At 39.4% G+C, this 221,225-nt stretch overlaps 4 protein-coding genes across 10 annotated transcripts; 3 read left to right on the top strand and 1 right to left on the bottom strand.

Moving 5' to 3' along the window:
• The first annotated feature begins 44,275 nt into the window (after positions 1-44,275).
• Positions 44,276-67,429, top strand: NRROS (negative regulator of reactive oxygen species). 2 transcript variants are annotated; one of them, XM_067738540.1, is made up of 3 exons: positions 44,276-44,400; positions 60,942-61,062; positions 65,203-67,429. In XM_067738540.1, the coding sequence occupies exons 2-3, from the start codon at positions 60,955-60,957 to the stop codon at positions 67,171-67,173; spliced, it is 2,079 nt and encodes a 692-aa protein (XP_067594641.1). In that variant the 5' UTR covers positions 44,276-44,400; positions 60,942-60,954; the 3' UTR covers positions 67,174-67,429. The 2 variants fall into 2 exon arrangements, with proteins under 2 accessions (XP_067594641.1, XP_067594642.1); XM_067738541.1 differs by lacking the exon at positions 60,942-61,062 and having other exon boundaries at positions 44,307-44,400.
• A 28,086-nt stretch (positions 67,430-95,515) lies between these two features.
• CEP19 (centrosomal protein 19) lies at positions 95,516-107,548 on the bottom strand. 4 transcript variants are annotated; one of them, XM_067738536.1, is made up of 3 exons: positions 106,853-107,548; positions 102,197-102,396; positions 95,516-101,503 (listed from the first exon to the last, which is right to left on the bottom strand). In XM_067738536.1, exons 2-3 carry the CDS (start codon positions 102,324-102,326, stop codon positions 101,142-101,144), a joined length of 492 nt encoding a protein of 163 aa, XP_067594637.1. In that variant the 5' UTR covers positions 102,327-102,396; positions 106,853-107,548; the 3' UTR covers positions 95,516-101,141. The 4 variants fall into 4 exon arrangements, with proteins under 4 accessions (XP_067594637.1, XP_067594638.1, XP_067594639.1 ...); XM_067738537.1 differs by having other exon boundaries at positions 102,197-102,393; XM_067738538.1 differs by having other exon boundaries at positions 107,053-107,548.
• Positions 107,122-134,552, top strand: PIGX (phosphatidylinositol glycan anchor biosynthesis class X). The gene is made up of 7 exons (XM_067737157.1): positions 107,122-107,316; positions 107,372-107,564; positions 110,443-110,506; positions 119,625-119,766; positions 128,918-129,131; positions 131,033-131,133; positions 134,046-134,552. The coding sequence occupies exons 1-7, from the start codon at positions 107,122-107,124 to the stop codon at positions 134,187-134,189; spliced, it is 1,053 nt and encodes a 350-aa protein (XP_067593258.1). The 3' UTR covers positions 134,190-134,552.
• A 4,602-nt stretch (positions 134,553-139,154) lies between these two features.
• PAK2 (p21 (RAC1) activated kinase 2) lies at positions 139,155-219,568 on the top strand. Of its 3 annotated transcripts, XM_067738534.1 has the most exons (16): positions 139,155-139,437; positions 167,235-167,300; positions 178,189-178,396; positions 194,725-194,825; positions 195,168-195,315; positions 196,886-196,917; positions 198,135-198,239; positions 199,308-199,440; positions 204,419-204,482; positions 206,386-206,434; positions 206,916-207,028; positions 208,343-208,460; positions 210,260-210,359; positions 212,696-212,892; positions 215,100-215,237; positions 215,692-219,568. In XM_067738534.1, exons 3-16 carry the CDS (start codon positions 178,210-178,212, stop codon positions 215,776-215,778), a joined length of 1,572 nt encoding a protein of 523 aa, XP_067594635.1. In that variant the 5' UTR covers positions 139,155-139,437; positions 167,235-167,300; positions 178,189-178,209; the 3' UTR covers positions 215,779-219,568. The 3 variants fall into 3 exon arrangements, with proteins under 3 accessions (XP_067594635.1, XP_067594634.1, XP_067594636.1); XM_067738533.1 differs by lacking the exon at positions 167,235-167,300; XM_067738535.1 differs by lacking the exons at positions 139,155-139,437; positions 167,235-167,300 and adding an exon at positions 176,781-176,799.
• The last annotated feature ends 1,657 nt before the right edge of the window (positions 219,569-221,225 follow it).

The following is a 221,225-nucleotide window of genomic DNA, read 5'->3' as shown; positions in this document are numbered from 1 at the left end:
TGTGGAAAATGGCTGCCTTGTACCTATTCGTTCAGATATCAACCCAGGATGAGATTGGACCCCTAGTCCTAATACCAAATTCGAAAGATAGGGACTCCACTTCCCACTCCAGTCAGCTGTGGTCATGTCATAGGGTGGGGAGCAGGTTCACTAGTACCGAAGCTGCTAGGGTCCCAAGTCTGTACCCAATGGCTGGGAGGGGAGAGGAGAGTAGTTGGGAGGCAGTCGCAGAGAAGAGAGGCTGGATACCACACAAACACCAACAAACGTGCTTTTTGTTTTGTTTTGTTTTGTTTTGCGGTACGCGGGCCTCTCACTGCTGTGGTCTCTCCCGTTGCGGAGCACAGGCCCCGGACACACAGGCTCAGCGGCCATGGCTCACGGGCCCAGCCGCTCCGCGGCACGTGGGATCCTCCCGGACCGGGGCACGAACCTGCGTCCCCTGCACCGGCAGGCGAACTCTCAACCACTGTGCCACCAGGGAAGCTCCCAAACGTGCTTTAAAAAAAAAAAAAATTTATTGGAGTATAGTTGATTTACAATGTTGTGTTAGTTTCAGGTGTACAGCAAAGTGAGTCAGTTACACATATACGTATATCCACTCTTTTTTTTTTTAGATTATTTTCCCACATAGGCCATTATGGAGTATTGAGCAGAGTTCCCTGTGCTATACAGCACGTTCTTATTAGTTATCTATTTTATATATTGTAGTGTGTATATGTCAATCCCAATCTCCCAATTTATCCCTCCCCGCCTTATCCCCTGGTAACCATAAGTTTGTTTTCTACATCTGTGACTCTACTTCTCTTTTGTAAATAAGTTCATTTGTACCCTTTTGTTTAGATTCCACATGTGATATGATACTTGTCTTTCTGTGTCTGGCTTACTTCACTCGGTATGACAGTCTCTAAGTCCATCCACGTTGCTGCAAATGGCAATATTTCGTTCCTTTTTTATGGCTGAGTAGTATTCCACTGTATATATGTACCACATCTTCTTTATCCATTCCTCTGTTGATGGACATTTAGTTTGCTTCCACGTCTTGGCTATTGTAAATAGTGCTGCAATGAACATTGGGGTGCATGTATCTTTTTGAATTAAGGTTTCCTCCAGGTATACGCCCAGGAGTGGGATTGCTGGGTCATATGGTAGTTCTATTTTTAGTTTTTTAGGTAACCTTCATACTGTTCTCCATAGTGGCTCTACCAATTTACATGCCCAGCAACATGTAGGAGGGTTCCCTTATCTCCACACCCTCTCCAGCATTTATTATTTGTAGACTTTTTGATGATGTCCATTCTGACTAGTGTGAGGTGATACCTCGTAGTTGTGATTCGCATTTCTCTAATAATTAGTGATGTTGAGCTTTTCATGTGCTTTTTGGCCATCGACCATGCTTTTATTTCAGAGTTTGGCCATATAAAGAGTAGCACGTTTAGGGACTCTGAGAGGGGGGACAAAACCAGGAGGCTAAAAGGGGTGAGGAGAAAAGGATACAGAGAGGAGAGCAGGGCAACCCCATAGAGGGATGGAGGCTCACAGCCTGATAGCACCCGAGGGAGAGGACCAGCGACTCCATGCCAGACTCAGTCCTGAGAGGCAGCAGACACCGCCTGGGCAGCAGGGGCTGCACCTTAGCAGGAGCTGGTTTGCTAAATAGAGGGCAAGAATAAAAAGCTCAGGTCCTGTGGATCTTGAAAAAAGAAACTATGCTTCTTGCCTCCTACTTCTGTTCCCTGCTTTAAGACAGAGACTGAAGCATGGTGAGATTTGCAATTCAAAGGGAAGCCAGCTCCATGGTCTGCTTTTTGTTTGGCTGATCTTGCATCATGAGCACCCAGCTACTCATTGGCTGCTCATTCTGAACAGCCAATGTGTTGCCCTCTGTGAATGTGAAAAATGGGGGTAATTGCATTGTTAAGAAGTTGCTCCCTCTTTTGTGGGAATCATGCTTACATAGTTCATTGGATTCCTTTCCTGGAGGACCCCAAGTTTAATTTCAGTTGTTTTGGGGGTCCTGAAGTGAACTTAGGGTCACAGCCTGGAGGGGAGTTTGGTGATGTGGTGAACTGAGGAAATATTTTAGGGAAAGGACAGATCTCAGTCAGCTCAGGATGCTATAGTGAAATATTATAAACGGAGTGGCTTATAAACAACAGAAATTTATTTCTCCCATTTGGAGGCTAGAAGTATGAGATCAGGGTGCCAGGGTATTCGGTTTCTGGTGAGAAATTCTCTTCCAGGTTGCACACCTTTCTAGTTGTATCCTCACATGGCTCACAGCAGAGCAGAAAAAGCAAGCTCTCTTGTGACTCTTTTAAGGCCACTGATCCCATTCATGAGAGCTTTACCCTTATGACTTCATCTATCCTAATTACCTCCTAAGGCCCAACCCCACCTCCTAATACCATCACTTTGGGGGTGGAGTTTCAACATATAAATTTTGAGGGGACACAAACATTCAGTCCATAACAGCAAAGGAATCATATGTTCAAATCCTCTACTGCTTCAACCAAGTGAAATGTTCCTGCTTCGCATGGGGTGAAACTTAAGAGCTGCAGGTTTTGAGGTAGAAAAGGAGCTCTTATAGGAAGATGGAGCCAGGCATCCTCCCAGAGGGGGCTCAAGAGGACCTACTGCACTGTGCGCACCCTCCTCCCTGCCCAAGCATGTATGTGTCTCCTGATTCCATGACCTGTTGTGGCCTGCCACACTTGCACCCATGTCCCTGACCTAGGAACCCTCACGAGGAGTTGAAGTCTCTTCTGTGCATCTGCCCCTCTCATGAGGAAGCACAAGATACAGTAAAGAACAAGGGTAGTACAAGGTTTGTCCTCTGTGCATCTCTCACCCAGGGCCTTATCAGAGGTGGCTCGTGGAAAATTATGATTGACGCTTTCTTATCTCTTTTCCCATCAGCATCATGACTAGTGGCATGAATAAAATACTAAGAGCCTCTAGTGTAGGGAATCAATGTAGAGCTCACTCTCCTCACTTGGATGTTCATTCATCTCTCATACATCTATTGAGCACCTTCTTCATAGCATGTACGGTGCTGTGTTAGGACCAGGTCCCTGCACTCCCGATCTTCGTAGATGTCGTGCTTAATATTTCTGAGCACCTGCTGTGTGCTTTGCCTACATTATCTCATTTATTTATCACAACATCTTAATGGTATTCACTTTTTTGGGGATGTGAGTTGATTTACAATGTTGTGTTAGTTTTAGGTGTAGAGCAAAGTGATTCAGTTATACATAAGATAGCACAGGGAACTATACTCAATATTTTGTATTCACTTTTTATAGGAGAGACCTGAGGCTCTCAGAGGATAAGTGACTTGCTAAGTTTCGGAGTTGGGATTTGGACCCAGATCTATGACTCAAAAGCTTGATCACTTTCCATTCAAGGGGGAGACAGACACGTCAATAGACAAACAACCCATAACAAAGTGGGTGTTCTTGAAGAGGCAGACACAAGTAGTGGTGGTGGCCGACTTGCCTGGAAAGTCAGCAGAGACGCTGTGACAGTTGCTTTATTCATCAGGACTGGGAAGACAAATGGGCACAACACATGTTCCCTGCCCTCAAGCCACATTCAGGGTCTGTGCTAGCTCCTCTTTGCTTCGTCTCTCACCTCTGTGAACTGTCCCCTTTCGTCCTGCCTATTAATTATGATCAGCAGTAACTACACAACCCCTGACCTTTGTCTGGGTGGCCAGATAAAATATAGGATGGCCAATGAGATTTGAATTTCAGATAAATGAATACTTTTTCAGTGTAAATATGTTCCCAGTGTTGCATAATATGTACTTATGCTAAAGAATTATTCATTGTTTACATAATTCAAAAAAAGACACGTACCACAATGCTCATTGCAGCACTATTTACAATAGCTAGGACATGGAAGCAGCCTGTCTATCAACAGATGAATGGGTAAGGAAGATGTGGCACATATATACAATGGAATATTACTCAGCCATAAAAAGAAACAAAATTGAGTTATTTGTAGTGAGGTGGATGGATCTAGAGTCTGTCATACAGAGTGAAGTAAGTCAGAAAGAGAAAAACAAATACCATAGGCTAACACATATATATGAAATCTAAAAAAAAAATGGTTCTGAAGAACCTAGGGGCAGGACAGGAATAAAGATGCAGACCTACTAGAGAATGGACTTGAGGACATGGGGAGGGGGAAGGGTAAGCTGGGACGAAGTGAGAGAGTGGCATGGACATATATACACTACCAAATGTAAAATAGATAGCTAGTGGGAAGCAGCCGCATAGCACAGGGAGATCAGCTCGGTGCTTTGTGACCACCTAGAGGGGTGGGATAGGGAGGGTGGGAGGGAGGGAGACACAAGAGGGAGGGGATATGGGGATATATGTATATGTATAGCTGAGTCACTTTGTTATACAGCAGAAACTAACACACCACTGTAAGGCAATTATACTCCAATAAAGATGTTAGAAAAAAAAAGAATTATTCATTGTTTATCTGAAATTCAAATTTCACTGGTGTCCTGTATTTTTATTTGCTAAATCTGGCAACTCTAAACCCAGCCAGAGACCTCTTGTTTGGTCCTCACAACCAGAAGCCATACCTTTCTTAGCCCTTGGCTTTTCTGTGTAGCATCCTGATAGCAGCCTGGCCCTGGGCTCCTGGGCTCCACCCAAGCACTCTCACCTGCTACTGTACATGCCCCAGCATGGGAGCGGGCTCTGCTGCTGCTGCAGAGAAAAGCTTTCATCATATTTTCTTGCTCTGCTTTCTCTGATAGCACCTCCCTGGCACCACACTGGCAGGCTGGCACAGTCAGCAGAGCATGCAGGTAGAAATTGGCAGAGCTTCATCTCAAAGGAAATGGCCCAAGAGGGGAAAATGTTGAAACAGTAGAAGTCTGTGGCCTAAACTCAAAGCACAGACTGTTAATAAATATCCTTCACTTTGCAGGTTGGAAGAAGCAGACATTTTTAGTTACTCGATTCTTTCCTCAGTTAGGGCTCCTGGTCCCTCTCCTCCTCTTCCCTGTTCAGATGTTTACTAAGGACCTACCATGAACACCGTACTATCAGACAGGCAGAGATGAGGAAAACTTCTCCCTCAAGGATCTCATGGCCCAGCAAGGAAACCAAGATCTGCCTAAATAGCTGTAACATACAGTAGAAAATTAACACCTGAGGGAAGTGCAGAGAGAAAGCTATGAGACTTCAGAAGAAGAAGAAGAAGGGGAGGGAGAGGGTCAATCCAAGCTCCTTCGTGAAGGAGGTGTCTTTTGAGCAGACCCTCAAAGGATAAATAGTATTTAAACATTCTCATTTTGCTAAATAACAAACTGTTGAACACTGATTCATTAACAGCAATTTATAATTTGTCAAATGACCAGTTCACTAAAACCTTGTTTCTTTTAACTATTTATAGACTTTATAGCAATTTGTTTTTTACCAAAACTTCCAAATATTGTTTATTATTGTTTTTTAAAATCTCAGGCAATGTTCATGTCCCAAATATCAAAAATATCATAAGGTTTATTTCTCTCTTCCACCCAATTTTATTTTTTAATGTCTAAAAATGGTATAAGTTTCAGGTGTACAGCATTATAATTTGACATCTGTATTCACTACAAAGTGATCACCATTACAAGTCTAGCTGCCATTCATCACCTTAGAGTTGATCCGCTTCACTCATTTTGCCTACCCCATAACCCCTTCTCCTCTGGTAACCACCGATCTCTTCTCTGTATCTGTATACCTGTATCTGTGCATCTGTTCTTGTTTCATCCTGTTTGTTCATCCGTTTTGGGGTTTTTTTTAGATTCCACATATTGGTGAAATCATATGGTATTTGTCTTTCTCCACCTGACGAGTTCACTTAGAATAATACTTTCAAGGTCCATCCAAGTTGTCGCAAATGGCAAAATTTCATTCTTTTTTATGGCCGAGTAGCGTGCCATTGTATATATACACCACATCTTCTTTATCCATTCATTCATTGGTGAACACTTAAGTTGTTTCCATATCTTGGCTATTGTAAATAATGCTGCAATGAACTTGGTGCATATATCTTTTCAAGTTTGTGTTTTCATGTTCTTCAGATAAATACCCAGAAGTGGAATAGCTGGGTCATACAGTAGTTTTATTCTTAATTTTTTGAGGACTCTCCATACTGTTTTCCATATTGGCTCCACCAATTTACAGATTAGTAAGTGGATCCCCATCACCTATAGTCCATGTGATTTTCAATCTGGTGGTTTTACCCTGGTTTTTGGGTAGAGTCTGCTCATGAGTGCTTTAAAAGTGGGTTTTCCAGACTAGTGGTTGCTGAGGGGAAGGGGGTTGCGGGAGGGATGGAGTGGGAGGTTGGGGTTAGCAGATGTAAGCTTTTATATATAGAATGGGTTAACAACAAGGTCCTACTCTATAGCACAGAGAAACATATTCAATATCCGATGATATACCATAATAGAATACTTTTTAAAATAATGTATATTGTATATATATGTATAACTGAATCAATTTGCCGTATAGCAGTAATTAACACAACATTGTAAGTCAACTGTACTTCAACTTAAAGAAAAAAAGGGAAAAAAGTGGGTTTTCCATTCCCTGCATTTCTATAGTCTTCCTGAGCATATTCCCCATTGGTTTTTCAAAGCCAAGAGCTTGGGATGCTTGACTGGCTTGTGTCTCCCATGCAGGATCTAGGGGTTGGGGTGCCTGATGTGGAGCTCAAATCCCTTGTTCCTCAGGGAAGAGATTCATACTTTTGCGATCCCTCTGCGTGTGGATCACTGTGGCTAGGGTGTGAGTTTTTCTTTGAGGAGCCCGTCTCTCTGCTTCTCTTACCCATGTCAATGCTGTCCTTCTACCTTTTGTTGTGGAAGCTCTGTTCCTCCAGTTTTCAGGTCCCCTTCTGAGGGGATTATTCCATACATAGTTGTAGATCTCTTGTGTCCACGGGAGGAGGTGAGTTCAGGATCTTGCTACAACACTGTCTTGAACCTTCTCTTTCCTGATGAATCTCTTCCAACCAACTTTAAACTCATTTCTCTGTGTGCTTGGGCTTCTGCGACTCCACTGACTTGATTCCCATGGGTACAATTTTCTGCAGACACATGCTTGAAGCTTTCTCTATCGCATGACTATTCCTATGTAATTTTGACTTTTTTGAAATAAGCAGAATAATAAAGACAATAACAACAAACACCCACTGTTCAGCTTTAGCAAATCTTAACATTTTTCAATATTTGCTTCAGATAATTTTTCACTAGAAACAAATATTACAGATACAGTTGAAGCCCCTATATACCCTTGCCTGTGATTTGATTACTTTCCTTTCCAGAATCTGAGACTTCTCTTTCCCATGTTTATTTTTATACTTTTCTACACATGCATGATTCCTTAAAGGTTTAGCATTGTTTTGCATATCTAAAAACTATTTATGTATGTACATATATATCATAATACCGTTTATGTCCTTCTTTAACGTTATGTCCTTATGATTTATCCATACCTAAGCATAGAGCTGTTAATTCATTTTAGATTACTGTATAGCATTCCATTTTACAAATATACTACAATCTATTCATTCTTCTGTTGATGGACGTTTAGGTTATTTCCAATTTTTTATTATTACAAACAAAGCTGGAATACATTCTGTACATACACTATAGTCTCTCTAGAATATATTACTAGAAATGGCATTCTATAGGTTATACTCATCTTCACCTTTGTTAGGTATTGCCTAATTGATTATCAAAACATTTGGACCAATTTACTCTCACTAGCAATATTTCTGTTTATCGAGCAAGGGGCAAGGGCAAACCCCACAGATAACACGTGGTACATGCATGTTTCAACCTGCAGGTATAAGGGAAAGTATGTGGTGCCTCAGATTCTGACCATTTCATGAGGAAGTGTGCTCAGGCCAGGCACAGCTGGACACACTATGTATTGTGTACAGGAGAAGGACTACACGTTTCCTGTGACCTCACATGTTTATAGAGGTGTATGGAGGAATCAGGATCATCTGAGCAAGCTGGCTTTGTGATTAAGATTTTAGCCTTCCTGGCATGAGAAATGTGTCGGAAACAGCCCAATAATTTAGAGAATTTATAGACCGGAGGTTCTGCAGCCCTCCCCGAAGAGCCAGCTCATGGATAGGCTCCCTGAACAAGGCTCACAACAGTCGTCCAGCAGACAACTGGTTTATCTCTCTACATTACACCTCTGGCCCTGGAGGCTTATTAAACATAGGCCTTCTGTTGCAGGGAATGTATTAGTCGACAACATTGTGACAAATGTGCCTCATGGGCTATGAAAGGCAAAAAGGTATTTTGGGACTTCTTGTCCACATCTGTAATACAAAGGAAGAAAGGGTGTTTTAAATTTTTTAATATAGGTCTTTAATCTATTTAGAATGTTTTGTTTTGGAGAAAGTGGAAATTTCATTATTAAAAAATATGATTAACATATTATCCTTGTCCTGTTTATTAAACAGCTTATACTTTATTCCATTGATTTACAATGCCCCCTCTGTCACTAATCAAGTTTTCATACATACATGGTCAGTTTGAGGGCTCCCTGTTCTATTCCTCTGGTCTATCCTCTACACATAGACTAACACCATACACTCTTGGTTATTCTTACTTTATAATCAGTTTTCATTTTTGAAAGAGTAAGTTCCTCAACCTTGTGATTTTAAAAAATTGTTTTGGTTTTTCTTGGCCATTTGTTCTTCCATAGAATGTTAGATCTAACTTGTCAAGTTACCTGAAAATTCTGTTGTGATAAGTATTAAAAATAGAAAATATAAATCAATATACATATTGAATTAATAGATTTGAGAAGAACTGATTTTTTTAAAAGAGCTTATATCTTTATGATAAAGTGTATTCTCATCCATGATCATGGTATATCTCATTATCTTTTATGTCTTTCAATGTTATCTTTAAGGGTACGATAATTAGATAGGGTTCTCCACTTGGATTTGGAACAAATTGAGAAATAAAGGAGTAGTACTTAGGAGACAAAGATATTACCTTTTGCTGATAGAGACCGGGTTAGAGGATATGGCTTTGGGTCAGATAGTCAAGTTCTTGGTACTAAATATCAGTAAGCATTCAAAAGATTTATACAAACAATCTCAAAGATAGAACTATATATAGGACCCTGTCAGGAGTTTGCACCCCAAGAAGAAGAAAAACAGAACTGAGCCTAGCACGCCCACATTATTCTTCCTAAATTTACTATTTAATATCACTCTGTCCTCCAAGGAGCAAAATGAGTAAAGGGGCAGAGAGACTGAGAGGGTTTGTCATACCAGTAGAGCTCCTTTCAAATGGATAGAAATCTTACAAGTAGGAAAAAATATTCTTTCTTTATATTATATACCTTATATTAGGTTTTAGTCTTTTTAAATTGAGAATGGAATTTGTTTCCCATTACACTTTTTCATTGGTTATCATGGGTATATAGGAATTCTCTTGATTTATCTATGATGACCTCATTTTCAGCAACCTAAGAACCACCTTATGAGTACGTAATGTTATTATTCTCTTTTAGGTAAACTGAGGCAACGGAGAGTTTAAGTAACTTGCTCAGGGTCACAGACGTAGGATGTGGTAGAGCCTGGCTCTTGCCTAGGCAGTCTGATTCCAGAGCTTTCACTCTAAATCCCCATGTAAACTTCTTTCACATGAACGCATAGTATCCGTTGCATGGATGACCCATCATTTATTTACTCAATCCCTATTGATGAACATTCAGTTTATTTCCAGTCTTTCCTTATTACAGATACACTGCAACAAGTAACCTTGTACATATGTCATTTTAAACACATGACATGAAATAAATTTCTAGCATAACAAGATGTCCTAGGTTCATCTTGCACTTTTCCTGCCCCAGACCTGGAATCAATTGTTCTATCAAGGAGCCTGGCTACTTTTAGTGGGGAATAGTATTTAGAAACCAATATCTGGGCTTTTGACACGTATCTTTTACTGAGACTCTCTTAATCTTTAAATGTCTAGAAAATGTCTTCATTTTGCCCTCACTCTTGAATAAGTTTGACTAGGGGAACAAAGTCTAAGTTAACAATTCCTTTTCCTTAGCACTTTGAAAATATTACTCCATTATTTTCTGGCATGATAAGAAGTTTGCTGTCAGTCTAATTATCTCTTCTCCATAGTTAATCTTTTTTCTATAATGGCTATTAAGATTTTTTCTATAAACTTATTATTCCACAATTTCACTTCAGTGTAACCAGATGTGAATTTATTTTTATTTATCTTGCTTGATACTCAGCATGTACTTTTTATATGAGAACTCATGTTTTTCTTCAATCCTAAAAATTTTTCAACTATTTTTATAGCTTTATTGAGACATAATTCACATACGATAAAATTCACCTTTATAAAGTATACAATTCAGTGGTTTTTAGTATATTCACAAAGCTGTACAACCATCGCCACTAAGTCAAGAACATTTTCAATACAGCAAAAAGAAACTCCATACCCATCAGCAGTCATTCCCCATTCCTCCCTTCCCTGATTCCCTGGCAATCACTAACCTACTTTCTCTCTCAATAAATTTCCCTATTCTGGACATTACATATAAATTAAATCATGTGTGACCTTTTGTATCTGGCTTCTTTCGCTTAGCATAATTTTTTCAAGGTTCGTCCATGTTGTAGTATGTGTCAATATTTCTTTCCTTTTTATGGCTGTATAATATTCCATATGTATATACTGCATTGTTTGGTCCATTCACCAGTTGAAGGACATTGTAATTTCCACTTTTTGGCTACTAAGAATAATGCTGCTATGAACATTTGTGTCCATATTTTTAGACAAACATGTGCATAAAAATATGATTTCAATTCCCATCAGTGGAATTCCATAGGAGTAGAATTGCTGGATAATATAGTAACTCTAACTTTAAAGTTTTGAGGAATGGCTAAACTGTTTTCCACAGTGACTGCACCATTTTACATTCCTACTAGCAGTGTATGAAGATTACAACTTCTCCAAAACCTCACCAACACTTGTTCTTTTTTTTTTTCTTCTTTTTAAAAAAATTCTAGCCATCCTAGTGGTAGTGGTAACTTGTGATTTTTAAATAATTTTGAATATCTTCTTATGTACTTATTAGCATTTACATAAGTTCTTTAGAAAAAGGTCTATTCAAATTTCTTGCCATTTTTAAATTGAAAAACTTGTCTTTTTATTGTTGAATTGCGGAGGTTCTTTGTATACCCTAGCATGATGGTGCCCTCTTGAAGTACACAAACTTAATTTGATGAAGTCAAATTTATCTGTTTCTTCTTTTGTCAGTTGGATTTTTGGTATCATACCTGAGAAACCATTGCCTAATCCAAGGACATAAAGATTTACTCCTTTGTTTTTTTCTAAGAGTCTAATAGTTTTAGTTTTACATTTTAGTTTTACATTTAGGTCTATGGTCATTTGGAGTTAATTTTTGTTTACGGTGTGAGGTAGGGGTCCAACTTCATTCTTTTGCAAGCAGATATACATATGAACTTTTTTTAAACATCTTTATTGGAGTATAATTGCTTTACAATGGTGTGTTAGTTTCTGCTTTATAAAAAAGTGAATCAGGTATACATATACATATATCCCCATATCTCCTCCCTCTTGCATCTCCCTCCTATCCTCCCTATCCCACCCCTCTAGGTGGTCACAAAGCACCAAGATGATCTCCTTGTGCTATGTGGCTGCTTCCCACTAGCTATCTATTTTATATTTGGTAGTGTATATATGTCCATGCCACTCTCACTTCCTCCCAGCTTACCTTTCCCCCTCCCTGTGTCCTCAAATCCTTTCTCTACGTCTGCATCTTTATTCCTGTCCTGCCCCTAGGTTCTTCAGAACCATTTTTTTTTGGATTCCATATATAACACATGAACTATTAATTTTCAAAAATTTCTTCCTCACAATTCTCTCCATTCTTTTCTTATGAGACTTTTAAAAGAGATTGGAATGGAGACTCAACCTATTCTCTATGTCACTTGACTGCTGTTACATTTTTACATAGGAGTATTTTTCATAGTGTTTACTCCTCTGTCATATTTTAATTCACAAACTTTCTCTTTGTGTTCCGGTTTGCTAAATTTTTAAAATCATTGAATAAAGATTATATTTACAATATTTCTAAACTATTTTTTCTGATTAAGGAAAAACCCATTTAATTAATTTATTAGTTTTGAATATGTAATATAGGTACATTGTACAAAATTCAAAAGATATAAAACATAATGAAGAGGTTAGTGGCTTTTTAAAAACACATCTGTTCTTGTTTCATTTTTGCCAGTTTTTGTTTCATAATTTTGTATCTGTGTAATGCATATTATTCACAGAGCTAGATGAGCAGCGGGACGGATAGGAGAGAAGCCCTGATGGTGAAATGACAGTGGGAAGGAAAGAAGGAGGGTTTGGGAACAGTGAAGAGTTGAGTTTGATAGGAGAAGAGCTTGTGCAATGAAGTCTAGTGGGAGGAAAGGCTGGAAAGGTGGGTTGGGGTCAGTCTGTGGACTTTGGAATAAAAGGTGACAAAAGGTTAGTTGAAAAATTTGAACATTATTCTCTTAGCAATGTAGTCTTTGAAGATGTTTTTCACCACACAACAAATACTGTGCTTTAGGAAGATTAATATGTTTTAAATAGGCCAAAGAGAGAAGATTGGTAGTCTAGGCCTCATCAAAAGCTTTCTGTCTCAAGTGAGTACTCTCCCCCTTGCTCTGCTTGACCTCCTTTTAAAAAAATAAAAATAAAATGTCATGTATTGATTTTAATTTTTATGAAAGCAATGATCTACATAGTTTTTTTTTAACCTCTTTTAACAGGTCTATATGCTGATTCTAAGCCAGATGTTTCAGATATTTCCTGCAAGGCTTGATTTTCGTGTCAGTCTGTAGTGAAATACTCTGTTTTGTTGACTGCTCCTTAGAGTTCCCACTTCCACTCTGGGTGTGGAAAGGGGCCACCCTCCAGAGGCACCCGGCTCCCCGGGTCCTGCAGCATTCTCCCAGCAGGGGGCAGCAGCGGCACACTTCAGAGTCTCAGGGGAGGGTGGGGTGTTGTGGGGTGCCCAGTGGGGAGGAGCTCACAGAAGGAAATCCATTGAGTGCAAAAAGTTAACTAGTTCCTCGACCCACTTCAGAGCCAAACCCACACCCTGCGGTGGGTTGAGCCACAAACACTGTTTTCTGTAAAGCTGACAGAGTCTTCTCTTATGGAGGGAGGAGGATGCTCTCAATACTTTAGAGGACCTGGGTTTTTTGTTTTTTCCTTTCTCCTAATTCTTTATCCTCTGCTTTTGCCCATGAAAGTTCTAGTTCCTCCAGCTTTCCTTTTGCATTCTTTCATTTCCTCCAGTTTCCCACCACCATGGTTGTGGGTCCATCCAAATAATCACCTCCTTGACACTGGGTCACACTGGGAAGAAGAGATGCAGCGTGAGGGAGGGGCAAGCTGGCTGGCTTCCTGAGCTCCTTGCCTCCCTAGAGGCATCATTTTTAGATTAGATTAGAGACTGGAATCACCTCTAATCAAAGGCACCTGGCAATCTCTTGCACATCGTCCTGTTCCCACTCACTTGCTGAATCCTCTGCCTGGACAGGATGAGAACATGGGCACCACCCCTGCAATCTGGCCTGTAACTTGGTCTACCCCTGCATGCCATGTGGAGAAGGAATTCCTGGGGGCAGAACACGTGGGGTTGGGGATCAAAGCACAGTGGTGGGAGATAGTTTTTCAAAGATCCCAAAAGAATGTGATCCTAGTACTTTCTCACTGCTTTCCCCCAAATCTGCTGTTACGATGCCCTACGCAGCATGGCCAGCCTGGCATATTACAGTAGAGGCGGTGTGGTGTAGTAGAAAGCACATGGGACCAGGACACAAGCCATATGCTTGACTTTACTGCTGTGTGGTTTGGGGCAAGTCACTTACCTTCAAGCCTCAGTTTACTCTCCTGCAAATGGATATTGATAATACTGTCTATAACCACCTTACAGAGTGGAGATAGCCAAGTAAGATAATGATATGAAAAGGTTTTATAAACAATAGAATGCTTCAAAACTATCATTTGTCACAACTTTTTTTTTTTTTTACTTAATTTATTTATTTTTGGCTGTGTTGGGTTTTCGTTGCTGCGCACGGGCTTTTTCTAGTTGTGGCGAGCAGGGGCTACTCTTCATTGTGGTGTGCGGGCTTCTCATTGTGGTGCCTTCTCTTGTTGCGGAGCATGGGCCGTCGGCACACAGGCTTCAGTAGTTGTGGCTCATGGGCTCTAGAGCACAGGCTCAATAGTTGTGGTGCACGGGCTTAGTTGTTCCGTGGCATGTGGGATCTTCCTGGACCAGGGATCGAACCTGTGTCCCCTGAACTGGCAGGTTGATTCTTAACCACTGCGCCACCAGGGAAGTCCATGACTACTTCTTTTTGAAGAGCAGTTTGGCTTCTGTTTCATGGGCACAGAATCAGGTATTGGGACAAACTGGATTCTCGTGGGTTCCAGGGCTATTGGGAGACAAGTCAGGATAGAACAGAGTGGGACTATTTCTAGGGACTTGGCTCCTAGCCCTCTGTGAGAGGAGGGGTTTCTTTCTTTCCCTTGGGCCAAGGGAGACTAATAGGGTGATCTACCTCTAGAATTCTGGGTCTGGACAAGATCACCAAAGGGTCATTAGTCTTAGGCCATTTCCCTGTCTCTCACCTAAGGCTGCATCTAAACTACCTCGGATAGATAAGAAAGAATATGGTATATAGTCTGTTAAGCTGTTTCTGGGGAGATTCCATATCCTCTCCTGGCAATTCAGAATCAAGTATATTTTACAGCGAGCTGTCATTTGTATTTCATTTTTCACCTTTTTCTGCAGTTGAAGGTTTTGAACGCTTCGAGGGCAGGAAAAGCGTGCGTTCATTTTCGTATCCCATCTAAGCCCAGCACAGAGTGGCCCTGGGGTCCAGTGTGTTTGGCTGAACTGTATTGTTCTATCCTCACCAGAACTAGGAAATATGCTGGTCACTGTTCTTTGACAGTTTTACATGTAGTATTTGCAAAGTTCAAAACAAACATTGCAGTAATTTGGCTTGCAGCTTCTCTCCTAATCCTCCCTCCTTTGGGGACTAACCAGGATGGGGGTAGGAACTGTCGAGACTGAGCTCCCTGTTTCTGCTCAAGAAACGCCCTGTGTTGGCTTGGCTTGGGCTCCCCTCCCTTTCTTATCAAATGAAATCAGCCACTGAAGGAAATTGGTTTCTCCAGATTGCGAGAGACAGGAAGCAGCATTGAGAAGCAATGTCCTGGGAGGGAAGCCAGAGAATTAGCTCCAGGCCCAGCCCAGTCAGTGCCTGGCCCTGGCCTCCTTCCTTACAGCTCTGTCCTGTTCTCACAACCTCCAGCCCCTCCTCTCCTTTTCCTGGGTCCTGGCATGTGAGGCTGAAAGGGACTGTAGTTATCATCAAGGCCAGTACTCCCAAGTCTTCCAGCCTGTGCTGGATGCTTCCAGAGATGGGAATTTTGCTGCTTCCCCAAGGAATCAGCTCCATTTTTGCCTTTTATCCAGATGAAATCTGCCTCCTCCAACAATCCCCTCCTGCTCACCTGGGCCTCTCTCCTTCCTCCATGGGACAGCCCTTCAGATGCCTTAGTCTGACACCCCCAGGAGAGATCCTAATAAAAGCATCAGTTTCTCAGAAACGTACAAACCCTAATGGCATCTGAATTAGAATCTAAGCGGGAAGGAAATGCTGAGGACAATGCCATTGATCATCCCTTTCCTTGCCAAGGAGACCTGTGTGGTTTACCCTGATGTTTTGTATGGCCTTGACATACTGCTCTTGCCCACACCCCACCCCCGCCACTGTGTGTCCAGTGTCTTCTAGAAGAATTTGTTTTCCCATCCAGCTCACTTTATTAATTTTTGCTAAAATATTTAGAAGTATATTTAAAGACATCATGACATTCTGCCCCTAAGTACTTCAGTATATATCTCTTTTTAAAACAATGGAACAGGGACTTCGCTGGTGACGCAGTGGATAAGACGTCACGCTTCCAACGCAGGGGGCCCGGGTTCCATCCCTGGTCAGGGAACTAGATCCCACGTGCATGCTGCAACTGCAACTGCTCCCAACTAAGGAGCCCGCCTGCAGCAACTAAGACCTGGTACAACCAAATAAATAATAAACTAAAATAAAACAGTGGAACAATATCTTTATTTTATTTTAAAATAATTTTTCAAGATTGAAGTCAAGTTGATTTACAATTTTGCGTTAGTTTTAGTTGTACAGCAAAGTGATTCAGTTTCACATATGCATATTCTTTTTCAGATTCTCTTCCCTTATTGGTTATTACAAAGTATTGCGTATAGTTCTCTGTGCTATACGGTAGGACCTTGCTGGTTATCTATTTTATATATAGTACTGTGTATATGTTAATCCCAAAGGTCTAATTTATCCTTCCCCCCACTTTCCTCTTTGCTAACCATAAGTTTGTTTTCTATGTCTGTGGGTCTATTTCTGTTTTGTATATAAGTTCATTTGTATCTTTTTTTTTTTTTTTTGCGGTACGCAGGCCTCTCACTGTTGTGGCCTCTCCCGTTGCGGAGCAACAGGCTCCGGACGCGCAGGCTCAACGGCCATGGCTCACGGGCCCAGCCGCTCCGCGGCATGTGGGATCTTCCCGGACCGGGGCACGAACCCGTGTCCCCTGAATCGGCAGGCGGACTCTCAACCACTGCACCACCAGGGAAGCCCCAAATTTTTTAAAGCACAAAAAATACTTTCCTGCAGAGCTGAAATCAAAATATAATACCCAACAAAATTAATTATAATTTCCTGATATTGTCTAATACTCAATCCAAGCTGAGAAGTGGAAGGGAGCATCCCATCTTCTGGATTTATCTGACTGCTTCTTTGTTGTAGTGTTCTTCTAGCTGGTTCTTCTATGCCCTTTATTTCCTATAAATGGTAAGTTAGATTTTAGGGCTTGATTATATTCAAGTTAAACATTTTTAGCAAGGATATACCCTCAATGATGTTGGGACTTCACATTGCCTCACATTGGGAGACATGTCTGGTTGTCCTACTATTGGTGATGCTAAGATTACCCCATGGATTAGGTGTTGACCCCTTCATTGTGTTTTTTCCATTTTGTGACCAGAAAGAAATCTGTGTGGTTGCTGTATTATAGCACTATACAAATGTCAAATGATGTGTATTTTAAAGTTGCAATTGATCAGAAAAAGAAAAGGCAGGGCCGGGATGGATGGAGGTTCCATCTCTGTTCTGTTCTTGTATAAATCATTTAACACTCAAGGCGCCTCAGTTTTCCTATCTGTAAAATAAAGGGTTTGAACTAGAAGATCTCTAAGGTTCCTTCTAGCTTCAAACTTCTTTTTAAAAAAGGTTCAATTGTAGTAAAATACACATAACATAAAATTTACCATCTTAACCATTTTAAAGTGTACAGTTCAGTAGTTATGTATATTCACACTTTTGTGCAGCCATCACCACCATCCATTACCAGAACTTTTTCATCATGCAAATATGAAACTTAGTACCCGGTAAACAACTCCACTTTTTCCCCTCCCCTCAGTCCCTGGTAACCACCATTCTACTTTCTGTTTCTATGAGTTTGACTACTTTAAATACCTCATATAAGTGAAATCATGTAGTATTTGTCTTTCTGTGGCTGGCTTATCTCACTTAGCATAATGTCTTCTGGGTTCATCTATATTGTAGCATGTGTCAGAATTTCCTTCCTTTTTAAGGTTGAATAATATTCCATTGTATGTCTATACCACATTTTGCTTATCCATTCAGCTGTCCCTATGGACACTTGGGATGCTACCACTTTTGGCTATTGTGAATAATGCTGTTATGAACAAAGGTGTACAGATATCCCTTAGAGACCGTGCTTTCAATTATTTTTCCTGTATATCCAGAGTGGTATTGCTGGATCGTAAGGTAATTCTATTTTTAATTTTTTGACAAACTGCCTGTTTTCCATAATGACTGTACCATTTTACATTCCCACCTACAGAGTACAAGGGTTTCAGTATCTTCATACCCTCGCCAACACTTGTTTTCTGTTTATTTTTTGATAAAGCCATCTTAATGGATGTGAGACGTTACATGGTTTTGATTTGCATTTCCCTGATGATTAGTGATGTAGAGCACTTTTTTCATATTCTTCTTGGTCATTTGTATGTCTCCTTTGGAGGAATGTCTATTCAAGTCCTTTGCCCATTTTTAAGTCGGGCTATTTGGTTTTTTGTTGTACAGTTGTAGGAGTTCTTTGTGTATTTTGGATAGTATCCTTATCAGATACATGATTTACAAATATGTTCTACAATTCAATGGTTTTCCTTTTTGTACTGTTGACTGTGTCTTTTCATGCACATAAACTTAAATCTATAAAACTTGAACCACAATTCTTCCTCTCATCTTTGGCCCATAGCTGCAGCCTGAGGACCTTAACTTCTCTTCCCTAAATAAGTGGCATTCCTATCTCACTGCTTCTCTGATGATTCAGATCTCAGAATAGAATTCTAAGTTCTTAATGACTAGAGTAGACCTTAGAGGTCTCGCCCAACCTCATTTCACTAATGAACAGACTGGGGCCCATTGTTAGCAACAGAGCTGGATCTGAAATGTGGGTCTTATCCCTCGCTATCCGGGGCTCTTTCTATTCCACCAACACTGTGATTCAACTCCACAAGTCTACTGGTTATTTTAGTAAACTCAAGAAACATAATCAACTACAGGAAAAGACAACCAGGCTGTTAAGAGGGAATTTTATTCTACCAAAGCTCTGCCATGGGGAAATATGCATGTGCTTGTTATATGTAATCTATTTACATATTCAAAAACCTTTTTACATTCTAAAAGCAATTACACATACCTGGGATCATGTGAGTGCTGTTTTCTGGTAGGTTGCAAGCTGGCTTAGGGACCAGGAATAAGGGGTGGAGATCAGTGGGCTTCTCTGGGTGAAGTGTAACTTGCAGTATTTCCAAGGAATCAACATTAAACTTGTAAAGAGGCTGGTTATTATTTCTCATCTGCCCAGGCTCCATCCCTCTGCTTCTGATAAAAGCACTGATTTTCTTTAGGATGCCACTCCTTCTCCACACTTAATTCATATAGTTTGGATGGAACTTCAAGAGTAAGCATATGACCCAGTCCACAAACATCAGTACGTTCTATCACCCAGCCACAGTGAATGGTGAGGGGAGAAGCACTTGACCCCAGGTCATACCAAGGAGACTCAGTCCTGGGACTTTTGCTGGGCTATTTTGAAAGAGGCCCTCTTTCTGCTGGGATTGCTAAACTAGTAGGATGTTGGCCTGGAACCGCCAGTAGCCATTCTAGATGCCGCCTGGGAAGATTCTGCCTGATGGGGTGGCCACATGGAGGAAGATGGGGGTGAGACCTGGAGAGACAGGTTTTTGAAAGCATTATTTGAGCACTTGGATTCAGGTTTGCCTTAAATCAGACTTTTTGAGTATATGAATCAATAAATTCCCCTTTCTGCTTAAGCCAGTTTGAGTTAGGTTTTTATCATTAATAATTAAAAGAATCCCAATTATTCCAGGTTGTACTTTAAAATGTTTGTGTAAATTATCTGGAGGAGGGTAAAAAAATAATGGGCAAAGAGTGAGACTGATACTAATTTTTTTAGAATAAAAAGTCAAATTGATGGGAATAATTCTGTAGGGAAATTGTGTGAAACCACATTATCGATAAGAAAATTGACTGTTAGGTTTAGGTTTCAGTGTAAGCAAGTGGCTGGTAACATATTTAGGAAACAATAACGTAAATTCTGTTTATAGTATGACAAGTTGCAAGACAAAGAATGAGAGGCATTAAAGGTTCTTTAAGAACGTATTGTGCGGAGATGCTACTGTTGCCCCAACATATTGGAAAAGTATAAAAGGAAAAAAAAACCAGTTAAAATGATTCATTCCACCCTTGTGTAGAACTACAGTGTGCCGGATTCATTCCACTTGACTTTCTGGATCCACCCTCCACACTTTATCCATCCTGCTCTATGCTCAGGGCAGTGGACCTGTTTTGACTACATCAACCGTTTCTGTGTCCTTTGTCTTCTAGGTTGGATCCCTAACTGGGAGCCCTGACAAGAGATTAGAGGCAGAGAGGAGAGAGCAGTTGGGGTATTTATTTCCCTGGTTCCCTCCTATCAGGGTTCCTTCAGGGTGGCTGCTTCCCTAGGTCAAATGTCCTCTCCATGTCACTTTTGGACCTTCTCGCCTTCTGGATTCTGGTCATTGTGGCCTCCCCTCAGTCCTAGGGATGTTAACAGCCCTTTGTGGCAAGTCCTGGGTTCCTGTACTACCACATCTTTGTACTAGTCCTTCTATTAAACCCTCCTCGAATTGCCTGATTTGCATGTGCCAAGTCTTCGCTTCTGGGATCCTGTCTGATACACATATGTTCACACTTGGAAAATTACATTTGTTTGTGATTGCTACGCCTCAAGAGAAATACAAGCAAAGCAGGAGAAATCTAAGGGAGTGGAACCAATGTGATCAAGGGGCTAGGAGTGAGAGTTAGAAGAGTCACGTGGGGACAAATCACAACCTGATGCTTGGGCATAAAATCCTTAAATGAATAACTTATACATTAGATTACAGAACAGGATATTAGTTCTGGGAGCACATCCTGACCTGGAGATATATTAAATAAATAAAATGAAGTATTACTTCATGGAGAGGATTGTACACTTGTGAGGTTCATTACCCTAAGAGGTGGTATAATTTGAAAGTAAAGATCAATTCCAAAAATGACTTAAATACAGAAATTAAGGAATTTTAAGTCACTAAGGGAAACTTAAATTTTGAGGTTAATATTGGCATATGAGAGATGGAAATGGGCTGGCTGAAATAGAGCTGACCAGGAAATTCTTAATGTTTAACAATAAAATAAAATTTGAACATAAATAAAACTTAAATTAGCTTTCCATTTTCCACTTCAGTTAACCCTTCTGAAAACAAATACCTTCAATAGTATTATTACCTCTTTTTTTTTTTTTGGATTCCAAACTAGGGTCCATGGACCCAAGCGGTCTGTAAATAGGATTCTATTTCGATATATTTATTTCCTTTATAACACGATTTATTTTATTTCCTACATTTAAAAACATGATTCTGAGCTAAAATATTACACAAATGACCTACCTGTGAAACAGAGATAGACTCACAGACGTAGAGAACAGACCTGTGATTGCCAAGGGGGAGGGGAGGTGGGGGGGGATGGATTGGGAGTTTGGGGTTGGCAGATGCAAACTATTATATATAGGATGGATGAGCAACAAGGTCCTACTGTATAGCACAGGGAACTATATTCAGCATCCTGTGATAAACCACAATGGAAAAGAATATAAAAAAGAATGTATGTATATATACATATACATATATATATATATATATATGTATATAAAACTGAATCACTTTGCTGTATTCCAGAAACTAACACAACACTGTAAGTCAACTATACCTCAATTTTTAAAAATGTTAAACACACAGACACACGTGATTCTGAGGAGTCCACAGGCTTTTCCAGACAATAGGAGGGGTGTGTAGCATAAAGAAGATTAAGATTCCCTTGTGGACCCACCAGCCATCTGGGGTTCCCATGGTGTTACAGAGAATGACATTGCCTTGCTTCACAACTCTTGCAAGGATCCTGGTTACCAGGGCACTTCCCAGCTCTTGTAGAGGCAGGGAATGTTTTCATTTTGATCTAGATGCAGAGGGCACAGAGGACTGAGTTGGGGCAGAGACTGATAAGAAACATGCAGATAAGGGGCCTGGGATGATAGGAGTCATCTTCCAGGCAGAGCAGCAGTGGACACATGCCTTCCTTGGTTGCTGCTAACATAGACTCTCTCCTTGGCTGATCTCATCCTGCAGCTCTGGACTCACTTTTAGGACTGTCAGACCAATGCTTAGGTCTCTTCATCTTTGCCCAGCTCTTTAGAGGCTACACAGTCCTGAGCCAGCTTACTCAGCCAGTCATTGCTTTGTCCTCAGTGTATAACCCTTTGAGGAGCAGACTGATGACTCTGAGACTTTGGATCCCTCAGCTGGTGCTCCTAATCATGTGGCCCAGGGACCAAAGCCTCTGACAAGCTGAGGACCACACCATATAGTTGTGCTGGATCCCTGCAAAAGAACACTGAGCAGAGGGGAGGAGTGGAGGCAGAAATCTCGCCTCTGTTTTACATGTGGGCTGTGTATCTCTTCTAATCACACAAAGACATTGTCCAGCAGAAGTCCTGAACCAGAACTACCAGTGGTACTGCCCACCTAGTAACAAATCCTTCCCCAGATGTTTCACTGTGTAGTTTAACCTTCATAAAATCATGGTCTCAGGCTTAGGGGGTGCTGAAGTTCTGAATAGCTACTTAGTCTTCTAACCCCAACCCCAAATACCATATCCAAATCCCCTTTGAATAAAGCATACATTTAGGTTCTTACATTATGCCTGCAGCAATCTCTCTCTCTCTCCTTTGTACTAACTCATTGTTTGCAGTATCCTCATGGATTAGTCAAGAAATAAATATAAACTATCTTTAATCTTTTATCTAATTCATAATGAATATCACTGGTAGACACAATCAACAGAAAATAAAACCGAAAAAAACGCTTATACCGAAACATTTAAAAATTTGTTTTAGCTAAAAATTAAAAAATAAAAATCTTCTAGATAAAATTAAGGCCTGTAAAATTTGAGTCAGAAAATCTGGACTTGATAGAAACAAGAGAAAATCCACAGTGGGTGTATCAGCTAAGGCATTTTCAGTTGCAAGGAACAGAAAGTTCAACTAAATTGGCTAAAAAGGGGGAGTGGGGGAGATTTAATGGCTTGTATAACTGTGACGTCCATAAATAGCTCTTTCAGATGTAGTTTGATCAGGGCTTCAGTTGTTTCCATGGAGACCTATAGGTCCTGTCCTCCTCTATGTGGTGACTTAGCCCTCAGCCAGGCTTCCCTCATGGCAATGAAATGGCTGCAGTGCTTCCCAGCTTCACAGCTTCATATCACACTAGTCAACGGAAGAGAAGAGAACTGCTTTCCCAAACACCCCACCAAAAGTTATTTTCCAGCCTCACTAGCCTGAATTAGGTCACATCCTACCCCTGCAATAATAACAGTTCACTGGAGTTGGGATTTTGATGATGAGCCCTGGCTTGAGCCATGGTCCTTTTTAAGCTGGGGGTGGAGTTAGCTTTCCTCAAATCCCCTGGGTTGCCTAGTGGATATACGGCTACCGGACCAAAGTTGGGGTACTCACCAGGAATAAGGAAATGGATGGGAGATGATGGGACAATCACAGTGTCACTGAACATGGCAGAAACTTTAGTAAAATTTGATACAGATCTGATACAGATAAAGAAACCAAGAAATGAGACAAAACTAAATTTAAAAATCTAAATGAAAAAGAATTGATCCTAGTGAAAAACATTTCAGTTGAATAAAGAGAAAAATGGAAATGTTTCAAATGAGTGTCATAGAAAGATGATCAAGGAATTAAATTGATTTCATGGTGTTTGTTCCAGAAAACACATTCCCGATGAAAATTCATCAATGTTAGTATCATTCATTTGAAATGTTGGCATTGAAAACCTCCTTGGGGACAAAATGGCAGGGATGGAAACATTCTCTGGCCCCCTAGTGACGGCTGCCTCTTTGAGGTGCCCATAAGCCATCTCATTAATAATCCATTTTGATCCTGGGACTAGCAATAAATACAATGGCTTGTGATGTGTAGAAGTGAATTTTCTCACTGTTTTGAAAATTGTAATGTGTCTGTCTCCAGAGGTCTGTCATTTAGACAATGCCTCAAGGATAATTCACCTGCAAGTCTCCCCGCAGTCTGGAAAATAATTTCTCTCTCTTTTTTTTTTTTTTTTTTGCGGTACGCGGGCCTCTCACTGTTGCGGCCTCTCCCGTCGCGGAGCACAGGCTTCCTACACACAGGCTCAGCGGCCATGGCTCATGGGCCCAGCCGCTCCGCGGCATGTGGGATCTTCCCTGACCGGGGCACGAACCCGTGTCCCCTGCATCGGCAGGCGGACTCTCAACCACTGCACCACCAGGGAAGCCCTGGAAAATAATTTCTCTTGTCAGATTCTTGGAATTCATATAGAAACACTGGGGTTGTCTTTTGCAATTTTCCCTCCCACCTCGGGTTAACTTTCCTCTGGGCTTTTCTGTTCTAAGAACATTCCCTGTGACAGAGAAAACAGAAGCAAAATACAAATTGAGTTCTGCTTTCTCTTTGTCACCCACCAACATGACATTGACCACAAATAGTGTATCCCTTTTTTGCTTTGAATATAACCTATGAAGCCCTTTAAGGGTCTCAATGCATGTGAGACTTTCACCTTCTCAAAAGCACGTTAGGTATTTGTTCCACCTTCTTGGGTTCATCAGTGGCTCTGCTCCACCATGTCCATCTTAGGCTTACTTTCTCTTACAATCAAATAAACAAATCTATATGAAACTGTATGATTTCTTTAAGTCCCTTCCCCTTTTTCACTGACTTGAAATTTCACAGGTAAGGAAGATGTTCTTAAGAAGATAACAGATTCTTGAGCATCTTTCTAAAGTTTCAAGACGTGGTATCTTCTTCTAATTGTTAAAATCTGGGGAACACATCTAACCATTTCTGTCCTACCATTTCTCTCACTATCACAAACTTCAAGAAGACACAGTTGCTCTCTCCCAAGGTTCCTGTCACTTCCACTCTGCCAACCAATTCCTCCTTTTGGCCAAATTTAGGTTTAGAGTGGCAGTTCCCCTTATTACTTCCTCTACTCTTTGGAAGATGAAATTGTCAGCAAGCAATAATACTAGCTAATGTCTATTGAGCTCTTGCTGTGTGAAAGGCGTCTTTCCTATGAGGAAGCTGAGGCCCAGGGAAGGTAATATCTTGTTCAAGTTCACCCAGCTGGCAGGTGGTAGAGCATGGACACTGGTGCCAGAGTCAGACTCCAGAGGCCACGTTCTGTGTTGGGTTAAAAAAGCTTATCACCCGGGCTGGTTTGAGCTGTGTAGACTTCCAGCCGGCCTGAGGAAGCGCTCTTCCCACCAGCATCTTCCCATCTCCATGCCGCTTTTGTGATGTGGAGAGGCTGTGCACCACTTCCTGCATCTGGTTGTAGGAGCTGTGATAATTCACACCGCAGCAGGCTTCCTGCATCTCTCCTCTTCTTCCACCCTCATCTTTTGATCCTTTTGACCTACCACGCGACACCCTCTTGGTTGTGGAGTTTTCCTTACTAAAGCCCTTCCTAGGGTTACCTAACAGGGTTCCTTGGTTACCTCCCAGGATGTCTTCATCCTCTCCCCTCACAAGTCACACAGAGAGGCTTTTCTTAAACACCTTTGTTTCCCCCCACCTGTGGACCACTTTGCACTCATTACAGACTTGGCTGGCAGAAGGATAAGGATGGCACACCTCTGGGGGCCACTTGAGGTTGGTGATGGGTTTCTGAGCAGAAAGGTTATTTCCTGTGGATCCTCCTTTAAACAGTTCTGTTCTTTTTATTTTTGTTTTTATTTTTTCTAAATTTAGGTCAGTTGTGGGAATGCCTTGCCTTTTGGGTTTTTTAAGTCATCTTGTTTCAACTAAATTGCTGCCCAAGGCTGCTTTCCTTTCCATAGCCATTGAGAATACATCTGACTTTACCCCAAGTAATAAAAAAACCAATAATCACAATAAAAACAACTAACGCTTACTGAGTTCTTAATATACTCAGACCCTGTTCTAAGAGCTTACGGTATTAACTTATTTAGTCCTTTCAGAAGAATTCTACGAAGTAGCTACTTCTTAGAATGGGGAAACTGAGGCACAGAGAGACCACACAACTACTGAGCGGCTCATTTCTGTTGATGATCATCCAGTTTGTGCCTAGCATGGAACAAAGCCTGTACGAATCTGTTTATTTTACAAACTTTAATTATATTCAGCCAATCCGTATGATTGAAGGGATCCTAAGATGGAAAAAGTATCATTTCATTGAAACTACCTTAAATTCTGTGTTACTAAATTTAATCTATAAACCACTATGTACTTAGAAAGTATTACTTTCTTATTAATAATGCCAATTATAATATTTGTTATTAAAGTTATATAGAATTGTAATTTCAGGATAGCTTAAGTAGTAATTATAACCCAAACTATAAGCATTTCTATCACACATAATCATAAACCAATTCTTATTTTTATGTTTGGTCTGACATTATTTCACCTAGAAAAATTTATTGCTTATTAATTTTTTCACTAATAGTTTTGACTTGCTTCAAATATTTCAGTTCTTCCTATGTTATTATCAAGTTTTGGGCTAACATTTAACTCCTGTTCTTTTACGTGTTTCTGGGTCTAACTTATACTAAAGTACACCAACCAAAAAACATCATCTCAGAATATCAGAACTACTGTCTCTGAAAATAATTCTGTCACTCTATCACTTGAGTGAAATCCTCCTAGGGTAGTGGACTATAATTTCTCACTTGTGCCAACTGAATTGCAGTTCTGGTTTCCTGCGAGTCCAGCAGCTTTGCTCACAGTTGCAGGTACTGTCTTACTCTAATAAGGCTTGTTGCTGTCACTGCTTTATGCTAATTCCGGGAAAAAGCTTATTTACCTTTCCAAATCCCAATACCTCCTTTATCCCCCTGCTTCTCCTCCTTTGCCCATCACCTTTTTCAACTTCAGGAGTTTTTTTGTATTTTCTTTTTCCCATTTGGAGAATGAGTCGGGGTTCTTGACTGCAAGCAACAGAAGCTGATTCTGGCTCACTTGAGCAGGAAAGGAGTTCTTGGAATGATTGTAGGTGGATGTGAATGTGGCTGGAGATCCAGATGAGCAAGTGGGCAGCACCAGGGGGAGGTGGGCAGCTGTAACCACTGCCATGGTCATGCCGTGGGGACAGCCTGGTTGGAAGGCTTCATCACTGTGGCTGCAAAACCCTGTCCCTGGCACTGTTGCCACTACTGCTCCAGACATCAGGAGCTGCTGCCGCCACCTCTGGAGCAGTCAGCTTCTTTGCATCGCTTGCTCCAGACCCATGGTTCTTGGCACAGATTCAGATGGTGGAGCCTGGATTGTGCAATCGTATTCTAATTTCCTAGGGATAGGGCTCTGTTTCCTACCAAGACCATGCAAGAAAAGGCTCCCCTAACAGGAAGGGGGTTTGGAAACTAAGCACCCCTCAAAAACAGCCCAGCAAATATTGACTATTACAGAACCAAGTCCTAGGTACGTAATCCTCTTTTCCCCAAACAGAAGAAGGGAGCCATTTCTGCTCTCAAAAGGATGAGGACCCCTTTCTCTATAACAAGGAATATCAGCTGCCCAGAGTTTTCTGAAATATAATATTATACAATTAATTTGTATATTTAAATTATATAAATGTATTAGTATTTATATACTTATATTTATATTATACTTACAATATAATAACTGTTTAACATACAACAGTAATATAATTAATATATTCATGATCTTTTTTTCTGACCATGTGGCTTGTGGGATCTTAGTTCCCCAACCAGGGATTAAACCTGGACCCTGGCAGTGGAAACGCAGAGTCCTAACCACTGGACAACCAGGGAATTCCTAGATGATTGTATTTTAAATAAGAAATCTAGCGCTTCCCTGGTGGCGCAGTGGTTGAGGGTCCGCTTGCCGATGCGGGGGACGCGGGTTTGTGCCCCGGTCCAGGAGGATCCCGCCTGCTGCGGAGCAGCTGGGCCCGTGAGCCATGGCCGCTGGGCCTGCACGTCCAGAGCCTCTGCTCCACGGTGGGAGAGGCCACAACAGTGAGAGGCCCGCGTACCACAAAAAAAAAAAAAAAAAAAAAAAAAAAAAAAAAATCTATAACTTCAAAATCTTCCAAACATTTAAAAACATTTAAACAGGTGTTAAAGGGAGAGTTCAATAACACTGAAATCTTTTTACTTTGAAAAGCTAAATATACATGTGAAACATTCAACATCTACAAAGAGAAACTCTGCACAAATTCAAGAGAGTATGGTCAAAATTTTATGTCCCTCTGTCACTTAGTATAATCTTTTCAAGCATTAAGATGTTGATAGTTGCTCCTATATCCCATCTGCTTTAGAGTGCAGTGGTTAGGAAACAAGATGTTTTACATAAATGTATTTTCCAGATAACTGGACAGTATCAATGTAAGCATTAATTTTTTTAATTCTGTTTTTTTTAATTTTTTATTTTTTGGCCACACTGCACAGCTTGCGGGATCTCAGTTCCCCAATCAGGGACTGAATCTGGGCCACGGCAACGAAAGCGCCGAGGCTAACCATGGTACTGCCAGGGAATTCTCTAAAAAAATTCTTAAATCATACAAGATTCTTGTAAAAGAATCTAAGTCTACAGATCCTGGGGTTTTTTTCTAGTTTTATTTTTTATATAAAAGCTTTGTTGAGATACAACTCATATACTAAACACCTATTAAGTGTATGATTCAATGTCTTTTTAAAAACATATTAACAGAGTTGTGCAACCATCACCACAATCAATTTTAGGGCATTATCATCACTTCAAAAGGAAACTCCATACCCATTAGCATTCTCTCCCCCACTTTCCCCAAATCCCCAGACCTAGGTAACCACTTACCTTTCTATTTCTACAGATTTGCCTATTCTGGTCATTTCGTATAAATAGAACCATATAATTGGTTCTATTATGTGGTGTTTTGTGATTGGCTTCTTTCACTTAGTATAATGTTTTCAAGGTTCATTCATGTTGTGGCATGAATTGGTACTTCATTCTTTTTTATGGCTGAGTAGCATTCCATCCTATGGATATACCGCATTTTGTTTATTCATTTATTCCCTCAATGGATATTTGGTTATTCCCACTTGTTGGCTATCATGAATACTGCTGCTATGAACATTTGTTTAGAGGTTGTTTTGTGGACATATGTTTGCATTTGCGGGGTGGGTGGTGGGTACCTAGGAATGAAATAGCTGATTTGTATGGAAACGCCATGAGGAACTGCCAAGCTGTTTTCCAAAGTTTCTGCACCAGTTTACATTCCTATCAGTGGTGTGTGAGGGTGCCAATTTCTCTCCAACTTCCCCAGTACTTGTCATCTGTCTTTTTTATTTTAGCCATCTTTGTGGGTGTGAAGTGGTATCTGATTGTGATTATGAGCTACATTTCCCTGATGACAAAAGCTGTTGAGCATCTTCTCATTTGCTTATTGGGCATTTGTTTATCTTCTGGAGAAATGTATGTTCATATCCTTTGCCTATTTTTAAATTGGATTATTGTCTTTTTATTATTGAGCTGTAAGAATTCTTTATATAAGTCTGTTCTTGATGACTTAGAGCCTTCTTACGGGCATCAATGGCTGGGGTTCACTGTGATACAGAGGAGCTCTCATGGGTTATAGACCCATGCAGGGCTGTCTGCTCTATATTAAAAGGCAAGGTGATGCTATCAGAGAGCACTAAAAAGCAGTTATAAGAGCATGTCCTTATGTGCATTTTTTTTTTTTTTTTTTTTTGCGGTACGCGGGCCTCTCACTGTTGTGGCCTCTCCCGTTGCGGAGCACAGGCTCCGGACGCGCAGGCTCAGTGGCCATGGCTCACGGACCTAGCCGCTCCGCGGCATGTGGGATCCTCCCGGACTAGGGCACGAACCCATGTCCCCTGCATTGGCAGGCAGACTCTCAACCACTGCGCCACCAGGGAAGCCCTATGTGCATCTTTTTTTCTTACTCTCTCTGCTATCACCCCTTGTTCTCATGGCTCTAAATATTTATGATTTATGATAATATCAGCTTATCCCATGGGTGAGGTGCCTGGGTTTTGAGACAGCTTTCTGCTGTGTTTTGGGTAATTCAGTTATCAGGAATCTGATTTCTGGGAGAATTAGTGGCACTTTACCTAAGTAGAGGTAGTACATTAATAGGGGAGGATTAATTGGGGCAGATTTTGAGGAGGTGAGTTTTTAGTGAAATCCCCGATAAGGTGGTGATGATAACCTGGCAGAGAAGAATAGACTCCTGTTCTAGGGAATTTGCCAGACGTCTATGGGAATTGCATCATTGGTGTGACCAATGTTGGTAGTTAAGACAGGAAGCAATAAATGGGAAGAGTCTCCTTCAGAGTGGTGAAGGGTCTAAATTCAGACTTGATCTCATTGCCAGGCTGATAATAATTGGTCTGATAGGTCAATCTTCCTCTGGTCTGATGGTGTGAGGAAAAAAAAAAGATCACTCCTCCCTGTTTCCATCTTATCAGCCTCCCCTGACCCTGTCGACCCCGCCCTGCCCCCAGCTTGTGGCTAAATTACCCAACTGCCAATTAAAACCCACACTTCCCAGCGTGCCTTGCACCACCCAGAACTCCAGTCCCCACCATTCATTCTGCTCGCCCGCTGAAAGCAGCTCGAGCAAATAACCTTCCAGATTCAGGGCCTCTCGCTCTCCAGGGGTCTCTCCCCCCCCCCCCCCCCCGCCTTGACTGTGGCTGAGTCTGCTACCACCTGACAGCAAACCACACTTGACAGGGAACAGGAAAGAGAAACGGGCCCACTGCCCTCGGCCTCTATGAAATCAACAAGGTTGTGCTCCTTCTCCCACAGCTGCCGCTTCCAAGCCTTCCACCCTTTTCCCCTCCCTCCCAGGGTCTCAGGGGGCCCAGAAGGACACTTTGGAGGTCTTATCCTGGATGTGTAGAACTTCTGGGGGTAGGTAATGCGGAATGAATTGAGGGGCTTTTGACCTCTGCTTTGTGGCAGTTTGCACCTTGCCCTACTGCCAAGGCCTCTCCGGTCTCAGTCACTGACACCTCCTCCTCCCCCAGGCACTCCCTCACTCCTGAGGACCCTGCTTCTACAGCTGACCTCCAGGCCTGCAGCCCCTCTCTGTTCCAGGAATCTCCCCGCCACCTGTTGGCTTCTTTTGCCTCCTGAGCAGCCAGAACCTTGCCTTGCGGTTATGCTTTTCATTCTGCTGCCACTCTAGCATGCCACAGCTGTTGGGAAGTATGGCCAGGATGTGAGACCGGCCAGCTTCAAATCCTGATTTGAAGTCCACAATTCTGAACCCCAAAAAACTCTGAAAACTAAAGGCTTTTTTGGTGAGTTTGACACAAACTCATTTGGTTGAAAAACCTGTGAACTGACAAAAGCCTATTTTGTTCACTTTATCTTTTCCGCATTTAATGTGAATATTTATGTTGGTTGCCAAAATATTAATGTGTTGACTTAGGGTATAGTTCTAGATCCTGTTGGAGGAATTATGTAATATATGGTATATGTACCATGTAACCATGAAAAATTGTGATTTTTGAAACACTTCTGGTCCCAACATTTTATGATAAGGAATTTTGGACCTGTACTGTAATGCCACACAAAATCGACCTGGATTGGGGCTTCCCTGGTGGTGCAGTGGTTGAGAGTCCGCCTGCTGATGCAGGGGACACGGGTTCGTGCCCCGGTCCGGGAAGATCCCACATGCCGTGGAGCGGCTGGGCCCGTGAGCCATGGCCGCTGAGCCTGCGCGTCCGGAGCCTGTGCTCCGCAACAGGAGAGGCCACAACAGCGAGAGGCCCACGTAGCACAAAAAAAAAAAGAAAAAAAAAAAAAGAAAAAAGACCTGGATAATTAACTATTCACATCTAAGTGGCAGAATAGCATAGAACGAATCAAAATCATGTCCATGGACCTTTAGGGACGTAGGATTCCAATGTTACAGATTATGTATGTAAACTTACAAAAGAGCATGTGGAATCTGATCTCAACATTGTTTTTTAAAAAGCATATAGCACATGCATAAAAAAAAGCTGGGCCTGCAATACACCATAATGTTAACAGTGAGTTGTCTCTGTGGCGGATTTTCTTCTTTTTAGGCTTCCAGCATCTAGGTAATACTTTTATAATCAGAAACGTTTTATTTTATTTATTTATTTTTTTTTTGCGGTACGCGGGTCTCTCACTGTTGTGGCCTCTCCCGTTGCGGAGCACAGGCTCCGGACGCGCAGTCTCAGCGGCCATGGCTCACGGGCCCAGCTGCTCCACGGCATGTGGGATCTTCCCGGATAGGGACACGAACCCATGTCCCCTGCATCGGCAGGCAGACTCTCAACCACTGCGGCACCAGGGAAGCCCCAGAAACTTTTTTTAAAAAAACCAGTAACTGTTACTAAAAACAAGCTTCCACTATGTGGCCTTGGGCAAAAGGCCCACAGGACGTGATCAATCTGAGCCCAATTTTCTCTTCTGTAAGTTGAGGCCATTAGTACCTACCTAAATGGAGTTGTTGAGGGACAATGTACGTGCCTGGGTGGAAGGTAGCTATGACTGTAGGTCTTGTGTCAAGATACCTCTCTCCTCCACCAGGCCTGGACTGCCCACTGCTGTTATGCAATAGTGCAGACCAGGTCCCTCACACATTGCCCGCTGTTTTACAAGTGGGTCCTTACAAATGAGGATGATCAACATCTAACGATGATCAACAGGCAGCCTTTCAGAAGCACAGCTATCACATGGAAAAGCTCGCCTGTTGTGTAAACTGGATTGAGAAATTCTCTCAGGTGATCCTGTAATTTTTTTCTTATGCTAAAGTAACGTATGCTCGAGCATTCTGGTGTTTTTATATTTGTGTAATAATTTCTTAAAACCATTCAAGACAGATAACTATTTAATTTTTTGAAGAAAGTTGGAAAAGGCTCTCCTCCCAAGGACAGTGGCTGGGAGGAGATGGGGCACAGCCAGTTTCGAATACTGGTAGAGGGTCTAGTGGCTTTTGGGCTCAGCACCTGGAACCACCGACCCAGGCTGGCTCCCCACGTGGCAGCATGTGATCACAGGCAGCTTGGAGTCGAATACAGGCCCTTACGCGGGGGCTTCTGAACCAAGCCTCTCTCCCTTCCTAGGGGTGAGAACTGTACAGAGGGATGGAGTCATCTTCCTCCAGGAAGCCTTCATTCACCCTCAGTGCTGCTGTTGCAACTAGGCTGTTCTGGGCAGGACTCCTGTTTGGGTGGGGAAAAAGAACGCGGAGGATGTTGATTCCCTTCCCTTCTCAGCCAGCCTGACCTTTTAATACCTTTGTAAAAAGCATGTATGTATTTATAGTGTTTTAGATTTTTCTAACTTTTATCTTAAGGGCAGAGCACCTGTTTAATAAGCATTGTACCCCTATTGTTGTTGTTGTTGTTTTTAACATCTTTATTGGAGTCTAATTGCTTTACAATGGTGTGTTAGTTTTTGCTTTAAAACAAAGTGAATCAGTTATACATATACATATGTCCCCATATCTCTTCCCTCTTGCATCTCCCTCCCTCCCACCCTCCCTATCCCACCCCTCCAGGCTGTCACAAAGCACCGAGCTGATCTCCCTGTGCTATGCAGCTGCTTCCCACTAGCTATCTATTTTACGTTTGGTAGTGTACATATGTCCTTGCCACTATCTCACTTTGTCCCAGCTTATCCTTCCCCCTCCCCGTATCCTCAAGTCCATTCTCTAGTAGGTCTGCATCTTTATTCCCATCTTGCCCCTAGGTTCTTCTGATCATTATTTTTTCTTTCTTTCTTTTTTTTTTTTTTTTAGATTCCATATATATGTGTTAGCGTATGGTATTTGTTTTTCTCTTTCTGACTTACTTCAGTCTGTATGACAGGCTCTAGGTCCATCCACCTCACTACAGATAACTCAATTTTGTTTCTTTTTATGGCTGAGTAATATTCCATTGTATATATGTACCACATCTTCTTTATCCATTCATCTGTTGATGGATTCTTAGGTTGCTTCCATGTCCTGGTTATTGTAAATAGAGCTGCAATGAACATTTTATGTACCCGTATTGTTAAAGAACTGTGTCCTCTCTCTCCTTCTCTCTCCCCCGTAAGTGCCCTTCTAATAAACTTTTCATTGAAAAGCTAAAAAAAAAAAAAAAAAAGATCAACAGTCCTTTCGGGTCAGTCTTTCCTTTTCCCTGTCACATTGCCTTGATATCTGCCACGTGCAGAGGGCTTGCCACTGTGCCAAGGCTAACCCCCACTTAGAGACTCGATCCCATCTTCACTCATCTCCCCCTGGCCTGTTCTGCCAAGGAAAGAGATGTATTTATATGGCACATCTCAGTTTACAAAAGGTGTTCACATACTGATCCTTCCCTTCATGACCTTAATTCATTTTAAATTAAATTAAATTTATTTTTATTGAAATATAGTTGATTTACAATGTCATGGTATTCTCAGGTGTACAGCACAGTGATTCAGTTTTATATATATCTTCTTTTCCAGATTCTTTTCCATTATAGGTTATTACAAGATATCGAGTATAGTTCCCTGTGCTATACATTAGGTCCTTGTTGTTCACCTATTTTATATATAGTAGTTTGTATATGTGAATCTCAGACTCCTAATTTATCTCTCTCCACACCTGCCCCCAACCCCTGGATCCCCTTTGGTAACTATAAGTTTGTTTTCTATGTCTGTGAGTCTGTTTCTGTTTTGTAAATAAGTTCATTTATATCATTTTTTAATTGCCACATTATATCTACCTATTCTTTTTCGATTCTTTTCCATTATAGATTATTACAAGATATTGAATATAGTTCCCTGTGCTCTTGTGGTTTATCTACTTTATATGCAGCAGTGCATATATGTTGATCCCAAACTCCTAATTTATCCCTCCTGCATCCTTTCCCCTTTGGTAACAAGTTTATTTTCTACGTGTGATGTTAATTCTTTTTCTTTTTTTTTTTAACATCTTTATTGGAGTATAATTGCTTTACAATGGTGTGTTAGTTTCTGCTGTATAACAAAGTGAATCAGCTATACATATACATATATGCCCACATCCCCTCCCCTCTTGCGTCTCCCTCCCACCCTCCCTATCCCACCCCTCTAGGTGGTCACAAAGCACTGAGCTGATCTCCCTGCGCTATGCGGCTGCTTCCCACTAGCTATCTATTTTACATCATGACGTTAATTCTTGAAAGAGCATTTGTCCCTCCCTGGGTTTACTTTCATACCCCCAGTCACTAACTAACCAACACGTGGCAACCTGGCTCCTGACCCCATGACTCTGCTGCAGCTGTTTTTTTTAAAACAAATCATTCATTCACTCATTCATGTAGTCCACATAAATTTATAAGCCCCTGTATGTGTCAGTTACAGCCACTGGGATACAACAGCTAATAAACAAATTTCTTTTCCTTAGGAGCACACAGTCTAGTTGGGGTGGCAGACAATTAGCAAGTAAATATATAATAGATATCAGGCAGCGACATGAATAAAAAAATGTTGTGAAGAAAATGTAAAGTAAAGGAAAAGTGACGGGGGTGTGTGTGTGCCACTTTAGATGGTGCGATCAGGGAAAGCCTCTTGGAGGAGGTGACATTTGAGCAGAGGCCTCAGGGAAGTTAGGGAGTGAACTGTGTGGATATCTGGGTGAGGAGGAGAACATTCTGGACCTAGGAAAGAGAAAATGGCAACAGCCCTGAGACAGAAGCCTGCTTGGTTTAAATGGGCTGCAAAGATGACTTCATGCTTTGAGTGGAGGAAGTGATGAGGAAAGTGGTAGGATATGAAATCCAAGAGAGCAGAGAGGAGACCAGATCATGCAGGCCATGAGCCCATGGTAAGGAATGGGATTTAGATTTGTCAATCATGAAAAACGATTTCTTGATGACCAGCAAGTGACTTTTCCCAAGTCCTCCACCTCTCCGACTGCTCTAACCTTCATTCATTTAAGAAACCTTCACTGAGCACATACTAGATGCTAGACTAGGTATTGCTGGGGATACATACAAATGTGAATAAACTATAGTCCCAGCCAGCCAGGACTCACTGCCCCAGGGGAAGGGCAGAACTGTGACTTGTAAATGATGAAGCCCCTTGGGCAGCACTGGACAGAACCATGAACAAGGTGCAAGATGCAAAGAGATACCATCATCACTCCTACAGTGTCTCCTCCTTGACCTGGCTTTATCTCATCCTCTAAATCATCATCTTTATCTCTTCTTCAGTCTGACTTCATGCCCAGTCCCGTCGCATGAGGATCCAGTTCAGAGGCCACCTCTTCCCGAAAGCTTTCCTGGAAGTTTCCACCAGTTGAGCTCTCTTCCTCCCATGACTCTCCCAGCACCTCATTCCTGTTTTTCCATGATTTCCTTCCATTCTGCCCTGAACTGAACCATGGTTAGTTGTGGGTGCCCCTCTCCCTTGATGTCCTACTGCCGCCTCTGCCCTGACACTGACATTATACTTCCGTAAGCATTTTGTTATCTTTGTACAACGTGAAATCTTTATCAAATGTTGATATGGTCAGTGTTTCCAGAAAAGGAAGAGGCAATGTCCCCCAGACATCAGTCACTGGAATTAGTGGCTGAGGGAGGCCGTGGACTCATTATCCTGGGAGAGCTTTGTGAACTGCTTAAGTCCCCACCTGCTTGGGCAACAAGGAGCAAGAGGAAGTGACCTCAGGATTGGAGATCCGCCCCCTCACTCAGATAGTTAGAGAAGAGGAGTAAACATGCCAGGAAGGACCTTCAGCCAAGCCAGCCTCACTTGCCTTCAGTCTTTGCATTGACCCCTAAGCTTTTCCAGGACTGGCGTCATGAGGGTTTGAGTGGTACCAGTGTGGGTGGTGCCCTCTCCTCTTTCCGTTTTTGGTTTTTGGTTCTTAAAAACTACATTCCAAATGAGGGAAATGAAACTACTGAAGACTCTCCCCCAGCAGCCAGCTGACATGGGGCAAGAGAATAATCTCCAGTTAAGGCCCCAAAGGAAATCCCCTCCTTGTCATGTGCCGAGGCCAGGAGAAGTGGGGGAGGCACGAGTTCACTGCTTGGCCAGGCCCAGCCACAAAGGTGAAGGGCCAGGATGGAGGGGCTGCGCTGTCTGTGGCCAGGAGTGGAGAACCCAAGGCAGAGTGGGAAACACCATGTGTGAGAGTGAGGTGACCAAAATCTTGGGCCTGGGTGGGCTGCCAGTTTCAGAGGGAGACCCTGCAACTCCATTGCTGGGTACAATGGATTGTACTCTTCTCCTGCAGACCCATCTGCAGGAAGGAAGCTGGTCCCCATTTCTCCCACTGAGTCCTTTGCACACTTTGCCCCGACTCGGATGTGTCTCTCTTCCCAGTCTCTGCTGTAGGTCTCTCCACCCCCAAGTCTTGAATAGTATCTAGTTATCATCTGAAAAACCAGTGGGAGGGGAGAGAAGAAGCCAGAGATCCTTTGATCTCTTTGGGAGACTGAGAAGTTCTACCAGTGACAAACTATTATAAAGTTTAGTTTAAGAAAGAAAGGGGAAAAAAAAAACCGTCAGAAGGCAGTGCCTAGAGAATCATCGACAAGGTAGGTGTATTGCCTTCCTTTCTTCTTTCCTTCTCTTCCCTCTTTCCTTCTTTAAGCAAATATTTACTGAACTCCTTTCCATGCTTTGGGCAGTATACTTTTTGGAATAACCATGACCCCTTCTCTCAAGAAGCTTATAGTGTAGTTCAGGAAACAAGACAGAAATCCTAAGTTAGACCACAATACAAGAGATATCATGAGGCCAGTGGATACTGTAGACACTTGGAATCGTGTGTTCAGAGGAAGAGATGGAGGCTTCACAGAGGAGGGGAGCTCAAACTGTGCCTTTGAGATGGGGAGGGTTGGGGGGGCGTCTGGGAGGTTGTTCCAAGCAAGAGAACCCTCTGATGGAGGGAGCACAGAGTGGGGAGCATTTGCTCTATGTTTAGGGTTGAAACCCACTGTGGAACATGTGTTGAAGTATGGGAGGTAACAGTGAAGAGAAGCTGGAGACAAGATTGGGCTGAATGAGGCATCTGGACTTTCTCCTCCAGCTGGGAAATGCCTAGCTCCTTGCTTTCACCTCAGATCTCCTCGAGAACCTGTGTGCTGCTAGACACTGAACTTGTCTTTGTTGTGGTTGAGCAGGGAATGGGTACAAACTCACAGCAAGTGGAGCAGGCTCAAAGAAAAAGGTACATAGTCCCCCAGACTTTCACCATCCCATGGAGGTATGTGCTTGGCCAGGGCAGGGCTGGGTGCATGATGGGCTGTGTTCTGGAGGAAACAGCATGGTTGGGAGGTGGCCCAGAGCACCCATCCACGTTGGAGAATCCTGAACTGTGCAGTCAGGGTTACAGCCTTGCTGGCATGTAAATCATTCTGTTTCCAGCTGCAAATCAGCATTGGTTTCACCTGGAAGTCTTACAGGTCCTCCCTGCTGAGCCAGCTTGCTGCTGAACTAGAGGGAGAGCAGTGGTGTTATCTGAACAAACTGGCTTGTCTTTAACACCATCAGGATCATTGGTTTTCTAAGTTCTTTTGAGAGGTAGCAGCTGCTTCTCTCAAAAGAAATTCTAAGGATAGATCATATCTTGGGTCACAAATCAAGCCTCGGTAAATTTAGGAAAACTGAAATTGCATCAAGTATCTTTTCCAACCACAAAGGTATGAGACTAGTTATCAATTACAGGACAAAATCTGTAAAAAATACAAACACATGGATGCTAAACAGTACACTACTAAATAACCAAGAGACCACTGAAGAAATCAAAAAGGAAATCAAAAAATACCTAGAAACAAATGACAATGAAAACACGACGACCCAAAACCTGTGGGATGCAGCATACCAGTTCTAAGAGGGAAGTTTATAACAATACAATCCTACCTCAAGAAACAAGAAACATCTCAAATAGACAACCCAACTTTACACCTAAAGCAATTAGAGAAAGAAGAACAAAAAAAACCTCCCAAAGTTAGCAGAAGGAAAGAAATCATAAAGATCAGATCAGAAATAAATGAAAAAGAAATGAAGGAAACAATAGCAAAGATCAATAAAACTAAAAGGTGGTTCTTTGAGAAGATAAACAAAATTGATAAACCATTAGCCAGACTCATCAAGAAAAGAAGGGAGAAGGCTCAAATCAATAGAATTAGAAATAAAAAGAAGTAACAACTGACACTGCAGAAATACAAAGGATCATGAGAGACTACTACAAGCAACTATATGCCAATAAAATGGACAACCTGGAAGAAATGGACAAATTCTTAGAAAAGCACAACCTTCTGAGACTGGACCAGGAAGAAATAGAAAATATAAACAGACCAATCACAAGCACTGAAATTGAAACTGTGATTACAAATCTTCCAACAAACAAAAGCCCAGGACCAGATGGCTTCACAGGCGACTTCTATCAAACATTTAGAGAAGAGCTAACACCTGTCCTTCTCAAACTCTTCCAAAATATAGCACAGGGAGGAACACTCCCAAACTCATTCTACGAGGCCACCATCACCCTGATACCAAAACCAGACAAAGATGTCACAACAAAAGAAAACTACAGGCCAATATCACTGATGAACATAGATGCAAAAATCCTCAGCAAAATATTAGCAAACAGAATCCAACAGCACATTAAAAGGATCATACACCATGATCAAGTGGGGTTTATCCCAGGAATGAAAGGATTCTTCAATATATGCAAATCAATCAATGTGATAAACCATATTAACAAATTGAAGGAGAAAAACCATATGATCGTCTCAATAGATGAAGAGAAAGCTTTCGACAAAATTCAACACCCATTTATGATAAAAACCCTCCAGAAAGTAGGCAAAGAGGGAACTTACCTCAACATAATAAAGGACATATATGACAAGCGGACAGCCAACATCATCCTCAATGGTGAAAAACTGAAACCATTTCCACTAAGATCAGGAACAAGACAAGGCTGCCCACTCTCACCACTGTTATTCAGCATAGTTTTGGAAGTTTTAGCCATAGCAATCAGAGAAGAAAAAGAAATAAAAGGAATCCAAATCGGAAAAGAAGAAGTAAAACTGTCACTGTTTGCACATGACATGATACTATACATAGAGAATCCTAAAGATGCTACCAGAAAACTACTAGAGCTAATCAGTGAATTTGGTAAAGTAGCAGGATACAAAATTAATGCACAGAAATCTCTTGCATTGCTATATACTAATGATGAAAACTCTGAAAGAGAAATTAAGGAGACACTCCCATTTACCATTACAACAAAAGAATAAAATACCTAGGAATAAACCTATCTAGGGAGACAAAAGACCTGTGTGCAGAAAACTATAAGACACTGATGAAAGAAATTAAAGATGATACCAACAGATGGAGAGATATACCATGTTCTTGGATTGCAAGAATCAACATTGTGAAAATGACTATACTACCCAAAGCAATCTACAGATTCAGTGCAATCGCTATCCAACTACCAATGGCATTCTTCACAGAACTAGAACAAAAAATTTCACAATTTGTATGGAAACACAAAAGACCCCGAATAGCCAAAGCAATCTTGAGAAAGAAAAACGGAGCTGGAGGAATCAGGCTCCCTGCCTTCAAACTATACTACAAAGCCACCGTAATCAAGACAGTATGGTACTGGCACAAAAACAGAAATACAGATCAGTGGAAAAGGATAGAAAGCCCAGACATAAACCCACACACATATGGTCACCTTATCTTTGGTAAAGGAGGCAAGAATATACAATGGAGAAAAGCCAACCTCTTCAATAAGTGGTACTGGGAAAACTGGACAGCTACATGTAAAAGAATGAAATTAGAACACTCCCTAACACCATACACAAAAATAAACTCAAAATGGATTAGAGACCTAAATGTAAGACTGGACACTATAAAACTCTTAGAGGAAAACACAGGAAGAACACTCTTTGACATAAATCACAGCAAGATATTTTTGGCTCCACCTCCTAGAGTAATGGAAACAAAAATAAACAAATGGGATCTAATGAAACTTACAAGCTTTTGCACGGGAAAGAAAACCATAAACAAGACGAAAGACAACCCTCAGAATGGGAGAAAATATTTGCAAACGAAGCAACTGACAAAGGATTAATCTCCAAAATATACAGGCAGCTCATGCAGCTCAGTATCAAAAAAAACCAAACAACCCAATCAAAAAATGGGCAGAAGACCTAAATAGACATTTCTCCAAAGAAGATATACAGATTGCCAACAAACACATGAAAGGATGCTCAACATCACTAATCATTAGAGAGATGCAAATCAAAACTACAATGAGGTATCACCCCACACCGGTCAGGATGGCCATCATCAAAACATCTAGAAACAATAAATGCTGGAGAAGGTGTGGAGAAAAGGGAACCCTCTTGCACTGTTGGTGGGAATGTAAATTGATACAGCCACTGTGGAGAATGGTATGGAGGTTCCTTAAATAACTACAAATAGAACTACCATATGACCCAGCAATCCCACTACTGGGCATATACCCTGAGAAAACCATAATTCAAAAAGAGTCATGTACCAAAATGTTCATTGCAGCTCTATTTACAATAGCCAGGACATGGAAGCAACCTAAGTGTCCATCAACAGATGAATGGATAAAGAAGATGTGGCACATATATACAATGGAATATTACTCAGCCATAAAAAGAAATGAAATTGAGCTATTTGTAATGAGGTGGATAGACCTAGAGTCTGTCATACATTGTGAAGTAAGTCAGAAAGAGAAAGACAAATACCGTATGCTAACACATATATATGGAATTTAAGAAAAAAAATGTCATGAAGAACCTAGGCGTAAGACAGGAATAAAGACACAGACCTACTAGAGAATGGACTTGAGGATATGGGGAGGGGGAATGGTAAGCTGTGACAAAGTGAGAGAGTGGTATGGACATATGTACACTACCACATGTAAAATCGATAGCTAGTAGGAAACAGCCATATAGCACAGGGAGATCAGCTTGATGTTTTGTGTCCACCTAGAGGAGTGGGATAGGGAGGGTGGGAGGGAGATGCGAGAGAGGGGAGATATAGGGTTATATGTATACGTATAGCTGACTCACTTTGTTATACAGCAGAAACTAACACACCATTGTAAAGCAATTATACTCCAATAAAGATGTTAAAAAAAAAATTCCGTAGGAGAACCTTAATGTATAAGACATTTAAAAGTGGGGACTTCCCTGGTGGTGCAGTGGCTAAGACTCCTGCTCCCAATGCAGGGGGTCTGGGTTCGATCCCTGGTCCAGGAACTAGGTCCCACATGCATGCCACAACTAAGAGTTCGCATGCCGTGACTAAGAATTCGCATGCCACAACTAAAGAGTCTGCGAGCCCCAACTAAGACCTGACACATCCAAATAAATAAACAAATGTTAAAATAATAATAATAATAAAATAAAACATTTACAAGTGGAATTGCTTGGGATAAGGAGGGGATGTAATGCCCGGAGTCCCACCAGACAGTCCTTAGGAACCCTGAACCTGCTGAACCTGGTTTTAAACTGCTGATCCATGTAAGAGGCAGTGGCAAGCCATGAAAGGGCTGTAGCAGGGAGTGAGATGACTCAATATATAGTTTAGAAGGCTGCCCATGGCTGCTGGGTGGAATCTTTGGAGGCAGGGAGCCCGGTTTAAGGAGGCTACTGAAATGATCCAGACATGAGTTGATGAGGTCTAGATCCAGGGCAGTGGCATCAGGGATTAACAGTAGGTTCGGATTCAAGAAACGTTTCTGAGTTAGAATCAGCAGGGAATATGAGAGGTGGAGTCTGGGAGGGCTGGAGGCATGCCAAAAATAGTGACAGCCAAATACGGGGAGAGACCAGCTAGGCCAAAGGATGAGTTCAGTTCAGGACACATTGTGTTCTGGCCGCTCTATCATTGACCAGTGGACAGTTAAAAATATGTTTGGATCTTCTCTCTTGGGAGAGAATGTTGGAGCTAGAAATTACAGTTTGGGAATAATCAACAAATTAGTAGACACAAAAGACATGAAAGTAGAAAATGTGTATACCATGAGAAGAAAAGGCCTAAAAGATAACCTTGGTTTGTGACAATTTGACTTTTGTTTAGTTTTTTTCCATTGGTGTTATCATTATTACCGTTACGAACGAATATTTTAGGGAGCAGAGACAATTTACTGGATGTTTGGGGCAGGAAGGACTTGCTCCTGTTCTCTTAGGATGAACACGCTAATGATAATAATGCAATACAGAATCACAAATCTACAGGCTACAAGAGATGCAAGCGAGCCCTCGAGGCTGCTTCAACTCTCCAGATCTGATGGGAAAGAGCAGAACTGGAGATCCTAGCTCTGACTCACGGAGTATGCTTGTTTGTATTACTCTTTCCGAATGCAGCAGACACTGTAAATATTTTGCCTTCTCCACTAGATGGTAAGCTTTTGGGTTTTTTGTTTGTTTTAATTTTTTAAATTAAATTTATTTATTTATTTATTTTATTTTTGGCTGCGTTGAGTTGTCGTTGCTGCGCCCGGGCTTTCTCTAATTGCAGCAAGCAGGGTCTACCCTTTGTTGCCGTGTGCAGGCTTCTCATTGCGGTGGCTTCTCTTGTTGAGGAGCACGGGCTCTAGGCATGTGGGCTTCAGTAGTTGTGGCACGCAGGCTCAGTGGTTGTGGCCCTTGAGCTTCGTTGCTCCTAGGCATGTAGGATCTTCCCCGACCAGGGCTTGAACCCGTGTCCTCTGCATTGGCAGGCTGACTCTTAACCACTGCGCCACCAGGGAAGTCCTAGATGGTAAGTTTTTGGAGAAGAGGAGCTATGAGATAATGCATAGAAAGCGCTTAGTGTAGCGCCTGGCACACCTCTTTGATGGCGGCTACTATGAATTCAATTATCCTTTTGCATTCTTGGCAAGAGCTAGCAGGGAATTTTGTACACATCGGGTACAAAAAAATTCATCCATGCTGCCTACGATCAAGCAGTTCATGGCACCACAAAGCAATTTCCATTTCTTTTTCTTTTTTTGATTTGCTGGAGTCAAGTAAAGACTAGCTGAGCGGATGACTCTCTCCCATTTGGGAAACGTGTATCCTACCCATTCTCAAAGTTTGCCCTAGCTTGACCCTTGGACATAACCTTGAAGAGGAGTTTCTGGGTCAGCAGAGCTCGTAGGCAGGGCCCCCAGTTCCCTACCCCCTCAAAATCTCGAAGGCCAGAAGCCCTGGGGAGCCTTGGTTAGCACTGCTGGGAGACCATAAAAATATGTGGCCTCTTTCGCCACTAACCCAGTAGGTAGTCCGGGGGCCACTGCCTCCCGCCCTCCCTCCCGCCCTCTCCCATCCCCCCTGCCACCCACCCGCGGCGGCAGTTCTAAGATGCCTGCTCTCTGTGAGTGCTGAATTGCTGAGCTGCTCGTTCTCCATGTGACTTCAGTTTCCGTCAGTTCCTTCCGCAAGTGCTAAAATAACCTGATGCCCCAGAGAGAGCAGGCAGTTCAACCCCGCGTTCGGCTGCTGTCGAGGAGGAGGCCAGAGCCCCGGGAGAGGATGCGCCCCGCGGAGCCGCCTGGGCCTGCGGGAGCCGTGAGTATTTCCTGAGGGGCAGCCGCGGTCCCTCCAGAAGCGGGCGGCTCGGAAGAGTGGGAAGGCAGGAGGTCAGCGTCCGTGGCCCACAGCTCGGGGCTGACGGGGAAGTTGTGGCTTGCTGCATCCAAGCTCCACCAGTTCTGTTTGGGGGCTACAGCTCTGGGTGGAGGTGGAAATACCTCCTTCTGGGAGACTTAGAGGTGGCGTGGTGTAGTGGAAACAGTGAGGGCTTCAGAGTCAGACCTGGGTCTGATTCCTGACTCTGTGGGGGGAGTTCCTGAGCCTCGGTTTCTTTGTCTGCGAAACGGGAACAGTAATGCTCCCTCCCTGGGCTGGATGACTGGATGTAGTGAGACTGCTCTGTGAACACTCAGCCTGCCTTCCCTGCCCAACAACGTGGACTGAGAACCACGATTTCATAGATGAAGACCCTGCAACTCATTAACAACAACATATTTATGGATATCTTCCATGTGCAGGCGAGTTGGAGTTCAAGGTGTTGGGTGGGGCTAGAGCTGTGAAGAAGACAAAGCCCCTTCCCCACAGAGTGTGTATCCTTGGGAGATTCCCCAGGTTCTGTTACTTGAACCCACAGCCTGACTAGAGTCCAGGCCTCCGATCCCCTTGTACAGTGTTCTTCTGTAGCCCACGCAGCTTCTCCATGTGGGCTAGATTGTGGAGGATTCAGCATATATCCCCCTGCCCTCAGGAGCTGACAGAAGTAAGGAGCCACCGAGCGGGCTGTGTGCCGCCCACAGAATGGGCTGCCAGCTCACCGCATCCCTGAGGGGAGGTGACCACGTGTCCAACGGTGGCTGGGACTCCAGGAGGCTGAGGCAAGTTCCTAGGAATGGAGCCCCTGGATAGGGCTGGTCCAGGGTGGCGCACTTCCAGGTGGGAGTGAAGGGACTCCACGGGAGGTTTCTTCCATGACGGGAACAGCCTATTAGGAGTCTGGACAGCAGAATCATTCGAGTTTGTAGAGTTGGCCTTCTGAGGTCTCCTGTGTCCCCATCACCTACCGGCTGTGCTGCACAGACTCTTTCTGTGGAGGTTGATGGTTTACTGGGTTTTATAGCCCTGAGACTTATTTATTTTCCTCACATACCACATAGGTTTGTACATGTATGTTTGAGAGTTCCTAGAGGGGATTATAGAATCATGGGCCCCGGGGATGGGGGGTAACCTCAACTCCCGTCTTTAGGTTCAACAAAAATCAAAACCTCTTTCACAAAGAGGGTGATCTCATCTAATGGGCACCCTCGTGGGAACTTCATGAACACCCATGTGAACCTGATCCCATAGAGTCCTTAAACCCATCATCCAAGAACAGGAGGCTCCCAAACAGAGAGCAGGCTCCTGGTAATTGCCCCGGGGCCTGTGTTAGGGATACATTGACCTGTCTGTCTCTAGTCTTTTTGATTCTTTCGAAAGAGTGATGCTAGTACTGATTGTAATTTGTGTTCTGGCTGTAGTGTGCATCCACATCACAAAGTGTGAGCTAGATTCTTGGATGGAACACTAGGTGTACCTCACATCATGCTCAGATCCACACTGTAACCACATACATTAGGGGAGGGTGGGCTTTCACCCGTGACTGAAAAACATTATCTTTCTAGGACATGCATGTATGGTCAGGGATGCTCACTGATGTATCTGCACATTAGTGACAAATATTTTTCTCTATTATTCTCATTTCCCCCAAAATTATTCTTCTCAACCTCATCATCAAATGAATGTTATGTGTTCAATATGTGGGGGGTTCTGGGCTATGTTAGATGCTGGTCTCTGAAAGCTCAGAGAGGTGAGGAGAGGGAAAAAGGCTACTGATCTTATCAAGCGTCACAAGCAACTGTCAACTTGAGTTTAGGGGTCGTTTAGTTTCACATGACAAAAACCTAACTGAGCTTGGTTTCAGGGGGGAAAAAAAAGAGGATTTATTGTTTCAAATGACCAAAAAGTCTATGAGGAATAGCTTCAGGCATGGCTGGATCTGGGTGCTCAAACATTGCCAGGCATCCATCTATCTCCATTCCTCACCTTTGCTTTCCTTTGTGTAGGCTTCATTATCAGGCAGATCCTAAAGCTGTTGACAAAGATGGCTGCCTGCAGCTCTCAGCTTAATTCCCACCAGTTTGGCATCTGAAACAGGGAGAGGAAAGCCTCTTTTCTAATAGTCCTAGCAAAAATGTTTAGATTGATTCTCGTGGGCTTGGCATCTGTGCTGTACCTGTTATAAACCAATCACTGTGGTTAAGGAATTAGGAGGCTCTGATGGGCCCAGCCTTGATCATAGGGCTCATCTTGGAGCATGAGTTGAGGCTAGACCCGAAAGAACACAGACTTGAAGAAAGGGAGGGGGTTGGTCGCACAACAGTGTAAATATACTTAACACTAATGATTTCTACACTTAAAAATGGTTAAGGTGGTAAATTTTATGTTAGTGTATTTTACCACAAGTAAAACATTTTTTAAAATAAAAGGAAGAGAGAAAAGAAAGGAAGTGGTGGTCTCCTCAAAGGGGAATTGAGGAGCTGTTACCAGAAGGAGAAATGAACGTGGGTAGGCAAAACCAACTGATTTCCAGAGGGCGTGGAGTCAGCGGCTGAGACCAAACCACACGTGTCTTCTCATTTTGATGCGTGAGTGATTTCAGGCTGAAGAAAGGGCATAAAAGAGGAAGTAGAACCCTGTAGTGGTTCTCACTAGCGAGGTGGGCATGAGGAGCAGGGCTGGTGCTAAACGTGGCCACAAAACGCTGTGAGGACACAGGGACTCCCCACCTCCAACCTCAGCCCACAAGGTCACCTTGCTCAAGTGCTGTGCTGTGTGCCCCAAGAAACTTTCTGTTGGCCCCTCCAAGAAAGAAAAGAATCGGGAGGGGATTTTTCTTCACAAGGTAGCACTTGGGGCTCTCTGTCTTTCCACCCTGGCTCTCTTAAGCAGGACCTAAGTGTCTGAGGCAACCCAGCACCCACAATGTTGCTCAGGGGCTCATCTTGGGGTGCACATCATACTCCCCAATAACTTCATATCATTCTATTTTAGATGTCAGGCTGGACACTGGCCCCTCCTGATCGTCTCTACTTTTGCTCCTTATTAGGCCCAGCCATGATCCCTCAGGTCTCTCCTGGCTTTCCAGTGTCTCCCCTCAGTGGTCCCACCAAAGGGAAAGGCTGAGCTCTCTTCCTCAGCCTGTAGGGTCCGTGGCAAGTGGGTCTTTCCATGCCTGGCCCTGGGCCACCTCCTTCACCCTCAGACATGTTAATGGTCTCCCTATCACTGCCCAGCCTGACACCCTGAGACTTCCTCGTGGGACTCTCCTGATGGCCTTTTTCTTTTTCAGGTTCTTGTACCCTTCCTCGGGTCCCTAAACTGAAGTTTCCATTTTCACTAATGTTACTGTCTTCTTATTTCCTTCTAAATCCCCAGTTTTTTCTAGTCTTTCTAACTCTTTTTACAGAACCTCCAAAGGCCCTCATCTCTATCATAGGTACACCCCATGGCATTGACAGCGTACCTCATCCCCAGAGAAGACCATAGCCCTCTGAACACTCAGGGGTGCTATTCAGGATATCAAACACCACATGGAACGGGCACTGACCAAACAGAATGGACATTGTCCTTAGAAGCAGGGTCCTGGGGGCCCCTGCTGGGTCAGATGTTACCTCCTTGGTTGCTGGATCATGGGGGAGAGGGAACTGGGAGTTACAAGAGAGGGGCCAGGCAGCTGGGGTGGGGCTCATGGGATACCTGTTTACCAACAACTACTTACCTGTGCAACCCAGCTGAACATTCATCCAACATATATTCCTCCCATACAGGTGCGCATCGAGCACCTCCTACCTGGGCCAGAGCTCAGCTCTGGTTTTGGCTTCACTTTCTATAAGCCATGAGACTTAAGATATTCATTTTGGCCTTTTTGAAATTTGGATTTCTTATCTGTAAAATAGGGACAATAAGCAAGGACTCTAACATAGATATTTGTGCACAAATGTTCATAACAGTATTATTCACAATGACCAAAAGGTAGAAACAACCCAAATGTCCATTGATGGATGAATGGAGAAACAAAATGTGGTCTATATATTATTCAGTCATAAAAAGGAATGAATTTCGGATGCATGCTATAACATAGAGGGACCTTGAAACCCTTATCCTAAATGAAATAATCCAGGCAGGAAAGGACAGATGTTATATGATTCCACTTATATGTGGTACCTAGAATAGGCAAATGTATAGAAAGGGAATAGTGGTTATCAGGGGCTGAGGGGAGGGAAGAATGGGAAATTATTGTTTGATGGGAAAGAATTTCAGTTTGGGATAATGGAAAACTTCTAGAGAAGGATAATGGTGAGATTGCACAACAGTGTGAATGTATTTAATTCTACTGAATTGTACTCTCAAAAAGGGTTAAAATGGTAAATTATATGTATATTTTACCACAATAATAAATGGAGGTAATAATTCCTACTATGTAGAACTGTTGCAAGTATTACATGAGATCAAATTTCTATAAGAAGCCTTTGCAACCTCAAGTGCTATTATTATTATTATTATTATTAACCAGTAGCACTAAATTATCATCCAGTTGTTTTGGCTTTATCCAACAACTCCCTAAAAATCGTTATTTGGGGGAGGGCGTTAAAAATATCACTACTCCCATTCCTCTGTGAACTCAAATAAGTGTTAGAGAAGGGCTTCCCTGGTGGCGCAGTGGTTGAGAGTCCGCCTGCCAATGCAGGGGACACGGGTTCATGCCCCAGTCTGGGAAGATCCCACATGCCGCGGAGGGCTGGGCCCGTGAGCCATGACCGCCAAGCCTGCGTGTCCGGAGCCTGTGCTCTGCAACGGGAGAGGCCACAACAGTGAGAGGCCCCCATACCGCAAAATAAATAAATAAGTGTTAGAGAGAGAAAAAGAATTGGCCTTAAAACAGGTAACCCACCTTGCTAGTATAATTTGAGGATTTTTAAAAGCATAAAATTATCTCTCCTACTGTCCTGAAACTACACCATGAATGTTTTGTTATTTTTCATTATTACCTATATAAATACCTGTTAAAGAGCAGTTCATTAAAGAGGATATCATTCACTCTTTAGTATGAGCTGCTTTCCTGCTAATTCTGGCTGAGAACACTAAGGCAGTGATTATCAAATCTTTTTTTTTTTCTTCTTACAAGACAGAAACTTTTTTTTCCCCAAATAAAATAGCTGACTTTGCAATCTCAATTAAATTAAGATTAAATTAATTAAATTGACCCAGAAGATTGAAAAAGTAGGAACTTTTTTTTTTAAGGTTAAATCACTTGATATGCAGGGGCTTCCCTGGTGGCACAGTGGTTAAGAATCCACCTGCCAGTGCAGGGGACATGGGTTTGAGCCCTGGTCCGGGAAGATCCTACATGCTGCGGAGCAACTAAGCCCGTGCGCCACAACTACTGAGCCTGCGCTCTAGAGCCCGCGAGCCACAGCTACTGAGCCTGTGTGTCACAACTATGGAAGCCCGTGCACCTAGAGCCCATGCCCTGCAACAAGAGAAGCCACTGCAATGAGAAGCCCACTCACCTCAACGAAGAGTAGCCCCCAGTCGCCACAACTAGAGAAAGAACACACAGCAACGAGGACCCAAAGCAGCCAAAAATAAATAAATTAATTAATTGATTTTAAAAGTCAGTTGATATGCATTCTGAAGTATTTAGGGGGAGGTGTACGTATGACTCTAATCTGTTTTGAAATGCATCAAAAAATAAGATGGCTTGAAGGATGGATAGAAAGATAGGTAGATGGATAGATATGAGATTAAAAACAAATATAGTAAACTATTAATAGTAGAATCTAGGTAGTGGGTATACCAGTGATCACTGTTAAATTTTTTCAACTTTTCTGTATGTTAAAAATTTTCATAATAAAAATTGGGGGAAAAGTCAAATTACTATTAATACCCAATTACCACTCATATTCTTTCCATAAACATAAAAATAAAATATTTTTTTAAATGTAAGACTTCCATAGGCATTATAACTATACTATAGTAGCATGTTATTTGGATTATTGAATTATTGCACATCTGAACTATGAGGATATGATGAGGAGGTGACACATGTCCTGGGCCTTGAAGGATGAATAAGAGTTCAGCAGTTGGAGAATACCAGAAAAAGGGCCTTTCCCACAGAGGAAACAGTGTGTGATTTAGTCAGGGATAGCCAGTATCCCAGGATGGCTGGGGCTTGTGGAATTGACACTGAGTTTTGCTGGCTTCACAGACTAAGTTTGAATTGCAGCTCTAACATCTCTAGCTATGTGGCCCAAACCTTTGTGAGCCTCAATTTACCAAGTGTAAGATGAGGATGATAACATTTACTTGCTAGGATTTTGTGAGGATTATTATATGTAGAGCACCTGGCCTAGCACTTATCCCAAGGTGAGCACTCAATAAACATTAGATACTACAGTTAAGAGCCTAGAAGACAATCTGGGAGCTTGAGTACTATCCCAGTTGAGCTGATCAGTTATCAGGAATCTATATCATTTCATTCCTCAGTTGCCCTCTTTCTCAAGGGAACCAGGGTCGGCTGGTTGGGTGGGAGTGATACATTTCCAGTCTGGGCAATAAATCTCGGTTATCACCTATAATTCCTTCCATCCATAATCTCCCACAGACTCTGGGTGTTGTCTCCTCTGAATATCCCAAGGCTCACACATGGAAGGGAGAAGGTACTGCAGTTCCTCTCTCTTAGTTAACACCAGCTCCCTATTTGCACAGAGGAACTCTGCCTTCCCTTTAGCCTGACACTACCTTATCTTACTAGTGTAATCCACAACATTTCCTTATTGACAAAGCCTTTTCACACACATTCTCTCATTCTTTTTTTTTTTTAATTCATTTTCTTATTTATTTTATTTTTGGCTGAATTGGGTCTTTGTTGCTGTGCGTGGGCTTTTTCTAGTTGTGGCGAGTGAGGGTTACTCTTCATTGCGGTGCGTGGGCTTCTCATTGCGGTGGCTTCTCTTGTTGCAGAGCAGGGCCTCTAGGCACACGGGCTCAGTAGTTGTGGCTCGCGGGCTCTAGAGCGCAAGCTCGAAGTTGTGGCACACGGGCTTAGTTGCTCCGTGGCATGTGGGATCTTCCCGGACCAGGGCTCGAGCCCGTGTCCCCTGCATTGGCAGGCGGGTTCTTAACCACAGCACCACCAGGGAAGCCCTCTAATTCAGTCTTGACACAACCCTGTGAGGTCAGCAAGGCAGCTGTTGTTGTCAACCAGAACCACCACAGGAGTGAAATGATCAGAGAGAACAAACCTATATACTGAACAGAAACAACAAGTTTGAAACGAATGCGTTATTGGTTGGGTGCCTATCCACAGAGAGTATGTATGTCTCTCTATACAAAGGAGACACCACCAGCCGCATAAGAACAAGGTGTTATCACCCCCGTGGGAGCAGATTTGCATCTTTTAAGACCTGTGGCCAGATGCAGCCTGTGTCTATGGAACGGGACAGAGTGACTTGACTTCTGTTGGTTCTAAAGGGCTGACCTTGACTACACAGGGAAGCTGGTTGACTCATTTGTAGCCCCGAGGAGACAAAGTCAGCAGGGTAGCACTCAGGCAGCGCTCCACACCCTGGCTGCCTGGCTTTGCTATAGGAAGAGCCCAAAGGAAGAAGAGCTGCTGTGGCCTCCAGCCTCCCTCCAGGTGGAGGCAGAGCCTCAACCTTTCCCAGACGAAGACTTTTCTCACAAGAGCCTTTGTGGAGCCTGGCTGACCAGGTGTGCTAGGCTCCGAGTAGGAAAAAGAGATCTGGATTTTAAACTGGTGCTTGGAAACCATGGCATTGCATTCTCTGTGGCACCTTGTCCGTGTCACTTCATTTCTCTGGCCTGAGTGTTCTCACCTCCGAAATACTGGTGGATAGTCCCTTCAGAATGCTGCATTTCTTCTCAAAAGGGTGGTCAGTTACAAAATTTGAATGAAAGTGCAGTTGCTAAGAGTCACATGCCACAGAACTGTCCTTCCTCACATAAATTCTTAGGACCACATATTCAAGGAGCATTCCAACAAATTCAAATGATGCAACTCCTCATTTCTTTGTCCAGATTTAAAGGGGGATCCAAGTCCTGGAAGCAAATGCAAAGGGGCCCCAATAGTACAATAGGGAAAATACAAAACAGAATGTGTAGTATATTTGTTAAAAAAATATGCATGCATCTGCATGTGTGTAGAAAATACTTGAAAGGGTACATACATGTCAGCATCTCAACAGTGGGGAGAATTGCACCTGATATTTACTTTGTCCACATCTGTATTTTTGCTTCTTTGTATTTTCTAATTTGCCAGCCATCAACTTCAATTACTATATTAAGATAAGCTTTTAAAGAATAGAAACAATCTATTATTAGTTAAAAATTAAAATATACGTCATAATCAGAGCCTAATAAATATCACTGAAATAGAGAATTTCTTATAATTACTTAGAATTGAGTTGATTGTGAGTGTGCTTAAAAGGATTATGTTTGGAGTCAATGGAAGAAAAAATATCACTGACTAATAACTAAAATAAGTTTTATTATACACACTACTTTTACTTTTCAGAGTCCAGGGGTTTTAGATCTGGGGTTGCATATTCCTAGCCCAGCCCCTGGAAAGGTGGCTGCAAAGGTAAAGGAAGAGCCCAGGGTAAGGGGACACATGGAACAGGTTCAAAGCCTGGCTCTTATCTTGAGTACATCACCAACTTCTTGGCCTCAATATCCTCCCCAGTAAAATGGGAATCATAATGCCTGTGTTGCAAGGTTATTACTGTATTAAGACAACTTTTATAACAAAGTTCAAAAAATAGTTTTTGTCATCATTATAGTATCCTCATCCCTGGGAGGCTGTCCACCTGCCTGTGCTTTAACACACCTGGGGTGGCAGCTGCCTGTTTAGTGAGCAGGTTCCTGACATCTTTCTGTGTTGAATATATTGCTACTGAAGCATTTTTAATTGCCACACATTATATCTATTGTATAGCTGTATCATAATGTATTTAGCCAATCCTTTCATTGTTGGACTTTTAGATGATTTCCACCTTTTTATTTTTATCACTGAATATTTGCAGTATTATCACTGAATACAGCAATGAATATTTCTGTAAAAATATTTTTACCTATACTGTAATTCCTAAGTATAAATCCCTAGAAGTGGAATTATTGTATAAAATAATGTTTTCAAGGTCTTTGATAAATCGTGTTAAACTGTCCTTCAGAAAAAGTGTGCCAATTTGCTCTCTCCTATCTGCAGGATATGAGACAATTTCGGGGGGCACTCAAAAGCCATTGTATTGCCTATATTTTAACAAATTCATTATTTTTTAAAACTTGAAGTATAGTTGATTAACTCTGTTGTGTTAGTTTCAGGTGTACAGCAAAGTGGTTCAGTTATACACATACCTATCTATCTATTCTTTTTCATGTTCTTTTCCATTATAGGTTATTACAAGATACTGAATACAGTTCCCTGTGCTACACAGTAGGTCCTTGTTGGCTATCTATTTTATATATAGTAGTGTGTGTTTGTTAATCCTAAACTCCTAATGTATCCCTCCCCCACCCTTTTCCTCTTATGGTAACCATACGTTTATTTTCTATGTGAGTCTATTTCTGTTAACAAATTCATTATTAAGAGAGGAAGCCAGAGAAGCAAATTACGAGGCCTGAATTCACACATCTCAGTTCTAAATGCTCTCTTGTTCCAATCCTCAATTTGCAAGTTCTTTTTTTTTTTGCGGTATGCGGGCCTCTCACTGCTGAGGCCTCTCCCGTTGCAGAGCACAGGCTCCGGACGTGCAGGCCCAGCGGCCATGGCTCACAGGCCCAGCCGCTCCGCGCCATGCGGGATCCTCCCAGACCGGGGCATGAACCCGTGTGTCCTGCACCGGCAGGCAGACTCCCAACCACTGCGCCACCAGGGAAGCCCTGCAAGTTCTTTTTTAACGAGTCAATATTCTTTGCAAAATATAGGAATGTTTGACCAAAAATACAACTGGTTCTTTACTTTTACAACTATTCTGCATTTTCTTTTACATGTAATTCCAAAATCAAAATTTAAAAATCTTTGGATGCGAAAGTACACATTTTGTACATTTCTCCAAAGAAGATATAGAAATGGCCAATAAACACATGAAAAATGTGCAACATTACTAGTCATCAGGGAAATGCAAATCAAAGCAACAAAGAGATAGCACTTCACACCTGCTAGGATGGCTATAATAAAAACGACAGAAAATGACAAGTGTTGGTGAGGATGAGGAGAAATTGGAACTTTAGTAATGTTGCAGACATCACACCCTTTACCTCTAAATAATTCACTGTGTATTTTATAAGAATAAGGATAGGGCTTCCCTGGTGGCGCAGTGGTTGAGAGTCCACCTGCCAATGCAGGGGACACGGGTTTGTGCCCCGGTCCGGGAAGATCCCACATGCCGCGGGGTGGCTGGGCCCGTGGGCCATGGCCGCTGAGCCTGCGCGTCTGGAGCCTGTGCTCCGCAACGGGAGAGGCCACAACAGTGAGAGGCCCGCATACTGCAAAAAAAAAAAAAAAAATTAACAAGTAACTTTATTAATAAGATACTTTAAGACTATATTAATATCTTGTTTCCCAACAAATTTTCACTCTTTAGTTTTACCATCCCTTGTGATTCTTGCCTGTAGGGTGTACACATTACACATTATTATGTGTAATGCATTTTAAATTTAACAACTGTTTCCTGAGTACCTTTCTGAGAAGAAAGTTTGAAAAATGTACATTCCTGGAAATTTGGGGATAAAAGATTACCATAATCCCTCTCCCTTTAGGAACTCCAACATTTATTTTATTTTTCCCATTATTTTTTAATTTTGAAAAATTTCAAATTTACAGGAAAGTTAAAAGAAAGTACAGTGCTAAATTTTTCAGTTGGTAATAATTAGCTTTAATTCTCTCTCTCTCTCTCCCTCTCTCTGTCCTTCTCTCTCTCTATCTTCGTTGAGCCATTTGAAAGAAGGTTACATAAATTGTAGACATCATGAAATTTCACCCCTAAATACTTCAGCATGCATTTCCTAACAATAAGGCATTTATCTGCATAACCACAACATCATTATCATACCTAAGAAAATTAGCAATAATCTGGCAATATCATTTGTACCTAATATCACCTAAAAAGACATCACTTAGTACACATGTAAATTTCCCCAATTGTCTCAAATTTTTCTTTTAGAGATTTTTTTAAAATCCGAAATCAACTCAAGGTACACGCATGGGATTTGGTTATTATGTTTCTTAGTCACTTGTAATCAGACCTCTCCCCTCCCCTGCCTTTCTTTGTTTTTCAAAACTGACTTTATTTTGAAGAGTCCAAGCCAGTTGTCTTGTAGGACATCTTACAGTCTGACTGGTTCGTTATGACTGGTTCAGGGCAAACAATTTTTGGCAAGGGTGCTACCAATATGGGACTTTGTGTTTCCCAAGGCACCACACCTGGAGACTCAGGATGGAGGTGGTCTCATCATGGGAGATGCTAAGTATAACCATTTGGTGACAGTTGAGATCACTCTTTTTTTTTTTTTTTTGCTAAGAATCAGAGACCAGGGCTGCTTGCCTGAGGCATTCAAATACCTCTTGGTAGCAGGAATTATTTGAAGTGGTCATAGACTGGGGTTTCTGTTCTTTATTATCTGTTTTCTGTGGTCTGTGACCAGCTGCCCTTCCCTTTCTCCCAGGGTCCCAAGTGGGATCTGCTCTTTTATTTTTAAACAAAGGCGGACTCCCTTTCTGTGGAGTCCTCTACCTAGCACCCGTGCCTTTTGTGTTCAGTGATGTCACCATCACACGTTTACACTCCATACTTGTGCAAACTCTGCTTCTAGAGATTCTGCCCCTCATCCCCTCCCCCCGCCCCACCCACAACCAGTCTATAAATATTTGTTTCTAACACTGAGAGTTCCCCACTTTCACCTGCAAGACCTCTTTCTTTAAAGCTTTTTAAGCTTATCTGATTATTTTGCAGAGAAAATTCTCAGTTACATGCTAATGTATGGATAACACTCTTAGCACTTGCTAATAGTGGCATCAGCAAAGAGCTTGCAGTCCCAGCTCTGGAGGCAGCTGCTGTAGTAGTAGCAGCAGCTGGAGAAGGTGGGGAGGTGAGAGGGAGTGAGGAGGTGATGTTCAGGGTGCCCCCGAATACTAGAAATCCAGCATCCTTTCCTGAAAATGAATCAGAAAATACCAACAAAGCAAAACCAAAACTCAGGTCAGAGTTACTCCTTAGTATTCCCAAACGTTGAGTGTGAGGATACCTTTTTATGGACAAAAATACCTGTAGATCAGCCCTTCCCTGATGGTTGTGTTTTACTATCCGCTGATAAAGACATTCCATGACAACAGAAACCTATTTGGAATTAATAACCCTTAAAAGAATAAGGGATATTAATATTTTTAAAAAAATATTAATAAGGAATATTAATACAGGAAAACCTACATCCATGTGAAAAAAAATAGTGTACATGTGTGTTTGTCAGGGCTTCCCTGGTGGTGCAGTGGTTGAGAGTCTGCCTGCCGATGCAGGGGACACGGGTTCGTGCCCCGGTCCGGGAGGATCCCACATGCCACGGAGCGGCTGGGCCCGTGAGCCATGGCCCCTGAGCCTGCACGTCCGGAGCCTGTGCTCCGCAACGGGAGAGGCCACAACAGTGAGAGGCCGGCGTACTGCAAAAATAAAGAATGAGACTTACTATTTTCTGCTTCCACACTTGGAAAGAACTCTTCAACCTCTTTATCTGGTTTAAGAAGAACAGATACAAGCAGATTCTGTTAATGCCATCTGCTTCTCATGTCAGGATCTCAGGTCTTCTATGGGTTATTTTCCCAGTGGTCACCTAGACCAGGAGGAAACATGGTACTTTTTCAGACCCTACTTGGAAAATGGGTTGATTTGCTGTTCTTTTGTATTACTCTGTGGCTCCCACAGTGGTTCACAGCCCATGAAATAGGCACCCTTGGTCCAAGCCCTTTTAATTATAACAAGGGGAGGTTCCAGGTGACCCCATTTAAATTGTTAATGTCATACTGTCATGTGTGCTATCCATCATAATTGTTCTTCATTCACTTCCCTTTCTCCGCCAAAAATGTATCTAAGATGAGAAACATTTGGCTTAAAAAATGGATGTATTTTTCAGAAGATATCAGACAGATAGGAATAAAGTGGGATGGTTACTTTTTAAAAAGCACACTCAAGCGTAGACGCTCTCATACATCTGGAGACACTGTTGAGTGGTCCTCGCCCAGCTGAGGGTAAGTGTGGGTGGAGGGAAGCAGTCCTGTGCACACAGGAGGGGGCTCATGGGATTTTCCAATGAGACTTGGCATCCCAACTGTTTATCTTGTACTCCTCACCATGCCGTGGCTCTGAGGAAGGCTTCTGCAGCCACACACCCCAGGAAGAGTGTTTCTCAACCTAAACGGTTATTATTTTGAAAGTCTCTTATTGCTTTTCAGAGTCATTACATACCTTTTTGTTTTGTATTGTTCCAAGCCCATTCTCACTTACATCATTGTATCCGTCAGGCTCCAACCAGGAAACAGAAACACACAGATTATTTAAAACAGAGGAAATTTAATGCAGGAAATTGGCTACATGTGATGAAAGAGGCTGAGAAGCCAACCGGAGTACAGACAGTTAATCCAGAAATTAGCAACTTTGGGAAGCTGCCACCTCCCCTAGGTAGGGGGAGGATACTGGGAGGACTACCAGAGCCTGGGAGTCACCAGAAGAAACTCAAGGACTTCTCTAACCTCCCAGTAGTGCTCCCCATTGACCAAACCAGCCGGAGGCCAGCTGACACCCAGAGCCTTCAGAAATCAGTCCCTGCAAACCAGAGCTGGGTGGGGCAGGGTAAACTATGGCTCTGAGGACAAACTGCTCTCAACCAGCACAGTCATCTGTTACTGGGATTAGCTTTTTTTTTTTCTATTCAAATAAGTTTTTTCTGGAATTTATTAACGCAGAATTTGTAGTCCAACCTTCCCACGTAAATTTCACACATTTAGTTGGTAGAATGATTTACTCATTCTTCCACCAAATTATTCATTCTTTTCCCTTTTTTCTGTGGCTGTTCAATTACCTTGGAGATTACACATAGGAGTAACAATCACTCGTCCAGCTCACTGGTGTTAAGAACTCATAAATAATAATTGTTATTAAGTACCTTCATAGTTGAAGCACTTATGTATATACTATTTGATTCTCATAAAAATTCTGAGTAGTTATTATTATCTCTGTTTTATAACAGGATTATCTGAGTCTCGGAGAATTTATGTGAATTGCTCAAGGACAAATAACAAATACTGGAGCCAGAATTCAAATCCTGGTCTGTCTGGTTCCAAATCCCATAGTTTTCTCAGGCTGTCTCATGAGAGACGGAGTGCCCAGAGGGCACAGCAAGAGTTTTTCTGGGCTGGTTGACTGAGTTTAGGAGAAAGGAGAAAATATGCTTTAAATTTGCAAAACTTTTCTTGTTGACCCAGAAATTAAAATTACACTCTGGGCATAACAGACACCAGACCCATCGAGCATTCCAGTCTGCACTCTAGACCTGAACACATCTAAACTCAGTATCAATATACAAGGTTGACTGTTCTAAAAGGCTCAGTGTCACAGCAGCATGTACCATCCCAAGCCTGACAGAGGAGATGAAGGATGAAGGGAGTAAGTTCATGGTTCCCATCTTTCTCTCTCTCCTCAATTCAAACCCAGTGAAATTTGAATGTTGAACAAATAATGAATTTTTTTTAGTATAAGTATGTCCCAAATATTGCATGGGACATATTTACACTAAGAAGTTGTTTTTTGTTTATCTGGCATTCCAACAGCATCTTGTAATTTGCTAAGTCTGGCAACCTTATCTCAAGGTGGGCAGTGATCCTACCGTGTGTGTGTGTGTGTGTGTGTGTGTGTGTGTGTGTGTGTGTGTATTGGGAGTTCACTGAGGACAGGAGCCCATATGGCCCTGTTTTTGCCATCTGTGCCCTGTACGTGCCATGAGGTAATAATTCCTGCACAGGTGCAGAAGTAGAAGGAGAGCCTGGGAAGGGGACTCCCAGTGTCTGGCAAATATGGCTGAATTCTGAATTGGAGGTTCCCTCTGTGGTAAGGAAAGCTGGCCTGACCTGAAGTGAAAGTTAAAGCTGACTTACCTGGATTCACTTAGCTTTTCTGTTAGTCTTTCACTGGTGAGTATTCAAATCTGACCAGAAAGTTAAAATTAGCCTTAGAGATGTGTAAACTTATTCAAAGAAAGGGAAAGAGGAAGGGGCCCAAGATGGCTAGATGCGTCAGGCAGAAATGTCTGTGAGTCCCATGGAATAGGTGAGGAGTCCATGTTAGCACTGGAACTGCTGGCCCAGGAGACAATTCAAGGGCAGACCCTGTGGTCCTTCCTGTGGTCCTTCCTGGGGGGATGTCAAGGAGAGGACGGGGCAGGCAAAATGCTGGGACCAGGCTCTTGCCTCTGATTCTGAGGAATGCAGAGCTAGGAGGGGATGCCACTGGCTATAAACTCTCCCAACAAGAGGGTAGTCAATTCAACAGCGCCTACTGGGAGAGAAATTACCCTGGCTACTCATCCTAGAGCTTGGGGGTGGGGGTTCTGGGGGCTACTTCCAGCCCTGCCACTAAGTCGATCTGGAACCTTGAATAAGCCCTTATTACCTGTGGCCTTTTTATCTTTGGCCCTGTAAAAATGTGGCAGTGGAGGGTATATTACATTTCCATTATGGTTTCTCTTAGTTCTAAAATTCTATTGGTCTATGTATAATTTTATGCCTTCTCATGACTCCAGTTGTGTGCTCACCGGCCAGGTAAGAGAGCCGGTAACCACACTTCATCAATAACCCTTATTATATCTGAAGATTGCTTTTTCATTTTTCCCTCAGCATTTTCCCTCATGCAGGCAAAATATCAAAATCCTTTTTTCAAAGGTCTCTATTCAAATGAGTTAATCAGTGAGGTCTACTCTTTTCTAAAAGCCTCATGTTGACACAGCAATTAGTAACTCTATGAGACCAGAGGCTACAATTAATGTTTCAGTCCCAGTTCACTATTCATTCATTCAGCAGATATTTATTGAGCTCAGGTGATGCATGGCAGATTTGAGCTTTGAGAGGAACATTTCAAGAGAACTATGAAACATGGCAAACTCTAGGTGACCTGAGACCCAGTTCCTCAAATGATTTGCTTCTCTCTTCTGTTGCTGGACTCTTGGGAGTTTCAGGTTCAGCCACCTGCCCATCAAATGGTAGAGGCAAAATGAAAATGAGTTCTTGTTGACAGTTGAGTGAGAGGTTAAATGTGTTGGCTAAGTTGAGGTATTTGAATAATCTGTGGGTTTCCACCTCCCTGTAGCCCTGGGCCTCCAACAGCGGACATACTGAGAACTGGCTCTTTCTCCCGGGAGCGCATAGCATCCCTCTGGGATATCCTTCTCTTACCCGCTTCTTCCTTGCCCTCTGTCCACAGTGCTGCACTTGAGATGGAGTTACTGCCCCTCTGGCTCTGCCTGGGTTTTCACTTCTTGACAGTGGAATGGAGGAATCCAAGTGGAAATGTCATGGCCACTTCCCAAGGGGGCTGTGAGTTGGTGAGTTTTCCTGGGCACTTCAAGTTGTCTGTTGCTCCTGTCCTGACGAGGTTGGGTCCATTTGGAAAGCTGATGGATTGTCAGTCAAGGAGGGAAGGGAATGAATGAGTCTGAATCACTCTGTACCTACTTACCACGATGCCATGTGCAAGCTGCTCTTTAATCAAAGGTAAAGATGATGCCTGGGAAAGGCCCTGCCCCACCTTTCTCATACCTGCTAAGGACAGGTGATCCCAGAGACAGGCCAAGGTCAGCCACCTGGAACAAGAACGCCTTGTTAAGAATCTGGATGATGGAGCTCCACTAATGGTATCAGAATCTCTTGGTGGGGGGGAATATTAAAGTTGAAGAAGCCCTGACTCAGAGTCTGTGTGTGAGCCCACGGCAAATGCTTAACCAGCTGTACTGAAGAGCACGCTGCCCAGGCTGCCCTGCACAGCAACGTCCTTGACCACGCTCAGGCTTACAGCAATCCAGGGAGAGATGCCTGAGCTTTCACGGTTCACCCTCTCCAGGGCTTTCAGCCTATATGTGGACGCAGACTTGGCTCCTAATAACTGAGCACTCTCTAGAAATTTTCTCCTTTGCCTATAACTTAGTGGTATTAAAAGTTGAGCAACATACATTTAATGAATATTCCTTGAGCCGTGTTATATACTGGGCACTGGGAAGACAAAATGGATGTCAGGGTTAATAACATTCAAAAATGTGTTCTTAAAGCTGATGAATCTTAAAAACCCAGCTGGTCGTGGTTCTTGACCACTTTTAGTAACCTCTAACCACTGTGCTGAAGTAGACTCCGGTAGGGGGTAGGGATTGTGAGCCAGACCAGGTTTAAATCCCAGCCCCACCACTTACTAGCTGGTGACATTGGGCCAATCTGTGCTTCAGTTTCCTCATCTGTAAAATATGTAGGTAATAATAGTACCAACCAATAATACCATAACACTGGGTTGCAATGATGACTAAATGAGTTAATGTATGTAAAGCACTCAGAACAGTGCCTTGTGTGTAGTAAGTGCTATGTGTTTTATCTACTGTTATTATTCTTTTTTGCGGTACACGGGCCTCTCACTGTTGTGGCCGCTCCTGTTGCGGAGCACAGGCTCCGGACGCGCAGGCTCAGCGGCCATGGCTCACGGGCCCAGCTGCTCGGCGGCATGTGGGATCTTCCTGGACCGGGGCACGAACCCACGTCCCCTGCATCGGCAGGCGGACTCTCAATCACTGCACCACCAGGGAAGCCCTACTGTTATTATTGTTGTTAGTCTCTGTCATACAGACGTCCATTATTCCCTTACAGAGACAATGAAAGATTAACTTCACAGTAGTTAATTCAGGAGTTACCAGGCATAAGAAGAGGAGGGAATAAAGCGCAAGTTCTTTGACAGCTTGCAGGGTTCAGGCTAGACTCCCTGCCTGACCCTCTGCAGCCTGGTGGGCAGGAGTAGGGACTCGGCTACCAGTGAGATCAAAGAGTGGCTTTCCAGTGCTCTTTTGAATTGAGGGTTGAGAGTTTGAAAGTCCAGCTACTCTCCAAAGCCCCTCCTTGCATTAGCCATGCAACATTATCACGAAGTGTATGTGGTAAGCTTTCTTGGGCTCTGATGGCCACGTGGACTTTTTGCAACACGTCAGTGGGGCTGCAGGAATTGCAGAGACATGTCCCCAGCAACTGCAGCAACTCTGGTGAAACAGGGTCTCACAGCTTGAGGAAAGCCCCTAACCACAGCACTCTCCAGTCCCCACGGGGGGAAGACCAACACTTACTCAAATAAAGAAATACATCTTGTTTCTGTGTGGGGAGATTCAATTTTGTAAAGATGTCAGTTCTCCCCCAAATTACTCTGTGATTATAATGCAATCCCAATCAAAACTCCAAAGACTTTTTTGGGGGGGAGGGGAGGTGTAGAAAGAACTAGAAAAATTCATTCTAACATTCATCTGGAAATTAGATATAACTCAAATGCTCAACAATAGGAGATTAACTAATTAGAGCATGCTAATAATTGTTCCAGCAAACATTTATTAAGCATTTATGTGACAGGTTCTATGTTAAGTGCTTTACATAAACAATCACACTGAATCCTAAAAAAAAAAAAAACCCAAGGGAAAATTACAAGTATAATTTACATTTTACAGATGGTGTAATGAAGGTCCCAACTGGTTAGGTACCAGCCCAAGCTCACCCATTTGATAAAAAGCAGAATCAAGATGGGCTGATCGTAGAGATCTGGCTCTTAGCCACTGTGCTATTCATGCAATGAACTAATATACAGTTGCCTAAAAGAATGTGATCAAATTTACTTTTATTGCCAAGGCAATATATCTATCACATATTATTAATGGGGGAGGGGAGGAAGTCGCTTACTGAATGGTTTGTAGAGTACAGTCTCATTTTAAAATGTTTTTTATTTTTTATTTAAAATTGAAGTATAGTTGATTTACAATGTTGTGTTAGTTTCAGGTATACAGCAAAATGATTCATATGTGTGTGTGTATATATATATATATTCTTTTTCAGATTATTTTCCTGTACGGGTTATTACAAAATATTGAGTACAGTTCCCTGTGCTATACAGTAGGTCCTTGTTGGTTATCTATTTTATATACAGTAGTGTGTATATGTTAATCCCAAACTGCTGATTTATCCCTCCCTAATGGTAACCATAAGTTTGTTTTCTATGTCTGCAGGTCTATTTATGTTTTGTATATAAATTCATTTGTATCCTTTTTTTTTTTTTTTAAAGATTCCACATATAAGCGATATCATATGATATTTGTCTTTCTCTGTCTGGCTTACTTCACTTAGTATGATAATCTCTAGGTCCACCCATATTGCAAAGAAAAATTTTTTTAAGTTAGAGAATGTCTTTGGAAAAGAGTCCAGAGGAGATGTAACAAAAGGTTAACAACGTTTCTTTGAAGGAGAGGCTGAGGTTACTGAATAGTTTAATTTTCATTATTTCTATAGTGGATCAATTTTTAATCATGAGAAGTTTTATTTTAATAATCAGATAAAGAACTTGGGGTTCCAAGAGGTTAATTCCTTGCCCAGAGATCAAAGCTAATAAGTGTCAGAGCCAAGGTTCAGACTTGAGTCTGTCATCTTTTCCAAAGCTGTGCTTCTTCCACTCTCTCAGGAGTTTTCTCCCCTGTTCCACTACTCTGCTTGCCCTGTGGGACTGGGCCCACAATTTTAGGCAATCACTGACCTTGTTGTACTGACCAATCTGTGGAAAGAAATGCCATTGCCCTTCCAACTCATCACTTAAAACTTTTTTCCTGGACACCGAAGGGATACCCTGTGGATGATTGCTTTTCCCAATCTTGTAGAAAGTGGGCTGAAGGAAAGTATCCTGAGGCTTGTGTGATTCCTGCAGTGAGACCAGACCCATCCGTCCTGGCAGCTTCGCCACACAGTCGCGGTAGAATGGCGTTCAGGAAAAGCACTGGATTGGGCAATAAGACCTCTGGGCTCCGGTCCCAGCTCTGTCACTGGCTCTTCACCTGTCCTCTCCAGACCCTTTTACTTCTCCGTATGATTCAGGCTGGTGATGAACTCTCACGTCCTCTTGAGCTGTAATATTTATCAATCGAGAGCGTAGAGGAGCCTCCCAGGCAAAATTCCTTCAGGTAAAATGAAGATGCCACAGTGCTGCTGGTTCTTGGGCAGCGTCCCTGTTAAACACACAGTGTTATGATCATAGCGATAACAATGCAATAGTGACCATTTGCATTAATAGCGTCCACTGTGTGCCAGGCACTGTGCAGCCTCTTGCCTAATCTCACTACAATCCTCTGAAGTAGGTGCTAACTTTATCTCCATTTTTCTGAGGAAACAATAGATTTAGACTAAATTATTTGCTCAAGGTCACATAGGGAATAAATGGCAGAGGTGGGATTCAAACCCAAGTAGAGACCTGATCCTCAGTTCCTCTCTGTAGTTAACACCAAACTGCAATACAATGGTCAGCACTCAGCACCCGATGGACAGGTTCTCAGATCTTCTCTAATATGCTGTGTGTGTTGAGTGAGGCCTGGAGCCTTAGTGAACAGTCTGATGAGTGAACTAAGTTTCTTTACACAAACCCTCACCTCAGAGGCCCCCGCCCTGCTGACGTGTGTTTTTGGACCTAGCTGGATGGAGTCGCTGACTGTCGAGGGCAGAACCTTGCTTCAGTGCCCAGCAATCTCCCACCATCCTCCCAGACACTCCTCCTGGATGCCAACCCTCTCAAGACCCTGTGGAACCACTCGCTGCAGCGTTACCCTCTCCTGGAGAGCCTCAGTCTGCACAGCTGCCACCTGGAGCACATCAGCCGTGGCGCCTTCCAGGAGCAGGCTCGCCTGTGCAGCCTGGCACTGCCTGACAACTCACTCTCCGAGAGCTACAAGGAGACGGCAGCTGCCCTCCACGGCCTGCGGGGTCTGCGCAGGCTGGACTTGTCAGGGAACTCCCTGACGGAAGACATGGCGGCCCTCATGCTACAGAACCTCTCTTCGCTGGAGTCCGTGTCCCTGGCCAGGAACACCATCATGAGGCTTGATGACTCCGTCTTTGAGGGCCTGGGCCGCCTCAGGGAGCTGGATTTGCAGAGGAACTACATCTTTGAGATTGAGGGTGGTGCTTTCGACGGCTTGCCTGAGCTGAGACACCTCAACCTGGCCTATAACAACCTTCCTTGCATTGTGGACTTCGCCCTCACCCAGCTGCGGTCCCTCAACGTCAGCTACAACGTCCTGGAGTGGTTCCTGGCATCGGGGGGAGAGGCCACCTTTGAGCTAGAGACGCTGGACCTCTCTCACAATCAGCTGCTGTTTTTCCCCCTCCTGCCTCAGTGCAGCAAGTTGCACACCCTCCTGCTGCGGGACAACAACATGGGCTTCTACAGGGACCTGTACAACACCTCGTCCCCGCAGGAGATGGTGGCCCAGTTCCTCTTCATGGACGGCAACGTGACCAACATCAGCACCGTCAACCTCTGGGAAGAGTTCTCTTCCAGTGACCTCTCTGATCTCCGCTTCCTGGATATGAGCCAGAACCAGTTCCAGTATCTGCCAGACGGTTTCCTGAAGAAAATGCCTTCCCTCTCCCACCTGAACCTCAACCAGAATTGCCTGATGACGCTCCACATCCGGGAGCACGAGCTGCCAGGAGCGCTCACCGAGCTGGACCTGAGCCAGAACCAGCTGTCGGAGGTGCACTTGGCTCCGGGGCTCCCTGGCTGCCTGAGGAGCCTCCGGTCCTTCAACCTGAGCTCCAACCAGCTCCTGGGTGTCCCCACTGGCCTTTTTGCTGATGCCAGTAACCTCGCTACAATCGACATGAGCCACAATCAGATCTCACTTTGTCCCCGGCCGGGGGACTTAGACCCCGGGGGCACCCCCGGCTGTGTGGATTTCAGAAATGTGGCATCTTTGAGGAGCCTGTCTCTGGAGGGCTGTGGGCTGGGGGCACTACAAGACTGCTCGTTCCAGGGCATGGCCCTCACCCACTTAGACCTGTCTGGTAACTGGGGGCTTCTGAATGGGAGCATCGCCCCTCTCTGGGACATTGCCCCCACGTTACAGGTCCTGTCTCTCAGGAACGTGGGCCTCAGTTCCGGCTTCAAGGAGTTGGACTTCTCTGGGTTTGGGAATCTGAGGGACTTGGATCTGTCGGGAAATGCCTTGACCAGTTTCCCAAGGTTCAGGGGCAGCCTGGCCCTGCAGACCCTGGATCTCCGCAGAAACTTGCTCACGGCCCTTCCTCAGAGGGCTGTGTCTGAGCAGCTCATGGGGAGTCTGCGGACCATCTACCTCAGTCAGAATCCATATGACTGCTGTGGGGTGGAGGACTGGGGGGCCCTGCAGCGCCTGCACACTGTCGCCGACTTGGCCATGGTCACTTGCAACCTCTCTTCCAGGATCATTCGCCTGACGGAGCTGCCCGGAGGCGTTCCTCAGGTCTGTAAGTGGGAGCGGGTAGACATGGGCCTGCTGTACCTCGTGCTCATTCTTCCCAGCTGCCTCACCCTGCTGGTGGCCTGCACTGTCATCTTCCTCACTTTCAGGAAGCCTCTGCTTCAGGTAATCAAGAACCGCTGCCACTGGTCCTCCATATACTGACCTGGCTACGTGCCAACATTAGAAACTTGGTCTGTACACGTAAGGACACTTTCTCTGCCAGGTTTCAAGATCTGGTGCAGAGGACAAGTCTGAAGAACTGAGGTTTAAATTAAAGTTTAAAATGTTTCCATCCCTTAGTTGTCCCAAGTTCTTCCTCTATCATTGTGACGCATCCTCAATCATCCTGGTAAAATATTTATTAAGTGACATCTTATGAAAATAAAAAATGTGTCTTATAAATATTTTTTAAATCAAATGCAGCTTGTGTTTTTTTCTTTCCTTACTTTTTTCTTTTTGGTCGTTTCACTTAGATTATTTTTGTGCCCTTCCCTTGGTGACATCCATGGAACAGGTGAGAAAGGGAAATCGTTCAGTGCTACCCTACGGCAAAAACCACTCCAAGAGCACATCCTATGGATGGCGAAAGCCAGTGTTCTGAGGGTTCCCCAAGGACAAGTCTTTCAGAGCCAAGCTGGGTAGTCTGAGATGGGACCTCTCGCCTCCTGCCTTGGCTTGCATCACCGCTGCAGCCAGAGTGGGCCTGCGGCAGAGTCCTCTCTGGGGGCCCTGGTTCCCGCCTGGAGTCTCCAGCAGGCAAACCTGACCCTTCCGTGGAAAAGTTAAGAGAACAATAACCGAGGGCCCTGAGTTTATCCAGGCAGTCACTGAACGCTGGGCACAGTCCTTGTTCTAAGGGAAAGTAAAGAGGACTGCAGAAAGGAGAGAATTCTACTAACTTGTGAACTGCCCCTACTGTCCACAAAACCCACAAACAACTTCTTAGCAGATATTCAGTATCTGTACTCACTACATTCCTAGTTTCCTTTCTCCTTCTCTCCCCTCAGTGAACGATTTCTATGCTCTTCTCTGAGGAAAAGATCATAAAGACACAGCCCTTTTGGTAGTTGAGAATTTACTCTGTCCTTGCCTTTTTATCCCTGCTTACTAAATCATAAAGGGCCTAATGCAGGGGTGGTGTGGGGATGGGGAGGGGATAGAAATCCCACAGGCTGATTACTGTTACCCTGAAGGCTAAGTGTCAACAGAAACGTTTAGGCAAACCAAAGTGGTAAAATCAGTGGTCTCACTTTGGCAAAGCAGTAACTTCCCTGGAATGCTCTACAAGTGTAAACAAGGCCCTTTCAGCCAGCTTCCACAGTCAATAGCATTAATGTCAGCCCGTGTTAGCTATTGCTCTTATTGTGGCATCATCTTTCCTGTCATCGTATCTCTCTCCATCATGCACTGCCCCAGCCTAGTCCCTTGGATATCTGTCCCTCGAAGCGTCTGCCCAGTGTCCTTCTGGGCAAGCCCATCAGCTAATGCCCGTAAGAACAGACTCTCCTCCGCCATCAACAAAAACTCTTTCCCGGGGTCCTGCTGTTTCCCAAGGTGACAATTAGCTAATTAGACAAATGAATCTATCTGTGGCTGGTACATGGAAGGCTTCTCTTGAGTTAATGTTTCACCCCCTGTGTCAGCCAGTGTTCTTAGCTTCTTGCAACTAAGGATGACTCTGTGTGATTTAAGCAGCATGGGGATTTAGTAAAAGGATACTGGGAAGCTCTAGACTCTCTGGGAAGGCTGAGGAAAAGACTAAAAATGGGCAGGAGCAGGAGATGCTACACAGCAGTGGGGACCTCAGCCCAAATCACACCATAAACAATAATTGTGGGAACAGGACTGCAGCCTCTCCCTACTGCTGGACACCACGGTCTGCACTGCTGCCACTGACAGCTCGGGACAGGGCCCCTGGCACAAGGCTCACCGCCACTGCTGTCACCCACTGCCGAGTAAGTGCTCTCCCAGATTCTGCTCTCCTGTGTCATCAGCTCCACATGCACAGTCTGGAGCAAGTGGACCCGGCTGGTTGACCTCAGCTCCTGTGCCCCTGCCCTGGCAATAGAAAATGGGCTCTGCTTCCTATAAATACTCATAAGGGGTGAAGTTCTCAAAACAGGAAGGGAAGTTAGATGTTGAGAAGACAAAAGAGAAAGACATGTGCACCACACCCTTTTAAGTAGCGTGTACATTGTAGCAGAGGACTTCTTGAAGCAAATTCTTTGCATAAAAAAGTGACTCAAGTGATGAAAACTTCAGACAGATCCTCAGGCCAGCAAGGGAGATAGTTTGGGGTCAGGCAGGCCTTTTGAAGCCCCTCCAGTCATACCATGTAGCTCGCCACCCATTGTACCTGTTTTCAGGCGCCAGCCTTGCAGGATGGAGCAAACTGAGAAGACATTAGGACAGAACCCTACCCCTGCCTGTGGCAGGAACTTCAGAAGGCTGTAAGCTTTTCTTAGTCTGCTAGTTCATCACTAGGGTCCAAAGGCTGTTTTCCAAGTTTATTTCCGTGTAGTAAGAAGAAAGGTAAGAGCAGGGGGATTTCTGCCTCCAGTCCTGAGCTGTGGTTTCTCCAGCAAATTCTGTACCTTTGTTCTGCTTTTCCCACCTCTACCTGCAGGAGAAGAGTACACTCTGATGTCCACTCTGCAGGTGCCAGAGGGGGAGGACCCACAGAGCCTGTCCCCAGAGTTCCCTGGGGAGACCAGCATGGTGTCTGCCTAAGTTCTCCCATACAGCCAGATGGAGCACCAAGCAATTCTTCCTCAGTGGGTGGGAAGTGGGGGCCACCCCCGGATGCCACAAGCCAGAGTATTCAGACAGGAGAATATTCAGAATCAAAGATAAATAATGTCAGAGTTTGGACTGTTAGCATAAGTAACAATAGTGTCGATTTTGAAAATCCCATCACAAAACAAAATCTTAAGGCTTTTCTAGATGCCCAAAATAAGTTATTAGGGGTCCACTGATTTTTTCAAGGACCCTAGTTGCGAGAAATTGGATCAACTATAATCCTTGGTTCATATCACTGGTCGTCTTTGGGCACTGCTGGTCCATGCATGGCCCACTTTTATCTATGTGATGTGCCAAATTTCTTCCATTTGCTTCTCTAGATCCATTCTCTACCCTTCTCTATACTGCTCCAGGAGGCTGACCTCAGTGGGCTCCCTCTGGCTTCCTATTGTATTTAGCTGAGAAGGAGCCTTGGTAGATCGGAGAGAAGGAAGAAAGTGAGGCCAGAGTCTTCATTCTCCTGACCCCTCCATCTGGATTTGTCTCAAACCAGCTGCACTCACAACCAAAGCTCACATGCCTCTCAAGGTGGCCCTTTCCACACACACCTCTGCCTTGGGCTTCTAGGAACCACTTACTTCATGGTTTCTTTCTTTCTGGGCCTAGGGATGGGGAACAACTCTGGCATCACCAGCCCTGTGTGATTGCATTATCCCTTGTGGTTTGCCTTTCTCTGCCCACCCCTCTGTAAACAGTCCCTTTATAAATCCTCCTAGAGTTATCCTTGTTTAAATGCAATTCTTACATTCACCTATCTGGTTCCTTCTGGGGCCCTGGGTGAGTTGGTTGTTTATTCAGTAATACTGAGCCAGAGAAATGCTGGTACTTGTATCCGGGCGCCACAGACAGCTACGAATGCAACTGGAGGTATAAAGGCAAATCACCCAGAGATGGTTGTTCCTCTGATTCCTATGGATGGGCACCTCATCATATTACAAGTAGTATATTTAAATGTAACCCAAATTGGAGAGGGAGGAGATTCCAGCCTTGGACCGTCTCTAAAATAATGTTGTGGTTGCGATGGCATGGGGCCAAAGGAAACACGACAGGTAGAGAAAAAGTGTTATAAAGAAAAGAAAAAGATTGGTGGGAATGTAAATTGATACAGCCACTATGGAGAACAGTACGGAGGTTCCTTAAAAAACTAAAAATAGAATTACCATATGATCCAGCAATCCCACTACTGGGCATATACCCAGAGAAAACCATAATTCAAAAAGAGACATGCACCACAATGTTCATTGCAGAACTATTTACAATAGCCAGGTCATGGAAGCAACCTAAATGCCCATCAACAGATGAATGGATAAAGAAGTTGTGGTACATATATACAATGGAATATTACTCAGCCATAAAAAGGAATGAAATTGGGTCATTTGTTGAGGTGTGGATGGATCTAGAGACTGTCATACAGAGTGAAGTAAGTCAGAAAGAGAAAAACAAATATCATATATTAACGCATGTATGTGGAACCTAGAAAAATGGTACAGATGAAACTGGTTTGCAGGGCAGAATTTGAGACACAGATGTAGAGAACAAACGTATGGACACCAAGGGGGCAAAACCGCGGTGGGGGCTGGGGGGTGGTGGTGTGATGAATTGGGAGATTGGGATTGACATGTATACACTGATGTGTATAAGATTGATGACTAATAACCTGCAGTATAAAAAAACAAACAAACAAACCAAAAACCAACTAATACTAAACTTTCTTTGGGTTATTTGTTTGGAAATATGTTAATATAAATGTTTCAGACATTAAAAAAAAAAGAAAAATACTCCCCACTAACCAGCGTCTTCTACTCCATCCTCATCAACAATTACCAAGCCTTTATTTTGTGCTAAGTGCTTTATGTGGAATATTTCACTTAAATTGGGAAAACCCTAGGCTGAGAGCAGTTCAGATTTGCCCATGGTCACAGAGAACTGTGATAACGACATTTAGCATTAGGCTGGAGAAGAGACAGCAGCTTCAACAACTTGATCATCTCTATCAAGTCTAACAAACTGTCAGTCTAGAGCAATCTGTAGGCAGCTGGTTGTTACTGAATAGCACACATTTGCTGGTAAAATGGCAAAAGTGCAAAGGTTCATATGGTGCAGAGGTGAGGAAGTCCAGAGTAGTTGAAGGTCACCCATCCTTCTGAGGCTGTTCTGAAGGCAGCAGCAGGGTTTGGTGACAGCCTGCAGGTAATTTACAACAGAGGAATCTCACTCAGTTCCTTCCTCCTCCAGTCAGTCATGCAGCATCTTCCCACTCAACCATCAAGACAAAAGGCTGAGGCAAAAGGATTCTAGTTTTCACCATGATTTTAAAGGTTCATTGTAGGGGAAGGGACTGACCAGGAAACTATCTTTGCCAGGGAGGAGACCATTTCTGGGATAACCAAGTTTTTCAAATGCAGAACCCAACTTTTATAGATGCATTTTCTCTGGGAAGAAAGGTTAGGTGAAACATCAGTGGACATGGTACTCCCTCAGAAACTTAGGAGTTCTTAAGACACTGACCCATTCACTCTAGGACATCTGAGAGCTCAGGCAGTTCTTGGTCTTAGCGTTAGTTACCAGGAGTAGTAGACCAGGGCCAGCTAAGCCCCAGGAAAGGCTGCAATGCACGGGCCTCGACATTCCAGATGGAGTCTCTCTCAAATTACACTTCTCAGTGGTCCTTAAAAACTGTCTTCAGTGACTGCTCCCAAGAGCTGCTTGCATCTTTCACACACAGGCTAGCCACGGCTCTCGTTTTAATTTGTCCCATCGTCATGCCAGTGCAATGACCATTCGCGGCAGCATTTTGGCTGTTCTTGGTCCTGCGGTCATTCCTCAGGCACTCAGTCTTGTACTCGCCCCACCTCCAGAACCCTTCATATGAAAAATATGGAAACTAGATTCCAAACTTCGGTTATATTTAACTCTTATCACTGGACACACTGAGTTTGTAACAAATAATCTGCCCCTCCCCTGCTGATTTCAAGGGTGTTTGGCTTATAAAGGGCAACCAACAAACCATTTTTCATTTAAGAACATGCATAGCAATACTGATACCAGTGGAGTCCGTGTCACAATGATTCACGCTTAATAACTTTAGACAACCGTATCACACGTGTTTCTGAAACTGAGAGAAGAAGTTTCAAAGTCTCAAAATCTTTGGAGAAGTGGCATTAGCAGAACGCAGTTTGACCACAATCTTTCCCACAGAGCTCCAAAAAACGTTGTCAGAGAGGTGGGCATGGGGAAGGTACAGGGCCAATCCAAATTTTAATGCGGATAAAATTGGCTTGAACACTGGAGTGGCCTCCATAGTGCAACCCTGATAGAGCCTGTGAGGCTCCGAGGAGAAGGGGGACCACACGGGGAGGACACGGAGAGTGAGGGGGAGGGTCATGCGTTCTGGAGGGTGGGTGTGTTTTCTTTCTTTTCCGGCTACTGTTATCAATGTGGTGAGTACATCCCTTCAGTTGAATGCCCTGGAGAGGAAGCCCAGGGCTTCCTGTTGTCTTACCAGTGCTGCAAAATGCAAGTTAGAAATAAAGAAAAAAGGGAAAAGGGCAGGGGGGAGTGGGAAGCTCCTCTGGGTAGGTCAGGGACGCCAGCCTCCACGAGGGAACCCAGCTCACCTTTTCCTTGAGATGTTGCAGCAAGGGCACATCCTCAGCTGCTTCTCAAATCAATCAGGATCCAGAAAATAGTATCTCTCCAGAAAAAGGACATTTTTGAGCAACAACAGAATAGATAAGAAGGTTGGAGACCTTAAAAGGAAGGATAAGGTAATACGTATAGAGGGATACTGCCAAAGAAATATACTTCTCCCCTGCTTAATGCCCTTAAAATACTTCTATTTGTGGGGCTCTACCCCAAAGTTTTGCAGTGTTAGAAAGAATCATTTAAATATCAGATTCTGTTTTATTTTGCTGCTATGCGCTCTTAGCTATCTATGAGATGCTTGATGAGATTTAGCTGAAATAACATCCTGGCCCCTGGGGTGAAGCACACAGGCGGTGCCAACAGGTTGCCACATATTTACCTATTTACCTATTTATAGCACCATAATCAACATAAATACTTATTTATATCACCACATAACTTACCACTTAATAAAATAGCCTGCCCTCGCCTTGCTTTTCAGTGGCCAATTTTTTTCTTCTGTTCTTCAAAAGGCCAATTTTATCCCCTTTGAAATTTGGTTTGGCCGTGTACCTTCCCCACACCCTCCTCATAGATAATATTTTTTGGAGATCTGTGGGAAAGACTGTGGTCAAGCTGCAATCTGTCACCTCTCCTAAGATTCTGAGAATCGGCAAGAAAATTCTCTTAAACTTTTCAAGCCAACCCTGACTCTCTTGAACTAGATTTCTTTAACAATATTATCTCCCTCTGTTGCCTGTGTTTCACATCACAGCACATCCTTCCTTTGAAAGAGAGATAACAACAACAAAAATTCCACTTTGATCGTAACAGTCGATTAGAAAGGGAAACTCCCTCCAGTTTTCTAACTTTTCAAACATGCTATGCTTTCCCCTTGAAAGAAACGTGAGTTTTGCATCCCCAACTCCATTTCCTACTGTTTTCCTAAAGGACTGCCTGGTAGGTGGAGACAAAGGGAAAGAGGCACAGACATCTTTGTTGCTAGCATCACCTTCAGTTCTTTTTTTTGTTACATCCAGCTGTGTTTCTAAAGGTGATGTTTTGTTACCTCACTCTTCTTTACCAGAAGTTCCAACAGTATTTAAATTATCTTCTGGACTGATATTTATGGAAGACTATCAGATATTCTGCAATATGTATCATATCCCAGAGAAAAGACCTTACGCATGTGTTAAGTACCAACCTACAGTGCAGTAGGTTTGCAGAAGGAGGTGCTCCGCTCGGCTCTGTCAGCTGGATCTGCTGGGGAGTGGGGAGCATTGTGACATAGATTGAATTAAGCTTTTTTTTCTTTTTTCAGTTTTGAAATAAAAACTGTCATTAATTGCAAAAATGGCTACAAATTTTGCTGAAGCATTCATCCGAATAAATACGATAAATAAATAAATACATTATGAATGGGAAAACGGAACAAATATAACCTGGGAATTGATAGTTTAAATGATCATGATGAAAAGAGATTTAATATTATGTGGATTGGGTGAAAATGAAAATACAGTGAGGCACGACAAATTGTTGAGCAAAATCAATCTCTTTATTTTTAAAAAATTTTATTTTATATTGGAGTATAGTTGATTTACAATGTTGTGTTAGTTTCAGGCGTACAGCAAAGTGATTCAGTTATACATATACATATATCTATTCTTTTTCAGATTCTTTTTCCATACAGGTTATTACAGAGTACTGAGTAGAGTTCCCTGTGCTATATAGTAGGTCCTTTCTGATTATCCATTTTATATATAGTAGTGTGCATATGTTAATCCCAACCTTCTAATTTATCCCTCCCCTGCAACTTTTCTCCTTTGGTAACCATAAGTTTGTTTTCTAAGTCTGTGAGTCTGTTTCTGTTTTGTAAATAAGTTCATTTGTATCATTTTTTTAGATTCCACGTATAAGTGATATCCTATGATATTTGTCTTTCTCTGTCTGACTTACTTCACTGAATATGATAATCTCTAAATCCATGCATGTTGCTGCAAATCTCTTTATTTCATTCTTTTTTATGGCTGAGTGATATTTCATTGTATATATGTACCACATCTTCTTTTTCCATTCATCTGTTGATGGACATTTAGGTTGCTTCCATGACCTGGCTATTGTAAATAGTGCTGCAATGAATATTGGGGTGCATGTATCTTTTTGAATTATGTTTTTTTCTAGACATATGCCCAGTATTGGGATTGCTGGATCATATGATAGCTCTATTTTCACTTTTTTAAGGAACCTCCGTACTGTTCTCCATACTGGCTGTACCAATTTACATTCCCACCTACAGTGTAGGAGGGTTCCATTTTGTCCACAACCTCTCCAGCATTTATTATTTGTAGACTTTTTGATGGTGGCCATTCTGACTGGTGTGAGATGATACCTCATTGTAGTTTTGAAAATCAATCTATTTAAAGGATCTAGAGAATGGATCCGTTCAATGGATCTAGAGAAACGAATTGCCGACGATAAGACAAAGAGACATAGGTCTTTAAGTTCCAGTTTCACATGAACTTTAATACCATTTGGCATGTGTATGGGGATAAATGAATGAAGAAATTACACATGAAAAAAAGAGGGTCCAAAAATGGAAAAAAGTATGATATATCACAATTTCATAAATATTAAAGGAATTAAAAAATCTTAGTACAACAGTAAAAATTCAAAATGTACAAAAGTATGAAATAGTTCAGTGGAAATATTTTCAATAGGGCAAATTAATTACAGAAAAAAAAAGATTAGAAGGGGGAAGAATAAAATATTTGAATTTGTAAAAACAGTTGCATTTCCAGGTGAAAGAACTGTTGCCATAAAGAATGTGTTTACAAACAAGAAATTGGTACTATGAAGTCAGTCCCTGGAATATGGTCCTATGTTTTGAAGAGAATGAAAGTACAAAATTTTTTTAAATTAATTTATTTTATTTTTGGCTGCGTTGGGTCTTCGTTGCTGCGCGTGGGCTTTCTCTAGTTGTGGCGAGCGGGGGCTACTCTTCGTTGCGGTGCACGGGCTTCTCATTGAGGTGGCTTCTCCTGTTGCGGAGCATGGGCTCTAGGCGCGCAGGCTTCAGTAGTTGCAGCACACGGGCTCAGTAGTGTGGCTTGCGGGTATAGAGCACAGGCTCTGTAGTTGTGGTGCATGGGCTCAGTAGTTGTGGCTTGCGGGCTCTAGAGCACAGGCTCAGTAGTTGTGGTGCACGGGCTTAGTTGCTCCGCGGCATGAGAGATCTTCCCGGACCAGGGCTCCAACCCGTGTCCCCTGAATCGGCAAGCAGATTCTTAACCACTGCGCCACCAAGGAAGCCCCAAAATATTTTAAAAATGTGCTTTATTTACTTTTGGCTGCAGGTAATTTTACTGAGGTTTTCGAGGTGGGGAGGGTTTCTACGACTACTGAGTTTTCTCTTGGTATTTTAACTCTCCCACTTCCCGCAGGAGGCAGAACATCTTTCCTTGTACTTTTTTTAGTTTATTCAGACCATTGGTGAAATCTTTTAACAACTGGATTTTGTTTTTTCTTTTTGATAGCTGTTAACTTGAGTACTCTCCCCCTTTTGGCATTTAAGATCTTGTAAACAGGTACAATTTGTTTCTCAGGCTTCAAAGGAAGAATATTGCTGATACTTCTTTAATTATGTGAGAAGCTCAGCCTCTGGTGGCTGGCATTGAATTCTAGTTGGGTCATCACTGAATTTATCATCTTTTCCCTTCCTGATTTATTTCATCTTTTTCTCCCCAGTTGGCACCCACTCAGCCCCCTTCCCCTTTTCTTTCATTTTCAGGTGCTTTTCTTGGATGTATTTTTGTGAGTTCATGACCAAATTTTACTTCTTTGGGGGGGCTTAGCTTTCCAATGTTGATTTCTTTGCCTCATGAATGTAAATCCCTGTGCCGTTGCAAAATGTTGAACTGTTTATTTTTGTATTTTGTTCATAGTTCTAATCACTGAATCATTTAGGGAGTTGTGATCCTGTTGCACGGTAACCAAGATGGTGCATGGCTTGTTTGTTAAGACTTAGCTGGTACCTGAACTTTCATGTCCGTGAGGTTTGTTCATTTTCAGAGGACAATTTAAGTTTGAGTTGCTAGCCGAAACTACTAGGTTCTCATATTACTGGGTTTCAGTATTACATTCTAGATTCTCCTTAATTTCTGGTGCTGGATGACAGTGCTCAGCACCTCCTTTGTGATAACTGAGTAAAGCTTCGTTTGGAGGCTTGTATCAAATGAGGGAGGGTTGCTAGTTGAATGGCCCTCCTCCTTTGAGTTCTCAATGGCTAACAGTTTCTATCTTTCATGGGACATCTGCATTTTCCCAACCCCAAGCTGCTCTTTTCTACATAGATAAATTTTTTTAACCAACTATTTGATGATAAGTCTTTCCACTGTCAGTTCCTGAGCTCTGTTAGGTAGGAAGGTAGGACAGTCTTAGGTCTGGGTATAGAATCTACTCTGAGGTTACCCAAGGTAGAAGAGCAGCACTGGAGTAACAAAGAGCCTTAAACTGTGAGCTTATACTTGACTTCTGACTCGACGTGACCCTTAAGGCACGCGTTTTCCTCCTGGACTTCACCTTCCCCACTTACAAAATAAGGAGGCCGAACTAGATCATTTCTTCAGTGACTTACAAATCTAACATTCCATGATTCTCAGGAGCTTTCTGTTCATCTCTCTGTGTGAAGTAGGCAAGTATTATAAATATTTATAAATAAAATATTAATTGAAAATAAAATTCTGAAGAATGGGCGGTCAGCCTCGTTAAGAAACAGCGCAATCCGGAGGTGCCTGGTTTGCTGATGGCAAAAGATGATGATGGAGCAGGCTTACCCTCCGTTACCCCCTTTTATCTTATTGTGTATAACTGGGAGCTTCCAGATTTGTGAGAACACATGCACGGATCTCTTTTTGTTGTCTGCAAAGGTCTTAGCCAACACATATCCATTCTTGATCCAGTAGCCCTCTGAGACTGGTGTGTTTCAGATCTACCCTTCTCATCAGGGTTCCAGGATGCATCTAAGGGATAGAGGGCAGGAACCTCCCGCTTAGTGCCCCTAAAATGGGCTGGAATTCCCCTCTGCCACAAACCAACTGACAGTAACTGAGGAGGACAGGGCAAGAGGAAGGTTAGAAGTTACTGAGCATGACAAGGGGTGCTCTGCTGGTGAACTGCCCACGGGTTTCTTGGTATCAGTCAACTGGTGCTTAAAAAACCCCCATCTTCATCATCCTACCCCTACATCCTCAAATCTGACATCCTAATCGCGGAATTACAGCTCAGTGTCTTCCTTGTGATTTCAACATTGCAGACCTTTCAGGTTTGTTAACTTTTAAGAATATTCATTCATTTGCTTGGGGTTTATTTCAAGCCCAAATGCACAGAAATACCTTACTTTTTTTTTCCATGCCCTCCAGTATTCTATAATGAGGGAACGGGCACACAACCCTAAGACATTCATTCATCCAGCAAATATTTATTGAGCCCCTGCCATGTGCCAAGCAATACTTAGCCCTGGAAATACAGATAAAGCTATTTTTCTTCTCATTGGTTTCACTTGTAGTTACTTTTCTTCACTTCCATTTCTCAGACCCTCCACTGTTCCTGACTCTCCTCAGTATACTTGAGAGCTGAGTACTGAACCACTCTAATTAAAATAGGCCTGAAGGGGCTTCCCTTCCCTGGTGGCGCAGTCTTTGAGAGTCCGCCTGCCGATGCAGGGGACGCGGGTTCGTGCCCTGGTCCGGGAAGATCCCACATGCCGAGGAGCAGCTGCGCCCGTGACCCATGGCCGCTGAGCCTGCACGTCCGGAGCCTGTTGCTTCGCAACGGGAGAGGCCACAACAGTTGAGAGGCCCGCGTACCGCAAAAAAAAAAAAAAAAATAGGCCTGAGGTACTCCTTGCTATATTTGGGCACTTACCAAAAGGGTGTGGCACATGTGTAATAGAAGTTCTTTTCTGTGTTTTCAGTTTTCTTAATTTAATGTGCTTCTGAGAGAGCAGTTTCTGTTCCTCTGTCAACACAATGGTCCAAATAATGCATGTAGACGCTCCTCCCTCTAGGAGGTGAAGCTTAGGCTCCTCCCATCCCCCTTGCTTTTGGGTGTGGGCTGGACTTAGTGACTGGCTTCCAAGGGATAGAGTGTGAAGAGGGGAAAATAGCAGCTTTACAGTGGAGAGACCTGGCAGATATTACTTTAACCAGGCAATCAAAGTTGACATCACCAGGGATGTCATGTGGATATTACGCACCCCTGATATGATGTGATGAGATAGGTACATCGCCTCATGGAATTCTTTCCACAAATCCATAATCTCAGTCTAATCATAAGAAAAACGTAAGACAAACCCAATTTGAGGAACTTTCTACAAAATACTTGACCAGTACTCCTCAAAACCGTGAAGGTCATGAAAAACAAGGAAAGACTAAGAAACTAATAACTAAACACAATGTAGTAACCTAAGACAGATACTGGAACAAAGGTCATAAATTAATGAAAAAAATCTAGTAACATATGAATCTGGAGTTTGGCTAGTAGTAACATACCAAGGTTGGTTTCGTAGTTTTGACAAGGGGAAACAAATTGGGTGAGAGGGGTATGGGCACGTTCTGTACTATTTTTGTACCTTTTCTGTAAATCTAACATTATTCCAAAGTAAAAAGTTTATTTTAAAAAATTCCTAGCAAGACTGATAAAGAGGAAAAAACACAAATTATCAATATCAGGAATGAAAATAAGAATATTGCTGCAGACCCTACAACATTAAAAAGATAATAAGATGGTATAACTATCTTTGTGCAATAAATTGAACAATTTAGATGAAATTAGCAAATTCCTTGAAAAATACAGGTAAAACTGATATAAGAAGAAAGAAAAAATCTGAATAGTTCTATAAATTGAATCTGTAATTAAAACCTTATCACAGGGACTTCCCTGGTGGTATAGTGGTTAAGAATCCGCCTGCCAATGCAGGGGACATGGGTTTGAGCCCTGGTCTGAGAAGATCCCACATGCCACGAAGTAACTAAGCCCTTGCGCCACAACTACTGAGCCTGCGCTCTAGAGCCTGTGCTCTGCGACAAGAGAAGCCACTGCAATGAGAAGCCCCACACAGCAATGAAGAGTAGCCCCCGCTCACCGCGACTAGGGAAAGCCAGTGTGCAGCAACAAACACCCAACGCAGCCAAAAATAAATAAATAAATATATTAAAAATTAATTAATTAAATTTAATTTAAAAATAAAAACTTCTCACAAAGAAAATTTCATGTCCAGATGGCTTCCCCAGTGAGCTACTCAAAATATTTAAGAAAGAAACAATATCAATATTGTTCAAATACTTTCAAAGAGTTGGGGAAAAGGGAATGCTTTCAACCTATTTACAATACTAAGATAATCCTGATGTCAAAAAAGAAAAATTACATTACAAAAAAGAAAATTATTAGACAATATCTTTTATGAACCTAGATATAAATATCCTAACCAAAATACTAGCAAACCAAATCCAGCAATATCCAAAAAGTATATCACATCTTGATCAGTAATGCCAGATTTGTTTCAGTAATGCAAGAATAGTATAACATTTTAAAATCAATCAGTATACATTTTGCATTAAAGATTAAAGGAGGGACTTCCCTGGCGTTCCAGTGGTTAAGACTCCAAGCTCCTAATGCAAGAGGCACAGATTTGATCCCTGGTCTGAGAACTAAGATCCCACATGCTGCATGGCATGGCCTCCCCTCCCCCGCAAAAAAAAGGTTAAAGGAGAATCACCTCAATATGTAGAAAAAGCATTTGACAAAATTATAAACAGCTAGTGATAAAACACTAAGCAAACCAATAATTGAGAGAAACCCTTATTAATCTAATAAATGGTATCTATCTCCAAAAAGCCTATAGGTATCATCACACTTACTGAGCACTTCCCCCTAACATCAGAAACATGACTGATTGGTGGTTCTGTTACCACCAGAATTCAATATTGTACCAGAGGTTCTAGCAATTACTATAAAGCAAAGGGAAAAAGGCATAAAAATCAGAAATAAAAATGGCATTATTTACCGATGACAAGATAATACACATAGAAAATCTGAAAGAATCTGCAAATATACTATTAGAATTCAAAAATGAATTAAGTAAGGTTATTGGATAGAAAATCAATATACAAAAAACAACTGATCATGTTTTATGATCAATTAGAAAATGAAAATCTTAAAAATATAATTTATAATAACTTAAAAACACTAAATATTTAGGAATAAATATAATGAAAGATATGCAAAAGCCCTACACTGAAAACTACAAAACATTAAGAGAAATTAAAGAAAACGTATCAATGGAAAAATATACAATGTTCATGGATTAGAAGGCTCATATTACTAAGAAGTCAAATCTCACTAAATTGATCTATAGATTCAGTTCAATCCCAATCAAAATCCCAGGAAGATTTTTTGTAGAAATTGATGGGAAGATTCTAAAATGTATATGGAAATGCAAAGGACCTAGAAGAGTCAAGGTGTATTCAAGAAGATCAAAGTTGGAGGAGTTACACTACCAGATTTCAAGACTTAATATAAAGCTACAATTAACAAGACAGCATTGTATGGGGATAAAGACAAAGAAATACACTCACAGAAGAGAATAGAAAGTTAAGAAATAAACTCAACACATATAGAGTCACTTGATATACAACAAAGTCACCACTGAAATTCAATGGGGAAAGGATGGTCTTGTCAACAAATGGGACTACAGCAACTGGATATTCTTACAGAAAAAGAAAAAGGAGAACCTTGATCCTCTATTTGACACCATAAACAACATTTCATTTGAAATGGATTATAGACCTGAGCATTAGAACTGAAACGATAGAATTTATGTAAGAAAATAAGAGCATATCTTCATGACTTTGGGGTAAGCAAGATTTTTTTAGGCAGGACACACAAAGCAATACACAAAAGAAAATAATTATGCTTCAGATTGATTAAAATTAAGAGTGCTTATCAAAGATGTTATTGAGAATGAAAATCAAGCCTTGTACTGGAGAAGATTTTCACAATGTATATAGTCAACAAAAGCCCCATTATAAGAATATATAAAGTATTTCTAAAAATAAGTAAGAAAAAGACAACCTAATTTTTTAAAAATGGGCAAAAGACACAAGCAAAATTCCACAAAAGAGGTTATCCAAATGGACAAATAAGCACATAAAAAGATGTTCAAATAAGCAAAATGCAGTTAAATCTACAATCATTTACTAATACCCATTCACTACAGTGGTTCAAATTTAAAACACTGACAACAGTCATTAATGAATATATGAAACAATTGAACTCTCTCCATTGCTGGTGGGAATGTATATTTATGCAACTTTGGGAAATTGTAGGATAGTGTGTGCTAAAGCTAATTGCATGCCTATCCTACAGCCAAGTAATCCCATTCATAGTATACCTCCAAGGAAAATGAGTCCACCAAAAGACAAGTGCAAGAACGTTTCTAGCAGTTTTATTCATAATAGCCAAACACTAGCAACAACTTCAGAGGGATGGATAACCAAATTGTGATATATTCATATAATGGAATACCACACAGCAATATAAAAGAGTGAATTACTGTTACATGCCACAGTGGATAAATCTCACTGCCCTGTGTCAAGCAAAGAAGCTGGACGCCAAAGAGTACATACTCTTTCACTCAATTATGTTCGAGACAAGATGGAAACACTCTATGGTAGTATCAATAGAAGTCAGAGTAGTTGTAACCTTTGGGGGGCTGGTATTGACAAGGAGGGGGCATAGGGAGCCTTCTGGGGCACCAGAGATGTATACATATGTAAATATTCATTGAACTGTACATTTTAAATTGATGCACTTTGCTACACTTCTATAAAATAAAAGAACAATGGAACAAAAATAGTAACCAATCGAGACAATAATAACAGTAGACAATAGATAATGAAAGTCTGGAGCAAAGAAGTGAATTTGGAGACAGATGTTGAGGGGGCAGTGTCGTAATTCCTGAGTTGACTCTTCAGGACTCCATTAGAATCCAAAGACATCTCCTTACCAAGAAAAAAAGTGTAAAAATAGCCACCCCATAATGATTAAATACATTTATTTTCTTTTCAATATTATCTCGTATTTCAATGGAGATTGTTGCTTTAAACATTTGAGATAAACGTTTTTTCAAAAAGTGAATTGCCAGTGATACAACCCTGCTTAGGAAAACTTGCCAAGGAGCTTATTAACACACATGCTATTGCCTGTGAGAAAGTTTAAAAAAAAAAAAAGGAGCTGTGGGAAACAGGCCTCTGAATAACAGAAAGGAAGGAAAGCTATTTCCTCCAGTGAGTGGTGAATGTGTGGAGAAGGGATGTAGGTGACAATCCTTCCTCCCTGTACTTTTCCCTCATGCAAGAAGGAAAGAGATGCAGATATATTTCCTGAGGGGATTTTCTCCAAAGCAAGGTGTAAGCAAAACATAGTGAACCAACCCAAGGCAATTGGGCTGTTTATAATTATGAGGGTCTATCTGGTAGATAACACATGAGGTCCATAAGTCTCCCAACCCACAGTGTTGCCGCTACAATGAAAACAAGTCTCAGCCCAAATTTGGCCACACACACATAATGGTTATTATCAGGCAGGCTTAGAAACCCGTCTTAAAACTTGTTCTGTGGACTTGATGAAGCCCCAGGTGGGTGTTGTTTTAAGAACTCCATCTCACTTGAAACAAATAAAACATGAGTCTCCTGTGAGGATTCAACTGCCATCTTGTCAAACTCAAAGGGCCAAGACTCTTCTGAGTCAGTGGCTGGATTACAGGACCATTTAGGAGACAAGCCCAGAACACCATTCTACAGGGTTTGGGCCACCAGCCTGTGACTCTGACCATGCAATGGCAGGAGTGCTCTTCAATATTTCCAGGGAATCCACACCTCTTGGGTCACTACTAATGTCACCAAGGGAAACATGTCTAATATCCATTTTGCTAGTTAACAAAGCCTCTGGTGTGAACTGGACCAGGAATGTGGGAGGTATTTCATGACAAGCTTTGCTCACCACCTCTGGAGAAAACACTCCTGCCTAGGACATCTGGCTGTCTCAGGCTTGTAAATCCAGTGTACTTAACACATGTTTATATCGCTGTGGTTCTGCTGAAGCCATCAAAGTAAATTATAGACAACAGGACAGAAGCTGTCACAGAACTGATTTCTTAACTGAGGGACATAAAAGTCAAGGTTGGTGGAAGGGAACGAGGCTCTCTCTTTGACATTAGGTCCAGGGATGAAAGAAGAATTGTGAATGACAAAAATTAGGAATAAGTGAGAGAAAATAGGAAAAAAGAAGCAGTTACAGTAACATTGTTTAAGCTTTTCTTAATTTATTGCCTTTAATAAAAGGGGGTTGTAAACCTTTGGAAAAACAATGTGGAAATCAAAGCCACAGACTCAGGTAAGCACTAAAAGAGCCTGCTGGGGGCTTCCTTGGTAGCACAGCGGTTAAGAATCCGCCTGCCAATGCAGGGGACAGAGATTCGAGCCCTGGTCCGGGAAGATCCCATATGCCACAGAGCAACTAAGCCTGTGCACCACAACTACTGAGCCTGCGCTCTAGAGCCCACGAGCCACAACTACTGATCCCAGGAGCCACAACTACTGAAGCCTGCATGCCTAGAGCCCGTGCTCCGCAACAAGAGAAGCCACTGCAATGAGAAGCCCGCACACCACAACAAGGAGTAGCCCCCACTCGCCGCAACTAGAGAAAGCCTGCGCGCAGCAACGAAGACCCAACGCAGCCAAAAATAAATAAATAAATTTTATTTAAAAAAAAAAAGCTGGATGGATTACCAAAACCAGTGTTCAAATCCTACCTCTGCCACGCACATGATGCTGAGTTGCCTACTTTTTACTTCTCTCTCCCTTAGCTCCTTAACCTGTGTAGTAGGAACAGTAATTCCTTCCTAAGGAAATTCTCTGCAAGGAAACCCAAACCTAGCGGTTTCAAACGCCTGACATTGGCACACTCCTGCCCCCTGGTGGCGATTTTTAGAACTCTGTGGGCCGTAGTAAGGGCAAAAATTAAAGGTGGAAACTGTAAAACAAAAATCATGAGATGCCTTCCTTGTAATGCACAATAGCTTTTTTTTTAAATTAATTAATTAATTTATTTTTGGCTGTGTTGGGTCTTCGTTTCTGTGCGAGGGCTTTCTCCAGTTGCGGCGAGCGGGGGTGACTCTCACAATAGCTTTTTAATTGCTAATTTTCTTACCTTCTCAGTGCCTTTCCCCTCCTCCTACTATCAGTAGTACACACACTGCAGGAAGTTTCAGGAGTCATCCAATTACCCGGGAGGAATTGTAGTATATTTATTTTCATTTGTATTTTTCCTTCTCCTCCAGATCACAAGGATTTAGGGAGCATATCCATGTCTTTATGTCCTTAGAATGGCCTTTTTAGGAGATGTGACCACAGACTCAAAGCTGTGGGAGTTACACAAAATCCTGTTGGAGATCATTTAAACATTAAAACTTGTAGTACTAGCAGGTAGAGAGAATATGAAAAGAATTCAAGATTGAATGCAGCAGTAAATAGATTAATTGGATTTAATTAAGAAGTGAAGCAACTGATTTATAGAGCTTCACCCATCCTAATTAGCTGATAAAATGGAAAGAAGCTCAAATAATTAGTAGGACTTGTAATTGGAACCCAAATGAATAGCAATACTAATCCAACTCCATCGATAGAACAATTTTCTTTTTAAAAAATATCATGAATTTCCCCATTTTTCAATACTGTCAAATATGAGTTTGGAGTTGGAGTGGGAGAGGGAAGCAACAGAAGAAGTGAAAGGAGTTGGAGGAAGATCTAGAAATGGGGATGGAGTGGGAGCAAAGTCCTGGCAGATGGATGCCAAAGTCAACCCTTGCCCTGCTCCACAGCTGACGTGGTGCCAGTCCCCAGGCTTTTCCCCCACCTTGTGACCTGGCACCCTCATGTTGCTTCTTAGTTGACCAGGGCTCCTGCTCTGTCTTCCCACCTGGACATCCCTCAGTGGGTCTTGGCCAGGACCCCGTTGCTACCCTTAACACGTGGATCTTTTGTCTGCTACACTTTTTCACTTTCATCTGCTGGCTCCAGCCTATCCCTGAGCAAGGTAGTGATGTAGCTGAGGTATTTAGGTGTGATTCAAGAGTCCTGAAAGGAGAATTATGAGTTTTGGGTTCCAGCTCCAACTTGGTAATTAACCAAGCCACAATGTCCTGAAAACTTGATTTCCTTTTCTGTAAAATGGGTATATCTATCTTCCCTAGCCCTAGGAAGGATCGAATGTGTAAAATACATGGGCAAGTGCTTATGGAAGGTAAGGCTTGTATCATGTAAAGCAGTGTCATCAATAGCTAGTTTATGATAACCTGCCTCCTCCAGCCTTCCACATAAGAACTCTGTGGTGCTCTCAAGCTGTCTCCTTCCCTCCTGTTTTTTCCCTTTCCCTATCACAACCTAATCTTTGTGTATAGTTGCTATTTACACCTTAATATCATTAAAGCAGAGATTTGGACAATTAAATCCAAGATAGTTATACCTTGCCCAGAGATATTTGCATGTTAAACCAAATAGGGTAGTAAAAACATTTAATCCTTGTTTAAGAAATGTTAACCAACAGTTTGGAGTAGGGGAGAGAAGCGAGGCTTTCCTTGAGCTCTGAAATCACTTAATTCGTGCCTGAATTATCCCATCTGAGCTGGAATTCACAGTGAATATTTGGATCAGTGTTTTAAAAGGATAGCTTTAGAGACTTGAATTCCATTTTTTTCTATACATATGGTTTGTTTTTTAACTGGGATCATATTACATTTATGGTTAACATCCAATGGCCCAACATGGTCCACTGAGAGACATAATAGTGAGGTGGTTTAGTGCACAAATTCTGGAGCCAGGTGACCTCAGCTCAAATCCTGGCTCTCCCATGTATTACCTGCATGTCCTTGGGTGGGCTATTTAAGTGCTCTGTGCCTCAGTTTCCTTATCTATAAAATAGGCTTATTGGGCGGATTAAATAAGTTAATAATAGGTCTAAAACATGTAGAATATGAGAGTTCCCTAGTGGTCCAGGGGTTGGGACTTGACGCTTTCACTGCCCAGGGCCCGGGTCGGGAAACTAAGATCCCGTGGGTGGCGTGGCCAAAAAATAAAAATAAAAAATTACATGTAAAAATTGAAACCATTTAGAAATTTATTTTTAAAAACTAAAAAATCTCACTTAAGTTCCTCCCCTCTCACTTAAACTTCACTTCCCTCTCCACAGGCCATGATTAAAGTTAACTTGTGATGATCCTTCAAGAGTTTTTAACTGATTTTTTAAAAAATCATGGGAATATAATTTACTCGTTATTTGGCAACTGGTTTCTCTCAACAGTGCAGCTAGGAGGTATTTCCAGGTCCCTAGTCTACCTCTTTGTCCCTATGGGCTTCCCAATATGCCCACAGCACAATGCACTTAACCCATGTCTTATTGATGGATATTTGGGCTTTTTCCAATTGTCCACTATTATGTTCCCTTTTCACTCATTCTTTTCTTTTTGTAATTCAAAACCATCAAGCTGAACCTTAGCAGGGCTTCCTCATTTCACAATCATAGCTCATTTCCTATTGAGCAAAGCTTCTTCCTCAGGTCAGCTCTTGCCACACCCCTAAGGGTGGGGGGCTTTTTCCACAGAAAGAAGAAGTGGAATTAGCTATCCTGGGCCTTAGGAGCAAACAAGCTCATTCTCTTAACGGTGATGCCCAGGCTGCTTGGCCCACGCAGCACTGCTGCCCCTGGGGCTCCTGAACAGCTAATAACCTGAAACAACAAAATCAACGTCACTTTGCCTCCAGTGTGGTTGGTAAGTTGTAATAGATGTGGAAACAGACAGGATGGCTTCCCATGACATATACCACCTCATGGAAGAGAGGCGTGTTCCAGGGTGAGTCTGTTTCCTCCGTGTCATTCCAATATACGCTCCTGCTTTCAGGGGTCACTGGCGATATGCTTCTCTGTCATAAATGCTCTTTCCTCTCCCTTTGAGGATGAACTGAAATCTGACCCCTTTTTTTTGAAGCTTTCCCAATTGCTCCGGCCTATAATAGTACTTCCCTTTTCTGAATTTCTTCAGCAAGAATGCTTCTAAGTGCAGAACACCTTGTAAGGGTGAACCCCTGGGCCACAGAACCAGGGATTGTGGGGAGGTTTGAGATAGAAGCCCATCGTATACCTGAATCTCATAGAAATAATGTAGTTATAAGAGGAGAGGCCTATAAGCAGAGAGACACTATGGGATATACTGGAGTTAATATGTACGAAAGGGAAGTGTAGATTAGAAGCATGTATACCCACGACAAGAAAGAAGGAAAGCAAGAGTCTAGTGCAGTATTCCTCAAAATGCAGTCTGGGGAATTTGTTAGAAATGCAAATTCTTAGACCCTTCTGCAGACCTACTAAGTCAGAAACTCTAAGGGTGGGGCCCATCAATCTGTTTTAACAAGCCCTCCAGGTGAGTCTGATTCATTGGGAAGTTTGCGAACCAGTGATAGCAAAGAAGAGACTTTTGCAACTGAAAATCTCGGGAGAAGTAGAGCAGCTAAAGGGACTCCAGGCGCTGCTCATGCTTCACCCATTGTCAGCTGCTGCAATGTGGATCTGGTGGTAGGAAGTGGAGGAACAAATCCAAGTGACACATGGTCCTGCCCTTCAAGATGGGATGCATAAATAAGACAGCAGTCCTACAGAGTGAGATGGACTCTTTGCCAACGTGATGGTTGAGACCAGTGGTTCCCAACTGATGTGCCTTGGGGAAGCCAGTCTGTTACAAATACAGATTCCTAGATCCCACCCTGAGAGATTCTGATTCGCATCTGAGGAGTGACTGAGTCTATACTTTTAAAAGCTGCTCAAATTTTTATGACAACTGTAAAGAGAAGCCTGGTTTGGGAAGCCTTGTTATAAATAGTGGTAACGAGGAGGTTCTGAGTAGGGAGGGGAGAACTCAAGCCTGGGGTGGGAGGGAAACTCCACCTAGTAGGAAGGGATAAGCTCCCCTCCAAGGGCCTGTGCCCGTCACGTATTTCCTGGAGGGCCTGCAGGGACAGGAGAATTACCGCCGTCTGGGGCTAAAGTTCTGCCTGAAACTTGGCCCCAGGATTTCTCTTCTCCGTGCCAGATGTGGAGACTGATGGAGGAGACACGACAGGAGGAAGGCTTTTGGGAAAAGGGCGTGTGATGAAGGCTTAAAGGTTAATGTTAATTATCCAGCAAATTGTCAGACCTTCTCAAGAGCTACTAACCAAAAGACTGAGACTGCTTTTTTTTTCTTAAGGGAGTGGAGGCGGGAGGGATGATTTAGAAAGCTCCAGAAGTGATTGAGCTCAGGCAAAGCTAGGATTTATCTAGTCCCTGCTCTAGACTGCTCTCTGACAGTCGTAGTCCTAAGAGAGGGGGTGTGGGGTCACCACCTGAGTTGGTGATAAAGCCATCATCTCCAATGGTTTGCAAAAGTTGATTTTATAAGCAGAGCTTTAAGAAATATCTCAGGTGGAACTCTGAAATGGGTTAAACTTAGAAACATAAGGACTGAGCTGCTGTGGTTAAGTTGGGGGTCCAGTTCCCACGTCCTTGGTCTCCTTCCTTCCTATCACTCGGGAACAATTACCATTCCCCACCCCTCCCCTACCCCGGCTCCCTGGGATGACACTCCGTAGAGAGCGGTTTGAAAAAGACTGATCTGGTTGACCTCCCATCCAGAGCCTTGAGAGATTGCTTTCAGGGACAGCCAGATCACTACTGCACAAAGTCATCCTTCCTACTGCTGGAAGCTTTCATCCTCAGAGACTTCTTCCTTTTACTAAGAACTGCTCCCTAAACTTCCACCCACTGTGCCTAATTTTTCCCTCCGGAAGTACTGCTACATTCTTCCACATGAAAGGTCTTTAAATAAATGTTCATAAAGACCATCTTCTCTTTTCCAGGCAAAAGCCTCATCACGTCTTCCAATAGATTCTCGTGTGACGTGGTCACTCCCTGCGGAACATACTCCAGTTGGTCCATGTCCCCTTTAAGATAAGGCTCCTGAAGGAGCATTTGGCTCCAGACAGGATCTGGCCAGGGCGCTGTGCATCGGGGCCATTCCTCCCCTTGATCTGGACATTAAGCCTCAATTAGTGCATTGTGGGATTACATTAGCTTCCTTGGCAGCCACTCTCCAGTCTGTTCATACTGAATCTGCTGTCTACAAAACCTCCTCTGTTTCACATTAATTGCTTTTAAGTGAATTCTTTCCCATCCTGTGCTCCTGCAGTTGACATTTCTTAATGTAAGAGATGGACGTTACTTTTAGCTCCATAAAATTTCATCCTGTTGGTTTTAGTCCAGTCATGAAAAATATTTTAAAATCTTGATTCTGTTTTTCAATGGCTATTACTTCCCAGCCTTAGTTGCCTTGAATTTTAGTGTTACTTTCGTACATCTGGAAGACTGCTAACGTATATCTGGAGCTTAGGGGGGAGGTGGAGGCGAGAAACACTTTTTTAAACTTCCACTTATTGAGTACACTCTTATTTAATCTTTCATCTTTACACTGGCCCAGTGAAAACAGATACTAATATTGCTTTTTTTTTTTTTTTTTTTTTTGCGGTACGTGGGCCTCTCATTGCTGTGGCCTCTCCTGTTGCGGAGCACAGGCTCCGGACACGCAGGCTCAGTGGCCATGGCTCACGCGCCCAGCCGCTCCACGGCATGTGGGATCTTCCCGGACCGGGGCACGAACCCATGTCCCCTGCATCGGCAGGCGGACTCTCAACCACTGCGCCACCAGGGAAGCCCTAATATTGCATTTTATAAAGGAGGAAACTAAGGGGAAGGGAGGAAACTAAGGGGAAGGGAGGAAGATGAAGATCTTCCTCAATTACCAGCCTCAGTGACTACTGGGCATGCAGCTGCTTCTACGCATGCACTCACACATGCAAGTTACGTAAGCTCCACCCCGTAGTCTTAAAGGAAGGTTTGGGTTCAGCTGTGACTAACAGGCTTATTTCCAAAGGGTGGGAACAAGAAAAACTAACTCCTGTGTCCTTCTTCTTAGAGTGACATCTCATTAGCCTTTTGAAGAAAATGAAGTCAGGCATAGGAGTGGATGAAAATTGGAAACAGCTAGGAAAAGATGAAGTTGGATTTTAAAAGTAAAGCTTATTGAGCATATAATGCCATAAAATATGACTTGCTCTTACAGGTGTTTTAGTTACATGGTCTTGGAATTTGCATCTGTGGCTTTATCAGGCTGATAGAATTTTTTTCCTTGTCTTTTTAGATGCTGCAGGAGGAAGCGATGATTAAGTGAAGGATTTTCCCCATATTACCGTACTTTAATTTATCTTCACAGCGTTTATGATCACATGATACTTTTCTTATTTACTTATTTCTCCCCACTGAAATGTGAGCTCCGTAAAAGCAGGGTCCTCTCTGCCTTATTCTCCTCTGTATCCCTATTACCTAGAATAGTGCTCGGCACATATTAAGTGTTTAAAATGAATGAACATAAGTATGACACAGAAAACTTAGCATTTTAAAAAGAGTATTTAAAAACAACATACAAGGCTGAGCAAGACTCACTCCAAACTCACTCTGGATGTAGATGTAGGCACATTGTTTAAATTTTAAGAAAACACTACTAACATCCTTCCAGGGCCAGGTCAAAGCTACTTTTTGATAAATTTTTAAAAACGTACTGCCCTCTGATGGTAGTGGGGGAGTTAATTTTAATTTTAGCATCAGTAGTTGGACATCCCAGTTCCCTAAGACCAAACCATGGCTTTGGGTAATGGCAGAACCAAGGTGTGGCCTGGGAGGGCCTATAAAATACACAATGTGTTTGCTATGCATATTCAAGACAATTCCCCTAGCTACTGCTCCTACTTACCCCCAAACTTTCCAACCAGGTTGCTGTCTCCAGCCCTCTCATTCTGGGGTCCCAATGGTCAGCTTGGCAGTGCTAGGGTGGGCCTGCTCAGAGGTGGTGTCAGAAAGATGGTGACACCGCTTGCTTGCTTGGGCCTGCGGGGACCCTAAGAGGTGTGAGCCCTCATATGGCAATTGTCCTTTATTTGTCTAACTTCTCAACTTGGCCTCTTTGTCTTTTGCCTCAAGCTTTCAGCTCTTTCCTGCCTCCTGTTCCTAGCTCCTCTCATAGGTGGAAATGTCATATTTGAAAGTTAAAAAAATATCAGCACATTATATCAAAAGCATGCTTCCAAAGTCTAAAAAGATGTTAATCCTTTTATCATAAGGGCTATCAGGTGTCAAAGCATAATTTTCAAAATTTTAAAAACGTAATTCTCATAACCAATATAAAATGAACACATGCTAAGATTCATTAACTCATTGATGAAGGGGACCAATAAGATGGTAAAGCTGGTTCCAAAAGTATTTTGAAGGACTAAGTGTTTATACGTTTTCACAAAGGAATGTTAGAATAAGACTGCTAGGTTAGATACAAAAGTGGTTAATGTCCTATAGGCAAGTAAACCTATAGGTTATCTCCTTTACTGGACAGAAAATTTCATGTTAACAGTGTCTGGGTTCCAATCAAATAGTAAACCTCAAAGTCAAACACAGATACATTGTCCTAGAAAATTAAGCAATCTTTGGAAAAGCTTCTACACAATGCTATAGTATAATATTGAAAAGACATGTGGCCCTCATGTTTTGCCTTATTTTAAGTTTGGGATAATTTTTCATAACACAAGTTTTTTTCATATATATATTAATATAAAGTTTATATGTATTTCTCCTGTTAGTCTTTTCCCTGTTTTGGACCATGTTAGTATTTTTCAAATGTTGAACAGTGGATAATGAGAGAGAAAACATAAATCTCACAAAACTTCTTTTGTTACTAGTTGATAACTCTAATTTCAGGGTGAAAGTGTTTGGCGTAGAGTGGAGGGAAAGAGGGAAAGTGAGAGAAGAGTTTAAAGGTTTTGGCTAAAATGCACTTTGAGGATTACATTAGGATTTTAATTTATCCATTTTATTATGGTTCATTATCAGACATAATGGATACCTCTAAGTTTCTTGTTGGTGGAGAATCCATCAGACCCAAAACATGAAAATTATGTAGTACCCAGTATCTAATAACAGGGAAGAGGAACAGTGGAATCAACAAGTATTTAATGATAGTGATGACAGTTGCTTGGCTCTGGTTAAGATTTCCTTTTAAGTGTAGAGGCACATGGTAATTTTGCTGTCCCAACTATGTAATGCTACTATTAACAAGGTCAAGATGGCAACCTTAATGGAATTTGCTAACCTAAGAGTTCTTACCAGAAACTGAAAGTTCCTGGATCCATAATCATGCATTAGGGTGTCCATACCTAGGTTAAGAGCAAGGATCATTCATTCAGTTTAAAGAAAATCCTGTCTTGAACAGGTACTGCCAATTTTGTTTGTTTGTTTTTTGCTTCTGGTGGAACACATATAGGAACTTTTTTCTGACTTAAAGAAAAAAACAACCCTCTAATCTTTTATCATTTTCTCCTCTGTACCTTTTCTCTCCCTCTTCCTAAACATGTAATATTAATTCCATCTTTTTACATTTTCTTCTTCATATTATTGATGCAGTTGCCCAAAACCATAGTAAGCATTTCATACCTACCCAAATGACTTTAGGAACTGGCTGAGTTTCTTCTTCCATTTGCCCTTCATCGATCAGTATTCCCAGGATCTTTCAGCATCTGGGCTACTGCTCCTCCAGACTCCTTAATTTCACAAGGCTCCCTAACTTTTTTGATTTTATGGATTTCCCTCTCTATCAGTCTTGGTCTGTCAAATTCAGATGCTGGATCTCATCACCACTAGGACTTACTAAACTTCTGAGATCTCTTAACTCAGAATATCCATTCTCTATCCCAATTGCTTTATTGTTTTCTCCCAAGCTCACCTGTCACAACTTGCCAGACCTGCCCTCTGATGCCACCCTTTCTAGTACTTTTCATTGCTCAGCCCCTCCCATTTGACTCAGTTCCTCCTGGCTCCACAGGACTCCACTCAGCCTTAGAGTCCAAGGTCCACGGCTTTGTACTGCCCTTGCCAGTTGCCTAGCCTTCCTCACTCTCTTGTGCTTTGCTCTGTCCACTGTATCAATCTCTTCCCAGAGGTCTCTGGGTCTATCCTTAAAACACACATTGTCCATACTGGGTCCAGAAATGAAAGAGGCCAATGGAAGAGGTTTGTTCCTTTGTTAACAGGAGTTTTTTGGATGCAAAAAAGAGAAAAACATCCACTTAAATTGGCTTAAAAATGGGGAAATTTATTTCATGTAACATAATATCCAAAGGTAGGGCAGGCTCCAGGTGCAGTATTCCAGGGCTCTGGCTCCATCTTTCTGTGATTCTCTTTGTTCTGCCCTCATTAATGATCAGCGTCATCCTCAGACTGGCCACAAAATGACTGCAGTATTTCCAGGTGTCACATTCAGATACAACCATGTCCAGAGAAATAGAGGAGACTCCTTTTCTCCAAAAAATAGTGAACACCTATTTCACAGGTCCTTGTAGATCCCCCTTCACATCTCATTGGCTAGAACTGGGTAACATGCCCATCTCTAAACCAATCATAGACAATGATTTATTGAGACCAAACGGTCTTTGCCTCTAGATCTGAGACTTATGTGGGAGGGGTTATACCTGAACAAACAGTATTGGGCCGCTGCAGGCAGTGAAGGAAGTGAAAGGATGTTGAGTAGGTAATCTGCTATATAACAGTATCTGCTACAGCGTGAAATGGTGAACCACTGAGAGGATTTTATAGCCATAAAAGCTAAAAATTTTGAGCTTGAAGGTTGATTGTTCATTCAGCTGTTAACACTCTTGTAAACTTGGCCAGGGGAAGTTCTTTTGTTAGTTCGTTTCTAGAAGAGAGGAGGTGAGGATAGGGGAGATCCTTTTCAGTTTGTGACCCCTGGGTTGTAGGTTTTCATTTGACTCCCCACAGTCTACTTTCTCCATCTATGTTGAACACATCCAACCTCACCCTTCCATCTGAACAAAGCTCCTCCTTTCTTTCTTTCTTTCTTTCTTTCTTTCCTTCTTTCCTTCTTTCCTTCTTTCTTTCTTTCTTTCTATTTTTGGCTGTGTCGGGTCTTAGTTGCGGCATGTGGGATCTTCATTTTGGCAGGCGGGATCTCTCACTGTGGCACTCAGGCTCTTTGTTGTGGTGCACAGACTTCTCTCTAGTTGTGGCCTACAGACTTCTCTCTAGTTGTGGCCTGCAGGCTCCAGAGCACATGGGCTCTGTAGTTTGTGGCACACAGCCTCCCTAGTTGAGGCGCGCAGGCTCACTAGTTGCCATGTGTGGGCTTAGCTCTTCCGTGGCATGTGGGATTTTAGTTCCCCAACCAGGGCTCGAACCCACGTCCCCTGCATTGGAAGGTGGATTCTTTACTGCTGGACTACCAGGGAAGTCCTCTCCTTTTTCTTAATGAAATAAAAAATCACATTTTAAGGCAAGACAAGAAAAACATAAAAATTTTCAGGGACTTCCCTGGTGGTGCAGAGGTTAAGAATCCGCCTGCCAATGCAGGGGACATGGGTTCGAGCCCTGGTTCAGGAAGATCCCACATGCCACGGAGCAACTAAACCTGTGTATCACAACTACTGAGCCTGTGCTCTAGAGCCTGTGAGCCACAACTACGGAGCCTGCATGCCACAACTACTGAAACCTGCGCACCTAGAGCCCATGCTCCACAACAGGAGACGCCACCGCAATGAGAAGCCCGTGCACCACAACAGAGTAGCCCTTGCTCGCCGCAACTAGAGAAAGCCTGAGAGCAGCAACAAAGACCCAACGCAGCCAAAAATAAAATTAATTAATTAATTTAAAAAAACATAGTGATTGGTCAGGGACCTATACTCAATATTTTGTAATAGCCTATATGTGAAAAGAATCTACAAAAGAATATATATATATGTGTGTGTATGTGTGTTTGTAACTGAATCACTTTGCTGTAAACCTGAAATTAACACATTATAAATCAACCATACTTCAATAAATATAAATAAATAAATATTAAAAAAAAAAGACAGTGATTGGTGCAGAACAGACTGATCAGACAACCTGGGGAGATACTGGGCCACCCTTCATGGAGGTCCTTAGCTTAAATACTTATGACCTTATTAATGTTACTAGCTGTATTCTTATATTCTGCCTATTTTACAAGATTATTATTTCTTGCATTACCAAATATGTGACTGAGCCTCAGGTAAAATTAATGATGCCTAAGTGACCTGAAATGATTGACCAAATATATAGTCCTATAAGACCAATGATTGTAATAGTGTAACTCTAGATACGGGAAGAAGCAACGAGAGGGAGCCATTTCCTAGACCATAACAGACTAGTAAGACAGGCAATCCACAGACTTTTGGCTGCTGTTAACAGGGCCTAGTCCAGCAATAGCACTGAGTGGCCTATCAATGAAATCCTTGCTGACCTGGGAATGAGCATTCCTGGTGCTCTGGAACAAATTGGTCACCAAATGCCTCCCAAACCTTGGTCGAAATTAAGACCGAAAGGGAAGTGATCGATAAACAAAGAATGTTGAGACCTCCCTGGTGGTCCACTGGTTAGGACTCCACGCTCCCAATGCAGAGGGTCTGGTTTCGATCCCTGGTCGGGGAAATAAGATCCCACATACTGCAACTAAGCCTTCGCCCTGCAACTACTGATCCCACTCTCTGCGTGCTGCAACTAGAGAACCTGCATGCTGCCAGGAAGACCCAGTGCAGCCAAAATAAAAAAAAGAAAGAAAGAAAGAAAGAAGAAAGGAAGGAAGGAAGGAAGGAAGGAAGGAAGAAAGAAAGAAAGAAAGAAAGAAAGAAAGAAAGAAAGAAAGAAAGAAAGAAAGAAAGAAAGAAAGAAAGAAAGAAAAAGAAAGAAAGAAAGAAAGAAAGAAAGAAAGAAAGAAAGAAAAAGAAAGAAAGAAAGAAAGAAAACGTTGCCCACCATTGAATTCAAGAATCAAGTCCTTAACTGCTGCAGTCACTGACCTACAATACACCCTGAAATGAATTCAGGGCAAAAGATCAGGATGAGGCACTCTGTGCTCTAGGAAAACTGACAGAACTGGCCCTCAGATAGATATTTTCAGGAGAAATTTTTTATAAACCCGGATTCTTGCATCTTCCCATACTTAGAAAAGCTGTCTATTCCCCATGGCTAGTAGCAACCTTCTACTGAGATGTATGCTTGGTTGCACAAAATCGCCTTACCTCTTTCGAACAGTTCTCAGAGCTCTCTGAGAGACTGCCTCCCGGGTTATAATACTCAGTTTCATTCGAACAAAATTTTCCATTTCTTTCTTAGATGGGCTATGGATTAATTTTTTTCATCGACATGCTCGCCCTTCATTTTCACCTTAACTACTCACTCTTACCCCGGCTTCTCCTCAGTCTCACTATAATATGATGGCTCTGCCTGGCTCATTAAGAAGAAGACTGGACTTCCCTGGTGGCGCAGTGGTTAAGAATCTGCCTACCAATGCAGGGGACATGGGTTCAAGCCCTGGTCCGGGAAGATCCCACATGCCGCAGAACAACTAAGCCCGTGTGCCACAACTACTGAGCCCATGTGCTGCAACTACTGAAACCTGCGTGCCTAGAGCCCATGCTCCATGACAAGAGAAGCCACTGCAATGAGAAGCCCGCACACTGCAATGAAGAGTAGCCTCCACAGCTCGCCACAACTAGAGAAAGCCCGCGTGCAGCAACAAAGACCCAACACAGCCAAAAAATAATTAATTAATTAAAACAAAAAAAAAGAAGACTGAAATCATGAACCTGCCCCTGACATCATAACTGGACTATCATTAGTCTTCTCTCTTATTCTTCCCATTCCTTTATTTTTTTTATAAAATTTTATTGGATTATAGTTGATTTACAGTTATGTGTTAGTTTTAGGTGTACAGCAAAGTGAATCAGTTATACATATATATATATCCACTGTTTTTTATATTCTTGTCCCATATAGGTCATTACAGAGTACTGAGTAGAGTTCCCTGTGCTATACAGTAGGTCCTTATTAGTTATCTATTTTATATATAGTAGTGTGTATATGTCAATCCCAACCTCACAATTTATCCCTCCCCAGCCACCCTGCTTTCCCCCCTGGTAACCATCATAAGCTTGTTTTCTACATCTGTGACTCTATTTCTGTTTTGTAGATAAGTTCATTTGTACTATTTTTTAGGATTCCACATATAAGTGGTATCATACAATGTTTGTCTTTCTCTGTCTGACTTACTTCACTCAGTATGACAATCTCTAGGTCCATCCATGTTGCTGCAAATGGCAATATTTCGTTCTTTTTTATGGTTAATACTCTATGGTAAACATGTACCACATCTTCTTTATCCATTCCTCTGTGATGGACATTTAGGTTGCTTCCATGTCCTGTCTATTGTAAATAGTGCTGCAATGAGCATTGGGGTGCATGTGTCTTCTTGAATTATGGTTTTCTCTGGGTATATACCCAGTAGTGGGATTGCTGGGTCATATGGTAATTCTATTTTCAGTTTTTTTAAGGAATCGCCATACTGTTCTCCATAGTGGCTGCACCAATTTATATTCCCACCAGCAGTGTAGGAGGGTTCCCTTTGCTCCACACCCTCTCCAGCCTTTATTATTTGTAGACTTTTTTAAAAATTAATTAATTAATTTAATTTTGGCTGTGTTGGGTCTCCGTTGCTGCGTGCAGGCTTTCTCTAGTTGCGGCGAGTGGGGTCTACTCTTCATTGCGATGTGGGGGCTTCTCGTTGCAGTGGCTTCTCTTGTTGGGGAGCACGGGCTCTAGGCACACGGGCTTCAGTTGTGGCGCATGGGCTCAGTAGTTGTGGCTTGCGGGCTCTAGAGCACAGGCTCAGTAGTTGTGGTGCACAGGCTTAGTTGCTCTGCAGTATGTGGGATCTTCCGGACCAGGGCTCGAACCCGTATCCCCTGCATTGGCAGGCGGATTCCTAACCACTGTACCACCAGGGAAGTCCCTATTTGTAGACTTTTTGATGACGGCCATTCTGACTGGTGTGAGGTGATACCTCATTGCAGTGTTTTTTTTGTTTTTTTGGGTTTTTTTTTGCGGTTCGCGGGCTTCTCACTGCTGTGGCCTCTCCCGTTGCGGAGCACAGGCTCCGGACGCACAGGCTCAGCGGCCATGGCTCACGGGCCCAGCCGCTCCACGGCATGTGGGTTCTTCCCGGACCGGAGCACGGACCCGTGTCCCCTGCATCGGCAGGCGGACTCTCAACCACTGCACCACCAGGGAAGCCCAAGAATGACCTCTTTAATGAGGCTTTTAATGGTAAGGACAGTAGGGATGGACAGGTGGAAAGAATGAGTAACTTTTATAGCTTTATTTAATGGGTATTAATTTCCTTGCAGAAAACAGGATTTCTACCAATTAAATATTCTAATATGAAGAAAGATATATCTGTACATATATAACCTTGTTCAACAAAGATCTTCTCTTTGGAGATACAAACTCATGAATAGGCCTAAACTGGCTGTACATATGTTCATTTATTATGGGTAGATTTCCCATTTTACAAACAAACCTCTTATTTATGGGAAGAGGTTCAGGGTTTCAGAATGTCTTTAGGACATATTTCCTGATACTGGGGCAGGGGGATGGGGCAGAATTCCCCTGCTATCCATCAGATTACATCCACTTGAAGCTGCAGGGCATTCTGCAGGGGTACTCTTCTACTCCAGAGTTAAATAGATATAAAAACAATGCATAAAGAATAATCCCGTGGGGCTTCCCTGGTGGCGCAGTGGTTGAGAATCTGCCTGCTAATTCAGGGGACACGGGTTCGAGCCCTGGTCTGGGAAGATCCCACATGCCGTGGAGCAACTAGGCCCGTGAGCCACAACTACTGAGCCTGCGCGTCTGGAGCCTGTGCTCCGCAACAAGAGAGGCCGCGACAGTAAGAGGCCTGCGCACCGCGATGAAGAGTGGCCCCCGCTTGCCACAAGCAGAGAAAGCCCTCGCACAGAAACGAAGACCCAACACAGACAAAAATAAATAAATAAATTAAATTAAAAAAAAAAAGAATAATCCCCTGGCAACCACATATGCCCTCTGATCTTATCAAACTATAATTTGCTTACTGTTCCTCAAATAAAACATTCTAATTCTCTCTCTTTACCAATCCCCTGCAACATTCCCCTTTTTTTCCTCCCAGTTTAATCTGGAATCCTATATAAGCTTCTATCCAAATACTACCATTTCAAGGGCCAGGCAAAGTACCATCTTGCCACTGATGGACAAAGTCCTCCCTGACTATTCTACCCTACCGTAATCTAGGTTCTGATCCTCTCTATCCTTTATCAAGCATTTGGATCTAATGCTTCCTAATACCATTAAACTAGTTTTTCATAAGCTTTTGACTTATCTTCCCATTAGACTGTAAGCTCCTTAAAGGCAGATTCCTATATTCTGTTTTCCCTATATTCCATATGCACCTACATAGTAGATGCTCTACGTATCTTGGTTTTGAAAAGTAACATGATCAATCCAAACGTGACCCAATATGCATAGTGTTCTTTACAGATTTTTCTACAACCAATCTATGGTCTTGTATAAACATGGATTTTCTGCTACCCAATAATTTTTTTTTTAGTTTTTGGTTATCAGGACTCGTCAGCTGACTCTGTGTCCCAGCCACAGGACTGTAGTTGTTCATCCTGTGGGAACTCCACTTCAATGTCATAAACAAAATTTGGATCATCCTTCTTCTTCTGATTTTTCTCAAAAAGTTCATCCATGATGCTCTTCCTTTTGGCAAGTTCCTTGTCATCTAGTTTGTTCAGGTCTTCCTCAGGATCAATGGTTGTTTCCCGCTGAATTTGTTCCATTGTTTCTGCCAAACTCTGCCCCCACAAGTAACCTCGTAAAAAACTGAATAACTTCTCCAGTTGCTTCAGGGATACCTGTTCCAGGTAACCCTTGTGTCGTGGATTATTCTTTAATTGTTCAGCAGCTCTGCTGCAATCTAGGAGGGAGAAACAAAACTATTATACCACACGCAACACCACAGACTATTCAGGTACCACAAGTTACTGAAACCATTACCTGTCATTATAGTCAAGTAGCTAACTGGCTTTTAGGAATGAACTATTTTACAGAACTATTTCTTTATATACAGCTTTGAGTGTGATGGGGGAAGGAGGGATATATTTTTTATTTCTGTAACTTAAAATCACTTTGAGGAGATGTTAAATACTTTCAACTGGAGAAACATCTGAGAAGAAAAAGTAGTTTTACAGCTTTAGATATTAGTACTGGTACCAAGAAAATATCAAGATTACAACTAAAAAACACATTTGGAGGAAGAGAAGGGAATTAATATTACTGAATAATGCTATCTCATTTAACCCACACTGCAGATCTCAAAGATGGACAGGTGGAAAGAATGAGTAACTTTTGATACTCATTCTTTTGATACTCATTTGATACTCAAATTGATAATTGGGATTATCAATTTCCTTTTACAGATTAGGAAACTGATGCTCACCAAGATTAAGTAATTTAGCCAAGATTTCATACCTACCCTGACAGTCACGACTTGAACCTTGGTCGGTCTAACTCTGAAGGCCATGTCATTCCATTACATGAGACTCAAATCGTTCTTATAAACTGACTCAGCGAATATTTAAGATAGGAGGTAAGATAAAACATAAGATACCTGAATACTTTGAAAAGTTTCGGACAGGCATGATGCGCTGGCGACTTTTCCCCATCATTTCATTCTCATAGATTAAGATAACAGCCGGAGGCTGGAACCTAATTCCACATTTCTTGGCAGTGCACATCATTCTCACATACACTTCACGGTAAATCAGAGGAAATCTGATGAAAATGTGTTAGTCGCATAATGACTTCCTGCTAAAGGGGAAAAAAATTAAGTGTTGGATAAATCACATTCTTCTCTACTTTTCCTCCCCAGCAGATCTGAATCTACTCCAGTTCTGGAGATGCATAGTCAGCTCAAGCTCAGTATTTCAAGAGCTACCTGGAAAGTTCAGTTTGGCCCCAGGTTATCTTTAGTCTATAGAGTCCCTGGTTCATTGAGGGGTGTAGATTTGTTCACACATGAACCTAGAAATGCAGTTCAGTTTGGATCTCTTCGTGTACTGTACTCTTAACCAAAGACGGTATATGAACCTCCGAGTCAGCCCAAGAATCAACTTACAGGATCTTTTTTGTTTACCAATTAAACAAGTATGTACAAGCACCCTCTATGTCAAGGCACTAAGAGGTTTTTAATCTTACACATTATGTCCTGAGGGGTTCACTAGACCAGACCTCTCTCCTTTGTACTTCCCCAATCATTCTACTCATTGAGTTTTTTGTAACTACTTACTTTATCACTTTTCTTTTCCTTCTATTCTATATGCTCCATGAGGGCAGGGAACATATCCACTGTTCACCACAATATCCCCAGCACAATATCTGGACTGTAGTAGGTATTCCATTGTTTAATTCAATGTGTTAATAGAAGACACAGCCCCTGTACATCCTCGAAGTGTTCACAGTTTAGAAGTCTGATCAAACAAGGCAATAATCAGCCTCCACATATTTGAGGCAATAAAGCTTACATGGCTTTTATTTCAACTTATTTGTCTCACTACATGATGTTTTTTTCAGTTACAAGAAACATTTTATTTATTTATTATTTTTTAATCTTTATTGGAGTATAATTGTTTTACAATGTATTAGTTTCTGCTGTACCACAAAGTGAATCAGCTATATGTATACATATATCCCCATATCCCCTCCCTCTTGCGTCTCCCTCCCACCCTCCCTATCCCACCCCTCTAGGTCATCAGTGTCAGCTGATCTCCCTGTGCTATGCAGCAGCTTCCCACTAGCCATCCATTTTACATTTGGTAGTGTACATAGGTCAGTGCTACTCTCTCACTTCATCCCAGCTTCCCCTTCCCCTGCTGTGCCCTCAAGTCTGTTCTCTATGTCTGCGTCTTTATTCCTGCCCTGCCACTAGGTTCATCAGTACCGTTTATTAAGATTCCATATATGTATGTTAGCATACAGTATTTGAAACAACCATTTTTTTTTTTTTTGGTGAAACAACCATTTTAAAGGTTAATACTTTCCATTCCCTCTTCCCTTCCCTGCTCTCAATGCCAAAATATACTCAATTATAGGGACTGCTTTAGATGTGACTATGATATTCTCAGAAAGATTTGCAAATGTCAAAGAACCTGGAGGTAAAGCAGCATAAGGATGATATCTTCATAAATTCAGTTCTGTTAGAGAATCACTAGGAACATGGTTACTTAATACATGTTCATTGTAGAAAACTGGGATGAGAGTGGGGAAGGGGGAGGAAGACACATACAAAATAATCATCCCTGATTCCTTCCAGTCTTTCTAGGCATAGTTTTTTGTTTGTTTGTGTTTGGTTTCTTTTTTTTTTTTTGGTTTGTTTTTTAGCTATAGTATGTTTTTATATCATACATACTATTTCCTATCTTTTAAATTTTTACAAAATTTTATTTTACGGACATATAGTTGACTTACAATGTTGTGTTAATTTCTGCTACACAGCAAAGTGATTCAGTAATAAATATAAATACATATATTCTTTTTCATATGCTTTTCCATTATGGTTTATCACAGGATACTGAATATAGTTCCCTGTGCTATACAGTAGGACCTTGTTTATCCATTCTATATATGATAGTTTACATCTGCTGATCCCAAACTCCCAATCCATCCCTCTCCTATGCCCCCTCCCCCGTGGCAATCACAAGTCCATTCTCTATGTCTGTGAGTCTGTTTCTGTTTTGTAGATAAGTTCATTTGTGTAATATTTTAGATTCCACATATAAGTGATATGATATGGTATTTGTCTTTCTCTTTCTGACTTACTTCACGTAGTATGATACTCTCTCGGTTCATCATGTAGGTGCAAATGGCATTATTTCATTCTTTTTTAAGTCCTGCCTTTTAAATTTAACAACCTATGTAATTTTGCCATTAAATGTCTTTCTAAAATGCAAATTTTTATGACTGCAAATGTTTTGTCCTATGCATATACCATAATCTATATTATTCACCCCTTCCTATTGGATGTGAGAATTTTTACTCTTAGGAAATGGATCATACTGTGTTGGCTAAAAAGTTCATTCGTTCCATAAGCTGGCTCTAGTAGCGCTTAGTTGTCTTTAACTTCATTTGAAACAGTTTTGTTAGACTGTATTGTGACAGCTGTCATATCAGTGTACATTAAAATTGGTGAATTTTTGTGTAGCTGTTTTAATATAGAAAATAGGGGGAAAAACAACATTTTCGGCATATTACGCTTTATTATTTCAAGAAAGGTAAAAACACAACTGAAACGCAAAAAAAGATTTGTGCACTGTCTGGAGAAGGTGCTATGACTGATTGAACGTGTCAAAAGTGGTTTGCCAAGTTTCGTGCTGGAGATTCCTCGCTGGATGATGCTCCACGGTCGGGTACACAAATTGAAATTGATAGCCATCAAATCGAGACATTAATTGAGAACAATCAACATTATACCATGTGGGAGATAGCCAACATACTCAAAATATCCAAATCAAGCATTGAAAATCATTTGCACCAGCTTGGTTATGTTCATCGCTTTGATGTTTGGGTTCCACGTAAGTTAAGAGAAAAAAACCTTCTTGACCGTATTTCCGAATGCGATTCTCTACTTAAACGTAATGAAAACGTTCCGTTTTTAAAACAAATTGTGACGGGCGATGAAAAGTGGATACTGTACAATAATGTGGAACAGAAGAGATGGTGGGGCAAGCGAAATGAACCACCACCAACCACACCAAAGGCTGATCTTCATCCAAAGAAGGTGATGTTGTGTATATGGTGGGATTGGAAGGGAATCCTCTATTATGAGCTCCTTCTGCAAAACCAAACGATTAATTCCAACAAGTACTGCTCCCAATTAGACCAACTCAAAGCAGCACTCGACAAAAAGTATCCGGAATTAGTCAACAGAAAATGCATAATCTTCCATCAGGATAACGCAAGACTGCATGTTTCTTTGATGACCAGGCAAAAACTGTTACAGCTTGGCTGGGAAGTTCTGATTCATCCAATATATTCACTGGACATTGCACCTTCGGATTTCCATTTATTTCGGTCTTTACAAAAGTCTCTTAATGGAAAAAATTTCAATTCTCTGGAAGACTGTAAAAGGCACCTAGAACAGTTCGTTGCTCAAAAGGATAAAAAGTTTTGGGAAGATGGAATTATTGAGTTGCCTGAAAAATGGCAGAAAGTGGTGGAACAAAATGGTGAATACGTTGTTCAATAAAGTTCTTGGTAGAAATGAAAAATGAAAAATGTGGGATTTCCCTTGTGGTCCAGTGGGTAAGACTCTGCACTCCTGATGCAGGAGGCCTGGGTTTGTTCCCCGGTTGGGGAACTAGATCCTGCATGCATGCCGTAACTAGGAGTCCGCATGCAGCAACTAAGAGCGCCTACGTGCCTCAATGAAGACCTGGTGCAGCCGAAATAAATAAATATTTTTTTGAAAAATGTGTCTTTTATTTTTACTTAGAAACCAAGGGAACTTTTTGGCCAACCCAATATATAAAAAACTGTTATCAAATTACTGTGCTCTGCCTCTGATCTGATGGCATGATCCCACTCCACCTCTTCTTTTTTTTTTTTTAAACAAATACTACTCCCAGTTCACCTCACTAAAATTTGTTGTTAGTAAACTTTCTAGAAGATCCTACTGAGCACAATACAAATTCCATACACTCAAGCAAATGGCTGTATTAATAAATGATATATGCAAGTGATGCTCAATAATGTAGTTTGACTACACTCTTTTCTTTTTAAAACTAAACTTTTATTTTTATTAAAGTAATGTTTGTATGCTGTTTAAAATGTAACATAATTCTATGAGGTTTATAACAAAAAACTGTTGTCCTCTCCCCTTCCCCTCTCCATAGGTAACGAGTTTCTTTTAAATGTTTCTTCCAAAATTTATCTTCATATTTCTTAACAGTATGCTTATACTGCTATCTTCAGTTTTAGGTAGTATCTTCTGACATCTTTCCTCTTTAAGACATCCATCCTAGAGCCCTCCGCTCTGTTCCAATCTGCATTGGATACTCTCCAGCTCTGCTTACATATTCAATTCATGAAGACAGACGACACATTTACCCAGCACTTCTTCCTAGACATTAATACTTTTCTCCTCAAGGATCAGTGACCTGCATAATCTTGCCAAGCATCCCCACAGCACCTAAAGTGTACGGATTTTGCCATCAGGTAGACGATCCTCTCCCTATCCACGCCCCCACTAGTGCAAGACTGACTTTCTTACCCATAGAGAAGTACATAAAATGCATCTTCTGCAGGTCAACGTCTAAAATCTCCGTGAGGGGGTGTTTCCACTAACCGTAGGACACCTAGGAGCACTCGACTTTGAGGCCAGGCGCAGCCTGGCGCAGCAGAAAGAGGCGACAGCCACAGCTCCGCACCGTGGGGTGAATACCCCGGCAGGAGGCCCACATTGGCAAATACCTGGAAGTGGAGGTGGACGCCAGGAGCTGGGCTAGGCTATCCCCAGGACACCGCGCGGAGCTCAGAGTCATGCTCGGGTCCCGCGGAGCGGTCCCTAGAGCAACTGCCCTGGCACACGTCACGGCGCTTCCGCCGCTCCTCGCTCCACCCCCGACCGGGAGTGCGAGGGGCGGGGCGACGAGGGGGCGGGACCGCGGCCTCCTTGACGCCGGAACTTTCGGGGGCCGGGGATGTGGGGAGCAGGGTAACTGCTGGACCGCTGGCGTGCGCGCATTGAGTCTTCCGTCCCGGTCTCTAACTCCGTGACAGCGCGCTCTAGGAGCGGTGTGAGGCGTGTGCAGGTTCCTCCGACCGCAGTTTGTCCCCGCGCGCTCTTCTGGGGCGCGCGTTCTCCGGCGTCCTGGCTACCCCGGCCGTGGCCGTCCGGGCGGTGGCCTGGCTGCTCCTCTGGGAGGTGGCTGGACGCACCTGCTCGCCAGCCATAGCCTTCAACACCACACCCACCGACGCTGGTAAGGGGAAGGGCGGGGCTTCAGGGGTGAGGGCGGGGTTTAGGGCCGAGAGGGTGGGGAGCACTCCAGGCTCCCCAGTACTCTCCCTTCCGCGCTAAACAAAGGTACTTCTCGCGACCCTAGAGCTGTAGGGTGAGCTGCAGGAGGTTAAAAACAAAGGCCGCAAGCTTCCTGCTACTCCCCCCGCCCCGCCCCCCGTCTTCATTGCTTTGTGGCTGCTCCTGGTTCTCTGGAAAGTCGGACTTTGTTCGTGCCCCGGTCTGGGAGGATCCCACATGCCGCGGAGCGACTGGGCCCGTGAGCCATGGCCGCTGGGCTTGCGCGTCCGGAGCCTGTGCTCCCCAACGGCAGAAGCCACAACAGTGAGAGGCCCGCAAACCGCAAAAAAAAAAAAAAAAAAATTGTAAAGTACAGACGTGAAGCGTCTTGGGATGCTCTTGGAATGCGTGAAGCTTCTGACCACTACGGAGCCAGCAAAGTCTAAGCGCCCTATGAGGTGTGCGAACCCCAATCTAGAATACATAGTGTGTGTTGTCCTCGGGGGACGTGGAAAGGGGAGGAAGACTAGTTTCGTTTTACAAACATTTTTGATAATGGACTAGATTGGGCTAGGGTTTCTTTATGACTCAGGGCTGGGCAAGCGAGTTGATTCACTTCTTTGGGCCCGAGTCCGTGGGCAGAAGTGCTGTGCTAGACGCTGTGGATCCAGCCCTCGTGGAGCTTGCATTGCAGTAGGGGGAGATGTATACAGTGCAGTAGTAATTACAATAAAGTGACAACGTTTGATAGGGAAAGGAAAGTCAGTACAAATCAGGTGAGTTTCTCTGTCTTTAAAACGAGGATATGAGACTAGTATCTGTCAGTCAGTGCAGTTCTGCTTTTGTGTTTACATATTAAGTTCCCAAATTTATTTGAAGAAAGGATTACTAGGCCAAAAAGAATTTTTAAACAACTGGACTTGTATCTGAAGACTTCCAGCACTGACATTTTGTGATTAAAAAGGGGTCAATTGCCAGAGCCAGTTCAGGCCGCAATAACCAACTAAGGTAATATTTAAGAGGAAAAATCTTGAAGGTGCATTCAGATGCAACAAATTCACTTTGAAAATGGTACTTTGAGGACTTCCCTGGTGGTCCGGTGGTTAAGAATCCACCTTCCAATGCAGGGGACTTGGATTGGATCCCTGGTTAGGGAACTAAGATCCCACATGCCCCGGGGCAACTAATCCCCCATGCTGCAACTACTGAGCCCGCGCACCACAACTAGAGAGAAACCCACGCGACGCGAGGCGAGTTCCTGCATGCCGCAACGAAGGTCCCGTGTGCCATAACTAAGACCCGACACAGCTAAATAAATAAATATTACAAAAAAAAAGAAAGAAAATGGTACCTTTGCCTTAAAAATCATAAATAATCTAGTATTTGCAATACTGTTCGTAAATTAGCTTTTCTACTATCCCAAGATGAATGAAATTTACTATTCTCTAGTGTATATCCTGATAGACTTTAAGCCTATTAATCTGACCTTTTTTTCTAATTAATTTATAGGCAGATATAAACCCTTACCCCCACCTCTATTAAAGTTAAACATTGAAGAAATATCTTGATTTATGCAAGGGATATTCTGTAAGTTGCTTGGGAAAAGATGATATGTGCTTCTCCAAAGCAATTAAGGATTTCTTTAAATAGCTAGGAGAGTGGAAATGCCTTAGGCTTTAAAAGTTGGGCAGATCTTGCTTCTAATCAGTTACTTACCTAGATGTGTGACCTAAACAGTAACTGTTTATAAGTTAGTTTCCTCCTGTGTACAAAAGGCAATAATATTGCCTGCCTGTTTAGCTAGACTGTGAAAGTTAAAATACATGTGAAAGCCTCAAGTAGAGAATCTGTCATATAGGTATTATTTAATAAATGTTGTCTTTCATACTTTTTTCCTTCCTTCCCTAGTATATTCCAAATGTTTCCATCTCCCTGTCATGTTTTTTTTTTTTTTTTTGGATCTTCTCAGGAATACATCTAATGGACTTAGCAACATACAGTAGTGTATGGTTTTTCTGTATGTTTGTTTTAATATTCTTCCCACACACTTCCAGCTTTTGAAAATGGAGTAAAATTCCATAGCAAAGTGCCTGGGCAGAGTTGGTGGTCATTAGTAGCTGAATTTTTAACTTTATGAAACTGACACTGAGTAACAGTTTTAATGTCTGAATTCTGCATGGAGTCAGTATAGTGAGATTTCTGGTTATTGTACGTTTATAAAGGAGCCCTTTGAACCTTTCAAAAGCCTCCAGTTTTTGTTGTTTCTTTAAACTCTTTCAGTGTCTCCACAAGGCATAGTGTACCATCCTCTCAGTTTTTTCTATGTGAGGATGGTAGAATATAGAAGTTACCAGTTTGTATGTGATACTCAGTTTCAGTTAGCTAGGATTAAAATTGAGGTTTCCTGGCTCTTTGGCCATTCTGTTGTTTTTGGTGTCCTGGGATCACCTGAATAAAGTAATATAAATAGCGAACACTTATATAGAGTGCTTGCTATATGGTTGACCCTGTTCTAAGTGCTTCTACATATATTAAATTCTCATGACAACTAGTAGAGAGAGAAACTATATTGCCCAAAGTCACACAGCTGTTAATAGACTGACTGGGGTTTGAAACTAGCCAATCTAACTCCAAAGTCAAGACTTTTAACCCCTATTCTATACTAGAAATAGATTTATATGTAGCTCAAATTGCTTAAGTTTTAAAAGTTTTTGTTTTGTTTTTAGGTTGGTTAGATTTTCCAGGCAATTAAAGCCTATTCAAACTATTATTTTCTGATTATTTAAATATTCTTTCTTTGAGTGCTTATTTTGTTTAAAAAAATCTTTTCATGCTTATAGGCATAAGGGCCACTTGTTCTGAAATTATTTTGAGGCAAGAAGTTTTGAAAGATGGTTTCCACAGGTAAGTTGCCCATTGACTTACACTTACATCAAAATACTGTTTCAATGTAATTTAAAGCAAAAAATCAATAGTTGAAAAATGGATATACTGAAAAAAAATTACTTGCCTTCTTAAAGTTATAAGTGACAGATAATGTGATTCATAGTTTGAAATAATGATTAAAATAACAGTGGAGAAGAGGAGAAAACAAACATTTATTATTTACTACACATATCTATTATATATTTATATAGCCAGACGCTATATATACAGTATTCCGTTTAATCTTCACAGTGGTTGTAAGATAGATGATACCTTTCTTGTATTTCAGATGAGGGACTAGGGCTCAGGGAATTTAAATAATTGTGTAGAGGTTAGGGTGGTAGAGCTCTGATCCAAATTTATAACTATCATACTCCAAGCCACACTCTCAAGTACTAAGATATTATACCACCCAAAATCACTATTTCTAATTTACAAGACTTGGTTCCACAGACCAAACTATTTCCAAAAAAGAAACTATCCTCAAAAATGAATATTTGCCAGTATTAAAGATATTTAAAAGACTGGTAAAATGTTGTGGAAACTGTTCCATAAGAAATTCCCAAACTTTAAAGCTTCTCAAGGTGGTCACTTTGAAATTATTATCAGATATTTGACTTATAAATTCTGATACATATATTTTTTAAATCCCTTCATTTTATAAGTCACCTTAAACTAAAACAACTCACTCTCCTCACTCTTCAACGTTAGCCTACAAGTGAATGGCTAGAAGGTGTAGTAGAAAGAACTTGTTTTTTCTGTTTGTTTGTTTTTAATTCAGATAAATTTGGGCTCAAAATGTAGCTCTATTATTTAGTATCTGTGTGGCCTTAGTCAAGTTACTTAAGTCATTGCTACCTTACTGATAAAGGTGGACAATGATAGTATTTCCTTATTAGGGTTGTGATGATTAGATGGAGAATATATGGAAAGCTCCTTAATGTAGTGCTTGTCACATAGCACATATCCAGGAAATGTTAGCTATTATTATTATTATTTTTTTTTTTTTTTTGCGGTACGCGGGCCTCTCACTGTTGTGGTCTCTCCCGTTGCGGAGCACAGGCTCTGGACGCGCAGGCTCAGGGGCCATGGCTCACGAGCCCAGCTGCTCCGTGGCATGTGGGGTCTTCACGGACCGGGGCATGAACCCGTGTCCCCTACATCGGCAGGCGGACTCTCAACCACTGCGCCACCAGGGAAGCCCAGTTATTATTATTAATAATGAGATAGGTGATCAATCTGGGCAGTACAATTTCAAAGAGGAGGTGTGACTATAAAGTATAAAACTGATTTTGGGAGGGAATTCACTTCTGAAAGGAGTTTTTGACAGAGTTCCAGACACATTTTAAGCAATATCAGGGTAATTATGCCAATTATATAGCTTCTCTCTTTAACATAATTGGAACGTATTTCCAAGAGGAATGGGAGATAACTGATTCCAATAAGGAAGAAAGAAGTAACTGAAGAGACTATCGTGACAACAAAAGTTGCTGTCCAACTCTAAGTACTGAGGATAAAAAGCAGGATATAAAACCAACAGTGAAGAGTGACAGAACCCATAAGAATAGCTTCAGAAACTAGAAATCTCAGAGTTATTTGAGACCTTCAGAAAATGCCGACAATCATTTTTTAAAAAGGCTTTTTTAGTTATGTTTAGAGCAGGTATAGTCTTGAGAGGGTAGATGAAGAAATATTAACATATCATAGAAAGTAGAATTTGTTAGCCCCTCTTATTTCTGTCTTCTTGGTCAAGAAGAATTAATCCCACTCTGGAAAGGGCCAAGTGGTTATTGGTAGTAGGAAACTGAAGTGCAGAAAATGTAAGGGAATTAACTACACAAAAGGGCCTTAATGAATATAAATGAGTTTAGAGTCTCCCCTCTCTGATGAATTATATCTCATTGCAGTAGGAGAACTTGCTTAAACCATTGCTGAACTTCTGTTTGTCATCTTTGGATGATCTGGAAGTTAGTTATTGTAGATTCTGGGCAAAATTCTAGGCCAGATTACTAAAATGATGGTTTGTGAACACAGAATAGAAACTGTTGGTTTCTGGGGACTTGCATGAATAAGCTTTATTACAAGCTTATTTCTTTTATAGAGTTACTGGACAGGTGGATCAGAGGAATGCTACAGCTATAGTATATCTGATTTTCTGTAAGTCTTTTGATGAAATTTACGTGTTATATTTGAGAACAAGATGAAAAATGTGAACTGAAAGGTAACACAGGTGAATAACTTCAGAAAGATTAACAAATACATCCGACATGTTTTGGTTAATTGGTTGAATTCATCTTGGAGGGAGGTCCTGAAGAGTCTCTGTCTTTTTAAATATATGTGCTTTTTCTGATGATAAGATATTACATGTTCACAAATACATATATAGTATCCAGAAGAAAAGAGATAATAGATATAGTCTACTTTAGAATATATTTAGAAGAATTAAAGCAATGTATGTGTATATATATATATATAGATAGGTAGATAGCTGCTCTTGATATTTTATAGAGGCAGAATGAAATAGTGGCTAACAATTTGGGCTCTAGAGTATAACTATTGGAGTTTGAATCTTAGCTCTTGGCTGAGTTACTTAGTCTCTCTGTGCTTTGCTTTCCTTTCCCTCTTTCTTTTCTTGAAAGAGGGAAAATATTTTTGTTTACTCACATGTATATACACAACTTTTGGATTTAATTGATTTTTATATTCTGTGATTAGCTTTTGCATCACTAGAAATGATATTTTGGGGCAAAAATAGAATATAACAATGCCATAGAAACTATTCGGAATTCTTTCAGTGAATGCAAATTATTAGGAAAATAAACTGCTATATGTAAAATTACCTCAGACTACTTTAAAGAACAAAAGCAAAAAGTATCTATAGAGATAGCTGCTCTTGATATTTAATTCTTGGAATTTCTGCTGTGTTCCTAGAGCAATGAGTTCATATAAATTTATTGATTATCTGAGAACCAGAAACTAATATCATACACAAAGCCTGAAAACCTTTCCCCATACTTTTTAAGTTGGAGATGATAATTTTTCTATGAAGAGAGTAACATGGGTATTTTATCCTAGTGCTTTGTTTTCTTACAGGTAAAATAGGAATTATAATAGTACTATTTCATAGTGTTTTTTTTAAATTAATTAATTTAGTTTTGACTGCATTGGGTCTTCGTTGCTGCACGCGGGTTAATTTCTTTAGTTGTGGCAAGCAGGGGCTACTCTTCGTTGGCGGTGTGCCGGCTTCTCATTGCAGTGGCTTCTCTTGTTGCGAAGCACAGGCCCTAGGCGCGTGGGCTTCAGTAGTTGTGGCACACGGGCTCAGTAGTTGTGGCTCGCGGGCTGTAGAGTGCAGGCTTGGTAGTTGTGGCACACAGGCTTAGTTGCTCCGCGGCATGTGGGATCTTCCCCCACCAGGGATTGAACCTGTGTCCTCTGCATTGGCAGGTGGATTCTTAACCACTGCACCACCAGGAAAGCCCCCATAGTGGTTTTTTTAAATAAACTTCATTGAGTTTGACAACTATATACACCCATGTAACCATGTAACCAGTCAAAATATAGAACATTTTCATCATCTCCAAAAATACTCATGTGCTACTTGCAGTTATTCTCCCTCACCCATACCCACACTCAGACAATCACTGATCTACTTCTGTTACTAGATAGATTTTCTGGAATTTTATATAAATGAAATCATACAGTATGTAGTTTTTGATATCTGGCTTCTTTCACTCAGCATTATGTCAGTGAGATTTAACGATGTTCTGTATGGTAGTAATTTGTTCTTTTTGTTGCAGAGTACTGAAATTTGTTTATTCATTCACATATCTATGGCATCGGAGTTGTTCCTAGTTTGGGGCTATGGTAAATAAAGCTCTAATGAGCAGTTGTGTACAAGTCTTGGCGTGGACATGTTTTCATTAATTTTGGGTAAATATCAATAAACAGAATTGCTGGATATATGATAGATAAATGTTGAACTTTTTAAGAAACTGCCAAACTGTTTTCCAAAGTGTTTATGCTGTTTTACATTCTCATCAGTAACGTATGAGAGTTCTGTTTCATACATTATGAAACAGAACTTGCCAGCCACGTCCTTGCCAGCACTTGATATGGTCAGTCTTTTTAATTTTAGACTTTCTGGTGCATGTGTAGTGGTATCTCATTGTAATTTTAATTTGTATTTCCCTGATGAGTAATAATATTGAGCATCTTTTTGTGTGCTTATTGTCCACTAGTATATCTTCCTTTGTGAAGTGTTTTAGTCTTTTTTTTTTAATTGAAGTATAGCTGATTTGCAGTGTTGTGTTAATTTCTGCTGTACAGGAAAGTGATTCAGTTATACATACGTATACATTCTTTTTTATGTTCTTTTCCATTATGTTTATCTGAGGATATTGAATATAGTTCCCTGTGCTATACAGTAGGACCTTGTTGTTTATCTATTCTATATGTAATAGTTTGCATCTGCTAACTCCATACTCCCAGTCCATCCCTTCCCCTTGGCAACTACAAATCTGTTCTCTATGTCTGTGAGTCTGTTTCTGTTTTGTAGGTAGGTTCATTTATGTCATATTTTAGATTCCACATATAAGTGATATCATATTGTATTTGTCTTTCTCTTTCTGACTTGTGAAGTGTCTTAGTCTTTTGTCCATTTTTAAACTGGGTTGTTTGTTATTTTATTATCAAGTTTTAAGAATTCTAATTTTTTTTTTTTTTGCGGTACACGGGCCTCTCACTGTCGAGGCCTTTCCCGTTGTGGAGCACATGCTCCAGATGCGCAGGCTCAGCGGCCATGGCTCATGGGCCCAGCCGCTCCACGGCATGTGGGATCTTCCCGGACCAGGGCACGAACCCATGTCCCCTGCATCAGCAGGCGGACTCTCAACCACTGTGCCACCAGGGAAGCCCCAAGAATTCTAATTTTGATGGAGTATAGTTTATCAAACTTCTTCTTTTGTGGTTCATGGTTTTTGTGTCCTGTGTAAGAAATCCTTGTCTATTCCAGGATCATGGAAATTTTCTTTTAGAAGTGTTATATGGAGTATGATCCATTTTGAATTAATTTTTTTATATACTGTTAGGTAGGGGTTGAGGTTAATTTTCCATATGGATATCCAGTTTATCCAGCATCATTTGGTGAAGGGACTATTCTTTCCTCATCAAATTACCTTGACACATTTGTTGAAAATTAATTACCTTATATGTGAGGATCTATTTGTGTACTGTATTCAAACTATGGCCCATAGGCCAAATCCTGCTCATTTTGTACGCCCTTGAGCTAAAAATGAGCCTGTGCTCCGCAACGCAACGGGAGAGGCCACAACAGTGAGAGGCCCGCGTACCGCAAAAAAAAAAAAAAAAAGATAAACTGATAAAAGCTAAACAGATGGAAATACTATATTCATGCATTGGAACATTCATTAATATTAACATATCAGTTCTGTACAAATTGATCTAGAGTTTCAACAGAATCCCAACCAAAATTTTATGAAGCTTTTTTGAAGAAATCTACAAGTTGATTTCAAAAGTTATATGAAAATGCAAAGGGTCTAGAATAACCAAAACAACTTTCAAAAAAAAAGGTGAAGGACTCAGACTTCCTGACTTGAAGATGTAGCATCAAGCTACAACTATTATCAAAATAGTACATTACAGAACATACAGATCAGGGGTTGGCAAACATTTTCTGTAAAGGTCCTAACAGTAAAATTATTTAGGCTTTGTGAGTCATATAAGGCTTCTGTTGAATATTTTTCTTTGCCTTTTTAAAAAACAACCTTTAAAAGTGTAAAAATCATTTTTAGCTCAAGGGTGTACAAAATGAGCAGGATTTGGCCTATGGGCCATAGTTTGAATACAGTACACAAATAGATCCTCACATATAAGGTAATTAATTTTCAACAAATGTGTCAAGGTAATTTGATGAGGAAAGAATAGTCCTTTCACCAAATGATGCTGGATAAACTGGATATCCATATGGAAAATTAACCTCAACCCCTACCTAACAGTATATAAAAAAATTAATTCAAAATGGATCATACTCCATATAACACTTCTAAAAGAAAATTTCCATGATCCTGGAATAGACAAGGATTTCTTACACAGGACACAAAAGCCATGAACCACAAAAGAAAAAGTTTGATAAACTATACTCCATCAAAATTAGAATTCTTGGGGCTTCCCTGGTGGCGCAGTGGCTGAGAGTCCGCCTGCCGATGCAGGGGACATGGGTTCGTGCCCTGGTCCGGGAAGATCCCACAGGCCGCGGAGCGGCTGAGCCCGTGAGCCATGGCCGCTGAGGCTGCGCGTCCAGAGCCTGTGCTATGCAACGGGAGAGGCCACAACAGTGAGAGGTCCGCGTACCGCAAAAAAAACAACAAAACAAAACAAAAAACAGCCCAGGTGGTACTCTCTTGAAATTCATGAAAGTGGTCCTTCACAATACAAAGCACCAGGTTTGACATGCCAACAGCAGGCTCTCCCAGAAGTACTAGTTTGTATCAGTGTACTGTATTTTATTTCCAGTGTTTGGCCTGGTGGGTCTTGTTGCTCCTTGATTAGCCATGTTTAAATTTGAAAGAAGTCCCTAATTTCAGTCTCTTAGATCAGTTTCCAGGATGCGAAGTGTCAATTTTTCTCTTTCTGGAACTAAAGGAACCTGAGACCACACATGCAGGGCTGTGGGGCTGAAGCTACCTGGCAGCAGATCCTAGGCATAGCCCGAAGGACAAGAGAGAAGCTGAAGCTGTGGCTTTGGTGGAGGCGGTGTCTCCTCCTCCTGTTGATTTCCAATTTAATTCCATGTGGTTAGAGACCATATTCTGCATGATTTCAGTTCTTTTAAACTTCTATACTTATTGCCCAGCGTATAGTTTTTCTTATGCACTGAGTGTGATCTGTAAATGTTAATTAGATCAACTAAATTGAAGGTTGTCCATGCCTTCTGTATCCTTACTGATTTTCTCTCTACTTGTTCTATCCATTACGGAGAGAAGGGCGTCAAAATCTTTTTCTCTAATTGTGGATTTGTCTGTTTATCCTTGTAGTTCAACCAGTTTTTGCTAAGAAGTAAAATACATGAATACTTTGAAGCTCTGTTTTTAGGTGCATAAAGTACATTTAGGATTATCATATTTTCTTGATGATTGACCCTTTTATTTTTGTGTAATGTCCTTCTTTATCCCTGACAATATTCCTTGTCCTGAAGTCCACTTTTTTTTTTTTTTTTGGTGGTACGCGGGCCTCTCACTGCCGCGGCCTCTCCCGCCGAGGAGCACAGGCTCCGGACGCGCAGGCCCAGCGGCCACGGTTCACGGGCCCAGCCGCTCCGCGGCACGCAGGATCCTCCCAGACCGGGGCACGAACCCGCGCCCCCCGCATCGGCAGGCGGACTCTCAATCACTGCGCCACCAGGGAAGCCCCTGAAGTCCACTTTTTAAGTATTAATATAGCCACTCCATATTTATTGTTATTAACATTTGCATACATTTTCCCATCCTTCTACTTTTATCTGTGTTTATACTTAACGTTTCTTGTAGACAGCATATAGTTAAGTGTTGATATTTTATCCAGTCTGTCAATCTCTACATTCTAATTGGAGTGATTAGACTATTTACTTTTAATGTAAATATAGATTTGGTTGGTTTGGTTTAAATCTATCCATCTTGCTACTTTTTTTCTGTGTTTTTTTCTATTTGTCCCATCTAATCTTTTTTATTTTTTCTGCCTTATTTTGAATAAATGGAATATTTTTTAATCATTCCATTTTATCTCCGTTTTTGGCTTATTAACTATACCTCTCTCTTTTTAAAAAATTGTTTGCTTTAGGGTTTACAATTTTAACTTATCATAGTCTACCTTCAAATAATATTATTGTATACCATGAATAATATATGAATCTTATATCAGAATAGTTCACTTCTTTCTCCTCCCCTTTATGCTATTCTTGCTATACTTTTATTAACTTTACATGTTTTGCTTATGTTATAAACACTACCATATTTTATTGTTACTTTTGCTCTGAACAGCCAGTCATATATTTTTTACATTATTATTTATTTTAATTGTGGTAAAATGTCCGTAACATAAAATTTGCCATCTTAACAGTTTTTAATTGTACACTTCAGTGATATTAAGGACATTCACATTGTTGTGTTACCATCACTACTATCCATCCATAAATCTCTTCATGTTGCAAAACTGAAACTCTGTGCCTCTTAACAATAACTCCCCATTCTTCCCTTCCCCCCTGCCCCAGGCAACCACCATTCTATTTCTATCTCTGTGGGAATCTCTGCTGAGCCCTTTGGTCTCTACGCTTTGGTTGGTTGGAATGCAGTGTCTCCCCACCCTCTGCGATGTTTCAGAATTTCTCATCTTTCACTTCCCTTGTAATTCTTTGTCTAGTCTTGTGGAGTTACATCTTACTCATGCTTATTTTAGTATTCAACAAAAACTCAAGGGGACTCCGTTTCTGACTTCTAGAACTCTTTCTACGAAGTTCCTTCCTTTCTGGAACATAGCACTGTGACTTCTAGCTACTTAAGCCTCCCTTATCTTCTGTCTCTGTTTTCTCACTTAAGCAAAACCACTGTGCTTTGGATCTTCTTCCCTGCACTTGGTCCAGAATGGGCCTCCAGACAGAATGCCAGGACAATTATCCATTTAGGTTTATAATCTATTTCAAATTAATATTTGTAGGATGGTATGAGGTAGAGGTCAAGATTCAGTTTTTTTTATATAAATACACAGTTGTTTCAGTACCATTTGCTGAAAAGACAATCTTATCCCCATCAAATTATATTGGCACCTTTATTTTAAAAAGTGTGTGTCTGTTTCTGGACTCCATCCCTTTCCATTGATCTTTGTCTGTTTTCACACTAATACTATATTATGGCTTATGACATGAATTTATGAAAGATCTAATGAGTGGTTCTGATGTGATATAAATATTTCATTTGACTTGATATAATCTTGTTTTGAAAAAGTAATTTGAAATATAGTATTTCTACTAACTTGAATATAACGTTATACTAGCTCATTTAAAAAATGAATGAAGATATTTACTTTAAACATACTTGTCTTACAGAGACCTGTTAATAAAAGTGAAATTTGGAGAGAGCATTGAGGACTTACAGACCTGCCGACTCTTAATTAAACAGTACATCCCGACAGGACTTTTTGTGGATCCGTATGAGTTGGCTTCATTACGAGAGAGAAACATAACAGAGGTACAAGTGTTAGAGGGATTTTTTTTGAGAGAGAAATTATTGTAGGGATGCTATAATTTGGATTAAGGCAAAATAGGTAAGACAACATTGTAGTACTTTTGTATTGATTTTTTTAAAGTGTATAAAGTAACCTTTTAAAGATAGGACGGGAGTATTCTTTATAAAGTGAGTGATACCTGTCATACTTGTCAGTAGTAAGCCAACTAAACTGATGTTGTTAAAGCTTCTGTTTGAGAAGATTAATAGTTAATAAATACTGCTTCAACAACAACTTTGTTAAATTGACATATACCCCAACACCTGTATAATTTGGGTATGGGAGGAAACAAAACAAATATTTATTGGATATCTGAATGACAAATATCTTCTTTTTTTTTTTAAAGGAAGCAAGGTAAAATTAAGCATTATAAGAAAGACTATGTCCCACACCCTTTACATAGATTAGTCTTATAACAACCTTGGAAAGATTGCATTCTATAGTTAAGGAAACAGGCACAGAGAGGCCAAATAACTTATCCAGGATCACATAGGCAAATGGAAAAGCCAAGAAAATGAATCCAGGATTGTCTGATTGCAAAGTTGTCGTTCTTTTGGGAAATAAATCTTACTCCTTAGTTAAGGGTTTCGCTAACTTTGATAAGAATCACCTGTGCAGGTTATTGTCTGCCTGGGAACGTTTAATTCAGCAGTTCATATTGGACCCCAAAATCTGTTAATGACTCAAGTGATTCCTGTTAAGAATTTTTGGGGAACACTGTCTTAATTCATAGGATTATAATCTATATATGAATTTCTAAAAGACAAAATGGATACGCTTAGAGTCATTTATGATGGCGGTTCATTTCTAATTGTGGTTTAGGCCAATTTCTTCACCTGTTTTATTTACTTAAGTTTGTTTTTGAGTAGGTAATTACATTCTCATGATTCAAAATTCAGGGGGTGTAAAAATGCATACATGATAAGCTTCCACCTATTTTTTAACCCCCAGTCACCATTTCTTCCTGTGCTCTGGAAATACAGTGTTTTTGGAATCGTAAGTTTCACTCAATCAAAATGTGTTAGGGCTTCTGCCTTGGCCAAGTTGGAGAACAGGGACCAGATTTACTTTCCCACTTGAAACAACCAAGAAATAGACAAAATATATGAAATAATGGAAAAAATAATTGCATATCAGGCAGTGAAGGCAGTGATATCTTAGAGATGGGAAATAAATAAGGTTAGCCCTTCAGTTGTCCTAGCTTTTTGCATGAGAGTTTTCAGGCTGTAGTACTGGGAGGGTAAACCCAAGCAGAGCCTGGTGGGCTTCTTGAGTTGAGGAGATAAAGGTAAGATTTGGGAAAGACCAAAGTCACTAGAATTCACTAGACAGTGTACCAGAGAGGAGAGAACTGCAAAGAGACAAACTGCAGAGATCCTTAGAGGTTCCCCTCAAGCACGTAGTTGAGTATTAATTAGTGCATGCATGTGAGGAAACTGCTTGATGCTGGGAAAAGAACCATATGAAAAAATTAGAGGTAACAGTGTCGCACACTGGCTCAGTTGTAGTGCCTGTTCCCACCAACCAGACTAGGAAAATCCTCGTAATTCACTGGGCATTGGATAGATTAAACAGAAGAACTTTTTCTCAGTAGTGGGGAATACTAAGCCCTAGACTGCACATTGCTTCAGTCCTGCTTAACAAATTTCAAAACCAGGACCTTCCAAAAATCAAACTGTTGCAAGTAAATTTACTGCATTCAAAACAAAGCTCAAGCATATTTATAGGAATGCAGGAATATCTAGCACCCAAAAAGATCAAAATGTCTTGACTCTGATAAAAAGTTTGCAAGGATGCGGGAAAATATGACCTGTAATGAGGAGATCAATGAATCAGTCAAAACTGATGCAGAACTGACCCAGATATTAGAATTAACAGACAGGCCAAGAAAATAGTTATTATAACTGCGTTCCATATGTTCAAAAAGGTAAGTAGAGAAATGGAAGATATATGAAAGGACAGTTGACCTTTTAAAGATTAAGACTACAAAGTGTGAGATGGAAAATATTCTGGATGAAATTAATGGCAGATCAATGCAGAAGAAAAGATTAATGAACTTGAAATCATAGCAATAGAAACTACCAAAAATATAAAAGAGATAAAAAAAGAAATGTAAAAAGTGAGTAGAGCATTAGTGAGTTGTGGGACAACTTCAAGTGGCCCCCACAGTAAGTGTAACTGGGCTGCTTCCAATAGACGTCTGCACCCCTGCATTCATTGCAGCACTGTTTACAATAGCCAGGGTATGGAAACAACCTAGGCATCCATCAATGGATAAACAGACAAAGAAGTGTGAGAGAGAGATATAGATATGAAAATGAGAGCTATATATAAATGTGTATATACATGTGTGTGTATGTGTGTATATATGTGTATATACACATAAATATGTATACACACACAGACACACAGTGGAATGTTATTCAGCCATAAAAAAGAAAATCCTGCCATTTGCAACAGAACACATGAACTGTGAGGGCATTATGCTAGGTAAAATAAGTCAGAGAAAGACAAATATTCTATGATCTCACTTATATGTGGAATCTAAGAAAAACTGAACTCAGAGAGTAGGTTGTTGGTTGCCAGGGGTGAGAATGTGGGGAAAATGGATGAATGTAGTCAAAGAGTACAAACTTCCAGTTATAAGATGAGTAAGTTCTGAAAATCTAATGTACAGCATGGTAACTATAGTTAACGATACTGTATTGTATACTTGAAACTTGCTAAGAGAGTATACTTTAAAAGTACTCACCTCACACACACACACACACACACACACACACACACACACATAAAGGTAATTATGTGAGGTGATGGATGTGATAACTAATCTTATTATGGTAATCATTTTGTAGTATATACATATATCAGATCTTCATGTTGTACAGATTAAACCTACACAATGTTGTATGTCAATTATATCTCAGTAAAGCTGGGGGGGAGCTGTAATGGGAGTCCGCAAGGAGAGAGGAAAGAGATGGAGATGGAAAAAATATTTGGAGAAATAATGGCTGAGGGACTTCCCTGGTGGCCCAGTGGTTAAGAATCCTCCTTCCAATGCAGAGGATGCGGGTTCAATCCCTGATTCGGGAACTAAGATCCCACATGCCACGGGACAACTAAGCCTGTGCACCATAACTGGTGAGCCCGCATGCCTCAACTAGAGAGCCTGTGTGCCACAAACTATAGAGCCCACGCTCTCTAGAGCCTGCGTGCCACAACTAAAGAGCCCATGCACTCTGGAACCCATGTACCGCAACTAGAGAGAAGCCTGCACGCTGCAATGAAGAGCCTGCATGCCATAACGAAAGATCCTACATGCCACAGTGAAGATCTGGTGTGTCGCAAGTAAGACCCAACGCAGCCAGAAAGAAAGAAATAATGGCTGAGAAATTTTCAAATTTGATGAAAACTATAAACCCACATATCTACAATGCTCAAGTACAAGAAATATGAAGGAAACTACACCAAGGTACATGATAATCAAATTGTTTAAAACAATGATAATGAGAAAATCTTAAAAGCATCAAGATGAAAAAACCACATGTAAAATACAGAGGACCAAAGATAAGAATAACAGCAGATTTCTTGTCAAAAATAATGCAAACAAGAAAATGGAGTAGCATCATCTTTAAAGTATTGAAAAAAACCTGTGAATTTAGAATTCTGTAGCCAGTGAAAATACCTTTCAAGGTGAAGGTGAAATAAAGACTTTTTCAGACGTACAGGCTGAAAGAATTCATTACCATCAGAGCTCCAATACAAGAAATGTTAGAAGAGGTCCTTCAGGCAGAAGGAAAATGATACCAAATGAAATCTATATGTACACCAAGGAAAGACTAGCACTTGAAATATAACTACTGGGTAAATATGACTTTTTTCTCTTATTATTTAAATTTTTCCAAGATAATTGACAAAAAATAATAACAATGTAGTGTAGCCATTCTTAACCATGTCTAAGAATAAAATGTATGATAGCACTATCACAAAAGCTGGGAAGTGAAAAATGAAATACACTTTTGTAAGGTTGTTATACTAAATATAAGGCAGTTTAATATCACTTGAAGGTAGACTCTGCTACATTAAAGATGTTTACTGTAAACCCTAAAGTAACCACAAAAATGACAAAATAGAGTTGTAGTTAATATGCCAGCAAAGCAGATTAAATGGAACTATAAAAAACATTCAGTTACCTGGAAAGAAGGCAGAGAAAGAAGATAAAGGGAACAAAAAATAGACGTAAGATATAGAGAACAAGATGAATTAAACTTAACCATATCAATAAGCGTATTAAGTGTAAATGTCTAAATATCTCCATTGAAAGTCAGAGATTTTCAGATTGGATAAGAAAGCAAGACCCAACTGTATGTTGCATACAAGAAATGAACTTTAAATTTTAAAACAAAAGATAGAACATGCTCACACTGATCAAAAGAAAGCTGAAGTGGCTATATTAATATTAGGCAAAGGGATTTCAGAGCCAAGACTATCACCAGTGCTAAGGAGGGTCATTTTGATAAAGGGATCAACTAATCAGAAGGAAATAATAATCCTAAACATTTATGCCACTAATAACAGAGATTCAAAATGCACAAAGAAAAACTGGTAGAACTGTAAGGTGAAATAGATGAATCCACAGTTATAGTTGGAGATTTCGGTACCCTTCTCTCAATAATTGACATAATAAGTAGACAGAAAATTGATAAGATTATGGAAGATTTGAACAAAACTATCAACCAACTTGACCTAATTAGCATTCATGGAACACTCCACCTGACAACAATAGAATACACGTTCTTTTTTTAGGTGTACATGGAATATTTACCAAGATAGATCACTCTAGGCCATAAAACAAGCCTCAATAAATTTAGAAGAATTCAAGATGTGCCAAGAATATTCTCTGACTACAGAGGAATTCAGTTATAAATAAAGAAAAGAAAGCTCTCTAGAAAACCCTCAAACATTTGGGAACTAATTAGCATACTTCTAAGAAATCCATGGTCAAACGAGAAATCAAAAGGGAAATAAAGAATTTTGAGCTGAATGGAAATGAAAATACAAAATATCAGAACTAGTGGGGTACTGCTAAAGCTGTGTTTAGAGGGAAATTTGTAGCACTAAAATGCCTATTTTAGAAAGAAGAGAGGTCTCAGTCAGTGTTTTCAGCTAAGCCTCCTTAATCTATGAAAAGAAGAGCACATGAAACCAAAGTAGAAGAATATAAATAGTGAAGATCATAGCAGAAATTAATGTACTAGAAAACAGAAACACAATAGGGAAAGCCAGTGAAACCAAAAACTTGTTCTTTAAGAGGGATAAAATTGATAGACCCTTAGCCAGACTGATTATAAAAAAAATAAGTACTGTTAGAATTAACATCCCTGTGTCAGAAAAGTATTGTACATTTCATTTTTTATAAAGTTTTACATTTTTAGATTGTACAAGTTATTCAAAGATACCAATTACTGTGTCTTAATTGGGGAATGTTTGGGGTTGTTTTGAAAGAGCTCTAGCCTGTGAGAGAAAGATCTGTTGAATGTTACAGATATGGTACAAAAGTTTTATAGCTTAATTCATTTAACTTTGCTCTGGTGGTTTATGACACGTGTAGTTGAGTGTTGTCATGAAAAAGTGTAGGTCCATGTCTGTTAACCAGTGCATGTTGCTCTAGGATTAATTTTTGATACATAATTTCAATTTCTTGATAACATTCTATTGCTATTGTTTTATCATGGTGAAAGTGGAACAATGAATTGTGACTTTTGTGGATCAGCGTAGAGTCACTGGACTTTTTGGGGTTGCACTGATGGTTTGGCACGTGTTTGGGAGATTTACCAGCATCTAGCTATTGTCTAGATCACTTTTGGTTGTCAGGTTATGATTTTCAAAAATATTTCTCTATTATTTTGAATCTAAAGTGATACACATACCTGTAACTCTCTTGAGATTTTGATCACCTCTCAATCGGTATACCTATTTGTACATTTCCCCCTCTTCCGTATTGTAGCTAGGTGTCAAGAAATTCATAGCCTAAACTCCTGAGTTGGCTCCAGGACCTCAGACTGTTGTTTGTGGACTAGCTTCTGCTGGTTCTTAGTTGATCTTGGTTTAAAATGGATTTGGGTCTCTGTTGAGGTTCATTAAAAAGAAATTATCCCCATTTAAAATTTTGAGACATAATTCACATGACATAAAATTCACCCTTTGGAAATGTGTAATTTAGTAGTTTTTAATATATTCATAAAGTTGTACAACCATCACCACTATCTAATTCCAGATATTTTCATTACTTGCAAAAGAAAAACCCCTATAAGGCTGATGTTTGAGATTCAGATACCCAGAATAAAATTTTTTGAACCGTCACCAAATAATCCTTTGACCAACAGGGCCCTACCTGTTGTTCTGGCCCTACCAGAATGCCGTGTAGCAATTTGCCTCATTTTCATTATATCCCAGCTTAAATTCATATTAAAAATATTCTCAATTTTTGGCAAGTGACCATATTTTTATTTCTATGGAAAAATAAGCAATAAACAAACAAAAATAAACAAAACAGCTCAATAATTAGAGAAGCTGAAGATCATAGTACCATCATAAATTCTAAATAGCACAATCAGGAATATACTTTATGTTAGTTCTACTTATTACACTTAATTTTCAACTAGATAAACATGGGCGATTTTATATTATTTAACCTAATTGAATAGGAGAGTCAGTTTGACCTGGCTTTGAATCTTGTCTCCTTTACTTACTAGCTACAGTATATTGTTTATCCACCCTGATACTTTGTTTGCTCATTTATATAATGGGGCTAAGAGTTCCTACCTGATAGGGTTCTTGTGAAAATTAAAGGAGATAACATATATAAACCACTTGGTGAAATACCTAAGTACTCAAAGAAAGTTATCTTTATTATCTTGTCATCTGTGTTGACAAGATAGAACATTTGGGCTTATGTGTTATTTTGATTTGTAACTAGTTGTACCCAAAGAGAGTTTATTAATAAATTTCTAGCAGGAGGTCTCTAGTAAAATTCCTTAGGGGTTTGCTCTTATGATCCTCCTGGTCAACATTTTTATCCTTAGATAAAAATACAAAAGACACAGTTATCAAGTTCATAAATGTTACATTAATGCTGGTTGACAGATTCGGATTTCAATTAAATCTCAATAGCCTAGAAAAAATGGACTGTAGCCAGAAAGATAAATTTAATAGAGAGAGATATAAAGCCCTGCATTTAATTAGTAAAACATCAATTACTCGATAAAATAGGATGGGAGTTATTTAAAGTTTTGTGCAAAAAGTTCAAATGAAAAATATAGGGATGAATAGGCAGAGCACAGGGTCTGTGAAACTATTCTGTATGATACTGTAATGATGAATACATGTCACTTTACATTTGTGAAAAATCCATAGAATATACAATGTAAAGAGTGAACCCTAACTTAAACTATGGACTTTAGTTAATAATAATGTTCATCAGTTGTAACAAATGTACCAAACTGTTGTTAATAATAGAAAAAACTCTGAGTGTGTGTGGGAGCTGTGGGGAGTATGTGGGAATGCTGTTATTTTCTGCTCAGTTTTTCTGTAAACCTAAAACTGCTCTAAAAAATGAAATCTATTAATTAAAAAAAATAGATAGTATATAGATATGTGTCACACTGAAATGAGGCTGCTAAAAAGCTAATGCAATTTTTACACCTAGAAACTGAAAAAAAAAAAAGCTAATGCAATTTTTGCTAAAGAAGGTAGTGTTGCTACTATTTCCTCTGAGTATTTTGAAAGGCAACTGATACGATGCATGGTTTAGACACCATGTCATGAGAAACCAAGAAAACTGCATATTTCTTTGGGGAGGAGAAAACTTAGTGGGGGCAGTGTGGTTGCCTTCTGATGTATAAGGGACCCTTAGTAAAACAGAGGACATATTTATTGCAGATATTGTAAGCATCGACAATTGGTGAATTATTATGGGTCAGAGCATCAAGTTTCTACTAATAAAAAAGGAATAATTTTAACAGTACATAAAGTGAGATGACTCAAAGTAATGAACTCCCTTCCAGTCATTGAAAGCATTAAAATAGTGGCTGGATACTTGATAAATACTCTCATTGGAACAGTGGTTTAACTTGATTACCTCCAGGTTCCTTATGGCTCAAGATTATATAATTCCTTGACCTTTACCAATAAGTTCTGTTACTCCTGTGATGAACAGAGAAGAAACAACATGTGAAAATATAGCACTTGGTATCACTGTCAAATAGAAGAATTAGAATGCTCGCTGTGGTGGGTGGAAGTTAATGCTATTTTTTTCTCTTTCCATAAAGAATCTAGAGAAAACTTGCATGTGTGTATGCATACACACACACACGAACACAGATTATGTATACAATGTTGATATACATGTGTATGTGTGTGCATATGTATATATGTGTGGTTTCATACATAAATGTGTATGTATGTGTATATGGATACGTTTGTAAGTTAGGACTAATTTCTGCCACATGTGCAGTTTTACTTTCGGTGTAGAATACTTATTTTAAAATGTTTTTTACCATATTATTTTTTAAAAGAATCATTTACCATTTTTTCCATTAACTTTTTATGCCCAGTATGGAAAGAGTGCTGACCTTTGCTTAGACTTCCTGACCACAGTGCTCTATCTTACTCACTACCATCTTACTTCTGTGAAGAACAGGAAATTAGCAGAATGACACCAATCATTTTAACCCAATACTGGGTTAACTGTTTTTGTCATAGTTTTCATACTTATTGAATAATGCTATGTTTATTCATGAAATTTCTTTTCTTGGTAGCTGTGTAGTTACCTAAACAAAGGTTGATAAGGAAATTACATAGAAATTTTTATTATGGGGAAATTTCACACCCCAGAGTATAATTTCCTCAGTTTACTTTTAGTAAATGTTATTAAACACACATGATATCTTGTGTTTTCTACTTAAAATTGAGGATGGAAGGGGAATGGAAATTGTTTATAAGGGGGGTGTTTTGACATTTTTGCTCATCTATATAACAATCTTCTGGTTTTATTTATTTTTTAATCTTCCTCATTCATTTCTTCTGGACTAATATTTGTTTTCTTTTTGACAGGCAGTGATGGTTTCAGAAAATTTTAATATAGAGGCTCCCAACTATTTGTCCAAGGAGTCTGAAGTTCTCATTTATGCCAGACAGGATTCACAGTGCATTGACTGTTTCCAAGCTTTTTTGCCTGTGCATTATCGCTATCATCGGCCACATAGTAAAGATGGAGAAACCTTTATTGTGCTCAATAACCCAGATTTATTGATGTATTGTGACCAAGGTAAGGATTGCAAGTCTTTTTGGAGAGTTGAAAATAAAATTAAAGGTATAATGATAAGTCTGAAGTCAAGGATGGTGATAACAAAATCATGTTTCTTTTTTCTTTCTTTTAAACTTTTTGATTGTAAAATAAAGCACAGATATAGAAAAACTTCACAAATATATAGTTTAGTGACTTATTAGAAGGCAGATACCCAGGTAACTACCACCCAGGTCACGAAACAGAACTTTGCCAGCTGCCCGAGCAGCAGCCCCGGGTGTCCTGTCCCAATCTCCTTTCCTGTAAGAGTAACACACTCTCCTGACTTTTAATCACTTCCTTATGTTTTTTTATACTTTTATCACTCAAGTGGGCGTTCTTAGACACTGTAGCTTAGCCTTGCCATTTTAAAAAATGTTATTTCCATTAAGTCTCTTAATTTACAGATTTCCCCTCTATCTCCTTTAAAAAAAAATTTATCTGTTGAAGAACCGGGGTCATTTGAGACCCTATCACTGTTGGGGTTTGGGTGATTATACTCATTAGTTCATCTGACTTCTTTATTACTTGGAAATTGGCAGCTGGCTCGAGAGGTGTGATGAGATTCAGGTTTGATTCTTTTGGGCAGACTATAGGCGGTGATGTGATCTTTTATGAGTGGGCATATAATGTCTGGTTGTTTCTTTATTCAGCCATTGATCCTTATTACTCCTTTGCTGCTTTCTGTTTCTTCATACTGATACTGCAGGATTTGTAGCTGTTAGTGCTTTGTGTCCACTCACATGTATTTTGGTGTTTAAGGGGGATACTTTTTCACCTAGTTTTGTTGTAAAAGTTGTCTATGAGTTATTGGTTTTGTGTGTGATTGTTTTTTCTGTTTTTATGTGTGGATTTTTTTTTTTTTGGCTGTGTTGGGTCTTTGTTGCTGCATGCGGGCTTTCTCTAGTTGTGGCGAGCAGGGGCTACTCTTCATTGCAGTGCGTGAGCTTCTCATTGCGGTGGCTTCTCTTTGTTGCAGAGCACGGGCTCTAGGCACGAGGGCTTCAGTAGTTGTGGCTCACGGGCTCTAGAGCTCAGGCTCAGTAGTTGTGGTGCGTGGGCTTAGTTGCTCCGCGGCATGTGGGATCTTCCTGGGCCAGGGCTCGAACCCGTGTCCCCTGCTTTGGCAGGTGGATTCTTAACCACTGCACCACCAGGGAAGTCCCTATGTGTGGATTTTAGTAAATTTAAAAACTATGCTCTCATCATTTTCAGTCTTCCTACAGTCAAGACTTTAAGAAGCCCCTTTCAGATTTTGGTTCTTCGTGTCTCCAAACAGAAGTCAGTAGCACTGTTACTAAAGATTGGCAGATAGAAAGTTTTTAATCATACATTTGCTGTCATCATATATTTCATGATGAGAAAACTTAAAAAGTATTCAACTGTGTTAGCTTTGTTTATCCAACCTAGTTTTCTGTTTCTTTTCATGGTACATTTTACCTACCCTAAATAAACTTTGGAAAAGTGCTCCCTCCCAAGAGAGCAGCTGGGGTTCTGGAATTGTTCATTTTTTTGGTCTGAGTATTCTTTACATGAGTGTGTTTTCTCTACGGAAATTTATCAAGTTGTAGGTTTAGGATCTGTTTATTCTTCTGAGATATGTTATACTTCAAAAAAAGTTTAAGTTAAAAAAAAATGGCCCCTGGTGTAGTGGGATTTGTTAAGAAGTCATGCTCAACTTCTATGCAGTCTTTGTAATTTTATAATTTCCTAGCCATCCACTTAGAACAGGCTATTAAAATAGAAGAGCACATGATAGTTGGGTCCAAATCATGTACATTGTGTATTAAAATATTTGAATACTCATATCCCAACATGAAAGACTGGCCTAGCCTCTAGTCCAGATCAGTTTTCTGATACGGTGTTCTACCACTTTTTCTCAGAGTTTCCAATTTTGAAATGCTGGGCTCAGTCAGAAGTGACAGCTCCTTGTGCTTTGAACAGAAAGGATAACTGCCAATGGAACAATATGAAATATAAATCAGTAAGTTAATATTTTATGTTGTTTTAGGTCATGCGGCCTCATATAAAACTCTTCCTATAATGTTTCTGCCACGTTTAAGGGATTAACATTTTATATTCTATCATAGAAAGCTGTTTTTTGTTTGTTTTTAATGTTGTTTCTTTGTTACTAATAGCAACAGTCATAGAATCATTTAATTTGGGGGATGGGGATTTAGAGTTAGTCCCAATGCCTCATTGATCCAGAGCTTAAGTATAGCTGATGGGCTTTTTAAAAGTGTGGAATGGTAAAGAAAAACAGTGGTGTGTCCATCTGATTTTAATCAATAAAACTTCACTTTATTTAGAACTTTTTATTAATTTTTGAGCAAAAAAATGAATTAGTTGACTTTATTATATTACACAGAACAAGTGAAAAAAGGAAAGTAAAACTCTAAAGTTGTATCATTTCAACTGTGGTTAAGTTTCTAGACAGTTATATTGTTATTATAAATCTAAATCTAGGCTGTTTCAGGCCATTTTTGGTGTTTTAGCCTCCCAACTTGTTTTCAGTTATTAAACTAGGTAAGTATTAGTACTTCATTAACACTGGCTTTGTCTAAGGAGTCTGTAGTTTTCTACTTACCCTCTTGAGCTAACATAGTCTACTTTCCTTTCTTCAGATTGGTAAGTCTTTGTACAACATATCTCTTTTCTTTCCCTCTTTTTTTCTGTTCTTTTGTTACTCTTTTAAGAGCTGCCTTTTAACTGATGCTTGTAGTATCTGAATTTCTCTTTGTTCCTAATTCTCTTTAAGGCCTGTTTTCTTTGGTTGAATGCCACAATCTGTGTCATTATTTTTACAATTTATTTTTACAAAGAGTCAAATGAGTTTGCAACAAAAATAAAAAAAATTTAAAAATTTAAACTAGCAGACAACATAACTGTCAATCAGATAAACATAAAGCAGATTTGTTCATATGTGTGGATATTTGGATTTGAAGTGTTTTCCTTGTAGTTGCTTAGAAGTATGTTTACCAGCTAATTCAGAAAACCACTACTGACAGGGAAGCCCTACTGCAAAGCCTATTATTTTGTATTGGAGAAACTTCTTTGAACAGACAGTTGGAAAGATGTATGATTGTGCTAATATGTTATGCAACATAAATTTGCTTTTGAGATTTCTATTGCCATAGAGTACCTGGATTTTTTTCAAACTCTAAAGTACATCTGGAGAATTACATTTGATTTTCTCATGTGAATGAAGAGTATGATTAGTATTTATACTATTTATGATGTATTGGTTTAAAAAATAGGTGGTGTGCATTGCTACACAATAAAAAATCACTCTATTAAAACATTTTGAATTCAGTTCTCTTTAAGACCATGTAACTTGACATAGGAGGTCATAATTAAATACTTTGATTTTTTTCTTTGTTACATTTCTTGTTTATATATACCAGAAAAATAGGTGACCATTACTAAGATGGTGAACTGTACTAAGGCTTGTTTGAAAATGCCATTATTTGAAAGATGCTTTTAGATGGCACTTTGCTACAGACTGTGTTGGTAACTTTTTTTTTGCATGTGAAAGTGTAATCCATGCATTTATAAAAAGAAACCAAAAATAAAAGAATTCCCAAGTTACCTAAATTTTAATGTTTTTTAAAACTTTTTTTTTTTTTTTTTTTTTTTTGCGGTACGCGGGCCTCTCACTGTTGTGGCCTCTCCCATTGCGGAGCAACAGGCTCCGGACGCGCAGGCTCAGCTGCCATGGCTCACGGACCCAGCCGCTCCGCGGCAATGTGGGATCTTCCCGGACCGGGGCACGAACCCGCGTCCCCTGCATCGGCAGGCGGACTCTCAACCACTGCGCCAGCAGGGAAGCCCCAAACCTATTTTTAAACCATAAAACTTACCAGAGTTTCTAATTGAACCCCTTTATCTTCAAAACCAAATAGAAAATAGAAACCAAGTTGAACATAGGAGAACTTTTGTATTGCTAGTGAGTATTGCAACTACTTGGATGTTTTAAAAACAGTAAAGGACACATTCAATTGTGTAATTTGTGAATAACAAACTTAAAAAAATTTTTTTTGGCTGCATTGGGTCTTCGTTGCTGCACGTGGGCTTTCTCTAGTTGCGGCGAGCAGGGACTACTCTTCGTTGCAGTGCACAGGCTTCTCATTGCAGTGTCTTCTTTTGTTGCGGAGCAAGGCTCTAGATGTGTGGGCTTCAGTAGTTGCAGCATGCGGGCTCGGTAGTTGCAGCACATGGGCCCTAGAGCATGTGGACTTCAGTAGTTGCGGTGCATGGGTTCAGTAGTCGTGGTATGCGGGCTCTAGAGTGCAGGCTCTGTAGTTGTGGCACACGGGCTTAGGTGCTCTGCGACACGTGGGATCTTCCCGCACCTGGGATAGAACCTGTGTCCGCTGCATTGGCAGGTGGAGTCTTAATCACTGAGCCACCAGGGAAGTCCTAACAAACTTTTAAAAGCTGTTTGAGGAGAGAAACAGCAAAACAGGAAAGAATGGATCCTTTAGTTTTATTGTTGTTTTAATGTTTTTCCTTTAGGGCTTTAACTTCTAGATTATTCTGTATTCTAATATGAAACATAGTAAGAGGAAGTAAATGTTTATATTGATTACAGAGGTGACATTAGGATATAGCTAGTATTTTTTAACAATATACTCAACTCTATGTAAAAAGCAGAAAAAGTCAAAGCTAATGAGAATTTAAGAATTATTATGGGAATTGAGTCTGATTCTGTTAAATTAACTGAAATGTTGAATTTAAAAGAATCATTCAAATAATAATGTTATATGTAGTATAACAATGGCTGAAAGATATTTAAAAGAAAAAAGAAAAAGTTAAAATTAAAAATCAAAGCAGTGGTTTCGCCTTAGGACATTGATCTTAAATGTCTTTAACTTCTCTATCCATCTCTCTCCCTAGGTATATAAGAATGCGAATCTACAGGTTCCAGTGGGACTGACCATACATACCTCTTTAGTATGTTCTGTGACTCTGTTTATTACCATCTTGTGTTCTACTTTAATCCTTGTGGCTGTTTTCAAATATGGCCGTTTTTCCCTATGAGTTTTATGTAGTTAAACGCTTTCCATAAACCTAAATAAGACCTATTCATTTGTGACTAGAAGTGTTCTAGAATTGTCATTACTTTTTTCTTTCATCTTCATTTATGGCTAATATTATGTTTACTAGAGGAAATTCTGGATGATTCTCAGCTAATTTCAAAATTCAGTGCTCTGTTGTGTCGACCTCTCATAATCCTCAAGCATCAAGTGCCAATAGAGGAAACTTAATTCTGTTAAATTAATATTTATCTTGTGAGAAGTGACTTTATCTTCATTTGTGTTATAAATGAGTACTTTATGTATTAGAGACAAATTATCGCTAAAAATTGAGAAAATTGTTATGAATAAAATTAATTTGGATGAATCAGTTATTTGAATATTAATTTTATGAGAATATTAATTTATCTAGTGTTTCAAAGAAAATCATTAAACTAGGACAGCTAAGAAATTATTAATATCAAAACTGATTTTTCCTTAAAGCATTTCCATTCTCCTTTTCTATTTTATAATACTGCTTTTGAATATATGAATTGGCAAAGGGCTTGATGAAATTAAGATTAAAGTATATTTTATTAAGTTGTACAGTTACAAAACTTTTTTGAATCTTTGGGTGATTTTTTAAAAAACAAAAGGTCTTGATTTACTGTTTTTCTTTGTAAAAATTAGAAAATAAAGTAAATGCCATAAGCTAATTAAAAAATAGAAGGGCAAGCATGTTCCAAAACAGAAGCCAAAAAACTGGGGTATGTTGGCATTGTTTGTTTTCTGTGGCATAATGGGATATGATGTACTTTATATATGCTATCACTGGTTAATTTCCTAAAACATTCTGGTGTTTTTCTGGAATAAATCTTTTATAATTTGCCACGTATAGCTTGACCTACTAATAACAGTTCTTTTTTAAGATGTGTTTGAGAACTTATGTATTGAGAAAGGCAACCCAATGCCATAAAGCAGAAATATTAGAGATCTTTAAAATGATGAAAATTTCAACCCAGTCTTGCTTCATAGCTGTTTAGTATTTTCTTATAAGACAGAATTCCATGTTTTCCAGGCATTTTTTTTTCACAGTGGGATTAATATAGTGGCTTGAAATAGAATTATATGTCAGTAAAAATTCAGTAACATCAACAACATTTTGGAATATGGTTAGTCAGGTGGGGGAACACGGTACTATATTTAACCTAAGTGTGTGTGTGTGTGTGTGTGTATTTTCTTTTGCACATCGAAGCCAAGTTCCTCAGTATTTAAATGTTTTCAAGTTAATATTTGAGATTGTGGCTTGGAACATGATTCAGCCATTTTTCTCATTTATACAGGTATTCAGAAATGTAATAAAAATGTGAATGTGAGTGAAGATACTTTGATATGACTTTTCTTGCCTGATAAATGCTTGCAGATGACATCACTTTTAACATAACAGAGCATTTCTGGTTTTGAACTCTTTGTATTATCTTCTTTGGATACTTAAGAAATGAATAAGCACTTTATTTTTTAAATCAGTTTTGTAATTCTGTGTATGGTCTTTTTTGTTTATAGCCAAGAAAATGGGTATTGTTCTCCTGGTCATTGTATTCCAGTATTTGTTCCACTTCTATGGTTTATTTTTCTTAAAAGTATCATGTAATGTTCTTTGGATGAAAATAACAGACACTCAACTAAGGGTGGTGGTGGGGTAGAGATTGGGGTGTGTGTGTGTGTGTGTGTGTGTGTGTGTGTGTGTGTGTGTGTGTGTATCTCAGCCACTCTACTAGGAACTTAGATTATTTAGCTAGATCTCATGGAGATCTAGGTAGTTGAATATAGGGTTTGGTAGGCTGTGAGAGAATGAAATAATATAGAGAATTGTCCTAGTCAGTGATAGGATGGTAGGTTTAACTGCCTATCTGATTTCTTGCACCTCAGACCTTACTTCCAGGATTACCTTCCTCCTGAAGTATATCTTTTTAAGATGTTCCTTTAGTAGGTCTCTGTGGTTGGTAACATCTCTGTTTCTTGCCTGATGATATCTTTATTTCACCCTCACTCTTTTTACTGATAATTTAGCAAGATATATACTTCTAAGTTTAGTTATTTTCTCTTGGTAGTTTGAAAATATTTTTCCATTGTCAGATGGCACACATTGTTGCAGTTGAGAAATCTATGCTAAATTTAATAGTTGTTTCTTTGTAGGGGGTGTCTTTTTTTTCTGGTTTCTTTATCTTTGATATTCTGCAGTTTCACTTTGATGTGTTTGAGAAGATTTCCTTTACTTATCCTGTTTGGGATTCACTTGCTTCCTGAATCTGAAGGTTGTCTTTAATCAATTCTGGAAAATTCTTAGCCATTATCTCATCATATACTGCCTCTTTTGTTTTCTCTTTTTACTCTCCTGAACTTCTTATTAGGCAAATGGTATACCTTCATAATCTATCCCCATGTCTCTCAGTCTTTCTTTCATATTTCCTCTGTCTTTGGGCTGCTGTCAGTAATTTCTTTAGATCTGTCTTCCAGTTTATTAATTTTCTCCTCAACTGTGTGTAATCTATTTAACCCAAACATTGGCTTTGGTTTCAATTATTATATTCTTTATTTCTAGAAGTTCTACTTGGCTCCTTCTCAAAGCTGCTTGGTCATTTTTTAAAAATAGTATCTTGTTTCTTGTTTAAAAATAGTATCCTGTCTTACTCTGCTTAATCATTATAATAAACTTATTTTATATTCTGTAATCAATAATTCCAGTATCTAAAGTTCATGGGCTTCATTATTCTGTTTATGGTTTCTGTTGATTCACTCCTGGCTTATTTTCTCAGATGTATTATATTTTGGGTGTTCATGTTTAACTTTTGATAGCCTGTTTTTGGAAATCCTTTCAGTCCTGTGTTGAGAGTGAACCTGTACAGTGAAGATTTGTGTTTGTTTCTTCCAGACCTCCAAGCATTACCAGCCTGGGACATTTTCTTGACTTCAAGTTTCCTGGGCAGTGTAGGTACTATAAATTTGAACTTTCAAACCCATGTGAGGGAAAGTTTGTGGTTACGAATTCTAAAGGGAAAGTTTTTATCCCCTCGATGCCAAAGTCCAGGCTAAAACTTACAAGTATCTGCCTATCGCCCTGGGTTGGTCCAGGGGATTTTTTTTTTCCCAGTCTATTCTTAGAGGGAATGGCCCTTTGAGTTTTCCAGCCTTGTGCAGGATTATAATCCCAACACCTTCTACAGGCCCAAGGCCTTGTCTTTGGTCTCTTGTCTCCTGTGCAGCCAGTAAAACCATAGATTTTTCTGAGATAAGTAGGTTCTTTCAACATAACACAATAGGCTTCACTGACCTGGTTACTACTCTGGTTTCTTGCTCCCCCCTTTGGGTTGAATGTGGAGTTTGGAAGACTATCAGATGTATTCCTCTTTCTTCCTTGAAAGCTTAGTTATGCCTTTGAAAGGATGTTCTATTTTATCCAGCATTTTGTGTGTTTAATAGTGGGACTGTTTTTCAAGTTATCTAATACTGTGCCATATTGCTCCTTGAATCCCTTCTCTCGTACTCGCCATATCAATTGAGTTTTTCGCTCTACATCTATCAATAAGAACAATCTGGCTACTACCTATCTCCACTTCCACAGCTATTGCTCTAGCATCAGTCATGATTAATGCCTCCCTAGTTCATTCCCTTCTATTCTTGCATCTCAGTACTCCATTCTCCATGTAGCAATCTAGAGATTTTTTAAATTTTTTTAATATATTTATTTATTTATTTTTACCTGTGTTGGGTCTTTGTTGCTGTGCGTGGGCTTTCTCTAGTTGTGGTGAGTGGGGGCTACTCTTCGTTGCAGTGCGCGGGCTTTTCATTGTCGTGGCTTCTCTTGTTGCAGAGCACAGGCTCTAGGCTTGCAGGCTTCAGTAGCTGTGGCATGTGGGCTCAGTAGTTGTGGCTTGTGGGCTCTAGACCACAGGCTCAGTAGTTGTGGAGCACGAGCTTAATTGCTCCACGGCATGTGGGATCTTCCCTGGCCAGGGCTCAAACCTGTGTCCCTTGCATTGGCAGGCAGATTCTTAACCACTGTGCCACCAGGGAAGCCCTCTAATGATCTTAAAGTGTAAACCAGGTAACATCACTTCCTTACTTACAACTCTTTAATAACTTCTTGGAATAAAGTCCAACATCCTTACCTGTCATTTAAGATCCTTCCTGACCTGAATCTTGTTTTCTCCCACTATGCTACTCTTCTTGCACTAAACTGCAGTTACACAGGCCTTCTTAACTGGCCTTAGCAAGTTCTTTTCTTCCTCCTTCTGTCTGGGAGCTTCTCATGGCTCTCTCTTTCTGTTCTCAGCTTAAATGTCACCTCATTAAAGATGCCTTCCCTGGCCACCTTATCCAAAGTAATCATCCTAGTTTTTCCCTCATACCAGATATCACTATTTTAATTATTGTGTTTTCATATTTGTAAGTTCCACAAAGACAAAGTGACTTGTATTCACCCTTGTATCCCTGATACCCAGCAGTGTCTGGTACATGTTAGACACTGAAATACTTGTAGAATTAGTGAATACATTAATGAACTCCTCCATGGATAAAACATAGAGGCCTTAATTTGCAAGGAGGTGGGGCTTAATTTAGCACCAAAGTATATTAAGAGCTGTAGGTAAAAAGCAAAATGGATAGAGGATGAATTCCCAGGAACACGTATCCTAGAGCAGGTTCATATAACAGGAATCGTCTTTCAGCATCTTTGGTTGGCCACAGACCTGACTGGAGGCAATGCTGAATTACATGAGGAAGTGGCGGTGTCTCTCAATATGAAGAATACCCAAAAAAGGCGGGGGGGTGGGGGGTGGCGGAGATAAGTGGTACACATCTCCAAACTACAACTCCCAGCAGGCCTCGCGTGAACCCGCCCACTTGGAGGTGGTGCCCGTCTCCACCCCGTGGAGCTCCTGGCTTCGGCCCCACCCCTCCCCGCTCCGCGCCGTAGCCCTCCCCCAGGGTTGTGGCCACGCGCAGCGGCGGCGGTTGTTCCGCTTCCCCTCTGGCCTGGGCCGTCGCCATTGCCGAAGGCTCCCTGCACTCCCTTCCCGGTACCCGCGGGGCTCGGCTGCCGCCCGGCCTAGCAACAACAGCAGCTGCGCTCCAGCGCGGTTCCTCTTCCCGCCCCGCTTCCCTTTCCCTCCCCTCCCCGCCCCGTGTCGCGCGCTTGCTCGGGGCGGCTCCTGAGCCCGCCGGGAGCTCGGCCGGAGGCTCCTCGCTGGGGCGGGGATCTTTCCTCGCCTGGGGTAAGTGTGCAGACAGGCCGGGACGCGGGCCGTCGCTCTCCTTCCTTCTTTCTCCGCGGCCTGGCCGGCGCGAGCGGCCCGGGGCAGCTAACCTGCCCCGCGCGGGGTTGGGAAGCCGCCACCTGCGTGCCTGGAGCCGCAACTCTTGGGGCGGTGGCTCATTGTCTGCGCCCTCCGGCTGTTTTCTTCCCCGACTGTAGTCTGAAATGGGAAGCTTGCTGGGTTGGTGAGGTCTAACTCTTCCTGGACCCGGCCCTGCCCTGAACCCTGTCGCGCCACAGTCTGGCCTCTGTTGATCTCCCTTCCATCGCGTTTCCACCCTCCTTTTCTTCATTTACTTTTGTGTTGTACAAAACGTTGCGGGTTTTATTCCTCGATTTTTTCGTCTCTTACAGAATCCTAGCCCCTCCTTGCTGTCTCTTTGGTCATCCCAGTTTCTTTGCTTAGGCATATTGTCTAGGGTCCCTTTACTGTTTTCTAAACTGCAATCTGTGATCTTTCCATATTCCGCGTTAGTAGAAACGAATAGTTTTCCGAGGGTTTGAGGGCCTCCGCTTAAGAACAGAACTTTCGGATCTTCTCGTGATTCCTGTTTGATCTTCAGCCAGGAGGTGAATATTTGCTTCTTTAGGTAACTTAGGTGAAGGTTGGCTTTCCCCATGTTTGGCTTTCTTTCAAACAACATACACAATATGTTGCCGAATATTCCTCAGTGGACTCAACCTTTTGACTAATTCTTTAAAGATAGAGTCATCCAAGAACTGAAGAGTAGAAAGTAATTGCCATTGTCGTCAGACGTTGTGGAGTTGTACTGCCAGTCCTTGTATCTTATCTTTAATGGGAGTTCTCTGGGCAGTGCGAGCGTGATTTCTTTCTCCTTGATAAATAATGCTAACTCCCATTGGTATAATTATCTTAGTTTTATTTTACAAGTGATCTATAGCTCTTTGTTTTCTTTTTAAACCTCTGTAAAAAGACAATCAAAATGGTTAGGCCTAAAATTAGACTACGACGAGCAGTGTTTTGGATCAAGGTTGTGCACGTCACGTTTTTTCCCCTGCTCTGTTTGACTCTTCCGCTCTTGTAAGTAGGCAGGATATTGAAATGTAGAAGAATTTGCTCTGGGGGTTTTGTTTTTGTAGGTTTATTCAAAACAGTAACATTAAATAAAGTTCGATTGGGATGAAGGCAGTGAACGGTAATTTTTAAAGCAGGTTAGAACTTGTCAACTTTGCTAGGAGCTCTGTGGCATTTGTAAAACACACTCATGATCACTTATATATATTTTGTATATATGTATGAAAAAAATATATATATAAATGAAAAGCTTTGTTCATGTTATCCTATTAAGGGTGTTGATTTAAGTTAACTCTTTCATCCTTAGCTTTTAAATCTTTCTAGTAATTAATTAACCAGAAACAGTGATTTACATTATGAAAAATGAACCTTAAAATGTTTCTGACCTGTAATGTATGTAGGTCTTAAACACACTTTCATGTTTTGGTGAAAGAGGTTGACCTAAATTCAGTGAATTCTGTGTTTTCAGTTCAATACTGTCATTTAGGTAGTGTCAGTTGTCCTTAATTCAATGAGAGGTCTTCTTGGCCTAAGGGGTTAAGGTCTAGAAATGTTGGAGTGTGAAACTAGGTCTATTGATGTCAGCTTCTCTGCCAGTTCTTTCTACAAAACAGACAGTTTTACTGAGGAAGAGTTCTGGGTATTCTGCTTCTCTTAGGACCTCGATTCTGGTTTACAGTTATTCAAAGAGAGAGTTATTCTTCTGGACTTTGTGACATTAAATAGTAGCCTTGAAAACCCAAATTCATAAAGTAAGTTTGTGGTTGGAGTCTATCTACTAAACAAATGAATAGGGGTTCCTATGATTCTCTGATCTTTATGAAAGGGCGATTTCCAAGTAGACATGGTTAACAGTGGTGTATCTTTTCAATTGTACTTTTTTAAAGAGAAAACTTAGAACTTGTTCAGGTAGCTAAAGATAAACTTTTAGTTTTTCTTTTTAGAAGAGAGAGATCTTGTTTAAATAGCTAGGGATGAAATAAATAGGTAGGTATTGTTAAATTCTTCCTATGTTTAATCTGTCAATATTGATTATTCTAATATTTGAGTATAACATTTCTTTTGGCTTTCTGAATTTTCTACTTATGATTAAAGTGTGAAACTGCACCTTTTTCAAGTCTTTAAGGCTTTGGGGTTCTGATCAATTTGTTTTCAAAAGCCCTTCCAGTTAGTTAGAGGGGTAATTCCAGACTAATCAGAGAGGGTGTTAAGTTACTTGCGAATCTGAGTTGTCCCTGGTATCCTTTTTGTACCTTGGTAGAAGCAGAAAGAGATGGAAAAAAATAGCCCCTGTTGCCTTGAAGAAATACTGATTATTTTCTTCTGTGACCAGAATTGAGTTTCACTACTTCTTCGTTTTAGGATCACAACCTGAATAAGAGTAGTCAGTCTGAACATTCATGCTGGATTTCAGAGGTCTAGCCTCTTATCTTTGAGGTACAGTAGTACTTGTCATTCCATGTATCACAAGTGGTGAGGAGCTGGAGACCTGGGTTTGAATGCTGGCTCTTCCACTTCACCCTGGGCAAGATACACATTCTTTTCAGGCTTGTTTTTTTCATCTGTAAAATGAGGATTAATAATAATATAATACACATTTCATAGGGCTATTTAGAGCAGATGAGATAATGCAGGGAAAAGTACTTAGCAAATGAAGTGTTTGATTAATAAATGTTATTAATATTAATGCTAATAATATTAATAGTTAATATTCCATTCTGAAATAGGTTTTATATTTAATTGCTTCTACAGCAAATATTATACTTCCAAATGTAGATTTAAGACTGCTTTCTGAAAGTGGTTGGAATCTCAGGGCCAAGTTTCTGAGACCATAACTGTTAAAAATTACTTTTCAGGAAAAAAAAATAGTTCCATCACTGAAATAAAATACAGGTTTTTTGAATACATGTTTCTCAGATTTTAAAATAGGCATACTTCTCGTAGAAAATTTAGAAAGTGGTGAAAGCTATTAAGAAATGGGACAAAAATTACTATACAAAAATCACTTAGCCCCCAGAGATAACCATCATAACAGATGAGAATAGTGCCTTTTTTCCTTATTTTTAAATTAAATTCCAAAGGTAGTCAGTACATGCTTATTACAGAAGGTTCAAGCAAGTCAATTATTTAGAGTAGAAAGTGAAAATTACTTTCCTTACTTTTTAGTCCCATTCCTTACAGGTACCCACTGTAAACAATTTTGTTTTCTTTATGCAATTAGAAATAAGCACAGTGTGTATGTAGTTTTACCTTGATTTTCTTTTTTAATTAAAAGAATCTAATCATTATGAATTCGTTTCCATCTCAGTACTTGTAGTTAAACCTCATGGGTTTTTTTTTTTTTTTTTTTTTTTTTGCGGTACACGGACCTCTCTCACTGCTGCGGCCTCTCCCGTAGCGGAGCACAGGCTCCGGACGCGCAGGCTCAGCGGCCATGGCTCACGGGCCCAGCCGCTCCGCGGCATGTGGGATCTTCCTGGACCGGGGCACGAACCCGTGTCCCCTGCATCGGCAGGCGTACTCTCAACCACTGCGCCACCAGGGAAGCCAAACCTCATGTTTTTAATAGTCATGAGATATTCCATTGTATGGTTGTACTTTACTTAATTATTCATGGTTATTTGTTATTTCCACTTTTGGGCAACTAAAACTCGAGCTTTGGGCTTCCCTGGTGGTGCAGTGGTTGAGAGTACGCCTGCCGATGCAGGGGACACGGGTTCGTGCCCCGGTCCAGGAAGATCCCACATGCCGCGGAGCGGCTGGGCCCGTGAGCCATGGCCGCTGAGCCTGCGCGTCCGGAGCCTGTGCTCCGCTACGGGAGAGGCCGCAGCAGTGAGAGAGGTCCGTGTACCGCAAAAAAACCCCAAAAAACAAAACTGGAGCTCTAATGAATTTCCTTATACCTTTGTGCACATGCGCATGTATACAAGTATCTCCATTAAAAGCATTCTTAAGTGTGCATTTTAAGTTTTGATAGATGGCAAATTGCCTTTCTAAAAGACTATACTAATTGAATTGTAGAAGCTCTTTACACATAGTAGATGTTAATACTTTGCCTTCTGTTTAAGACGATCTTTTACATTTTATCTTTATCAAAAAACAGTCTTCTATATTTTCTTCTGGTACTTTAATAACTTGTATTTGAATCTTAATACTTCCAGATTTTTTTTGGGGGGGGTGCTTGGTGGGGTAAGAGTTTGGCTACTGAAATAAAACACAGATGTAACAATATTTCAGGAGTTTGAGGTTGGTGTAAAATTTAGTCACATTATAGGGATTCAGAAAGGAATATTTTAATCATTTTATTGTAAGCATCACATCCAAAAAGGGGGGAAAATGCCCCCTTTGGCCCCTGTTTCTTGTCATCTACCTAATTCATCCTCATCCTTCAAATTTCAGCTTTTGAGTATAGCTTTCTTTGGGACTCTTTCCTGATTTCCAGTATGACTTAGATATTCTTATTGCTTTTATATGTTTTCTTAACATGTCCATAATCTTTATTTGCAGTGTGCTGAGAGAATGAGTTATTCATCTGGAAATGAGAGTTATTTCTCAATTGTTGTCAATTGAAATTAATCAAAAGGGAGGTGCGAAGAACTCAGTAGTGTTGGTTAAAAGTGATGCACATACACATGTATGCATACAGGGCCCTTTTAACCTGCATTACTGAGTTCTTTCTAACATCTTTCTGATCAAGCTATTACCTTGTAGGTAATATTTTTTCATGTAAATGTTTAATAGGTTCTGGAAAAATACAAGGTTTTATTTTAATCTTGCATTTATTTCATAAGAACAAGGTGTATTTATTTCATAAGAACAAGGTGTATTTTAATCTCAGCTTTTTTTTTTTTTTTAAAGAAGATGTTGGGGGTAGGAGTTTATTAATTTTATTTATTTATTTTTGCTGTGTTGGGTCTTCGTTTCTGTGCGAGGGCTTTCTCTAGTTGTGGCAAGTGGGGGCCACTCTTCATCGCGGTGCGCGGGCCTCTCACTATCACGGCCTCTCTTGTTGCGGAGCACAGGCTCCAGACGTGCAGGCTCAGTAGTTGTGGCTCACGGGCCTAGTTGCTCCGCGGTATGTGGGATCCTCCCAGATCAGGACTCAAACCCGTGTCCCCTACATTAGCAGGCAGATTCTCAACCACTGCGCCACCAGGGAAGCCCAATCTCGGCTTTTAAAAAATTAATTCCTATTCCGGGAATTCCCTGGTGGTCCAGTGGTTAGGACTCTGTGCTTCCACTGCAGGAGGCATGGGTTTGATCCCTGGTCGCGGAACTAAGATCCTGGATGCCACGTGGTGCAGCCAGAAAAAAAAAATCCTATTCCTTTTAATTTGAGATTAGTAGTTTATAGGCTTATGAAGCAATAATGTTATATAATAAACACATGAACAACAAAAGTTGGAGTAAAACTTTTTTTTTTTTGTGGTACGTGGGCCTCTCACTGTTGTGGCCTCTCCCGTTGCGGAGCACAGGCTCCGGACGCGCAGGCTCAGCGGCCATGGCTCACGGGCCCAGCTGCTCCGCGGCATGTGGGATCTTCCCGGACCGGGGCATGAACCTGTGTTCCCTGCATCGGCAGGCGGACCCTCAACCACTGTGCCACCAGGGAAGCCCCTGGAGTAAAACTTTTAAACACAATTTCAGGTGCTCTAAAGAACAGATTATTAAAGAATAAAAAGTTACATTGGCAGATATAATGGTAAAAATATAACCAGATGTTTGATAAAGAATAAAGTTTAAAAAAAACCCTTAATTCATTACCTGTGGATAACTGCTGTTAATATTTTGATGTTTCTTTATATTTGTGTGTGTACATAGTTTACTCTTCTAAAATTGGAATCATATTCTATATAACTTGCTATCTTGCTTTTTTTTAACTTACCCTCAAATCTTGCAAGTTTCCCTCTTTCTCCTTAAAAATTCTATTTAAAAATGATTTTTTCATGTTTGCCTAACATTCCATTGCACACCTATGCCTTAGTTTCATTATTCTCCTATTGGAGAATGTATAACTTATTTCTAATATTTTATATAAATAATGCTATGATGAATATCTTTTTATTCATCCCTGAGTATTACTTTAGAATATTTTCTTAGAAGTGGAATTACTGAATGAAAGGGTATAAGCATTTCCAAGTGTTAAATTACCCTTCAGAAAGGTTTGGTGTATACCATCACTAGCATTGTGAGTCTCATTTTGTTGCTATCCTCATTGAAACAGCCATCATTCTTAATGAAATTGTTAAATTTGCTTATTGCTAGGCAAATAAAAATACAGTTTAATTTGCATTTCCTGTTTAAATTATAATTTTGTTTTTGTGAATTTGATTTAGTTTCGTTATTTCTGATAAGTATACAGAAGTATCTAGGGTTTTTTTTAGTAGTAAGTTCACTTGTTCCTTAAAAATTTTTTTTTGTACAGTTTTTAAAGTTACTTTCCATTTACAGTTATAAAGCATTGGCTGTATTTTTCGTGTTGTATAATATATCCTCGAGCCTATCTTACACCCAATAGTTTGTACCTCTAGAAGTAACTAGATTTTTGTGGTCACGGTTATTTTTATTATCTTGCTGGACTTCAGTAAAATTTTATTTACTTTTGTTTTTCAGGTTCATTGTCTTACCTGAAAATAATAGTAACCTTTGCTTCCTTTCCAACAGTTATAAAATTTATTAGTATTTTAGCTCTTTATTACGTTGATCAGAATCTCCAAGACACAGTTATATAAGAGAGGTGATAATTGTCTTGGAATGTCTCTGGTATTTTTACGATTTAAGGATGAATGCTGCTGTTGGTTTTAGAGAGAAATTTTTTATTATTTATTCTGTTCTTGTAAAAAAGAGGAGTGTCTTCTGAATTTTATCAAATGCTTTTGTAACTTATTTAGGTGATGATAAGATTTTTCTTTTAACTACTGATAAAAGTATATAAATAAATTTGCTAATAACATTCCCAAAGGTTATATATCCTAAGGCATATATCACGAGGAATCAAAACCCCACTCTTGTTAGTCAAGTGTACAGAATTTATTGAAAGAATAGAAGAGAGTCTCATAGAACTTTAATAAGAATACACAGTTCATATGGTAACTTCTGTAGTTCCTTCTGTAGTCTGGAGAAATCCTTACTTACTCATGAGTCAGTTTTGAGAAATTTGTATTTCCCCAGATTATATTTTTTAAGATTTTCAAATTTATTATTATATGGGTATATGTAATATTTTTTATAATTAAAATCTGTGGTGTTCATCGCCACCTTTTATTAGTGATTTCATTATTTTTCTTAATTTGATTTGCCAAGTGTTTATCTACTTAGTGGTTTTTAATAAGAAGCTTTGAGATTTATTCTGCTCTCTGATTTTCTAATTTCTACTTTTTATTTTGCTCTGGTTTTTCTTTTTTTTTTTTTTTTGGTTATACAGTAAGTCCCCTACATACAAATGCATTCCATTCCGAGAGCACATTCGTAAATCCAGTTTGTTCCTAAGTCCAACAAAGTTAGCCTAGGTACCCAATTAACACAATCGGCTATATGGTACTGTACTGTAATAGGTTTATAATACTTTTCACACAAATAATACATAAAAAAGAAATGCAAAAAATAAAGAAAATATTTTTAATCTTACAGTACAGTACCTTGAAAAGTATGGTAGTACAGTGCAACGGCTGGCATACCTGGGCTAGCATTGAGTGAACAGGCAAGAAGAGTTACTGACTGAAGGAAGGAGAGGAGGTGGGAGATGGTAGAGCTGAAGGATCGTCAGCAATAGGAGATGGAGGGCAAGCTGCAGTTTCACTCACACCTGACGTTCACTACCAGCTACATCACTGCTGCTTTTACGCTTGCTTCTACACTTGCTTCTGGACATCCTCGGCTTGAAATAAAGATACTGTGCTACTGTACTCTACAGTACTGTACAGTAAAGTACACAAAAGCACAACCACTTGTAGAGGATGCCTGCATGTGACAGTGTATGCCAGACATGTGAATTAACTTACGTGGTTGGACCTGTGAACACATGTTTGCATCTTTGAAAGTTTACAACTTGGAGGTTCATATGTAGGGGACTTACTGTACTTTTTCTAACTTAGTAAATTCTTAGTTCTCTCTTTTTTTTCTTAAATGAAAACATTTTTAATGCTCTTAATTTGCCTCTGAGTACACCTTTGGCTGCACTCTAAAATGTCTGTGAATGATATTCTTATATTCATTGCTTTCCAAATAGTTGCTAGTTCTAGTTTGATTACCTCTTTGACTCAGGAACTGTTTGGTATAGTTCTGTTCACTGTATTTTCTTTCATTGTCAGTGACTATGTCCTTTTAAAATATCTTTTAAGTTTATTCAGGGTTTTTTTGTGACTTAAAGCATAATCCAATTTGCTAAATGTTCTTTGAAAACTTAAGAACATTTTCTGTTTGCACATACAGTTTTATATACACACATATATCTGTCAGTTAAACTTTATTCAAATTATCTTATTATTCCTTAATAGTTTTTATTATTATAAGACATCCTTTATTAAGTTTTTAATCTTAATCTGTCAAAGACTAAGAGTTAGCATTGTTTCTGAAAAGCTTGTGCTTACATTGGGGCCTTTACATTTTTGTTCCTTCCCCCGAATACTGTGTTCCTTTCATATGTCACCGTTTTAAAGAGGCCTTACTTGATCAGCTGTCTAAAATAGCCTCCACCTGCTCCTGCTCAGTATCTAACTTCTTTCCCCTCTGTGTTTTTCTTTATAGCACTTCCACCTGAAATTATTATTATTATTTTATTTATTTTTTTGCGGTACGCGGGCCTCTCACTGTTGTGGCCTCTCCCGTTGCGGAGCACAGGCTCTTTACGCGCAGGCTCAGCGGCCATGGCTCATGGACCTAGCCACCCCGTGGCATGTGGAATCTTCCTGGACCGGGGCATGAACCTGTGTCCCCTGCATTGGCAGGCAGACTCTCAACCACTGCGCCACCAGGGAAGCCCTGAAATTATTTTTTCATTCACTTATCTCTTTGCTATTATTCTGTTCAGAACTTAGAACAAGTATGTATGCAGTATGTGTTTGTTAAGTAAAGAGTGTCCTTTTTTATTTCTAATGACTTTTTTTTTTAATTAATAGACTTCATATAATTTTAGGTTCACAGAAAAGTTGAGCCAAAAGTACAGAGAGTTCCCATATACCTTGATCTCCCTCCTTCCTCAGCTTCCCCCATCATCAACATTCTGCAATGTTTGGTATGTTTGTTATGATTGATGAACCAGCATTGACACATCATTACCCATCAAAGTTCATAGTTTACGTTAGGGTTCACTCTTGATGTTACACATTGTATGGGTATGGACGAATGGTGGATAATGACATGTATTCACCATTACGGTATCATACAGAATAGTTTCTTCACTCCCAAAATTCTCTGTGCTCCACTTATTTACCCCTCCCTTCTTGCTAATCCCTGATAACCACTGAAGCTTTAACTGTCGCCATAGTCTCGCCTTCTCTAGAATGTCATATTGTTGGAATTATACAATATGTAACCTTTTCAGCTTCTTTCACTTAGCAGTGTGCATTTGAGTTTCCTTCATATCTTTTCATGGCTTAATAGCTCATTGCTTTTTTATGCTGAATAATACTCCATTGTTGGGATATACCACAGTTTGTTTACCCATTTACCCACTAAAGGACTTCTTGGTTGCTTCCACATTTGGCAGTTATGAATAAAGCTGCTATAAACATCCAAGTTTGGGTTTTTCATGGACATAAGTTTTCAGCTGATATGAGTAAATAGCATGGAATATGATTGCTGGATTGTATGGTAAGAATATATTTAGTTTTGTTAAGAATCTGCTAAAACTGTCTTTCAAAGTGGCTGAACCATTTTGCTTTCCTACCAACAGTGAATGAGAGTTCCTGTTGCTCAAATCCTCATGAGCATTTGATGTTAGTGCTTTGGATTTTAGCCATTCTAATAGGTGTGTAGTGCTATCTCACTGTTTTAATTTGCAATTCCCTAATGAAGTATGAGACTGAGCATCTTTATATCAGATACTTCTTTTGCAAATATTTTCTTCCACTCTGTGGCTTGTCTTCATGTTCTCTCTATCCTAATGATTTTTATCATGTTTTTGGTGTAATATTATTGATGCATGTTTAAGTTCTATACTGCTAAAGATCTGTATTACACCTAATCAATAAAAATAATTGTCATATTTAATCTTTCTAAGTCTCATATTTTACTTATCTTAAATTTCCATCTGTCCTGTTATTCTTTGTTCAATAAATTATTATCCAACCTTGTCTTTCCATGCCATTTTTAGTTGTGTCTCTTTTAAATTACATATATTTTTGTTTTAATCCAAAGTGAATACTTAAAACATTTGTGTGTATTGTGATAGTTAATTCTGTTGGGTGTGTTTCTGTTATTTAATGCTTTCTGTTTTTTAATGATTCATTGCTACTGCTTCTACATTTTTGTAAAATATACATAATGTAAAGTTATCATCTTAACCATTTTAAAGTAAAGTTAACCCTTGAACAACACGAGTTTGAACTGTGCAGGTCCACTTATACGTGGATTTTTTTCAGTAGTAAATACTATAGTACTGCACTATCCAAGGATGGTTGAATCCTAGGATGCAGAACTGCAGATACAGAGGAACTTTGGATTTGGAGGAACCATGTATATGGAGAGCCAGACTATAAGTTATACTCAGATTTTTGACTGTGTGGAGGGTCGCACCCCAACCCCCAAGCTGTTCAGGGTCAACTGTATACAGTTCTTTGGCATTAAGTACACTTACATTGTTGTGCAACCATCATCACCATCCATCTCCAGAATTTTTCATCTTCCCTAACAGAATCTACACTCATTAAACACTGACTCCCTGTTCCTCCCTACCCACAACCCCTGGTGACTGTCTCTAATCTACTTTCTCTTACGATTTTGCCGTTTCTAGATGATTCATCTAAGTGGAATGATACAATGTTTGTCCTTTTGTGTCTGGCTTATTTCATGTAGCATGTTTTCAAGGTTCATCCATGTTATAGCATTTATGAGTACTTAATTCCTTTTTGAGGCTGAATAATATTCCATAGTATGTGTGTTTATCCTGTTGTCTGTCAATGTCTTAAAGCCAACTAATCTATACTTGAAGTGAATTCAACTGTAAATCTAAAATTTAAAAAAATAACAATTTCTGATTTGTCAGTCTGAAAAAGAAAATTATACTTTGACTCCCCATAACTGAAGACTGGCTTATTCTCTTAACCAGCCCTCACTTTAATGTTCATTGTCAGTTTCTCAATCTTACATTTAAATTGAGTCATCATGTATGTCAGCTAACATAAATTTTCATTTAATATAGGAGTAACTGGAAGGCACATTTAATAATTATTAGGTCACTAATGTCCACAGAAACTTTCATGCCATGTGGTCTAGCATTAATTTTGTTTCAGAGCTTCCTACATCTGATGGTGCTAGGAATCTTCCTTTTTCTTTTTATTGAGATATTTTGACTGATTGTGTCTTGTACGTGTTTATTAATGTTGCCTGATACATTAACTCCTTACGGTCTTCATACTTTTTTTTCATTTCCAGAAATATTTTTGGTTATTTTTAGTTCTTTTTTCTTCCTTGAAAACACTTATAGCAATTAGGTTGGCTTATCATTTCTGTCTTTGTGTGAGCTTCTCGAATATTTGTCTTTAGCACTCATTTGATTTTCCTTTATTACCTCCAATGTAGGGTTTATTTCTGCTATGGAAATTTTAGTTTCTTTACATCCTTTAAAAATTTACTCCACTCCATTTTCTTCTTAAATTACTCTCATTTCATCTTGGTCTTTTCTCTTCATATATGCCTGTTTCATGGATTTTACCAAACAGTGTTTGGAACTTAATTCTGTGTCTTGAAGTCATTTTTTAAAAAATATATTTATTATTTATTTTTGGCTGTGTTGGGTCTTCCTTGCTACATGCAGGCTTTCTCTAGTTGCGATGAGTGGAGCTACTCTTTGTTGCAGTGCGCGGGCTTCTCATTGCGGTGGTTTTCCTTGCTGTGGAGCATGGGTTCTAGGCAGGCGGGTTTCAGTAGTTGTGGCACATGGACTCAGTAGTTGTGGCTCGTGGGCTCTAGAGCGCATGCTTAGTGGTTGTGGTGCACGGGCTTAGTTGCTCCACGGCATGTGGGATCTTCCCTGACCAGGGCTCGAACCCGTGTCTCCTGCATTGGCAGGCGGATTCTTAACCACTGAGCCACCAGGGAAGTCCCTGTCCTGAAGTAATTTTAATTCACCTTCTAAGTTAGATTCTGCCTCTGTGAAAGGTAATTTTGTCTCTTTCTTGTGCTGCATTATTTTTTGTTGGGGTCAATGTTGGATTTTTTCCTGCTTATTCATCCTTGAATGGTAACAGTTATCTGTTACCTGGTATGCATTTGTCAGAAACATTTGTGGGATTGATTGTCCTTGCCTCTACAGTTGACTGGAATTCTGGTTGAAACCTCTTCTTAGGTGTATTGCTAAAGGATAAACACACACAGCACCTAGCCTGAGTTCCAGTGATAAATTGGCATTCATCTTATAGGGTAGTTCTGGTCTAGGATGGTGGGATCTTATGGTACTCTGGTTTCTAGCATGTGCTACTATTAGGGCTCTTCCTGATTCTAACCAAGTACCCACAACACAGCACTTTGCTTGTGTGACTACACCTCCCAGGAAGCCATGTACCAATCCAGGTTTTTCAGCCCTTTTACAGCTCCACTTGAACCTTACATACACACAGGCACATAGAAAGATACTTGTTTTCTGGAACTTGCATGGCAGTCTCCTAAATGTATGTAGAAAGATCAGAAGAGATGATAAGGAGCTCCACCTGTCACAGAACCCACTTCTATATAGCAAGAAATGGCTTAGCAAGGATGACTGACTAGCTTGTTTCTTTGAGGCAGACTTCGGGTCTCCAAATAGAAGTATTGCCTTCTTTTAGGCAAATGGTCAAACTTTCTTTTATGAAACAGAGCATAGATGGGTCATGAATCTTTTCTTAGTTGAGATTGTGTGACCTTATAGCTAATGAAAAGCCTTCAAAGATTTTATATAAATTGTCTTCCTGGAAGTGTGGGATAGACTCCATGGTGACTTCTGATACGATACTATTTTTTACTACAATAAACTGGTTTCAGTTTTTGTTTAACTTAGATAACCACCTAAGTAATCAAATAATCAGTCTGCAGTTGACCTTCATTTTTCAGTATAAGGTCTTAGATTGATAAGTTTTCACTTTGATTGTAGAAAAATGGCATCTTGTTACAATTTGCATCGTTTTGATGTCTAGTTGAACACTTTTTATATACATACAGTCCCCCTACTTACTATTTTTTGACTTTACTATGGTGCAGAAGTGGTATGCATTCAGTAGAAACCATACTTTGAATTTTGATCTTTTTCTAGGCCAGCTGTACAAGGTTCAGTACTCTGGTGGTGCTGGGCAGAGGCAGCGAGCTGTAGCTCCCAGTCAGCCATGCAATCACAAGGGTATACACTTGTGATACACTTAACAACCGTTCTATACCCATACTACCATTCTCTCGTTCACTTTAATTTAAGTACAGCATTCAATAAACTACAAGAGATATTCAACTCTTTGATATAAAATAGGCCTTGTGTTAGATGATTTTGCTCAACTGTCAGCTAATGTGTTTTGAGCATGTTTAAGGTAGACTGGGCTATGATGTTCCTTGATAGGTTTAGGTGTATTAAATGCATTTTCGACTTAACGGTATTTTCAACATACGTATCGTTATGTAGCCCTATCTTAAGGAAGATCTGTGTTTGTTGCCCCTCTCCTCTTTTTTCATTTTGAATCACCATTTGGGTTTTGCGACCAAACTTGAGGAAAGCTAGACTTCACTGTTGAACACATTTCTTCTTACTTCTTTTTTAACTTTTTAATTTGTTGTTCCTTGCTTCACCATTCACTACCTTGTAGGCACTTTTGAAGCATTTTCTGAGTCTCACCCCTTTACTTCTTTCATGGTTAGTCATAGTTTCACTTTTTTAGTGTAGTGATTGGGTGAAGGCCAAGGGGAAGAAGAATAAAAGGAGGATCACATTTCGATTACAAAGTTTCTTTAACACACTGCTTCCTCTGTTTACCGAGACCTTCCTCTCCTTTTGCTTGGCAAGTTCTTTCTCATCCTTCAAAGGCCAGTTCTGATTTCTTTGCCTAATTACTTTAATATGCATAGGAGCTCTGGGTCCTCTTTTCCACTGCATTCCACTCATCCCTGTCAGCTCTTATCTCATTTCGGAGTAGTCATTTGTTACTCTTTTCCCACTGATGGTGAGCTCAAAACTGAGACTACATCTCAGTTATCTTTGATCTCTAACATCTGACACATTGTATTCACAAAATAAATATTTCAGTGACTTAGGAAGGACATACTAAGAATTTTTTCATTCTTCAACCATGTTGTTTTCCTGCTTCTAGTGTGAAATGTAAAAACCAGTTCTTTCTGGGAAGTGTATTATGGATATTCTGTTTTTCTTTAAATTTTATTCTGGTTTGGGTTTCTTTGTAATGACCTTGTACTACTTTTATTATGAGAATAAAAGACACTTAAAACCAAACCTCTCGAACTTCCAGGTTTTCCCCATTGCCCAGCACCTGCAACTTTCTGGTCCCGCTTAACAGTCTTATTTCCCCCTACTTGCTCCTATGTGCCCTTTTGTCTTATGAACTAGATCATTCTTATTGTTCCTGTTGCCTAGAATCCCATCTCCTGGGTAGGAGTATGATCTGTTGTAAATGGAGAAATGCTTGTAATAGGGATTGAGTAGTGAGAATTTAGACTAATGTCCTGCTGGTCTTATTTTGAATATACAGTAGTTAAGGTGAGGTGCTTGGATGAGTTTGATCAGTTGTGAGGATCGAGATAAATGGAGCATTTAATTATCTTAGCTTTCTAGAATAGTGATCTTAAAGAAGATAGAATAGTGAAAATATCTTCAAAATTTCCTGGGTCTACCCTAGCCTAAAAAAGGAAACAGGGCTTCCCTGGTGGCGCAGTGGTTGAGAATCTGCCTGCTAATGCAGGGGACACGGGTTCGAGCCCTGGTGTGGGAGGATCCCACATGCCACGGAGCAACTAGGCCCGTGAGCCACAACTACTGAGTCTGCGCGTCTGGAGCCTGTGCTCCGCAACAAGAGAGGCCCGTGCACAGCGATGAAGAGTGGCCCCCGCTTACCACAACTAGAGAAAGCCCTCGCACAGAAATGAAGACCCAACACAGCAAAAATAAATAAATTAATTAATAAACTCCTACCCCCAACATCTAAAAAAGAAAAGGAAACAAACTTTACTTGGCTCCGATGCCATCACAGCTACACCTTTCATTGATTGATTTATTCATTCAACAGTACTCATCTCTGAGACACATGAACTAGACACAGTGTTAGGTATTAATGATGTAATGGTCAACAGAATGCTCCCTGGATCCATGCTTGTGGAGTTTATAACGTAGTTAGGGTAGACAGACTTTTAAAAGCAAATCCAGTGTGATGAATGTTAAGACAATAAAATAATGTGCCTGGGATGGGAGTGAGGAGGTATTAGAGAAGGTTTCCTGAGAAAGTGACCTTTAGGCCAATAATACTTGAAGTAGGTGTTTGACAGGTAGGGGTGGTGAACAGAAAGTAGGGTGACCCATTCAATCCCAGTTTGCCCCGGGCTTTCCTGGGTTTAGCACTGAAAATCTTGTGTCCCAGTATAACTCCCCCAGTTCCAGGGAAACTGGATGATTGGTCGCTGAACAGAAAGTTTTCCGGAAAGGTCGTGTGTGAAGGCCTGAGATGGCTATTAGAGAAACTGAAAGAATAGACAAAACTTAAAGCCTGTTGAGGGAAGGTCTACAGAGAGATGAATCTGGAAAATGAGGGGCCTGATCATGCATGCACTACTGGGCTTCATCTTAAGTATCCTACTTAAAGGCTTTAAGAAGGGGACTGAAATGATAAAGTTTTATGTATTTTAAAGTGGCTCCCTGTGCTGTAAAGAATAGACTGGGAGAGACCGAGAGTGGATTTGGGGACAGTAAATAACAATTATTAGGCTACAGCAACTTAGAAGTTGAGGAAACTGTCTTGGGAAGCATAGATAGTTTTGAGAATTAGGTTATTTTGATAGTATTATGAAATCCTGAAGCAAATGATTTTCAAAAATTGTTTTCCTCCAAGAATGCTAATTTCTTAAAAATGGGAAAACAAACCTTTTTACTTCCACATTTTTCCTATCTTCCTCAACAGAGGCAGACCTTCCATCTTTGCCTCTGCCTGTTTCCATCAGTCCCCGTTGCTTTCTCCACTACATCTGCCCCACCGTGGTTTCTTTCTTTTCCCTTAAATTTAAAAACATGAGATATAATTTGTATATGATAAAATCCACCCTTCCAAAGATGTACCATTAAGTGGGTTTTTGTTGTTGTTTCTGTCGTATTCACAAGGTTGTACAACCATCACCACTGTCTAATACCAGAATATTTACATTACTGCAAGGGGAAATCTTACACCCAATAACAGTCACTCATTTTACCCCGAATTGCACCCCCTTGCCCCAGGCAGGATCTATTTTCACAGATCTATTTTCTGTCTATAAGTTTGTCTATTCTGGACATATAAGCAGATTCATACAATATGTAGTCTTTTATGATTGGTTTCATTTAGCACAAGGTTTTCAAGGTTCATCCATATTGTAGCATGTATGAGTACTTCATTCCTTTATATGGCTGAATAATATTCCATTTCATTTATATACATAGGAGTGGAATTGCTGAGTCATATAGTAACTCCATGTTTAAGCTTTTGAGAAGCTGCTAGACTGTTTTACAGAGCAACTGCATCGTTTTGCAATCCTGCCAGCAGTATATGAGGATTCCAGTTTCTCTACATCCTCACTAATACTTGCTATTTTCTGTCTTTTGATTATAGCCATCCTAATGGGTGTGAGATGGTATCTCATTGTGGTTTTGATTTGCATTTCTCTGATCACTGATGAAGTTGAGTATCTTTTCACGTGCTTATTGGCCATTTGTTTAACTTCATCTCCTTTGGGAAAGCATTTTATGTTCAGAATTGAGTATTTTAGATGAATGCTTCTTAGAAATTTTCTGTAATGGGCTAATAACTTTTGTACAATACCATAAAATGGAAATGAAAGAAAAATCAGGCAAAAATACAAGCCCCAATCGTCGTTAGAGTCAATGGCAAATCACTCTGTCAAATTGCTCTGAAAGTTTCTAAACACTTATTCTCAATTTTTGTATTTCATTCAGTACGGGTAATAGATAGCCAGTCCACATAACACTCTTCTAGAGGTACTGCTTTAAGTTACTAAAAGGCATTTGAAAAGTAGTTCACCTTTTTCCATGTTTGAACTCAAGGCAGTTGCTTGATTCTTGTATTTTCTCACTTCCGGGTATGGCTACCAATTCTAGTTTGCTATTGAATTAATCCCACAGAGGGCTGGTTTTGAGGCTTGATGAAAATAAGCACTGCATACAGATTTCATATAAGCTGGTTATATTTTAGTGGGATAAGCTAGAGGGTACATTTTTAGCAAAAGATAACAAGGCAAATTGGATTTGGGGCCAATTTGGGGCCAGTGAGGGTAGCCTTCTGTCCCAGTTTTTCTCATAGGACCCTCAGTGTTGATGATATTGTTTTTGTTGAAGGGGTTTCTGCTAGGTGTTCAGAAGCACAGAGTAGAAGCTTACCGTAAAGCCTCTTATACTTCCAACCATGTCACCCTGAAATCCCAATATACTTATTTGTTTGTAAATAAATAGTCACTTGGCTGTTATATCCTTATTCTGAACATAATTTTTTACCTCATTGTTCACATTTATACAAAAATAAGCATTAGTCATGCTCAGCCCCTTTTTGACTCTGTAGCCATGAACAGTCTGTGAGCATGAGCATTCATTATCTCCTATCTTACAAGGTCTAGAAGGTCTAAGTCCACAGGCTGTTCTGACTTTGAAACCTTATAGTCTAGGAATATTGAGGAATACATTCTTATAGTATTCAAATTACTTATGCATTTGGTGGTGAAAATTCTGGAAAAAAAAGTGGGTTATTAGAACATGTTTCTAGTGGCCTTAAACTAATGAAGGTGTAATAGAGTATTTATGAATCATTTGAAGTGTGATTTTAAACATTTGTTGGTGCTTCTGTGTTAAAGAGCATTATGTTACACAGTGTCAGATTGATACAGAGAAGTATGAAAAGTGTTCCTTGGCAGCCAGGAGTTTATAATCTTGTAGAAAGAAGAAAAGTTAGAAGTTGGTTGACTGAAGTTCAAGGAAGTGTGTAAGTGTCAAATTAATAGATAGGACTGTATCACTCTGGGTCCAATCACGAGAGAGACCACACAATAATTTGAACATGGAAAGAATTATTGACTATAGCAGGAGAATGGAATAGTGAAGGATTAGCTAGTAGTAAAAAGTACATAGAACTCCAAAGAACATAGGAATAACAGAAATAAGGAGCAACTACTACCCCTAGGGCTCATATCTCAGCACCTAGGGAAGAGTCCTTCTTCCCCGAGAAGGGGAAGGTCCAGACCTTGTTGGACAGAGCATGGCTGTGGGTGACTGAATGACAGAGAAGTTGATGTGGTGCTGGACATCTGCTCCCTAGGGTGCTCGTAAAGTTGTTCACAGGGAGGTGTTAACTCCACTACGAAACCTCCCAAGAAGAAAGTGTGAGGAAGCTGCTGGGTATGCTGCTGGCCACCTTGCCCTATAGAAGCCTGGTGCTAGAGGAGCCTGTGAGCAAGGACTCCAGAACCAGGAAGCAAAACAAAACTTTTCTACTACAATGTCTCTCCTGTGCCCTCTACTGATTAAGTTTAGCATCATGCCAACTGGCCAAAGAAAAATACTTGAAGATCCCAGATCTGTTTTCACAGTAGACAAAAAGGATGAATTTGGAATTGAAAGACACTAAATCAGAAATCCGCACGGTAATGGTAATAGTGCTGCAGGAGCTCAGAGATCCTATCAGGTTATGACAGTTAAGGAAGAAGTACTATTTGAAAGAGCCCTTGTAACATGAGTAGGGTTTTTTTTTTTAATTGAAAGTGACTTAGGGCTTCCCTGGTGGCACAGTGGTTAAGAACCCACCTGCCAATGCAGGAGACATGAGTTTGAGCCCTGGTCCAGGAAGATCCCATATGCCACGGAGCAACAAGGCCCGAGCACCACAACCATTGAAGCCCACGCGCTTAGAGCCTGTGCTCTGCAACAAGAGAAGCCACCGCAATGAGAAGTCTGCGCAGTGCAACGAAGAGTTAAGTAGTCCCCGCTTGCTGCAACTAGAGAAAGCCCACGCACAGCAACAAAGACCCAATGCAACCAAAAATAAATAAATAAATTAAAAAAAAAAGAAAATGACTTACTGTTTTTCCTCATTAGAAAAATAGTACATGTTCATTTTATAAAAATTAGACAAGTATTTTTGTCTATAGTCTCTAGATAAAGAAGGGAAAAGCAGTCAGTTCTATTACCCATGAAGAGCACCATTGTTAATTGTTTGACAGAATCTGGCTAGATAGTGGGTATAGTAGGGAGGAAAAGCTTTTCATGATGGCGCTTGCTGCTGCTTTTGTATCTTCGTTTACAGGAAAAAAAGTTGGCTTTGAAATATAATAATGCTAAATTATATAAACTAGCATTTTGAGGAACTTTCTGTCTTTGGCGTTAATGAGATTTATTTATGTAACTTCACGTTTGTGAAAGAGACAAGTTTGTCAAATTGATAATTACTAGACATCACTTTCGTGCTCTTTAAGTGACCATTAAGAAGGTATTTTCTGTTGTAATCACACTGATGGAATGTTGTATCCTAGAAGTCCATTGTGCTTGTCTCCTCTTTGCTCAAAGATTTCCATATGAATCCTCCTCTTAGGAATAGGGTTCTAGCAGACTTAATCTGAGAAAACAAATTGAAAACTGAATCTTGCCCTTTTTGAGATATGGGGATTAATTCCCCCAGATAGCAAAGGCTGCAGGATTCTCATGAAAGAGGAAGACTTTATTCTTTTTAAATTTAATTTCTATTTTATATTGGAGTATAGTTGATTCACAATGTTGTGTTAGTTTTGGGTGTACAGCAAAGTGATTCAGTTATACATAGTATATCCATTCTGAAAGAGAAAGACTTTATAATACCATATCAGTGTTTATTGGCATTTATTTTTTAAAAGTTAGACAGTAATTGTAGAGAATGAAACAAAGTTCTTGTGTATTAACCAGTAACTGGCTCATGAATGATTAGGACATATAATGTTAGGCGTGTTTTCAGAGTAGTATCCTATACTGCTAAATTCAGACTAGTTCCTGTTGACTTGTTGCCTTTTAACCAAGTTGGTACAAAGGTGAATTGTTTGCATTCCTGGTTTTGATAAAATTAGGAAAACATTAAAACTTTAGTGTAAGTTTAGTTTTTATGCCTTTTAGATACAGCACTCATCCTCTGACCGTATATGAACAGTTTAGAACTGTCCAGTTTGAACTTGTTGCAGTGATGGAAATGTTCTATATCTGTGCTATCCAATATGACTAGTGTGACGAAGAAACAATTTTATTTTATTTAAATTCATTTATATTTAAATAGCCATATGTGGCTTAGTATGGCCTACCCGTGTTGGATAGCACAGCTTACAGAATGGTGTGTTCATAAGGAAAAAAGTTTTAAAGATAAACAATTTGAAGATGACTTTAAGAGCAAATTCCCATTCAGGTGAAAGCAAGAAGCAGCAGAACTTAGCAGAGCCTAGCAAGGCATAATTTTAGACAGGATGCTGACCTCAGTCTGAGGATTATCCTTTAATTTGTAGACCAAAGTGTGCAACTTAAAAAAATCCCATAGGAGCCTAGAGGGTAAAATAAATGAACTCTTTTTTTCTCTACCTGGCAAATACTTGTTCATCTTTCAAGGAGCTCTCTGAAAAATCTGTTCTCACTTCTGGACCACCCAAGCTACTGCTCCCTGGTTCCCTAGGAAATGGTAACAAAGCTTCCCCGTAATCCCGGCTTCCATTTTGTTTCTCCACAAAACTTCTCATACAGCTAGATTAATGAACTAGAACAAGTGTATTAAAGAGTATATCGATGCGAAGAAACAAACATGAGCTCCTAGATAACCATCAAAATAAGAAAAATGGGTTAATAGAGATGATTTATTTTAAAATAAAATATATAAATTTCATTGAAAAAAATTTCCATTCAGGGTTGGTCTGTCTACATTCTAGCACTTCATTTTCTCAAACTATCTTAACTTGATACTTTTTGAAGAATTTTTTACATCACTGAATTTTTTACAATCACTGATGTGATTACTAAAATTGGGTCAAGATCCATTTCTTCTTTTAAGGCATTTTTTAAAATGCATATCCCTTGGCGACATCTGTTTCTATAACTTATTCAACTACTCTCAGCTCGTTATAGTAAGCATTTGTTGAGCACATACTATGTGCCAAGCTCTGTACTATGTGCTGGGAGTATAAAAGCTAATAAGGCATAATTGCTGTCATTAGCAGTTTAGTCAAGTTGGGATTAGGGGAGAGGGAGGTAGGGGTAAAGGGAAACTTTTAAGTGTTCCCTTTTTTAAAAAAAATCTATGCAGTTTTTGGTTTTGTTTTTGTTTTTTTTTGCGGTACGCGGGCCTCTCATTGTTGTGGCCTCTCCCGTTGCGGAGCACAGGCTCCGGACGCGCAGGCTCAGCGGCCGTGGGTCACGGGCCCAGCTGCTCCGCTGCATGTGGGATCGTCCCGGACCGGGACACGAACCCATGTCCCTTGCATCGGCAGGCGGACTCTCAACCACTGTGCCACCAGGGAAGCCCTGTATGCAGTTTGATACTGCTTAAGAATATTCTTTCTTTAAAAACTTGCCTCTCCTTTTAAAAACCATTTTTTTTTAAATCAAAGAGAGAGGTTTTTGTCTCCCTGTCTTCACTGGATTATTTTATTTCATATCCTCCCATAAGTGGAATGCAGCCTCAGAATTCTTCCTGTCATAGCATACGGATGACATGACAGCCAGCCGCTCTGGGTCATTCAGAGTAGCTCTGTGAGGTAAAGCCTGCTTGCTGTTTGTGACCTATAGATAGTACCTGGAGTATCATTCCCCCACTTTTTATGTATGGAAACTATCTGTCCTATGTCATTTATCAAGTCACAGTCACGCTCTTTCACAGATCATTTTGAAATGGTAGAAATAATTTCTTACCCCTCTGTACTCATGCATTTGTTCAACAGGTATTTATCGATTGCATTGCATTGCATGTGCTGGGTTCTGTTGAACCATGAGTGGGGAAGTGAGGCATGTCACTCGTGGACTGAGACAGTTATGAGCCCATATGCACCCTCAGTCTCTCATTTTGGTGGTGGCTTGCTGAGGGAGTGGAACTTTAAGATGGCAGCAACCTAGATCCGTAAATCACCTTAAGAAGAACAAACTTCCTCAAGCTTAGTGTTCATTAGAAATTTTTGTTGTGTTAAACAATTGAGATTTGGGGATATGTTTGTTACCAGTGCATAGCCTAGCCCAGGCTAATACAGGGTTGTTTTTAGTCTTTTGCTGTTATGACAGTGCTATTATGAATATTCTTATAATTTGTACATGTGCAAGAGTTTCTTGGATTTATATCCAGGAGTAAAATTGCTGAGTTGCACAATGTACAGTCAGTCAACTGTATAAGCTAATACCAAGTTGTTTCTGAAGTAGTTTTACTGGTTTATACTCCGGCTAGCAGTGTATGAGAATTGTCTTTGCTCTGCATCCTTGTTTTCAGTCAAGTATCTTAATTTTTGCCAATCTAGGTGTTAGATGGTATCTACAAATGGCCTTAATTTACATTTCCATATGAGACTGGGCTTGTTCTCATGTGTTTATTCACTGTTTGTTGTCTTCTGTGAAATGCCTGTTTTTGTCATTTGCTCATTTTTTTACTGGATTGTTTGCCTTTTGCATATTTCTTTGTAGGAATTCTTTATTTATTGTTGATACAGTTTTTGTCAGTTACTTTTGTTGCAGTTATACCCTGGTTTGTGGCTTGTCTTTTTATTCTGTGGTGTACAATGTAGTCATATTTATCAATCTTTTCCTTTAGAGTCGTGTGTTGTATAAAGATATTCTTCTGTATACAGATATTCTCGTATATAATCTTCTAAAAGTTAGAATTTTGCCTTTCACATTAAATCTTTAATTCATCTAAAATTTTTTTGGTATGATGCAAGGTAGGAATCTTTCTTCACCTGGATTCCCCAGAAAACAGAGCTTGAGGCTGAAGGCTTACATATCTTTACATTATTAGAAAGTATTTCCCCAGTGTAGGAAAAGGGGAGTGAAGTGGTAGCCAGAATGGCAGTGCAACTGATTGCTCAATCCCAGTGTATTGTCCCCCAGGAAGTTACTCTATAAAGTCATTCACGGGATCATCCAACAGGATGAGAAAAATGATCTAAGGAGATGGGATCTATCTGTTTCATCACCATTCGTTATAGGTTCACTCCACAGTTAACTCCCCTGCACTACCAGGTTGCATGTGTGTGGGTGCCACACTATTCCATGGCATTGTGCAGCTCAGAATGAAGAGGGGTGTTGTCATGTTGTGCCTGAATGAAAAAGTTGGTCACACCCAGTATAGAGCTGGTTGTTGGGATAGTAGCTTGAAAAGACAGGTGAAGCGAAATAAAAAGATTGGAAAAGTTGCATAAGTGGCATGGTATCTGGTATAGGATCCAGTTTTTTTTAAATAAAGACTTTTCATTTCACAGTATTTCTACATTATTCTTCAGGAATATCTTTGCTATGCTCTTGCTCTTCCATATAGATTTTAGAATTAACTGTCCAATTTTTCACAAAACTCTCTTGGATCTTTGATTAGGATTGCTTTGAATCTATAGATTAGTTTGAGGAAATGTGGCATTTGTACATTATTGAGTTTTTAAATTAGTGACCATTAGTATCTCACCGTTTATTTAGGTCTTAATGTCTTTCAGTTCATTTTTCCTCTCTATAAAGATTCTAGGTCCACAGTTCCCAAACTGTGCCATGGTGTCCTGGAGTACCCCCACTGAGCTTAAAGGCACCATGGGATGTTTATTTATTTATTTATTTTTGAACTTTATTTATTTGGCTGTGTTGGGTCTTCTTGCCATGGCCTTTCTCTAGTTGCAGCAAGTGGGGGCCTCTGTTCGTTGCCATGCGCGGTCTTCTCATGGCGGTGGCTTCTCTTGTGGTGCACGGACTCTAGGCATGCAGACTTCACTAGTTGTGGCATGCGGACTCAGTAGTTGTGGCTCATGGCCTCTAGAGTGCAGGCTCAGTAGTTGTGGCGCATGGGCTTAGTTGCTCCGTGGCAAGTGGGATCTTCCTGGACCAGGGATCAAACCTGTGTCCCCTGCACTGGCAGGTAGATTCTTAACCACTGCGCCACCAGGGAATGGATGGATGTCCATTGGACACAATGTGAACTTCTAGCTCTAGGAAGTTCCACGTTTCAACATTAGATTGTGATACATTTGGTAAAGTCTATCTTTGTGAAATGGTTGCTGAGATTAGAAGTATGAAAATCAATGTGGAACAGGAAATGAGGGTGTGTGGGGTCCGAGGTTTCAGAGGTTGTGCATGCTTACCTCATGTACCTGAAAGAGAAAGAAAGAAAAGTGTTTTTTTTTTTTTAATTCAATTGCTTTTTCCAGTAGTTACTACGTTTTTAGGATGAGTGAATGATAAATACTAATGAAGTTGTTTGGACCTAACTACTAAATACTAAATGAAACTGTTAGGAATGTCTTTTGGCTTAGAGGTGCTATGAAATGATTACTGAGAATAGTATGGGCACCATGAACTAAGCAGGTTTGGAAATTTCTGTCCTAGGAACTTCAGACTTTTTAATGGTATTATAAGTGGTATCTTCCCCCTCCCCCCATTTCATTTTCTGTTTAGTGTGCACAAATGCAGTTGAATTTTGTGTATTCCTCTTTATCCTGCAACTTTGCTAAATTTGTGTTTATCCTAATAATTCATCATAGTTTTGTTTGCATTTTGTAGACAGTCTTATTATTTGCAATTAATGACACTTGTTTCTTCTTGTTTAGCAAAATGCTGCAGGAAAAGGAATAAAGGGTAATAAATTGTTAATTTACAAATGTACAAAACAAGATATGTTCAGAGAAGTCTAACTTTTAACTCAGTCCCTTCCATTTTATTCTTCCCTCCCCCCAAAGCAACCATAAAAAAAATTATGGTTTATCCTTCCATTAAAAAAAGTAATAATAACCGTGTGTGTGTGTGTGTTTTTGTATTGATACACCTTTTTTTCTCCCCTTAGGTAAGTGGTAGCATACCAGACATACATTTTTCCCTCATCTTGCATTTTCATCAGTAGTATATCCTGAGATTACTCCATGGCAATGTATACAGTGGTTTCCTCCTTCATTTTTACAGCTTCATAATACTTTAGTGTGTGATATACCATAGTTAATTCAAGCAGTCCCCTATTTTTGGCCATTTGAGATGCTTCCTGTCTTTTGCTGTTATAGATAATACAACAATAACAGTCTAGTGTATATGTTTATTTGTATTGTATTTTTGTTGGTGTGTCTTTGGGATAGGTTGCTAGTAATGGGGTGTCTGGGTCTGTACTTTTTTTTTTTTTTTTTTTCCCGCTGCACAGCTTGCAGGATCTTAGTTCCCCAACCAGGGGGTGAACCCAGGCCACGGCAGTGAAGCCCAGAATCCTAACCACTGGGCCACCAGGGAAACACCCGCCCCCTGCCATGGGTCTGTTCTTTTTAGACACTATGTTTTACTGCTCTCCTATGAAATTAAAAGTCACAGATTATTTACTTTATCCTTTTTTCAGGGAAAAATCAATATAATGCCTTACTCTACTTCCCTAAATCAATTTTGGGAGGAAAATTAATATATAATGGAAAAAATAGAACTAACAGGAAAACTTTAATAAAATAATATTTCCATTTGTAAATACTTGATCACAGCAACTTCAAAAGTATGAAGTGATCATAGACCTGTATCTAATACTCATAGGTTCAGTCACAGTGCAATCTCATGCAGGTGTACTGCTTTGATGATTCAACAAGCATGAGTGCATTGCTTTCACTGACATGATATTCCAAATGATGAATAAACTTCTTGGTAAAACTGAGCAAAACAAAGTGTAAGCTCTTCTTGATTTCATAGTGGTTACATACCTGGAAAATTCAGTGTGTGTTAAAACTGTGTAAAAAGTATCTTTTATGTATAAAATAGAACTGTGCTCTAGGTTCGGGTAATTTTATATATATATGTCTTTTTAATTATAAATCAGAGCATGGTGGAACGTTCAAGAGTTGTGAAGACTTGTTGGCACATTGCAGAATATTGGTGTTAGTGACCTCTGCTCACTACTGATAGAACCCCTTTTCATTCCTGTTAGTGTTTATTTGTGATTTCTTTGTTCCTTGGTTAATTTTGCCAGAGGTATCATTAGTTTTGTCTAAGACTCAACTTTTTAGCTTTATTGATCTTCTTTATTGTATGATAGCCTTACATTCAGCAGTTTCTGCTTTTATCTTAAATTATTATTTTTCTTCCTACTTTCTTTGGGTTTATTTTTGGGTTTTTTTGTTTTGCTTCTTAGGTTGGATGCTTAAGTCATTAATTTTTGGTTCTTTTTTAAAGTAAAAATTCAGAACTGTAGGTGTCATTAAGTGCTTTAATCACATCTTGCAAGGTTGTTTTGTGTGTGCGGTAAAATATACATAACATAAAATTTACCATTCTTTTAGGTGTGTAGTTCATTGGCATTAAGTACACTCACAGTGTTGAGCAACTCCTACCATTATCCATTTCCAACACTTTTTCATCATCCCGAATACAAACTCTACCAATTAAACAATAACTCCCTATTTCACAAACCCCCCACCCCAGGCCCTGGTGACCTCTATTCTACTTTATGTCTCTGTTGAATTTGACCACTCTGGATACCTCATATACGTGAAATTATACAGTATTTGTCCTTTTGTTTGGCTTATTTTACTTAATGTTTTCATAGTTCATCCTTGTTAGAGCATGTATCAAATTTCATCTCCTTTTAAAGGTAAATAATACTCTGCAGTATATATACACCACATTTTGTTTATCCTAATCCTGCAAATTTTGATACATAGTTTTTCATTCTCATTCAATTCTAAGTATTTTCTCATTTCCATTATGATATCTTTTTTTTTTTAACCATAAGTTTTTAAGAGGTGTTTTATATTTACAAACTCATGGAGTTTTTTTCCTAGTTACCTTTTTGTTATTGATTTCCAACTTAATTGATTTTGGTTAAAAGTATATAGTGATTCCAATCTTTTGGGAATTTTCTTTCTCTCAAAATGTATTTATTTTAACCCTATTCTTGAAAGATAGTTTTATTAAATCTGCAATTTGTGTTGGCCGCTTTTTCTCTCAATACATTGAGGATATTCCAATGTCTTGCTGCTTTCATTGCTATTATCAAAAAGTAAGCTGACAGTCCAACTGCCACTTCTGTGAGGTTTATCCTTTTTTCTCCTTTGACTGATATTAAGAACTTTATCTTAATTTCACTATGTTTTGTCTTCACTTTGATGTGCATAGATTACATTTTATCCTGCTTTTGATTCATTAGGTTTCTTCAACTTACAGATTTGTGTCCTTCATCGGCCTTAGAAATTTCTCAGCCCGAATTTATCTGGTGAGTGAGTCCCTCATTCATTCTGTCATCTCCTTCTGGAACTCCAAATAGATGTATCTTAGATCATCTAGCCTACTCATTTTACTTTTCTTTTATATTTTCTATCTCTTTGTCTTTTGTGCTGCATTCTGGGTACTTTCTTCGTATATATCTTCCAGTTCACTAACTCTCTCTTCTACTGAGTCCATGCTGCTCTTTACTTCAAATGTCAATTTTTAATTTTCAGGTATTATGTTTTTTCTTACTGAAAATTCTATATGGTTGTTTTTCACATTTGCTTTTTTTCTGCTTTTATATTTGAGCTTCTTGTACATGTTCTGTGTCAGATTATTTCACATCTGTTTCACCAGTCTGTTTTGGTTAGTTCTCAGTCACAGTGTGTTGTTTGTTTTTTGAATTTTCCCCATGAGCTGCTCCTTTTCGTTAGAATTTGATCTTTGGGTATTTTTTGAGACCTGTGTTGAAGTTGTTTTCTCCCAAGGAGGCTTTATATTTGATTCTGTCATTCACTAGGGAGTGCTACCAACACGGCCATATTCAATTAAACCTGTTTGGGATGTGGGGGGACCTCATGGGTGGCATGAATTCAGACCACAAGCGTGCATTTTGTTGTTAGGATTTCTCAGGGATTCCCCATTGCCTGCACTTCTGTTGTTATTACTGGGCTCTAAATGCTTAAGGTTTTCTCATTTCCTTCTGTGCAAAGGGATTTATTCCTGATTTACTCTTATATAGATTATAGCTAGCCTTCTGTGGGAGGGACTCCAATTTTGGCAGACTCTGGGTTTTATCACCTGTCCCCTGTGGCAGCCATCATAGTAGAACTTTAGTCAGAAGTCCCTTGAGAATACCTGGATTAGTAAATTGCTTACTCTCTTGTTCCTGATTTCACTTTGCTTTGCACCATATGGAAACATCCCTTTCATCTTAACTAGCTTATCCATGCATATTTAAAGATTTGTTACATTATCCAATCCTTTATTTATTTGAGTTTGAAGCAAAGTTTCTTTTTATTTTCCTTTATTCTTTACCAGTACCCCAGTTGTTTTCTACTTTGCTGTTGATAGACTTTGCTACTGATAGGCTTTGCTACTGATAGACCTGATGTTACGGCCATTGCCACCAAATGAAAACACTCCTTTCTTACTGATTTGTGAATTCCCTTTCATAGTGTGTGTTGTCCATCCACTTAGGGTGATTTGGGATATTTTCATTAATGCTTTTGCTCTCAAAGGCATTTGAGGCTTTTTTGGAGAGACTCAGGGTCAGTGATGTTGGGAATCTTAGAGCTTATTGAGAGATTGTTTGATGTCTTATAGTGTTGTATTACTATATTCATAAGGTACTAAAAAATTAAGGTTTGTTTGGTATTTATATAAAATGTAAGTAAAAAATATAAAGCAAAATTGTGCTTTTAAAATCATGTTTTTCAGTAGTATGTGGTTTGTACTTGGAGTACCATAGATGATATGAGTGAATTATAATAAATTTAGTAATTTTTCCTAGTTGGACTGACTGGTTCCAGACACCACTCCTTTTTTCATTTCTGTTGTGTATTTAGCTTCCCCTCATCTTCTTCAGTAGACAATTGAGGAATTGTTTGTTTTTGAGTTGTGTCACAATTAAACAATGGTCCTGTTAGAAGAGTACAGTGTGTTTTGGGCATGCTTTTTGTTTCGCCTACTTGTTTTTCACTGAAAAGTAGCAAAAAGTGAAAGGATTTGGAGAGAGGCATTCCTTATCATTTTGCCCTTTTTTATAAAACATTTTTGTGTAATGGTGGAGCAAAACATTGGTAAATCAGTATTTTATAATGAATTGTTTTTATATTCTTTGTTGTTTCTGCTAAAATATAAGATGTAAAGAACCTTATCACATCTTCACTTGGTGCTTCTTAGCCATTTGACACTGTCAGTAGAAGCAATAAAGAAAAAAATACACTGCCTTATGGAAAAGTTGAAGACTAAGGCTATGAATTGGCTATTAGGGGAAAAGTATTAATCTTTCCAAAGATATTTTTGTTAATATAGGGTAGTTTATTTGTTGTCTAGTGAAATGCTGTTTGATACAAGAAAGTTGAGGAAAAACAGTACAGAGTGTACTACTGTAAGTCAGTACACATTATTGTCTGATACATGGAAGGATTTGTGTTAAAGGAAATAGTAATATGGTATAATAGTAGTAGTAGCAGCAGCAGTAGTAGTATAATCCCTGCTTTTTTAAAAAAATTTTATTTTATATTGGAGTATCGTTGATTTACAGTGTTGTGTTAATTTCAGGTATATAACAAAGTGATACAGTTATATGTATACATATATCCATTCTTTTTCAGATTCTTTAACCATATGAGTTATTACAGACTATTGAGTAAAGTTCCCTGTGCTATACATTAGATCTTTGTTCATTATCTATTTTTATATAGTGTGTATATGTTAATCCTAAACTCTTAATTTATCACTCTTCCTCACCTTTCCCCATTGGTAACCATAAGTTTTCTATTTTTGTGAGTCTGTTTCTGTTTTGTAAAAAAGTTCATTTGTATTATTTTTTAGATTCAAATATAAGTGATATCATATGATATTTGTCTTTCTCTGTCTGACTTACTTCACTTAGTAATGATAATCTCCAAGTCCACCCATGTTGCTGCAAAGGGCATTATTTCATTCCCTTCAATGGCTGAGTAATAGTCCATTGTATACATATACCACATTTTCTTTATTCATCTGTTGATGGACATTTAGGTTGCTTCCCTTTCTTTTTTTTTTTTTTGCGGTATGCGGGCCTCTCACTGTTGTGGCCTCTCCAGTTGTGGAGCACAGGCTCTGGACGTGTAGGCCCAGCGGCCATGGCTCACGGGCCCAGCCGCTCCGCAGCATGTGGGATCTTCCCGGACCGGGGCACGAACCCACGTCCCCTGCATCAGCAGGCGGACTCTCAACCACTGCGCCACCAGGGAAGCCCGGTTGCTTCCCTTTCTTGGCTACAGTAAACAGTGCTGCAGTGAACATTGGGGTATATGTATCCTTTTGAACCATGGTTTTCTCCAGATATATGCCCAGGAGTGGGATTGCTGGATCATATGGTAGTTCTATTTTTAGTTGTTTAAGGGACCTCCATACTGTTCTCCATACTGGCTGTACCATTTACATTCCCACTAACAAGAGTATGAGGATTCCCTTTTCTCCACACCGTCTCCAGCACTTATTGCTTGTAGGCTTTTTGATCATGGCCATTCTGACTGGTGTGAGGTGATACTTCATTGTAATTTTGATTTGCATTTTTCTAATAATTAGCCATGTTGAGCATCTTTTTTTCTTTTTTAATATTTATTTATTTATTTGACTGCATTGGGTCTTATTTGAGGCACATGGGATCTTCGTTGCCACTTGTGGGATCTTTAGTTGAGGCATGTGGGATCTAGTTCCCCAAACTGGGATAGAACCCGGGCCCCCTGCATTTGGAGCTTGGAGTCTTAGCCACTGGACCACCAGGGAAGTCCCTTGAGCATCTTTTCATGTGCCTCTTGATCATCTGTACATCTTCTTTGGAGAACTGTCTATTTAGATCTGCCTTTTTTTTTTTTTTTCTTTTTCTTTTGGCAGTGCCATGCGGCTTGCAGGATCTTAGTTCCCCAACCAGGGATCAAACCTGTGCCCCCTGCAATGGAAGTGCAGAGTCCTAACCACAGGACTGCCAGGGAATTCCTCTGCCCATTTTTTGATTGGGTTGTTTGTTTTTTTAGATATTGAGCTGCATGGGCTGTTTATACATTTAGGAGATGAAACCCTTGTCAGTTGCGTCATTTGCAAATATTTTCTCCCATCTGTAGGTTGTCTTTGTGTTTTGTTTATGGTTTCCTTTGCTGTGCAAAAGCTTTTAAATTTAATTAGGTCCCATTTGTTTTTTTTTGCTTTTATTTTCATTACTCTAGGAGGTGGATCCAAAAGATACTACTGCAATTTATGTGAAAGAGTGTTCTGCCTATGTTTTCCTCTAAGAGTTCTATAGTACCTGGTCTTACATTTAGGTCTTAATCCATTTTGAGTGTATTTTTGTGTATTGTGTTTGAGAATGTTCTAATTTCATTCTTTTACATGTAGCTGTCCAGTTTTCCCAGCACCACTTATTGAAGAGACTGTATAATCCCTGCTTTTGAATTGCTTGAAGTCTTGGGCAGGAACACACTTAAAATAATAATTAATGATGCACAGTTGTAATTCATTGCCAAAGAATGGTCTGATATGTTAATATAATTAGAAAAATATGAGATGAAGGGTTGTTAGTAAACTTGGATTCTGGTCTTAGTTCTGTTAATAATTAGATTTGTGTGACTTCAGGCAAACTGCTTACATTTTGGTGAGTCAGATTCTTCACAAAATAAGGAAGATGGACCAAATGAATTCCATTCCAACTTCAATACTCTCTGGATTTATATTCCTGTGTAACTTGCATTCAGAGGATGTGAGGGGTCTTTTTGAACAGGGACAGACAGGCATGACCTTACATAGGAAATAATTTTTACTGAGCATTTGGTTGGGTAGAGAAAAGGATAAAGAAAATTTAAGAATGGAGAAATGTATACCCAAAGATGATTTAGGCCAGGAAAGTCTTTGGTATATTGGGGAACATGAAGTATAGTATTTATGTGCACTCATGTGAGATCAGATTGATTTGGTAGTAAATGGCCCTAAATGGCAGTAGCTGCTGAGGAACGTATAGCCAGTGTTATCACGTGTTATTTTTAGTCAACCAATTTTAACTTCTTTCTCTAAACAAAAGCTGAATGTATAGAAACTCTTTGGGAAGCTAGTTAGGGCTTCTTCTAACCTCTTCCTCTGAATAGCAGCTGAAGACAGATTCATTAGAGAAATCATGAGATGAAGGGATCAAGTCCTCAGCTTAGCTAGTGGCAGAGTCATCAATGTTTTATCAAGGGTCATGCTTTTATTTACTACCATCTAATCACTTATGAGGCATATTACTTAGAATTATTGCCGTCATATTTGTCATTTTGAGTAATTTCATTAGGGACATCTGTGACCTATAAAATTTAGATTTTGTTTAGACATGTGTTGCCTAATAGGGTACGTCGTGTTAATTGGGATTTCCTTGAGACATAGCTGGTTTAACTTTATAATGTAGATAAAGAAGAAAGTTCTGAAACAAATAACGTATTAGCTCCTCTTTAGTTTTATTGGACTGAATTTGTGCAGAAAACTTTAAAAATTACTGCACAGTATATTAAAATAAAGCAGTAAAGAAAATTTTTTGAATAACCAGAGTATAAGGAAAGGCTGTGTCCTGAAAGTTGCCTTGTTAGTGTTGTTTGCTTTAGAATTTGGTGGTGGTATTTTTCATATAAATGACAGTCTCTCTGGCTGACATCTTTCTGGGTTTTGTTACAAAAAACACTGTAGTAATTATTATGACATATGTATAGATTTTGAACCATTTTCAAGATTTGATTAGGTTTTTGTGCCCCAGTTTGGAAATCTAGCCATTGATTACCTTTTATGTCAAAAATGTGTTCTGTAGAGTATAGGAGGAAATAAATATGGGTCTTCTGCTGCCTAGTAGCACATCAGAAAGAATTGGGACTATGAGGGTGAAGTATGGAGCTGGGGTAAACTCTAAAGCAGCAGTTCTCGAAGAGTGGTCTGTGGTACCCTTGGGGTCTGTGAGTCAAAACCTATTTTTCATAATAATACTAAGGTATTCTTCGCCTTTTTACACTGTGTTGACATTTGCATTGATGATGCAAAAGCAGTGGTGGGTAAAACTGACTGTACTTTAATACAACTCATTCAAGGCAATAGCTATGTGCTTGTAGTTTTTTTTTTAAAGCCAGTTTAACTTAAGAATGTACTTGAAACAATGAAATTACTAATCTTATTATATCTCTACTTTTGAGTTTACTTTTAAAGTATTTTGTATAGCAAAATGGGAAGTACTCATAAGGTACTTATGAAGTATGAAATGGTTGTCTTACAGAAAACCACTTATATGATTGAGCTTAAAAAGGCCCCATTTCCTGGAACACCATTTTTATTTGAAAGAACGACTGGCCCACTGAACAACTCTGGTTGTTCAGACTTAGGTATTTGGCAGACATTTTCTCGAAAATGAATGAAGTGACAGAATTTGTTGTTAATTGATAAAATTTAAATTTTCAAATGAAAATTAGAGTTTTAGAAAACTTGTATTCACTTTCTTGAGTTTGACAGGTTCCCAATACCTGGACTTTTCTGATGAGATCAGTGGTGATATTAATGAATGTGATTTTATTTTTATTGTATAAGGAAGTGTCAACATTGGAATATCTTAATAATTGAGTGAGCCAATATTTTCCAGATAATCAATTCATGACATTACAAAATTCATTCATGGGTAAAAGATCCATTCAAAGTGCAAGAGAATTCAATGGCTTTAATGTAACAGAGTACAAAAAATTTATTGCTGTGGTTTCAGAGTCCATAGCTAAGCTTATGAAGGTTGAGTTTGCTGTAGTATCAAAGAAGAATATCCACAATTATCTGAAAGCTATTAAAATACTCCCTTTTTCAGCTACATATCTGTGTAAGACCAGATTTTCTTCATATACTTCAACCAAAACATAACACAATAAATTGAATGCAGAAGCAGATATGAGAATCCAACTGTCTTCTACTAAGCCAGACATTTAAAAGATTTGCAGAAAAGTAAACTAATGCCACTCTTGTCACTATATTCTGTTTTGGAAAATTTTATTTTTCATAAAAATGTTATTTATGAATAACATTGTAATGTAATGGGTTTAATGAAGTAAATACTTTAAGTAGCTCATTTTAATTTCTTATAGTGAATATAGATAGAACGCACATAAACAAAAATTGAGATGCTCAGTAATTTTTAAGAGTGTGAAGTGGTCTTGAGGCCAAAATGTTTTGAGAACTGCTGCTTTGAAGAAACAAAGTGGCTTTTAATATGCATGTGTTGAGAACAAATGTTGATAAAGGGCATAACCTAACCTAAATATGTATGTGCTGGTCTTTCCCAGTAGATTATGAACTCTTGGAGAAGAATTAAGTCCTCTTTTCTTTCTCCAACTTCTAGCATAGAATCTTATAAATAATAATATCATGATAGTAACAGTAGCAGCCTTCAGTTATTAACTCATTTAATCTTTATGAGGTAAATATTATTAATTCCTATTTTAAATTGAGATGTAATTCACATAGCTGAAATTTACCATTTTAAAGTGTACAGTTCAGTGGTTTTAATATATTCACAAGGTTGTGCAACTGTTAGCAATGTCTAATTCCAGAATATTTTCATTCCCCCAAAGTCATGTCCCATTCCCCTCACTGTTTAGCAACCACTAATCTACTCTCTGTCTCTGTGGATTTGCCTGTTCTAGACATTTCATGTAAATGGAATCTTATAATTTGTGGTCTTTTTGTGTCAGGCTTTTTTCACTTATGTTTTCAAGGTTTATTTCATGTTGTAGCATGTATCAGTACTTGACTCTTTTTGGTGGCCAAACAGTATTCCATTGTATAGATATGACATATTTTGTCCATCCGTTGATATTTTGGTTGTTTTCCTCTTTCGGCTATCACGAATAATGCTGCTGTGAACATTCATATGCAAGTTTTTGTGCAGACATGTGTTTTCAACTCTCTTAGGCATATACTGGAAGTGAAGTTGCTAGGTCATATGGTAGGTTACTCTATATTTAACTTTTTGAGGAATTTATTCCTTTTTTAATAGAGTTCTTTTTTTTGCGGTACGCGGGCCTCTCACTGTTGTGGCCTCTCCCGTTGCGGAGCACAGGCTCCGAACTCACAGGCTCAGCGGCTATGGCTCACGGGCCCAGCCGCTCCACGGCATGTGGAATCTTCCTGGACCGGGGCACGAACCCGTGTCCTCTGCATCGGCAGGCGGACTCTCAACCACTGCGCAACCAGGGAAGCCCCTAGAGTTCTTATTTTTGAATAATTTTAGACTTACAGAGAAGTTACAAAGATAGTAGATTTCCTGTATAACTATCACCCATCTTCCCCTAATATTAACATTACATAAACCATAAAATGTATCTCAAAGCAAAGACGCCAACACTAGTACATTATTATTAAGTAAATTCTAGATTTTATTTGGATTTCACCTGTTTTTCCACTAATGTCTTTTTTTCAATTCCAGGATACCACATTGTCATGTCTCCTTAGCCTCCTCTATTCTATAATAATTTCTCAATCTGTCTTTGTTTTTCATGTCCTTGACGGTTTTGAGAAGTTTTGGTCAGGAATTTTGTAAGATGTCCCTCATTTTGGGTTTATCTGATTTTTCCCCCCATGACTAGATATGGGTTTGGGGAAGAATACCACAGAGGTGGACTGTGCTCCTCAACACATTACGTCAGGAGATTAATGATGTCATTGTGACTTATCACTAGTGATGTTAACCTTGATCACTTGGTTAATGCCAGATTCTTCCATTGTGGTGTTATTTTCCCCTTTCCATACTCTTTTCTTTGGAAATGAGTCACGAAGTCTAGCCTACAATCAAATGGGGAGGGAAGTTAAGTTCCAACTCCTAGAAGGGAATGTATCTACATATATATTATTTGGAATTCTTTTGTAAGGAAGATTTGTCCCCCCGCCCCATTTTATTTATTCAATTTTTTTGTATCGATATGAATTATGTGTATTTATTTTATACTTTGGATTATATACTACTTTATTAATTTTATTGCTCAAATCATTCCATTATTGGCTTTTGGGAACTCTTTCCTGTGTCCTTTTGACATGCTCTCATCCTTTATAAGTACTTCCTTATCTTCTGACACTATAAGACACTATAGACTCATCTTGTATTTTCCCTGTCCAGGCCTAGAACCAGCCATTTCTCTAAGAAACTCTGAGGCACAGTTTAGTCCTGAGGTCACACACTTAAGTAAATGATGGAACTAGAATTCCAGCCAAAGCAATCTGATTCCACAACCCAGTACTGGACAACATGCAGCTGAAGGTGCATTGCCAATTTCTAGTTATGTTCCATTTATGAGCCAGCCTTAAGGATAGAATTTATAGTCAGTTTACACTAAATAATTATTGTGCCCTGTTTTATATTGATCTTTTTTTAACTACAGCTATGCTGATTATAATCAAGTTTAAAAATTACTTATTAATCACAGATAACCACTGTTAATGTTTTGGTGCATTTCCTTCTATAAATGCATGCAAATGTATTTTGGAATTTTGTTACCCTGATTTTTAAATAGGAGCAATTCACAGTGTAATCAAAATCTAAACGTGTAGTTTCTATATTGTAACTGGTGATTAAGATAAAAGTGAGCAAAAAAATAAATAAATAAATTTAAAAAAAGATAAAAGCTACTCCAGGGTTAATCTGTTTTGCCTTAATGTTTGGTCACATAAAAGCTAAATATCTGTCATGATTTTATCAATTCATCAGGTAATCCACATGATGTGACCAGCTGGTTTGGAAGAATCATCTGACTGTATGTTGTTCACACCACCTTCTTAGATCCCACCTCCATTTCTTCCTTTGAGCACCAGTAGTTTAATTTCACTTCAGGCAGTCTTTCTCATACACAGTTATAGATCTTTTCTTTCTCTCTTCTCCAGCTCGTTACCTCCAGAAATGTTTATTTTTCCCTTTACCTTCTTTCATTCTTCCTCCTGTAGGCTGAAAAATAACTGTCATATGACATATAAATTATACAGTAGTGCTTTGACATACCTCTATCAAGGGAAACAAAAGCTGTAAGATTTGGCGTGGAATTAGGTATAATTCTTCATCCCTCAGTTTTTTTCAAATTTTACCTACTGTTCTTCAGGTACTAGCATTCAGACTAAATAAAAATCTTTTAAATTATTATTAATTTTACCTAAAAACAGTTGCATTCTTTTCATTGTACATATACAAAATTTTGTTCACTTACATGTATTAAATAATGTTAAAATCAAATCAGGATCTAATTATCAATCAAAATCTTGTTTAGTGAGGTATTATTTCCTAACATATATACTTTTGTATCAGAGCTCATCTATAAGTTAGGCATCCCCTCTCCTTCACTGCTGATTTTAAATGTGTGTAATCTACTTTGTTTTAAAGACATAAAATAGATGTGTATACATATATGTAAACAAGGTTGACATTTCTGCTGAAATAGCCATGTGGATAAGGAGGGTAACTTGATGGCCTGGACAGGGCATCACAGGATGACAGAACCTTGGGATTTGGCCAAACTCTGGATTTACTTTTGTCAGTGTTCCCAGACTTGAAGGGACTAACATATGTAGTTAGATGGTCAGATTTTCAGAGAAACCAAATATTGTATCAGTGGCACGTTCCTATCCTTTATGAAAGTTTATATTGAGGTTAAGTTGTAATGACAAAGCTAGCAAGCATGGAATCAGTTTGGAGGCTATTGGTTGATATTTTTACTAGCAAGCATCCTATCTCTGCTCTAGAAGTAGACCTATCAGAGACATATATCCTATTATTGGCTGGTCAGGACATAGTCTTCCTCTTCAAATTATTATTTTTTTAAGACTCTATGTTGTCTGTTCATTGGAACATTTACTCTTAGAACCAGCTGAATAGATGATATACTCTGATATGTTAGTGTCATCTTGCTTCCCCCAAATTGTCATAGTCCTCTTAATGGGATATGACTTTTCAAAGGTTCCCTCAGCTAGCCATTTACCAACTGTGTTAGGGGAGATTGCCTATATTGCAACTAATTTCATCTCTTAAGTTTTACAGCTTTAAATGGGTAACATTTTCTAATTTGAAGTTGGGGAGGTAATTAATACTGTTTTGTGCCTGTCCATACTATTTTTTACCTTGTTGTTAACTGTATGTTTTTGCCTTTCTGTTTCAGGCCATATCATAATTCTGAATCATGTCTGATAACGGAGAACTGGAAGACAAGCCTCCAGCACCCCCTGTGCGAATGAGCAGTACCATTTTTAGCACTGGAGGCAAAGACCCTTTGTCAGCCAATCACAGTTTAAAACCTTTGCCCTCTGTTCCAGAGGAAAAAAAGCCTAGGAATAAAATCATCTCTATATTCTCAAGCACAGAGAAAGGTAAATAGCTACTGTGATTTCAAGAGTCACAGTTATTATTTTATGTTATTGGTTTTGATATCTTTTTAATTAAAGTATAATAAGCTGATATCTTTTATGGTGAGAACAGTAAACATACAATTGATGGTGGTATATAGGCACTATTAGAAAGGCTAGTTTGGAAATTCCCTGTGGTCCAGTGGTTAGGACTCTGTGCTTTCACTGCTGAGGGTGCGGATTCAATCCCTGGCGGGAACTAAGATCCCGCAAGCCGCGCGGTGCAGCCAAAAAAAGAAAAAAATAGGAAGGCTAGTTTATTTTAAACTGTAATGGAAAAGAATAAAACAAAAGCTGTTGCTCATTCTATTTGTTACGTCCAGTGAATTTCTGTACTCCCCTCCTTCATTTTCTAAGGCTTGGGCCACAGTTCATGGCTTCCTAACATTAATGAGATTTGTGATATTTGAGAAAGACTTGCCATTAGAAGAATGGAAATATAAAGTCTACAATCTCCTGTCTGAAATCTCAGGAGCCAACTGTGGCTTGGAATTAAGAGTTTTTCTGACTTTTGAGTAGTAGTAATGCTGTCTTTTTATCATGTATTCTGTAATACCCTCAGATTCATCTGAGGCAACACTCAGTAGTCAACACATAAATGGATCTTCCATAAACAAGAGTCTAGTCCAGTGTTTCTCATCCTCAGTAAGATAGATGTTTGGGAGCCAAATAATGCCTTGTTGCAGGGATCTGTCTTGTGCACTGTAGGATGTTAAGCATCATTTCTAGCTTTTACCTGCTAGATGTTAGTAAGTAGCACCTCCTACCCAGTTGTGACAACTGAAAATGTCTCCAGACATTGCCAGATTCCCCTGTGGGGCAAAATTGCCTCCAGTTAAGAACCACTGGTCTAGTCACACAAAGTAGAATAAAGACTATAAATAGTCTCACGTAAGTTGAATTCACTAAATTTGTTTTGGTGCCAAACCTAAAGAAAGAACTTCTGGTTTTCAGAGCTTTATGGATTTTAGAATTGGATAAGGGATTATGGACTGTAATGGATTTTAGAATAAAAGTTAGGGATTAGTTTGTTTTATTATATTAAACATGACAGTATGGCTCTGACAGCTAGTAATAGATATAAGTAGAGGTAAAGATATTTTTCCACTTATATATGTCTAAGTTTACATGGAGAGGTAAACCCTAGTGGAAGAAAACAGTGCTTTGTATATAATAATAAATACACATTTAATTTGAGAGTTGAAAATACATAATCAATGAAAATTTGAATGAGGTAATATAGTTAATATTAATAGAGAATCAAGTCTTAGAGAATTTAGATATGCCAGCAGGATATAATCATTGAGCAGTTGAAAAACTGTTCATTTTAGTATATATCTCTTATTTCTAATTTTCCTCTTATTTTTAAGATTTCATATGAGGTTGTAACTCAAAAGCCTCATGAAAATGTTTCTTAAGTTTATTTAACAGAAGTGGTAGCATGTGTATTTGACATGTTTGAGAATGAAAAGTATATGTACTTAGACTGGATTAAATAAAAGATAAAGGGGGAAATCAGGAAATGAACCAAAAAGTATGCGTGGGAAGAAGGCAGAAAAAGTGGATGTGTTGGAGAGCACTAAATTGTAATCTTCCGTAGTTGTAAATCAGTGTATTTAAAGTAAGAAAACCTAAAAATGGCAGTGTAAACACAGTATTTATAATTGCGGAGGTTAGAAAAAAGTTTATGGTGGTTAGTACCAGAAGAAGTTGATGAAAGGGTTGATATTACTTGCCTATTGGAGAGCAGAATGCAAAACTGGGGTAGGAGAATGCTCAAGATAGGATAACAGCATATACTTGGGGACAGCCTTGGAAAGGGGAAGAGAAGAGCACTAACTGAAGGAGAAGTGTGGACAGTCCCACACTTTGGGTAAATGGTAGGGTGGTGGGGTTTCTGAGCAAATTGAACACGCATTTACATAAATGTAGCAGAGCATGCCTGTCTCTCTGATCATACTGAGAATCTTCCAGTTTTACCCTCCTTCATTAACTCCCCTTTCTTTTCTTTTCTCCTAGAAATATTAATACGTACCAGTGGTAACTAATTCAAGGTCCCCCGCTGACAAAGGGAGGGTGAGGGTACCTGGGGGTCCTAGGGAAGGCTCTGATTGCCTTCAGGTTTATCAGTTTTTGAGGTCTGTAATTAACATCCATTAAATTTTTTTTGGTGATTTCTGAAGTCTTTTGTTTTCTTGTGCTTATTATATTCAAGATTTAATAACTTTTTAGTGCTAATCTTAAAACTTTACAAGCTCTTTAAAAAAAAAAAAGCTTTGCCTTTCTTATCCAATTCCTTTTTTTCTTTCTCTAAAAAATAGAAAATGTCAAACTATACAAAGTGTAACAGTCTAATGAACCTTGTAACCCAGCTTCAACAATTATCATTCTTTCTCCACTTACTGTTTTGGTTAAAATTACATATATTGAAATGCATGAAAATTAACTACGGTTTTGACAAATGGACAGACCTGTGTAAGCCATAATCATTATCCCCCTATCACATTATGCACCACTTCCGTCTCCCTGGAAGACTCTTTCACATTGTGTCCCAAACACAATGTCTACTCCTCCCCCACCTTTGGGAAACTTCTGTTTGATTTTTCACCTTTGATCAGTTCAGCCTGTTTTAGAACTTTACATAAATAGAATTTTGCTTTAAGTTTTTAGTTTTGTGGTGACATCATCCACAAAAGAGTATAATATACATAATGTATATATTTTAATCAACACCCTTGTACCCACCACCCAACATAGAATTTTACCAGTATGCCCTGAAGTCCCCATCGGCCACACCCCATCCTACCCCTCCTCTTCCTCCTTCTCCTCCCCCAACAATTTTTTATTTCTTGCTTTTTATTATAATCTTATGACATAATATCCCCAAATAATATATGGTTTGGGTTTGCCTATTTGGGAACATTTTATAAATGGAATCATACTACAGTATATGCATATTTTCAGGATGTATATTTTCACTCAACCTCATGTTTTTGAGATTTATGTTGATATATATAGCTGTAGTTCTTTTTTACCGCTAATGTTGATATATGAAGCTGTAGTACATTTTCATTGCTGTACACTGTATAAATAGATGGCAGTTTATTTACCTGGTCTCCTATCTATAGACCTTTGGATTATTTTCATGAACAATGCTGCTATGGGTAATTTTGAACATATCTCTCAGTGGACATGTGGAAATATTTTTCTAGGGCAGTGCTTTTCAGACATCAGGTCGTTTTGATTCTAATTGCTTATTAGAATCTCTTGGGAAGCTTAATTAAATAAATCTGTGTCCAAGCTCCATCGCAGGCCAATTGAATCAGTCTTCAGGAGCTTACCTGGGCATCAGTTTTGGTTTTGCTTTTAATTTTTTTAATACCTCAGGGGATTCTAATGTGCATCTAATATTAAGAACCACTGCAATAGTGAGTTACGAAATCTATATAGTGGATGACACTAAATGAAATGGAGTATAGAGTTATTGCGCACAGTATAAATAGAGTTATTGCAAAAGTTTCATGAAACTTTTGTTTCAGTTGTGTGTGTGTCAGGATGTAAAATGTATTGATGTGGGTCCTGGCCAAAGATTAAAAGATTGCTCTCAATTTTACTTAGTCGTAAAATTGCTGGAGTTACAAGGTATTCCCATGTTTGACTTGACTAGGTTTATCAAATTACTTTCTCAAGTTCTTTTTTTTTTAACGTTCATTCTCACCCACAGAACACAAATGTTCTATTGCTGAACATCCTTGCCAATTCTTGTATTATGGGATTTTAATTTTTGCCAATTTGGGAGGTGTGAAATGGTATCTCATTGTGGTTTTAATTTGGATTTCCCTGATGACTTGGGAAATTGAGTGTCTTTCCATATATTAATTTACTATTCATTTGTGTTTTCTGTGACATACCTGTTTTTTAGTCCAGTTTTCTGTTGAGTTCTTTTTCCTTAAACATTCCTTATAGTCTATATACTAATCCTTTGTCAGCTATGTGTTATTAAATATAGATTTCCAGGTTGCAGTATGCCTTTTCACCCTTTCAGTGGTATCTTTTGATGAATAGAAGTTATTAATTTTGGTGTAGTTGAATTGATCAGTTCCTTTCCTTTATGTAAAGTTTGAGCTTTTTGTGTTTTAAGAAATTTTTGCCAAACTAGAGGTGATATTTTCTTAGGTTTTTCTAAAAGTTTTATAATTTGGCTTTTACAATTTAAACCTTTGAACTATCTGGATTTGGTTTTTGTGTATTTGTAAAGAGAGATTCATTTTCACTTTTTTTTTTTAAGCCAGTGTCCCAGACCATTTATTGAAACTTTTATCATTTCTCCACTAACCTACAGTATTAGCCATTATCTGTCAGGTTTCCATGTATGCCAGAATCTGTTTCTGTGTTTTCTGTTTTATTGCATTGGCTCATTTCTCTGTACCTACACTAATACCAGACTGCCTTAATTGTTATAGCTTATAATTCTTAATATTGATAGAGCAAATCTGGTACCATGTGGTTCTTCAGGATCTTTTGACCCTTTGCTCTTTTGTATAAATTTTGGACTTTGCTTATCATGTACTTTTTTAGAAAACCTGTTGATGCTTTGATTAGAATTGCCTTGAATTTGTAGGGCAAGTTGGGGAGAATTGCATTCAGCTTTGTAGTTGAGAGCAGAACATCTGCAGAGTCTCTGTGTCGTCTACTTGGAGGGAGATATTTAGGAGTGCATAATTTTCACTTAGACTGAGAGAGAAAAAGATGTTTGGAGGGTGGGGTGCTCTTTGATTCCTCCTATTCCTGGGGCTCTTCTCCCTTTCCAACCCAACCTCCCACACTTACAGTTCCTTTCTGGGAGCTAACACCTCTGACAGGGCCTGAACCTTGAGGGTTAGGAATCAGGGTTAGGAATGTGAATGTGTATGCACGTTCATGCTTGTATGAATACAGAAATCCATCTGCAATTTCTTTCTCCTTTCTACATCCTGAGCTGCTGTTTCTCTCTCTAGTTTTATCCTAATTGCTTTTCATCTTTGGGCATTCCTCACAGATTTTGTTCCACGGTGAATAAAGAGGTTTGGTGTAGACGGGGAGAGCCACAATATGTGCTTGGTCTATCACCTTAAACAGAAGGATAAAAGGGGAAAAATTGTATTTTTATTTTAAAAAATTACAGTGACCCTAAGATCTTTGCCAACTCTAATGTAAAGCCTCATCTAGAGATATTAATTTTGTTCTCAAATTTACATCCCTTATTGCTGTCCTTATTACTAAACAGACAGCTAATATTTTCATTTAAAAAAAAGACTCTAGAGTTATCTTCAGTTATTCATTATTGGTTTTCATGTCACTGTAAAAATTAAGAAAATTAGAAAGAAATTGTACCTTTTATAACAACTTGCCTGAATAAATCTTTTTAATATCCTTGCTAATTATGTATCTTTTGCACTCTGAGTCATCAGAGATTCCATGATCAGCAAGGCAGATGATATCCCTGCCCTCATGCACTAGTAAAAGACTGCAACATATAATTACAAACTGTGAAAAGTGATAATAGGGATAGAGTAAGATGTCCTTAATATCTGGGAAGGCTTCCTAAAGAAGGGATATTAGAGCTGAAGACTGAAGGATGAGTAAGTGAAAATAGGAGGATTTTGACAGTTAAAAACTATGTTCTGTGCCTAGAAAAGAGTTTCAGTGGCCCAGGTACAGGGGGCGGATCATAGCACATTCGTGGAGCTGAGTATGGTCAAGTGTGGTGTGAAAGCGGAGAAGAAGAGAGAATAATAGCATGATGTATGTAGGAAACTACAGGTAGCAGAAGAGGCTGAAGAGGTAGGCAGGGAGTAGTTCACAAAGGGCCCTTGTATTCCATGCTACAGAACTCAGATTTTATCCTGTTTCCTGGGGAACCATTACAGGATTTTAAACAGTGGGAAGACCTGGTCACATTTCTGTCTTAAAGAGGCGAGACTAGTAGCTGTCTAGAAAATAGGTTTTGTTGGAGATCTAAGACTGAAGTCGGAAACTAGTTAGGAGGATTTTGCAGTAGTCCAGGTGAGAAATGGGCTTAACAAGTATAGTAGTTTTGATAACGAAAATGTCCGTGAGCCATTGTCTTGGCTTATTTTTAAAAGCTCTATTCAGTTAGCTAGTGTTGAATGGTGTGTATTTATAAACTAAAGCAATTTTTGTATCTAATTATTCAACCTATATGTACCTTCACCTCTAGTTGGTTATGAAGATGACTTAGAACTGTAAATATTCTTTCTGGTCTAAAAATCTAGTTCTAAGATTAATAATAGTAGTCCATACTCCACTGTTTCCTAGAGAATACCCTTCTGTGTGATGCAACAAGTTTAGGTCACCAGTTTGAAGCTGTTTTGGGTCAAAAGAACAAAGTAATCAGTAATCACTGATTCTGTTGAACAGAAAAGTCTTCCTTTTAAAGAAATGGGGGCTTTTTTAGCCTTAGACTCTAGCTCAAATGTAGCCTAAGTAGTGGTGGCTTTTAAGGATATGGTAGTGGCATATTTAGGATTCTTTCAAGTACCTTTTGTGCAGCACATCACTCAGGGTACCCACCTCTTAGCTGAAGGTTGCTGCCTGACTGCTTGTTTTGTTGTCTCATGAAGTTGAAAAATGATGCTAAGAATCCTTTTTTCCCCCAGCCCACTAAAAAATTGTGCATTTTTATTAAAAGAAGTTTCTTTCCCTGTTCCATTACTTCCCATCAGGTGATCCAGTTGCTGGGTGGACATCCTGTAGGTAGATGATTGTGGGGTTTTTTTGTTGTTGTTTGTCCATATAGCTCTTGGATTCCAGAGATACAAAGCAGTGATTCTGTTTACATAGCAATATCCTTCCAGCACATTGTTTGATTTGAGACATGTCTCAGTATCTTTTTGTTTTAGATACTGTTTTTAATATCCCTTTCCCCTCCTACTAGGACTACTAAAATGCAAGGAGTATTTGTGTGTATGTGTGTTATATAAAAACAAGTGAAATTAAACAGATTTTTAGGGTATTGTGCTTCAAGTTCTGCTTAATCATTTGCACTTCTTTTCTTTAACTCTTTATTCTATACTCCTAACATATATGAAACTTTCTATTAAATATCTGTAAATTTTTCAAAATTCCCAAGTTGAAAAATATGGCTGGGCCTTAGATACAACAGGAACCGGGAATTCTCCTGCTATATGTCTAGTTTTTCTGCTTTCTGTGTATCTGGTCATATTTCTTTCCTATATCAGACTGATTTTTTTTCTCTGTGTGTTGGGAAATACAGCCCTCAACAGTTCCTGGGCTTTATTTCTTACATTCACTGGTGAGAGACTGATTCTAAGGGTCCTAAGTCTGGCTTAGTTTATGTATTCACCCCTGAACCAATCAAACTGTCTGGGAGTGTGTGGGCAACTGTGGCTGACATGGCTTGAATTAGATGCCTACCTTGGATCAGTCATCTGTAATCAGGGTCATATAAGAAAATGGCGGGCTTCCCTGGTGGCGCAGTGGTTGAGAGTCCGCCTGCCGATGCAGGGGACATGGGTTCATGCCCCGGTCTGGGAAGATCCCACATGCTGCGGAGCGGCTGGGCCCGGGAGCCATGGCTGCTGAGCCTGCGCGTCCGGAGCCTGTGCTCCACAATGGGAGAGGCCACAACAGTGAGAGGCCTGCGTACCGCAAAAAAAAAAAAAAAAAAAAAAAGAAAGAAAGAAAATGGCATCTTTCCCAACTATGTACATATCAGAAGTGGATACTGAGCAGATTTTATAAAAAGAAGAAACAAATACTTTTATATAGTGCATGAAATTGTATGTTTTTCTGTCAGCAGTTCAGAGCCGTATAAAGAGTCGTCAACTATTAGTTTATAGTTGGTTAATAAATATTTCCTCCTATATGCAGGATACCAAGTTAGAAGTCAAGGGACATAATAGAGAAAGTAGAACGCGTGACTTCAGGTTATTCACGGTCTAATGGAATATGAAAGATTGTTTATGAGAGATGTAAATGTGCATTTCAGTAAAGGTAGCAAAGCTTATATTAGGCTTAACAGTTGCTCCTTTCCACGACCAATGTGTGCTGCCCTCCTACCATAGCCTATTAGGAGAATCTAATGGTTAAACATGCCTCTATTTACTCTTCTTCCCCAGACACAACTAAAATAACAGTAAAAAAAGAATTATTTTTTCTATCACAAGGACAAAGAGAATGGGAGAGGAGACAGTAGTATACAAGAGATTTCAATACATATTTGGAAGAGTGAAGTGGTGGAGAATGGTAACTGACTAAGCAGAACAGAGGAAAACATATCCTAAGTGTTTGCAGAGGGGAATGTTTATGAGAAGTGACCAGTTTCCCTTGTAAAAACCTCAGAGGCTCAGGATTTAGAGGTACACAATTTTGTGTGTGTGTGTGTGTGGTTGTGTGTAATACATAGGCTGAAAAGGGGGAATTAGTTGAATATCTATATAGGATGTGTTGGAGGCCCTCAGGCCCCCTCCTTTATCCCGTAGGCATGCAAATATAACTCCATCCTCTGGGAGAACAAAAGAACAAAAAGATATTTATATTTATTTGAGGAGGATTAAGTCTGAGAGTCTCCTTATTCTTGTAGAGGAATCAGAAAAAGGTATAGAACCAAAATGAAAAAGGCAGATTCAGGAAAGTTAACATACTGAACTTCTTTCTTCTGCCCTGCTTTTAGAGCACTTGTACCTTGAGTCAAAGCCCTCAGACAAGAGAATGAACGATTTTTTTCTGGATAAACAGAATGTCCTGGGGAGAAATATTTCAGATACTCCATACCATCCTTACCTTTAATGAAAAGCCTGACTTATCTCCCAGTTAACTTTTTAATACTTTTCTGTACGAGTAGACGGCAAAGCATCACCAGACATTTGAGTAAAACCCTTAACATAAGAGAGTCCAAAACAACAGGGGGCAAAATGTGAATGTAGAAGAAACAGGGAGGGAAAAAACCCCAGCATATACACACACGTAAACTATATAATCTTCAAAGAGAGAAGATAAAGTGCATCCATGAAACAGGAAAAGTATTCTCAGAGAAAAAATGATCAGAGAACAATGAGAAATAATTATTGGAATATCAACAGTTAAGATTATCAACACAAACAAAAGATATCAATAGGCAAAGCATTGGAAGATAGTCAAGAAAATTTTCCCAGATTGTTGAAAGTACAAAGATGGAAAATATGAGAGAAAAGGTAACAGTTATAAGATCAGACCAGGATGGACTTATCTAACTAATAATGACAAAGAAAATAGAAGAAAATAATTAAATAATAGAAAAAAATTTCCAGATCCGAAGAATATGATTTCTAGGTGGAGGCAGCTCACTGAGTGCTCAACACAGTGAAAGAATGAAGACCATATCAAATCACATCATCCTGAAGTTTCATTATACCACAGATAAGATGGCAAAACCTGTTATACTTCCACTCAAGATGGAGTAACAGGGACCAGATTTATCTCCCCATCTAAAAAAACTAAAACACTGAGAAAAAATGTACAAAACAACAGTTTTCAAGACATTGGACATCAAATAGTAAAGGAAAGTGATCCCAAAGAGATGGGAAACAAATGAGTTGAGTCCTATAATTGATGCAGCTTATTGCCTGAAGAGTTTACAGCAATAGGGAGGGACAATTAAGTGGTCTCAAAAAGTTGAAAAACAGAACTGGGAATTTGGGGGTGCCAAGGCTGCTAGTTTGTAGTCAGAGTATCAGAGAGTAAACTGCTGAACAGAGAGAGAGAAAAAGAGATCTGCAGAGGGTTCCCTTAGAGTCTTCAGTAGCACATGCATGTGAGGAAACTACCCAAAACTGGAGGGAAAAAACCACTAGAAATTATAAAAGGGAACAGCCTTTAAAGCTCACACAGGGCCCAGAATATTTCCTGTTCCCGCTATTCAGAGTACAAAATATTGGATAGAGGTCTTGCCTCAGTAGCAGGACAGAATTAGCCCTAGATAAAATGCTGCTCTAGCCCTGCCTTTTATTTATTTATTTATTATTATTTTAAAATAATACCTAAAAGGATCAACTGTTTCTAAATTTGTTTCTCTCCTATATGAGTAGACAGCTAAGAATCACCTATCTATGTCCCAGAACAAAGTTCACAAATATTTATAGGAATGCAAAAATATCTGCACCTAACAAGAAAAAAATGTCAGCTTGGTATCCAATCAATATTTGTAAATAAATATGAGTAAAATCCAGTCAATATTTGTAAATAAATATGAGTAAATAAGTAAAATCCATCAATTGGAATCAATACCAGAATAACACAGGTGATAGAATTAGTAGGCATGTACATTAAAATATTTAAATAACTGTATCCTATATGTTGAAGAACCCAAAGGAAGGATTCAGCATATTAAGGGAAAGCAAAGGAAGAGAGAAAAAAGAACAAATCAAAATTCTAGAGTTGGAAAATACACTGGACAAAACTAACAGTAGACTAGACATTGCAGATTTAAAAGATTAGTGAATTTGAAGACCATGGCAATAGAAACCATCAAAATAAAACTTGGAGAAAAAAGACTGAAAAAGTGAACAACCATGGGACAACTTCATGCAGACTAATGTAAGTATAACTGAAGTCTCTAAAGGAGGGAAGGAGAGACATTTAGAAAACAATACTTACAATAAGGACCTACTGTATAGCACAGGGAACTCTACTCAGTACTCTGTAATGACCTATATGGGAAAAGAATCTAAAAAAGAGTGGATACATGTATATGTATAACTGATTCACTTTGCTGTACACCTGAAACTAACATAACATTGTAAATCAGCTATACTCCAATAAAAATTATTTTAAAAAAAACTTAAAAAGAAAACTTTAAACAATGGCTGATTTTTTCCCCCAAAATTTAATGGACACTATAAACCCACAGATTCAAGAAGTTCAGTAGATTCTGAGCACAGGAAACATGATGAAAACTGCACAAAAGCACATAATCATTGTTTAAAACCAGTGATAGAAAAATCTTAAAAGCATCCAGACCTTAGGCTCAATTTTCTTTTTTTTTAAATAATTTTATTTTTATTTTATTTTATTTATTTATTTTTGTCTGTGTTGGGTCTTTGCTGCTGTGCACGGGCTTTCTATAGTTGTGGCGAGCAAGAGCTACTCGTTGTGGTGTGCGGGCTTCTCATTGCGGTGGCTTCTCTTGTGGAGCATGGGCTCTAGGCCCACGAGCTTCAGTATTCAGTAGTTGCAGCATGCAGGCTCAGTAGTTGTGGCTTGTGGGCTCTAGAACCCAGGCAGTAGTTGTGGTGCACAGGTTTAGTTGCTCTGCAGCATGTGGGATCTTCCCGTACCAGGGATCGAACCCATGTCCCCTACATTGGCAGGTGGATTCTTAACCATTGCACCCTCAGGGAAGTCCATAGGCTCAATTTTCTGTGAACCTAAAACTGCTCTAAAAAAGTCTGTTTAAAAAACAACGCTGTCAGAAAGAAAAGACACATATAGAAGGGGGAAAAAGGTAATTATAAAAAAAAATACGTAGTTAATCCAAAAGAAGAAAAAAAGGAAGTGGGAACAAAGGATAGATAGAGATGATTATAAAACAAATGAAAGAATGGTGGGTTTAAACCTAACTATAGCAATCCCATTAAATGTTACTGATCTAGACACCCTGTTTAAAAGACAGAGATTAACAGATTGCTAAAGCAGACCTAAATTTATATGCAACCTATAAGAAACCCACTTTAAAAATATAAAGCCACAAAATAGGTTAAAATAAAATAATTTTTTTAGGGCTTCCCTGGTGGCGCAGTGGTTGAGAGTCCACCTGCCAATGCAGGGGACACGGGATCGTGCCCCCATCCGGGAGGATCCCACATGCCGCGGAGCGGCTGGGCCCGTGAGCCATGGCCGCTGAGCCTGCATGTCCAGGGCCTGTGCCCCGCAACGGGAGAGGCCACAGCAGTGAGAGGCCTGCGTACCGTAAAAAAAAAAAAAAAAAAAAAATTTTTTTAAAGTATGCTAACGATGGGACTTCCCTGGTAGCGCAGTGGATAAGACTCCACACTCGCAATGCAGGGGGCCAGGGTTTGATCCCTGGTCAGGGAACTAGATCCCACATGCATGCTGCAACTAAGAGTTCACATGCCACACTAAGGAGGCCACATGCCGCATCTAAGGAGCCGGCAAGCCGCAACTAAGACCCGGTGCAACCAAATAAATAAATAATTTTTTTAAAGACTGAACAGCTTCAAAAAAAAAAAAGAGAGCACTGGTGCTTTTAAAAAAAAAATAAAGTATGCTAACAATGAAAAAAAGCTGGATGGGCTTTGTTAGTATCAGACAAAGTAGATTTTAGAGCAAGAAATAGTCCTCTAGTTAAGGGATAAGGAATAATTCATTTTATAATGATAATAGGGTCTATTCATCAATATGGTGTAATAGAGCTAAACATTTATGCACTTAATAGCAGAGCTTCAAAATACATGAAACAAAAAACAGATTTCAAGAAGAAATAGACAAGTACAGTTATAGTTGGAAGTTCCAGTACACTTTCACAATAATTGGTAGAACAAGTAGACAGAAAATTGCTAAAACTATCAGCCAACTTGACCAATTGACCTTTATAGAATATTCCATTCTTTTTAAGTGAACGTGGAACATTTACAAAGATGTATTCTGTGGCCATTTTTTAAAGTCTTTATAAATTTAGGAAGATTCAGATCACAAAGTATATTCTGTGACCACAGTGTAATTAAGTTAGAAATCAGTAGCAGAAAGATCCCTGGAAATATTTGGAAAGTAAATAAAAGCACTTCCAAATAAATGAAGAAATTAAAAGAATATTTAGGAAATACATTAAACTGAATGAAAATGAAAATTCAAGACATCTATATCTGCATGATGCTGCTAAAGCAGTACTTAGAGGACATTTATAGTATTTAAAACATCCATATTAGAAAAGAAAAGAAAGATTTCAAATCAGTGATTTCAGCTAAGCCATTTTAATGAACTAGAAGGGAAGAACAGGTGAGATCCAGAGTAAGTAGATGAAAAGAAATAATAAAAGTCAAAGCAGAAATCAGTGAAATAAAAAAAAATACAGAAAAATCAATGAAATAAAAAGTTAATTCGTTGAAAATACCAATAAAATAGGTGAACCTTTAGCAAGACTGGCAGGGTAGTCGGGAGGCAGAAAAGACACAAATGGTATAGAGATGGTATCTCTATACATTTTACAGATATTAAAAAGAAGGTAGTATTATGAACAAATATACAGATAAATTCAACACATTAAAGTGAAAAAATTTCTTGAAAGACACAAGTTTTTCAAAGCTCACTCAAAAAAAAAAAAAAAAACGTAACCTGCAAACCCTATATTTCTTAGGAAAATTTAGTTTATAGTTACTAGCCTTCCCACAAAGACTCAGATGGCTCCATTGGTGAATTTTACCAAGCATTTGAGGTAGAAACATTACCAATTCTACACAAACTTTAAAAAATTGAATAGGAAGGAATACTTCCCAAATCATTTTATGAGACCAGCATTACTCATGCCCCAACCAAAGACATTACAAGAGAAGAAAGCTACACACCAATATCCTTCATTAACATAGATGCAAAATCTTAGCAAGATTTTAGTAATTACAACCCAACAGTATACAAAAAGAGTAATACATCATGACCAAGTGGATTTCATTTCATTAATGCAGGGTTGGTGTAACATTTGGAAATCAATCAGTGTAATTTACTATATTAACAAAATTTAAAAGGTGAACCACACATTCATCTCAATAGATGTAGAAAACGCATTTGACGAAATCCAATATTCATTTCTGATCAAAGCATTCAGCAAATTTGAAATAGAAGGAAATACCTTTAACTTCTCTGAAAAACTTACCTCTGGTATCAAACTTGGTGGAGAAAAAATGGCTTTTGCTACTTAGATTAGGAAAAGTACAAAGATTTCCCTTTCACCACTTTTATTCAACAGTGTGCTAGAGGTTCTAGCCAGTGCAACAAGGCAAGAAAAATAAATGAAAGGAATCCAGAGCGGGAAGGAAGAAGTAAAGCTGTCTTTATTCACCAGGAACATAATTGAAATATTTATTTATTTATTTTTTTGTGGTACGCGGGCCTCTCACTGTTGTGGCCTCTACCGTTGAGGAGCACAGGCTCCGGATACGCAGGCTCAGTGGCCATGGCTCACGGGCCCAGCCGCTCCACGGCATGTGGGATCTTCCTGGACTGGGACATGAACTGTGTCCCCTGCATCGGCAGGTGGACTCTCAACCACTGCGCCACCAGGGAAGCCCGAAATTTTATAGGAAATTCTGTGATAGCTACAAAATGCTACTGGAAGAAAAAGTAAGGCTTAATATTAATAGTAAGGTTTCAGGATATAAGATCAGTATTTAAGAATCAATTGTGTTTCTCTATGTCATCAATGAACAATTGAAATTTAAAAAGCTATATGTACCATTTGCAGTAGCATCAGACCTTTTGAAATACTGTGGCAGAAATCAGACAAAAGCAGTAACAGATCTGTACAATGATAACTTATAAAACATTGCTGAGAGAAATGAAAGAAGACCTAAATAAGTGGAGAGAGTCACTATTTTCATGGATTAGAAGGCACAATATTGTTAATAAATCAGTTCTCCCTAAAATGATCTATCGATTCAGTGCAGTCTAAATCAAAACCCCAGCAGGATTTTTTTTGAAAATTATCAAGATTATTCTAAAATTCACATGGAAATGCAAAAGACCTAGAATACAGCCAAACAATTTTTTAAAAAAGAAAAGGTCGGGGACTTCCCTGGTGGTCCAGTGGTAAAGAATCTGCCTTCCGATGCAGGGACGTGGGTTTGATCCCTGGTTGGGGAACTAAGATCCCACATGCCACAGGGCAACTAAGCCTGTGCACCACAACTACTGAGCTCGTGCACCTCAACCAGAGAGCCCACGTGCTGCAAACTACAGAGCCCACGCACTCTGGAGCCTGCATGCCCTGGAGCCTGCACGCCATAACTAGAGAGAAAAAACCCGCACACCACAACTAGAGAGAAGCCCGAGTGCCACAGCTGGGGAGAAGCCTGCACACCACATCGAAAGATCCCGCATGCTGCAACTAAGACCCGATGCAGCTGAAAAAAATAAAGAAAATAAATTTTAAAAAATAAATAAAACTACAGTAATCCAGGCAGTCTTATACTGTTGGCATAAGATAAAGAGATTATTGCGAGAGTTGAACATCCAGAAATAGACCTATGCATATATATATGGTCAGCTGATTTTCAACAGTGGTTCAGAATGAGAAAATGGCTTTGGCCTTCTAAATAGCAACACTGGAAATTAGAAGAAATTCAAAGGGGGATGGTATTTTCAACCTAAATACATATATAGTTAGTCAAGAACTATCATATATAGTTAGTCAAGAACTATAAATTAAAACAAAGGTGTGTACCAGAAGAGGAGAACACAGGATTCAGAAAATAGATTCTAGCACAGCATAAAAGTGAAGGAATGACCTAGGACCAATAGCTGTGCCAGAAGCCTCCGCATGATAAACTACTGCAGATTAGAGCAAGAGGATCTGAGAGCAAGGTGTCTAGGTGGGGAAAAAAAGGAACTGATGTGTTTGAATTTACAGAGAATATTATTGATAGGTGTGTGGCAGCAATGTTGTAAAAATAATTGGCAGAACCACAGAAGAACTGGGAAATCTTAAAATGTAACAGTTATTAATGTCAATAAAAAGGAAGAGTTAAGAGTTGCTGCACAAGAAAGGTGATGTGGTCCTTGTGAACTGTTTATATGGTGTATATTATCCATAGTCATAGTAATGTAAATTGCTCTTTCTAGATGAGTATAGCTCACTGGAAATAAGACTTGATAGACTTTGTTTTCCAGATTGTTCGGCATCTGAGGTATAGTTCTTTATTTATGAGAGAACTGATAATCTAAGGGGCTCTCTCTTCTGCCCTGAGGGCTTTTATTCAGGCCTGGTGCTGGGTCAGTCTGTGCGCCTCTTTAAGCAGAACACAGGTTGACACCCTCCCCCTCCTCCCCCCTCCCCCAACCCTGGCCCTTGATGACAGAATAGGTTTTTGTACTTGATTTATCAATTTCCTATCAGCCAATGTTTTTAGGGAAAATTTCTTTTTTAGAATAATTTTATTCCTAGTCTGTTTTGGGAAAACTATAAACATGATTATAAGTACATTTATTAATCTTGTTTAAAGAGGCTCTTTATAAGTACATTTATTAATCTTGTTTAAAGAGGCTCTTTTTTTAATGCCCTCTAGGAAGTAAGAAGAAAGAGAAGGAAAGGCCAGAAATTTCTCCTCCATCGGATTTTGAGCACACCATCCACGTTGGCTTTGATGCTGTTACTGGAGAATTCACTGTAAGTTTACCAAGTTGAGACTCATTTATAAAGCAGTACTCAAACCTTTCCTTTCAGTATTAAATTTGAAATTAACTTTTCCATCCACACATTAACTGTGAATTCTTAGTGCTTTTCTCTTCTTACAAAAGTGTTTGTGTTTAGATGTGTTCTTTTCCTAGGGAGTTGAGCCTATTGATTATAATTTGCAAAATAGATTTAGAAAACCAGACATTTTTTAGAATTTAGTCATACCTACAATTATGTAGATTGATTTGTTTTATATATTTTCTAACTTTTCTCTGGAAATTGATCTAATTAGAGCAATTCAAAACAACTAATTTCTGAATATCTTTTTGTTAGGGCATGCCAGAACAGTGGGCTCGATTATTACAGACCTCCAATATCACCAAACTAGAGCAAAAGAAGAATCCTCAGGCTGTGCTGGATGTCTTAAAGTTCTATGACTCCAACACAGTGAAGCAGAAATATCTGAGCTTTACTCCTCCTGGTAAGACATCAGACCATGGTAAAAGGCTGACTTAAATGGGATTGTAGAGTTGTGGAGCACTTCTGGATAAAAAGATTGCTTCTGGAAAAATTAAAAAGCTAAGCTACTTTTTTCCCTGCATACATCCTGCCTTTTGTAAACTCATTGTGGCAGTTCTTATGTATAATTTGGAGTCTGGGGATTATATTAATCTCTTAGTTTTGCCAAAAGTGGGTGTTTGGACCTTTTGTTTGTTTTTTTCTCTTTACTGTTTTTGAGTGAGTTCAGCAATAGAAGGGAAAGAGGCTGAGTTATAGGCATGTTTGTACTAGAAATATATTTATTGTCAGTGGGACAGGTTGTTTTACTATATATAAACGCACAGACTTTGAAGTAAAAAATGTTTGCGCAAAAATTGAAACTCATCACATATATAAACATAAAATGAGCGTTAGAACTAAAAGTATTTTTTCTCAGAATTGGAATATCATCAGGTAAGAATTGGAGAATAGTGGGGTTTTTTTAAGTTTATTTGTTCATATAAGGATTAGAATAAAACCCATACATTACAGTTGATTGTGGTATCTCTTGCATCTCTTATTATTTAGGCTTCCCCTCCCTCACGTTGGTTGCTCTCGTGCTCTCCTTTTCTTGCAGTTTATTTGTTAAAGAAACAGAATCATTTGTCCTGTTTACCTCAGTGTAGATTTTGCTAATTACATCACAGGTTATTATTTAATATGTTTCTCTGTCCTCTCAAGTCATACATGTAGTTGTAAAAAACAATATGATTGAGCTAAAAATCATACATTTAGTTTTAATTAATTGTACTTATTTGATTGCATTCTCGTAGAAATAAGGGCTGTGTTGAAGGAAGAAATAGAGCCCACTTGGTAAATCTTGACCTTTTTTACATAGTCTAGTACAACGTTAGCAAAAGGTCAGATTTGTCCCCAACTTTCTTGTCAACTTCTAAGTCTGTGTAAATGAATAATCTTTTTTTTAATCAGTGTTTGAACAGAGATGGTATATTCATGTGTGTGTGTGTCTGGTCATTTTAAAAGGTAAAACAAAACTTGCTCTTCTAAACTCCAGAATGAATATTGTGGTATTTAGTCTTCATGAACTGTGTTTTGTCTTCAGGGATTTGCTTTCATAGTGATCAAAATTTATGTCAGTAATTTTCCTTTGCAGAGTTACTGTTGGTTTCTTTAAGTTCCTTGATAGGCAGTTTGCTGGAGAAAAATATCATTATGAATAGACTTCTGTCTTATTTTAAGAAATGCAGGTATAGTTTCAAATAAAATTTTTTTATTAAGGTATAATTTCATGCTGCAAAAATCACCCACTTGAAGTATACAATTCAATGATTTTTAGCAAATTTACAGAGTTCCATTAAACTTGAGGTTTATAATGTGCAAATTCTTGTTTGAATACTGATATTGTTTTTCTCAAGACTTAATTCAACTTAAAATGAAATCAGTCTGAGAACTTTTTACTTGCTCTGCTTTATCTTTTTTTCCTTTTATTGTATAAAATTGTTTTATTTTTTGAATTGTTAACTTAGCATTATTTTCTGTTTTGTATTCAGAGAAAGATGGCTTCCCGTCTGGAACGCCAGCAGTAAGTTAATATGTTATTTCTTATAGCTCTTGTTCTAATTTAAGTTACCCCAAACAAGTCTCAGTTTTTATTTTACTTTCTGAAATAAATTACAGCCTCCAGAAATAGCTACTTAATATTGACATATGTTTTTAGCTAGCCACTTGATTATTTGAGGAAGCCATATGAAGCAAATAGAATTTCCTCAGGTGATGCTTAAAGTAACTAAAGCTTATGATCTTTAGAGCAGTTTAGCTACTTTTGATAATGTTTCCATATATAAACATGAACACAAAGAACTTGCCAGCATTTTCCTCTGGCATCATCCTACTGAATATAGACTATGGAAATATACTGAACAATAGAAGCCTGTCAGAATCTTCAGAGTTGTCTGAAACTTTATCTAAGTTATCATGTAAGCACAAATACCTCTTGCAAACAGTAGCTATTTTATTTTCAATTCCTCAATTAGGAGGACACAGTCTCCTGGAGTTATTTGAAGACTATATGTAATAACATGTAAAGTACCTACTTAGCATACACCTATATGTAATAACATGTAAAGTACCTACTTAGCATTCACCTAGCATATAATAAGCTCTGTATAAAGGATAATGCCTTCCTCTTTTGCTTTGTTAGTCACAACTTCTGGTGAATCTAGCTGTTTTAAATAGCCAGAAATCTCTGACTTATACAAAGTCCAGAGGATTTTTGTTTTTCGTCTTAACAAATGAAATGATTGTTTACTTTTTGGGCTTGTTAAAATGGTATAAAATTCTCTATAAAAGGTATGAATTCCCTCTTAAGAATACTTGGTATTTACTGTATACATTTGTTTCATAAACTTTTCTGTAATATATAGAATTACCTTTACTTTTTTTTTTTTTTTTGTGTGTGTGTGGTATGTGGGCCTCTCACTGTTGTGGCCTCTCCCATTGCGGAGCACAGGCTCCAGACGTGCAGGCTCAGCGGCCATGGCTCACGATCCTAGCCGCTCTGCGGCATGTGGGATCTTCCCGGACCGGGGCACGAACCCGTGTCCCCTGCATCGGCAGGTGGACTCTAAACCACTGCGCTACCAGGGAAGCCCCTACCTTTACTTTTTAAATGATTAGATTAGAACCAGTGAGGTTTTATTGCTTTGAAATGAGCTATTAAATATTTTTTCAAGTATGGTGAAAAAGAGAGATAGTCATATTTGACTTGTCTTCCTCACTTTGCTCCTGTGATAAATGCAGCTGAATACCAAGGGTTCGGAAACAGCAGTAGTAACAGAAGAAGACGATGATGATGAAGAGACTCCTCCTCCTGTTATTGCCCCACGACCAGATCATACAAAATCAGTGAGTTTCTGATTAGTGAATTGGGTTGTGTGTGTCTGTGCATGTGTGTTTTAAAAAGCAGTCTGTATTTAACTTCCAGTGATTAATTTTTTAAAAGTCCTCAGGCTTAAAATATTTTAATATCGGATATTTGACTAGGAGATCTTTACCTAAACACCACTCATCAAAAAACTAGTTTTTTGAAAATTAAAACCGAATGGATTCTTTAAAAGTTAAAATACTTTTCTCATTTTGTTTTCTTTCTGTATTACACCATCTGTTCCAGAGAACTCATCTGTTTCTTTGCCTCTTTCTGTTTATCTCAGTGCAGAAAAGTACTGTATCTAAAACTTGGATCTTACCTTTTATCCAAAGTACGTATTTAACTCCCATTTAACATTTCTCTTAAAGCCTTGGTATCATTCAAGAGGCTGCCGAGAGTGAAGTTTCTAACAGATATGGGAGAATTTTAATAATAAAAACCTTAGATAGAGACAGAAAGAGTCCTGTCCCTCTCCCTGTACTAATACAAATAAAGTCCAGGGAGCATGATGAAGTGTTGGCACAATAGGCGGGTAAGGCTCCAAGGACTGCCAATGGATCCTCATCTAATGGTAGAGAGCTCTATTTTCTTTACCACTTAGAACTGGCTGTTTGAAATGAAATGGTAGATATTATATTTGTATAAAAAAATTTTGTGGAAATTAATAATAGTTATTTCAACATCAGGGTTTCTTTGCTCCTTATTTCTCTCTTGTAGAAAAAATATGACTTTTAACTTGTACTTCTTTTTGCTTCATTTCTGGCATATTATTTTCAATCTGGTTACACTTAAATTTCATTCACAGATCTGCTGTTTTGCTACACAGACTTTTAAAATATATACATGACGTGCGAAAGAAAAATGTTTCACATTGCATCTTAGTTACCCGTCTTTCATAAGACAAGTCTGAAAATACTATTCTCATTCTTTAGAACACTGAGGACAACTTAGTTTTTGTCAAAAAATCAAAGAACTGAACAGTGTGCCAGTAAGAATACCTAAAAATATTTTTCCTCAAGTCTCGGTAATTAACTGTTTCTCTGCAGATTTATACACGGTCTGTAATTGATCCTATTCCTGCACCAGTTGGTGATTCTAATGTTGATAGTGGTGCCAAGACTTCAGACAAACAGAAAAAGAAGGCCAAAATGACAGATGAAGAGATTATGGAGAAATTAAGTATGTTAACTACATTTTACATTATTCTTAAATTGTTAACAGCCCCTGAAACATTTGGCCCAGGTGGATCTTGATTTATGTCTTATATGTTGGCTTAAGACATAAAAAATAAATTGTTTTCTTCTAGGAACAACAGCTTCAATTAATGTAGTAAAGCCAAAATAATACTGTTCTTTGCTTTCTTATTATTATGTGCTGACTGGTGAGCAGCATCTTTGCAAAATAGTCAGTACCTTGGGGAGCAATACTTCTTCTCAAAGGGCCAAATCTATGGGTCCTAGTTGGAAACTTTATCAAAGGAAGTTTGTATATATTTATGTACACCTGTAGAATAAAATATGCCCCTAAATAACTAAACAAAATGGCCTATATAGATAATATGTGTAAGCATAAAATATATTTTTTTCTCTTCTCCTTTTTCATCCATCAGCTATCATTGGCCTGGATCAAGCACTGGAAATAATACACACAGTGCCAGAGAGGGTAGCAATAACATCTCACTACAAGTCTATAGCAACTTTAGTTATAAAGGATACTGACCTAGAGGGATCAAGGAAAAATATTATATATTGGCAGTAGGCTTGAGGTTGGGTACCTATGTAAAACTGGATTATATCTGTGAATTTCTTTGATATGCCCCTCTCTCTTTTTACCTAGTGAAAGTTTAAGTGAAAATTTAGTGTGGTTTTCTCATGTTTTGACTTACTGTTAATATGAATATAAGTTAGAGTTTTATGTACGATATCCTAATTTTAAAATCTGTTTCTCAAGAAAAATCTCAAACAAACAACCTAACCTTACACCTAAAGCAACTAGAGAAAGAAGAACAAACAAAACCTAAAGTTAGTAGAAGGAAAGAAATCATAAAGATCAGAGCAGAAATAAATGAAATAGAGACAAAGAAGACAGTAGCAAAGATCAATAAAACTAAAAGCTGGTTCTTTGAAAAGATAAACAAAATTGATAAACTTCAGCCAGACTCATCAAGAAAAAAAGGGACTGGACTCAAATCAATAAAATTAGAAAAGAAAAAGGGGAAGTTACAACGGACACCACAGAAATACAAAGGATCATAAGAGACTACTACAAGCAACTGTATGCCAATAAAATGGACAACCTGGAAGAAATGGACAAATTCTTAGAAAAATACAACCTTCCAAGACTAAACCAGGAAGAAATAGAAAATATGAACAGACCAATCACAAGCACTGAAATTGAAACTGTGATTTAAAAACTCCCAACAAACAAAAGTCCAAGACCTGATGGCTTCACAGGCGAATTCCATCAGACATTTACAGAAGAGCTAACTCCTGTCCTTCTGAAACTGTTCCAAAAAATTGCAGAGGAAGGAAAACTCTTAAACTCATTCTGTGAGGCCACCATCACCCTGACACCAAAACCAGAGAAAGATACCACAAAAGAAGAAAATTACAGCCAGTATCACTGATGAACATATCACTGATGCAAAAATAATCAACAAAATACTAGCAGTCCAGATCCAATAATACTGTAAAAGTATCATTCACCATGATCAATTGGTATTTATCCCAGGGATGCAAGGATTTTTCAATATCCACAAATCAAGCAGTGTGATACACCACACCCACAAATTGAAGAATAAAAACCATATGATCATCTCAACAGATGCAGAAAAAGCTTTTGAAAAAATTCGTCACACATATGATAAAAAACTCTCCAGAAAGTGGGCATAGAGGGAACATAGCTCAACATAATAAAGGGCATATACTACAAACCTAGAGCTAATATCACACTCAATGGTGAAAAGCTGAAAGCATTTCCTCTAAGATCAGGAACAAGACAAGGATGTCCACTCTCACCACTATTATTCAGCATAGTTTTGGAAGTCCTAGCTACAGCAGTCAGAGAAGAAAAAGAAATAAAAGGTATCCAGACTGGAAAACAAGAAGTTAAACTGTCACTGTTTGCAGATGACATGATAGTATGCATAGTAGATCCTAAAGGTGCTACCAGAAAACTACTAGAGCTAATCAATGAATTTGGTAAAGTTGCAGGTTACAAAATTAATACACAGAAATCTGTTGCATTTCTATACACTGACAACGAAAGATCAGAAAGAGAAGTTCAAGAAACAATCCTGTTTACCATTGCATCAAAAGAATAAAATACCTAGGAGTAAACCTACCTAAGGAGACAAAAGACCTGTACTCTGAAAACTATACAACGCTGACGAAAGAAGTCAAAGAAGACAAACAGATGGAAAGATACACCATGTTCGTGGATTGGAAGAATCAATATTGTCAAAATGACTGTACTACCCAAGGCAATCTACAGATTCACTGCAATCCCTATCAAATTACCAATGGCATTTTTCACAGAACTAGAACAAGAAAATCATAAAATTTATATGGAGACACAAAAGACCCCAAATAGCCAAGGCAATCTGGAGAAGGAAAAATGGAACTGGAGGAATCAGGCTCCCTGACTTCAGACTGTACTACAAAGCTACAGTCATCAAAACAGTATGGTACTGGCACACAAATAGAAATATAAATCAGTGGAACAGGATAGAAAGCCCAGAAATAAACCCATGCACCTGTGATCAATTAATCTACAACAAAGGAGGCAAGACTACACAATGGTGGAAAGACAGTCTCTTAAATGGTTGCAGGAAAACTGGACAGCTACATGTAAAAAAATGAAATTAGATCATTCTTTAGCACCATATACAAAAATAAGCTCAAAAATGGATTAAAGACCTAAATGTGAGACTGGACACTCTAAAATTCCTAGAGGAAAACATAAGCAGAACACTCTCTGACATAAATTGCAACAATATCTTTTTCGATCTGTTTCCCAGAATAATGGAAATAAAAACAAAAATAAACAAACGGGACCTAATTAAACTCAAAAGCTTTTGCCCAGCAAAGGAAACCATAAACAAAACGAAAAGACAACCCACAGATTGGGAGAAAATATTTGCAAATGATGTGACTAACAAGGGATTAGTCTCCAAAATTTACAAACAGTTCGTGAGGCTCAATATCAGAACAAACAACCCAATCAAAAAATGGGCAGAAGACCTAAATAGGTATTTCTCCAAGAAGACACAGGTGGCCGAGAGACACATGAAAAGATGTTCAACATCACTAATTATTAGAGAAATGCAAGTCAAAACTACAATGAGATATCACCTCACACCAGTCAAAAATGGCTTTCATCAAAAAATCCACAAACAATAAATGCTGGAGAGGGTGCGGAGAGATGGGAACCCTCCTACACTGTTGGTGGGAATGTGAATTGGAACAACACTATGGAGAACAGTATAGAAGTTCCTTAAAAACCTGGAAGTAGAGCTACCACATGACACTACAGTCCCACTCCTGGGCATATACCTGGAGAAAAACATGGTCCGAAAGGGTGCATTCACCCCAGTGTTCATTGGAACACTGTTTATGATAGCCAGGACATGGAAGCAACCTAAATGTCCATCGACAGAGGAATGGATAAAGAAGATGTGGTACGTACATACGATGGAATATTACTCAGCCATTAAAAAGAATGAAATAATGCCATTTGCAGCACCACGGATGGACCTAGAGATTGTTATATTGAGTGAAGTAAGTCAGAGAAAGAGAAATATCGTATGATATCCCTTATATGGGCAATCTAAAAAGAAATGATACAAATGAACTTATTTACAAAACAGAAACAGACTCACAGACTTAGAGAATGAACTTACGGTTACCAGGGGGGAAGAATGGGGGAAGGGATAGTTAGGGAGTTTGGAATTGTCATGTAGACACTGCTATATTTAAAATGGATAACCAGGGACTTCCCTGGTAGTACAGTGGTTTAGAATCCACCTGCCAATTCAGGGGACATGGATTCGATCACTTGTCCGGGAAGATCCCACATGCCACGGAGCAACTAAGCCCATGTGCCACAACTACTGAGCCTGCGTGCCACAACTACTGAAGCCTGCACTCCTAGAGCCCGTGCTTCACAACAAGAGAAGGCACAGCAATGAGAAGTCTGTGCACCGCAACAAAGAGTAGCCCCCGCTCACCGCAACTAGAGAAAGCCCTCGCGTAGCAACGAAGACCCAACACAACCAAAAATTAAAAAAAATTTTTTTAATTAAAAACAAAAAGTATAACCAACAAAGACCTACTGTATAGCACAGGGAACTCTGCCCAATGTTACGTGGCAGCCTGGATGGAAGGGGAGTTTGGGGGAGAGTGGATACATGTATATGTATGGCTGAGTCCCTTTGCTCTGCACCTGAAACTATCACAACATTGTTAATCAGCTATACTCCAATGTAAAATTAAAAGTTAAATAAAGTAAAATAAAACCTGTTTCTTAGTTGTGACATAGTGAACTTTCCTAAAACACATGTATGATTAGTTCACATTAGAGTAATGTTTATAGTAATAAGTGATTTCCTAAATATATTGAAAGATATAAGATATATGAGAAGAGTCAGAAAAGCCATTTAGGGTTTTTCATTTGGGTATTTTATATATATATAAATATTTATATTTTTTCTCATAGTAAGTAGTTTTATAACTTATCATTAGTTTAGTACATTTCAGTGGAGTATGATAAGTAGGATGACCAACTTTTCCTTTCCCCGGGAATTTACCAGTTTTAAGACTGAACATGCCACATCCTAAAACCCCCTTAGTCTCAAGAAAACTAGTACTGTTGGTCATTCTAAAACGTGGTCATTTTGAGGAGGTGGGATAATCAAGACATTAGTTAGGAGGTCTAACCTAGTGGAAATAATGTGTCTTCTTGCTTCTGATACTTTTTTATTTTTGTTAATTGTTTCTTTAGTGTTTGAAACATACATTATTTTTGAAACTTAGTGTTATGTTTGAAAACTTCTAAAATCAGTGGAGGTTATTAAAAGAAATAATGTTATCAGAATTAGTTTACAATTTTTAAATGCTTGACTGAGTTTCCAACTTTTTGTTGTTTTTGTTTAAAATAGGAACTATTGTAAGCATAGGTGACCCTAAGAAAAAATACACAAGATATGAAAAAATTGGGCAAGGGTAAGTATTTGTGACTGTATTACCAGAATATTCATTATTTCCTGGGTGCCCAGCATGATATCTCTTTTGCCTGCTGACATTGAGCACTTCTGGTATTCTATGAGTAGTATCCTTGGATTTGTGTAAATAAGTAATGCGTTTATTTCTAGATGCTATTAAAATACTGTACTACTTAGCAGTGATTGTGCATTGTTTCTTCTTAAGTGTTATTTTGCGTTGGTGATAAGAAATTAGATGGGTGGGAAAATTGCCTGGCAAATATTTAAAAGACAGTAAGAAAATTTACTACAGGATTATAGTTTTAAAAACCTGCATTTTAATCACATCATTAAGTATGGATATTTAATTCTACTGATCTTCTGATTGTGTTCAATCATTTGTATTTTTAAAATTTATTTATTTATTTTGGCTGTGTTAGGTCTAAGTTTCTGTGTGTGGGCTTTCTCTAGTTGCGGTGAGCGGGGGCCACTCTTCATCGCGGTGTGCGGGCCTCTCACTGTCGCAGCCTCTCTTGTTGTGGAGCACAAGCTCCAGACACGCAGGCTCAGTAGTTGTGGCGCACGAGCTTAGTTGCTCCGCGGCATGTGGGATCTTCCCAGACCAGGGCTCGAACCCGTGTCCCCTGCATTGGCAGGCAGATTCTCAACCACTGCGCCACCAGGGAAGCCCCATTTGTATTTTTTTAAAAATTATTATCATTATTTTTTGGCTGTGCCACATGGCTCATGGGATCTTAGTTCCCTGAGCAGAGACTGAACCCAGGCCTCCTGCAGTGGAAACGTGGAGTCCTAACCACTGCACCTCCAGGGAATTCCCAATAATTTGTATTTTTAAACTATGCTAACTGAAATCTTTTTTTCTGTTGCTTGGGAGCAAATGAACATCTTGAATTTTTAATGTTATTAATCTCTGGAAAGTGTTCTGTCAGTTTAGAAAGTGAGCTTGAGTCTTTTTGAAAACTTCCTTATGAATTTCTTTTTAAAAACCAAATTCACTTGCGGCACTGGTTTTAATAACAAGAAATTGAAAATCATGTTAATATTCTTCTGCCTGAGAATGGATAAATTGTAAATAGTATACTGGATAATATATGTAATAATTACAAGTGAACAAGGATAACACCTATCCATATGGATGACCATCCCCAATCCAGTGTTGAATTAAAAAAGCAAATTATAGGAAAATACATAAAATGAAATCATTTATATGAAGTTAAAAAATTGGGGCTTCCCTGGTGGCACAGTGGTTGAGAGTCCACTTGCCGATGCAGGGGACACGGGTTCGTGCCCTGGTCTGGGATCATCCCACATGCTGCGGAGTGGCTGAGCCTGCGCGTCCAGAGCCTGTGCTCCGCAACGGGAGAGGCCACAACAGTGAGAGGCCCGCGTGCCACCAAAAAAAAAAAAAAAAAATTATGTGAAACATTTTCTATAGCGGTACACACCGTTATAGAAAGTATAGAGTATAAAGTATAGAGAAATACATGTAAATGATGCACATCAAATACAGAATAAATACCCAATATAGATTACTTTAGGGAGGAGGTAGGATGCCTTTGGAAAGGGCACATAAGAACCTTCAAATTTATTTGTAGTTCTTTGTTTCTTAAACAGGGCAGTGGATCCATGAGTATATGTGACTTTTTTCTTTCTTTTCTTTATCTTTTTTCTGTATTTTTGTAGATCTGAAATTTATGACAAATTTCTAACATAAGTTTTGGCCACAAGAATTGCCTCTTTTTCTTATTTTTTCCCCCTTTGTTTTTGCTTTTACTTCTTTTAAAGATGTTTAGTCTTAAACGTTCTTTAACCTCTTTTTAGTTGTTCTGAGTATAAAGTCTTTGGATGTTATAAATGAGAATGATTTTGAAACCTTAAATCTGGTTATGTCTTCTTTTCCCTAGGGCTTCTGGCACAGTTTTCACTGCTACTGATGTGGCATTGGGACAAGAGGTAGCTACTTTTTCATACTTCTGGGTGTTACCATTAGCTTTTAATATGGGAAGAAACTAGATCTGCCTGTGAATAATCAGTAAGGAATTTCTTGCAGTTGAATATGTTGAAAGAATTACTCTAGGTAATTTTATAGCACTTTCCTTATTGAGGGGAAAAAAGAAGTAATTATGTGTTTGGTTTCATAAATAAATATTTTAAAAATTATTTTCCCAGCTTGGGATGAAAAGAGGATTAATTCCTGGCACTGGGCTGACCTTGCATTTAGATTTCAAGAGAAATCTAAAAATATTTAAGCTCTGTGTATTACAAAGAATTGTGCATAGGCAGTGTGGAAGTTAAAGTACTGCCTATGAGTAAATTATAATCTCATCGTATAGTATGTATGTAGTAAATTAGATTATTAACTGATCTGTGTTTGTAATTTTCTAAGAGTATTAGGAAACTTGTTCTGACTTTTTTTTTCCTGTTTCCATCATAGGTTGCTATTAAGCAGATTAATTTACAGAAACAGCCAAAGAAGGAATTGATCATTAATGAGATTCTGGTGATGAAAGAATTAAAGAATCCCAACATAGTTAACTTCTTAGACAGGTAAATATAAATATTTCTTAAACATTGGGAGAAAAATGTTGAAATTTTAAGTCTCATGGTTTTGGGGGCTAGCCAGTTTAGTTAGACTAAGGTTGAGTGTCAACACTGAAAAATAAACTTGAAGGAGGAGGAGAGGTAAAAATAGCATATTACAGTTTAGAAGGTCCTTTTTCTACATAGCTGTCACTTGGCAAGTGAGAGAAGGCAGTTAAATGAAGGACATTGCTGCTGGTGCTCATATGAATTACAAATGATCAGAAGCAGAAACATTAAGGAAACGTTGGCTGTGATTCATGTCTTGACTGACAGAGGTGACCAGCCACACAGTTTTTAAACTTTCAAGTCAATTTTGATTTCAAATTTTGTCTTTCATGGGCAAATAGCATGTTTATCAAAACCTCACTTAATTTAGGAATTGATGTTAAATAGGAGAACAAAAAGTAGAAGAGAAAATTATGTATCTTACATTTTTTATTTTTTTAATTTTTAAATTTTTTTTATTTTTGGCCGCACCATGTGGCATATGGGATTTTAGTTCCCCAACCAGGGCTTGAACCCGAGCCCTAGGCAGTGAGAGCTCAGAGTCCTAACCAGTGGACTGCCAGGGAATTACCTTACATCTGTTTTTTTTTTTAAAGCAGTTACATATATGTGAATGAAAGAAGAATTGTAGAAAAATAAATGAAAATTATAGTAGTGATTATATTGGAGATAGGGAATCATAGGTGATTTTTTTTTAATTTCCATATTTAAATTTGTTTTGAATGGGTTAAAAGAAAACACATTTTTAGACTTTAGGGCTAGCTCTGGGGCCATGTTCATAGAAAGAAACTTTCCAGGTACATTTCTCTGCTTTTTAAAATAGTATTTCAAGTCAGTAAAGCATGGTGGTTAAAATAAGTCATAAGCTTTGGAATCAGTTGTGCTTGGCTTCAGGTTTTGTTCTGGCACTTACTGGCTGTGTGACCTTGGATGAGTTACTTAGCCTTTCCAAGCCTCCATCTCTTCGTCTGTAAAAAAGGACAAATCATTCCTGCCATACAAGGTTATTTGAATTGGAATAATCTATGTACACACTCAAGTTAGAATTGCAGGCAAAATTTTAAAGTGATTTGGGAAAATCATAATGACCCTCAGGTATTTTTTTTTTGTGCTGTTCCATAGCAACTTTTCAGTTTTCTTCCCAGCTATCAAAGCTACCAGCTTTCTAGTTTTTTTAATTAGGATTCCTAACATTTGAATTCTTCAATATAGAGTGCCACGTGTTTAGAAAAAGTGAAAGTGTGAATGTATTTTGTATGTTCTTTTTTTTAGTTACCTGGTGGGAGACGAATTGTTTGTGGTAATGGAGTACCTCGCTGGGGGATCACTTACTGATGTTGTAACAGAGACCTGCATGGATGAAGCACAGATTGCTGCTGTATGCAGAGAGGTGAGTTTGCTCCCTTTTTGAAAAGTTACAGTAACAATGTGGTTAACAGGATGTGAAAAGAAGCAAATTTTTAGTTATTATCCAAGCAGGATACTTTGAAGGGTGAGAGGGAGTGCCATTAAAAATACACCGCTCAACAGTGGAAACAAGGACAAAGTGGTACACATCTTCACCCTAAGTATTAATTAATAAGTTTACTTGTGGCCTTATTGATCTCTTTAAAGGTGACCAATGAGATGATATTCATTAATGAATTTGAGACATACTGTTTGCTTAGGCTAGTAGAATTCTGCCACATTGCCTAGATCTAAGCCAAAAATGAGCCTTTCTTTCTTCCATGTAATCTTTTCCTACAGATGAGACTTAGGTTAATGATTTGCTTATTGTCATTAAAATTGCACAGTACTTTCTTCGAGTACCCTAGGAATCATTGTCACAAAGGACAAAATTGTAAAAGTTCTTACGACTATTATGTTTCCTGTGATATGGCTTTCAGCATTTTTACAGTGAATTATAAGTAAATTATAAACTTTGTTCATGTAAGAACAGTATATGTGATGTTTTTCCTTTTTCAGCTTTTATTAGGTGTTTTTTAAAAACTATTCTTTGAAACTTTTAATTCTAATGTAATTATGCTTCACCTAAGGGGAGCCCTCTTGACTCTTTCAGGAGGGAAACAATAATATATCCCTTAACAAAGAATGTTTGATCACTTAAAAGCTGATAAAAACTTAAGGATTTATCTATTTATACTTAACTTGTTTTTCTAATAATTTTTTTCATAATCAATATAAAATTATTTTAGTAGTTCCTCTAATTGTGATAACATTTGTTTCTATTTGTTTACACAAGTATTTTTCTGGGGATTTGTTCTTTCCAGGAATCTGCTTAAATGCTTGGTAAATGTATTGCAGTAATACACAGTTAATCTGGTTTTTTTCTTTGAATAGTAGATTATTTTGAGTGAGATTTTTGTTATTAATGATGTACAGACTTTATTTGTTGTTCTACTTTAGTGGGGGTAAGAAATAAAAACAACTTTTTCCAAGTTACAATTTATACTCAGTTTACATTAAAAAAACATAGCAAGCAGATTTTTTAAATTGAATTTCATTCTTGTTTTTAAGGAAGTAAGAGTAGTTCTTCTGCTCTTTTGACTCAGTGCTTTCTGAAATATGGCATAAGACGGAAGTGGTGTCCAGGATCGTCACTGGTGTCTAGGGTGTGGGTATAGCTTTATGTAAAACCTACCATAGAAGAAATGAAGAAAACATTTTACATAGCATTGAACAGCTGGAGAGAACCAGACCCGCAGTGGCTTACATTGATTAGACTTTGGCATATTTCAGATTCAAATGGAAATGATAAGTTTATCCTTTACTGTTGAAATGATTTCTAAAAAGCCTTGTTCATATTTACCAAGTGCTGCATACCTTTAGGCATTTAAACCTGAGCAGGCCTAGAAATCATGTAGACCCACCCACCATTTCATAAATGACAACATTGAAGACTAAGTGATATTCTATGGTATTAAATAATCTGTGGCAGAAATAGGCCTAGATAAGACATTATATAATAATTGTCTCTGGATAAGAGCAGAGAGTGGGAAGAGGGGGATCTAATTATTTTAGGTGTCTTATTTTCACAACTGCATGTGACAGGATTTTTTTCTTCATGATATTATTAGAGTATCTTCTGCTGGTTACTAGAGGTGGTGCTCAGGTCATAAATGGTGTATGTGAACTTCCCTTAGACTTTTCAGGGACTGTTTCATTGATAGGTGTTTTTCTCCTGTTCAGTGTTTACAGGCATTGGAGTTTTTACATGCTAATCAAGTGATCCACAGAGACATCAAAAGTGACAATGTGCTTTTGGGCATGGAAGGATCTGTTAAACTTAGTGAGTAACAAGTGAATAAATAACATTTATATGTTACTTATAATTTTCTGCCTTTTGTTTAAGTAAAAACCCTCTTCTGCTATTAACATTTTTATGACAATACATGCAGTGGGGGAGAATAGTAGTAAAAAGATATGGACTGTCAGCTGGACAGCTTGAGTTTAAATAGCGGATCTGCTACTACTTGCTGAATAATTTTGGGTGAGTTACATAATCTCTTTTTGTGTCCATTTTCTCATTTGTATGATAAGGAAAATAACAGTACCTATCTCAGAGAATTCTTCTGAGTAGTAAAAATGTAAAGCATTGAGGAACAGTGTCTGGGACTATTATAATGTTGGTGCTGTCTTCCAAACATAAACTTGGATTTATCTCTGCTACCTGTTGGGGTAGTTTTTTGTCATTATGCTGTTCATCTTTCTCTGGATTTGGTAGATGGTGGCCTAATTGGGGGAGGACTGTATGACCGTTATGTCAGAGATGACAAGGTCTGAAAAAAACCATGTGTAAACCTCTTTCCCTAATTAACTTCTGTATCAGACATGGTAGAGTCATGGAAAAAAAACCCAAAAACTCCTTTCCTCTGCTGGCTATAATCTCAGTTCCAACCATGTCCTCTGGAGGATTCAAGAAGACCTTCTACTGAGGTTTCTCCAACTATGCAAAATTCAAGGCATTTCTTAGATCAGGAGACCAAAAACTTTTTCTTCTGTTTGCCTAGAGAGTTTGGCTCGTTTTTCAACATCTCTTTTTTTAAGATAGATACTCCAAAGGTTATTCAACCACAAGAAAAGGGGACCCAGGTTCTGTCAGATAGTCAGAATATATAGTTAATAATTGTAATTTTAGTGGGAAAACTAGAAATTGACATTCTCATACACTTTTGGTGGATACACAGGTAACTAAATTTGACTTTTTTGGTTAATATGTTACCATGGCTCTACCACTTACTAGATGAATGATCTTGGATAAGTTATCTAAAAATATGTATGCCTCAGTTTCTCCATTTGTAAAATGGAAATCATAACAGTAGTAAATATGCCTGTCTCATAAAATTATCATGAGGTATGTTAATTCTTATGAGGTATTATACTTGGAACAGTTATAAGCACTCATTTTAGCTGTAAATGTTATGATTTGACCTAACAATTGCTCTTTTAGGATTCTCTCCTATAGAATTACTGAACATACGCACAGCAATAAGTACAAAAATGTTCTCTGCAACCTTGTAAAGAAAGTCCAACAATATCTTAAATGTCTCGTAGTACAGAAATGGTTAAATACATTATGGTATTTTTATGTTCCGTGAAGTTGTGTAGTTATAATAGTGAGGTGGGTTAATGTACTAATATGGAAAGATATCTAAAAAATTAGGTTTTAAAAAGCAGTTTACAAAATATCCTAACTAGGTAAAATAAATCAGTCAGTTCACGGGTATTATTTGTACATTTGGAAATGCATAACGAAGAGTCTAAAGCTTACAAACCTAAATGTTAACAGTGTTTACATATGGAGTAGAATGGGTTTAACAGTAGAAGGAAGGAAAAAATTCTGGATTCTCATCTTGACTTTTCCACTAAATTAATACTGGGTACTAAATTAGGCATTTTGCTCTTCAGTTATAAAATGAGGTGCTTGGAATAGAGTAATGCTGGTGAAGACCTTGTAGGTACAGTTGCAGTTAAACATGTTCTTTTCCTAGGCTCTCTGCTGAGTCGGATGCTTATTATTATTAATTCTAGCTTCTGTTTATTTTCTTCAAAAGTAATTTCCACTTCCTGACCTTTGCCTGATTCACAGCGGACATAGTTTTGGTGTCCAGCTTTGGTGACTTTTTCTTTTAGACCTTTTTCAACTTTATTAAAATTTTTAGGATAGAATTATTTAGAATAAAAGGCTTCCTGATAGGGCTTCCCTGGTGGCGCAGTGGTTGAGAGTCCGCCCGCCGATGCAGGGGACACGGGTTCGTGCCCCGGTCCGGGAGGATCCCACATGCCGCGGAGCGGCTAGGCCCGTGAGCCATGGCGGCTGAGCCTGCACGTCCGGAGCCTGTGCTCCGCAACGGGAGAAGCCACAACAGTGAGAGGCCCACGTACCGCCAAAAAAAAAAAAGGCTTCCTGATAATTTACCCTCTACTTGTGGGAAGTAAAAGTTAAAAAGTGAGAGTATATAACATCATCAAAATATTTGTAAGCCCATTCTGGTTTTCTTTATTAATACTTTCTTAAAAATTAAGAGGCTGAATACTCAAATGTAGTTAGTTAAATCATATTAAGTAAACTCTTAAACAACCCACGGACACCATTAACTCAAGGTGTTTTGTTTTGTTTTATAGCTGACTTTGGTTTCTGTGCCCAGATCACCCCTGAGCAGAGCAAGCGAAGTACTATGGTTGGAACGCCATACTGGATGGCACCAGAGGTGGTTACACGGAAAGCTTATGGCCCTAAGGTTGACATCTGGTCTCTGGGTATTATGGCTATTGAGATGGTAGAAGGAGAGCCTCCATATCTCAATGAAAATCCTTTGAGGGTAAGACCAATTAAGCATCAGCCTTATTTTAAGAAAAATAATTTTCTTTAAATCATTTATTTAGACCTTGCTTTTGCCAGGCACTGGCCAAGAATTTAGGATACGAAGTTGATAAAACCTAGTCTCTGCCCTCACTCTACGTCTAAAAATGATTTGCTTCTGGCTTATTGAGTTGAATGTGTTAGGTAAAGAGTTTGTAAATTTTTGGTAAGCTGTGTGGTTTCTAAATTTGCACATAAGTAAGAATTTGGTCACTTTTCTGCAGAATTAAGGGGCTCTAGATATATCCTTCAGGTTGTTGACTTTGAACCTTGGCCTCTGTACCCCCAGGTACAAAGAGGAAAGCAGGATCACATCTATGAGAAGCCTGTGTAGATGGCAATGTTAAAGCCCATATTCAAACAAAAGAGTGAGGGTTCTGAGAAACAGATGAAGTCAGTAGATTTTAAACAGTTATGTACATATTCCAGCAGCTGAGGTGGAGAGTTCCATCTTTCTTTCTTTCTTTTTTATCTTTTACTTCTTTTAAATTATCATGTATGACTCAATATCAGTAGTTAATAAGGAAATGCAAATCAAAGCCTTAACAAGATCACTTCACCCTTACTAGAATGACTGTAATCAAAAAGGCAGACAATGATAAGTGTTGGTGAGAATGTGAAGAAATTGGAACCCTCATACACTGCTAGTGGAAATGTAAAATGGTACAGCACTTTGGAAAACAGTTTGACAGTTCCTGTAAAAATTAACTTTGAGTTACCATGTGACTTGGCAGTTCCACTGCTAGGTAAATAACAAAGAGAATTAAAAGCATTCATCCACCCAAGAACTTGTACACAAATGTTCATGGCAGCATTATTCATAATAACCAATAGGTGGAACACAGGGAATTTTTAGGGCAGTGAAAGTATTCTGTGTGATACTATAATGGTAGTTGCATGACAATGTACGTGTGTCAAAACCCATAGAACTGTGCAATACAAAGAGTGAACCCCAGTGTAAACTACAGACTTCTGTTTAGTGAAAGTGTGTCAGTATTGGTTCATCACTTGTAACAAAGTGTACCGTACTAATGTATGATTTTAATAATGGGGGAATTCTGTGTGTGTGTGTGTGTGTGTGTGTGTGTGTGTGTGTGTGTGTGTGTGTATGTGTGTAGGGGTGGTATATGGGAGCTGTGTACTATCTGCTCAATTTTCTGTACATCTAAAACTTCTTTTAAAAAGTCTATTGAGCGTTTTTTTTTTTTAATTCCATTTCTAGGAATTCAAAGAAAATAGAGAATTACATAAAGAATACAAGGATTTTCCAAAGGGGATTGACTAAATTATGAAGCACCCATATAATAAGACACTATTCAATTCAGCCATTAAAATAATTTTGTAGATCTAATCTGTTATTATTGATAGTGATGATGAGGGTGGGATATAGCTAGTTTTGTTTCTTTTTTTTTTTTTAAGACTTTGTTTTTTTAGAGCAGTTTCATGTTCACAGCAATATTGAGAGAAAAGTACAGAGATTTCCCATATGCCCTCTCCCCCTACACATGCATAACCTCCCCCATTATCACCATCCCTCACAGAGGGTACATTTCTTACCATCATTGAACCTACACTGACACATCAGTATCATCCAGAGTCTATAGTTTACATTAGGGTTCACTCTTGATGTCATATGTCGTGGGTTTGGACAAATGTATACTGAATAACGTGTCCATTATAAAAGTATCTTAAAGAGTATCTTCATTGCCTTAAAAATCCTATGTGTTCCACCTGTTCATCTATAGCTATATAGATATAGCTAATTTAAAATTTCTTAAAGCAGTTTCAACAAATCCCATTGTTTTGAAATGTGGTATGACTTGGAAAAAAAATCTTAAGAAAGATAAATGGGATACTATATGTGGATGGTGGGATTGTGGTCATTTTTCTTTATACCATTTTATTATAGTGGTAGTTTTATTTATCAGTATGTATTTATAATCCAAAAAAAGAAAAAGGTGAAGATAATTTTGAAAAAGAAGTCAGGGAAATGTAACATCGAAAAATAAAGTGAAAAATATCTAATCGAAATGGGTAGAAATAATAACCACACTTTAGTGTGTATGACAATTGTCTTTAAATACGTAAGAGATCCATAAAGTTTAAAGTACTCTCTAACTTTGTTGAGCTATCTTAAGTATGTCAGAGTTGTTCTTCTATTCTTAGGCCTTGTACCTGATAGCGACTAATGGAACTCCAGAACTTCAAAACCCAGAGAAACTTTCCCCCATATTTCGGGATTTCTTAAATCGATGTTTGGAGATGGATGTGGAGAAAAGGGGTTCAGCCAGAGAACTGTTACAGGTGAATTTGGAAATAATTCTATTTTGGGAAAAAGTTGACTTTTTTGAGTAACCGGCAGAAAGTTTACATAGAGTTCATAATTACATTTCACTATTCATTCATTACCAGCAGCATGGCAGCTGCTGCAGTTCAGGATTTTATCTGCTGAGAATAAAATACCCATAATACTGGGATAAATGTATAAGTTTTTCATATTACCAGTTCTCACACCAGTTCATTGCAGGCATGGGTATCTGGGTCATTTAACTGAGATTTTATAATATGAGAAAAACTAAAAAGACTACACTTTCAACCATAAAAGTGATGTAGTGATTATGTTGATTTTATAGAAGTACTGAAATATGTGTTTGTTAAATAAATTATGATCCATAAAGTAGTCTTAGGGGCTTAATTGAAATATTTGGCTTCTAAACTGGTGACATTTACATTTATTTTCCCCCACTCTTTCTGACAGCATCCCTTCCTGAAACTGGCCAAACCATTATCCAGCTTGACACCACTGATCATGGCAGCTAAAGAAGCAATGAAGAGTAACCGTTAACATCATTGCCGTGGCCTCATATTCTTTTCTCCATTTTCTAAAAGAAGTCTTTTAATATATGAAAATTATTATTCTTTTGGGGTTTAAAGAAATGGTCTACATAACAAGGAGGAAAAAAACAAGCTACTATTTCCTGAAGACAACCAAGAAAAAATTGCAGAACTGAATGACAACTTTCTTATTGAATCCCTTCTTTAGGGTCCAAAAGGAATTGTGGACTGAATCACTAACCTTACATCTTTCAGCAGAAAGCCCATCAGGGCCATATATCATGCTTGAGATTTGCATTTTATTTTGCTGACTTCATTATAATAGATCCCATTCATTGTCCCTTTTGAGGTATTTTCAGTACTTGAATGGCAGATTTGGGTTTTTCAGAGTATGTGTTTTATCTGCTAGTCTTCTTTTCTCTCCATAACTTTCTTTTCCTTGACTTGCTCCTTTTGAGTTGCTTTGAGAAATGTTTCTTATGCCTAAATTGGAGGCAAGTGTGATAGAAATTATGTAGCTCCTTATATTGGCAAAGGAGTTCAATATCGTTTAACTTTGTATAGAAGTTAGAACCAGCTGTTGTTACATGTAATATTTCAGTTCAGAGTTTGAACTGAAGGAAGGGAAGAAAAGAATGTGATTTTTACCTTTTTAAACAAATGTGAAAGAATCAGTTTTAAAAGTTTCATAATAGTGAGTTGTTTGGCATTTGTTAACATGTATAGAGAGAAGACTAATCTATATTTATAACTAAATCATTGAAACAGAAAAAGAATCCCATTGACTCTACTTTCTTACACTTTGTTTTTCTTTCTATGTCCTCTTCAGATTTGGCTTCAGGACTTTGGTTTGTGCCGCTAGTTTCCCCGTCCCTCTTTTTTTCCCTTCATTTTGGAAATAAGTTTCTGTATATGTTGTAATTTTAGCTAGTTTGTTTTTTAATTAACCCTTTCTCACCCTACTCCTCCCCCCCTTCCCATGGTAAATAATATAATAACCATTGAATTTTCAGAATTTAAAAGTTAACCTTTTTTTTTCCATTTAAAGGTAAAAAATATTTGGAGCTAGCAGAGACAAAGTGAGAGGCTTGAACCTTGGTGAGCTCTAAAATAGATAAGATTATATTCATGAAAGAGAAATGTCAGTTACTTAGAGATGCAGCTTCTGACCAGTAAACTGTAGAGATTTGTTATAAACATTGTTCCCAGCCCATTACCAACATTTTTACTGTCTGTGAGAACTTAAGTGACAAAGTACTTCTTGGTAAATTCATGGGTCATTTGAGATGTTGAATTACTTTAGATTTTTTTCAAATAAGTAAATAATATTCATGTAAAAAACTGGAGAAAGAAAGAGGAATGAAATGTGCTTGTTGATAGCAATACATTTTTTATTTTAAAGATTTAAAAAAGGTCTGTGACCTGTAACATTAATTATTAGAGTGCCCTCTCTTCTCCCTTCCCCTCCTCCCTTCATCTTCTCTCATCATTTTAATTGTTTGGCTTTTGGAGGCAGTATTGTCCCTTCTGACATGCCAAGAGCCACATGAAAGAGAAAAATACGTGCTTTGGTTCTGGCTTTTTGTTCCCACCATTCGCTCCTAATTGACTTCACACCTACTTGCCATCCTGCAATAGTACAAATCATGAATAAAAATAATTTTGATGTTTTGGAGTACATTAGGAGAACTTAATATGAGTTTTATTTCCTATCATTCCCATCATATCTCTGTTAAGATACAGGTATAAGGATAGAAATGGCTGGTGGGGTTTTTTTTTTTTTTAATTGGTAAGACAGGAAGGTTTTCACAAAAATAAGTAAGATAATTAGTGAAACTTGTATCTAGAGCACTTAATAGTCTCTGTTTTCAATTTGATTCTTGATTTCCTTTTTCTCTGGATTATATTGGCCTTCTACAGCTATTACTAAATTACTTTACAGAAATAAGCTGGTTTATTTCTGGTGGAAAGCTACAGCGTCTGTTGAGTTCCAGATTTGAACATTCTTTGTAAATAGTTGTCTGGATGGATTATGATAAAGAAGATGCTACCAATGAAATAGAAAACCAACTAGATGGTGTAAGACTGTGATCCTCATGACCACTCTAGAAGGCACTTCCATGCGTAAGTCATAAAGGCCATATTCACTGAATGCAGTGCCAATGCCCCATTTTTATGCCTGTGACTCAACAAAGGTCTTTTCAGTTTATAGAAGCAGTTTGGGGTTTGTATTTACAACTTCCTTGATGGTTACCTGCATGTCCATTGCTGGCAACGGACTTTGTCATTAAAACCTGACTCCTAGGTTAAGGGAGCTACGCTGTGGTTTATTCTTTACTTACTTGGATAAACTAACTTGTAATAGAAATGTACTTTGGTTAATTCTGAAATGTGTCAATTTTTGAATAATCTTAATCTTAAAAGCAATACAGAATTGTGATTTATTAATTTTAAATTAAAATGTTCACATGTTGTTGCAAGAAAAATTATATCTGAATCAAGATTCATGGTTTTTTTTTAATAACTGCCTTTTGTATTTACCTTTTTGTCATTACTTTAGAATGAAAATTCCCATTTAAATCTAAAAATTACCTTAGTAGTCCTCTTTTGTTATTAAGACAATATTACTGTAGTATTTATTATATTTCAGACTCTGGCAGTCTAAAAGTTTCCTTCTCCTCTTGTTCCTTTTGCTGCTTTGAAAGGGACAGTTAAAACTGAGAAACCATGAAAATATTGAATATTTCATCCTACATAGAATAGTAAACAAGTAGAGTGATTGTGCTAGCATAAGAAACTAAGGCTAACACAACTCTGTTTTCATGTGTTGAGTGCCTGGCACACAGTACAAATTCTCTTCTCCTCAACATATAAATATTAAGCTGCTTAAAGTGTATCTAGTTACCACCAGTCCTAAATGACCTGTGCCTTTAATAAGCAATTTAAAACTACCTATGAGGATTTCTTTGTAGGGCTCACATAAATACATGTTCGTTTATATATACTGTATTCTAGCCAGAATAATTTTAGATCTGATCAGGCAGTAGCTATAGTTAGAAAAAAAAAAAATGGGTGCTTAAATTTGCATCAGTTTTTTAATCTAAAAGTTTTAAAATATACTGAGATCCATATCCAGTGAAATGTCAAAAAATCATTATGGAATATAGCTAAAATCCAGATTAAGATTCTTTGGGGGTTTTTTTTAGTGAAATTATAGTAATATAAAAAGCAGATTGTCTTCCTTGTCTCAACTGCTCCCACAATAAACAACTAAAATCAGTTTTTCCACAGTGTGTGTATATGAGTATGTGTAAGAAGGGGAAAAAATACACACACACACACACACACACACACACACACAGATTTTATTTCTCACTAACACATTTATTGACCACTTTGACAAAGACACTGTGGTAGATATTGTGGGAATTACAAAGGAGAACCAAGCACTGGCCTGGCCTTGAGAGAACTGAAGTCTTTCTCATTCACCATTCTAGAATGTTGCCAAATGAGAGAGAAAGAAATGTATGATAATTCTGTCAAACATCTTTGGTAGGAATGTCTTGTGTGTTTTTTGTTTGTTTGTTTTGGGTTTTTTTTGTTTTTGTTAGATAGAAATGGAACTAAGTGAAAGTAACTTGTCTTTTCTGTTTTGTCTTCAAATTTTATATTGACTTTTATTTTTAATTTAATCCCATTCAATTATTTAATTGTTACATTGACATTAACTGCTGTATTTGATGACCTTGTTCAATAATTTTGTTCTTTCAGGGCTAGAAATAAACTTTTTTAAATGTTCATTTTCCCTTTTCCTAAACTTTAATTCTTTCTTTAGATCAGAATAGCTTAAAAGAATAAGTGTAATAGGTTTTCAAAGAATGTTCTAGTATTTTTAAGGATGAATATTTTTTAAACATGTCATGGCACCATGAATGTATTACAGAGCTCCAAATTAGAAAGGTTTTCAAAAATTAATGAGTAATAAGCGTGAGCCTTCGCTCTTCTAAATCAGTTTCAGAATAAATTTGTTCAAAATGTTCTGGCTATCAGACCCAGGGAAACACTTCTGATCTGTTGAAATACCTTCAATAATTTGGCCTGAAATTCTAATGCTTACCTAGGTGAAGTAATAAGAATCTTACTAGAATTTTTTGTGTTAAATGCACCAAGAAATCTTTAAAAGTGCCATACATTAAGGCTTCACTTCATTATACGCATTTAATTTGAATGTTGGATATGCTGACATGGAGAACGGGTGCATTATAGAGAGTTCACTATGAAAAAACAAAATTATACATTTTTTAGCCTGGAGTGGGGAGTGTAGGCAATGACTGCATAAAATATATTTGTTACACTATAAAACTGCTTTTTGCTATTCTGACATTTGTATTTCTTAAACTATAGCAAATGCCCAAAACATTTGCCTAAGAAAAGTTCAAAAATGCCTAGATGATTGATTTTATTGAAAAGCACTATTTGTAGGAGCTTAACACATGCTTTACTACTACTTTGACATTTGTGACTTTTTTTAAATTAGGGAATTATTTTTTATTCAAATCATTTAACAAGTTTTTATCTTTTGAAGAGGAGGAAGAGTAGAACAATGAAGGGAAAGGTCTTTTTTGACCTTTATTTTAGGTTTTTAATAAAATAATATGCACAGATTAAAAAGTCAGATAATCTTAAAGGAGTCATTATAAATAGTGCCAGTCCCCAGCTGCAGACTTTCTCACTGCAGAGTCCTCCACAGAGGCATCTGCTTTTAACTTTGAGCTGGTTTTAGCATGCATTAGTTTTCAGATTTCTATATTATATACTTATACAGGTATTTCTTTTTTTTTTTTTACTTTTTTTATTTTTAATTAATTTTATTTATTTTGGCTGTGTTTGGTCTTAGTTGTTGCAACACGGGCTTTCTCTAGTTGCGGCGAGCGGGGTCTACTCTTTGTTGCAGTACGTGGGCTTCTTATTGCGGTGGCTTCTCTTGTTGCGGAGCACAGGCTCTAGGCGTGCAGGCTTCAGTAGTTGCAGCACACAGGCTCAGTAGTTGTGGCACACACAGCATGTGGGATCTTCCGGACCGGGCCTCAAACCTGTGTCCCCTGCATTGGCAGGCGGATTCTTAACCACTGCACCACCAGTGAAGTCCTACAGGTATTTCTTGACATTTCTGTATTTTTCTTTTTCTGGAAACTTCCTGTTATGACAGTTGAGAATTTAGTTACTATTATACCATCCCATTTTCCCATTTCTACTCCCTCTAGTCTCCCAATTAAGAAAGGTGGCAAAGTTTTATTTGATTAGCAGTCAGTTTTTACCTTATGACTATGTAGGACTGTTGTTCACTTGAGTTGAGTAATTTATTATCACATGTCATTTCTTGTGCAACTCTTTGCTTTTCTTATTGTTAATTTTGTCTTTTTGTTTCCTTTGAAAGTTTCTATGTTCCTATCGCTA

The sequence above is a fragment of the Pseudorca crassidens genome, chromosome 5, assembly GCF_039906515.1.
Source record: "Pseudorca crassidens isolate mPseCra1 chromosome 5, mPseCra1.hap1, whole genome shotgun sequence".
Taxonomy (NCBI): domain Eukaryota; kingdom Metazoa; phylum Chordata; class Mammalia; order Artiodactyla; family Delphinidae; genus Pseudorca; species Pseudorca crassidens.
This window is presented reverse-complemented; position numbering and strand designations above follow the sequence as displayed.

Coding starts and splice junctions, on each gene's coding strand:
- NRROS (XM_067738540.1), top strand. CDS start 60,955: ATGGAGTTACTGCCCCTCTGGCTCTGCCTGGGTTTTCACTTCTTGACA. Junction 61,063..65,202: donor CCCAAGGGGGCTGTGAGTTG/GTGAGTTTTCCT, acceptor TTTTGGACCTAG/CTGGATGGAGTCGCTGACTG.
- CEP19 (XM_067738536.1), bottom strand. CDS start 102,326: ATGATGTGCACTGCCAAGAAATGTGGAATTAGGTTCCAGCCTCCGGCT. Junction 101,504..102,196: donor AAACTTTTCAAAGTATTCAG/GTATCTTATGTT, acceptor TCTCCCTCCTAG/ATTGCAGCAGAGCTGCTGAA.
- PIGX (XM_067737157.1), top strand. CDS start 107,122: ATGCTCGGGTCCCGCGGAGCGGTCCCTAGAGCAACTGCCCTGGCACAC. Junction 110,507..119,624: donor TTGAAAGATGGTTTCCACAG/GTAAGTTGCCCA, acceptor CTTGTCTTACAG/AGACCTGTTAATAAAAGTGA. Junction 131,134..134,045: donor ACAATATGAAATATAAATCA/GTAAGTTAATAT, acceptor CTCTCTCCCTAG/GTATATAAGAATGCGAATCT.
- PAK2 (XM_067738533.1), top strand. CDS start 178,210: ATGTCTGATAACGGAGAACTGGAAGACAAGCCTCCAGCACCCCCTGTG. Junction 195,316..196,885: donor TCTGAGCTTTACTCCTCCTG/GTAAGACATCAG, acceptor TTTTGTATTCAG/AGAAAGATGGCTTCCCGTCT. Junction 215,238..215,691: donor CAGCCAGAGAACTGTTACAG/GTGAATTTGGAA, acceptor TCTTTCTGACAG/CATCCCTTCCTGAAACTGGC.